General features: G+C 42.7%; 5 protein-coding genes across 17 annotated transcripts; 2 read left to right on the top strand and 3 right to left on the bottom strand.

Annotated features, from left to right (window-relative positions):
* Nucleotides 1-3743: 3743 nt before the first annotated feature.
* On the bottom strand, nucleotides 3744-24613 carry POLR3GL (RNA polymerase III subunit GL). 2 transcript variants are annotated; one of them, XM_078621286.1, is made up of 8 exons: nucleotides 24548-24613; nucleotides 21855-22042; nucleotides 20654-20783; nucleotides 19259-19327; nucleotides 17768-17824; nucleotides 13534-13625; nucleotides 12933-13049; nucleotides 3744-4625 (listed from the first exon to the last, which is right to left on the bottom strand). In XM_078621286.1, the coding sequence occupies exons 2-8, from the start codon at nucleotides 21966-21968 to the stop codon at nucleotides 4539-4541; spliced, it is 666 nt and encodes a 221-aa protein (XP_078477412.1). In that variant the 5' UTR covers nucleotides 21969-22042; nucleotides 24548-24613; the 3' UTR covers nucleotides 3744-4538. The 2 variants fall into 2 exon arrangements, with proteins under 2 accessions (XP_078477412.1, XP_078477416.1); XM_078621290.1 differs by having other exon boundaries at nucleotides 24501-24594.
* A 1379-nt stretch (nucleotides 24614-25992) lies between these two features.
* On the top strand, nucleotides 25993-58837 carry CLPX (caseinolytic mitochondrial matrix peptidase chaperone subunit X). Of its 2 annotated transcripts, XM_078621271.1 has the most exons (15): nucleotides 25993-26417; nucleotides 29860-30032; nucleotides 32511-32631; nucleotides 34223-34374; nucleotides 38076-38241; nucleotides 44662-44703; nucleotides 46704-46772; nucleotides 49546-49827; nucleotides 50814-50978; nucleotides 52331-52419; nucleotides 53383-53547; nucleotides 54810-55112; nucleotides 55482-55574; nucleotides 56044-56150; nucleotides 56355-58837. In XM_078621271.1, exons 1-15 carry the CDS (start codon nucleotides 26354-26356, stop codon nucleotides 56443-56445), a joined length of 2082 nt encoding a protein of 693 aa, XP_078477397.1. In that variant the 5' UTR covers nucleotides 25993-26353; the 3' UTR covers nucleotides 56446-58837. The 2 variants fall into 2 exon arrangements, with proteins under 2 accessions (XP_078477397.1, XP_078477405.1); XM_078621279.1 differs by lacking the exon at nucleotides 46704-46772.
* Nucleotides 58838-66400: 7563 nt separating this feature from the next.
* MYO9A (myosin IXA) lies at nucleotides 66401-245396 on the bottom strand. Of its 11 annotated transcripts, none has more exons than XM_078621208.1 (44): nucleotides 245158-245396; nucleotides 197562-198519; nucleotides 173906-174000; nucleotides 173050-173112; nucleotides 171034-171133; nucleotides 168850-168897; nucleotides 164878-164978; nucleotides 163827-163953; nucleotides 160799-160888; nucleotides 149212-149328; nucleotides 139974-140108; nucleotides 136179-136300; nucleotides 128299-128440; nucleotides 125835-126033; nucleotides 122004-122123; nucleotides 120338-120407; nucleotides 118398-118445; nucleotides 114642-114794; nucleotides 111604-111643; nucleotides 108727-108849; nucleotides 99193-99273; nucleotides 98088-98198; nucleotides 96738-96860; nucleotides 95410-95559; nucleotides 94493-94572; nucleotides 92593-94251; nucleotides 91526-91622; nucleotides 89571-89759; nucleotides 86660-86850; nucleotides 84371-84540; nucleotides 83576-83808; nucleotides 81640-81747; nucleotides 79921-80115; nucleotides 79039-79086; nucleotides 77269-77380; nucleotides 74650-74729; nucleotides 73808-74000; nucleotides 71625-71753; nucleotides 71360-71465; nucleotides 70787-70918; nucleotides 69590-69713; nucleotides 69019-69251; nucleotides 68422-68549; nucleotides 66401-66875 (listed from the first exon to the last, which is right to left on the bottom strand). In XM_078621208.1, exons 2-44 carry the CDS (start codon nucleotides 198438-198440, stop codon nucleotides 66541-66543), a joined length of 7779 nt encoding a protein of 2592 aa, XP_078477334.1. In that variant the 5' UTR covers nucleotides 198441-198519; nucleotides 245158-245396; the 3' UTR covers nucleotides 66401-66540. The 11 variants fall into 11 exon arrangements, with proteins under 11 accessions (XP_078477334.1, XP_078477356.1, XP_078477336.1 ...); XM_078621230.1 differs by having other exon boundaries at nucleotides 89571-89603; XM_078621210.1 differs by having other exon boundaries at nucleotides 91526-91619.
* An 8699-nt stretch (nucleotides 245397-254095) lies between these two features.
* On the top strand, nucleotides 254096-260006 carry SENP8 (SUMO peptidase family member, NEDD8 specific). The gene is made up of 3 exons (XM_078621192.1): nucleotides 254096-254177; nucleotides 257206-257570; nucleotides 258785-260006. Exons 2-3 carry the CDS (start codon nucleotides 257236-257238, stop codon nucleotides 259122-259124), a joined length of 675 nt encoding a protein of 224 aa, XP_078477318.1. The 5' UTR covers nucleotides 254096-254177; nucleotides 257206-257235; the 3' UTR covers nucleotides 259125-260006.
* A 2020-nt stretch (nucleotides 260007-262026) lies between these two features.
* LOC144738190 (succinate receptor 1-like) lies at nucleotides 262027-264814 on the bottom strand. The gene is made up of 2 exons (XM_078621204.1): nucleotides 264539-264814; nucleotides 262027-262853 (listed from the first exon to the last, which is right to left on the bottom strand). Exons 1-2 carry the CDS (start codon nucleotides 264812-264814, stop codon nucleotides 262107-262109), a joined length of 1023 nt encoding a protein of 340 aa, XP_078477330.1. The 3' UTR covers nucleotides 262027-262106.
* Nucleotides 264815-266966: the final 2152 nt, after the last annotated feature.

Genomic DNA, 266966 nt, shown 5'->3' with positions numbered 1-266966 from the left:
ACCCAGAGGGCTGGGGATAGGGGCTGACATCAGTGCCGTACTGCGCCGCGATCAATGGAGAGGCAAAGGGTGGGGGGTGAGAGGTGGGGGCTGGATCGGCCACTGAACGGCACGGAGATGTCTGAGCTAATTCTAGATTTGAAGCTTTCGTGACTGCAAGGATTCATATTCTTAGGTTTTTTTCGGTAAAGTCACGTAGGCAAAACATTAAAATTAATAAAAGTAAAATAAAATAAAAATAAAAATCACGACGTTTTTATTTTATTTTACTTTTATTAATTTTAATGTTTTACCTACGTGACTTTACCGAAAAAACCTAAGAATATGTCTGAGCTTGCCAACAGTGAGGCGCAAATACCCCATCATCCGTCGCGAAGCACTGCACTTGGTTATCAACCAACATGTCTAGATATATTGGAGTTCTTCCTTACCTTTAAAATTATAAATGACAGGAATATAGATGTCTAAGTAAGCTATATAATTGTATTTTGTGTGTGTATTATTTTCGGGCGATCCTTGGTTTTAAGAATTTTTTGTGATTGGGAATGTTTCTTGTTGAATTATGGATTACCGTGATAGTTGAGCCAAATCGAAGGATGTTTAGGAGTCGTTGCGATTGCAAGCTCATTCATTTTCTGATCCTACGAGATATGTTTGAGCACACGCAATATATTGACCTGCATACGGTAACATGACACACACATTATAGAGCAGTGCTTTTATTTTTGACGAAAAAAAATACCAAAAATGTGTTCGCATAAAAACGGGTCCAAAAAAACGTGTTGTAATTATTAGCGACGCGTAACATTTCCGAAAACTTAAAGCAAGAAATGTAGAAAATTTTGAAATGTTGCATTTCCCTTCTCAAACATAGGCCCGTCTTCGTGGTGCGGAGTCAGGTGATCGACGTTAAACAAATAGTTTCGTGTAACGCGGTATGGATATTCAAGGGAAATGTATTTGCTCAGTAATAGCTTCATGTTTGCAAATACCCCTTATGGAGCGCTCCTCATTACATTTACAATGCAGTCAGTGGCGTAACGAGCGTGGGGGCAGAGGGTGCCTTGCCCCCCACGCTGCTGGCCAAATAAACGAGTTGGGGATCCCTTGACAACCACCATCAGTTATGTTTTCTAACAACAATGTAAAAGACCAATAACCTATTTAAAACGTGGTTTCAATGTTTGATGTTTTTCACGAAAAAGCTTTCATTTACGCTCCACGTTGATTTTAATTAAGAGCTGCAATTTTTGGCTTCCGCAAATTGCGCATTGCACGTTTGTCTCCATGATCGTTGTCATCGTGTGACCAGCTCGACAAGCAGATCCATTATTCCGACTTTGGGCGCATAGGGTGACGGTATAATACGGTGGTAACCACTTCGTTCAAACGGGGTGTGCGCCTTTTAGCGTCCTCTGGTCTAGCACCAATTGAGACGAGGCTCAAAAGAAAGCCGTCCTTGGTGTGGACCAATCAGTTTCAAGGACAATGTACATATTACCACAAGTATTGTGGTTAATTCACACATGATTCCTTGTAAAAAGGTTTGTTTTGTCGCCAGAAAAAAGGGGAAAACTCCTAATATTATATTTTAGTACTGGCAAAGGAGGTCTAATGATGATGGGGTGTGCGCTCGTTCACTTAAAGCCACGTCAGTGCCGTCAGTTGAACCAAAGAGTGGCAACGTTTGCCGTTTGAGCGCTCCAAATGAGCTGATCGCGGAATCAAGTGACGGTTGTGTGATGCGACCGTGCGAGACAAATCAAATATTTGGGGCCCCACCTGACCGATTGACGCAACACCCTGAGCTTATAATGTCGCTTACCACGCCATTGAATCCAATATAAGTGGGGCTAACGACTTACACCCTCACCATTGGAACCTCATTTGCCAGTAAAAAATATGATAATTGATTTTTTACCCTTCTATCTGGCAACAAAACTGACACCTTTTTTTACAAGGAGTCGTGTTTTCATAGACCACAATACCTGCAGCCATAATGCAAACAAAAAACATAACTCTGATAATGTATGCACTGTCCTTGAAGTTGATTGGTCCACACCCGAGACAGCTTTCCTTAGAGACTAGTCTCACATGGGTTGGACCAGATGACGCCAAAAGGCGCACAACGACTTACGCCCTCGTTAAAGCAGAATTGTTGTATCCTTCCCATTGGCACCAGCTGCTGCTGTATCTTTGCTGGTGTTGGTATTGAGATTCACAAATACATTTACCCAGAAAGGCCCCACCCCACTGAATGGCAAGACTTTTCACGATATTTCTGCATGGATTTTTCTTATTACCTCATGGGGTTATATATTTCGTGTGGTAGGATAAATTTCACTCATACCGAGGATAGCACATTCAACAGTCTTCAGCCAAAAGGCAGAAACCTACTTTCTGTACTGCCATTATAGACACCACAATGTAGGCCTGCAGATGGGTGCCCTGAACACATGATCCCCTTGTGATCCAACAACCCCACTTTTAAAGCACCCAGGGAAAAAATGTGGCTTGGAATGCTATTGGCCACATCATCCGAAGTTGGCTCGCTTTAATAGGTGTTCACTAACAGCGCATGTCCAACATTTTTAAAATTCAATATATATGGGTGATCTTTGGCCGAGGTCATATGAGACACCTTCAAACTTTACTTTAAAATGTTTTAATCCATGCGTCACTAAAAATATCTCCATATCCTGCAATCCCAGTTTACACGTCAAGGAACATTTTCACACGTAACCAACCCCAGAACCAAAATGGTGGTGCATTATCGAATGTTCACAAGGAATTAAATCCTACTTTAGCAAAGTTATTTGTACTTCCTTTGAAGGAGCTGACGGTACGCAATGCTCATACATTAGCACAATGGTTTTACTTTACCAGACAATAAATCTGACATGAAACAAACGGCACCTATCTGGTAACCATGGCACCTAAGCGGACTTGGTTCTTTCGGTAAAGTCATGTAGAAGGAAAATAATAAAAATAAAACATAATAAAATCATTCTCACGAAGTCTCCACGACGTTTCGGCCAGCGTCTGAATGAACACCACACCACCAAGCGTATTAATTCAGACTCTGTCTTTCCGACAGACCTGTTCTTCACCTGAGGACGGCTGTTTGCGTTGTGGCCGAAACGTCGTGAGAATTATTTTATTATGTTTTATTTTTATTATTAGATTATTATTTCCCTTCTACGTGACTTTACCGAAAGAACCAAGAAGATGAACATTGACAAACATGTATTTTTCTTGCATGTCTGGAGTTCTAAATGGATGACTGTCACGTGTAAAAGCATTCGCAAAAAAAAAATCTTATCTGGAACTACCTTCCCTGTTAGCTTTTCTGGGAAGCCTGTACCATGTTAACAGCATTTCCAAATCACCTGCATGGGCCAGCGTTCCAAGCCTCACCCATCTGACATCTGCACTGAGAGGAGGGCTGAAGGAAGTGTATGCCAGCCACAGCTAAAATGTTCAAGTTTACGTTTGCAGCCTTTGACAGCAAGGTTCACGTGGCCTGATCTGGGTGCTGAAGTCGACGTCGCTCTGTTGTCAAAGAGCAGAGGCATCATGCAAATGACTTGCAGGTATGATGAGTGTAAAGATTAGCTCAACTGGTTCCTGGTGATGAGGACGTTAAAGTATATTCAGTGCTTCATATACCCACACTTGCTGTATCATTGCTGTTGTTTAATGTACATTGTCTTCAATGCAAATAACTGAAATGTTGACAGTACTTAAACATACACGTTTATTCAACAAAATTGAAAAATTATTTCCAGGTTTTAAAATAAACCCAAGTGAAATTGTGATAAACAGCATGGTAGGAGATGCATAATTAAGGTTACACGTGTACACTTCCGTGTCCTGTTGAGCTTCATCGTAGTGGTTCACGATTTAGCGTACCTTTGTTCCACAGTGGACTGTTGTCCTATATTGTACAGTGTTGCTTGCATCCATGTGTGTTCAGATGGACTGCGCTGCAGTGTATTATGTTCTAAAAATCGATGCAGCTCTTAACTGTGTTTGGAATCTTAGTGGGCCAGTGCACACTCAGGGCCAAATTCACAACTTGATCAAAAAAGGCCAAAGAGTTTTACCCAATTGTTAATTTTAGACTATTAGCGACCTGGCCACAAATGAAAGCTCAACGAAGTGGCTTATCATCACGTCGAGATTTATAGCAACCAAATACTCTAAACGAGTGTTTATAAATGTGCAGGGGAGAACCGGAGGACCCTGAGAAAAATCCACCCGACCACGGGGAGAACACGCAAACTCCACATACACAGGCATCAGGGTCGGGATCGAACCCACGACCTCCTGTATACCAGGCAGTTAACATCCCACCACCGTGGCAGCACGTTTTCATCAAGAGGATGAAAAGGAACAATAGGTAACACGTGAATTGAGCCCTTCGTGGTCTGGTCTCTGCATCTCTGTGTGGATCACTCGGTGCTTCAGTGTTACGAGTGAGCTATAACCCGTGGCGTTGAAGAGTGCTGCAGTGGAAATCCATCTATCGCGACAAGCTAGTACACCGCCTCGTCCATGTGATCATCACTGTCACCGCCGAAATCCTCTCCATTTTCAAAGTACGACATCACGTAATCTGTTTCCTGCACACACCAAAACGAAGAGATTAGCAAAGGGTGCTTATTTGCATGACAGAATAACTTAGTTTCAGCATATCGTCAGTACCCTTTGACTGGATAATCATGCAGTAAATAGTTGACATTTACTCATTATAATTTTTACCTGGTCCCAGAAGACATACTTATTCATCCTGTATTCTACGTGAGACAAGGTCCAGAAGGCAGGTTCTGCTCTGTGACATCGCAAAGGAGTGTTTGCTGTGGTTCTTCATGCGATATGTATGTATATTGAACTTATTTCGCACCGTACGTAGCCAACCGTGCTAATCGGAAGTGCGGGTGAAGGACAACAAACTCCACACAAAAAGTAGTTCTAAAGAAATTCGTTTTCAATCGATGCGATTTAAAAGTGCATAGCTCCAGTGTCTTCCGAATATTGGAAGGAAGAGCATCCCAGATGGTCACAGAAGCGCATCTGAAAGCGGCCGAAGCAGTGACCATCGTTGTCCGATGACCAGGTAAAGCTGCTGCGAGGACAAACCGTAGTTCACGTTTACTGTGCACAATGCTCCAGCCTGTAACTTTGTGCAGCCAAGCTGGGAGCCATGCTCTGGATGTGAATTGTAATGATTGCTGTTATAATGCCCTTGTTACCAGTTGGTTGTAACGATATCAACATTATTGCTGCCAAGCGATGCGCCGTGTATGTTTACCAGGATTGCCAAAGAGACACCAAACTAGTTAAGAGATGCTTCAAGAATGGTTGAGACAATCCCAGGGCAAAATCCTACCCGCACATTCTCTGATCTATTGTCCTGTTCCCTCAATCGTATATAAACAAAGTCGCACCGTATGCAAACACTTCGTTGAGGTTTAGATGGAGAGGATGGGATAAGACATGACATTAAATCAAACGTTTGCTTCTTGTGACCGAGGGGTTAAAAGCGAAAGGTTTCCTATATAGAAGGAGCTCATCTCAAGTTATACGGATGAGCCTATGTACCACAAAGGTAAAAGTGGTGTGTATTCAACAGCAGTCCCAGAATGGTTTTAATGTTCTGATGACATCACCATACTTGCACATGTTCTGCACACAGGCCTGTGATAGCCGCAAGCTTTAAACACACAAGGTGGTTGTGGCATTTTGTTTAGACAGCAGCAGGACACCATTAAACACAGAGGCGTCAACTCTTCTTGGAAATGAATCATTAGCATTGGTATATTATTTACTAAATAGATTAAATAGATAACAAAATAGATAATCAGGCAACTGTAAGACCCATATTGACGCCAATTATTATTTTATGTTAGGTATTATACAATTTTGCAGAGAACTAGAACCCATATCTTATATACAAGGTACTTCCTGGAAGATTGGCAGTTCAAGCAAGCATGACTGCTAAAGAGACTATTTATGCCAAAACCGGTCCTGAGTTTTCTTCTGAATGTAAGGCTACGTACATTCAGAAGACGTTTGGCATATATCTTTGCAAAAATCCTCGCTTTTGAAAACAGTGCGAACCAAAAAAGGGGCTTGGATGAATGTCCTGTCAAAAGCAGTGACATTCTTATCCCAGGAGAATGCGGGTCTGTTTACAGCACAGGGTAATGAAGGCTAGAGTGGAAATCCAGATGTGTATCACAACTGGTTCTCCCTGGCTTTATAGGGTTTGGCTTAACTGAAATGCACTATGCTGTTATGAAATAATTAATAACAATTTACAGTCCCTTTTTTCAAATGCTACGATGGATGAAAATCTCGATTTAAAGCTTTCGTGACTGCAGGGATTCATATTCTTGGTTCTTTCACACACGTCCGTTTGATTGTGGGCGTTTGTTGACTAAAGTCTACCACGGTGGTTGACGTCGGCTCGTGAAGGGTAGCCTAGGACCGGTTAAAATATCATTCGTTACTGATTTTAACTGTGGCCAGGAATCACACTCAGGTTGTCAGGGTCATATAATACAGTGCACTCACACGTTCCACTAAACTGAATGGTTATTACCCAGTGTGGGTACTCCCAGCTTGCCCAAGATGTCTGGCCAGTGTGGAAGAGTAGGCCAAGTACCATCCAGAGGGAGGCTCTCGAGAGCTCCCTCTCGTGAAGACCCTTCTGCCAGAAGTGGCGTTATCAAGTAAAGGCAGGGCCACACATTTAACTCAAAATAATACATTTATGTACATACATTTCACATGGGAGAGGTTTTCAAACATTATTGACAGAAATAGCATGGCAATTACATGCAAACACTACTTTTAACAAACAGGTGATTAACATTTCCCAGAATAGAAGTGCTCAAATTTAAGTTCTGCAGAGGGCATTAAGTCAAGTTTGCTATAGACCATTGGAAGAAATTGTTGTAACAAGAAGCTTAGATGCCCATAATGCTGCTAAGTCAACGTAAGATTCATATAATATTCCATTCATTATTTCCCTTCACAATACCGGTTTTATTGTAAAGAAAACATTTTGAATGCACATTTAAATGGACTTAAAAAAAAAACACCTTAATTATTTTCACCCATTTGTATGTTTGTAACTCAAGGAGGCAGTTAGTACCGGCGTTGAGGTCTTGGTGAAAGGAATGTTTCTTGGTGCTCACATGGGCAGCTATGGCTGAGCGCTCTCATTGTGTGTGCACATATGTTGAAATCGCACCGTATGTAGCCAACCGTGATAATTGGAGGCGTGGGTGGAAGGACAACGTGGCCAATGCTCTTTAATTCGTCACTTATCCAGTCAAATGTGCGGTTAACTGCACACAAGCGTGGAGAACTCGCACGCTCGCTTGACGTCAAGCGTGGGAAGCGTTTAGTGGTGCGTGCTTTTGACCGTTGATATAAAATAGAAAGCAAGGGTTGCTATGGATTTTGTTAAAATGTCGCATTTATTTTTTTTAAGTTGACAACCTCTTTTTTGTGAGGAAATACATATATCTGTAGGGATATATCTACAAACATATGTTTGGACCGAGACCCATTACAGCAGAATTTAAAATATATCTGCATGTAAATATTGCACAGCGTGCAGAGAAGCTGGTTGCGGGACTACAGGGTGGCCATGTGCACTACTGCGTCACGTGTTGTCCTGATGTCGTTGTCTCAGCACATGCGTCTGCTGCTGCCAGCTATTGGTCTGCAAGGGCCATAGGCTGGTGGAGATTGTTTAGTTTAACACTTAGGCTTTCGACCAATATTACTCATAATAAACGTCGCTATTATTCCCCACAACTTTGCTTTTGTGACCAGGACAGTGATATTTTGAATTGTACCTATTTTCAATGAGAAAACGTGGTGTGCATTTGTGTTATTCATTTACGTAAAGCCCTGCTCACAAAAGCAACGTTTGTGGGGAATAGCCATTTTCTATACTTTTAAGGCATAAGCAATTATAAAATAACACTTACTACCCAGGAACAAAATTCGTGTGTCATATTGTAACTGTTAACAGAAAGCAGTAAATTTCGATTAAAAGCTAATAATAAAATTATAATAACACTAGCAGAAGTACCCGGCGTTGCCCAGGTGAAAAATATATTTCTTAATAACCTTACATATATACACAGATGGGCTGCTACCCCTGCCCCCCCCCCCAGCCACGATCTCCTCGGCCGCTGTGCAGTAATATGTACGGCCTATAGTGTGGTGGGGTGTCGAGGCCTAGTACCGTGCAGAGCCTCCGGCCTCGCCTAAATTGCCCACCCGGCTGAGGCTGGGTACTGGGGCCGTTACCCGCCCCCCCCTCGCGCTACAATAATACTGTCTAATCGCTATAATTTTATTATCTACCGACCCTATAATAGTAATTGCACACATTGGGGTGGGGGGGGAGTGAAGAGGACGTGAAACTTTGATGAATTTACCTCAGAGTCGCGTGTTAATGCGTGCGCATATTTTTAACGGGAATAAAAAATGGCGTCCACCCCGCAGCGAAAGCGTCGCTACCCGTTGCCAGGGGCAACCGCCGTGGAAAACCAAACGAACCAATCGTGTCTCGCAAATCCCTCACATTTCGTCCAATGAAACTGCGTATGGTCCGGCGACACACAGACACACACACAGACAGACAGACAGATTTGCGATTTTATATATATAGATATTTTTAAAGAATACTTTATTATTTCCCTTCTACGTGACTTTACCGAAAGAACCAAAAATAAGAAAGCAGTAACTTCTGAATGTCCATTTACCGTGCATTAGGCTAGGCTTAGAATTCTCTGATCACTGTCGGCTGAGACCATAAAGCAATAAAAGTGTAATTGTGTTAAAGTACAGACAGTAAATAACTAATGAAATAAACTCTAACATTTATATATAAAAAAATAGCCATATGAAAATGGGGGGAAAAAAGATAGTTCTGAGTATAGAAAGAAAAACAATTTCGTAATGCTACAAAAGGAGAAGTATTCCGTAATTCTACAAAAAAATCCATTTACTCTCATCCTAGTGCAGTTCAGGCTGCGTGAAGGCGGCGTTTTGGTGGAGCAAGACATAAAGCGGCGCGGTTCACGCCTTGGTCCACAGTACTCATCCGAAACTTCACCACACGCTAAACTATTTGCGCTTACGTAAAAGAAAAAAAATCCGCGTACTCATTTTTTTTACATGATTTATGGGAGCATTTCCGCAAAGTTGGATTTCCATAAGTCGGGGTCCTTCCGCAACCCAGAAACTTACTGGACTATGAAAATGATTAAGTGTTGACTCAAAAACAGACCCTGATTTGTCCCTGCAACCTCCTGTGAGTGGAGTGCTCTGTCACAGTGCCTATGTCTACTGTCCAACAGAAAAAGTCTACAGCTCAAACCTAACCTAATGAAGGTGTTTTAAACCTATATGGGAGCAAAGTAAAGAGTTAGCAAGTAAATAGACTCTGTTTACATACGACAATGTAGATCAAATGTACCTTGGACCTTGTGTGGCATTTTATTGATGAAAGCAACAGCAATAATGTTTATAACCGGAATAGAATCACGAAGTTAATAGCTACACGAAAATAGCTTGACGCCCCTAAAACCACTTTTTCAAAACTGAAAGTTTGATTTTACGCCACTTTTGCTTTAAAAAGGAACATCAGTCCCATGATTATGCAGTCATTAATTACACGACTACATTGTCTGGCTGGTGCGAAAATCAGTTGGGGCCACGTTGTAGTTCAAACTCAGCATGCTCGGATCTTCAGTGGCATACAGTGGGAGCATTGATTCTCGCTGAAGGTGGCTGCGACTGCATGCATTTTCTCGCTCGGTCACACCAGTTGATATTTGCATTTACTTGTTGCATGCGTTACGGGGAGTGATAAACTTTAATACCAGAGGTAGAGGTGCCGCTCCGCAATTGCTTGCCCGCACCACTGAGGCGTGGCAGAATGGCCTCTGAAACGGAGCCTCTGGATAGACCCTCTAAGATACTATTTTGGCCTACTCTTCCACGTGAGCCAGAAATCTTACAATAAATGGCTGTACCCTTCACTTTACCCCACCACACACAACCCGCTGGTGATCAGCTGCGATGAACCCATTTTTACTTCTGGGCAGACAGAGGTGGGGGATTTAAGAAACGTACCCATTGTTTCAACTGCTGTGCAGGGAGATCTAACCAGAGACCTTTAATAAATAATAATACTGTATTAATAATACCGCATTAATAATACTGACATTAATTTAGCCATATAGGGGAGAGTTTGCGTCAGAGTGGTTAGGGTACTATACTATCAACCCAGCCAACAGAGACGGATTTTTGGCCACAGATAACATCCGTGGTGAGTGATATCTGACCCCTCACAACCCACATATGCTCAAACAAGGTTTATAACCAACAGAATATACATCGTCATTCATCCAGTAGCGAGGTATGAACCTCAACTAAGGTGTTTTGCCAATTCTTAATGTATGAGTGTTTGACATGTGGGAGAAAATCGGAATATCTGGAGGAAATCCATGTGTACAAGTGATAATACTCCAGGCAGCTCCGCAAACACATTCATGGATCAACCACTGTACCGCCATCTCAAGATTACAAAACCTGGGAGTATCCCATCCAACTACGAACCAGGCTAAATGCTGCTTAGCTTCTGAGATCCGATGGGATGATGAGCATGTGTATGTGATTTGGTCATAGTCAAAATAGACTTCAACTATGTTTGGGTTAAATTGCCTCAGATACCACACTAAGTAAAGTCAACACTGTCTGTTGAAAACAAAAGTGACGAAATACTTCCCTCTGCAGAATATAATCGGATAAACCACCTTACAACTCACAGGTCTGTGGGTGATTTGTTGTTCATCAGTGCCCATATAAATAGAACATTTCCAGGTGTGATTATGTTTAGTAAAAGCTTTAAAAATGCTGAACATGCTTGGATCTAAGACAGCGCACCGATCCACCTTACGAGTTTGAAACCATTCCATCAGACGATGATTCATATTGGCATTGGTCCACATAAAGGAAGACTTGGCGCAGAATTTAATTTGACGGCAAGGAGGCATTTTGTATTTTATCCCACCATGACTCACAGTAATGTTATGGAAATGCTACAAACAGCATTTCCTCTGCTTGCCACGTCAACCACACGACATCAGTATGGTGTAAGTCAGGTGTGACATCGAATGAATCCCATAATAAAATACATGCAACAGATATGCTAGATACTTTATTAAATACACTGTTGACTTCTCCACCTACCCTCCTCGTCCCTTCTACCCCAGAGGTCGCAACCGGGTACCCGATACCCGTACCCTACCCGATACCCGGCTACCCGGCCGGGTACGGGTAGGGTACGGGTTCGGCCGGGTACGGGTACCCGTTTGCGACCCTGGTGCGGCCGGGTGGGTACGGGTAAGGAATCAAAACCCGTTTGCGACCTCTGTTCTACCCCCTTGTTTTGTTCCTCTTTCTTTATACCCCCCCCCACCCCATATAAAAACCGACACTCCCGCTCGTGGTGCCCACCTGGATGGGGGCAGGTGAGCGCCCAATTTCCTCCCCTCCCCTAAACCCGGGAGCACCGAATTCGGGGCCTCAGTCCGCGGTCTTTCTGTGCCCCTCCCTTTGTTACAGTTTGTGTTCTGTACCAGGCTCGTGTTGAATGAAAATAAAGAAATAATTTTTAAAAACCCACACCGTTGACATAAATGCACAACTCTCCAGATTATGCCACGTAAAAACCAAACGAGTGTGATGTACGTGGTTTGAACTCCATGCACCTGAAAGAGACCCCCCCCCCCCATCCTCAGGGCTTCACATCAGCGCTGCACCCACGCAGAGCCACTCCTCGCGGCAGCCCCCCAGTCGTACCAACACGTCCGACCTGTTCTTGTGCTCTCGTGTGTGCAACGCTCATTCATTGAAGGAAGCCGCTACAAAAAAAAGAACGCAGGTGCTTGGTCTTGTTTGAATATCACCTGAATACCCACTGCAGGGTATGGCAGTGAAACCAATCATTTCGGATAAATTGAAGTTCAGATGCTATCTCTCAATTCCCAGCACCCAGCGAGAATTAAAGCAGCAATGTACGACTTGCCAGTTCATGGTCGAGCTTCAGTGGCTCCCACAACGCATTGCATTTCCTAACATCGATGGGGTACAAGGGAAGCTCGGTTTATGAGTTGAGGTGTCTCCCTGAATTTTTCACCGTAGAATTATATAGGTTTTGAACTGCGTGGCTGAAACGCTGCAAACGGAGTACTTCTAAACGTACGCTTTTTTACCTGAAGAGAACGAGTGATCTTCAACAACACGTAACAAAAAGCATTGGAAGCAATCACTCACTAGATGTAATCACATGCCTGGGACTCTCTCCAAGATCAGTACAATGGCGTGCTGCCAACGCCATCGCGGACATGTAAACGCTTGGACTACGATACTATATTCAAGCTGATAATTATAATTTTACAACAATGGATGATACCTCTACGACCACCCTGAATTTTTGGGTCACCACACCTGACAGAGTGACAAGGAGCGGCCTGAGGACGACTTGCCAATATAACTCGCTGGCATACCATCGAGAGAGTCCAAGGATGGCTCGCTTATCTGCAAAGTCTCTACACAGAAGCCCTCTCGTGAGTGTGGATTAGAGTGGGTTTAATATAATCGAGCAAATTTACTAAAATATTTACATTGGGAAAAATTATATTAAAAGTATACACGTAATAAAATTGACATGGCGAGACGGCCCATATTACATCGAAGATGGGAATTATATGCAGGGTTTGCAGGACAAATTATTTAAAAGTGTCTGATGGCGTGAGCCAAACAAGATAAAAAGTCGCTTGAACCAAGTGAATCTGAGCGATAATGTGCCAGGTAATGCCACAGCTCATGCTCACCTCTTCAAACTCTTCTTCGTCGAGGACCTCCTCTTCAGCCTCCTCCCCTTCTTCCTTCTCTTCTTCCTCAGCCCCGTCCTCATCTGACGGAGCCTGCTGCTCCTTCTGCTCCAATGTCTGGGAAAACAGCAAGAAGTGTTGGGTGCACGAGTCCTTACCCAGGAGAGATTAATGCAAATTGGAAACATTTTTACTTAATAAGCTGTGTCCTTGGCGTTTTTTTTCGTGGCGTGCTTAAGTCGAAGTGATTTCCTACTCAAATGACCACTGAGGCGGTGTTTGCCTTTTTGTTTACAGCCCTGAGCCAGTGGTGGAAATTACAACATTCATATGGTGGCGCCAAGTCTATCCACAGAACTAATGTTAATTTTCCCACAAAGTGGTATTCATTTTAGCAAACCCGGGGGGGGGGGGTGGTGATTGATTAAATCAACCCCCAATCAAGATTTGAACTTTCAACCTTCCAAACGTGAGCGGCCCGTTCTACCGCTTAATCACCTGGGCAGACTTTTAACCACTTAAAAATACAGCTTCCTGATTTAATCGAGCAGCCATATTCAACGAGTACAGGAATAGCTGTGGGTGTGGATGACCTACTTACCTCCAGATTCTTTAGCATTTCAAGATTTTCTGTTTCTGATGCTTTCTTGGACTTCTCGGGTTTTGGCAACTGTGTCTTAACCACAGCTTTTTCTGACGAAATAAGAGAAAACACATCCACATGCATCCTGCAACAATAATGTTGTATACATTAATGTAAAAATCTAGACGTTAAAGGTGCAAATGCCTGTTTCATGAGGATTGGATGAACATTTGGCAGCAGTGCTTTATATGTACTGTAAGATTATGTTTTAACTAAGCAGTTTCCCAATATAAAAAAATAGCTACAGGGAGAGCTCGCTAAGCGCGACCCCATAGAACGCTGATGCGTTATAGCGATCTTTGTCCTTGAGAAAAATGTTACAAAAATTTTAATAAAAAAATCTAAACAGCGCTTGCGAGTGAGAACACCCCCCCCCCATTATTCGCTCAGCCAATGAGAGCGATGCACGCTGAGGCATCCAGACCCCACCGTCTGCGATTTAATTATCACCGTTCGCGGTCCTGATTATATTTTTTCAAAATCGATTCGTTTAGCCAGATGAGAACTCACGAGACCGGCATAGAGTCTCAGGCTCCACCTCAAAGAAACCTCACTACAAAAACATTTAGACTGAGGGCGTCGCTAAGATCACGGAGGTCCTGGAGTACTTCTCTGAGAATGAGCTGGATTGTTTTGTGCAACAGCTCCCCCCACTGATGCCTTGTAGAATACACTTGTGAGTACACTACATCATACTTACCGATGTTATTATAATAAATTGTAATTTTTACTTGTGAAATATTTACCATTATTAGCACAATTACCGATACTCCCCAATGAAGCCTTCATAAGTTGCTCATACGAAAGAAATACCGCTGTTGGGAACGCATCCCTATATATCTACAATGACCCCATTTAGGGTCGATTTGATTCGCGCTCCCATCTCTAGGAACGCATCTTGAGCGCTAAGCGAGGTCTGCCTGTATACGGTAAAAATTATCTACTCAAGAAAACAATTCGGGGTCCCTCTATCGGAGGCCCTTCCGCCAGCAGTGCCACGTCGGGCTGCACCTTTGCCTTTTCCAGGGACTCCTCTACTTACGAACAAGTTGTGTTCCAGGTTCGTCAGTCGATTTATTCGTAAGTCCACTTCTGTCGATTCCGAACATGTTGTATGGCATGTACACTAAACACGGGGAATGGCTTTAAAAGTTGTATAAAATCCTGTAGATGCCACTAGTTCTTCACGTTCTGCAGATGTAGATGACACCACCGCCATCTATTGTGCGGCGGTTGAATTTACAACTCTCGGTCCAGAACAGGCAACAGGACATAGACAGGTTTGTTCGTATCTCTGAAAGTTCGGAAGTGGAATGTTCGTAAACAGAGGAGTCCCTGTACTAACATTCACGTGATGTTTCAGTAAAGCAATGCAGGGCACTACTTTTTTTCCGTGGCAGGCACTTTGATGAAGACTCAGATAAGCAGCAATGGCTGAGTGAGTTGTTTTAACTATAATTCTATTATTACACCGAGCGTCACGTGACGGTGGCTGTCATCATGCAAACCCAAAACCAGCTGCTCGGAGATGAGATTAGCTGACAACGAGGTGATGCAACCACACGTGTGGTACACACACCACCTGCTGGGGAAGTGTGGTGTTTCCTGTACGAGCCAGGACACAAAGTCGGTTTGTGATAGGCTGCCTAAGTGTGTTCCTTATATACGGGCAAAGGATGTGTCCTCCACATGCAGAAACACCCATTTAGAAACTGGGAAAAAATATTCCAAAAGAGGATCATACCGAAGAGGCGTTGATACTCAGTGGGACTCAGTGGGACTCCATGGACGATGTACTGCATTAGAGAACTATTGATGTGGTTTACAGATGGTCAACTTTGATGCACAATTAGGATTTGAATAGCGGATTTGGAGTATGGAGTTAGGTGCTAAATTGTCTACACGTCCACTGCCATAATCCTCAATGATAATAATCTATTTTTTTTTATTCTGGAATATATGAATTATTATATTTATGTACATACCCCTGGAATAAGATGAGAGTCATGTTAGTGAAGCTTCAGATTTCACATTTAAAATAAAATAATGAAAGCTCCCAGACAAGATGGAATAACTCTGGACATCATCAAAAAAGCGTGCCAATCTGTTAGATCAAAATTAGCAGACCTTTTTACTAAATATTGAAACAGAAATAAGGTAATCTCTTTCAATATTCGATTGATGAAGAAAAACCAAGCTGAGTTAAATCGTTACAGACACATTAGCCTAATATAATACATTAATAAACTGTTTACAAAGATCATTGACAACCAAAAAATGGACAATTTAGAAGCCAACCCTCCATGTGAGTAAGCTGATTTTATAAAAGTGTTTTCTACCATTGGCAACATACTTTTGAGTTCACACAAGCCAAATGAATACCAGATATCACTATGCCTGGCATTTGTAGACTACAAAAACTAAAGCAGTTAATCAACCTCTCACAAATCAAGGCCTTAATAAATGACGAATAGACATTTTCTAAATCACTTGTAAGGATTGAACAGCTACAATGCGTTTTATTTTATTTATGTTAAATATTAGAGACATAATACTCATGTATATCCTCTTGTTAATCCACTGCTGATTGAATGCCCCTCCCCCCACCACTGACACAAAAGTGTTAGTGGTGGGGGTCATATGCCCAGAGTTCACCACGTTGGCCAGTACAGGTTGATAAAGGGGGGGGGGGGGGGGCAGAAAGAGTTCAACCATCGCTCATGACCGATGTTAGCCGGGGATGGGAATCAAACTCAGGTGGACGGATTCACAGTGCAGGACACGCCGTCTCTACGATGGACGACCACTGCAGCGATGGAGCGATGAAATTAGTTAACGTGCAAGAGCGCGATGATTTATGGCAATGCAAGACCGTGAGGGACGGCTACAACATAAACCGATCTAGCAGCGGACAGATCGTGGCAGATGAAAATGATCACAATCATCATCATGGGATAACCATTGCGATCATCATTTCCATTATCATACTTAACATCAGGCCATGCATGACTATTACAGCAGTCGTGCTCAAGACTGCATATCATGACGAATTGGACCAGTGATTGTGATGGGGCTGCACTTGGCCTTACCCCTTGCTTCATTATTCAAGGGAAAATGTAGACAAAAAATGTTATTCATGAAAATATTACAAATATTGTAATCTCAAGTATCATAATTCTAACTCACCATAAATCGTGCAATGCACACACATTTTCACAACTGTTTTGCTGTCACATGATGGTTTTAAAAGGTAATATTTTACCCCCATACTTGGTGTTACATTTGTCAAATTACTGATAACAAATTCAATTGACCATTAAACCCATTTGACCCACTAAAATACAGATATCTCTGTAGTTTGGAACACATATCGGACGTGAATCTGCGTGTAACAAATCTTAACATCACTCGCATTATCATATTTGTCGATCGCTGCAAATCAGATCAAGTAAGCAAGCATGGACTATTTCATCTCATCAGCCAAGTAAACAATAAGTTGCCAATTAGGACATCTTGTTCTCAAATATGTCTGCCGACTTCCTCTTAACCTTTAATTTATTGATAACAGACGGCCAATCTGCAGATCACAATGAAATGCGGGTCCAACTGAGCCTTTTACATGACACAAGTCACAGATAAGAAGCCCAGAGGTAGAAATTCTACTGTCATCTCTTAGACCAGTGGTTCTCAATCTTTTTCGGCTACTGTACCCCTTGCTGAATTTTGTTTCAACTGAGTACCCCCTTGTCTGACCAACATGGTTCTGAGAAACAGATGGATGAGTAACGAACTTCAATATTTTAACCAATTGTCAATTTTGTGAGATGTCCTCACTAGCTAGTAACTGGAAGCGAATACAAAAAATGAACGGACACTATGCATGTATGACGTGATTTGTTCATGCTAGCTGGTTTCTCTTGGAAACCACATTGTTTATGATCAATGAGTTTAGAAAGGTCTATTATATCATTCTAGGTTAACATATGGATTTTTATTTTATCCTGGTTATTTTATATTGGCAGAGTCATACACAATTATTCACCAATGACTCTCATATATTAATATTTATAAATCACTTCACGTACCCTCTGGGACATTGCCACGTACCCCCCGGAGTCCGTGTCCCTCTAGTTGAGAACCACTGTCTTAGAGCATAGAGTCGCTACAACATTAATAAAAGTTGGAGACTCACTGGCTTTGGTCGCCTTCCGGACTTGTATCCTCAGCTCTCTGGGCAACAGTCTCCAGTCTGACAGAGATCAACGTTCACTTTTAAACAGAGGGTTGAAAATCAGTCACTGACATAGAGGATAAGCACCGAGGTGCTAGAGGGTGAGAGACATGCACAGGGAGTGAATGGTTTATGTGAGAATTCAGTAATTTCAAAATATCACACGCATAGCCATCACTCACAACTGATGTTAGCCAGGGCCACGAATCAAACTCAGGTGGCTGGGTTCACAGTGCAGGACACGCCGTCTCTACGATGGACGACCACTGCAGTGATGGAGCGATGACATTATTTCATGTACTAGAGTGAAATTATTTATGAAAATGCAAGACCATCCGGGATGGCTGCAACGTGGACTGATCTAGCAGTTCAAACGCTGGTCTTGCTAGTCACAAGCGAACGCACAGTAAAAATATATAACAACCCTATAAGATGAAGGACGAGCAATTCCCAATGCAAGAAATGCCATCATCCTTGGGGACAGACTGGATGATGAAGGTGACACCACAATACCAAGGTTTTAAAGCTTTGTATATTAAATTCCTCTGTTGAAGCTGGAAGATGTAATTACCACATTCAGTGTTAGTGTGAGCTTGTACAATGTAGGAGTCATGGCTTGCATTAAACACTCCTTTAAGCAGTTCAATCTATGAATTATTGAGATATATATCATAATATACAGGACTCTGATGTGGTCAGGAGATGGTAGTATATGTTTTTCACACAGGTTTCTCACGTTTGTGTGAGAATTTCTCAGTGTTATTACTCTGTATGCATGTTTTAATCAAGAGGATATGGCCAAACATCCAGATGTAAGACTCCTGAAAAAGTATTTTTACTGAAAAAGAACAATTTATTAGGCAATTGTCCATAATTTGGTTTATATTAATTCATCATTTGCCTGACATTTGGTCCATCCTGACAGTGGCTTTTGGCTATCCATCAAACAAAGATGGCCACTGCATTGTGTGCTTTCAGATGCGCCTCTGCGGCCGTCTGGAATGCTCTTCCTTCCGATATTAGGAAGCCACTGGAGCGATGCACTTTTAAATCTATATGGGTGATTTATTTCATTTGAATAGCTTTTTGTGTTTAGTGTGCTGTTCTCCCCCGCACCTCTAATTAGCACAGTTGGCTACATATGGTGTGAAAGCAGTTCAGCATGCATACATACATTTAATTTTCCAGATTTATAACCAGATTTTTATACCACAACGACTTCCAATACAAAGACCCACAAGCACAGTGTCTTTTAACTGGGTAGCTATTCACATTACATAAGTTGAAAAACATTTGTATTAAGACAGGGCATGCATTGTGGGTGCTTTTGTCTGAGAAGCCTTTTCATTACCATACTGCACAAGATACGATCGTGAAGGTAGGTTACAAGCAACAGTGAAGCCCCACTATTTGTCATGGCGAGGTAATGCAGAAGGCATGCAGGGACATCACCTGGGGCCCAGTCTATGGCATTATCGGCAGGTCCTTTACTCTGGTACTTGTCAGAATACCGCTCAATATCTGCAGAATCGCAATAAAGAGGTAAAAAACACATTTTCATTAACATAACGTAAACAAAATATACAAAAACATTTTTTATGGAACTTGGAAACATCTAAACAAATGTGAATTGTGAAATATGTTTATAAGGTAACTTTCCAGCTGCCCAGAGCTTGCATGCAAAGCACATTTGTCTATTGGAAGGTTTTTGGTCCAACTCAAGCATAGCAGGTCTATGAGCAACTCATGATCTTGGAGACATACTTGCACAGTCAATTATCACCAGGAGTTCTTCAGAACCAACTTTGCAAAAGGGTATATAATTCCCAGGTAATGTTTAACATTGCCAGACAATTATGGTATGCCAACTATCAAACCAATGTGAACCATCTTATTAAAAAATACGCTAACTAGCATGATCTCTTGCTGAGGGCAGAACTTAACATACTTGTGGCCACCTGGGTAAACAAATACGTTTGCACCCCTCAAGTTCACCAATGAAAGAGGTGTCCATCTCGTTTCTTTGTGGCTGTTTCTGTGTCCTCACTGTGTCCTCTCACCCCTTACAGCTCTATGCTGTGGGTGGTAGCAGTAATTGGCCAACCCTGAAGACCAGGCCTAATTCAGCTGTCACGTAACATTTAATATACAGTAAAACCTTGGATTGTGAGCATAATTCGTTCCGGAAACGTGTTTGTGATCCAAAGCACTCGTATATCAAATCACTCGTATATCAGTTGTGATCACGTGATGCTCGGCAGACAAAGCGTATACACGTACTACTCGTATTGCAAGACCTCGCTCGTTTATCAAATTATTATTTACTTAAAAATGTTGCTCATCTTGCAAAACACTCGCAGACCAAGTTACTCGCAATCCAAAGTTTTACTGTATAGCTTTTTTTTCTTTAATCATCTCATTAATGTCAACACCTCTCAACAAGACTTAGCAACTTTAAAATATATACATATATCATATTGTGGGCCCTCCCTCAACACTTTTACGTTGCTCTTTATGCATTGAGCAACACAAGATTAATATTGCAAAACAGATCGAACACTGTGGTACATATTATTATAGATTCGCAAATCTTCCCTACTGATGTATGCAATGGTCAAATCGAATTTGCCTCATTCCATCAAACTATTGCGAGTAATTCCACCTGGGCTCATGACCCGAAGACTGAGAACCCATTAATATGCTTTAACACCTTGTATACCCCAGAACCTCTCTGTGTAAATATCTGCAGGGGATGAGCTTATGCATGTTACTTGGTGCGACATTTCAAAAGAGCAGCGGTGATTCTACCGAATGACAGCCATGGGGCCGGGCGAGCACGACTCTTACCTTTCTTGCGCTCGGCGGGCTTGATGAAGTAGGGCAGGTTCTTCATGGCGCCGCGCAGCTCCTGTTTGAGTGCGAGCAAGTAGTCGGTCTCCTCCCCCGCGAGCAGCGGCAGCGGACGGTACTCCAGAGGCTGCCGGCAACAGAGACAGCGGCTCAAGGAGTGATAGAGTGAAAGCCCGGTGTACGTCGGGGATGCATTCCTGTAAGGTGCTACGACGAATATCGATTTTGCATACATTTTTTCGATATCGCCAAAATACTGTTCTTAAATTATATATTGGACTCTACAGTAGTTTTTTTTAATGTAGTGCGTGTACAAGATAGGAGGAGGTGAGAAAGGATGGATGCTGTGAGCGACATAAGATTGGGGTTGAAGCGATGCAGATCAGTTAGCGGTATTAATAAAGTGATAACGTATTTACAAAACGACGTGAAAGGGGGAGACATAAATGTGGGTATTACATCATTTCATTGGGCTACAAATTCATGTAAACATTTCACAAAAGTAATTACAAACTGAAAAAAGAGAATAAACGTGTTATTTTGTACATGACTACTTATCAATAAATCACAAAACTGTCAATTCAAATGTGTTTTAACCTAAATGTATTTCTCGCTTTTAAAACATTTGACAAAGGGGTTGTAAGTAATTACTGAGGAGTCAAACTATTTAACAAGGAAATGCAGAGATATAGACCCAATAAGATAGCGACACTGAGGACACCATATGAACAGTGAAGGTAAAGGGTTCGACAAACGAGTAAGATCGACATATGTTTGACACATAAAAGTGAATACATAGAGACAATTATAATCTGTGAAGACAGTGATACACACACAGATAAATAAATGGATGCTTTGACGAGTACAGACAAAGCATCACCCCGTTATAGAAACACAACACAAACAGAACATGGAGACAGCACAGACAACAGCCGTCATTCCCCACGAAGTGGCAGTGATGTCACCATGGTGCCTGTGCCAGGCCAGGTGCACTTTGAAGCCACGTGAAGTGTTGAAGGCTCGCTGACAGGTCACAGGACAGAACCAGGTGCCATAGCCTGACTGACTGAGATGAATGGCAGATGATGCATCCGAATTTACTCAGCTTCGGACAGCTGAAGAGACCGAGCTGCAAGATGCTACAACTGTGCAAAGAGCAACGGGGTGCGAGTGAACGAATAACCGCTGGCTTTCGCACCGGGAAGAGCGGCGGTGGCTGCAGCGTGGGTGGAGGAAGTGCTTCTCCTTTGGCGAATCCAATGGCCTCGATGTTGAAGGTCATCTGGCCCCGTCCTCTTCCCCGCCCCGCCATCGCGAGTGATGTGGCAAGTCACCCGACGCGAGCCACTCTTCGACGGGCTTCTCACCTCTTACATCTGTCCCCGCCTGAAACGCACAGCAGATTGCAAAGATGTGTGTTACATAAAGAAAAAAACACACTCCCGATGTTTTTTTTGCTGAAGGGTCTTTTAATTGAATTCCCTAAAAAAATATCTCCCCACCGTATCATTCATAGCTAACTTCAAGCGTGTGCTTTTAGTTGGCTGTTTGAGATTGATTTTAAGTCGTAGCGTAATAGAAAAATAGATTTTCATGGAATGTTTATTCTGCAGTTATGAATATACACTTTCATTTACTTAAAAATCCATTTTATTGTTTTGAGATTCGAAATATTGACCCTACGCGGTAATTTCCAACAAAGCTAATTCATTGTTTTTCAAATAGTCAGAATATCTGACATTTCCAGGTAACGCACGAGGGTGTGGTAAAGATGAGCAAATGCAGTGCCTTACCAATTAGCACGCTGGCCAGTGACAACTTTGAAGCACTGTGCATCTACATTAAATTACATTGGAGTTCTCATTCAGAGTAATCGGTCGTCTCTGCGGTCATTACGTCACCAATGTAAAACGAATTTATCCCAGCCAACTTTTGTTCCGAGACTTAATTTTCCATTGATATCGTCGATTTCTATTTGGTTTTTGCCCTGATGTATATTTCATTCATTTTCTTTTATTGTACTGCTTTGTCATTTTGGTTATCCAGGTTACTCTTACAAATTAGGCTATTCTCTGGTCTCTTGGATTATCAACTCGTAAAAAAGAACGTTTAGCCAATCGTGCTACTCAGAGGTGATGTAAAGTGGATGTCTAAGAACGTATGGGGCATTGTCTAAGAGCAATGGGCCACACTCCCCAAAACAAGGGCCTAATAGGCCAACTTTTCGCACTTTCTTTCCTATGGCAGCTGATGTAGACGCAGAACAACAGCTACAATTTCACATTCAGGTGGTCAAGCGAGACAACAGCATCAGGAGCAGCGGAGTGTATCGCTGCGATGTCTCCTTCGTATTTGTGGATCAGACATTTGTTGTATGGCCTGTTCTGGGTGACCAAAGTCGCACACTGGAGAGTTTTTAATTTTACACGCCCATCAGGAATCCGAATATGCCATCGTTTGTGTGGATGCGGTTTAGGGTGGACCATGAGCTTTGTGGAAGATCAAACCCAGCGATATTTTGCGGTGAGTCTTTCACAAGGTGCTTGTTTGCGAGTTCTTTTGAACTCCCATTTCCACACTAACCCGGCATAATGTTGAGTAGCGACGTGCATCTGACATGGTTGCGAGTTCACCTGGTGTAAGAAGTTAATGACATTACATGTAACGTGACTCTCGCCTCGTATGGGCTTTCGCCTGTTTATAAGACAGTACGCGTGTCCTGTATGTGGCGGGACCACCTGGCGATTGGCCGAGTTCATAAGGAGGTCACGTAATGAGTTCACGAGCTAAGGGACCGTCCATAAATGACGTCACGCGATTTTTGACCCCCCCCCTTCCGTCACATGGCGTCACAAAAAGTCAGGCCCCCCTCAAATATGACGTCACAAAGCTCTGCCCCCCCCCCCCCAGGTGCGTGACGTCATTTATGGACTGCTCCCAAATGAAAAATTCACGTGGTTGATAAGTTAATCTGGTTGTGACGAGGTATGCGTTTGATATTCGGTGAGCGCACCTGGACAGCTTTGCAAAAGAGCTTTATAGCTTATCGGATTCCTCCAGTACATTTCGATTATGAAAACAGTGTCACGTGTTGATAACGAGAGCACGCGTCTAACGAGGCGATATGCACGCGTCATTCAGGGTGCAAATTCCAGTCGTGCGGTGGGAGCACGTGCTTGGTAACGAGGTGAGGGCACGTGTATAACGTGGGTCACGTGTTAATGAAAGCACGTGTCTAACGAGGTAGCAGCACGTGTCTAACGAGGTAGCAGCACGTGTCTAACGAGGTAGCAGCACGTGTCTAACGAGGCGAGTTACGTGTTGACATGAAAGCGGTTCTTTTACGCGGTGGAACGCGTGCTGCGAGATCACGTGTCTGTATAACGAGGTGAGATCACGTGTCTGTATGACGAGGTGATGAGATCACGTGTCTGTGTGACGAGGTGACGAGATCACGTGTCTGGGTGACGAGGTGAGGAGATCACGTGTCTGGGTGACGAGATCACGTGTCTGTGACGAGGTGATGAGATCACGTGTCTGGGTGACGAGGTGACGAGATCACGTGTCTGGGTGACGAGATCACGTGTCTGTATAACGAGGTGATGAGATCACGTGTCTGGGTGACGAGGTGATGAGAGCACGTGTCTGTGTGACGAGGTGATGAGAGCACGTGTCTGTATAACGAGGTGATGAGATCACGTGTCTGGGTGACGAGGTGATGAGAGCACGTGTCTGTATAACGAGGTGGTGAGATCACGTGTCTGGGTGACGAGGTGATGAGAGCACGTGTCTGTATAACGAGGTGATGAGAGCACGTGTCTGTGTGACGAGGTGAAGAGATCACGTGTCTGTATGACGAGGTGGCCCGTGCAACGAGAGTTGCGAGCGCACCGCAGCAGTCGATGTGGAGCCGCCACCGCTGCCGCCTTTCCCCTTTCACCCGGACGCGAACACCCCGCCCCCACCCGCCCCCACCCGGCTGTCGCCCCGCCCCCACCCGGCTGTCGCCCCGCCCACACCGTCCTCTCGCCCCGCCCCCACCCACCTCTAAAGTATATGTACTGTATTTCGATTTAAAGCTTTCGTGACTGCAGGCATTCATCTTCTTGGTTCTTTCGGTAAAGTCACGTAGAATGAAAATAATAAATAATACAAATAAAACATAATAAAACAGGTCTGTATGTTGAAATTCTTTCGCACCCTATGTAGCCAACGGTGCTAAGGGTCCGTCCATAAATGACGTCACGCGATTTTGGACGATTTTTGACCCCCCCCCCCTAGTCACACGGCGTCACAAAAAGTCAGAGCCCCCCTCAAATATGACGTCACAAAGCTCTGCCCCCCACCCCCCCAAAAAAGAAAACATGCCTCAAATCGCTTTAAACTATTGTCATTGTAGTGCGTATTTAATGTGGCGCTGCACTGTGATGTTGTAGGAGAAGACATTTATTAAAAAGTCTATTTAATAAAGTAGAACGTGTTGTCTACAAATGTCTGACCCCCCCCTCTAGGTGCGTGACGTCATTTATGGACGGCCCCGTAGCGAGCACCTATGAAATCCTGCACGGCACACGAGAGGGTGGGTGGCCAGCACCATGCCCGGCCGCCTTTGTCTCTCCAGTGGCGATGTTTGCACACCGCATCACGTACTCAGTTGAGGCTGAGTCGACCTAGGGGAGGCTTAGGACCGGTTCAGATAATCGTCACTGGTGTCGGCCGTGAGCGGGAATCGAACTCGTGTCACCAGGATTACCAAAACACACACACACGTGTCAGGAAGCTCTGCCCCATCCACTCCTGACAAAGTGGGCGGGGTCAATAGGTCAGGGTGGAGGAGGGGCGTTGGAGTGGGGGCGGAACGCTCGGGTGGAAGAGGGGCGGGGTTACCCCCTGGGAGTGGAGTCATCACAGGGGGCGTGTCCCCCGAGGGGGGGAAGGGGCGTGGTTACCCTCTGGGGGGTGGGATAGAGTCACCACAGGGGGCGTGTCCCCCGAGGGGAGAGGGAGGGGCAGAGTCACTTTAAGGGACGGGACCACCTGGGGGAGTCGAGGGGTCACGTGCGGCACGCTGTCGCACTGCTCGCACTGTACGTGTGGGAATCGCGATTCCACCCCATCACCGGTTTCGAATCCCAGAATCGATTTTTTTTTATTCAGTCACCTCCTCTAACCTTGTTCCATCAAATTATCTCACATCTCGAGCGTTCCAACCGCTCGTCCCCCCTCCCCCCACCTCCACAATCCTCAAACGTATGAAACATCCTAAGACGAGAAGGCGGGTCTCACGCGCGCCAACCGAGTCGATTGCCGCGAAAGTTCGTTACCGACCCGAATCACGGAGTCGATTCCCGCGCACCGTGAGCGGCGCGTCAGGAGAGGCGGCAGCAGCAGCGGCGGCGGTGGTGGCAGTGAAGTCGGCGGTGTGAGCCGCCTCCCCAGGGGGCCATCCGCATCCTTCCCGTCGCCGCTACCGATGCTGCCATAGCCCTGACTGCTGCTGCTACGGCTGGTAGCGCCGCTGACTGACCCCACGACCGCCCGTTCGGAGCCCTGGCGCTGGGCCAGCGCCTCCATTTTGAGGCTGCTGCGGGTTCGATTCGAGTTTGATTTGTAATTTACTCCTTTATTTAGTCACTCTTTTGGGCCCGCTCGTCTTCGGCAAGCGACTGTCGTCGTCCTCGCCTGCTGCTGTGCCCCATGGCGTGCGCTGGGTGCCGGTGGACGGGACGCGTGGTGGTGCGTGGGGCCCTGGCCCGTGGCGGTGAGGACCACATCCACCTCCCTCCACACCCCTCATCCTACTACATTCCCCTGCCTCTCTTCTTCCCTACTGACCCCTACACCCCCTGCCCAAGCTACCTGGACCCCAGTATGCCTCGCATTACCCTGTCGCCTTCATAAAGGTGAGGCCCACTGAGCTATGTAGATATTTTTCAGAAGTGACCTGGCCACAATCGATAGCTCAACGAAGTGGAAATTCATAGCAGCCAGCGTACTCTTAGACGCGTGATGTTGATTCTTAATGTGGAGGGGAAAACCGGAGGGTCCGGAAAAAAAATCCACGCGACCACGGGGAAAGTGACACGCAGACTCCAAATATACAGCAGCAGCAGCAGGGCGTCGTCAGGGTCAGGATCGAACCCACCACGACCTCCTGTACACCAGGCGAGGTAGTCAACATCTCATAGCCACCGTGATGATGAGAGAGAGAGACACGCAAACTCCAAATATACAGCAGCAGCAGGCGTCAGGGTCAGGATCGAACCCACCACGACGTCCTCTCCTAGCCACCATGATGATGAGAGAGAGAGACGCAAACTCCAAATATACAGCAGCAGCAGGCGTCGTCAGGGTCAGGATCGAACCCACGACCTGTGCACCAGGCGAGGTAGTTAACATCTCCTAGCCACCGTGGCCTCCCCTTACATGATACACTACACGTATTTATATGTGTCATGCTACTCCTATACACCATCGACACCGCCTCTTAGCCCTTGTTTCTTCCTACATCCTTTATAACCATATGACCCCTGTCTATGTGTTACCCTGAAGCTACCCATTTTCACTGTACCTTGTATTCATTGTGTAATTTCCAGTGTTATGTATATTCTATGCTGTACTTTATATGCCCCCCCCACCGTAATGTGTACCCAATTTACTCCCTGTATTCCATATTCTTACCTTGTACACTGCATAACATCTACCATTCGCATACAAACATCTCTCATACCAATTTTAGTCAGACTCTACCCCAATACACCCTTCACACCCTTTCCCATAACCCCTATAACCTCTAACCACTCCATATTCTTCATCCCCCAGTATCCTGTATACACCTTGTTCTCCTTATATGATGATTGCCTTACCCCATTTGACCCCTACGTCCTCCCATGGTTCCATTAACCACCTTTACCCCTATACACGAGAGCCTTGGGGGCAGGGTTGGTGGATCACGCATCTGTGCTCGATTCGGAGTGTATTATGTTTCCAGTAATCAATCTGTGAAATCTGTTCTGGCACAATATGCGTTTTCGGCAACCTAACGTTGAGTAATCGTCACAAGGAATTGGTCAAATATTTTAAGGATTAAATTCGTAATTCTTGCGCGTCCCAAAGTAAACCAAATGATCATATCTAAACTAAATTTACATCGTCATGCAGCATAGTCTAACTCACGGTCAGTTTTGTATTGGAATTTACGGTGTCAGAACTATGGTTCAATTAAGTGACTTTATTCTTATAGCGGTGTTTACGCTGTGGGATTTGAGAATAGGTTTGTTTTCTGAGCTCTGTTAACCCCACCTTAAAGCACACGTAACATGTGCTGTTAGAGGGCATCTACTTCTATTTCGCTATGTGCTACATCTGTTCACAAAATGTGCGCACACAATCTTCACAAAATAATGATATACGATAATGTAAAAACACATCTTGATAATTGAGTGTAATACTTGCGCAATGTAACTTGTTATGTTAGAATGTGGGAATCAATATGCGAATTAAATGCACTGCGGCGTTTGTACATTACAGTACGTCTAAAGTGTTGTACAATCTAATCAAAACAAATCAATGTATTACGTTGAGAGTAGAAAGCTATCATAGTTGTTTTTTTTTCTCACTATTTTATCGCAATCGTTATCTGTTTAATGTCATCAAGATTAAGAATCCATTCAGAACTCTCTCTCGGAGAAGTGCATAACGCAGCGTTATGAGTATGGTCCATGGCAGAAGCTATCACCAAACTGTTTCTAAAAACTATTGTAAACCCTTCTGTAAACTAGGAGGCAACATTTTACTAACCACCCTGATAAGAGAAGAATAGAACATGGAATGACGGTTGATATTTTTAATGAGCAGATTCGGGATCTATCCAAATGAAGTGCAAAAATCAGAACCCCGTGTTATCATATGTGGCTTGCTTGGATTTGAAGCCAGCATATAAGCAGCTCCAGCTCGGTATTCTCAACTCTGAGTTGCCCGGCCTCTTATAAGAGAAATGTTAAGTTACCTTAAATATTTAATATATCTTGAAGAAGGAAATGTATTACCAGATATACAACATAAAGAATAAATGGCGGGAGTGGCCAGATATTGTAATGGTGTCTCCCAGTTAAATATCCGATATTTATAACCTGCTTCGATAAGTTCGTGCTTGTTAAGAGAAGTTGCTATAAGAGTGTTTGATATGAGAGTTTAATGGGTTAAAACAATTCACGGCAGATAAGTTATCAGGTAAATGATTAAATTACTCGTGCCATAGTTATGCAGCAATAATATGCTTGGTGATTGTGAGACTTTCGCAAAGCCATCATGGTTGTGGTATAATTTTAAGTAAACACCTTGAAATGGATTAAAATTCCAATTCAAGTTATAAGTGAAAGTAATTTTCAGTTTTATTTCGCGTTTAATTAAATACATGCGATGATTCACCATCCCCCCTCCCAGTGATTTTATGTACATGTATACATTTTATTGTTTCGATTGAGTTAAGAAACGTGCTTAGACCCACAGCGTAAAACTCTACTTGAGTTTATAAGCTGCACTCCAGTAAAATGTCTACCTACAACGAGCCACGCAGGTCGTCACACACCCACAGCCATTCAAGTTTCCACGGAATGTGAAAATAATGCTGGACCCACGATGTTCTCTATCTGTAACTGTTTCCGTGTAATTTTGTTCTGTGGCTGTGCCGTTATGTGCTTGCTGTGAACATGCCATGCCTACACTCTTTCTGGAGCATGACTGGCGCAACGCCATGGAACCATGTTGATGCAAGGCCATGAGTGCCATAACTTGAATTTTACAAAACGTAGCCGGATTTTAAGTTGTTCTTATGTTAAACTTTGTTTAAAAAAAGTGTGACTCATAGGTACCACTTGCTGTTTTCCCAACTAACTCCTTACCTCGAACTCATCGTTTTTTAACAAACTAGATTACTATATTTGAAAGCTATTATTGAGTAGTCTGTTCAGAGACCCATAGTAGTCTTTGTTTTTTTCGGTAAAGTTACATAGGTAAAAAATTAAATCAAATTAATGAAATTTTGTTGTTTTCATTTATTTCATTTTTTACCTACGTGAGATGGCCATTGTATTGTGAGAGATTATCATGTCAATGTCTAGTGACGGTATATCAGCCACTAGGGGGGATAGAGCGTGCAGTGACAACAACATGTTTAAAAGCACATTGTCTTTGTGTTCCAGGGCAGGTTTTTGGTTCAACGCCACGAGTGCATTCTGGCCGAACACCGAGTCCAGGGCAGATCTTTGCGGTCCGTGCATTTCCTGTCCGTGTGTTCTCGATCTCCACGGTGCTGGACAAACAGAAAGACACAGACGGCACAGGGAAGGAGCCCGGTGTGACTGAAGGGAGTAAGGTGGGTGGGGTACAAGCACACTTGTATGCAGTGACGTTCTGCTTGGCTGAGCATATAAACACACAGGCCTGTTTTGCCATGTTTGCACCATGATCATACAACTTGCAGATTCAACCTGCGCAAAGTTTATGCATATACTATGCCTACATGAGTTTAATCGGACTTATTTTCTCGTAGACCTTTGAGAGCAGTTAATGGTAATGGTACATTAAGGAGTGGATATACATATGTCGGAGTGGAGGAACAGTGTTCGCACACCACACTGTACCTGACAACATAAAATTCTCCATGTATGGCTTTGTGTAATGATGCTAGTCCAGGGGTTAGAAACCTGCGGCCTCAGAGGGCATTCCCCTTGCGGGCAGCTGTTCTTTTCCTTTAATCTTAAACATAATGTAACCTAAAAATTGTGTATTAAATATGACAGGGATTAGGCCACTATGGAATGCCTTGGTGACAAGAAAATGTACAGTCAAACGGTATTGTTAAAGATTAACTAAGGAGGGAAAAAACTAAATAGACACAATTTATTCCATCTATTTCGTTATTTAAGTCAGAATTCGATTGTCATCTGCTGTATACCTGCTGTGTTTGTGTATGTGGACAAGTAGTTCTGTGTGATGCGGCTCTAGAACTATTTTGGTCAAAGACTAAAGCCAAAAAATGTATCTTTGAAAGGTTGCCACCCCTCTGCTAGTCCATTCTTTTTTAGGGAATGCACAGTCATCGGTCAGTTCATGTTTCCTTTGACCTACTTTGCTCACTTGTATTTTCACCTGCTTATGATTTATTTTCTTGAGAACATTGAAAGTGTAATTACGTAAGTAAACTTTTTTTTTTTAATACAGAGCTTTTTCCTGCAGGAAAAACGAGGCATTATGTAGGGTTAGAGCTTATATGTAACGTGTTTCCTTATCCTTTGAGTGGCATTTCGAAATGAAAAACTATTTTTGTTGCTTTTATTATGGAACTTGACTGGCAGCAACAGGAGTGTTATTGAGCTTAGCACGGGGAGCTAGATGATCACATAAGATCATTAAACAATGGAAAAATGTTCCATCAGCTTTCCACATTTGGATTACTCTATAATTATTTCCAAATCCCAGCTGAAAGGGGTCAACCGAATGTTTGCTTTGGTTATACAAACACTGCCATTTTATAAAAAAAAAAACTGCCACATTATTGTATACTAATTATACATACATTATTAATGAGGGAGCCCAGCCGGAATTCAACCAGACTCCTTTGCAACATGTAGGGAATGGGCTACCACTCTGCCTTTGTCCCCCTATCCATTGTGATCATGAAACTGCATATATTTGCTTTAGGGATTGCCATTGAGTCTATAGCGTTTGTGGTTCCACTTTCACAGCTGTGTACTAATTACTGTGGGGAATTTCCGAAGTTATTTGTTCTCTGGAAAGTGTATATTGAACACCAATTCACTTAATTCTTAAGGGTAAGCTGGTCATGCCTTTGTCACTGCCAAATAGCTTAAAGTTAAAGTTAACCTGTAACTAAATTGTAAAATAATCATTGTCCCCGTGCAAATGTTGGTATAAGTATTTTTTTTATCAACATACAACTCTTATTATAACAGAGGCTATCACGAGTGCACATCAGTGGGTTTACACAGGATTAGATGTTATAACCAGAGATGGTGGCAAGTAAGTGTCTCTTTTATCAGTGAAGGCCTCAGCACACGAGTACGCAAACTGCCATTTGCTCCTGCATTTCTGATCCCTAAGCTGCATTGTGCAACTTGTAAGCTATTCACCACTGTTTATTTACGGGACAGGCTTATTTGCCATCTGCCTGTAATCATTGTTAAGATTCCACATGTTCCTGAACTTTAGATTTGGATCACAACTTTTTGGTTCTTTTCATTTGAATAAATGCTCCAACTGGCTGATTGTCTGCATTTGGAGACCAATGCAATCATCCACAAAGACCAAATTGCATAACTTAAGCTGGAAAAAGAAGCGTGATTTTATACAATCTTACGGAAGGGATTTGATATCATGCACATTGGGCATGTTACCATTCATTGATTGAATTATTAAAATATATTATGATGTTTGATATACATTGATTGAATTATACATGTAAAAATGTTTTGAATTCACTGCATTATTAAATAATACATCAATTACGTTCAAAATCATGACAATTCATATTTAAAGTGTGAGGATGGAGAGTCATTAAATGTTCATTTTAAATAGAAACGAAACTAATTTCATCTTGCACGAAGCCCTGCTCATGCTGTATCAATCATGGGGTTGTTTGACCGTACTTTTCAACACTGCTCTGCAGATTGGTCAGAGAGGCCAAGGACCGGTTAAGATGATATGCACCACTGATGGATGTGGGCTGCGACCAGCAATCGCACTCTGGTGGTCGTGCGCTTGCCACCGCGCCATCACTAATTTTCACAAATTAATGGAAACCCTGGCTGCATGTTTCCCTCGATTTCCACAGAAACCTGTAGGAGATTCGAATGGAGGGAAGAAGAGCGCAGGTGCCTCTGGAAAGGGTGGAAGCAATCAGCTGCGCTGCCCCAAGTGTGGCGAGTTGTGCACTCACGTGGAGACCTTCGTGTGTGAGTCACAAGCACAACATCAATTGTTTCACTTGCGCGATGGCACTCAATCTTATTTAATGTTCTTTCGTTTCTCAATCCTCTTGTCTTGGTGAGGGTGATGGCGGCAGCATGTTAAGTAGGGCGGTCCAGACCTCCCTGTCCCTGGCAATAGGGAATAGCTCTTCCTGGGGAATTCCCAGGCGTTCCCAGGTCAGCCGAGTGACATAGTCCCGCCAGGGAAGGTGCGGGAAGAAAAACTTAAGGGAGTAGACGGAGTAGGGGGGAAGAAAAGGAGATGGCACTCAATCTTATTTCACTTACAGCAACTAGAATACAGATTCCCTGTCAGCCACAGATGCTTTCTGACTACATTTAACTACCATGTTCTTCAGCATTCTCTTGACAAAAATGGGAACAATTTTCGGTGAGCATATCAACATATTTGTATGATATTTCCAGTGAGTAATTCCTGAAGGTTGAGATACTGAAAAGTATACTACTCTGGTTTCTGTCATCAAAACCACCAAAAGGAAATACAGTTATTTTGGAGTAATAGTGATGTAATGTATTTACCGTAATTAGATTAATCTTCACAGGTTTTTTTTCTGTAATTAATGAAGTTTCAGTTAGTTTACATCATCAAGTGAGTGCCTGTTAATCAAGATACCTCTAAAATACTAACCTTACAATAAGTGGTTTATTTTGTAGATGTGGATTCCTTTCTTACTTGGGTTTTGGTGTTGAGACCATACGTTCCTGGTCTGCTTTAGAGTACCAGACAGCTTTGGACATTAAATCAATGACCCCAAGCAAACAACCTACAGTCAGCATGCTAACATCATACATCTGTCAAGTGTAATGTTGTAACCGTGTCAAGATGTAGTCAAAAACAGATTGTTCCTTGTGTTTGGTTGGCACGAGTGCAAGTGCCTGCGATGCAGAGACCGTGGAGAGCTGCAATCCACTCTTGTGGGTGGCACTCAGCCATGCTGTTGGTCTACTTTCATGTGGAATAAAATAAACATGAGAGTTCCGCGGAAACCTATCTGTAGATATTGCTCGAGCAGGAAAATGAATGCCGATACTTAAACTTGAAGAATAAAATTCTGCCCACGTAAATTTTTATTTAAAAAATGTGTTTTATACTGTAGTGTCGTATACAAAAGTTTTCCTCAACATTCTACAGACTCGATAAGATAATGAACTATAATGATTAATGAATAATTGCAACTTTGTCAAACATTATATACAAAGTAAATAACAGTGGAGAGGTTGCACATAAATAAGTATTGTATGTTTCTAACATTACCAGCAATTTCGTGATTGTTTTCAAGACTATGTAAAGTGTGTAAAAATATAATAATAATAAAAGCACCTTTCATACGATTGGCAGGTAATATTCTGGAAGAAACTGGTATGGTTTTATATTTATATTGGCTCTGAAAACTGTTACATTGTCTTCCACGTTATGAATGTAAACTTTATTGAAATTGAAGATGTTATGGGCAAAGGGTGACTGCAATATGTGTTGATGTAATTGAGGCATTGCTCCATTATTTCCACGTTTCCGTCCTTAATAACAATGACATGTGCCTGTGTGTTGGAGCAGCGTCAAGTCGTTTTGTCAAGTGTGAGAAGTGTCATCACTTTTTCGTGGTGCTCTCGGAAACGGACTCGCGCAAGAGCTTCAAGGAGCCCGAGTCGGCAGCAGAGGCAGCCAAGCTAGCCTTCCAGCAGAAGCCCCCGCCACCGCCCAAGAAGGTGCGTCATCCTGCAGCCTGTGTACACCAGCAAGCCCAGTGTCCCCGTCCTCAAATCAGCCATGGGCTGTGCTCTGCACCAATGGCAGCTCTGAGCCAGTTTACGGAAATTCACTTTGTACAGGGGGCCAGTCTCTCATTAGCTGTAGCCCAACGGATATTTATGGCTAAAGTTGAGACCTGATCTGGATTTGAACTCATGACCTTTTGATTGAGTCAATTGCTTTGTTACAGCAGATAAATTCGACTTGCATCGATCCGCACTTATGGCAGATCGGCAATTGCCACCCGTGTTACTATTTACGGTGGTCGGACAGCATTTACGGTATGACGCTGACTCCGGCACCGGTTCTGCACAAACAAACTCACAGTATGTCTCCCAATCAGTCTGCCACCTGACGTGCTCCGGTGCTAAACCTCTGCATTCTTTGTGATTATTCGGCATATTTGATGTTTTCGTCCTTAAAAATGGCTGAAAAAGAAAGGGCAGTGCTCTATTAATGGCGCTGAAACTAAATGTAGCAGAAAAGCCATTACTGTATTCAGTCCAAATAAGCCAAGAATTACCAAGAATCTAAGCAAGAACGTATTATTATTCACATGCTTGCATATTATCAGGAAACAAACAAGCCTGCTGCCCAACACGTCTTGTGCCTCCGTTGTGTAATCAACATATGCTTGTTTTTTTACCATTGCGTAATTTGTGGATTTTAAACCACATTTATTTTAACTGCATGTGCAAGCAATTTGAATTGTTGAATGTGATGCTTGATCATTATTTTGCAGATCATGTTTGCATGGTGGAGAAGATAGGGATTGAGTTAAATATATATAACATCCAGCCCAGTATATAACAATGTCCCCCTGGGAGAAACAAAAAAGTGGATGTGTGTTCTCAAGCATTTAAGAGCAAAGTTTAGATCATCACTCGGTGTTTCCATTTTCAAACGAGCTCCATTGTGTCAATAGCAAGGATATCTCGGTGTTTCTATTTTCCTATTGTAGACACATTTTTTAAACTGCTGAGGTTCATAAGGAAGGTGCTTGTGTAAGTTCTTGATTGCCAAAAAGTTAAAAACATTGTGATAATGCTAGAAACCGATACAGCAGGACGACTGCTAAATCAGCAGTTGTCCTGCTGTTTCGGTTCCGCCTGATGACGGTCGCTTGTGTTGCGATCGAAACGTCGTGATTTAATTTATTTTCTACCTACGTGACTTTACCGAAAGAACCAAAGAGTATGGATCCCTGCAGTCACGAAAACTTCAAATCTAGATTATAATGCTAGAAGGCAAACTTCAATGAGGCACTGAATTATATATAGACGTGAGGCTCACATCCATTGTACAATGTGTGACAAAATGCGGTGTCGCTGTGCCCTGGCATACTGCTCGGGTTGACTTTGGGAATGCCCCCCCCCCTGGCTGGGCTACAAATGGGTTCTCTGGCGTCCACTCGCCTGCCCGTTGTAATGATCTCACTGCAAACAAAGCAGAGTTTCCTCCCCCTCCCTACATGCTTGGCGAACTAAAGCACTTGTCTGCAATCTATTCTTTTGAATGCCCTTTTAATTTATTGCGCATTATTTGCTTGGGTGTGAAACTATTGGGATTCTGCAAGAGTTACCTGAAAAACCATCGTTAAGTCCATTATATTTCAATTGATCGTTGCAGGTAATTTCGAACATAGCAGATTTGGGGCTACAACAGCTCCATATGAGGACCTTTGTGTTCCTGTAGAAGCTCTCCCGTGGACAATCAAATCTGAGTGCACTGACCACTCGGCTATATGACTATGGTACATTAAAGTGTCAGAGTGCATAAACTAACATTTTAACCAATCATTGCACGTAAGCACAAGCGTTTGTTTTTTCTTGGTAAACAAAGGCAGTATTGACTATCTATGAATTAGTGCACAAGTACAGAAAGTTACACAGAAAATATCCTAGTCCTTTATGAATAAATAAATAAGCACTTGGCAGTATGTGTACAAGGTCCACCTGTCTGTATCTTTCTCATGACCTCTGGCATCCCTCATGAAGTTGTGAACACGTGGTCTTTAAGCAGAGTTAATTTCTCTTCAGAGTTAATATTGTCAGGTGGTAGCTATTTAAAGCTGTGAACATAATGTGATGTTAATGTTTAACCAGGATCTTAAACGTTGTCCTAGGTTCGAAGTTCCAGTTGCAAATGTCCTGTAATTCATTTGTTAAGCCGTTTGAAAAAATAGTTTTGGCCGGGAACTTTGTAGTGGAAGAATATTTTGGTCTTTATAATTACATTTTACGTGAATCAAAGTAACTTATAGCCAGGCGCCATTGTACTAAACCACGTCACAGTGGTCCTAGATTTGAACCTTTGGCAGTCGCCTAATGTAAAAATATAGAAGACGAAGGAGTCGGTTGATCTTGCCTCATTCACTCACTACTGCATGGAAACTGTGAAATGAATATTTTGTTACTCATACAATGTTAGAAGCCAAACTTTCAGGACTTGTTTGAGATAAGTATTCAGCTTTAATAACTCGTCCTATAAAAAGCTTGCAGTGCTTGAAGACTATCAAAATAAATCCTATCTTCTAAATGCCCCGATGCTCAAAGGGCAGAAGGCTGCTCTTACATTCTTTCTTTATAACAGTCTAATATAAAAGTGGCATACTTTTTCTTTTGTAATGTTTAATTGCACCAATTACATTTTAGTTGTGCTCTTGGCATCTATTTACTTAGTGAAGCATTTACATAAATAAACTAGTCAAATCTGTCTAATGATCTAAGAGTGATGTGACATGGCAGGATAGGGTCATCACGATCCATGCATGGGCAGAGAGCCCGTAGGTGTCCCCACATCACATTTCGTCATTTGTTGTTTCCACTTTCCTCTGTCTTGTGCCAATATGCTCAAGTTGTGGCCACATCTTTCTGGCACAAATCCCTTGTGTTATCAAGCCCATTCTCTTTTAGGTCTTCCTCTCCATGTTTCAAAAGAGCACGCTTTAAATGTTTATTTTGTCCATCCTAGGATATGGGAAACCACCTGAATTTTCAGAGTAGCATGTAGCAGGGGGGAGCATTGTAGACGTTATCAGGAAGACGTTGTTGAGGCACATATGTTGGTAAGTGGAGCGCAGGTTATCAATCACAGATTGGCACCCAGAGGATAAAATGGCCTCTACTGTAAGAATATCAGGAAGGTTTCTGGTGGAAATAAGTGCCGCCTAATTGGCAGATGTTTCTCCAATCTCGAAGTGTCGGGGAGGTGACGTCTTCCAAATGGACACCCCCCCCCCCCCCCCCCAATAATTAGCGGGTGACGTCACTCCACATGGGGGGGTCGAGGCGCCTCCTCCCCCCTCCTTGGCGTCAACTCACAACCCTCACTACAAAGGCAGAACCCTCACGTCACGCGATTTCCGTAACGCTATTGAGACATAGAAGTAAAAAGGACGTCATGAACAAGGGATTATAACCTTCAAATGACATAGGTCTGTGTCACCCCGCCCTTACAAACTGCACACGCATTGATGCAATTAATATCACGTCGCGGTCTGCTTTTCACTTGCAAGTTTCAGATTTACTGCAATATACCCGTCCTTGGACGGGCAAAAGGCTTGTACTATTATATTTGACCACCTCCTGATGTTACTGCTATGATGGCATATTTAATGTTGCTTACGTGCTTGCTTCTGACATTGTGAAATTGTTAGATTTATGACTTCCTGGACAAGTTTGTGGTTGGGCAGTCGTACGCCAAGAAGGTGCTGGCCGTGGCTGTGTACAATCACTATAAGCGCATCTACAACAACATCCCCGCACCCGGCCGTCAATCCAGCGAGGCTCTGGAGAGCAAGCAAGTTCCGCTTTCCCCGCGAGGTAAGCCTTTGTGTATCTATACAAATGTGTGTGTGTGGGGGGCGAGTGGAGGCGAAGCGGTTCACGCACTGAACCTACGAACCATTTCACCTGAGATTGACTCCCAGCCACGACTAGAAATCAGTGGCGAGTGATATCTGAACCAGTCCTGAGCAGCGTGTTGAAGTATGGTCGAAACAAACTCCCATGACCCAACACTTCATTGGGAGGCCTTCAAGCAGTAGTGTATGCGTGATCAAGGGTTGTGCTGATCTGAAAATTGCTTTATGTTTCATGTTGATTCATTGTCATACGTAACAGTGACAAACTTCCCTCGTAAATTAATAAAGACATTTTCTCAGTCTACTCATAAGGTGAGTGGTGCATGGTTAAACAGTGGCTGGGCTCATCTCCTGCGATGATGATGTGCTTGTCGATAGCCTCTGGCAACAATTTTATCTAAGCAAGAGATGTATTTGTTATTTGTGATGGTAGATTTTGTCATGAGGCATGTTGCCATCAAGATGATCCTGTTCACAGAATGCACAAGTGTGTGGGGAGTTGTTTTTTGTCTTCTTTAATATTTTGTTGAAACAGCTTGTGTGTGTCACATTACAGGTCTATTTGCCCAACTCATTCCTTTTGTTTGGTTTTATGTCTCTGTACTGTTTATCATTATATAGTCACTGTGTACAGCATTCTGAGGTGTTTGTGTTTTTAGATGGTTTCTAAATTAAATGTGTTACTTCCGGCGATTCAAGTAAATGTGGAATGGTTTATTGGTAAAAGTTGCGTGATTATATCATTATTGATTATATTAGTGTTTGTCTTGTCTTTGTCACATTAAGCTTAAGTGAGGCCATAATCAAAGTGGGGCACAACGTTTGCGTCTTATTTAAGTACTGTGCACAACATGCAAATGGAACATTTGATGCGCCCCCATTGGTTTTATAATTTTTGGGGGGCTTAAAAGCTGAAATTATTTTGGTCTTTTAGGATATTTGAGTATCATGTGACTTATTAGTCGGCACACTGATGGACGAACCCGGTAATTTGAGTATCACGTCTATTCACGACCGTTATAAATGGCGAGTGATATTTGAATCTGACATGGGCCCCGCCACCCACATTGACCAGTGAAATATAGTCAAGCAACGCCCAGAAATCACACTTCCTTGTTTCAGCAGTGCATTGACTCAGCAATTTGGATCCCACAGCCACCTAATGATCTATTTGCAGAATTACCAACACACACAATCGTTATACGTTTATAACTTTGTAAAACCCATCGGAAAGATATTGTGCACCCAAATCCTAGCTCAAATACAAAACTTACAATTAACATACCGAACCGATTGTATTAAATTTACCAGCTTAGCCAGCCTATGCAAATCAAACGGAAAACGGATGTATCCTTAAATATATAGTTGAATGGTCTTCCTGATTGTTCAACAGGAAGCATTGGGTATTGATAATCATTGATGCCCTTTGTGACCTTGAACACAATTCCTTGAAATTTAGAAACAAAGGTGTATTCTATTAAATCAAATTCATGTAAACTTTCAGCGATTTATGACCCCACATTGTAATCTGCATTCTCCAACTATAGAAGAATGGGTCACCTTTTACAAAAAAGCACTATTTTCTCAAACAATAACTGCTTTAAATCTTGACTCAAAGCTTTCATGACTTTAGGGATTCATATTCTTTGGGTCTTTCGGTAAAGTCACGTAGACAGGTTGAAAGAAAATAGCAAACAATTACTTTACCGAAAGACCCAAAGAATAGTAACTGCTTTGTCGTAGAATTAAAAGTATAAATATTAAGCAGAACTCCATTCTGTGACTCAGCTTTTGGCATACATTTCCAGAAGTGGTTTCCGTAAACACATAAATCAAGTGCCTTTGTTGTCCAGCTGCTGATAATGCTTTCCTTTGCTTGAAGTTGTTGAAAGGAATATGTTGTTCGACATGAATGACGGGTTTCTGTACACATGTTATTTTGTGAAACTGTTTGTATCTTCAAGGGAAGTGCATAAAAAAAGATTTTAAAGCAAACATTCCGCACATGCGCAGCTGAGCAGAGAGATTTATATCACCGGGATACTTGCCAAGGTTACGTGTCTGCAATGAGTGGGTGCAGACCCCACTGTTTCCCTTTGACCCACATTTTTCAGACACGTGAGTGAACTCAAACCCAGTTGAACCCCCACGGGTTTCTTAAGTCGAGCCTGTTGTGTGATTTATTAGTCTGGGTTTGTAGCGATAGACAGTCATTTAACATGTAGTGGTGCTTAATATTCTTGTACCACGAGAAAGTTAGGTTATTTATATTTTTTGTTTTCTACGCATGCCATGCCGTAGCCACTGGATGCTTTATCAAGTATCTGCATGTTTACGGCCGTGAGACCGGCATGCAGAACTCTGCACTGTGCTTCACGTAACAGACGTCCTGTCAACTGATTTTAGGTAGTTGTGCATGACAGCAGCAGCTGGCCTCGTACACTTTTTTTTCGGGTGAAGTAATAATGGATACATATTCTTGGTTTTTTCGGTAAAGTCACGTAGAAGGGAAATAATAAAATAATATATTTTTTTACAATTGTATTACCCTTCTACGTGACTTTACCGAAAGAACCAAGAATATGAATCCCTGCAGTCACGAAAGCTTTAAATCGAAATTTAATAATGGATAGGCAAGTGTCGTAGGTGTGCACACATTTGCACTCGTTGAGAGAAGAGTCTTTCCTGCAGCCATATAATCATCAGTTGTTTATGTCTGCAGCCCCCAAGCAACACTGGATTGTCCCGAGATTGCTACAGCCAGCTGTTGAGAATAACCATCACACCTTATCGTGATGTTCCTGTACCCTGTCATCACCACAGCCGTAATACAACGTTCAGTTTACTGTCATGCAGGATTAGTTTTAACCTTTGGCTTTGTTGACCTACACATGAGCTGAATAACTGCTTTCTAAATTAAGTTAGAAACAGTTGGGCTGCTGAGATGGCTCTTTTCAAAAAACACCTGTGTAAGTGGGCTTGTTCCTAAGATATTTTCCGAAAACAATACGGTAAAAGAAAATATAGGTACAACACCACATTTGCTTTCTCACTGCTTGCCCATGTCACTGCTGGCATAAGGGCCTTTATTAGAGGGAGCTTTATAGAGCCCCTCTAGAGGGAACTTGGTCTACTCTTTCACCCTGGCCTGACATCTTGGAAGAGGTGGGAGTCCCCACACTTTACGCTGTCACACGTGACTTGCCTAGTGACTACCGTTAGATTTCTAGGTGGACAGAGGCGGGGGATTTAAGAAGCTTGCACCACCGGTGGTGAGCTGTTAACTACCTCGCCTGATATACAGGAGGTCGTAGGTTTGATACGGACCCTGGTTTCTTCATATTTGGAGTTTGCATGCTCTCCCCGTGACCGCGTGGATTTTTCTTCGGGTCCTCCGGTGTTTCCCTCCACGTTTAAAAACATACATTTTAAGAGAATTTGGCTGCTAGAAATGTCTACGTGATAAGCCACTTCGTTGAGTTCTCATTTGTGGCCAGGTCGCTTCTGAAAAAGAGCTTAATCAGTGGGCCTTATACGGTCAAATAAAATAGTTTAGTTTTGGTTTGAACATTTGGACACCTCCATTGCATTTGAGCGCTTTTTCTAGTTATAGAGCGCCCTCTAGTGTGCAATTTTGCAACGCATGCCATCAAATGAGGTTAATGATTGTGAATTACATTTCTTTTGGTTAACTGAGTTAAATGGTTAGAAAATGCCCTTTATTCCTAACTTTAACTTCTTATTTAATTTGCTTCATTTTTCACATTCATATAGTTAACATCTCGTCACGGTGGCGAGATGCTAACTATCTCGCCTGGTATGACGTAGGTTTGATCCTGACCATGATGCCTATATATTTGGAGTTTGCATGTTCTCCCTGTGGTTGCTTGGATTTTTCTTTGGTTCCTCCAGTTTTTTCCTCTACTTTTAGAAACATATGTTTAGAGTATTTGGCTGCTATGAATTTCCACGTGATAAGCCACTTCGTTAAGCTATCATTTGTGGCCAGGTCGCTTCTGAAAAGAGCTGCATAGGTCAGTGGGCATTGCTTCGTAAAATAAAAATAGATTTAGTTTTTGTAATGACAAAGCACGAACCAAATCCTGTGTGCATCGTGCTCACGGTCTAACTCTGAAGTCCTTGTCTTTGCCTCTTGGACCACATGGCTCACATTCACTCAATCTCAGGCTCACGTTTGACTTCCCCAGTAAATGTCAGCACACCAGCAGTGGGCCTTACCTGGTAAAATGGAAAAATATTGTTTGGTTTAGTTCTGTTTGCATAAAATACCCTTACAAAACACTGCAGCTGGCAGCGCACCATCGTGTGCAGGACGATAGCTCGGAGAGTTGACGTTACTGATATTTCTTAAACTACTTAAAATATTCAAGAATATGAATCCCTGCAGTCACGAAAGCTTTAAATCGAAATCTACTTTAAAATGTGAACCCAAATATTCGTATTTTTTAGACGCATAGAAAGTATATACATAAGTATTCGACTGTATATTATGAAGCTTTGTTATCAACTTAAATCTTTAAAGTTTGCACACTTGCTAATGTCAAACGGACTGGCGTTTGTTAAACCATCAGACTGACGTATGTTAATCCATCTTGAACTTAGCATGGTGACCCATGAATAAAAGTCGTATTTGCATGGTCAGGTCAAAACAATTATTTTTTGCCCATTAATGTACGTGTTGACTTGCCCGTTGAACAAAAAATACACGAGACTTTGATGTTGTGTTTTCTTTTCAATGCTTTCCATTTTGATTCGTTAAACAAACCTATCCCGAGGGCTTCCTTGTGTGTCCAAGTCCACATCTTGGTACGGGTGGAAGTATTTTTCTCAGCAGACATGCTTGACTTATACTTCATATTTAGAGTGGTGCAGATTGTGTTCCACTGATGTTTATAATGACTCTCGGCCTATGCAATGTTTCGGCGAGTGGCTTTGGCTTGTGTGTTTTTGTGGTAGCGTAATGCCACCTGCACATGTTCATTATTCAGTAGCTGATTCACGAGTTGAAAGAAGCTACTTTTTCAGTGTTGCCATTATATAAAACATTTAACGCATATTTGGAAATGTTTGGACAAAATAATGTGTTTATTGAATAGGGATACATCTGTTGTTGGGAAAGTTTTGTAAGTCCATAAGTAAGGCGTCAATGTGCATGGTTGTAATAAGGATTAAAAAAAACTAGCTGTGGGTAACATTGGCATTTAGCATCATGGGGGGGGCACCCAGGTCCTACCAGAATACGAGCAGGGGGGAAAGAGACTGAGTTGGGATCACACTATCGGCAAAAGAGTACCACCCAAAATCAATTAATTGCTGTGCTCGCGGACCATGCATAATCCCTTGAAAAATAACCGGAAAACTAGATGAATGGGATTATCCGTGTAACGTATCAAATAAACGCAATGTTGCTGGGCGCTTCTGCAGGAACTGAATTGATGGGGCGTTTTCAGTCTGAGGAAGCTCCCAGCATGGTCAATGAAACGTCAGACTTCTTGCCAAATAAACACTTGGTACAACCCTAAAACACAATGGTCTGTGTAGCACAACCGCCTAACCCTCTGCTTTAGTCCCTGCTCTACTGCCTTGTTTTCTATTAGACCTACATAAACATTGGCCAACACTCAATCTTTTGGTCAAATTCGCTCTCCCAGCATAGCACGGGTCCTGTTTTAAAGTCACAGGGACTGTCCAACACGGCTACAGCCAGAAACAGTCAGTGCGTATTTATCACATTATTAAGCTCTAATAATTTAATCTGAGAACTCTTGTAATTTGTTCAAGAATCTGATTAATTTGCTCCGTTGACCATGATCAGCTAACTTTTAGGTTGTGGCAACGTAAACTTGGTTTAAATATACATTACTCGGAGTAATCTTGAAGAAGAAAAAACCCTCCATTACGCAAAATTCTGCTTAGAAAAATAAAATTGAGTGCAGGGAAATATGCATCTGGCTACAAATTAAATCTTCAATTTCAACATACGTCAGTCGTGGAAAAATGAACGCAATTAGTTGGAATGCCTTGCGTAGAGGGACTGGATTGTTTCTGTCAACAGTCCCAATGAGTGTAACTCATTGCGTCTAAAATAAGCTTGGGGATATTCTCATCTCTGTCAATGTCCTTGAGACAAAGGTATAAATGCCACATTTAAATATTACCTTACTTTAATAAGTGTGTTAATTTGGTTATCACTGGATACCAAAGTGTTGTTGATTTTTTGTAATGTTTGTGGGATCTCTATTAATAAGGGTTGTAAGAGGCTCCGTGTCCGACAAGTGTTTTCAGGACCAGGGCTCATTATCTCATATTCCCCTTCTGAATGTCCGCTTGCTTGCTTCTCTCCCCCTCCCTGCTGTAGAGCTCGAAGTGAGGCGAAGAGAGGATGAGTACAGGTTTGCAAGTAAGTGGTCCCCTCCCACTTCACCTCCCACCAACTCCTCCACATCCATCCTTTCCATTCAGAGACAGCGGTGAAACGAGTGCCCTGTCCACACAATATGACAACAATGCCAGCTCAAACTCGTGGAGCAAACACTATTCTGGAGCACCTGCCAGTTGCTGCAGTTGGACATCTAGATTTCACGTGTTTATAGAGTAACAATTTAATCTGAAATATTTCAGACTCATGTCTTATCTAAAGACACTTTTAAACAGTTTTTAAATTGGCCATGCCAAGGTAATGTCGTGCAGCAGGTTAAATTGGATGATCCAAAGTGCTTTTAATACACTTAACTCTACATGTTTTGGTTTTAAGCCATTTGCCTTAATGCTCTGTGTTGTTTCATGCGTGCATGTAAATATGGTTAGTTCTTGTTACCTGCATACCCCACACCCCAAACAATTGCCAAATTTTGTCCCTGCCAAATGCAAATGCTAACGACCCTTCTGATTTCCTGTTTCTCTAACAACCGCTTTTGCTGCTTTTATAATAGCACGAAAGAAAACACTTTTATGGCACTAGATATGGGTAAACAGTGCTGATATTTTTCTTCTAAATTTAGGACACCAAGCACGGTGTGCATTTGGTTGACGCAAGTGTGGTGTTTTTACTTGGTAACTCTTAACATTACAGTGTATACTGTATCAAAATAGACTTTTTTTAAATTTTCATCTTGCAATTATCCAAGTTAATATTTTTACATTTCGTGAAATTGAAAACACATGTATTTGTTGTTGTATCTGTTGCTAATGAGTTATGTTGGTGAACTGTGGCTTGCTACGATTACATTCTTAATAAAGGTGAGGTCACTCCGCAGTGAAGTAGAGTGGGAAAAATGGCTAAATAACAACCCACCTCCATGACCAACATGGTCGGGGAAGCCTTCAACCAGCAGTGGCTTGAGAAACGACTCGACTATTTTTGATCGATTTGGTATATGAAATTGTGCGCATGATTGAGTATCATCACAGCATATGGAATTAAAATAGACCTATGTTAATGCTAGTATTTACATACTTCAGATAGTTTTCGTGGACAAAAAATAATTTATTGCCCTGACCATAGAAATGTGAAATTTGCACTGGTTGGCTCAGGACTACCAATTGAGATAACCACTAACCCATGCTGGCTTCAGCAGACCCACACTTTACTTATAAAACTCTAGTCTATGCATTTAGAAACGTATCCTTTTGCAACAAACATGGAGGTCACAATTTTGGGATTATCATATTTGACTTTAAAGCATGGATTCATGAAATCTGTTAATCTATGTTAACACTTGTTAACACTTGTAAAAAATTATCCAATACAAACTACGTTTTTAAATAAAGTACCGTTGCTATTGTAGAGTTGGCTCTAGGGAAAGCCAGACAAATTTATGAATTGGTTGGCCAAAACTTTGTGACCTAATCGAGCATTAAAAGTATTTTCCTTGCCGGCCAAGGCGCGATGTAATTGGCATGTGATGCCGCAACTATTGACATAACCTCATTAATGGGACTTGGAACACAATGTTGTTATCCCTCATTAAATACTTACAAGGACAAACGCATGCGTATGCACACATTTTCTCCCATGTTTATAACCCTGGACATAGGATATTGTAACGTTTTAAGTGCATATTACAACTGAGGAAATAAATTATAAGGATTGACCCTGTCACAAACTATCCAAATGCAGGTCTACATGGGCAAAAAACAAAGCTAATCAATCTTTTTTTCAAAAATATTGATCAAATAGACAGAAAAATACCAGTAGACCTATTTACAATGTGGATATTTCTGCTGCCACATCTGACCCCACCTTCAGTCTAAATCACTGGTAACATTTAAATGTTACAAAAATCTAATCATAGCAAGCCCAGGTGTTAAGTGTTGTATGTGCCAAGGCCGTGTGAAGCATTGCAATACCAACTGCCTCTGCCGTTGTTGAGGGCGCATGAAATGTGCCCTGTGTGTCAGGAAGGTATAGGAGCAGTAGGAAGGGCAGGCTAGGATGGAGAGGGCAGCAACAGCAGCTCACATTTCAGGGTGAGATATTCTTTAACTTTATATAGTGCTGAAATAAAATTTGGAACTCTACGTGAGAAATCCTAAATTTTAAAATGTTGAACATTGATTTTTAAATACTGTCCTTGGTGGTAATTATCCAGCCCAATATTACAGATATAAACTGCCTATTGGAAATGCTGATTTTACATAACTATGTCCTGTGATTGTAATTGGTGACTTGGATTTTCCAGCTACGTATTTTTGTTGTAAGGTTTTTGGTCTTCTTAAAATGTTGTCCTTGCAAGCTTTGTTTCTATTGACCATGCTAATGTTATTATGTAGTAAAAACAATCCACATATCTTGTGAAAGATGGCAGTCACGAGCAAAAACTAAAAACAAGATGCAATTATTTAAACATTTGCTTGGTAGTAAAAAAAACATTGCTTATTTAAACAGTAAAATTATATCCATATCTGAATAATATTTGGTGTTATTTTGAGTTTAATTTTGTCCTCGCAGCATGAGTATTCTTTCGGATTGTCCAAAACTACCAATCACAACTGCAAAGGCCATATGTATTGTTTTAGTATATAAATGCAACAATTTAAATGTGCATATTCATACAATTTACTTTGTTTAAATGGTCAGCCATATGAATAATATAGGCTGATGAGTAATCTCAGGTTAGAGCATTTCAACTCAAAATACAAAGTTTATATATAAACAACGGTTTGTAAGTAAAGATCTCATAAAGAAGATAGACGCTTCTCTAACCATAGATTTTTAATCTCCGGATATTTTGACAGTCGTTTAAGAGACCTTTTAATTCCTGCCAGTCCATGCACCTACGGTTAACCGCTTATGAGGATCATTATTAACTCTTGGAAACCGACGTGTGCGCGCTGACAGGATTTAAACTCTCTTGATCGGCTGTTGAAACGTCTGGAGATTAAATCACACTATGGTTGTAGAAGCATATTTTTGGTGAGATCTTTCCTTACCTATAATTAATCAATTATTAAATCTAAATCCCAACTGCCACAATGGATGTTTACAAGTGAAAGATGGTTAATTTGAATCTTTATTGAGATCAACTGTGCATCATCCTTCCATGGTTAATAAAATCAATGCCAATTTGTGAGAGGTCAACAAAAGTCAACCTTGTTTCGATTAGTTTCTGCCAAGATGGTGTACATTTCCAAAACTGTCTCAGATGCATGCCTCCCCCCTCCCAATAATTGACCATTGTAAATTTGTATACTTTAAAAATGTTAAATATAAAATATTTCTGAACATTAATCATTTGTTCATGATACTTAAATGTATATAATACTGGATACATATTTTCACACGACATCTTTAGTAAGTGTTCTTGTAATGTTTTGACTATTCCTCATGCATGAGTGTATGCAGCGTAGTTGTGAGAAAGACTTCACGAATGCAAGGGTCCTGTTTTTGTGCCAAGAAGTACCCCCCACAAACCATGCCCACCCATGACAGAGTTCAAGTGCAGTCTGTGTTGGGATATTTTGACTGTCTTGGGTGATGCTTCAAATAAAACCCTTACAGTGACTGATTAGATTCAGTTTAAAAGATAGATTGTTTGGTTAGTGATGAGACATCGCCGCCTTGCAATTATTATGCCGTGGATGGAATGTCCTATTGCTAATCTAGTCATTGCTCTTCAGAGTTTGGAAAAAGCCTTACCCTGAAGAGCAACACTGCCTTGAATACTGCTCTCTGCTTCCAGCGCCCAGCCTGATGTTCACGGTTCTTTGTGCATGCAGAAACACTTGCCAAGCCAAATTAATATTCCCTTCTATTTCACGACATGAACTGTCTGCGTACAGTAAAACCTTGGATTGTTAGCATAATTCGTTCCGGAAACGTGTTTGTAATCCAAAGCACTCGTATATCAGTTGTGATCACGTGACGCTCGGCAGACAAAGCGTATACACGTACTACTCGTATTGCAAGAGCTAGCTCGTTTATAAAATTAATATTTACTTTAAAAAAATTGCTCGTCTTGCAAAACACTCGCGGACCAAGTTACTCGCAATCCAAGGTTTTACTGTATTCTGTTTTTGATAAAATTATCATTTCCAATTGTTTCAAAATATTAACAGCTGTGATTTTCTAAACATGTCTTGGCTTTTTTCTCTCTTAACACTTGCAGATATTGTTCTGTGTATGTGTGTTGTGTGCGTTGTTCACAACGTGTTTTCACAGCCAGTTTCACATGCAGCGCGAGTTTGCTTAGGGCCGCCATTGTCACTCTGGGTTCTCCCCACATGTGAAATGCAAAATAAAAGAAAAATTTTCCCGTTTACAGTCGTCATCAAGGTTTTCATAGAAAATGTGTTCAAAAAGTTAACTAACCGCAAAACATGCTTATCGAGAGAATTGGTGCCCATTTATAGTACAGTTAATAAAGAATCTAGTATGCTGTTTATACTTGTTTGCATACTAATATTTGCTGTCAGGTCAAACACAATATTTGAATTTCAGTGCAAAAGAGTAGGTAAATCAAAATTATTCTAATCAGGCAAAGGATTAACATCACCCATACATTTCAGTATAAAAGGCACGAATGCTGCTTACTCTTGCTACAAAAAAACATCCAAACCTCCCTTTGCTCACTGGAATAAAGTTTTGTAAAAAAAAAACACTTTACACAGAAAATGTGTCTAAAGTCACTTCCCACTGCTCACAGATTCCGCACCAAAAGGTGCAGCAGAGGCGTTGTCTTATTGGTGGAGCACCACATCGAGCACGTTTACCTCCTCCGTCCCCTCTCCCCGGCATGCGCAGAGCTGTTGCAGATCTCTGGGATCGGCCTTCACAGCAATGCGCTGGGGGCGTCGGCGCAGCAGCAGGCGGCGGCCGCGGCGGCAGCAGCAGCAGCGGGGACCGGCCAGCAACCGGGGGCGCCCCCGGCGGCAGCAGCAGCAGCGACATCAGCAGGAGACAAGGGGCCGGAGGGGGGCCCGGCTCCGCCACGCGAGCGCCGCGCCAGCGACGTGCTGGACGCACCCACGCACGACATCCGCCTGGAGAAGAGCAACATCGTGCTGCTGGGCCCCACCGGCTCCGGTCTGTTGTTTGGAGTCTACGCTCGTGCTGAAGTAGTTCTACCTCGACCCTTTCCCGTTCCGATGACGTACACGTAAAATAGAATAAATGTATCAGTGCCGAGGCTCCCACAAGGCCATGCGGGAGGGCGTGTGCCACGGTTTGGTGCCAGCTATCATATAGAGTGCGGTCGTGTCGCTACAGTTCTCTGTGGTCAGTACAATGTCTTTTAAAAACAACGGCGCTATGCCTCTAAATAAAATTAACGCTGAATCGCTTGCGCGTTCAGCGATTCGGCGGTGAACGGGACCCACCCTGCAACCTGCAGTCATTTCAGAACGGGAAAAGGTTAATGCTGCTTGTATCCAGGCCAAAGGTGCGGACGTGGTGCTGCTGCTGCTGCACTCTAAAAGTGTAATTCTGAATTGTTGTTCTCGTGCTCCTAATTGCCAAAAATGTAAGGAAAACATCCACAGGTAAATGTAATGGCTAGCATTGCGTGCATCTTGAATTGAGAAATAGCCATGTTACTTGGGCTGTTACTGATTTTTTTTAATCACTTCTTGCTCCTACATGGTGTTAAGCATTGTATTAAAATGTGTTATACAATGCTAATTTACTGACGTATCTAATGCTAATGGAGAATCAGGAATGTATAGTACAGAGAAGTGTGTCTTATTCATCAATACCGCCATCCACAAGAGTCCTTTTAATAATGCCCAGTTGGCAATCCCTGCATGATTGTGGACGTGTGCAGAGAAGGCTAGCAGGTGCTAAACAGTTTGTGACCGAGTAGGCGTTTCTTATACACTCTTTGACATTATACTTCTGCTGTGGAGCAGATGATTGTACTGTATACAGATGAAATGTAGGTGTGTGTTATCACATGCAATGGTGTTGTGCCCCAAATCGTGTGCTTTTATTTTGACAGAGCAATGCAAACATGGTATTGTGCTCTCCGCTGATGATGAACAAACTCCACCCCTTCGCACAACTTTTCTATGCAGGAAAGACCTTGCTGGCTCAGACGCTGGCTCGATGCCTGGACGTTCCTTTTGCCATCTGCGACTGCACCACGCTAACACAGGCGGGTTATGTGGGAGAAGACATCGAGTCTGTGATCGCCAAGCTGCTGCAGGATGCCAACTACAGCGTGGAGAAGGCGCAGCAAGGTAGCAGGTCTTGCTGCAGCATGGTCAAGCACACTGGAGCCGCCGATTCTCGTTCCGTTGACCAGTTTTTCCTGTCATCCCATGCGTCTGTGCACCACCGTAATCGCATATCGGCATCTCGGGTGCTCGTACGCACACCTCATTGTCATTCGGTTTGGATATTTCCTGCTCAGTTCATTGGTCACTGCAATGTACCCACAGTGTCTCTAACTCCGATTAGCACGGTTGGCTACGTACGGTGCGGAATAAGTTCAACATACATACAACTCGCCGCTCTTCCTGAATTATTTCCTCCACGCGCTATGTAATTGGTATGAAAATCAGTTCATTAACGTGCTGCACAGAGGGCAGTTTCCCTTATGTTTGTTGACATGATGGCCTAAATACGTTTCCTGTGTACCTCGAATTATAACTCAATGTTTTTGAGTTAACGTAATGGATGACATTAAATAGATCAATTTGTGCTACTGCTAAATTCATTTTAGCCATGCGCTAGTGAAAAGTTATGCTCATCCAGAACAAAAATCCTTAAAGTTTTGTAACTGCTTGTTGCAGCATGGCGTAAGTATTTCTAGTTCTAAAGAAATAGGAAAACTGCGCGAAGTCTCCCCCAAAGGCCTCTGGCCGTGGCTAGCAGACCTAGACATGACGCTTAGCTCCTTCAAGTATTGCCATACGCAAGAATATAAAATGGAAGAGTTGCAGCGCGAATACTTGAACATATGAAATGTTACTTATCCATGTTTAAGTTGCTTATGCAGCTTTGTGTGGTCTTATTTGCATTTTTTTAATTATAGTCTGGTATTTTCTAGACAAAATAGTCAACTTATAAATGTTTGTGGGCACCAATGGATAGTTTTCTCTGCGTTGTGAATTGTTTTACATTCAGCATTGGTTCTGGTTTATTTGCCGTAGTCATCGAAATGACCGTAAACGGTTTTTTATTTCAATATTATTAACTTTGGTTCAAGCAATTTACAAGAAGTGGACATTTTCAATTTTATAATTTTTTGTTGGAAGTTATGGGTGGCTTTAATTAGATTTTAGACTGTGAAAATATATACTGCATATTTGTCTAAGCCCTGTTGGTGATGTAAAAGTATTTTATTCCAAAAAGCAATTTTATTAATACAATGAAGACTATTATCTGAATAAAATACCAAACCTATTAACAATCGGATTAAAGCCGATTGAGACGGTGTGTTCACAGGACTTTTGGACAGATTATCATGAAGACAATCAACGAACATGCGACATGACAATATGTATTTAGTTCTACGGTGGCTTGTCTTTGTTAAAGCTTCGGCCCTGAAGCTTCTAAGCCGATGTTCCTGTGCTGTGTGCTCCCACAGGCATCGTGTTTCTGGACGAGGTGGACAAGATCGGCAGTGTGCCAGGCATCCACCAGCTCAGGGATGTTGGTGGGGAGGGTGTGCAGCAGGTGTGTGTGTGAGCGGTGGTGCAGCGGTTAGCACGCGGCACTTTGAACCCGGTGACCCAAGTTTGATTTTCGCTCACGGCCAAGACCACTGAGGATCATCTGAACTTGTCCTGGGCCTCCCTAAGGTCAACTTAGCCTCATGACAGCATGGCTAAATTTTGACTTAAAATTTTCGTGACTGCAGGAATTCATATTCTTGGCTCTCGCTTTACTTGTACTTGTGGTGCTTTGCTCCTTCATTGGTGCTGGCTGCCCTGCCCGTGCTCTTTAGGCCGCACAGCTTTGCTCACTTTGAAAGCCCCTTATAAGCACGAGTGTTTAACTGTTTGTTGCTAGATAAAAGGGGAAAACCTTTTCTCATATTTTGGTACTGGCAAAGGAGGTCCCTTATAAGCAGTTGCATTTGGAGGCTTGCCCCCTCTTTTCTCTCCGCCTGATGAAGACCGCTTGTGTTGCGTTCAAAACGTCGTGGTTTTTTGCTTTTATTTTTAATTTTTAATTATTTTTTTATTTACATTTTATTTTTATTTTCTATCTACGTGACTTTACCGAAAGAACCATGAATACAGTATGGCTATACAGGGGACCTCTCTGTACCTGTGTGCTGATGTAAACAGCCTTGCTCCTACTCTAATGTTGTGATTCTGTGATGAATTGTCAATGATTGATCATTTTTTGTCTTGCATTTACCATGTAATCTATTTCCTGATGATATATTATCTCATTGGTATAGTTTTGTTTGCTCCGTTAGTCTGAATATACCAGTCCTATGATTATCCTAAAGAATTCTCACACATTTGCAGATATCAAGAGCACAATAATTGATTGTACACAACGAATTGCTGCATCGCCGTGTTTCTGGTTGCTCGAGCGCTTTACTCCGAGACTGCACACCACACGGGTATTGTACGGCGGGAAAACAGCCTGATGCCGGCTGCTGTCTGTGCTCCGCACGTTCACCAGGGCCTGCTCAAGATGCTGGAGGGGACGGTGGTGAACGTCCCCGAGAGGAATTCGCGCAAGCTGCGTGGAGAAACTGTGCAGGTGGACACCACCAACATCCTGTTTGTGGCCTCTGGAGCCTTCAACGGCCTCGACCGCATCATTAGCCGCCGCAAGAATGAGAAGGTATTCATTTACCTTGGCTCCACAGTCTCCGCTGTGAGGCACTGTCTCGTTGTGTAATGCGTTGGGATTTTCTTGCGTGAACTGTCATTTTTCTAGGGCGGGTTTACAAGGACGCATTGCTTTAGTTGTACGCATTTACTGTCCTGAAGCGCAGTAGGCTAACTACCAAGCCACGCGTGTCCATCATCACCGCAGGTCCATCCCAACTCGCGAAACGTAAAAAAACATTTTTAAACGTCGTCGTTGCGTGTACAGCCTTTGGATTGAAAGTCACTGGAACCTCTGCACAGGAGAATCACCGCAGGTCTTGGGCTTGCAGCATTGTCTCGGAAATATGGCGCTGGATAGATAATTGTACTTATTAAAATTGTCGTCATAATCGTCTTATTGTTCAATAGCTAATGCTCTATTTCCAAAAACATGTTTACAGATGGATACCGTGTAGCAAATTTTTTATTTTTTTTCCTGAGTTCAGGTATTGAAGCCTTCACAGGAAAAAACACAACCAGTCCAATGCGAGCACCTATTCACATCACAAGTCTACATTGTGGCAGAAAATGTTTTATTCAGACAGTAAACTTATACTGCTATTCCAATGTCATTCAAAAACCACCCTGTAAAGCACTTTCGACAGAACATTTTCTTTTGTTACAAAAGCTTCTAAGTTTTCTATGTAAAAATAATTTTAAATCCCAATGATAATTCTTGGAAGTGGTGAATTCTTTTAACCTAGTTAAATGGGTCTGTTCACAGAACTTGGCAATTGCAGAACTAAATACAGTACAATCATGAGTTGATGAAGAGCTTGCCGCAGTAGCATGACCTTGAGGGGTTGTAGGGAGTTAAGTCTATCACAGAGGATTCATGAACTGGCAAGAGTCCCAAAGGCAGACCAAGGTGGAACGAAAATACGTGCAGATACAAGCGAGTGTCGGGAAATAGAGAGATAAGAGAGAGAATGTGGGAGGATAAGCACGAGTGGGGAGAGATATTGTCGCCGTACTGGAGAGATAATGTCACCAGGCCGACCCAGACAGAATTGAAAGCTGCGACCGTTTCTAATCGTGAGATGTCTTGCGGCACCATTGGAATTCCTTTTATGTACCCTCAATACACGTCAATTTGACTTCATTCAAACAATGCTGTCACACCGGCTAACCTCATGACGGTGATGCGATCAGATGTCGGCATTTGTGTCATCCATGTGTGTCACGCGCGTGCTCCATTTGTAAACTGCGTCACGTCTTCGCTCCCGATGCCAGTATCTGGGCTTCGGCACGGTGAGCGTGGGCGCTGGGCGGCGCGCGGCCGCCGACGCCGGGCGGGCACACGGCAGCGCGAGCGGCGACGGCAGCGCCGTGCAGGAGCAGGAGGAGCGCGATCGGCTGCTGCGCAACGTAGAGGCGCGTGACCTCATCGAGTTCGGCATGATCCCCGAGTTCGTGGGCCGCTTCCCAGTCGTGGTGCCGCTGCACTCGCTCGATGAGGCCATGCTGGTGCGCATCCTCACGGAGCCGCGCAACGCGCTCATCCCACAGTACCAGGCGCTCTTCAGCATGGACAAGGTGCTCCTCCCGTGTGTGCGCGTGAATGTAGTGCGGCGGGTTTAGTGTATGTGTGCGCGCGCGCTCGGAGCGGTGGCGCAGAGGTTAGCGCACTTCGCTGCCAACCTGGTGACCCGGGTTCGATTCCCGCTCACAGTCAACACAAGTGATGATTATCTGAACCCGAGGTGTCGACTCTTGCCTGAAATGAATACTTGGTGCGGTGTGTAAACATCACCACTTAGAAGAAAAAGGCGGTCGGGCGTGGTGCTGGCAACCCACCCCCTCGTATACAGTGCCAGTCTCCATAGGTGCTACTCGCTAACAGCACTTGTCCCAACTGTTGGTTAATGCTATACGGGGGATCTTTGTTTGTCTTGGTCTTTGCAGTGCGAACTCACCGTGTCGACGGACGCGCTTCATGCCATCGCTTGTATGGCGCTCGACCGGAAAACCGGGGCACGAGGTCTGCGCTCCATCATGGTGAGGGATCCCGGCGAGCGCGTTTAACAGCCGAACAACGCCTGTGCAAGGTCGTACGCACCTCCGATTAACACGTTTGGTTACGTGCGAAAGAAGTTCAACACACATACGTAACATGAAGCTATGAAAATAGTATCTTGCTTGGACTTGTTTAAAAGCTGCTGCCGTGTGAACGGAAGCAGGATGTAAAAGCCCTCTGGCATTGAAGGTTTCTCTCAATATGTTTTGGCTGCCGGGCTGTACGACACGCACAGCATTGTGCCGTATTGGCTGGTCCCAATTGCAGTGTAACGCATGGGGTGGACCCAAACTAAAATGGTCAAGTCACTGTCTTTATTTGAATTAAAAATAAATGTATTTTCAATTCACTGTTTTATTCATAATTAAATAAGCTTCAATTTTTTTAAATAAAAAAAGCCATTTGTTCTGTGCATTCCCAATACTTAAAATGTTGTGCATGTATTTGCAGGAGACCCTGCTGCTTGATCCTATGTTTGATGTGCCGTGCTCGGACATCATGGGAGTTCAGCTGGACAAGGATGTGGTGGATGGCAAGAAGCAGCCCTCCTATATAAGGTACATCTGATTGGATTATTCCCAACATTATTTAGCGTTTTGCAACAATGTTCCTGTTGTTACTGGTGTCAATGTGTATTGAAGTAATTGTGCTCAAGTGGAGCTATTTGAGGTGTAGAATCAAGTGTCCAACAACGATCACCCAAACGTTTTCTTGTCGGCTGGGTATTGTTTTAACGTCGCTGCTGTCCGTTTGTGTTGTAGAGCGCCTCCCAAGGACTCGACGGATGATGACTGTGACTCGGGGGTAGAAGATGACAATTGGCAGAGACAGCGCGATGCTGCGAACAACTGAATGCTTTACAGATGCCTGCTCCACAGGGCCTGTTAGCACCACCCTCTGGCATAGCTATAACCTCCCGTTTCGTAATCAGCCCAGAGCCATATATGGATAAACAATGGTTGCACAGTTAGGGGATGGCCTTGATAAGCATTCGACAGTCTGCACGATCCAATGTGCTGTAAAATGTTCACACGCGCTTGTTCTCTACCACCACAGGTGTTGTTTTTCAAGTGTCATTACAATGTAAACAATTCACAAGCAGTACTTTATTCTTATCAGAGAAAAAAGGCACGATCTATGCATTGTTAATTTGTTTTCAAAATGTGTCACTGCATTACCAAAAATGACATTGCTATTTCATTAGTGTCCTACTGTTGTTCCAATTATGAGTACTAAACAAGCATTGGACTGAATATACTGGCATACAGTGGGGAAAATTACTTTGTAATTAAGGTACTTTCTTTCAGCACCCCGACTCAAGTCCGTGGAGACGTCATCTAGACACAATGGCCTTTACGAAGCTTTGTCATGGTCTAGGTACGTCTCCGTCCCTTTAATGTAGAACAGAATATGTTTGCACGAGTGCAGGTTAAGATGTGTATCCATGCCACAGCAAGCAGCGTTGTAAAATAATGTTATTTTAAAATATTTTCACTGTTTTTCTTTGAAACTTAATGTGTTCAGAATATTTTCTTTTGTATCCAGGGTTTCATAAATATCTGTAAGCCTGGATTTTCAGAACTGTTGGACTATTGTTTATTTTTGTCATCTAAATGCTCTCTAGGTCTCCAAAAGGTGCATTGTAAATTGGAACTTGTCAGTTTGAAATATATTCAAATGAAATTGGTTTTGATGTCCACATGTTTTCTTTGCAGCCTCAATTGCGACTGTGTACTTTGTGTTAGTAATACCGATAAAAACGTGTGCCACATGCAATCCCACCCAATAAGAAACATGGAAAAGTAGGCAACAATAATACTTTAAGAATTATATTTAGGTTGTATTAAAAAAAATACGAAGCCTTCTCCCCGCATTATTTTCCTTCAGTGATACTGTACAATTGTACACGATGTGAAAATATGGACAGTTGAAAGAAATGTCTTATTCTGCACACATTTCATTTGATTGACCAGCATTTGTTGAAAATACATGGCTATTTAGTCCAGACATGTCTTTTGAAATGTTGCATTTTTTTTAACCAGTAATTCCCATTTTCTTAAGTGACCTGTGCAAACCAGAGTAATTATGTACACTGACCTTACGTTTCTCCGCAAGCGTTGTCTTGTTTTGTCTAAACAGATGATTAAATGTAAAATCAGTGCTGCTTCCGGACATTAAGGAAACCAGTTTGTCACAATTTACCTAAATGGGTAGCTTGGATGTTGTGAGTCGGTAAGCTTGGTAGGGTGATGGTTTCCGTGGGTAAAAATCAAGAACCACATTCACCACAAAAATGTTGAGATAAAAATTTCTGGAAAAAATGCCATCAGAAATAAAATGAAACGTCAGTAATTTTATAATAGGTGCATTTAGAGGTTACAATATCAATATGTTAATAACAGGGAGTGTATGCTTTTAATATTCAATTTTCAAATTGGTTATGTTAATCTAAACGAGGTTGTTGCCGATGGTCTAGGTGATGTTTGTAGAAAGAAACCTATCAAAACATTTGTATGTTTGACGAATTTGCATGCACACTGCGTCATCGTGGTTTCAAATGCTGTAAGTTGAGAGCCGCAGGTGTGGGACACTCGGAATGAGACTGCAATTTCAGACGATGGAGGAGGCGCCTATCAGCTGCGCAAACTTTGTGCAGTCGTGAGACCTCTGTTTGAAATAGTTTTCTCACGGTGCCAGGACAATCGTGTGAACGCATTCAAAGATTGCAAATCTACACAAGTGCTGCAGTGATTGTGTAACCACGATTGGTTTTCAGCTCAATTGGTAGGCATTTTATGAATAGTACTTTTATAACAGTGACCCAACAAATGTAAAACATTTAGTGTTGCACTAGCGAGGAGTGTGTTTTAAGTTACAATTGCTGTTCTGTTTCAAATGAACCGATACTTGTTTCCCAAAGGTCATCTGTGTACTTTAACAACGTGTACATGCAAAACCACAGGTTGATTGTGTAACTTATATTTTACCCCCATTGTGAAGGTGGTTTTAATTCTTACGGTTGGGGTCTGTCATGAGTAGTATGGCAACTAAAAGGTATATCGAACTTGTTTTTCTGAGTGAAAGTATTTCATTCAATGTGTATGTAGCTGGATAAATGGTTTGATTTTGGTGAATTCAGTGTTAAACACATGCATCTCTTTAAAAATAAAAAGCTGTGCATGTAAAGCTCATGTATAATGCTTTTTGTACTGTAAAAAGGTGCAATAAAATTTTGCTGGTTTAATATTGAATCCTTATTTTATTTTTTTGATATTGTATGCAACTGTAGGATGATGCTCTTTATGAAAAATTGTAGTTGTATGTTTATGTATACATTGTCTTAGGTTTGCCAAGAGCAGACATGCTTTTTTTCCCATCGATTCTGGACACCATATTTAATCTTTTGCCATTGTTTCTTGTGAATGAGCCATTGCGGTTGAATGTGTTCACATGAAAGTATGAATCTGGGGGAATACCCTAACGTTTTAAAAATGTATAGGTGTATGCATAATAGGCTGCTTGACACCAGTATTGGTGGACTTACGGAAGTATAGCTAATACCTTGCTGCAAAAATCTAATTTAATGGCTTGTGTGTTGGTGCAGTACAGGTCCCATACATGCAGATAAGCCATCACACCACTGTCCATACCACTGCCTTATGAAAATATGTAGGAGACCCCATCATGGTGAAGTCTGGATCATAAATTATTGAAACTAAGATGTATCAATGTAGCTGCTGCGACCCTCGCCAGGATAAGTGGACCGAGACACCAGCTTATGTAAGATGAATTGTGTAACGGGAGGCCAAAAAACTTGTTTTTTTCTTAGGGTGACCCTTGACACGCTTCAAGTGGTGAACACCTTGCTGTGTCCACACCCAGAAATCTAAAACAAGAGAGGTTGCCCCCAGGTCATCATCCTGTCACAATTTTCATGTTGGGTGACTTCTGGCACAGAATGGTTAGAATTGCGGTAAGGCCCTGGTAGTTGCCAGGCCGTCTTCCACAAGAACCCTGAGGAGCCCATAATTGTTGAGGGCACCTCTTACAAAGGCCCTCCAGGGATGTTGCCAGGGGAATTTGAGGGGGAAGCTCACCCCCACACGCATTGCCAGCTCCGTGTTTCCTTACCCCTTGTGGTCGGGAACACACCCGGCCTGGCAGAGGACAAACACAGCTGCGTGGGAGTGTGATGCAAAAGATAGAACATGTCTGATCATTCTGCTTTCGTATAGTTTTCGTTGAATGTTGAGGTCCTTCAATCCAAAGTAGCAGTAGACGCTGTATGGATTGCAGCAATGCCGCCAGGGTGTGCGGATGGTGCACTCGGTGATAAACGTACTGTCAATTATTACCCACCATTCTTTGATAGACAAACAGCAGTTCATAGCGAATAGAAACTTTAATAGGTTATAGTTTGTTTCAAAAACAGCTTTACAAAGCATGTAACAGTGTTAACCTTATTTCTCAAATTGCACTTTATACACATAGATGACCAACCCTTTTAGAAAGTTCAATATACAGAAACTTTTACATACATGTACAATGTGATAATGCATTACAGAGGTACCCAATTCCCAAATGACCAAGTCTAATTCAGTGCGAGTACATGGCACACACACAAACTCTAAATTCAGCAAGGTACTTTATAATTACTACACGTGTGTGCCGTTGATATCCAGTATCACTGGCACATAGTTACATTGTATCTGGCAAATGTTTAAAAAGCACAGAAGAAAAAAAAATCATGTTCCTTTCCAACCCAGTTGCAAATACTGACTGAACAGTTTACAACCTCCACCATCACTAAATTTGCGTGGAACATGAACACTTTATGGCTCATTCAAAGTTGCGTGAATGCAAGCAAGTGCGTGTTGGAGACTTGTGATACATGGAGTGAGAGCGAAGGAGTGGTCATAGTATAAAGCTGCACGCAAAATAGCGTTGAAACACGAATGGAGGCTGGGCCTTCTAGCCATGTTTGCAGGCCACGACACGGATGCACCGTCCGTAGCACAGGAAGATCAATGGTACCCCGACAGAGCGCCATTAACAAGGCTTACGTGTCCTTTTGGGAACAAATCAAGCACCTGGTTAACAAATTACCCCTTTCATCTCGGGGGGTGCACGTGCTGTGTGTGTGTACACAAACTCTGAAGAACAACTTCAGCAAATAACCCCACCAGGAGTGCAATGACAGTCCTATTGTTAAGTATACACAGCTATGCCCAGAAGATTGTTTTCAAACTCATCTTGTAAGTCCATACGTCAAAACGATAAACAATTGGATATAGAATGAAAGTAAAAAAAGTGATTTATTTGAAAGTGAAACCACAATCTATCCAAGGTCCTACTTTCTTAAATTAGTCAAATTTATGCATCGTCTTTTTTTGTTAACGATCACTAACCACTAAATTCTACATTGCAACTATAGCTCAAAAATAGGTAGCGCCAACATGTGACAATGTAGACTAAAATATACATTTCACCAAAAGGAATCCCACTATCGTAAGGTTTTCACCTTTCGTTTTTGTTGGGTGGTCGTTTAATTTGAAATGGAACTCAATTCCGGTTGGACCATTGCCAATCACTTGTGGGAATGCTCAATAACATCGTCATGACGAGATTATGAAACGTTCGCGTATGCGGTCACGATTGCTTACCATGCAGCGTATGGGCACGCAACAATGTGGGACTGAAAGGCGCGCCCAAGTGGTTTAGAATTCAGCCCCTAAAAATCTCGGCATGGGCACATTTGCAACAACGCGAGCGATTCTGTTTTCCAGCAACAGTGGGTTACACGTGCTCCAGCATAACCACCTCAACAAATGTCACATCTTGTTTTTGCTTAAATTACATGTCCAGCAACGCCAAGTGATTAAAGCTGAGTATGGATAATCAAACGTCTAGTGGTTTAGTCCATACTCGTGTCAAAAAACACACCAACAATGTAATTTATAAATCCGGTATGACAAGATGCAGGTTTTTTTTTACATTAATTAAGCAAGAATATTTACATATACAATTTATTTATATTCCAGCATAACCATTCCAGCAATTTGTAAAAAAAAGAAAAATGCAGTTATAATTCATGCTATATCATCAAGGCTCACAGTGCGATGTCACCATACTGAAACAAAGGCAAACTCAGTGCCCAGCAAATTAAACCAGCGTTCGAAGCCAGTATCACCACTGCGAACTCATTCGTTTCAACAGTTTGCAGTGTGCGTGCGATTTATCCAGTCGTGTTTAATGACCCCTAAAGCGTGACTGTAAACTTCGATTTTAAGAATTTCCCTAAGGGCTAATCATAAACAGCTTTTAAAAAAAATACGAATTGGTTTATTAAGAATGATCACGTTCAGTAACATTGATAGGATTAAAAAAAATTCAATTGTCAAATTGTTCATCACGGATAATAAAGACAGGCAGATGGATTACCTTTTGGTTACTGTGCTGGCCACTCAATTGACTACATGGTGTAAATTAATATGCCCTGGCTAAAATACCGACGTGGAATTACCAACTTTGTTACAGCCTTTACAAATTGCGTCGTTCATGAGGTTGTTAAATTCACATGAGTTGTCATAACTCAAATCGAAATAAAGTATCTGCAATCAACGTGTATAAGCGAAGTCCCTACATGACCCGATTCCATTTGAAGAGGTCAATTAACATCTCTGGGACTTCATTTCGTTTAATTGTGAATCAATGACAACATTTAAAGTTATTAAGTAAATTTGTTTTCGCTTTTGATTGGTTAACATTTCCTATGCACATAAATGTTTATCAGGTCTTAGGTAACTAATTGGCCGCAACTTGCGCTCAAAACCTTCACACATCAGAAGTCAAATTTTCTCAACTTATTTCAACAGTACAGTCTGCTCATCATTTGACAAGGTTTGGATAAATAATTGGGCAGTTATGTGCATATTTCCGAAGGCTAATACAAAAGACAGTCGCAATGGTCGTATTCAAAAGCACCACCCGTCAAAATGAAACAAATGATGATTCATATTTCTACTCCGAGGCAATCTCAAATTTTACGCAGAACTAAAACAGTAAAAGGTCGCCAACAAACACACCGTTTACTATCTCAAATACAAATCACTTGTTGTCTGCCGTTGAGCGATTGCGGGAAATGCACGTGCGTAAATGTACTTTAAAGTTAACAATAAAACACCACGACTTATGGGCTTTGTCAAAAAGACAGATTTTTCCATCACGTGTTGGCTGACGTGCCAGATGCAGAGGGCAGGCTTTTGCCGCGGGTAAACACAGCCTTAAGTGAGGGTTCCTCCAGCGTGTTGTCTTGACAAATGGGTTCCAGTAGCTATTATGAACTCATCAGATTTCCATTGCGAGACAGACCACCCTGCTTCTGTGAAGCCCCCCCTGCTTCTGTGAAGCCCCCCCTCACCCTTTCATCAGTCTACAAGTCACCCATGTTCTTTTGTTGAATGGCCTCTACTGGCCTAAATTCCCCAAGATGAATATAATGCTCTCCCACCCCCTCCCGACTTAGCCCAAGAAAGGCAAAATCCTTGGCTTGGGGTAGGCACCTCAAAAGTTTATTACAGAGCCAATCGGTCTATTGGGCCTCCTCAACCAGCACGATGGCCATGTGACTTGTTCATAAACTATGCGGACAAGAGCAATACAACATATAAAATGTGACCTCACCATTTGGCCACTGGAAGTAAACTTATGCAACGAGACCAACTTCTCAGAACGTCCTCCGATCAAGAAGAAACAAGCAACTTCACCCCGCATCAACTCTGCTCATCCAGTAGTTGTAACAGTATTCTCATCTTTACATTTGCGTTAACGCCGGGCACAGTGTTAGATTACAGGTGAGAAGCTATGTTCCTTTAAAAACGAATGAGAATGCAATGCATTTCAGTTTTCTCCACTTGCACCATTGCATACAGATGACCGCACAAGATGTGAAGCATCCCATGGCAGTGACATTATGGCCGTGCTCAACGCTTGCAGTGAAATAAACCCAAGCGGCTGCACGAAATGCCGCCAGTCAACTTCAGCAGGCAGTATGAGAAAAGCAACGCGTAACACGGGTGCGGATCTGCTCAAAGCTGAACGCGTCGCGTCACGCTTGGCAGACACGTGCTTATTATGATTGCACGCGTGCAGCATTGGCCACCACGTGCCATGTCATCATACATCTTGCGTGGAATGAACGCAATCGAATCTATGCATACGTCTCCTATTTAAATAATAACCGTTTACGTTAAGCTACTGCAGTGTCCGAGTACACACACACACTCGAGAAGACTAATGGAGTGTAAATATTTGTACATTTCTTTACACAGACAAAACAAGACATGTACATATTCATAGATATTTTTTTTAAACCAAAAATCCCGTGCCAAAACCGTGACCTAAACATAACTTATGTACGATGGGAAGATTTCTCAAATGAGCGTGTATAATGTTGTGTATTTCACATTATAAACATTTGTTCTACACCATAGTTTAACTTGTCAAAGGAATGCAAATGTTCGATTCTCGGTGTCCTCGTATCGGGGTCACTGGAGCCAAACGGCTGCTCACCCTTGGCGTTTGGGCTGTCTGGGTAGCCAATGGGAAATTCTCTGAGTAACAAATATTGCGACAATTTTGAAAGGACGCACAATGTGTGGAACAGAGGTGAGTGTGCACACTAGCAACGAAAACAAAGGGCACTGCTATCGGCTCCTCGGGAAATTATCTCACAAGCTTTGTTCAAGCCTAATACAGAATCGCCAGATTACAACCGGCTCATCAATTGTACAATGCCACAAGTCATCGTACAATGCTACAAATGTCATTAGTGTGACGAAAATGTCAGTTCCCTCACCTGGACATAACATTTCCATCTAAGGAAAACACATCGATCCCAATGTTATTCAGGATAAATCAGTTTACTTGTGGCAAGTGATGCTTTTATTACTTTCTGCATAGACCCAAGCTTCTTTTATATAGATAAGAAAACATTTTGTAAAATGACCGTGTGACCAATATCAGTAGGTAAGGCTTAGGCTTGACCAAGGGTCAGACAAAGTTGTGCAGCAATGAGACCGCTGCAGAGACTCATTTCCCTGAACTCGTCTCCACCAAACTAATGTAGACACACACACACACGCACGTCCACTGCTGCTGTGCTCACATGTACTGCAGAAGTCAAAAGTCAGCCTGAGATTGAGTGAATGGGGCCCATGTGGTCCAAGAGGCACAGTTAGACCATGAACACGATGCACATGGCATTGGTTCGTGCTTTGCCGTTACTAAAAAGATTTTTATTTTACCAGTTAAGGCCCACTGAGCTCTAAATCTGGCCACAAAGGATAGCTCACCGAAGTAGTTTATGTGGACATCTATAGCAGCCAAATACTCTAAAAAGTATGTTTTTAAATGTGGAGGGAAAAACCAGAGGACCCGGAGAAAAATCCACGCAACCACAGGGAGAACGTGCAAACTCCAAATATAAAAGGCGTCAGGGTCGGGATCGAATCCACGACCTCTTGCATACCAGGCGAGGGAGTTACCATCTCGCCACCATGGTGTTACTTTAGAGGCTGCAGTCAATGCCGAGGAACGAACGCCTGTGTGGCAAGAAGCACGTTTTCTTGCTGAGCAGACGGAACCCATTTTACACCAAGATGCAAACTAGATGGTCTCGCCAGATTTGACAGTGAGCTGCAAACACGGATGGGAATCGCGCACTGCAGTGCAGAGGTGTGATAAAATAAAATGATCAAATCCAACTACTAATTAAAAACATGTTGCTTTCGCAGAGATAATGTGACCGTCAAGAGCTAATCAGGACATCAATATCTATTTCACAAACATCATATAAAAACACATGGAATACTAATTTAAAAAGCCCCATCAATTTACTATGGAAGCATTACACGGGTCGGCTTCGAGGGGGTAAATCCTTATTGCTGCAAATTAAAGTTATTGCGCGAGGGTGTTCTGAGGCCTGCAGGCTGTACAATCCTTAAGGCTTTAAAGCTACCAGAGCGCTGAACATTACCAACAGCAACAATTACATTGGGCAATCATCCTGCATTCACTTGTTCCGTGGTATCCGTCTATCACTTTGATACCCCAAGATACTCTGCTGCTTGAGAATCATAAATTTAGGAAGACTGTCATGTCAATTTAGGTCACTTCAACTTTCGTGAGGAATCAATGGTCTGCATTTTATGAACTCGAAACGTTATTGCAGTCTTCAGGCATTGTAATGACATGCTTTTCACAAAATTCAGTTTCTGGAATTTTCAAAGGGAAACAAATTGGAGCTGGCATCTAAATGAAGTGCATTTAATATAAATACAGACATCACATTGCCAGACTGCCTTCATATAAGTAAACGTCATATGCATCTGGAGTGTTGGTTATTAAGAGCATCTTGGCAACAGGCACACAATTGAGCGCCGAATAAAAAAAATATAAGCGATAAGTTACGGACATCTTAATGTTCACACACGTGCACAAGAGAGTAGTGTTGCTGTGCAGTACACAGTTCCCTCCCTGGGCTATACCATGCTTGCAAGCGTGACCTTTATTTACTCTGATGCTTTTAACTCTACGTGACAATGTAAAGAAGTGGACTTTCATCGTGTAAAACCTGGTTCTCAAATAGCAAATAATGCTAACTCCATCCTTCCTAACCGACTGACGCGCGCGCGCATGCACAAACTTGGACGTGTGCACACGACAAGTTCCACTGACAGGATTGCGCTTTTTGCATCGTGATCCCACGGGCTCCACTGTCTTCTCTTCTGACTTCCCCACACACCCATTGGGGGTTTTTCTCCATGGCACGGTCTCTACGATTATGCACGCTTTACTCTACTTCACTTTGTCGAGGCACCATATATACTCTTGGCCAAGCCTCGCTCGCTGCGGGCCAACGCACCGCATCTCGGCCTCCACAAGCGTTTACTTCCTTCCGTTGAGCTTGGGATCGGGCGGCTGGAACGTGGATCGCGTCACGTGCTTGCTCGGAGGCTGCCGCAAATTCACGGCCACGGCGGCCGCAGGCTTGGAGCCAGGGAAGCGTCCCTCCGTGGCGTCGCCGCTGCCGCCCGGCGCGAGGGTGGCGATGCGGCGGCCTTCCCCGTCCACGCCATGCGCCCGGTACTCCGCGACGCTCGGGTGCAAGCGGCCCGACAGAGACTCGCCGTCGGACGTCGTCGCCGAGTCTGTGCTCTCCTGCCGCATGGAACCCTTGTTCAGGCGCTTCTTTCTCCTGAACATGTTCGTCCAGTGAAACTCTGCAAGAGGGCAAACGGGTTGGAGGAGGGCATTAGGAATGAAGTTTGTTGTTGTTGGAGTTTTTTGTTTTTTTTTATATATACTCACTGGAAGTAACTCCATTATCTTTCAGAAACGATTGCCAATTCATTGCCCTAATCTTGGAAGATCAAAAGTGGACGGGTTATGCAACGCAACTTGCAACAAAGCACCGGTTGACAGGTGAAAAGTGTTAACCACTGCCTGATAGTTCCCATCAACTCGAAAACCCACAAAAGCATGGCAAAGTCGCTCCCAAGCCTTGAAGCTTCATTTTCAGCCAAGACGTAGCTCTTGCCGTTATTACCGTAGGTCACCGTTCAGTTGGATTGACAAAATGTGGAGAACAAATATCCCGTTCGTTAGATGTACATTTTCTAACAACACAAACATAGTTAGGGATGCAAAAGGTGTGGAAATCATTAAATGTAACTTAACTGGGTGGGCAACTATTGCAATGATCTCATTTTCATGGCTAAATGTAGTCGCATACAGACAGTGCTGTTTTATTACCATGAGAAATGTGGTTCCAATTTCCAATTTTTTTCATTACAATCTGGTGAATGCTGTCACAGTGGTCATGTTATGGGTGAGAGCTGGTCCCTGACACTGATATGTGGAATGTCCACCAGTGTCTAAGGGCTTGCAAATATAGATGAGCTCTGCACCAAACCAACACATTTACCGGCTTTTCACATTTTTTGCTTTATTATTACAATAACATTCTAACTTATTCTTAGGTTTTTTCGGTAAAGTCACGTAGGTAAAACATTAAAATTAATTAAAGTAATTTTAATGTAATGATTCATATTCTTAGGTTTTGTTTTATTTTACTTTAATTAATTTTAATGTTTTACCTACGTGACTTTACCGAAAAAACCTAAGAATATGAATCATTGCAGTCACGAAAGCTTAAAATCTAGAATTAACATTCTAACTTATCAATTGGTATTCAGTCATTATACAAAAAATTACATTTGCAGATGTGCCTTCACATTGTTTTATCTGCATTCGTAGAACACTTTTATTTCTATGTTAATCAAATAAAGAGTGCAATTCTCAGACTGAGCCGACTGAATTGAAATCCTAAATGTTATCGCCATCATTTAAAGAGACAAATAATACATTTAGAAATCTCACAGAACACCACACCATGTGTTTGAAAATAGATCGAAATGTTTTATTTCTCACAGGACTTCTGAAAAAAATTTCAATTGGCATCTTAATATATTGCATAGCAGAGGGCACACTTTCCAATGCACTCTGTAATGAGATTGTCGCACGAGTAAAACTGATATCACATTCTCAGAGTTGAAATTAGGCCAAATCAAGTGCGAAACCAAATTGAATACGATGTTATTGTTTACAGTCATTGGTGACCATACTGACACCATCATCCCCCGCTACACTAGGGAACCCAGTTTAGCCGCAGGTGGCGGCCCGCATTCTTAACTACACGGCCACCTCTACAGCGCACTGCTCTATTCCACTCAAACTCAGACGCTCCTCCCCGAGCGGAGCACGCACCGGCGTGCCCGTGGTCACGCTTGCTGGGTTCGTCGGTCCCGTCGATGGTGTCACGTGAGGAGCTGTCCAGAGCATCGTCGTCCGACGCGCTGCGCTCCAGCGAGATCATCGTGTTGCGCAGCTCAGACCTGCGTGACACACGTACATCGCCCCGGTTGGCTACGTGCGGTGCGAAAGAGGTTCAATGCGCACGCACGCATGCACGCATGCACGCACACGAAGGGCACGCGATAAACTGAAGAGCCGGCGCACACGTGCGTGGGCGGCACACTCAATACAGTAAACACAGGGAGACTCCAAGTGATTGCGGCAGCATACGCAACAAAACTTTCAAGTGCAATGGACTCATTGAGGGGCAAAGGGCACTGCTGGTTCTGATCCAAACATTTGAAAATCTAACCACATTTGTCATAAGTGCTGCCTTATAACGCAATAATTTAAGGCAGCATGAACAAAAAAATGTGGTGCTTCGTTTTTAAGTCATGCTTGAGCATGACTGTCAACGATTATCCCTTAAATTCAGATAAACTGCTCCAGATCGGCCATCTGCCCTCATCTCCCCTCTTCCCTCCAGAGCCAGGAAGGTGCAGCACTTACAATCGCTCCTTGATGGTCTCCTTCTCTTGAGACAGCAGCTGCTCCTCCTCCTCCATGGTCGACTCGTCCAAATCGTTGGTCTCGCTTGCCTCCGTGGCACAGTCACTCTCGCCCTCCTCCGCTATCTTGTCGCCGACGCTCGTGCCGCCGGCCGTGCCACCAGGCTGGGCCGTGCCGGTTGCGGCGTCCTTGAGCCCTGCACGCATCCGGCTTTGCCGGTACCTCCCTTTGCCCTGCGAACGCAAAGCAGCGGGAGCCGTGTGTTTATTACTTACGTACCAAAACACATACATACCGCACTGTTGCGGATTGTAAGAGGAGGCCAAAATACCCTCTAGAGGGGGCTCTACAGAACGCTCTCGAGCGGAGGCCATTCTGCTAACAAAGACACGAGCAAGCGATTGCAGCGCCGTACCTTTAACCTTCATGATTGCGGATAACACTAACTATAAAAGCATGGGCAAGTCAACATAGTTGACCCAACATTACAATTCGGCATGAAGAACACGTCCAACTGTTGTACACGACGAAGGGACAGCCGCCACTTGGATCCGCTGCCCAAGGTGCTCACCATGGAGCGTCGGATGAGAGAGAGGCGCTGGTTGGCGCTGTTCTCCACGCTCTCTAGGGTGCTGATGTCAGCGAAGCGCGTCTTGAACTTCCTCATCTGCTCCTCCACAAGCAGCTCCACGCAGCTGCAGGCACGCACACACAGGCACAGCACACAGGTGTCCACGATCGCTCCGTACGTCTCTCTCCGTAAAGCGTTGTCACAGGTTGTGCCCAAGCATTGTTCATCTCGATGTTCCGACGTTTCGCTCTGGGTGCCGGAAGATTCTTCAGTCCCACAAATTATCGTGGCGATACTGCGCTGGCAGTGTTGCGGAAGCGCAGAGGATGAACAAATTTCAACGCATTCGTCAATGACGCTGTCTTAAAAGTACACGAAATGTGACGTTTCGGGCATTGGCCCTTCTTCACAGCACGTAGGGGAGGGGGCGAGAGAGGTGAAGTGGTTAGGATTTGGAGACCGCACTTCAACTCTTACCCACTCTACCTCTCTGGAGAGAGCACTCCAACATGTTGAGTAAGAAACACGCTGTGTAGTGAGTTAATTCAAATCCAAGTCAAATATAAATAAGACCAGCAGATCAAATTGCGTTGCTGGCCAATGGAATTCAGAGTTCGATGATAAGGTTAATTGAACTGTACAATAGGTGGCAGACCCAAACTGAATTCAACTACACTGCACACTTTTAGCCATGGTATTCATGGCAATCATTGAAGGTTAATATTCCAAACGATAATTTGTGTTAATGAGCACGTTAACAGACAGACAAAGTACGCGGTGCTGATTTCATGTTTTCTTGCACAGTCAGCGCACTCCATGTTAATAAAAGAGCCACTGGCAGTTTTCAATATATCCATGTAAATTCAATAAGCATTTTCATAAATACAGAAACACTAAAGTAAACCAGGCCAAGTGATTCTCTGACACTACCCATAAACCATTGAACACATGTACAGGAGAAGAAAAGCTACAAAAACAAACTGTTTCTATAGCTCTGGCTTTCCTTTAAAGCTCTGCTATGAATGCCCTCTGGGGACGTCCACCACAGCTCTTATCCAGTGCACACTGCACCACGAGGAGTTTAAGTGGCATCCGCCTCCGACAGCGCTCCCCAGCGTCCTCAAATCTAAACACGTAAATCCTGCAGCCACCCCTCGCGCCGTGGCACGCCAGAGCGTGAGTGTGCCGCAGCCTTACTGGGTGGTCTGGCCAATGTCCCTCATACTCTGCAGGGGGTCCGTCGTGTCGGGCGGCCGCAGAATGCATGGCGCGAAGACGATGGCCAAGGCGTTGCACGACATCCGGTTTGTATCCTCGTACTGGGCGATCCTACAGGGTGGACACGCACGCACACACACTCACAGCTTGGTTCGGGCACGAACCTCAACTTTCCGCAACTCCAGGAACACAGTTTCTTTGCGGCTTAAAGACGCCTTTGTTGTCTGGCCAGGTGGCACTTTGGGCAGGGCACAGCAATCATCTCACAGTCCAAACTGTGCGAGTTCAAATCCCGGTTGAAGGTCAGCCCAGCCCACCTTACCGCTGGGGTTATTAAGATAAGCATTAACATTACTCTCCTTTTGCGGCATCCCACAGTGATTGGCTCCCGTTATCGCAAAGTGTAATTTACACCAAATTCTCACGAGCCCCAAATGAGTGCCACCCAACCGCATGTTTGAGCAGGGAGATGCTCTGGCTTGCTGCTATACCCCCTAAAGAGAGGGGTGTAGTACGGACGGAGCAGGAAAGGACAGAATCACTGTGGAGGACCTGACGAGGTGGAAGATGATCCTCTCCAGAGTGCTGTAGTTGACGCTTGGCAATTGTCCAATTATAGAGTAAACCGCTTTGATTTTCTCCTTCTTCTCTTGCACGCCTGTGGAAGCAAGACACAGCAGTCAAGCAAGGACCTCGACTGCGTGGAAAGAAACCCTCACAACACACGATCAATTCGTGTACAAACTGTAACAGACTTAACATGTGGAAGCCAAGATGCAACTTGTAAAGCCACAGTGGGGTTAACGTTATCACGTACTGACGGCACGGAGGAATTCATCGTAGAGGTCAAAGGTCATGAGAGGCACGGGCAACTCCCGCAGCCACTGCTTGAGCACACTGCCGATGACGTGCACCTGGTAGTCATCCAGGTTCACGCTGTTCACGTCTGGACACGGGCAAGACACACGGGGGGTTAAACCACAGTCAGCGTGTTTACACATGTGTACTGCAGCACATTATCATCAAGTGTGCTGTATGTATCCAATTAATTATACTCTAATTAATGTGATACAAGGCCATTGAGGTGTGACACTGAATTAATTTTGCCAAGGAGACGTTGCATAATTGTAGCTATATTGGAAGCTACTTTTTTTGTTAATACCACAGGGTACTATTGATAAAAAATATATAACTGCATAAATATGCATATATAGTTTATAGCAAATAGAAGCTCACGACTTTCAGTTGTAACATGTGGACATTCAAATTATGAGCTTCTATAGTGAAGTAATGATCATAAAACCAGCCACCAATCCCAGCAGGCCCCCAAGGAAAGGGAATGGAGGCTGGAAGGTAAGCACGGTGTGACTCACTCTACTAACAATTCAGGGTCGTGATTAATTTCAGAATTGATCCTTCATATCTTTTATTTTGTCTTATATGTATTGTTTCAATTTTGTTCAGTCTCATAAAATGTTGAATTTCTTTCATGCACCGTATGTCGCCAACGTTGCTAATCAGAGGTGCGGGGAAAAACAACAAACTAAACACAAAAAGTAGTTCTAAAGAAATGAGTCTTCAATCTAGATTTTAAAGTGCATAGCTCCAGTGGTTTCCTAATATCGGAAGGAAGAGCATTACAGACAGCTGCATAAGCGCATCTGAAAGCGCACAATACAGTGACCGTCTTTGTTCGATAAGACTATTGGTAGTTACTATATTCATACGAATAAGCTTAACAAAACGAGAGTTTGTCTTCAAAATCATTGTATTTTTTAAAAAGTGGGTCGCTGCAAGTTGCCCAAGTCACACTTGACCACATTTAGGATTCTCACAATTTAGTGCAAATATCTGAACTCTTCAACAGCCGAGTGAATGTTAACGACTGAGGATCCTAACATCCACAGGCGGACGCACGGCCCCCTCGTTTAATTAACGACACAATGTGAATATGTGGTATTTAGGATTTTATAGTGGCAGAAAATTGTTTTTTTTTGCAAAACAAATCGTGTTCACTTCCCAAAAGATACTCTGCTATGGAAATCCACAAAAAATGTCTATGTCTGAAACTATGGACTTGATGTGAATTGCTCACCAGTGAGTAAATTATACATTTGGATATTCAGTTCGATATCTTATCAAGCACAATTAAATCTTGAGCATTCACCTAATATTAGTTATCATATCGGATGTCTTTATAACATTTCGTAAAGCTGCAACAGTCAAGATTCCAGAACTTGTTTAAAGTGTGGCCGTGTTTTGTTTAGACAAATGAGACTCCAACTGGAACAATCAGATGAACCACTCATTTCTTGTTTTGCTTTTCAGTTCTGGGTCATTTCATGTTATTTTCACAAAATGCATGCCATGTACCGAATTGCTGTTATCACAGCCACAACAAATATTTGTTTTATCAAGCGCTGAGATGAAGCATATTTAATTGCCAAAAGAAATCCTCCAAGGCACACTGCGTTTAACCCGTCGCCGCTTGGTGCGAGGACAATGTCTTCATATAATAAACAGTCCATATTCGTACTGCCACAACCTAGCACACTTGGCCGTGGTTATTATTCTTCTTCATTGCAATTATTATGAAAGATGTGGCCATTAGCTCTTATACTGCAAAAGCGTGAAGGTGAAATAATTCATGAAACCGATTGCAAGTAAAAGGCACTTGTATGCCAACCATGAAATAAGTTACTTGAACTTATCAATTTGCTATAATAGCCCATATATATTATTTATCTTACTTTCCGAATGATATATCTTGCACTGAGGCACATGGCAACCAATTTTCTATGAAACCACTGAGAAATCAACGAACACTGGGGAACATCCCATCAACAATATCACAAGCCTTCACCTGGTATCTGTCACAGGTCTATCTCACACAACCGCTGGACTGTGCTCATCTCAATCAAGTGCTCTTACCCTGCCTGATGAATATAAGAAGTCACAGCCGAGTTCATTTCGTGTAAACGAATGCAATTGGGCAATTACCATTGTCAAGTTGCTGACGCAGCTCCTTGACTTTGGTGTTGGCGCCTGACTTGCGGTAGATGCCCTCTGTGTAAAGGCCGTGGATTTCGATGTAGTTGAGCAGCTTCTCCAGCAGGAAAGGCACGCTCCGATCAGGGCCGGTCAACCGGAACAGGTCAACGGCAAACTGCTTTCCTGTCATGTCCCCACCGGCCTGTAAATGGTAACGCACGCGGCATCAGATAAAGCAGCATTTCTTATACTTCATTGTTTATTTTTTACCAGGTAAGGCCCACTGAGCTATTTAGCTATTTTTCACAAGTGACCTGGCTACAAATTATAGGTCAACAAAATGGCTTTCACGTGGAAATGTATAGCAGCCAAATACTCTAAAGTGCATGTTTCTAATTGTGAAGGGAAAAACCGGAGGACCCGAAGAAAAATCCACGCGATCACGGGGAAAACATACAAACTCAAAATATACAGAAGGCTTCGTCGGGATCGAACCCACATCCTCCTGTATACCAGGCCACTGGCGCCCTCTACATCCACATGCCTCTGCACATTGTCGGCGTCATCTTCATCACCAGCAAATGTTTATCCACTGCTGGATGATGGCTTCTCCATGCCATTGCCATCCCTCATCATCCTGGGATGCCACAATTCATCTCAATCCTGGACATGAACTGATCTCATCATCGTACACTCGGGATTCCATGTTGTACGTGTCTTCATTTAACATCTTAATTTTGGTGATTTTTGTCAGCAAATGAAGTGCTTTTTTTGTACAAAGCCCACCTTTGAAATGTTTTTCTTAAATACAGATGAGCTCTTTGCAGATAAAATATATTCATAAAACACACCTTTTTGTTTGCGTTGTAATATCCCGTACACCTCCTGGTTGTTGATGAGTAGCATTTCTTGTGGCACGCAAACTTGCAAGCTGAAAACACAAACGGAACACAACGGAATAATATTTTAATCTACGTAATGTAATCTCTCCATCTGATGACGACCGATTGTGTTGCGATCGAAACGTCGTGAGTTTTTGGTTTTTATAAAAAAAGATACATTTTTTCTTTTATTATTTTCTATCTACGTGACTTTACCGAAAGAACCAAAGAAAATGTGTAGGCGTTTGCGGTTGATTGGAAAATGCAACATGATACAAAATATCCCCAATCATCTACATTAGCAAATAATAAAGTGGGTTAGAGTTTGGCAATGACCATGACAAGAAAACACTGCAGTCAATAAAAGCAGTACGAATGCGAATAGTTCCCTGTGGAGGCCTACCGAAAGATACAAGATTGCCAACACCGATTAGCACTGTTGGCTACGTACGGTGCGAAAGCAGTTCGACAGACATACATACAACTTGTACAGCTCAGCTGACAAACAGCCTGGCCCTTTCTCCCGCTGGTGTCTATCCTCACAGCTCGTGTTACAAAACGTAACTCAAACGACATCTCCCTAGGTGTTCACAACTCAATTCCGAGAGCAAAACTGCTCTTTCAATCCCAATGTGTGCAGGACCCCATCATCCAAAACAAATGCAATGATAATCCAGCATTATTAAATCCACTGGTTAGAAACCCCTGGGCTCCCTCCAACCAACATCCCTGACCTCCCATTCCTCTGCCCTTTTTTCCCCTAGCTCTCTTCACTTTTCCACTCCACATCATCCCACCAACCCCTCACTCACCCCCCCTGGCTCCTCCTAAACAGCCCACACTCTGCTATGGTAGTGGCCACTAGGTTGAGGCACACAGCAGCCGTTCATATTATTCAGTGCAGGCAAATTTAGCAGAAACATTTCCCAGACCATCCAGTATTTGTACATTGTTTCTTGAGTCTGATTTCTCAGCATATTCTAAACAAAACATATGCATGGCTGGACCAACAACTCTACGTTGTTGTAACATAGACCACCACCCTATCCAGTCTCTATACACATGCATATTAACACATACATAATTATATTTTATGAAAGTCACTTCATGTTTTTATGTACCCGTATACATAGATGCAGAGGTAAGGAAAAATAAAATTAGGCCACAGTATTAACTCAAAATGGGTTTGGTTTATGTGTTGGCAGAAATAAGTGGCAGCCTGATTTTCTATGGAAAAACAAATTGGTATTAATTCAGAGTAATTCAGTAGGCAAATATAGACCACAACTGCCTTTGAGCCAACATTAGGCACAAAGGCCCTCGCGGTCTCATTAAATGCGTTCATCAGAAACAAAGAGACACTGGCATTCCTCAGCGGAATTTTATGTACGTGAGTCAAGGTCAAAGTGTCCCACGTTCAAAGGAGCATTGGGCATTGGGCGGCATTTGTCTCTGTTTGGCAGCTTCCAGCTAGTGGAGAGAATTCCAAATTACCAACGTGGAAGGGCCACTCTGTTCACAGGATAACTGCTCACTTCTAACAAAATGGTACTCATTTTGTCCCCCTCAAAGGGGCTGTAATAACCCCCAGCAAGCAATTGAACAAGCAACTCCTGATTTTGAGTTCAGTGCTCTGATTCAGGACCACACAGGCTAATCTGAGCAAGTTAGACAACATTTCGGCCACAGATTTCTACCCAAACATGTATCGACTGGCAGAAAAAACCTCCATCGTGGCAAATCTCGGTGTATTGGAACAAGAACAACACAAGAAACAAAGCAACAATACGATTTAGACACAATTGATACAATTACAATCATTAAGTCAGCCAAAAGAATGTCAATGTTTGACAGTTCGGAAGGTTTCCATGATAACCAAACATGAGGAATAAAAGTACATATGAAATGAGAAAATGCTTATACGGGCCATCTGACTTGTTTCAACATATATACTGAAACATGCCAGACAATTCTAATGGTGTACACAAAACCTTGAAATCAGAAATAAGCCTACCCACCACTCCCCCAGCTGTCCTTCCTCGGCTTCTCTCCAAAGCCTCGTCTTCCTCCTCCTGCCCGTTTATCTGATCCCTTCCTCCCTCCCTCCTTCCCTCCAACTGCCTCTCTCTCCCTCACCCTCCCAGACACACTGGAGGTCATGAGCTCCATAAGTCACCGTTTCAACATTTTAGTGTCTCATGTAAACTAACAGCTGTTCAAATACAGAGGGGAATACACTATCAACAATGATTTATACGTTTTCCTCCCTTTGTAACATTTTAAGGTCAATATGACCGCAAGGCCTACATGACCTTAACGTCTACGATCTTAAAATATTGTAAGGAATCTCGAAATGGCTTCTTCTTGAATTAACTACCTCCACAGAACCTCATTGTGGGATTACAATGCCATTAAATTGCAATGACTAGAAACAAGAGTTGTACCTTTCAAAGAAACGTCTTGTTTTAACGTTATTCTCGCATAAAGTCCACAACTATTGTACCGAGTTCGTTGGGCTTGCTGTGGGGCTTGAGAGGCACACTGTACCCGCAGTGTTATTACAAACTTGGCTGGATTGGAGGCACCCACCTCGGCAGACGTATCCACGATCCATGATCCAAATGCGAGTAGCGCACGCCTCGCAGAACGATGGGATGTTGAACTGCACCGTACGGAATTGATGGCCGTTATGCTCCACCACCTGGTCCAATGGGCAGCACAAGCGCAGGCACGGACGGGTAAGCTACGGCCACCGCCACAAGCAGAGCCGAAATTCACAAACTAAAATACAAACTCCATCTGAAGCATGACTGGTTCCCTTCCATGAGACTTCTCTCACAACACAGCATGGGACACTATGAGATCTCTTTTACCAGTGGCAAAATATAATGGTAGGTTTTTACCCTTTTAACTGGTACAAAACTGACACCTTTATTCAAGGCATCATGTTTGCAATGACCACAACACAAGTAGTCAATAAAGCAAACAAAATAAGCAACTCTGATAAGGATAATAATATGCACTGTCCTTGAAGTTGATTGGCCCACACCCGAGACGGCTTTCTTTAGAGCCTAGTCCCCATTGGTGTAGGGCCAGATGACACCAGAAGGCGTACAACTCAAAAACAGTGCAATATCAGAGTATTGAGAGTTCGGGGTAAACATTTACACTATGAGATCTCTTTTACCAGTGGCAAAATATAATGGTAGGTTTTTACCCTTTTAACTGGTACTTCTTTTTGTTTGCTTTATTGACTACTTGTGTTGTGGTCATTGCAAACATGATGCCTTGAATAAAGGTGTCAGTTTTGTACCAGTTAAAAGGGTAAAAACCTACCATTATATTTTGCCACTGGTAAAAGAGATCTCATAGTGTAAATGTTTACCCCGAACTCTCAATACTCTGATATTGCACTGTTTTTGAGTTGTACGCCTTCTGGTGTCATCTGGCCCTACACCAATGGGGACTAGGCTCTAAAGAAAGCCGTCTCGGGTGTGGGCCAATCAACTTCAAGGACAGTGCATATTATTATCCTTATCAGAGTTGCTTCTTTTTGTTTGCTTTATTGACTACTTGTGTTGTGGTCATTGCAAACATGATGCCTTGAATAAAGGTGTCAGTTTTGTACCAGTTAAAAGGGTAAAAACCTACCATTACAGCATGGGACATTAGAGACAGTGGTGTTCCATCTGTGTTTGCTGCATGAAAACGCAGTGTTGTTGTAATAGCATTGCAGGTCTGGGACAATTAATGACGAGTGAATTTAAAGATACTTGCATAAGCAACATCAAGAGTCAACGTGTGCCTCCATATTCAACAGAGCATCAGGTGGTGCTCCTCTCGATATATATGTATATATATTCCGAAGTCAATGAGGAAAAATCTGTATTCATATGGCACGGACCAGTATACATCCAAAGGTTAAAACCACCGCTGGGTTCGTTAAAAAAGTTCTACTTTATTGACCCAGGAGAGATGAGTGGGCTGCGTCAACACAAAACTGGGATTTTAGCCATCAGCCTTCTGACTGTGAATCTTGGTCTGCTGCCACAGCACCACGTGGCCAAATGCACATGAGCTTTTCCCCCTCCTCCTCCCAAAGTAGTTTTGACACTTGTGTGGAACAGATGGTCTCTACTCACATGTCATCGCCTCGGGCCCTGATAGCCTCAAGAGGTATTGGAGCTGGTGATGATGTAATGCTCCCACCACAGCTATGGGCTGATGAGGACCCGACACATTTAAATAATATACAACACCCTAACCATGAGGCCGATGATCATCAGCAAAGGTCATTATCTCGCAGATATTTACCAAAATAAAGGCCCCACAACACTCTTTGTAACACTGAACACTTACGCCATCAGATTCTTTCTTCCTTTTCTTTTTCCTTTCGTTCTTGGGAGCCTGAATGAGAAACCCAACACGCGGTAACGATTTCATTACTCCACTCGCCACATGCGCAATGAACACTCGGGGCAGGGGGGGTGGCGAATATCTATACCCACAACACACATCACAAATACACACACTTTAAAAAATAATTTCCAAAGTTACTTATTTACAATGCAAAAACAATGCGGTTTTGTATCCAAAACCACGTTTATGGATACAAAAATATGACTATGTTAATTATTCAAAATTAATTTAACCGTAAATATATTTTTTAAAAAGCCGAATTAACATACCATCATAACTGCATTGTACAAAACAATTTATCAAATAAATGTACATATAATGTAATATGGGAAATAAAAGTCGACATTACAAATCATTTTTATAAACAACTGTACAACATCACATCATCTCGATTGCATTAAACATCATCACCAAAACTACCAATGAGAAGTTATATTTTTAACATTTGCAATGACAAGTCATTACCATCTTGTCCATGACAAACGGCATCCAAAATACGTCTGCTCTTGCAAGCATTGCAACAAGATCATTTAATTGAAAAAATATCAAACATCTTAATTTAATGAAATTTAATGAAGAGTCAGGCTAGTTGGCTGACAGTGACTAGACTGGCTGTTGTTCAATGCTGACGATTCAAGCCGAGTAAAAATAACAGAGGCTATGCGGGTCAAAAATAATAAGATATGTGAGATTTAATAATTTTTTTCAAAAATCTAAAAGGTTTGGAAATTAATCCGCAAGGTTTACGTGTGGAGTCACCTTTGCATACACAAATAAAGAGCCACAAACGGCAGAACAATGGCAGAGAGTATCGGCTGTTACCTTGGTGACATTGGAGTCGTCCAGGGCCTGGCACTTGCCCATGAACTGCACCATGAACCCACTGAATAGGTTGATGCACACGTTGTTGATCTGCATTTTGTCCGTGACGTACGGTCTTTGCCGCACCGTCTTGTCCAGAACTTGCTCAAAGTTGCTGATGAGGTCTTTGTGCCGCATGCAGATATCTTCATTGTACTGTGTAAAGAGGGTGAAGAGTAAGCCCATTAAGTGATGCCTTTTACAGCTTGGAAAAACCATCAATAACTACTGCATCAACTCGTCAAAGTCCTCATTTCAGCAGGGAGACACTCAACGTGCCACCATTTCTTATTGCAACAGCAGAATGAGTTTCAGGAGTAAATGTTTATTTTGTTAAATTACTCTTTGGTTCTTTCGGTAAAGTCACGTAGAAATAAAATAAATGTAATAATAGAATACGACGTTTCGATTACAACACAAGCAACCGTCATCAGGTAGAACTAAATTTGAGAGAAAGACAAAACACAGACACGGAGACACACAGACAGACACACAAGCAGATAGAGACAACACAGAGACACACAGAGAGACACACACCATAGACACACAGAGACTTTACCGAAAAAACCAAAGAGTAATTCCTGCAGTCACGAAAGCTTCAAATCAAGTTTGTTAAATTAGTTTCCAAATGCAAGATTCTGGCTGAGACACTGACACGTAGTGACTTGCTTTTAATAAATACATCACTGCGTCTTTAAATATCACTTTCAAGGAGGTAAAATGAGATGGCAGCAATGGGAATCAAACGAACTCACTGGCAAGCAGACTTATCATGAGGCAGTTCAGTTTTGGAATACTTGAGCTCAATAATGTCTGGATGCAGTTATCAAAACGAATTATGTTAGAACCGGCACAGCTACAACTGTCAATTCAAGGTTTCCATCAATAATATGTATAAACAAGTACTTGCATATCATTACGCAATCACACTGAAATGTAGGTAATGATAAAATGTGCATATATTTATCAAAAATATTTTAAGTTAAAATAAATGTAAAAATTGGATGCTTTGATATGATCATATATTAATGAATAAAGTACATGTTTGGCTAAAATCACACGCAATATGTTTAGAAGATTAATGTTATAATTTATGTAAACCACAATGTTTTAATTTCAGTAGATGTGCAATGCTCATCAATGCATAACACAAGTTTAAAATTTAACAAAATTCTGATTTAAGAATTACACGCGACTGATAAATGCACGTTTATGGGTGGTCCTTCACTAAACATTGCTTTGTTACCTTTTAAACAAAAAATGAGCAAAACAAACCTGGCACGAATGCCGCATCAAGCAAGAAACATCTCGTTATTATTCAGAGAGAGACGAGAGAGAGAGGAGACGATCCTTAAAGCATAGTTCCACAATTACCTTAACAATTACAAAATTACACCTTCCAACGTAACCATCGACCATGGAGGCCAAGGGTAAGATAATGCCGGGCTCTAAAGAGGACCACAGATTATGTTTTGCTGTCATCCATCCTTCCAGTCGAAAAGGCATCAGCACCCTTCTCTGGTTACTGGGTATCCTGGTCCCAGTAGGTTGAGAGAACGACGGTCCTAGTGCAGCCCCCATGCTCATTACCACGGTGATAATTGCTGCTGTCTGAGCTACAACAAAAAAAAGGGGCTGAGGCGTGGTGGTGCTTGCACCGTCCTCTGATGCAATACTTACAAAGGTCACCCGCGTGTTGGTCTGTTCAAGATTCTTACGGAACTCCTTCAAAGCCTCCTTGAAAATTCCATCGATGTTTTTGCCATCATCAGGTAGCAGATCATTAATCTGTCGATTTGACATCGTTGACAGGTGATGAAGACAACACAATGCAAGGTCATACACATTCTCACCTGCATTGAGAATTGAGAATGACCGACAGTGTTCAGTAGTCAGAACAATGTTTGGAAAAACAATTAATGTCCTTAAGTAAAGTAACCCAAGTGGTAGTGGATGGTAGGCCTGCAAAGTTATATTTGTTAATCACTGCAACAGTATTTTCTAATCAAACACAGCACTCATTCTTCACTTTTCATACAGAGCTATTTAAGTGACTCGTCACCAGGAAAGTTTTCATCCTTACATAAATATGACCATTATATCATGCAAATATTGCATTGATTAAGGAACCAAGTGAATACAATTCTTATTAGTGAAACAAAGGTCTATAAACACAACATTCGACCAAACATGGTTTAATTTATTGTGGTGTGGTGCTTAACATTGCAGTCTCTCAGCTGCCTGCTGATTATTGGCATAAATACACCGATAGTTTTTAGATAATGCTGTGAACTTTCTGACTGGTGAACCAGATGAAGCTTTGTACAAGCACCCGTTCAAAGGGACAGGTTTTACTGGGGGAACTGCCATGGATGGCAACATTTTCGTTGCTGTACCGACGAAAGCTATCAAAAAGTGTCAAATGCATGTAAGAAAGTCACTGATACTCTTCAGCCCGTTGTCAGCCCACTGCCGGATGAAGGTCTTCCCATGCCGTTTCATTCATGCGGGTTGTTTAAAGATACTTTGCCACGCTGCTCAGTCATGATGGAGTTAAGGAAACCAACTTAGGTTACCAGGTTCATGGCGAAGTGCACCCAGCACTGCGTGGCACTGCTTCCGCCCTTTCGTGTTTACCCTCAGGCTATCCAGCTTTCCTTCTACTGCCACTCTTACGGCTTCAGCTATCAGGACGCAAAGCAGATACATTTGCATCTGGAAGCATGTTTCCACGCTCTTGTGTTTTTGCCATTCAGAACATCTCTTGGAGGATGTGTATGTTTTGGAAAGGTTTTGTGTGTGGCCTAGCAAAAGCCTCATAACTGGCAATTTATGGTCACAAGATGAAACTTCTTAGAGTTGTTAAATGACTTAATGTAAGTTCTCCCCAACAGCTACACGATGCTGTGTTTGCAGCTCATTGTCAAGTCCGCTGCAGACATCTGATGTTCACATTATCTTGATGCTTTCGCCTTACATGCTGTGTAGCAGGAAAACACAATTTTGGGTACAAAAGCAGCAGGTGGTGTGTTCAGGGCCTGATGTGTAGGTAGTTTACAGGGTGGGGAGGGAGGGTACAGGCAAGATGTATATACCATGCTGTGATTCGGTGCAAACAAAAGTGGAAAAGTGATCTCAACCTGTTCCACCTTAATATAAGAGACGGCAATATGCAAATGTGGCAGATTTTTACTTTGATTTTCATTGTAACTTTTCACCTAAACTGGAATTTAACTCATAATCTCCCCCTTCAGTGTCGTCGTGGTGGCAAGATGTTATATCCCTCGCCTGGTATGCAGGAAGTCGTGGGTTCGATCCCGACCCTAATGTATGTATATTTGGAGTTTGCATGTCTCTGTCCCCATGGTCGCATGGATTTTTAAACGGTTCCTTCGGTTTTTCCCTCCACATTTCGAAACATGCGTTTAGATTATATGATTGCGACTATAAATTCCTACATGTGATAAGCCACTTCAATGAGCCATCATGCGAGGCCAGGTTGCCTCTGCAGCTCAGTGGGCTTCACCTTTGAACATAAGAGTTTACTCAAGTAATGCCTTGGCCTCAATGAAACCTCTGAAAGATTGAAACTTTACAGTGGGAAATTAATTGGTACCTTGCCCTGGAGGAAACCGATCATCTGCTTGAGGTTGTCGTGTGACGAGATGACCTGTGCATCTGAGTGTTTGCTCTGCGCGGATGAGCTGAGTAAGTTGCTGATCTTGATGCTTTTCCTTCGTTGCACTTTCGGCTGCACAGGAGCAGCGGGGGCAGGAGGCTGCGGCGGCCTCTGCTCCGCCGTGGGTTTTGTTAAATCCTCAGACTTGGCACCACCGTGCTCATGCCATTCTGAAAAAACGAAACACATGGGCGCGCACACCCCTTTTATTCTTATTGTTACTCGGCTTGTTAACCCAGAAGGGCCTCACTGAGTCAGATGACTCGTTTTCACACTAGGGGGGCGATTATTGCAATGTACAGTAATACCCCAATTTACATCTCCCCTTGGTACATCGGTTCACAATGACGTCATCACTTTATTAATACCACCAACTGATTTGTGGTCGCGTCAACCCCATGCTTACGTCGCTGACAGCATCATCCACCCTTTCTCGTATCCGTCGCCTCAGCCTTCGCCTCCAACCTACCTTGTACACGAACTACTTTGCAATGCACATGAAGAAATATACTGTATTGTAAAGTAGAATAGACTATTTACGTACAGTATGTGGTCGATTTGGAAAAACTGCTTTGATTTACGTCGTTTCTAAAAGCGTCGTCGCACTTTTCAGGAACACATCCCCAGCGTAAACCGTGGTATTATTGTACTACTGTACATTCAATGCAATTCAGACATTACATCTTCACCACTGGTTCTGCCAGTGCTGGTGCTTAGGCCGGCGGGAACTACCTTGTCTGCTGCCCATGGTGGATTCCATGGAGTGGAATTCCCGTGACTGGACGTCTCGCCTTGGCGCCTCCTCCTGCTCCGTCGCTTGCAAAAGGCTTTCTTTAGAAACCTTCTTCTCCACTTTCATCTTCTGCCCAAATCCCCACCGCTTGGTTCGCACTGGGCTCACTCTGCATAGGTGAAGGCAACAGTTAGCAACAAAACAATGCTCATTGCTGAAATAAACGGCGACTATAGCACTGCTGACGAAGTTTGTAAATAATCAGCACTTAAGTGAAGTGTCCACTGTCTTTGGTTCTTTCGGTAAAGTCACGTAGAAGGGAAATAATAAAATAATAAAAATATAAAACAATCAAAATCTCTCAAATTTGAATTTTCTTGCTGTGGTTTTGACACCTGATGATGATTGCTTGTGTTGCAATCGAAACGTCGTGAGAATTTTTTTAAAATATATTTTTATTATTTTATTGTTTCCCTTCTACGTGACTTTACCGAAAGAACCAAGAATATGAATCCCTGCAGTCACGAAAGCTTCAAATCAAGATTGAAGTGTCCACTGTCTGTGATCAATTAGACACAGAAGGCCACGTGATACCCATGTCAACAGCAGACCACAGTGTATGCAGCTGTTTTGGTAAAAATCCCACATTTTAAATTACCTTAACTAAACGAGAAATGCCAGAGTAAATTGTGATGCTCACTTATCTAGATAAACTGTGTTTTGGCTGAATGTCTTGCAAAGAATGACTGAATTACTTTACCAATATACACGTTATTGTTATAGTAACTAGGGTCAAGGGATTCTACAGCAAGACAACGTTTTGGTCTACTCTTTTAGTTTATTTTACAGGATTCCTTCTAAGTATGTTGAACTACTTTTGCACCGTACGTAGCCAACCATGCTAATCGGAGATGTGGGGGAAGGACAATAAACTAAACACAAACGCCGTTTAAAAAAAAAAAAGAGATTTCTAGATTTAAAAGTGCATAGCTTCAGTGGTTTCCTAATATCGGAAGTAAACGCATTCCAGACAGCTGCAGAAGCGCATCAGAAAGCGTGCGACACGGTGAGCGTCTTTGTTCGATGGCTAACCAAAAGCCGCTGTGAGGATGACCGGAGTTCGCGTGATGGTTTATATTCCTTGGGGGGGATGGGTTTGAGTTTGAAGTAAGATAGACAACAAGAAGTTTGCTATTTGAAAGAATATCATAACTCTTAATTGGTAACCCCATATCAGAATCTGTGTATTAGAATAACAAACCGAAATTAGTCCAGTAATGAGCATTTAATAACTACATGCATTATAAAAAACACTTGTATTGTCAAAAGAACTACTAGATCTGTGAGTACAGATGGATAAAAGAAAAGAAAATTAAAATAATGTGACTGCCTACAATAAAACTAGCAATAATCAACCCGCAAACACATTTAAGCAACGTGACATTATTGGTGAGAAAATTAACACATTTATACTCAAAAGGCATTTAAATTATTTAAACAAGTACGTTTGCATTTGAACGTAGCAAATTACCATAATAATCTTGAATGGAGATGTAGCTGGGGGAGGTGGTAAAATGAAGCAAACTAATTCAGCACTTTAGAGATTCTGAATTCAAACCCAAGACTCTGCATTAATGCTCAAAGCCTTCACATATTGCGCTTTGGCATTGAATTCAGCCAAGCCATGGCACAAGGCGCTTACTCGGCAGTTACAGGCCAAGTCACCTACTCGTCTACACGGCTAACAAGGCATGTAGTCTAACAGTGGAGGACGATTATGCAAATGTTTTATGATAAATTCCAGGTTTTGCTTGAATACGCGTAGCTCTGCTGATATGGAACATTCTGTACCGTATTATCTGCACTTGGTTTCCTTGTTCTTTATATACAAAATTGGGGGTGCATCTTATAATCTGGTGCGTGTATGTGCAACCAGATTTGTCCAACTTAATCCACACCTAGCCCAAATTTGGAGTGTGTCTTACTTTCCGAAGCATCCTATAATTCAGAAAATAGTTAGAGAAAACAAATTGTTTGAGTTACTTCTGGAGGCAAAATGAATAAGAAAACGTTCTACCAATTTTTTTTTACAGAAAGGCGGATGTTTAAGAGTCACAGACTTAAGCTAAAGCCACAGACATGAGTCCATTCCAAAACAAGAGGCATACAGTCATACCTCGGTATACGACCGCTTTGGAATACGTAGAATTTGGTATACGTCATTTTCGGTATAAGTCCTACTTTCTGGAACGAATTAACGACGTATACCGAGGTACCACTGTACTTACGTGTCCTGAGCAGAGGGGGGCTTGGGGACTGTGGTGGATGATGTCAGAGATGTGGGCTTAGTCGTGGCATCATCAGGAGGCCAGGATAACTGCACTGCCCCTTCCCCAGCCCGGGCAAAGCGCTCATCCCACTCCACCGGCAGACCCCACCCCGGGCGCTTGTTGCTCTCTGGAGCCGTGGTCTTCTCCCGCTGTGGAAAACGGGAGCACGGTGAGAACCGCGCCGGTCACCACGGGCAACGGCGCCACAAACAAACACAGGTGAATCACTCGTGGAGAAGCAAGGCGGCACAAGCGCACGTTATATTGGGCAAAAGCGTGAAAGCAAGAGAGTCTCAGAGGCCACCCGCTCTGTGACAAACCAAGCGTGCAGTAGTGAGCAAAGAGCAAACGGTGTGCGCTGTATACTGGAGGCACGGGGCGAGGTGATAGGGCGTCGGGCGGGAGCATTCCGTTGACGAATGAAAACTCCTTCACACTTGTATTGAATATAAGGGAATCAAATACATTTCTGGAATGGTAACCCTACTTGTTTCCCTGAAACAAAGTAAACCAAAGGATGAGTCGTGGGTATATACTACTGACAAATGCTGACCGGGTTTTATCCAAGTAAAAGTTGAACAAAAATGCTGACAAGCCAAAACTACAATTTTCCCAAATGCAACCATGTTTCACACTCATCCCCTCCACTTCGTATGATAATTTCACGTATTAGAGCTTGAGAAAAAGCACCTTAAGCATTGTAACAATTAAAGTCCAAAACAGCAGCCAATGTATTTAGTGGTACTCATATGATTACCATAAACAAATTTGACAAGTTGGAAAGTGGAAAAAAAAATCTACTTACCTAAACTACCACTCCTCATTAAGACACGAGAATTCTAAACAAACTGGACTATTAGAAATTTGGTTTGCCATGCTGGAACCATTCAGATGAGGTCATTGCAACGCTACGGGAAATCAACAGACCCACCAAGGAAGCAGATTTAGTTCGCATTGTGTTTGATCTGGATGAACAGAAGCATAATCAAAGTAAGTAGCCCTAAAATAAATACTGTGGAGATTCGTTAAGCATGTAATTATTCACCCCTCCACAAGAATTTCCACGATTTTGAGTAATGATTCGGTTCAAGAACCAATGCCATTGTTTCATTGTTACCCTCATTGGTAAAGTTTTCCACTTGTTCTGCATGATATTTGCATGGTCTTATTCACTTCATTGGTTTAAATGCACCATTGGCAAACCATTTTTTAAAACTATTAATTGTGTGCATCATGAGCATAATAATTTATTTGAATCGGTGAATCCTTACATGATCAACATGGATTATTACTTCACAAATGTCCTGAAGTGTGGGCAGACACCCCTGATTACACACTCGAATGCTTTTACTGAGAAGCAAATCACAGAGGAAAAGCAGGTAAGGCACAAAGTGGCGTTGTGTGGAATGGGTGGGCGTATACTGCTATGGCAACAGACAGGAGTGGTTAGTAAGCATCTAAATGGGAACAATACATGTCCACATGGCAGCATCTGTAAAAGGGCTAATGTTAGTATCATAGACATCACAGGACTAGGCAGGGCATGCTCTGAGTGAACTCTTTGCATTAATAAATAATTGTGGCAGCCACCTTAGTGACGGGCAGGTCTTTCTTTTTACGTGGGTGCATGGTGAGTGGTGGCCTAACGGTTAACGCACAGCGCTACAATTGTGTGATATGTGAATCAGGCCCAGACCTTCCCCATATGGTGTGATGTGAGATGTCAGCACTTTGGAAGACAAAGACGGATAGGTGTGGTACTGGCAAGAATGCCTCCACGTCCCATTACAGTTTTAAAAGATGCTCAATAACAGTATGTCATCAGTTTAAGGATGAATTTGAGTGGGAATTGTCTTTTAAAGCCAAAATGTTGCGATAAAGAGATTTTCAAATTAGTTTCACAAACATCAGCCTTACATTTTAAACCGTAGATTTATGCACGATTCAAGTTAAATAACCGAATTGTTTAATGGTTGGGTGTATAAAAAGTAAATATATGCTGTGTGGATAATTCTAAGTGCGGTATTCAACATCTTTTGGCTGCACCTTGTGTATACAAAAGCGTACGTGGAACATCAGTGCATGCTGGGAGCAGTGTGGGTTCATGTGAACATATCCTGCCACCCACGGATATAAACGAGCCTCTCATGAGGAGTTTCATTTACTCAGAACAGTCATGCCCTATGTAGTCCTCCTGTGGCTCTGGTTAGTCAAAACAACAACACTGCAGGCAGCAGGGACACCCAAGATTGTATGAAGGATTTGGTCAATGACTCATGTTCTGATTGCCATATTGAAACCAAAATTCAATGTCTTTGTCAACTGTTTTCATTGTAATATTGTCCTATTAACAATTAACATTTAGTTAAATGCGAAGTTCTCTTCGGAACCAAAAGACATTGGATCACAACTTTAAATGATCACACATTGAATGAACATAATTACATTTATATTGAATTGATATTAGGTAACAGGTGAAAATAGACTTTTGCACAAAAATAGCTGCTTATTAGAAACTGATTAAAAAAACTTGTCATCATTAATATATCAGATTTAATTATGTGTTTACATATGCAATTGTCAAACGTATAAACGATTGACCATTTCAATTATCGTTATTAATATTTTAAATTAAATTTTACTCAAAATTTAATTGATGGCAAACTGGAATATCTGCATTTGATGATCGCAAATGTACATTATGTTCATTATGCTTCTTAGTAAACATTTCAAGAGATTCGCTTTGAAACCACTGACGTTGACGTCATGCAGCCAAATTTAGCGATCAATTTGACGAAACGGGTTTCACGGGCAGAAAAGGCAAAACAATCTTGGGAGCACAAGCTGGACCCAACAGCTCGCGCATTACCATGGCCACTGCCGTGAGCTCAGCGCCCCTGTCCTGTAAGGAAAGGGCCTTATGAGGGAGCTGCGCGGGGCTCGCGGGTGAGATGGGCTCATCCTCGTCGCTGGCGGCCTCCGCTGACTGCCGCACTAGAAAGTCTGAGCGCGTGTACGCGAGGCGACGCTTGCGCTGGTTAGCGCCAGCCTTCCTATCCTGCTCCGGTCCGACACGTCACACGAGCAAAGCACGCGGAGGCGTCCGTCATGCAAGCGCCACCCACACGAGGCCGGCCGCGGCGCGCCCTGCAAACGCGCGCCCCCACCGGGGCCCGCGGATCCACAAGCACCTGAGGCTGACAGCACTTTGAAGCGACACGCAAGCAGCACATGTACTTTACATATTCTAACATACATGTTGGTACACACATACATGTTTGCACTTTTACACTTGTAACTGCAAAGCATGGTTAATTAAAAAAAAAAGTATATGTTTAAAAACGTGCACTTTGACGCAAATGTATGGTGCATGTCAACGTAAAAAACGGTATTATTTTAATCGCTGATAGAAAACTGTACTCAGCAGTGCAGCCCGCGTCCTCTGCTGTGTTTGTTGGTGGTTTGCGTTGGTGGAATTGCCATGTCAATTCAACATTCGTGTCAGCAGGAAACCGCCTACACTGCACTGTAAAATGTTTCATATGAACGTAAACATACCGGGAACGGCCAACTGGGTGAAATGTAGAGTCTTTCTCCCATGAACAAAATAACTCACACTATGAATATGAACACATGCAACGAACAGCAACAATTTACTCAATTCACGTAAATCCTCAAAATATATATCAGATATTATTAGTATTCATTAGATTTTCATTCGAATGTGCGAATTAAGCTAAAGCGAGCAATGAGGTAGCACTCGTATCTATTGGCACCCTTGAGATGTAGTGTGGAAATTCCATATTCCCATGGTGGGGGCATGTCTCCTCATTGGAGCACCACTCTCACAAAGTATGAATTATTTTATTAACCCTCTAGGGATGACAAGTTATAGTTGATTTAGAGTGACGGCCGGGATTTTAAATCTGGCCAAATTGCTGCAAGGGTGTGTAGCAGTAACGATGGACACTGAAATCACAACGCTCACCACAAATCACTTCCACTTGCGTGGAACCAGCCTCGCAGCTAATTGGGCACTCACACCGACATGCATCGTATACTCAACGTGTCCGATTAGCACGCTCGTCGACGTACGCTGCGAAAGAAGTTCAACATGCATACGTACAACACAGCCCGCACGCTGCGTGTGTGTACTCTAGGTGTGTGCACAATGCATCCCCTGCAGCAATGTGCGATTCATTTTGACGATTCAGGGTCACAATTTAATTCAAGAATCTACCTTTTGTCTCATTTTACGGCCTCATTTGTATTCCCTCATTTTTACAGTGTTGTATGATCCAGTAGCATCACGGTTACGTGATCAAATCATTTGAATATTATTTGCGCAAACAGCTAATAATCGATTGTTTCAAACGCAATTCGATGCGTGTATCGAGAGCATAACAATCGATTTTTATTCTAAAATCCATGCATTGTTACACGCCTAATACACCACATACACGCCTAATACATTACATAGCACGGTTGGCTATGTACGGTGCAAAAGAAGCTCAACACATACATACACATCATATCGATAACAGCAAAGCAGTCCAACGTACATATAGCATTCACATTGCTTGCAGTCTACTCACACCAGCATGCACCACTGCAGCATGCACTCACGCCAGCATGCACGGTGTGTGTGCGTGTGTGTAAATGTGTTGTGTGTATGTGCAGCGCGTGCCACCGAACACGCAAACAGCAAACGTGTGCATAAAAAATCCATGGGAAACGACCGCCCGCCCGCCCGCCCGCTCGCCCGCCCACCCACCCGTCCACCCGCCCGCCGTCAGAGCCCAGCACGCCTCCTGAGTAAATCACCTCATCGCTCTTATTGCCAACCTCGGGGGACGTTGGTGGCGAGAGGGGGTCGCGAGATTCCCTTTGTCTGTCCGCCTCGGCACGGCCTTCCAGGCTGCTGCCCACAAAACGAGACAAAACCCACCATTAGCGTCGCGCTGCCATGGGCTGGCCAATGGAGCACATACATTTGCATTATTGTTCCACAGTTAATCCTTCCAATTATCTGTAATATTAATAATGTTAGAGCTTCACGATAACAAATGCAGAATAACACACGTAGGAACACAATGAAGAACGAAAATGTTGCGATGTGACAAATCTAAACGTAACTTTATTTTTAAAATGTCGCGTTAAAATAAATCAGAGCCTTAACATCGTGCCGGTGCAAAATGCGCAAAGATACAAATTTTCAAAACATTCATTACTACAACCCAGATCTATCAATCTCAGAGATGTCTATGATAGTGGTGATATCATCACTCATTGGTGCACGTGTATTGACAACTGTAGATGCATACAACACCAAATGCATTTACCCAAACCACTCAGCCAACTTGATGTGTGGAAAACTTCACAAAGAAAATTATGCTCTTCCATTTTAGAATCATTATTAGGTGCCAAGTATTGACCAACACCATCGTGGAACTCCTTTTCCCTGCTCAAGTCGAAACTCAAGAATTGCTCTTCTGAACTGCCTACCTCCGATTAGCACGGTTGGCTATGTACAGTGCGAAATAAGTTCTACATACATACAACTGTATCGTCACCTAAAAGCGTCTTACAAATCACCTTGCCATGCGGTAGTCTCATCCTGTCTGCCCTGTTAGTCTCCCATGCGCCCTTCTTGCAGAGCATCTTGAGATATGGTCGCATTTAAGCATGATAAATCCAAACTGCAACGTAACCAAGCACATTTTTTGGCAGCAAGGCAAGCTGTACTCACATCCAAAACGTGCTTGTATCAGAAGTTGTCATTGATCTGCCAACACCACCCCCCCTCCCATCGGTGTAATGTAAGCATGTGTTGTTTTTATTAGAAATGTCTTCACACGAGGTGTGCTTATATCTGGCTTCTACTGTATTACCTTTCCCGGGATCCCTCCGACGGGTCCACATCCTCAGCCACTCCGCTGTCCAACGACTCCATGAGCACTGCGCCCTCCCCCACTCGCCTGGGCGAGAGCTGCTGATTTTCCTGCCTCCAGCGCTGCGCCTTCTCGCGCAATCGATCGGGGTGGTCCGTGTTGTAGTTGTACACGCGTCGCAGGTTGCCGCTGGGCAACGTGCGGCTCTCGAAGCTGCCGCTGACGCGGGCGCTGTGCGACCGCTGGATCCCACAGCTGCCGGGCGTGAGGAGCGGCTGGGAGTAATCGCCCCCTTCCGACGACAGCAAGCTGTCCGTTGGCACGAGAGGCAGGAGAGAACCAGAGACACTGCGCTGGCCCATGCTGCCGCCGGCCAGCAATTTTTCCAAAGGTCCGGGGGGCGAGAGAGGAGCAGGTTTTCCCTGGTAAAAGAATCCGTCGTCGAAGTTCTGCTGCGAATTGCTCTTCTCGAGCTTGGGGCGGAACCTCTGTCCTTGCTGGCGAACCATCATCTCACCGCGCCGCTCCAGATCGAGACGCTCGCTCTTGAGAGCTTCTCGTTGCTGGCGTATCAGAGTCATCATCTGATGCTCATCTTTGTCCTGCTGCCTCTTCTGCTGCTTCCCCTGCATTGCTCGGTTCCGCTCCTCCAATTTCTGTAGCAAATTGGTCGTCGGCCGCCCCTCGTCAAAGACTTTGTCTTCGGGGCTTCTTACACTCGTGTCTGCAGACGCTGAAGCTTTGGGGGCATCTGCGGTGGAAGGTGTCTCCATTTTGAGCCCTTCTTTATGACCATCTTGTTTGATCCTTGAGAGAGCGCTTGTCGGCGAGCGTGTGCTCTGCTTACCGATATCTCTTTGCTCTTCATAAGGTGTTGGACTGGATGTCTTTTCTGCCTGGCCAATGGACTGTTCCGTAATGTCAAACTTGGAAGAACTTTCCGAGTCCGGTGTGCCGAGGACCAATTTTGAAGGAGTGACTGGACTCGAAGCTGCTGACATTCCTCTCACGGCAACTTCCCCAGCTTTCTGCTCAGGAGCAATGGTGTCCACATCTTTCCGGAAGCCAGCTCTGCTCAAAATCCTGCTCGGGCTGAGTTGATCGCTGCTGGCACTACGTTTCGAAGCCGAAGGTGGAGAAGTTGGAGTTGGAATGTCGGACGTAGGGAACGTTTCACCTTCGGACGTCGGCGTCACGCTGGGCAAGGTGTCTCCGGAACGCTGCCGTGCATACCCCAGGGAGTAGTCGGCCTGCTCAAGCTCACGCTGGCGGCGGCTCAGCCTCTTGGCCCTCACCTGGGACTGCTTCTCCAAAGGCAGTGACTTTGGGCGATCGCGCATCGACACCGCGGTCTTGGACTCCCCGACGTTCTCGTCTTCAATGCTGCTCGAGGAACTGGCCCTGAGTAAATCGTCCCTCGAAGGGTCGACAACTTTGTCCGTGAGTTCTGTTGAACTCCCTCCCTTGGCAAACAAGCGACCTTCGTCTTCTGGGGTAGTCGTACCTAGGGTCTTCTCCAAATGCTTGCGGTCGTCTTCTGTTTGAGCATTTCTGGTCTCCAATCGCTTGGTCCACTTTTCCTGACTGGCTTTCACCCTATCGGTATTATGTTGCCTCTTGATGTCCTCCTTTTTGTTTTGTTCAAGGAGCATTTTATATCTAAAAAAGACACGCAGATATGTAGTCAACTTCATCACAGTTTGGAATGGACTTATTTGCTTTCACAAAAGAATGAAATACTCTCAAATGTACTTACTCGTCTGTGCATATTCGACATTGCCATGATTACTGTGAAGTGTACAGTCATAAGCATAGAATATTTTATTTCAGTGCAACATCTTTCTGGCGATATAATTTATTAATTAATATGCAATGATTTTATTTTGAGTGAAGCAAGTACCTTTTCCGGGCCACAAATCCACGACATGCTGCCTGCAAGCGGACAATCCTCCAGCACAACCTGTACCTCCGCCAACAAGCCTACAAAAACACACGTCACGAGAGCCAATCGCATTCGGTTCGGTGGCTAAAGGACCCACAACATCAACAATCATTGTATTCACATTTGCTGCACAAATTAATTCTCCAACATATAAAGTGACAAACTAAATTTTATAAAGGGAAAAGTGGATCGGAAATATCACAGGTTTTTATATATGTAATTAACTATTACCGAAACGAGAACGATGATTTGAAAACGTTTCATACACCAGTAATGCAACTGTTAGAGGCCTACTCTGCTTTTCTCCCTTGCACAAACCATTAAAAAAACTAAATTGGCTAAACGTTTCAATGCAGGATTCTCCTGAAAATATCTTGACAATTGGTGAGGATTGTCTGTATAAATAGAGAAGAAAGTGGTAGCAAATTCGCTGTTTGTTGCAGAGGTTCGCGGTATGAATCATCCGACAGTCCTGATTAATGCCGCAGGTGAACTTAATGTTAAATTACACGCCGTCCAGTTTACAAAGGATGTAAAAAAATCCCGTGATGTCATTCGACAAGAGCAGGCCATAGCGCACTGCATCATGGTCAAAATTCGACAAATTAGAAAAATGAGTAAATGCCTCAATTGGTACGACACAAAGCGGCATTCACCCCCCCCCGCACCGCTTTTGTGAAACTACCGCAGACTGTTCCTGCGTGACAGCCCCCTCGTGTCAGCCTTGCGCTAAGAGAATGGTGCAAATTGACTCCATTACATTTTGGCTGTTTTCTCTCCATGTAAGACAAAAGCAGCGGGGGGGGGGGGGGGGCAGGGGCATGAACCTCAATGGTGCTCGATTGCCCCGACAGCACCGAAGGGGACGCCCTCACCTGGATGGTGCTGGCCGCTTGGCGCGCGCGCAGGAACCGCCGGCGCTCTAGCGCGGCACGGAACCAGCCTTGGATGAGCGTGATGCGGCTCAGCACCGCAGTGTGCAGCGCCGCCGCCAGGGTCTGTCGCTCGCTCTCCTTCATGAACACCTGGGTGAGGCACAGCCACACATGAACAACTGCGCGAAGCACAGCCAGATACAAACACCTGCGCGGTACAGTCACACAGAGGCCACCAGAGGCCTCGCGATGCTCGACACAAGACGAGCGGGATGAGCCACACGACGGGGGTACTTCTACGATGTACTAATGATTTACGTGAAAAAGGCACTGCCCAGGAGAATGTTTGGCAAGGCTTTATCCATTCGTAAATCAAACTTCAAAAGAAATATTTTTCAAGGGGCTCTTGGCTAGTTCCCTCGAGCACATTCAGGGCTACGTGAGCAGCCGCCTGAGCAATGAGCTTCACATTCATAGCGAGAGAAACCTCATTGCCGAGTTTGTCAAAGCTGTGTAGGGCATTGTGATGTCTACTCAGTCTGAAAAACACATTTCTAAACGCACATTTATCTGATTATTCTGAGACGTTGAATCATTATGATGGGATGCAATCTGAAAGGACATATGGCTTGTGAAATACATGGCCGTGAAAAATATAACCACAAAATGGGTTTTAGTAAAGCAACGAAGCACAAAATGTACAAATTGCTCTTTAACCATAGCCTGACTATTGGGTATGACAGATGAATATATTAAAAGCACTTGATAATAACGGCAACGTACAGCTCATTTTCAATTCACTGCTGGATGATAGGATACCCATGTTATATGGTCATGGGGGTTTGTTTGCCCATACCTTAGCACACTTGCGAGTTAAGTTTGGTGAAGGGGAGGGGACCAATACTGGGTGAAATATCACTCACCACTGATGTTAACAGCCATGGCAAGGAGTGAAACTCATGCCGTTGTGTTCATAGCGCAGTGCGCTAACCACTACACTACCACTTTCTCCTGCGTGCCCGCTTCTCCCAACACTCGATGATGTTATAAAAAGGCAGCGTAAAATGAACGAGTTATTAAAATGAAGTAGATCATGGCACGCTTAAATTAATGTGGACCACAAAACATTTTATTTTATCATAATCATTTGACAGTTTCCTTGTTTAATAAATATTGTATGACCGTAGATGCAACCCAGTATTGGAGTATCTCCAAAGCCATGATGGTAATCTTGCCCTGAATCAAAACCTATTAAACTGAGAACCCAGAGAGACCAATAAAATAAACCAAGGATTTCAGTGGTATCCGCAACGCGTAAGTAAACAAACCTTCGCGTGGCCGATTTGAAAATTGCCGGGATTCAGCCTCATTGTGTTGAGGAAGTTGGTGATGTTCTCCTTGCTTTCCCCAGAGTTATGAGGCATGAGCACGTAGAAAACCTGTGCAAATTGCTACACAAAACCAAACATGTTCAGGGTGAATAGCGGAGATTATTAAGTCTATGTCGGTGGCCGAATAGGCTGGTAAAACACCGTCCGTTGTGCCACTTTGTACGAGGCCTGTAGTTTCATTCCCAAAGCCACGGAGTAAAGTAGTGAGACATTAGCGACATGCATCTCCTGGCGTACAGGCATTAATGAACCTCAAACAATAGTCAACAAATTAGGTACTTTGAGGCGCTAGTTTCAAATGCCACATCAAGAGCTACAAAACGAATGCATCATTAAATTGACCAAAACACACAAATAGCAACTCTTAAGTGGCTTGTTAAATATCAAACAGTAGATGTGTGCATTATCTGCACAAGACAAAGAGCCCCCCCCCCCCCCCCAATATCCTCATCAGAATGTAGGCGCAAGTGCCGTTAGCGAGCACCTATAAAGGCCGGCACGGCACACAAAGGGGTGGGTGGTCAACGCCATGCCTGGGCGCCTTAGCCTTCTCAATTTAGATTTTTACATATGGCACCAAGTACTAATTTGAGGCCGAGTCGACCTAGGAGAGGCCCAAGACCCGGTAAATTAATTGTCACTGGTGTTGGCCGTGTGCAGCGTGCTAATCGCTCCACCACCGCTCCCACATCTAAGACGGACCAAAAGAAACCAAAATTATGGCACAAGCTAATTCTGGGTGACAGAACACGGATTTATTCCCATCTCAGAGGTCCAGTTGGCAGAATATTTGCAGAAACATTTACCTATTGTCCGAGTCCAGATGATATATTGCCATTATATGAACAACATTTTAGTATTGATCAATTCCTATGTCACTTACTTACAACTGTTAAATCAGCACCAAATAATCTAATTGTCTCATTTAGGGTGGAGATAGGAACCGCTTCGCAATAACCTCACTATAGAAATCATGCATGCTGTCAGAATTATCAGACATAAGCTAGAAGTCGGTTGTTGGGAATATTTCACAATTCCCGTAACTAAACTGCTCACCTATTCAATAAATCAATTACTGGGACGTTAAAGGATATGTAACAGCAGTTCGTTTAAAGTAGCCTTATTTGCATATCCAACGTGACGACCGACAACTGGAGGCAGAGCTGCTTTGGGGCTCATGGAGCCCATTTCTTCTACGTGGTTGTGACAACAAGAAAACGGTAAGACGTGCAGGGAAAAACAGCTGGCAACTCACACGCAATGGATGAACCAGTAATCCGTCTTTACCTTGAAGCTGTAGCGGACGCTGTACCCGGCTTGCCGGATGCGCACAGTTTCAAGCATGCCCGTGTATCTCAGCTGCCTGAGCACCACCTTCTCATCAAACCTCAGAGGCATCTGGAGGTACGCACCGCACAGACACACACTCTCTGGGTTTAAACACCATCATAACCAATTAAACTGTTCACTATAAACTACTTTTTTTTCATCCGGTAAGGCCCCACTGAGCTATATATCTTTTTTTCAGAAGCTACCTGGCCACGAATGATAGCTCAACCAAGTGGCTTATATTGAAATTCATAGCAGCGAAATACTCTAAACGCATGTTTCTAAATGTGCAGGGAAAACCCGGAGGACCCAGAGAAACATCCACACAACCACGGGGAGAACATGCAATCTCCAAGCGAGGTAGTTAACATCTCGCCATTGAGATATTAATTACCAGGCGTGATTATGAAGGCATGATGAAAAAGTTTTAAAATACCATGAATCTGCTAATTATTTATGAACAAGAGATTTAACATAAGCCTAAACCGACATCACAGAAATCTTGACTTAAAGCTTTCATGACTGCAGGAATTCATATTCTTTTGGTCTTTCGGTAAAGCCACGTAGATAGATTCAAAGAAAATAACAAAATACGTGACTTTACCAAAAGACCCAAAAAATAGGCATCACAGAATTGTGTTGTTTCTAACATTAACTCAATGTAAACACGATATAATTCCTGACAATTTACATCGCTTCCTTGGTTGCTTTTCAAATGTCATACAAATTAAAGATTCCCTGTTAACTCCAAATGTGCAAATCTCCTTAGAAACACAGTTTTGTAGCCATAACAAAAAGTTGTGCCCAGTGAACATAACATGTAAATGTACCGTAACAAAATACATATATATAACACACATGGCGTGTACACTACCTGTTACGTAACATTAAAAACATACATTCTGTTAGAATCGCCGCTAACTAAAACAAACCATTTGCCAACATGGAAATCTGTTTTTGCTTGGATGATTAATGGGCCCTGAAAACGCACAGCGGCGCTCTCGGCCACGGATGGCCGCGCCAAGAACAGCAATCGGCGCGCGCTTGCCACCAGCTCCCTCACCTTGTCGGCGTTGGAGCGGATGCACCTGATGAAGAACGGATCCGCATGGTCGAGCGTCTCCATCAGCTTGTTGAGGGACGTCTGCACACGCGAACACAAGCCATCGATGGCCACACGGGGTTAACGTTTTTTGATGCGCTGCAGGGCCACGCACGTGGTGTGCACGTTATGCTAAACACACAGACAAAGAGAGATGTTAAAACAAGTTCAGAATGGATTGTAAAACGAATATACAGCTTTAGTTATTATACACAAGTTTAATTTATGAAGCGGTAACCCACCCCAAGATTCTAGACTACTTCACTGTAACTCAATGAAAACTCCGATGGTCTGTGCTGTTTAGGGGAGCGAGTTTCCCTCAGATCATCGATGCAACACATGACCTGTCATCTCAACAGCCCCTGTATCTCTGGGCTGTCCCACAATACTACATCAATGCTTGCCATGATGTGGTACTGAATTCGATGGAAATGCTTATGGGAGGCCTTCATCCAGCAGTGGATCAATCATGGCTGCTTTTTTCCCCATTTCTCTCCTTACGATGGCTAAAATCATATCCAGTTTAAGGTGGAACATTTCCGTGCTTTTTGCACAGCTTTACACTTTTAATGGCCACCTAAAATCAATCCTCAATGTACACGTTTGAAACCCGTCGAGATGCAATCTCAGACTAGATTAATTGTACCATCTTTCTTTAATTAAATCTTGCTAAAACTGAGATCCTTCAAATTCATAAAAGGTTTGAAGCTTTCGTGACTGCAGGAATCCATACTCTTTGGTTCTTTCAGTAAAGTCACGTAGTTAGAAATAAAATAAAACAAATCACGACGCTTCGATCGCAACACAAGCGGTCGTCATCAGTTTCTAACTACGTGACTTTACCGAAAGAACCAAAGAGTATTCATAAAAGGTCTGTCCGATATAAAGTCTCCATGTCAAGTGTGTATCTCCGAAAAACCACGGGCTTCCTTTTACCCCCCACCACATATTCCAGCTCTCGAAGCCCTCTCACCTGCACCTGAGTAACATCGCACGCATATGTTCCTGAACAACTGCATCTTACTCTTCCACAGTGTCCCACAGTCCCTCATTTCTAGGTGACAGATGATTCATAATGTCGATGCAAGATTCCTCACCCATGTGTGGAAGCATAAACCCTCGTTAATTCAACACACATGGGGCTATGGCTTTACCGAATTATCCAATATTGAGAATTATGTACAATGGTACTAATCTTCTCCCGGCCTTTCTCGATGTTGTAAAAGGTGATTTCTTTTATTTAAAACTCTTCACACACCATACGCATTGGCACACCTGCATCAATTCTACCCAAAACTTTGGATTTGTCTCGCAGACTAAGGGATTTATACTTCAGTCCCTTTCCATTACTTATTGATGTAGGTGTAGATGACATTTCTGAGAGGGTTTGCTTGCACAGAGTGCACAAACAAGGTCAAGTCCAAAGCGACAGGTCTGCACTAATGCTCACCATGCGTGCTGCCACTAAACATGAGTTATTGTTGTGATCGTGGCGCGCGGCTCCACGTGCATGCCGAAATTGGACCATTCGGTAAGGCAATTCAGCTCATGGTGAAATACTAATACTGTATATAGGCCTAAAACACAGCTGTGCCGAATAATCCCCAATTACGAATGATGAAATGCTGAAATAACAAGCTTTTACTGTAATTATATCATGCTCTTCCTGTATTATGATCATTAGCACTGGCTTCATGTCACGTCTCAGATTCACTTCAAGATTGCAGTGGCAGTTTTCAGGATTCATGGCATTGCCCCTCCTGGCTTATCTCGCCTATCGCACCCTGCTCTCTGGCACGTCATCTCCGCTCCTAAAACAAATGCCTCCTCCACCACCTCCTCCCCCTCCTCCTCCTCCTCCTCTCAAAGCCGTTTATCCTCTAGCTTATGCTTGCTATTCATTTGGCGTGTAAATATGTAGAATATTTTTCTATAAACATTACTCTCCATGATTACAAATTTATATAAGTGCATACAGGTTTCCCTAGCTTTATGTGGGTTCGGTTTGTGCGTGGTTAGCTGTATGCTGAACCTCTGTCACACTTAATTTAGGAGCTTTCGTGACTGCAGGAATCCTCTTTGTGCCGATGTGTGTCCTCTCTCTGTGTGCCGTTGTGATGTCTGTCTGCTTGTATGTATGTCTATAGTTTTCTAGTTAGATTTTTTGTTGCTATTTCTTTTATACCTGATGATGATTGCTTGTGTTGCAATCGAAACGTCGTAATATGTTATTTTAATTTATTATTTTATTTTTAGACGTGACTTAACCAAAAAGAACCAAAGAATAACTCTGTCACACTGTACATAGCCAACTGCGTGAATTGGAGGTGTGAGGAATGTCAAAGCGAGGAGGTGCGATGTTTGGGTCTCGAATGAGGTGTTTATTATTCTGGACATCCGTGTTGTTCCACTCTGTCTGTCACCGTTCTTCTGGATCTAGATGACATTTTATGATGGTGACAGGACGATCCCAAAAGGGAGATCGGGAGTTGAAGTGGTGGCGAGCAACGTTGTTGAGGTATTTGTTGATGTGTAGGTTACCGTTGGCAAGAAAAACATAAAAACTTCTTTGCAGTGTGTACGTCTCTGTGGATATTTGGTGGCAGATTGTTCACTGGAACAGGGAGCCAGGGGATTGGTGTGGGTTTCATTGTGTCAGTAATGATGCGCAATAGGTTATTTAATTTTGCATCTTGCAGTATTGTGCACGAGGGTAGTGCACAATACTATACCACTGAGTAGATCCCTCAATGCAATTTGATTTCACTCATATGCAGCTATGCGGTCGGACACGGGGCAACATTGTGTGTACTTTATGTACTGTATGCGCTAACCGGCAACTGTCCCGTGCGGTTTCACTTTATTTGCCCTTTTCTATGGAATGCATTTACTACATTAAGTGAGGGAAACCTGTATACATTTTATATGTTAAAAGCACGGGGTTAAAATCACTTCATATTTTCTTCACTCTTTTACACTTATATTTCATAAACTGTGTATGAGGGAAATGCATCGGCTACTTACCACTAGTTTGTAATAAAGGTAGGGTTTTTCATATGGTAGACCAAGTTTAAAATGTTTTTTTTACACCATAAACAGGGGATAACATACATCAATAAATGATCATTATGGCGGTTCCCCGGGGTACCAAATAATACAAAATGTCCGAGGCAATTAAATACTTTATTTCTGGGACACTATTTTTTCCAGGGGGGTGTACTTCACTCCGCGACTGGGGTGCCAATCAATCCGAAATCAGTGCCACACTCCGCGATGTCAGCAAACATGACCATAAAAATCCGTTATCGAAAATTTCAACTTTGAACAGTGCATCGTGCACAGCTCGTCGAGATGAGTCGATTGCCACATCGCCGACCATCAACAGACTAAAAATGACTGCATCACGGACATGATGCGAGAACCGGGGTACCATGGAACCCCGGGGTACCGCCATAAGGTTAAAATGCTGCAACAACGAATGCTTCCTGTTAAACCAGGCATTCAGTGAGACTATTAAAACAGCGACCCATCTCAATCAATATAAATTGATAGCGTTTTAATATATAATTATTTGTGATTTGAATATATTCATGTTTATTCTGGGGACTGTCAGAAGACCTGAAAAACCAGGTCTGCTCCACGAGAGCTCTTGTAGCATGCCTTGTTGAGGTGTGGCGTGAAAAAAAACCACCCACAGACATCACAGAACTCGCAATGAATCATGAAGCCAGTGGCAATGCTCTCCACTCTGGGATCACATTCCCTCCTTGGGGTTTTCAGCACTGTAAACCTACCCCCCATTATCAAATTAAAGTTTCATCTTATCACCTCCACCATTACATTATAGGAGATGCCATGAAAGCTGCCTTACTAAAACTTGTATGCGGCAATAAATTAAAACATTCAATAAATTTACTCGTCTTCCTATCTGCAACCTGCATTGACTACAAACACTTTCTTTGCTTTGAAAATTACGAGTGAGCTGCTACCACTCCCATTTCAGACCAAATATCTACGAACCTTGTCCTACTCACTCGTCCACCCCACCCTCTCTCTCAGCCACCCATAGATCTCCACACAATGCGCGGCCAATTTTCGCCTACCATTTCTATGGTCAGCAGTGGCCTCTAGCTTGCTACAAACATTTTCATTTGCTTCAAAGTGGAAGGCTGCTCACTTCTCTATTGCATGTTTTTTTTTATATATATAAACCTTTCTTAACGAGATTTCCTTCTAATAGGCCTTTTAATAAACATATAAAGAATGCGACAATATCTTCAAACTCTACTACCAATAATGGTGTAATGATTCATTAACCCCCTCAGACCCTGATTTAATAATCGCCCAGATTCAACACATTTTCACGAATTGGAGTACCTCAGTGGTGTCCAATACACCAAGCATAGTGATCTATTTTGGTGGATCTCTCAACTGGCTCTGAAATCCACAAGCAAGCTATGACCAATAATTACCACGATAAAGCAGAGACGTAAAGTACTCAATCCATAGATTTGGTATACGTTACTATGTTACTCATGTATTACTTCTTAGTCAGGCATTTCTATTTGCCATCGGCTCGAAATAAAATTAATGTAGGATTATGTGTTTGTTTAGATTTTTTCTGAGATCCATACAAATTATTGTGCGGTCCATGTACAGGCCACTGCTGTCGTAGTTTGATTGAAGATTATACCGTTTTAATATTGTGGAAGCAGTAGTCTCTCGTAGCTGCAATTACATAAAAACGTTGACTCTTACACAAGCAATTAAAAGCGTGTACACGAATATGAAGTGAACCTTTGATGATTCGATCACTGAACTGTAACCAAACTACTTGCATTCCTGCTGATTGTAGTGATTTGCAGATTCGACCAATTTAAGTGTAACATATTTTTGGAACATCAGATCGTCTGTATATATATTTTTAAGGTAGTATTAATTTAAAGTTCACAACTGTCATTCTTTTTCAGTTTGTGTTTATGCGCCACTGCATATGCAGTGCGATTTAAAAATGATGCATTGTATACTATGTGGAAAAAACTCATCATGGTTGATGAATATTTAGTACCGAGTTCAACTATTTTGCCCTGCCTCATGCTATAAATTTCCCTGCAGGTAGTGGTTGGAGGACATAGAGATTTAACTCGTCTTTGTACGACAGTAACTGACTTCAAGGTAATCATTTCATTATCCTTTGCATTATCAAATTCAACATTTAATGACATCAAGTAAGGCTGGCCACATTCCACAGTTTCTCCCATCATATTTGACACTGATATTCTCAGCCATAGTAAACCCATTCATCTGCTTGATACAATAATCTCGTCTATTGCAATGGCTATCTCACTTATCTGGCTAAAGAGGCATTGAAGCAGCTTTACTTTTCTGTGCCAAAACCCTCCTTTGACTTCAAACAATTCTCCCTAATGTACAACACAAATTTGGCCAAAGTTGGAATACTGCTGCCATATCTGGTGTGGAGCACCCATTTCCTTCCTTTGCTGCGCTCGATAGACTTCAACATGAAAGCAGTCACACTGATTTATCATTCAGCGCTCAATGATTTACTGCAGTCGCTCGCTCACCAACATCACTCTTCTATCCCCACTGCCATGGTCACCGCTTTTGTAATATTCACTCATTGATTCCTACACCCGGGTCGAGGACTTGGGTCGACTAGACGGAGCATTTCCTCTCACCACCACACTGCAGGTCACAGCACTTCTGCTTCTGCTTCTTCACTGGCACTGCTCGACTTTGGAATTCCCTCCCATTGTTTCTCTTTTCCCAAGTTCTTAAAACAACCTTGGTCGCGTTAAGAAATGTATTAACTCTAACATCTGTTACATTTGTAAGAGTGCTATTTGTTGCTGGCCAATTGCTGTTGATGGCTTTAAGGCATGTGCTAAGAAACTATTATGTAAATAAATAAGTGAAGAACATTATTTAGTTATACAATATTAACTTCAATACAACTAAAGTAGATTTCTCTATAATGTTAAGCTCTAAAATCTCAAATTTAGTTATGCAATATACATGCAAGGTCAACAGTTATGCAGATAACTAATTGCTTATGAAGGGTAGGTCATTAGTTAAACATACTGTAATGAAAATCTAAAGCATTTTGAAATGCCATACAATGCACAATATAAAAAAAACATTACCTAAATATAAAGCACACTCTTTGAAAGCATAACTTCTGTAAAAGCAACTCTCCCTTTTAACTTTTATGGTACGCTGCCTAGAAAAATATATAATACTGCACTGAGCCTACATGAAATGTTTGTTCAATCTAGCAAAAAAAACGTGAAGCTAATGTGGTTAAATATTTAAGCGAGAAGCATCTATTATTAGCAGTGAACAGAGCTCACAAGGCCTCAATTCCGCCAGCCGCTATGGTCTGGGGACCCATCACTGGGCATGTGTTTCCCGCTGCTCACACGCCCGGGGAAGGGCAGCCTTCAGGAAATGGCTCCGTGTGAACACGTGCTTCCTTGCTCACAGCCAGACCACACAACACCTTGCGCGCACGCTTTGCCCCTCCCCCCTCCCCGATAACCCAGCGACAAGAGGCAGGGTATAACTTACGTGTGACGGGACACACAATGCCATTTGGATTTAATATTAAGGACGGATTTATGAGCATCTTAGGATGCTGGATTCAATGAAAACACACAAATATTGGGCTTTTAATGATGTTTTAATGCAAGCAAAGAACTAATGAGGTTTAATATGCGGTATTTGAATTCTAACGGTCTATTTCTTCATTGCAATTTATTTGCCAGATGATGCTAAATGATCGCATTCACCACAATGCCACTAAAATATTACTTCACCAAATCATGATCCCAAAACTGTGGAAAATCATTAAATTAACAGAAGGGATAATCTACGCAAGATTAATACATCACATTTAAGCTCTTGAGAGTGTTTACTTTTCTCTTACAATCAGGTTCCTCCAGTGAGTTTAAATCCTTATTCCAAATAAATTGCAAGGTCACTTTCAGTCTTCTATAAACACATGGCCTTGTCCCTGCTTAACTTATCAACCTTATCTCTCCTTACTCCTCCCTCTGTCTGCCTTCCGGGATCAACCACTGTTATTGCTGCTGTCAAATGAACATCTGCCCCTGTGGGAGGGTCAGTCGTATTCCTCAGCCATCATCTCTGTATGGAATCCCTCTGCCGGGACCTCTGGTCCAACTCATTGCTGCTGTTGCCCAATTACCCTTGATATGATCTCGTTAAATCTCGGAACTTTAGGAGGCTTTATAGCCTGGTTGGTGTTTGGATCAGCGACTGCCAGTGCAAGACCGTTGCTGCAGGCGCATGGCTGTGATGTACCAGCAGATGGCAGCACAGTAATGGCTGTGGTCTCCAGATAGATTTGGTCCTGGTCAAAGGGTTGAGTGTCTCTGGATTAAACCGGTTTGCGCACTTGCTTTTCATCCCCTTGTACGCACTTTCATCCCACATTCCAAACACGTATTCGTAGATTTGGACAAGCATCCCAATGCAGGACCCTCCTGAAAAGTCTTGAGACTCTGAGAAGCTTTGCAGGATAACTAAATGGCATTATTATTAAATGGTAATATTAACAAAACAAAACCTGTTAACCTCCTCTGCCTACAAATAACAATCCCCTTGGAGGCTGCCCACAAATGCTTGTGTAGTGTATATATATTTCTTCCACACGGTAAATGTGGATTTTTCAACCCACAAGTTATAACCTCTATCTTGCCCCTTGATATCCTATATACGGCACACACTCCCCGTCATACCCGGAGCCATGCTCCACAGTGAATGCTGGTAAATCTCTCAATTGTAATTGTCATGTAAATGATTACGAATGATTATTGCGTATCTAACGTCATATCTTCCCTATTAAAACTAGGTGAAATATTGATATCAACCATTGCTCATTATTTTAAAACGATACCCTTTATTTAGACACGAAAGCCTCACTAAATCTGCTCTTACAGGACCGGCCCTGCATTTGGGATGTTTGGTCAATTTAACTCATGACTGTGTGATTTATGGGAAGAAACCGGAGTGTCCAATTAAACCCAAAGACAAGTGGATAACACTTAAAGCTTCATGTTTCTTGATTAACCAAACATTTGCTGTACTGTCATTGAATGGCCACTTTGCAGCCAAGTGAGTTTGAAAGTTTTACAATCCTGCATCATCCCACAATGACTGCTCAGGTACAGGCACAATAAGCCTCTGCACCCATCTCAGGCACTATATAAATTAAAGTAAAATAGTGTAGCCTAAGATTTATCGTTACAATGTGCGCACTATACGAGAATGGTAAGAGCTGCTTATTTCACTCTTTACTATTTTAAAATTAACAAAGAAAAAGCTCCCCAAGACACAAACTTCACATTGCAAATCAGGCAATAGAAAGTGTTACCAAAGAAGCCATCAACCAAACGTTTTGTTTTCCAAAAGACAAGGCATGTGACTGTGCAAGCCCCCAAAGCGGGCGCACGCAGGTACAGTCAGTGTGGGGAATCTCGCTTCTGAGTGAGGTGCACCCCCTGTACCCGTGTGTGTACACTGACAAAGGGGAAGCCCTCTGGGTGCACGTGCATATGTTAGTGTGCCAAGCGAGTGTACGCGGCTACCCTTGGCGTCCGCATGTATGTGTACCACTCGGTACGAACATCTGTTAACCATCAGACATTTCAAAACATGTTTCGAACTTGTACCGGTTGTGCATTTATAATAAAATTTGATTTTCAAATACTAAACGTCTTAAAACACAATATGGGTGCTTTGCATTACTTGACATTACATAATAAAATGTAGATGTACCTAGCGCACTAGCGCATAAATGCACTGGCATCTCAAGATGCAGAAATTCGTTGTAATATCTCTACATAAGTAGAAACGTGAGAATTATTTTATTATTTTATTATTTCCATTCTACGTGACTTTACCAAAAGAACCAAGAAGACAACTGAAGGGGCCAAACTATACATTTAGTTATTTATTGTTCATTATGCTCATTTACCCAGGGAAAGCCCCCGTATCCACCCGAATTGTTAAAACACATTCCTGCGGAGGGAGCTGGTAGGAACGTTGGGTTGCTCAGTCAATGGCCAGGGTCAACGGCGGCGTGGCGTATTCCGCAAATATGGCCGACTGTGAGGGCGGGCACAAGCCGGCGTGAGTAGGTTAAACGTTGAGTTTTATAAGGGCATCACGGGGTGACCAGCCCCTCCCCACCCAGCCCCACCCCTCCCACCCCCCACCCAGCCCCACCCTCCCCTTGCCACCCAGCCCCTCCCCACCCTCCCCACCCAGCCCCACCCCTCCCATTTTTGATGGATGACGGACAGACGGATGGACACAATAATCACCCGTGGGTTGGTGTAACCAGGAGGTTCCTACCAGTATAATGTGCTGAATAGGTGTATTATGCAAAAAAAACAGGTAACCCCTCCACAAAACTGGCGCATTTACAGGTGAGGTGCACAATGAATGGACCTGAAACTGTGCGCTGATGCTCGGAGGTTTCTTCTTCTTGTTGAGGTGCAGCAGGGACTTGGTGGTTCGGTCGTGCAGCGTCAGGTTGACGATGTGCTTCAGGGAATTCACGTCCAGCAGATGCTGCCACAGGCAAACACAGCACGTTATGACACATCCACACTGGACAGGTTATGACATTCTAAGTCTTGTCTGCAGAGTACGCACGCATGTTGAACTTCTTTTGCACCGTACATAGCCAACCTTGCTAATCGGGAGGTGCAGGGGAAGGACAACACACTAAAGACTAAAGGCTGTTTTAACAAACTAAACATAAACAAAAACAAGTGAGGCGTGTTAAACAAAACCGTGCAGGATTAACAGATGTTATTGGAAAGAATCAACAGATTATTGTGTTGGCAGTGGGGCACAAGCACAAATAAAGTCATAACTCAATATGTTTTGGGCAATGGTCCTTCTTCATCGCACCTGTTACAGTAAAATCTTGGATTGCAAGCATAATTCGTTCCGGAAACGTGTTTGTAATCCAAAGCACTCGTATATCACAGCACTCGTATATCAGTTGTGATCACGTGACGCTCGGCAGACAAAGCGTATAAACGTAATACTTGTATTGCAAGACCTCGCTCGTTTATCAAATTAATATTTATTTAAAACATTTGCTCATCTTGCGAAACACTCGCAGACCAAGTTACTCGCAATCCAAGGTTTTACTGTATATACTTTTCTCCTTTTAAGGCACTGTAATTGATACATGTGTTGAGCTTTTTTCTGTTATTGGAAAGTACACTCCATATAAACGATGGGGCCTCATTCAACACAAAAAAGCAATATAGTACAAAATTTTACGTGTTGAGTGGGGCATATGGGTAAAAACAACACAAGCAGCGACTGTTCTGCTTTTAAGAGTTCAACATTTTTTTTTCTGAAAAATGTTTTTCAGTAGTTCATAAATTTCACCAGGGGTTAGAGGCTTTCCATTTAAAAAAATGGTCCAGTAGAGCAAATCTTAAGGTTCTTTAAAATACACGACCAAGATTTTGTTATTGCTACAAGTCACATCTCAATAAGCAAGTGGCCCGGACATTCTTTCACAGTCAACATTACTTTGTTTCCCTTTAATCGCAACTGGATACACTTAGCGAGTAAAATGTCATCATGCTCCTCTCTTTATACAACAACCAGACATTTATCATCCACCTTCATCGAAAAGATAGACTGAATTTTTTAAATCTATTGTATCAGTTATGGTTATAATTGAGCAGAATGCAGAGGCAAAGGAACTGTGACAGTGTGCAAGACCAAACCATCCATCTTATCTCATTTAGAGTGATATAGCTCCTTATTCCAAGGGGCTTTACATCAATTATAAAGTTGTGCATGGGATGACAGTGCTTTGAGATGAAGAGTGGGGATATTAAAAGTGGTGGTGTAGTTTTGGCGACAGTCGAGCAGCCAGGAGTGGTTAAGGAGGGGTTGGGATAGGCCTGGTCATAGCTGGGGGGGGGACGGAAAGCTGGAGGGGGGGGGGAGATGTATTGTGGCAACGCATTGGGAAGACAAAGGGGGTTGGTCCGGGGTGGGAGCCGGGCGGCGGAAAGGGGGGCCACTTCAGACGAATATTATCCACAATTCTTAGTCATAATCCAACCTCACATTTACCCCTAACTAGACATAATCCTATATTAGAAGTTCACCTATTGATGTACAACATCAATGAAAGTCAGCCACACAAACCATTTCAATGCACTTTCTTCAGGATCTCACCGATGTTCATGGCTCAAGGACAGCGAAAGGGCTCTCGTTACCTCGTACCCACGATGATTGCACGGCTACTATCGCTTTGCAGGGAACATTAGTGAGTCCCATACATAAAGCTGTTTATTGATGTAAGCTTGAGAAAATATATTAAAGTGGATGGTTTTATTTGGAGAGTCTGCATGTGTGGGCCAGCTGCACAATAAATCAATGGTTGAATAAGGATGCCATCGTGTTGTCTAAGCACTAAATGCCTGCAACATTTAATAATTTAATTTACATATTCACAGAGTAAATATGCCTGAAGTATTAATTTATAGAAAACCAGTCTGATATTTGCTGCATTTTAGTGCAAACATTTTCACCAAGGTACAAAGATTTTCGGTTTGTCAACATACAAAATAAATCTAGTATGCACAGCATCACATAATACACGTGTGTATATTTCGTCAACATTTGAAGTTTCACACCTCCAGGGAACACTAACGTCAATAAACTACTCAGCAGGATACTTTCTTAAGTAATTACTCACACGCATTACCGGTAATGCCAATGCTTTGGAACAGAACTGCAAAAATGGCATTAATCATCAGCACAGGCACTTTTAAGGCGAGTTGGAAATATCATTGGCACAGTCACTGAAGCTGTAATGGTGAGCACTTAAAGAAGATGGTTGCTGTGGTAGACTGTTTATGCTATACATTGGTCAAGCTATGAGCTAAGGCCTAATTTCTTAATCCTAGCAATACACAGCAACCTTTGCCCAACATTGCATATAATGATACAATTTTACTCAAATAATATGCACGCAGACCTTTGGCAGATAACATCTAAGCAGAACAGGCAATTTTTTATATGAGCCCTGCACATTGTTTAGAAGGAATGTTAAACAGTAGCTAATGCTTCCTCCCATCCCTATATGAGATGAATAATTTCCTTCACTGCCGACTAGGAAGCCAGATCAGCAAGTGTTTATTTCATTGGGACTCTCCCCTCTGAAGAGTGATTAAAGCAAACAACAGAGGTCCAAGATGTTTATACAGATATCCCAAGACGGTGAGTCACGCTCGTCACAAATGCAATAAATAACTCCGCCTGGTGAGTTGTGTAACTTCATACCTTCGGTATGCTCTGTCTGGACTTTACATTCTTGCCTTTGCTGGTAAAACAAAGCACACACAAATCTGGTTGTTAACATTTCGCAAAAGTTGTACAAACATATCCAATCGGCTGCCATTGCACGGCAGCAAGATCGATCACATTCTGCGTCGAAATGAATTATAATCCTTTGCAGAAACGCACACAGATTGAAATTGTTTAAATAACAGGCATAAAATGTGCAACATGTGATGGCAGCGCAGTGTGTACAGCTGTTCAATGAGATCATACGGTGTCACACTTCTAAATACAATGAGAGAATATATGGAAAGTGTTTTATGTTGGTAATTATGTTAGTTTATAAAGAAATTTAAAAGATCCTTGGAAAACAATACCCCTGAAGATATTTTCGTGAATTGATAGCATGTGGTTTAAAAAATAGAAATTAACCCTGTAGAGGGCAGATATTATGCCATCTCATTCATACGCTTCTAAGTTTCCATAATGTGGTATGTCCATTATTTTTATACTGCGTCGCTCTAATACATTTGTACTGAAAGATTAAAAGACGCTCAGTCCAAGGAGCAAACAGGTCCAGTCCGAGAGATTCATCTTGCTAACAAGAGGCAGTGTTGAAGGTGGCCAGGTTAAAGCATCGTGCCACAAATATTCTGAGTTAAAATCCAGGAACTTGTCCTAATTAAATTGGGTTATCAAGTGTAGAAAGTTGTATTTTATGGTCTCAGCATGGTCACCACCAATGGTTGCCCACAAAAAGCATAATAAAATGTGGTATTGTACTTGAATTGAATAAATGTTTTCCAACTCTGAGAATAACAAATTAATTTCACTGTTATGAGACAATCGCATTGTAAAGAATATGTGAGCCCTGCTGCGTGAAGCGTAAAAAGGGCACTTGAAAGATTGTTAGGGAGAAGTCCTGTAAAGGATCTCTTCTGTCGCCAATTCCCTGACACGTGGCACACTGATCTGAGATCTTCAAAACTAAACTTTCATCACGCCAAATGCCACCAAATGCACAATTGAAATAAGTTAGTCAAAAACACACAAAATAAATCAAATGAGCGGCAGTGCTTAGAGTGTTAAATGGTAATCAGCCATGCGATGTGGAATTGAAGAACACAACATCTCATACAGAGCAGCAGAATCAGAGTGAAGTAGAAACATGCAGCTTGTACTTCCCCAAAGTCTGTGAGGCAAGCCCTTGATGCAGTAATTTCCCATTCAGTGTTAAACACCTACACATTAAACTAATATTGTTGCACTAAACATTACCTACCCACTTGAAATATAGCTAAAATATCACTTGCAAACAAACTGTTAAATTTGTTCAAAGCCACTTCATGGATGCAGGCCCAATGGTTTGTGTGAAATGTGATGGACCAGAGTGTTAAGTACTTTTGGAATGGGAATTTCAGTGGCTAAAGCTAACACTGTAGTGATGCCCATATGATACGAGAAACAACATGGTCAAGATCCTGATTTGAAATCTAGGGAGCAACCCAAGGTAAAAATGAAGCCTTCATGTGTGACAAGGTTTAAGGTATCCGCATTGCCTCACAGTGCATGTAAGTTATTTGATTAAAAATAAAAATCTGAGCTAAATGAAGGCATGCACGGCGATAACACGTGAACATTGAGCAAATTAGATCTCAGAGTGCGGTATGATCACTGTGATGAGAAACAGCATTGAATGACAACACATGGACGCAATATCACTTTTAGGTAGTTTTACAATGTGATGTACACCTCAAACATTATAGTGGGGTCCAAAATGCATCTCATAATAAATGCCAGAGTACAAATGACATGCGAGGTAAACATATTCCAAGCCAGTGGCTATTCTAGGCCATGGCACGCACGTCTCTTGCCACAGAACAGTGGCAGGCTGCCATCAGATGGTGACATCATCATGAAAGAGCCACCAATATTTTCTGTCATTTACAACTAACTCCCTTAACATATTAATGGCTAACGAATTTCGGATGGCAGAAAATTAAGTACATTTACAAATGTGTGACTATGCTATCGAGTATACCATACTTAGACCATGTACTATTATACATGTACGATCACCACTACTGAATAATAGCACACCAGCAATGTGAGCAATTAAAATTTGAGTGGAAACAGGGTGTGAGATTCGTCACATCTCAGATCTGTGACAGGTCAGTGAGACCGCTCTTTCAAATTAAAACCATCACCATTTTCGTTGCATTTTATATATTAATATAGATGTGTAAAAAAATCTGCGTGCAGTATGCCATTGGGGATGTCGTTATCTCGCCTTGTGTGCTATTCAGCAGTGGTAGTTGATGTATAAGCATACATGCCATACACATGTGCAAAGTGATATGTCATTCAGGTGAACGCCAATGGAATGCAAATGAATGTCATTTAGATATACAAAACGCATCAACGTAGGGATCTTAATGACATCATAGTTAGCCCATGCACTATTAAAGAAATATGCAAAATATGACTGTATTCTGAAAAAAATTGGAAGTTATTTTAGAAATTGTTGTGCCTGTCAAATGTGGCTCAAATGAGGGCAAATGTAAGAGCCGCTGTAAATATATAGTGCGAGTGAAGCATTCACTGAAACGGCAGGGTAATAATCATCGCTTTAGCAACGACGTGATGGCATTGCCCTTAGAAGGATGTCTGGGCAGGCCTGGTCACTTCCAGATCTTTCCGTGATATTAGACTGTGGGGCTCTGCCGTAGTGAGGTCTTAAACTTAATTCTGTGTTAAGATACCTAAAACACAATTGAAGGGTATCCAACTAAATGAAAAAAGGAAAAATAATTAAGTTTAATAATTTGCTGTGATTTGCAACCAATATAAATGAAAATCAAATCAGTATGCAAATCCAGCACATGCTTGTAGCCACCACTGCGATCAGGGGTGCTCAATATTCAAAGTGCTCTTCGATTATCTTGTGAATGTTGGTTTCTTATTGATGAAATAACACTGTGCACATGTACATACACACAAGTGAATTGAGGCAGAGAGGACTTTCTCCAACACCCACTCACGTGAGGATTCCAGAAACCCTCTCCAATAGTTTGCTGTGTGCAGGGAAGCCAAAGAGTTCAGCGTCTTCAGAACCAGCACGCCAAGAAGTGCAGCCTCTAAGCCCAGCCCCAGGCCTCCCCACACCACCATCACCAGCAGCACCATTAGTCTCACTAAAAGCACAGCCATGCGAGCTGTATCAGGGGGTTGATAACGGTCATCCAAAGAAGAGACACTCGACCAGAAAGCAAGACACAGCTCGACTCCACTAAAAGACCTGCGAAACTTCCAGAATAAAAAAAACGGATTTCAAAATGCCCTTCAAATTATAACCTTACATTTTTCAGCAGGAAGAATAGCACCCGTAAAGAAGCAAACAAAAAAATACAATGTGCTGTGTTAGTTATTCATTACCAGGCATGCAAAGATGCATTAATTCGGTCATGAAAGTAAATTTGTATGCTCAATACATGCATTTAATCGTGTATGGAAGAACCAATTCGTTTTATTTGTACATACTGTATGTCACTGACTCATGTAAAGCCTCCAGCTACTAGAGGCTCCGTATTCACCGTAATGACAAAAAAGTCTATTCTGTGCACAATCCGTGGGCCTGCAGGATCACCACGGCTTCTGTGGACAGTTGCACTGGTGTCGATACAAGTACCCTTAATTCAAATCACAACCTGAAAAGACAATTTTATCAAATCCCAAGGGGCCAACCTATTACATGCCCATCAATTTCACAGGCAGTAAGTCGCCTTGGCCTTAACCCGGCTAGAACATTGCAAAAGAGGCAATTTTCCATGTTGCTCAATGGGCAAAAATTTCTTTCCAGGTTATAGAAAGGATATTGACTGACGTAATTAATGACAATTAAAAGGAATAAATTAGCTGTGTTTCAGAAGATAACCTTTGCAATTTTTCACGACGGCGTATTATATATTTTTAGTGAATCTACAATTATATAATAAATGGGAAGCAACGGGAGAAGATGGAGGAATGCAAGAATTCAGACAAGTAATGTAGGCAGCCTCGATTTTTAAGAGCGGTGTAGAGGTTCAATAAAATAAAACAGGGAAGTCAGGGCATGAGCTTGAAACAAGTGAACCAGTCATTCATTGGTAGTTGAAGAAGAACAGGAGAGTAACTCACAGCATGGCTGAGCAAGTTCAAGGCAATAATACGAGGAGGGTATTATGCTGAACAGCACAATCAATGCCACATATGCTGTCAATGCAAATGTAATAAACCAGTAACTATGGATACATCCCATGAGGTATATTTTGTTCAAATTATCTCAAATATATATTTAGAAAATCAATGTTGCAGTACACATAGTACTTGCAACATGACCTCCATTCAGGATTGTGAAGAAGGGTGGTCAGGAATGTTAACTCACATCATCACTGACATTTAGAATTACTGTGAATCCATTTCCAACTAAAATAAGCGATACATGCTGTACCTTTAACTGAGGTCTTATCATGAAACAGAATAACCTACATCGCGCTAAACAAAAAGCACCAACAGTAGAAAAATTCATTAAAATCACGGCAGAACATGCCCTGCCAGACATGAATTGTAATGTGGGGATTTTGTAAAAAAGTTAATGTTTTCTGAGCAAGGTGGTACACACGGTGGAATGGACGTATGGATTATGCGAAGATGAAGAGGCCAAGAATGAGACATCAAGGAGCAGGTAAATAAAGTGCATGCAGGGGGGCAGTAAAGGTTTACGTTCCTATCAGTGCGGAGTTTAAGTGTTAGCCCAGGGGTCGGCAACCAAAATAACAAAGAGCCCATTTTTCTCGAATTCGTAAAAAAAAAATTAACTCAATATATCAAGATATGCAATGCATGTGAATGCGAGACTGGCCCTTAATAAATCACGGTCACGAAGCGGTCCTTAAAGAGCCGCATGCGGCTCCGGAGCCGCGGGTTGCCGACGACCCCTGTGTTAGCCGACGACCCCTGTGTTAGCCCTTCACAAGAGCGAGTCCTCTCCACCCAGGTTGCTTCACACATGGAAAAGGATACTCGGAAGACATCGCAAGTACAACAAGATCCTTGAGACTCAGCGAGTTCCTTTAGGGTAAATAAGAAAATATTGCACGATGTACCTTGCAATTTTTCAAAGTATTGATAATAGTTATGGGCGATATGGCAAGGTGGTTTGAAATAATATCGAGACCTGACGCCAATTAAATGTACATCTGTTGAGACATGTGAAAGCTACAACAAAAATACTAGGGTTGGGGGGGGGGTTATGTCGCCATTCATTTTAAAACACATCTACAATCCAACCACTGGAATATTTTTTATTGATTACTTCCATTAAATTTGCTAAGTAATTGTTGTACAATACATTGCCAGAATCCTTTCTGTTTCTGTGTAATATGATGACATTTTAAATTACACTGTCCATGTTGAAACAACATACCGTTTGATATCGATTCGATTTTTACATCCGTTACATGACTTTATTATCTTACCATGGCAATCCACGTATTTTGGTTCATTAAACAGTATAGTTCAAACATGAAGATGCAAAAACTTGAATCGTTGACAAATTCATTCAAGACAAATGAAGCGAGTTTATTTTACTAATGTATGCTGCAGTTATAAATTGCTGTCGAGGCTGCATTTTATACTTGCTGAATAAGCTCTCATGTGGTTGTCTGTCGGTTTGTTATTTCAGGTGTCAATTCCCGATTTCCCAGCATTCCCCAGAAAAGTCCACACCAACTCTGACCTCCACGAATATTCATCGCGAGAGTTTACATGAGTTGGGGGAATGCTGCCATGAAGTAGGAGCTTCCTTCCAGGCCAAGCGACGCATACGCCTTAGAAGGGCAAATACTGTAAGGGGCCATCCATTTAGTATGTACGCAAAAATCTGTCAAAACTTGACCCCCCCCCACCTGCGTACGTACGCTTGACCCCCCCCCCACCCCCCCCCCCCCCGAATCCTATAGAACGGCGATATTTAATCCACGCAGAACCGATCAATGATTAATAATATTAACGTGTTTAAGCAAACCGAAAGTCCACCGCCGGACTATTTAACTAATTTGAAGGTCAATGTAGACAAATTATTATCGAGGCTTCACACCCCTCCCACCCTGTTTCCGATGCGTACGTACGCATTTTGGTTAATCCCCCTCCCCCCTCCATGCGTACGTACTAAGTGGATGGCTCTCCTAAGTGCACTCACATTGTGCGATGGTCGGTCAAATATTCGTCACATCCTTTTATGACGCAACAAAGTCAAGCCAATGAGTGAAATTGTTTCAATGCGCAAATGGGCATGGGGCAGTCCTTCATTCCTGTTAGAAGCCATAGCCAATGGTGAAGATTCTACATTCCTCGGACAGGAGCTGGTTTCTGTACAGGACAGACATTGTTGATTTCCTACAAAATGGGAGTAATTTTCTTGACCCCCAGAGGGGATAGGTCAACCCCCAAACAAGATTTGAACTCGAGACCTACTGATTGTAAGTTTAGCAATTTATTCATGGGATTTATTCATCAGTGTCTGATCTCACAGTCTTCAAATTCACCAATGGAAAGTTCCTCATCTTCTATAAAAATGAACATTAAAACGTGTGCAATTTTTAACGAAAAATCGTAATTTTTCCTGCTGAAAAAAGACAACGAAGCAGTAACTTTACACTCACACTACCACTTATTATTGTCTTCAAAAAGTATTGTTCCAGTAGCGAAGCTTTAAGTGAAACATGCACAGGTGAACAAGTACAGGGGACTGCACTTACTGTGTCTTCTGCATTGCCTCTTGACACTGATCCACACTATTGAAGAAACTGAAAAACAGACAGAACTCAAATTTTGATTTAAAGCTTTCGTTACTGCAGTGATTCATATTCTTGGTTCTTTCGGTAAAGTCACATAGAAGAGAAACAATAAAATAAAACAAATATAAAACAATAAAATTCTCACGACGTTTCGACTGTGGATTTCACACCTGATGATGATTGCTTGTGTTGCAGTCGAAACACCGTGATAATTTTATTGTTTTATATTTGTATTATTAGACAGAACTCAATTGGGAAATGGTGCCTGTTGAATATTAATTCCTCCATGCAAGTTACACCTCGACAAAGTTTGTTGCTGGAAAATTGCGTGAACAAGTATGCACCGTCCTATGAACAGTTGTGAAGTGCACACACCTAACTTTTAAATTGAAGTATTTTACTTCAGAAATGTTAAAACCATTACTCACTTGGAAATTCATTTTGAAATGCCTCATGAACACATATATATATAAACAAGTGTATTGTTATTTGTCAGTGCACTGCTATGATATACATTAAAAGTAATTTTCACCATTATCATCATTATCATCACCAGCCATGTTCTATCCACTGCTAGATGAAGACATTTCCACGTTTCCACCACTCCCCATGGTCACACAATGCCACAACAGAAGTGGTTGTGCTGTTGGGTGCGATCACTCTCCTGGCTGCAACTCTGTCACCAGTCTCGTCCATTGGCAATCAATGCTTCTAAAATAACGCATCCTGCCTGCCTGCCTCTTTAATAATTAAATGTAAGACATTAATGTTGTAAAATCACAGGATATGCCGAACAGGCCATTTTGATGACTCAACCCCCAATTAAAATTGGATCTAATTTACAAATGAATTAATTTCTATTACATGAAAAGCATAGTACAGTACAGTATGCCATTTACAGCAATGCCATTTTGAAGCATTTCATTGTTATATTAGATGTTTATCCCCGAGTGCAGATATGTTATACAAAATCAAACCATTACATTTAAACAATAAAATACATAAATGCAAAAGGCAGATTTTTCAAAGCTGATTTCACGGTTAGCAAGGTACGGTTCCAAAGAAGTTCAACACACGTACACACACACATATAAGGTTATTAATAAATTTGCAAAATAGCTGGGAAACTGGCTAAACAGGACCATCCGTGGAACAAATCAAACTCATTTAAATGTAACGGAACATGAACACGTGAAAAAAGGTAAAAGTTCTCTGTACAACTGTCTGGACTGTTGGAGCAGGTGTTGACAGTAATCACAAGACAGCATCTGTGTGGACAGAAAACACTGCTAGTACAGCGAGGCTGCATAGCTCATCGGATTCCTCCGGGATAAATAAAGATTCTGATTCTGAATTGCCGAAGCATTGAAACACAGAAATGCCAAGATGATGGGTTTGAGCCATGGGTGTGTCTATGCCGGATAAACCAGGACTAATTCTGATATTCGTAGCCTGGTCTATAATAGACACCCTATATTTTTACAAACTAATTATTCTGAGCTGTGTTGATTGGACAGAGGTACCGGCACAACCCTCTCAGTCACACCGGTGTACACAGGTGTCTAATCAACAGGTATCAAAACAGATGTTTTGCTAGATCGTCTGGTGGATTCCTCAATGCACAATGCATGTCATGTGATGCTCTGTGAAATGTTCTCATCCTCAGTGCTAATCTCATGGGGCAGTCCTGAGTCATTGGTGGAAATGTCATCGTTCTATGGTGAGTCAGTGTCTCCATAGGAAGAACTGCTGGATGTAACGGTATCCTGTATTGGAAAACAACTTTGCTCTGTGTCTGGACACCAAGGGCAGAATTGGGGGGGGGGGGGGAAATATGGGGGAAAACAACAAAAAACAGAAAGCTCACTTTATCTCTGAAATATTGCTGTGGCATCACTTACCGGTGAGGTTTGTCCCCTGAGCTCCCTCTACGAATGTCTGCGAGGAGGATGCGAGAGTTTCGTTTCATACCTATGTCAAGGAAAACGTGACGAGAGTGAGAATTAACAAAAAAGCATTCGACTGCAGAGCTTTTGCCCCAGGCCACAGGGTTCAACTGTGATGGCAGCTGAAGCAGGAAACTGTAAAAAACATTTTTTTTTACATAAACACATTTTATGGATAGTTACAAGTGGTAAACGAAGTGACACAAAAAAATAGACGCTGCAATTGTCTTTGGAAATTATTGTTTAGTTTTTTCAATTGCGTTCAAATTTGAGTGCACAATGCATATTATAAATTGGCAGACGTACTCAAGGAAGGTTTGCTCTTTAATCCAAACACATTGTATGATTGCATTTAACAAAAAACAATGTTACTGAACACAGGCTTCTCACTCATGGATTTTCAAGCTGTAAATGTCCACATCATTCACATTTTAGTAGGGACTGGTTCTTCACTCCTCAAGACAAGGCAGTCATATGAGAGGCGTTAACATGAGCTGATTAGTAGAGAAGAGCGGCCAATCGAGTGGCATGCAGATGAAAAGGGGGCGAAGGGAAAGCATGAGAACATCCACTAAACGATGAACATGGAATTAGAGCAGTGCGGGGGGAGGAGGTTAGCCAAACACCTACTGTTCATTCAGTCGGCCAGCAACAAGGGTTTCTCCCCCTCCTAATTGCAGTCCACACTTTATAACAACGGTGAAAAGAATACCAAAACTCTAGTGGCCGCTTATGTTCCAACAGCGTTTTGGACGATTTAATCAAGGTTACGTATCAAGGTCACGATGACGAATCTTTCCAGCACAATAACGAGGTGTTGGAATTCTGATAGCATTCTCATTTGAATTCAACCCATTGTATTATCTTGGTTTATAGGTAATAAGAATTAAAATACACAAAAATATATTTCAAATGAAGTTCCCCTGACATGTGAACTAAGGCTAACTTTGCAGCAATTGTTAAGAAGTGTGAACATGGATTTACTGGGAATCCAGGTGCAGCAATAACCTCAAAACATTGGACAGGAAAATTATAGCGCGTAGCACGATTGTTAGTTTGAAAATGATCAGTGCCTTACCTGTGTAAATTAGCACATGTATGTTAATGCACTTAGAGATGCTGCAGACCTGTAGAGTTGTAATCATTTTTTTTTTGCAATGGCAACCTTTACTGCTTAATCTCTGCAGAGCTGTAGGATGCACCAGCATTGCAGAGTAAGCCGCTGTCTTTTGGAAAGCCTAATGCTCGGAATCGTAACTGATTCATTTCACTGGCTTGACTCCTCCAATATAGATGCTCTTCAATATGAAGGAGTATCATGTTCTACAGCTACCGTAGAACCTGCATTAAGGCTTCTTCACAATTAACAATGCAATGGGAGATGGAATATGGAGCCATGATAAATAAATAAAAAAGATCAAAGAATGAATGTTTTATATTGTATGAAGTATATATTGTTTATGCATATACTGTTTGCGACAAGGTGAACACTTTCATTTCTTGCCATGCGTAAGGGGGGTTATTGTGCATAAGGCTCTCGGTGAACAATGCAGAAACCAAACAGGAACATCATCGCTAAGCTGCAGTTCTCCTGTTTGCAGAAGAGGGGAAGAGGCCTTACTGTCAGTGTCCTCCTTGAACCTCTGCAGCATTTCTAAGCTCCGCTGGTGCACGGGGTGGTGGAGCAAGCTAAATCTAGCCAGAGTGCTCTGTGCACGCGGGGACACACCACCAGTATCACCTTTAGCAACACGGGAGACAGACAGGGAGGGAGAGAAGTGGACGAGAAATCAGAGACAGAGAGATATTAGAGAAGCACACACAAAAGGGCCCCGACCCGTCGCACCCAAAGCTGGGCGCTATTAGATTTATACCCTCCGAGGGCTCGATCCTTCCGAATCTCCATTGCGCATTCTTTCCAAATTTTGAGTTTACAACAGAAGGAAACGTGTAAAAAAAGCTTATCCGTTTTTTAAGTTATTCAAGAAGGCAGCTGTTAAACTGAAATTCAAAAGCGTTTTGAATGTTGTACATATTTTTTTCCGTACAGATAAAATGAGGTTTCAAAAGAGTATGCATTTTTTTACATAATAGTTTGAAACCCCATATTTAAAGTAAGGAATACATGTACGAATTACGTTTCACTTTAGCTATATTTATCATAAACGATTTAAATGTAGTATTATGAGTGAAATATTTGAAATTAAAAAATAATTAATTTCCTCAGTGGGTATAAAATAGTCCAGCGTGATACCAAAGATTCCATTATCCCCAAGAGAAGCCACGAAACCCACGGAACAAGTTTGACAGGATTTTAAGAATTTGTATTGTTCATGTCTTCCAACCAGCGTCATCGTGTGACGATACAAAAAAACACGTTTCTGTTTGTTTATGTTACTACGTGAACAGGTTAGATTCAAATGCTCATACGTACAATGCAGGCAACCCTTTCACAAGATGTCACGCAAGCAACCAATTCAGCGTTCACCCCAACTTCCTCCAATAACATTTCCAATGTATAATTTTAAAACATGTTGAATAAATCCTACGACGATAGCTATAGCTACAGGTTAGCTTCCAGCAAAGAGTAAAATTCTATCTGGTGGAGTAGTACCGCCATGGCTTTATTGGAATGTTATTCATATTTATATAACATTCCAATAAAGCTATAACATTGGCTGTAGCTGTGACCAAAATTGGGCTTTTATGATTTGGTATTCCTGCAATTTCATTCCATGGTATTACTATTATCCAGAGGCATGGGTTATCGAATCAATGGATTAGGGAATTAGTCCAATTTAACTGCTGCAGGAAAGTCAAATGTTCATAACTTCTGGAATGCTGGGGCTTTCTGGTGAGCCCAAGAGGAACGAGTTATCAAAACATCCTTTACATTTTTCACAGTAAGGCAGGCAGTATCACTTTACAAACACTGCTAGGGTAATATAACCAACCACAACCCAGTTGCACCCGAAGAAACACAAACAATACATTTTTCTACAGTGTTCTTCAAGACTCATAAAATATATATATACTACAGCGTGAAAACAAAAATACCATTTTAGCTAGCAAACCCAGTTGTTACACATTCAATTGGCGAGCACATATTTAACTGGCAATGGCACAGAGGTGCTTAGAATTGTACTCGGCCACCGAGGTCTTCCCTGTGAAGATACTGAAAGACCTCGACAGGTATTAATTTTGCAATGAAACCACCGATTGTAAGACCTGTCCATATTAAGACCCAGAGTGCCACTGATGTAAGTGACCACAAATCACACAGTTATGAAAGGAAAGATTCTATCACTACTGCTTGTTAATTTTAGTCACTAACACGTAGCTAACATTTGGGTGAATAAAATAAGCACCACTTTGTGCGAAGTCAAACAGCGGCTGTCCTGATGAGAGAGCGGTCACCCACATGATAATGCGGCATCTTCACCATGAGCCCAGAAATGCCACGGGGATGAGCACTGCTTAAATTAGCACTGCTACACTTTCCATGTTTAACTTTTGTATTAGCATCGAAAACAATCGGGCAAAATTAACAAAGAACACAAACAACAAAAACATTGCTTAAAAAAATAGACAACCACTCTTGGCACATTGTCTCCTTTGACTAACGGCATAGAACACGACATGAATTCTCAAAATCAATCCCATACAGCAATGCCTGCACGTGTCATCCATGATACCCAGTGAGCTGGTGGGAGCAAAATTAAAAGAGAGACAGTTAACAGAGCCTGTATACTAAGTTCGCACTACAAAAACTACACAGATGAGAACACGTTAAAAAAACAGGGATAACATCAGAGTTTAGCACATTTAAACCTACATGACATATGCATATGTTAAACATCGTAGATATACAGGGTGCTTATAAAATGTTTTAACGCTCCTGAGAATTTGCAACATACAACGAGAAATGTGCCTCTGGGCTCTGGAGACCACCTGGAGAAGTTTCCAGGCACGTGTTGACATTGACGGTGAACAAGTGGAGACTCTGTGACTTTTTGAAGCTATTAACATACATTTGTTATGTTGCAGCGTATTATCCGTTCCTTTTCCATTAAAGACAAAAGTACCATGTAAGTGTTACAACATTTTTAAGCACCCTGTATTTAATTTCAGTTTAACATGCATGACATTCATGGCAGACCTCATACGTTTAAGTCCATGGACCAGCGCATAAATTGATGCCACTTACGGTAGTAAGTAAAACGTTTAGTTGTACGAATGTATTCACGTCTAATAAGAGTGAATTACTTGATAACCTACTCGTTTCAAATGGTCATCACAAAATTCACTGTCATTGACCACGTAAGAAATTGGAACCACTTAAAATCATGCCACCTCAGGCAAGTGAATTGTCTGGTCTCATGGCCGAAATATGCTGTATATCGAATACTTGCATATCTTAATATTACCATGATTTTAAATAATACACCTCCAAAGTAGGGATTTTTAAGGTGCTTAATGAAGGTCTACCTTTTAACTTTTCATTTATTTATACTCTATTTTACATGTGACCATTTGTACGCTAATTAATATAATCAATTTCAAGATAAAAGCAAACAAAACAAAAGAAATCTAATTCTAATCCAATTCCCACAGTAATATGCCTTGTTCCCGGGGAAAATTAGTGTGAAATCATGCTTGAACTCAGAGCAAAATGGGAGCGTAGCAGCAATGATGCCAGCAACTGATAGCATTTCCTGTGCAACTTATCTGCGAAAAAGCTCAACGTAAAGGCTCATTATGTAGATTAATTACTTAGCAACACCACGATAGATTACATGCTGAATTTATGCTGGGGCCTGCAGTTACTTGGGTGCTGCTGTAAAACCTCAAGTGTGCAGGGAATGTGTGCGACTATTGCAGTAGACCAACAAGGCTTTTGGCCGTGTTTTATTAAAAATGCATTCTATCCTCGGGCATCTGTTTCAAAATATAAAAAACACATGATGTGTAATGTTAGACACCTTGACGTTGCTGATTTTAATGTTCAACTTACTTGAAAAAAAACCCTTCTTTCTTATCAATAACAACGATGATACACTGATGCAGCTGGTTCAGGCAGCTATAAATAATTACATTTCCAGCTGACTGTTTATACGAAATAGTTGTGCTCAAAAAAGTACATATAAACTATTTAAAAAGCAACAAACACCGAGGAGGAATTCACATGAATTCCACCGCCAAAATAAGCAGAACATATCAGTGAATGTGTTGTTATTCCACCAACGCATTAATTAGTCCCGATATCTTCAATAAACAAAACGCTAAGCACCCTAGTGTGCTTGCCCAATGCATAACTAGCGTAGAAAGTAAAGACAACAACAAAACATTATTTTCAGGGCACGAAATGTGAATTTATGCATTTGAAATGCCAAGCGAAAAGCTTTGACCAACGCCGAGCCCCTTGACCGCACACGGGTGGGGGTGCCCTTACCTGGCTTGCTGCTCTCCGTGGCGTTCTTGCCCAGGGCACGCAAGGCCCAGGCAGCTCGGAAGAAGGCACGCAGCACTGCCCAGCGGAACACGGCCACGGGGTCGATGCTGATGAGGCTGCGCACGAACGCACTCTCGCTGCTCCGCAGCAAAGCCACGATGTCCGGCCGCATGTGGTCCGTGTTCTTCTCGCGGAAGTCCTGCGGAAATAACGTGATGCATGTACGCATGTTGAACTTCTTTTGCACCACGTGTGTAGCCAACCATGCTAATAATCGGAGGTGCGGGGGAAGGACAACAAACTAAACACAAAAAGCGGTTCTAAAAGAAATGAGCTTTCAATCTAGATTTAAATCGTCCCATTAGATACGGAGATTGCCGATATGCGGGCGTAACAGTTGAAACAATAGACAAGTTTCTTACATCTCCCAAACTCAGTCCAAACAGCAGCTTATGCATGGGTACACTACGGTCGATCCGTAGGTCACGTGTCGTGGGGATAAATGTCTGGCCAGCGTAGAAGAGTAGGCCAAAACATCCACGAGAGAAGCTCTCTAGAATTTCTTCTCGTGGAGGTCCTTTCACCAGCATTAGCGTAAGCAAGCAATTGCGGGGCTGCAGCCTTATTACGAGTTATAATTTGTATTTTTTTTTACAAATTTAATTGAAATTGTGCTAGACTTGATAGTCAGATAAATCTGGAAGCAATATATTAGTTCACACCTGATATTCTTCAATGTCGTTCTTACAAAACAAACAGATCGTACTTTCTTTGGCACTACAGATGATTGAACGGTTGGCTGTGTGCTTATATGTAACCCTCAAAAATACACAAATATAACCCAAAAAGCAGGATTGGGACTCTACAAAATACACAAACAATACAAACTTTATACATGTAACAATATATAAGGCAAAAAGAATAAATTCCATTTCAGAAGCCATCATCCATCATCGGCTCTCTGTGATGATAACCTTGTTACTTTTAGATAGCGAAACACAGCCATCGCCACAAAGACACTTTCTGCCTTAGTCATGGAGAGGTTATACCTGGAGGGAACTGTCTACCTGCTGCCAACCTGACTTGACGTCCTTTATGAACCTGAAGGTCGTTCAATGGTTCGACCTAAGCTTTGCATTTTTTTTTATCCTGCATCTCCTCCTTACCCACACCAATTCTGTTCGAGTTTCAAAATATAATTTATGTTCAAGTAAATTTTGCAGCAGAAAGAAAATCTGAGGTGATAAGAGGCCATGAACAATTATCTGCACGTGTAATCAAGAACCCCCCTGATGACCTTCTAACTCAACCGACTGCCAATTTAGTTTCATTGTGAGAAAGTCAAATTCCACAAAAATAGTACACACGTGATTAACGCTGGCAAATCCCTGGCTACATGAGACGTCTCTTGGCGCCAAATAAAAATCAAACCAATCTGGCCCCCAAACTCCATCTTCAACACTTTGTGAAATGGGTAGACTGTTCTCTGTACAACAACGCAACTCCTGATAACTTGTATCCTATCTCCCTACGCAGGTCTGCTTCTCAAGGTGACAAGAAAAAAACCTCCGGTCATGTCTAACCCTTTTCACCCAGGCACGAGTCAAGTTTGTCCACAGACTTCGAGTTCATCTTTATTTAATTGACCTTGGCTCTGATCGTTTAGCTTTCTCACTAAACGGTGAACCATCCTATAATATGAAAAATACTGTATTGAGGGTCATTGGAGACATTTTTTAATACTTTAATTTGACACAGGCTATAATATTCAGCTGAGCTTGCAATGAAAAAAAGCCCACGTTATATAGAGGTAAATCAATATTTTGAGAAAGGTTCCAAGAATATCCGGTACTCTTCAATTACTCTCTTGAATTGCCATGATCAATGATGTCTAGTGCCCTTAAACTGTCTACAAAGTCACACACGAATCTCATGACTCATTTTAAAGATGTGCATTTATATTTGTGAGAAGTTAAACAGAGAGGCCCAAAAATTATCCTATAAGACCAAGTAAATATAAATATATTGAAAAGATGTCGAAAATATATACTTAATGTTGCTAACAGGAGAGTAAAATACTACCGACTTAATAACCTACACTAAAGAAGGACTTGCACACAAAGAACAATGATACATTTTTTACAATAAACACATACATAGAAAATTTGCTATAAAGGCATTCAAATATTGATCATTCTGGGTACCCTGCTGAGAGCACACACTGGACTCAATCATTAAATTATCATAACCGTCCAATATATCCCTGTCAGTACAGTGGCTCCAATATCTAAAATTGGCAAATAATTGCATGTGAGAAATAATATCCTATTTTGTTGTGGAATGTTCAGTGCGTGGATGCCATCAGCTGCCTGACCTCCTGGAGTTCTCGTCCCTTTTCAGCAGGTGTGTTAACCCGTCCCAAAACGGACACAATCACGGAAACCGGTGCAATGCGAATGCCGACCTTGATGCAGTACTTGACGCGGCCAGCGTAATGCTTGATGATGAAGGCGGGCTCCATCACGGCGGTGCTCTCGTAGTACTTGTTGCCATCGTGCTGCCTGCGGAACTTGGCCAGCAGCGTCTCGTTCGTGGCCTGGGGAAAGCTGAACAAACAGGGCGCTCGATCGGTACGGGGACTTGGTCCAAACGACAACTTGCGCATCTTTTCCTCTGTGCAACTGAGCTGCACTTCGGGGCGTGTCGAGCTAAACTATGAAAAAAACTTTTAAAAAATGTATTTGACCAGGTAAGGCTCACTGAGCTATATAGCTCTTTTTCAGAAGCGACCTGGCCACAAATGATAGCTCAACGAAGTGGCTTATCATGTGGAAATGTATAGCAGCCAAATACTCCAAATGATTGTTTCTTAATCTGAAGGGAAAAACCGGAGGACCCAGAGAAAATTGCACACAATCATGGGGAGAACATGCAAACCCAAAACATATACAGGCATCAGGGTCGGGATTGAACCCATGACCCCCTGTATACCAGGCAAAGCAGTTAACATCTCGCCACCATGGCACCATGGGGTTGTTATTCCACCGCTGAAGAGGAGCCATGCTGCCGACGGCACAAGCAATGAACGAGTCTAATTGCGTGTAGATGAGGCTGTGACGCAATGTTGTTCATTGTCCTCGCAGTATGCTGACCGCACATGCAATGAACGCGTCATTTGAGCTACCACTGGCCCGGTTTGACCTGAGCCAGATTCAGCTGTCTTGCGAGACTACCACATCACGCTTTGGCAAATAAACCAACCCCTACTATAAGGGTCCCTTGCTGACTCGGCTAAGCTGCGCCAGTGTATAAAAGTGGTATTACATACCACACGTATACCATACCGGACGACAATGTTGGTAGAATGCTAGGTTGGATGTCAACTCAGCCCATCAACCATTTAGAGCCCACCTTTGTGGGAATTCAATAGACTGGTTTCTGCCATGATGCATCCAGGATATTAGGTAAATTGTGGCTGAACAAACACATATGGCAACAGTGCGAGCATTAAAATGAGGATGACGATGATGCATTTTCACTTGCGGCGTAGATGCATAATTTAAAGGTAAAAATGTAAAATATTCCTAATGATTCAAAATTCGCAAATTATGCCATAATTGTAGATGTACATGTGCAGTTCTTTGTAACTAGCTTATATAAAGAGTAAATCTGAAATATTTAATAGAAAAAATTTTCAGCTCATGATTATTGATGATGAGGGGGGGGGTTGCTCCATGTGGAGTGACGTCACCCGGTAATGGTTATTGGGGAGGGGTGCGGCATGTGGAGTGACGTCACCCGCTCATGATGCGGAGTGCGCAACCTTCTTGTGCGTTAGTGTAAATTTTCACGTGGGCATGAATATTAATGAAGAGGGTGGGGGCCCTCTTTTGCAGGGACATCACGCACGGATGTAGCACTGTGCTGAGTATATTTATTTTTTACCATCACTTTCTGTAAAGAAACGTCATATTTGAAGCGACTTTGCGTAATAAATTATTTTATTCTGCTCGACCTTCCTCTGCGTCAGTGTAAAAATCCACCCACTCATGAATATTAATGAGGGGGGTGGGCCTCATGCGGAGTGACGTCACACAGGGGGACCTCATGTGGAATGACGTCATGCAGGGGGGGGCCTCATGTGGAGCGACGTCCCGCGCGGGACACAGGTAATGGGGGTTATGTGGTCATCAGGGGCGGTTTCTTCATTAGGGCGATTGGGCGACGCACCACCAATGTCATTCAACCACAGAGTCACGCTAGCCGTCACTGTGCCTCTGGATATAGTCCAATCAGCGTCATGCTACGTTCTGTGGAGTACCGCCTCTTTTTGGGCGATTTCCCTCCAGCTGAGAATCGCCCCGAGTGGTCCCATAGACTTACATTCAAAGATGTTTTTTTTCGAACGGGGGCGCTGCAATGCATTCTCTATGGCTTCCGGGAGGGCTCGCCCTAACGTGCTTACGTCATCATACGTGCTTACGTCATCATACGTAAGCACGTTTCATCCAACAATATAATTTGTCGCCACCTAGTGGAATCTTTAATAAAAGAAACTTGAGTGGTTTGTTTTAATAGTGAGTATAGAAACAAACCAGATGTATTGTAAGAGTCACTTTATTTTTCATTAATATTAAAGAAGTGAAGTTGCCTTTACATGCTTAAGCTGTTAATTTATCCATTGCATGGGTGGACCTTATCCTTATCAATCATCCAGACATTTGCCCCCCCTGAGAGATTTTGCAGGAGCCGCCACTGGTGGTCATACTTCACCACGCTGGTCAATGCAGGTTGGTGCAGGCGGGGAGCACAACCATGGGGCAATAGAAGTAAAGTACAATAATGGATTTAGCTGCACTGCCCCCTGCTGCCCTACATGTAAGCCCACAGCCTCCAACGCCTGTTTTGTCCGATCGTCTCCCCCCCCCCCCCATCCAAGTGCTCTCCGGCCTCAAGCCTTGCTGAGCTCTCGACATCTGACGACATGGGGAGCATTATGGATAATTTAGTGATAGGCTGATTGAATAGATGCAGAACTAAAGTGAGTCCAGGATATGGCCTGCATTAGTGATCAAGCAGTAAATGGCTATAATGCAAAGTTCAGGTGGTGTACTGTATATATGTTCATATATATATGTTCATATATACAGTACACCACGAGAATGAAAGCATTACTAGTCCCGCATTATTATCGATCCTATGTCTCCAAAGTCTAATCATATCGACCACGCTGTGGAAAACTCAATAACTTGGCTCATCTGGCCTCATGAACAAATACATGTTTGATAGAAAAAAAAGTTCATAACTGCACAAAGGACATGTAAAATAAGATATTAGGTCCTTCTGAAAGAGTTAATCCTGAGGATAAGTTGCCATTCTAAAGCAAGCAAGACAGCAACAATGCTTTCCCTAAAGCCATATCCTGTTTGAATGTAGAGTGATTTAAATGTCACAGTCAGTTACTGTATTACAAATTAACTGCAGCATCAGAGTAATATCCAGTACAATACAGTTTAGCTCTGGTATATTATAGGGCATAGGTGGATAATCCTGCTGTCTTAAAATGCAAGCTTAAAAAAGGCAGCATTTTTTTTTAAGTGCACTTTCAAACACACATTAGTAGAAAACTAAAACATTAACCCATTAGGAGATTTAGGACATCAATAATGCACAGCCTAAATAGAGCCTAAACAATCCACAGTTGAGATATGGTGGCTTGCTAATTGCTTCTGCCTTAATTCTTCAGGAAATGCCAAAAAGCCACTTTCGGAAGACAATTAGTACCTAAATGAATTACACCGCACCGCTGGGTTTGTGCTGCTATTGGGGTATTATAGAGCATGGCTGGGTGTGTGACGCTAGTGGGGTGTTGTAGAGCGTGGCTGGGTGTGTGACGCTAGTGGGGTATTGCAGAGCGTGGCTGGGTGTGTGATGCTAGTGGGGTGTTATAGAGCTTTATAATAGCCAAACAACTCCACGAAGCCCTATATGACCACACTAAGTGTAAAATGGTAGATTTTTACGTATATAACACCAATTCTAGGCATGCTCCCGGTGCTAATTTTACTTTAATATTTTACACACTTTATCAGGCGGTACACACTTGCAGAAGCACGAAAGCTACTAATTCACGTGAATGCACACATCACGGTCTCCTGTGCCATACACGTTTCACAGCCGCAGAAAACAAGGTGCCAGTGTTCGTAACGTTTACAATCCCTGTCGAACCATCGCGATAGGAGCACTCCCTCCGATGCCGAACGAATGCCACTTGAGGTCCCTGGATTGCCATCAACTAGCAACACTTGCTTAAGAGTTGAGTGACAGTGTCATATTTGAAGCGCTTCCCTGCGGATCAATAATGCCGTAGAGGGCAGCCGTGCCCAGCAGCAGCAGCAAAGCAATCGGTTGCCTTTCACAACGCTCTCTAAAGAAGGCCAGTACCCCGAGCCATCGAGTCTGGGCTGGACCACAGCCATCTTGCTGTGCTGCACTCAGGTGCTCAATCATAATCCCCCAGCCAAACACAAACGGCAGGCGGGATACGTAACGGCATGTCATGCGGTTACAAAACCGGTTATGCTCTAGAATGCATCGCTGCAGGGGTGTCGACGTTTGACATTGAATTGGCCGTGCACTTTGGAGGTTGGCTAACTGGCTTGGTGAATCTACTCCTGCCTGTAATGATCCAGCAAACCAGGCCGAAGGCGGCTTTCTGCGGTGGGAAACGTTTCTCTGTGGTAAGCTACGATTTTGTCGTAGCGTGCGCATTGCATATTGCAACGTATAAATGTCATTACTCTTTGGTTCTTTCGGTGAAGGCATGTAGATAGAAAAATAAAACAAAATAAAAATTCTGTCATTCTTAAGGTTTCAGTGGTTGAATTTGCAAATATATTTGCGGCAGGGCGGGGCTCATGTTTAGCTGGTGGTGGTGTTGCACGACTAATATTACATCTAATATTACATCGTATTACATTGTAAAACGCAACCGTTTAAAAATAATACATTTTGTTGTTGATCTAAAACGATTGTGGATCAGAATGATCTGCGGGTGACTGGGTTTGCTCCGTGCTGTTTGCAGGTCACTGTCGTGCATTCTGCATTTGGCATCAAAGGCTTCTCTACTCCTTCTGCTAGAAGGACCCACTTGTTCTGCAGCAAATGTGGGTTGTATCCACAATGAGCGAGGTGTTTCGAGTGACAGGGCACAAAGTGTGTGCATAAAATGCCCTGAAAAGTGTTTTCGCTATTTGCGTTGTATAGTTTTATTTACACAATTACACGGCCAGGTTGGCATACATCATGAGTTTAACCTTTAGAGACGTCACCAAAAAAAGTGTACGGCTTAATTCAATCACTATCTTATTTCAGGTGTAAAATAACGGCAGCAACAGTACAATGTACCCAAGGCAATGCTGCGATACAAGACTTCAGCTTGAAGGTTCGAGAGGTCATATTCTCTTTGGCCTGATTCAATGTTATAAAAGGTTGCTTTTAAAGGATTCCATTTCCGATTGATAAATGCCGTGCAGCTTTTGGTGACTGCATGTGTATGCTAAGAGAGGGATCTTTGCATTTGTATGCACATCAAGATCAAAAGGTCATGGTGCCCAATGCCAGTCATGGTGCCACCATCACTTCCTTCTGCAAGATGCCACAAAAGTTTTGCACAGTTGACACTCGACCCTCCAAAGTCTGCTCTGCCAGTGTTTGGCTGCTATAAATTCCCACGCGACAAGCTACTTTGTTGAGCTTCTATTTGTGGCCAGGTTGCTTCTGAAAAATAATCTAATATCTCAGTGGGCTTTTCTTACCTTCCCTATACTTTGTGCTGCTATCGTGTTTTTGTATTGAACGTGTGTGAAAAATAGCTTTATAGCTCATCGGATTCCTCCAGTATAAATAAAGATTCAGATTTTGTATGGCATCGTCTGGCTTCGGGTCTCGCCTTGGTTGCCAACCTCTGGACACTCACTATCATGCCAATCTCCGTAACCAGCATTCCTCCATCCTGCATGTGTCCCCCCCCCATCCATCACAACCTCCTCCTCTACTTTCCTAAATGTTCCATTTCAAAACGTCACGATCTTACAATTAAATTCCTAACAGCCTCTGCTTGCACGTGTACTCTAACTCTACCTTCGTATGTTTCTATGCAAATTAAACTTAAAAAATAATCCTTCCATTTTATGGTGATTAACTGTGAGCAGCCAATAATATTCTCCACATACACTTAGATTAACATAATGTATGTTGATTAACTGTGAATAACCCAACCAACAATAGGTACAGCATATTCTCAGATTAACATGATCCGAGGTAATTTACGACTGCACCTGATAGGCCCACAGTGATGACATCACCTTCACTCCCTCCATTTAAGACCGAAAGAGGACTTCTTCACAATTCTGGCTATTGCCTGATGAAGCTGGTTGAAATTACCAGGGAAACATCGTACTCGAATTGTAAATGTTGTGGGTTTACTCTCCAACACACCGGTGTGCTAAAGTAGTAACTAAACGGCACAGTGTGTTTACATGACAAACCTTACTAATTGGCTGTGGGCGGGTGTAACGGCACATTTATATTTCCGCGATCTAACCCAAAAACCTTTATTGTGGAGATGGACTATCCTACACCACAGGGCCCTGTCTTCGGCAGTTCTTGCGAGTCGTCGCATGCTGCGCACTGTCCAAGCAACGGTGTCGTCAATCCGAGTTCTACCTTCAGATCGCGAGTCGAGCTCTTTGGCTCGACATTAACAGCCATGGCGCCTACCTCAAACAACTGACCCTCTATAATAAAGTTTAAAGACAGTGTTTAATCTCCTGCAAAAGCAATCTATCCTTTGATTTCAATCTTACAATTCACTGTGTCATGCACATTAACGCCTCAACTCCCCCGACCGTGTCACATTGTTAATTTGCAACTGACACCTGTGGTGAAGATGCAGAGGTCCCTTTCCTAACCATTGCCATAAATGTAACTCGAGGAAAACTCACATTGAGGGCTCAGAGTTCATGTTCTGTACCTACAACTGCCAAAAGCTACATTCTCCAATTCTCTCAAGTGTAAACTATCTATTGTAATTCCTAGTTTTCTTTATTTCCGCAACACATCCATGCTTTTAATGAATGTATACTTGAGCAAAACTTTGAAAAAATTGGGTGACCAAATGCAGCTGTACAGAGCACCTATCCAACAATTACGGATGATTCACGACTTGATTTCTTCAGTCTTTTTTCCAGTTTAATTCCAACTGTGCCATCGGCGTTATGAAGCAGAATATCCATTTCGACCATGCACAGAACAGTGAAGCACTGCTGTTTGTCTGAGACTGCCCCACGGATGGTAAGATCACAGAACTACTTCTGACATCCATTCAAGTGAACATTGTATCAACACTATAGGGAGCCCACTTTCCCATATGCCCTGCTACAGAGAAATACATTTCATTCTCAGCGCTGGAATTTAGCCAAACACAATAAAAAACCAACATTGCTGTGGTGGTTTTGTGTGCAGTCTCTCCTCAAAGGCACAGAAGCCCGAGACCCATCATGCAAAGTGTTTAAGCAACTGGAATACCTTAACTGGAATACCACGGCAACTAAACGTTTTCAAAACCCCTTCTGAAAACACAAATTAACGGGTGTGTAAAGTCTAAATGACAAATCCCAAACGCTCCTTCATATTCCTAGCTCTTTTCTAGTAGTTGCTCAACTGGCGGATGTATTTTTTTTTACAAAAACCTTTTCCTGTTCAGTCAACAACAGTTAAACCATGAAAATACTGTACTTCTACCTGCAGGCTTTAGTATGCAGCAAAACTCTGGTAAACATAATACCTTCAATGCAAATAAAACAAATCCCTCTAGAGTTACCAAACCTCTTTAATGATATATCGCTTTTTCCAGCACCGTGGTAACCACTTTCTCACCCCATGCAGCTTTACCAAATGCAGTTATTCTAGCATTTGTTGAGCTCCACCTTTCAACATCTGCAAATATCCAAAGTTTTCTCACTCCTTCCCGCGACTGAACCACATTTTGCTTGTTTTTTTTTAATACAACACATTGTGGAGAAACACATATATACTGTACATTAGAGGCATGTTTATGTTTTGGGAATTATTAATCGGTACCAAAATAAGTGAAGAATTTAATTGGCAAGACGTTTTCATTACCAGTCACACGAATTTTTAACCACCTCTAACGTGAGCAGAAATGTACCTGAGAAACAAAACTTTAGCTGGACTGCAAAGTAACAAATCAATCCGAATACAGCAGCCGAGTGAGTAATCGAATCACGGTAACTGAAGTTGAATCCATGGAATTGCTCTTACTTGCATTCCTCGTCCAGCAGGTGGAGCAGTCCTGTGGGTTTCTTGCTGATGAGGTTGATGCAGCCGAGGTTGTCGGTGTAATCAATGGTGTTCCAGAGAATGCCCTCCTTCTGGTATTCCTCCTGTGAAATATTGACATTCAGCTTGTGTCATTCCGCGTGCGTTCCTAAGATTCCCTGCATCGCAAAGTATTTCACGTACAAGAGGAGCTTTATCGCCGAGAGACTTGGTAACAAATATGAATTCTGCACAAGGGAAAACTCGATGTCACATTTAAGAAGTCAAATCTGTAACACTGAGGATTAATGACACCACGTTGTTTTCAAAAGTTAAGAATAATGGAATGTACCAAGTGCACCTTCACTTGTGATGTGCTGGGGTTTTGGACATGAACAAGCAAATTTACAATATAACAGCACATGCTCTCAGTTCTTCTGAAATTAATCACATTTAGGTTTGAAAAGCCAACAAGACCAAATGCACAGGATTGGCAGATCTAATCATATCTAAATAGCCAATTATCAAGGTTTGTCACAAACAAAACATGCCAATTAGTTACCAGTTTAGTACACCGGTATGTTGGAGAGTAAACCCACAACATTTACAATTCAAGTACAATGTTTCCACCCAGTAATTACAACCAGCATCATCAGGCGACAGCGAGAATAGTGGAGAAATCCTCCTGTTTCGGTCTTAGAGGTAAATGTGATGTCGTCTCTGTGAGCCAATCAGGTGCAAAGACCAGAGGGGGAGGGGTTGATGTCGTCATATAAATTACAATGGATAAATATTATTCATCTTCTTGGTTCTTTCGGTAAAGTCACGTAGAAGGGAAATAATAAAACATAATAAAATAAAATTCTCACGACGTTTCGGCCACAACGCAAGCAGCCGTCCTCAACGGCCGTCCTCAACGGCTGCTTGCGTTGTGGCCGAAACGTCGTGAGAATTTTATTTTATTATGTTTTATTATTTTATTATTTCCCTTCTACGTGACATTACCGAAAGAACCAATAAGATGAACACCTGCAGTCACGAAAGCTTTAAATCAAAATTTATATATTATTCGTTGCGTTATTCACAGTTTATCAACAAAACGCTGCCTACATTAAACGTTCCCCTTTAAGGCAGCACTATTAACATGCCGAGTGTGTTTCTAATTGTGTACGATCTATAGGCACGAGAGCGCCACGTTGGTGGCGAAGAGCCTCGGAGGAACCCAACTATAAAGGACGCTTTTAGAGGAAGCCTTTCACGTGATGGTTCACTTGAAAGCTGTTCATAATGACATTGCTTTCCAAGGACGACACTGAACGGAAATTTGCATTTCGACAGTAACAATGTGCATTTTTAGAGTCGCGTACGCAGCGCTTGGTAATCGGTCGCGATGAGATGAAAATGTAATGTTGCCAAAAGGACATCCATTATTAAAAGTTAATTTTTAAAGTATTCCACTCTTAGCCATCGTCGCAAATTCATTGGTGAAGTCGAGGCAGTTTTGTTTTCATCCTCAGCCATTTCATACCACATGCTTCAGGAAGCACTAACTGACCTTTGCCGATGCCATCATCTAAGCCCTAAGCTGCGACGTTCCGTAAGCATGCAAATGCTGTACGTTCGTCGACACGAAATGCCCATTTGAGATTGAAAGAGCAGCTTGGTGTAACCGCATCTCAAGATGCTGTACAAAAACAATGGCATGTGCATCATGGGGATAGGCGGTGTGTGTACGCTTAAAAAAATGTTTAGACATTGATTGGCAGAGAGCAGAAGAGGAAGGCATTGAGAGTGGACAGGAACAGGGCCAGTGGGTGGGGGTCCAAGACGACTGAGACAGCACAGGAGATAAGCAATCTCCCAGAGACCAAAGGTTGAATTGGGATTTCGCCAGGAGGCTTGTCAATGCCCCAAAGTCAACCATCCATGGAATAAAGAACCAAATCAGGGTGTGTACACTTCAATCGCTTTGCCTGATATACACTTAGATGGTCCCTCTAAATTCAAGCACTATAGACAGATATAAACAGTTTAGTTCCACGTTTTTACACATCAAAACATAATTGACTCAACTTTTACAGTTTTTATTGAAAATTTTCGGTGTTCAAAAAAACTCAACTATATCCGAATCTATTTAAATGATCTTGGGCCCATTGTCTTTTAAGCATGATAGCCAGAGCAAAGTTCAAACCAAGAAGCCTGGAATTTCGTTTACAAAACAATTGACATCTAGAATCAAGGTGAGTTCTACTGAAAGTTCACGCATGTTTTGAGACGATTGGGTTATCCATTTTTTCTTCCAGAAAAGTGCTCAAAAGTTAAACGTTAACCTGCAGGTCACCTATTAATTTGGCAAAACAGCTTCAAGAATGCATCCAATGTGAATATAAGGGAGCTAACCATGCACTGCAATGGCAATAAAGGCAGAAAGATCCCATGAGGGGAAGAGCATTGCCAGCTTCCCGAGCCCATAAATGGTGAGAGAGTATGGGACCGCGTTTCGACATTGACGAGCCTTCAGGTGTAATGGTTTCCACGGAGCTCCCACACACATCGTGGCCACTGAAGCGCAGATTCTTCCCGTAATAAACACACCCGGCACCGTGGCACCATCAACCCTGCCGAACGAGTTAGGCTGCAAAGTTTATAGTTTAACTGATGGAGGAGGCCGAGTTACTTAACGTCCACATCGGCTTGCCCGTGGAGAGGGCATTTTCAGTACCCAAAACGGATAAGTTTGAACACATTACTCTGCCATTTTTCATATTTAACAATGATGCATGGGCTGCCTCGCTAGGACTAAGTGGCTTAGTCGCTGTTAATGGAAGCTCACCAAATGCACAGAATGAATATTACAGAGAAGTGAGAGAAGCATTTTTAAATTCTGCCAACGAGTCATTGTACTTTCAAACAAACTGTAAACTGTTTTGTAATCCCAAAAATGATTCAAGAGACATTACCAATCGTAAACGAGGAATACCCTAAAACATGCTGTGATGCACAAGTGTTAAGCATTCCAAAAACAATGGAAGTACTTTAATCCAAAGGAAATTTGTTGTAATGGAAGAAACTAGCTGCTTCATACGACTTGTGGAATTTATCAGAATGCTGTTGACCTATTTAACAGTTAACATTTATTGAAAAAATATATATTTAATCTATGCTTTACAATAGCATTACTGTACATATTGTTATTCATTCAATTACGTGCATTATGAATGGACTGTTGTTTATTTAGAAAGATTACAACACATTTAACGAGTTATTGATGGTAAAAAGTCATTTTAAACGTCTCAGTGCTGTAACTGAACAATAAACTCAGCAATGGTTTAATTCAGATTAAAATTAATGATAACCCAACTAGAATGCGTGTGTCTGTATAACATATCCATCCATGTTTATTCTCACGTAAGCATGTTCAGAAAATGAGCGAAAAGCCAAAGCTGCTTTTCAACACAGAAACAGTTGAATGTATACATTGAAATATAATCAAATTCAGCGCCATCACAAATGAACAACCTTTTCGGCTAAATACAAAGTTTCCCATGTAACTGGAATACAGTGAGCAACATGAGTTTAGAAACAGAAAGGTAACTTCAGCAGGCTTTTGCATGATCAAACACATGTTCTCGCCTCTAATGAGTAACCGACTGCCACAAAACCTTATGCGTATCAACACTTTAGTGTAGTGGCAAGATATCTTACAAATCCCTGCATTGCTGGTGCTCAAGATATGCAAGAGGGTGCAGGAAGAGAGTATTGCTGAAGGAATGCAAAGAATGAACAGATTGTGCTCACCTGCTCAATCTTGAATACATGTTGATTGAAGTAATACTGAAGACATTCATTGGCATAATTGATGCAGAACTGCTCAAAGCTGTTGTTTTCAAAGTCTTCAAACCCGAAAATGTCCAGCACCCCGATGGAAAGACCCTGGGGGGGGGGGGGGGCAAAAGTCAAAACGCTACAATGAAGCCTCGGGGTTACACAAATACACAATGAGTGCCGAACACACATATACACACAAATATGTTTCTTGTCTTTTAAACAGCTCAAGAGCTCAGAGCGTTCATCCTCCTGTCACAAGGGGCGATTGGTCACATTTGATTTCCCCACGCGATGTTGTTTTATTTGCTGTTATATTTGGTGTTATATTTCATGATTATACTTGCCATTATCCATAATGGAGGATTTTTTGCATTAGATCGCATAAATATATGAATGTGTAGTTAAACCCGCCACCACCCGACACAGCCAACTAGTAAGGGTTGTCACGTAAACAGAACATGCCGATTCGTCACTAGTACAGCACACCGGTGTGTTGGAGAGCCAAGCCACAACATTTACAATCTGAGTACAACGTTTCGCCAGTAATTACAACTAGCTTCATCAGGCGACAGCCAGATTTGTGAAGTCCACCTGTTTCGTTCCTTAACTAGAGGCGTAGACATGGTGACCACGCTTCTGCGCTCTTGTGCAAAGTGTGGGGGGAGGGGGTTACCGAGTCAACGTACATTATGCATACACATTATGCGAACCCTTTGATCTTGTCCTTCCTGCCCATTGTGTGTATTAAAATAGCCGTACCAACGTAATCCCTATTGATGAAGTATGGTGGCCTGTATAGGTATGTATTTAAACAATGTATTTTTTGATGATTCGCTTCCACGCAGCACTAAGTCGGTAGCTATCCGAACGGTTAAATCATTTTTATTTCTTTCAATTTCGATAGATAGTTTTGCACAGAACTTCAACATTATTAAAATCAATTGAGTGTCATTGTTGGCACGCGTGTTCTGCTACTGCTGACAGTTGTATTTGGGAGTATTTAATATTTCTCTGATTTTCTTTTAGTCACATGCTGATCATTCTTCCTGTTTGCCCAACATAACATTTGCCACAAGTACAGTTAATCCTGTACACACCTTCTGTTGATAGCTTCGGTAATACATCTTTTGTACCAGATATTAATTTCTGAATTTTATGTACCGTGCCAAATCTGACTCAGATGTTTTGTTTTTCCAAACATCTGGCTAGTTTATTAATTACTCCCGCAATGTATGGTATTTTGATCGGACAGGGTCGAAATGGTAAAAGAACACAGCGTTTACGGAAAGAAAACGCATACCGACGCCTATCTGAATGCAGAGTCACACCCTCACCCCGCACAGAAATCTGCTCTTATCAAGACGCTCATTCATCGTGCTAAGAAAGTGTCAGATGGTGACAGTCTGACAAGTGAAATTAAACATGTTAAAGAAGTGCTGCAAATGAACGCTTACAATGAACAGGGCATTGAATGCCAAAACCAAATAAAATAACACAAGCATTGAAACTGCCCAAGTAATTAAAAGATCAAAATACCGTAGATTGTGGGAGTAACTGATATACTAGCCAGATGTTTAGAAAAACAAAACATCCGAGTCAGATTTGGCACGGTACATAATGCACATGCATAATGTATGTTGACTCATTAACCCCCCCCCCCACTTTGCGCAAGAGCGCAGAAGCGTGGTCACCACATCTACGCCTCTATATAAGGAACAAAACAGGTGGACTTCTCCACAAATCTGGCTGTTGCCTGATGAAGCTAGTTGTAATTACTGGTGAAACGTCGTACTCAGATTGTAAATGTTGTGGCTTGGCTCTCCAACACACCGGCGTGCTGTACTCGTGACAAATTGGCCACGTTCTGTTTACGTGACAACCCTTACTAGTTGGCCGTGTCGGGTGGTGGCGGGTTTAACGACACATTTATATATTTACGCTATCTAACCCAAAAAAACTTCTATTATGGATGATATTGGTCACGAAAGCCTACGTGTTAAACTGACTTGGCATTATATTTTACGTTGTATTTCCATGTTACCTGCCAGTGTAGCTTGAATGGTGCATGACCTGAATTGCTGTTTTCCTCAAACGTGTTTGCTACTCACTATCTGCAATGCTATGATATTCATGCTGCAGTTATTTTTCTCAAAAAGGTCCTCCAAGAGTCATTCTTGTAAATCAGCTTAAGGCTAAATGTTTCTTTCCCATGTAAATAAATAAAAGAAATCAATACATGTAATCAATCGATCCTTGAATTTGCTAGGGATCATGTAGCACTCTTGATTATTGGCTGTAATGCTTGAACGAAATGGCTAAACATTGCTAATAATTTCACACGTTCTCAACGAGCAAGAGTGCAGAATGTTTTTACGAGGCCTTGTCTTACAAAACCCCCACTTCAAGAAATGAACAATTGAACCCATGGAAATTGGTCGAGTGGATGTGTGTTTAACATTAGGGTATCTCATTTCAGACTTAGACGAATCTCAAATGGCCAACCCAAAGTATTGTAAAGTAACAGTTGAAATAAGACACATGATTATTGAGGCACTGAGTGGATGGAGTGTACTGACCATGAAATGTATTGTTACCCCAGGCATGTCATTTATAATTGATCTGTAGAAAAACATTCAATACCATTGTCACAATAAAAGGTGCATTTATGCATCAAATATTAAAACTGAAAATAAAATAATTAAAATAGGAGCTTTTAGATATCAATGTAATGATGCATTTTCTAAAAAGCATACTGGTAATGTTCCGATGAGCGAGTCAAAAAATAAACATAACTGCATCTCTCAGTAAGGTAATACCAAGGTAATACCGATTGCCTTCACACTCACATCTGCTGCTGTCACTTCTCCTAATGCAGATCTTGTTCAGGGCCAGCCTAGCCCTGATCTCAGAGAGAATAAGATTGCTCCGATTTGAACTCTCTTACAATGAGATTTAGCATTCACAGAAAAAAATGTCTACATCTGATTGGGAGCCTGTTCGATAACATGACAGCTTCTTCAGCCGCCTTCATGTCAGCCAAATGTAAAATTAACCTGATTGCCAAATTCAGCCTACTGTCGAAGAAGAAGCCTGATCCACATATGAAAAAGTTAGACGTGAACAAGATTGTTATCAATCAGAGTAACAGCCAATTTCTGACAGCCTAAAATCGGTACTAAAGGGTTGAATTTCGCAGTGGTAGCCAATGTTTTCATGGAAAAATTTGAGACAGGTGCCATCCAGGCATCCACCCTACGTCCTTCCTTGTGGAAGAGATACGTAGATGACACGTTCGTCATCCGGCCACATGGCCCGCTAGCACTGAACCAATTCTTCAACCACATAAATTCCATACACCCAGCCATCAAATTCACCATGTAAGTGGAAAAAGATGGCAAGTTACCATTCTTGGATGTTTTAATCGAAAAGAAAGATGGCTCATTTGAGACACTGTCTGCAGGAAAGCCACCCACACGGATGCCTATCTAAAACCTGACTCCCACCACCATCCAGCCCAGAAGAATTCCTCATCAAAACCCTACACCATAGGGCCCCGTTGCATCTACGACCAGCACCACCTAGCCAGTGAACTGGGGCACGTACACCAAGCCCTCAAGATGAATGGATATTCGGACCAGACAATCCGCAAAGCTGTCACCCCAACCGTGGGAAAAAAACATCTGAGGACCCAATCAAAACCATCACCTTGCCATACATAGCAGGGGTCATCAAAACATATTTCAAAAATAATTAACAAACACAAGATCCAGGTTCGATTCAACACAATACATAAAATTAGTGATCTGATCCCATCTGTGAAGGATGTGATCCCTGACATGCAATACCCCGGTGTCTATAAACTAAGCTGTGTCTGCAGCAGTAGTTATATTGGGGAAACTAAACGACATGTCTCGGACCGTGTTCGTGAACGCAAGGCGGATCTGAAACACGGCAGGACCAATACCTCGGCTGTGGCTGATCATTGTTTTAACGGTGTGGGCTCACACGATATTGACTTTTTCCAAGACGAAGGTACTCTGCAAACCCACTGGCTATCATATAAGATTTGTTCATGAAGCCATCCAGATATATAAACATAGACACAACTTCAACCGAGAAGATGGGTACAAATTGAGCAATCATTGGAAGGACGTGATTAACCAGGTAAAGTCTGAACTTGATATGAAGTTTCCATCCTTTCTACCGATGTTAACCGACTCTCTGAGTTGCATTACTAGGCTGGATGTCTTTGTATTGACAGGCTGGGTGTCCACTGCCCCAGCCTTTGTGGTTGGACCACCTCTAGCTCCACCCACCTACCTTGATGCACCCATCTCAGGCCTAGAAAAACCTTGTCTCAGCAGCTTTCTCTCTCTCTCACCTGAAGACGATTGCTTGTGTTGCGATCGAAATGTCGTGATCTATCATTTTTTATTTACGTGATTTAACCGAAAGACCCAGGAGTATACACATCTCTCAGTGTTTGTTGGGTCATTTTGTCGTACAACAAAAACTGATTCTTCTTAGGACGTTGAAAAAAGTCACAATTAAAATGTACCTATCATATAATTAATAATTTCTCATTTGCATACGCATGAGTTTGTCTATGCTAAGTTAAGAGAAAACAGAACTCACTTGAGCAAAAGGAGAAAAGAATTGAGATAATGTAAACTTAATATTCTATAGGTCTTTTGGTAAAGCCACGTAGATAGAAAAATAAAATATATATCACGACGTTTCGATCGCGACACAAGCAATCGTCTTCAGGTGAGAGAGAGAGCTGCTGAGACAAGGTCTTATATAGGCCTGAGATGGGTGCATCAAGATAGGTGGGTGGAGCTAGAGATGGTGAGAGATTAGCGTGTCAATGGCTGGGGCAGTGGCCTTTGTATTGTGAGAGATCAACTTAATAATTTACAGTCCTTTGCCAATTCACAACACAAAGGTTTTTCTGTGCCATGTCAGTTATGGGAGTTGTTTTGGCTATACTTCATGCCATTGGTCAGTCCAGGTTGGCAAAGGGGGGACAAGGACTGATTTAGATATCGCCACTGATATCTGCTGTGGCCGGGTCACCGGGTTTTGTTGCAATGTGCTAATCACTGCGCCACTGCTCACCACTGCTCCCAAATAACTATAACATTCCTCCGTTATCTTAATGGGGTTGCTTGTTTACTCATTAACCAGGATGGCTAACAAGGCGTATAATCAGCTCTCAGCTATGGATCAAAATGTTAATTAACTGCATTAACATCCGAGTCCGAATCCATGTGTATCTATGTATGATAGTATGTATACATGTATGATAGTATGTATACACTTAGGTATACACTTAGGTGTACAGCTTAACAGTCTTGGAAATGTCATCCGGATGTATTCAGGTTATGAATGTTTGAAGAGAACATTGGTCAGTCTTATTAGCCACCTCAACCCCCGTCTACCGAGCAACGAGTAGAAGCAGCAAATTGCTTGTGGTAGGTGAGAAGAAGTGTGGATACATCCACCTCGACCATCCCAATTGATTAGGGTGCAATATGTGGTTAATAGCCTCCTGAAAGTGAGAGGCTCTGCACTTGCAATGGTGTGAAGACCATCTCTCAAAGCCAATTGGTTTTCCACTCATCTTTTATTTACAGCTCTGAGCCATTGGTGTAAATTCGACATTGCTAAGATGGGGAAAGTATTTCCATAGGATAACCACTGTTTACTTTCCCACAATATTATTGACCCCAGAGTGATTAAGGAGTAAGTTGACCCCAGAGTGGAATTTAACTCTCGCAAACCTTTTGTAAATTCAACTAAAAACTGTGCCCTCTTTTGCTTTGCCACCGATATATCCGGCTGAATACTACCGGTGTCCCTTGCTTTATGTGGTAGTTGCGTTCGAAAAAAAGAGGGCGCACAAAGCAAAACCACACAAGACAGCTGTCTGCCGAGTAGCGCAGACAGTACACGCACACACAATGTTGTCCCACGTCCGACCGCATAGCCGCATGAGTCAATTCAAACTAATTTTGAGAAAAAAAGATAGCCGCATATATGCGACATCGCACAAACCAAACCCACGCAGAACGAGGGAAACCTGTATTCGCAGTTATTTTTATTTCTTATTAAATATATGTACCTGTGGGGGCTTTGAATGTTACCCTATTTCAACATGAACAAGCGAACTGACTAGAGGAAGACTAAACACACAACGTTCCTGCAAACCGCACGAGCAACCTGTACAATTGTATTTGACGGTGCTGCAGTGCCTTGGCGACAAAAATGTCTGAAGTCGTGAAATTGAAATGCTGACAAACGTGGCGGTGAGTTACTTAACTGGAATGCACTTGAGATATTATATTTATTCAAAAGTGTGTTTTATGAAAAAAAACATGTTAAAGCCCAAAATGTATAAACATTAATCATATCCCAGTGCCAATGACTTTTTTTAAGGATGGCTAGCTATTTATTTGGCAGCCAAATCACACTCAATTGCATTCCAGCATTTATTGTGGTATGTGTAACATTCTGCATGTTGTCTCGAAATAAAAACAAGCGCAAATAAATGTGCGCTGAATGTTCAACAACTGAACAACTGCCAGGAATTCCAGTGAGGCACAGCATAGAGCAACAAGAACAATAGGTAAGTTTGAAGTCAAAAGATGGGCTTGTCTAGGAAGCACGTGAATTGTTTACATTATTTGTAATCAAAACTCAGGGATAACTAAATGCGCTATTAAAGCAAAATCGACAAAGAAAACTTGGAAACATTTAGGGAGGAACGATTCATACCTCCAATCTCTACAATGCCATGAATTGTCACAATTCGTGTAACAATGAGGACTTAACAATCCTCATTGTAACATCGTGTTGAATGTTAGCTCCTCCAGTGGCTCGAGCGGTGACATGAACCCATTAATAAAACCCACACAAGTAAAAAAAAACGTACTCTCAAAGGATTGTACGCATGTGTTGTGAGCTTACGAATCAATATCAACCAATAATTTTAAGCATAATTTCAACAATAAACATTAATAATTAGTTCAGTATTTTTGTTATGACAAATATAGACAACTCTAAAACTCTTTGGTTCTTTCGGTAAAGTCACGTAGAAAATCAAATCAAATAATAATAGAATACGACAAAGGCAGACACACATGCGTCTCGCTCGGTGTGTCTCTGCATGTGTGTCAGCCTGTGTTATTTCCGTGTCTGTGTTTTATCATTTATTCTTACCTAATGATGGCTGCTTGTGTTGCAACAGTAACATAGTATTCTATTGCTATAATAATAGGGTTTTCCCCTTTTTTCTGGCAACAAAACTGAAACCTTTTTACGAGGATTCATGTCTGCATTAACCACAATACTTGCAGTCAAAATGAAAACAAAAAACACACCGATAATATATTGATTTAAAGCTTTCGTGACTGCAGGGATTCATATTCTTGGTTCTTTCGGTAAAGCCACGTAGAAGGGAAATAATAAAATAATAAAAATATTAAACAATATTTTTATTGTTTAATAAAAAATATTTATTTTTATAATTTTTCTTCTATGTGACTTTACCGAAAAAACCAAGAAAAATTCATATATTATCAGTGTGTTTTTTTCATTTTGACTGCAAGTATTGTGGTTAATGCAGACATGAATCCTTGTAAAAAGGTTTCAGTTTTGTTGCCAGAAAAAAGGGGAAAACCCCTATTATTATATTTTGGTACTGGCAAAGGAGGTCTAATGATATTTTATTATTATTTGATTTGATTTTCTACGTGACTTTACCGAAAGAACCAAAGAGTAATTCCTTGCAGTCGCGAAAGCTTCTAATCTAGTTTGAACTCTAAAACTATTAACTGAAGATAAAATTTGTTTGCGGATGCTGCTGAAAAGGTGCAAAAGATACCTTCATGTTAACAGCACCACGTGTTACATGTGTGTGATGCGTCCCAACACACGTGTCACCCCTTGTTGGCCACAACTCAACAAGTTTTGAGATCACCACAGAAGCTAAGAGTCATTCAGAGAAGTGGAATAATTTTCTTGGAATAATAATAATAAACCATACAATTTTTTTACAATGAATCAACACTTAAAATTGTAAACAGTCAACTAACACCGTTGTTAAATACATATTAGATTTATTTCAAATGTAGCTGACTTTCCCCACAAGTTTTTGCTTTGACTGCATGGGCTGTTTGCACATTATAAAGCGGCGTTTGTTAAAAAAATGCCAAATATTATTACATAACTAGATGCAGGCACCCGGGCAGACAGATACAAGTTTTCCGTGTTTTAGCGAAAGATGGTCACAAGGCATTGTGGAGGAAAAATGATGCTCAACAAGTCTCAGCATATTGAATATTGAACATACTGTATTTAAAGAGATGCCTGACCGAGCTGTCAAGTAAAAAAAATACGACAGTGGTTATTATAAGCTACGCGTGATGAAATAACAAGTGAGGATACTACTCGTCAGTATTTCAAAAGTCAACACATTTCCTTCTCGATTGAACAATGGAGCGATGCTCATTGTCCCATCGGTAGCTCTCAGCAAGCAGTGAAAATTCCACATTCCTATGGTAAAAGTCAATCTCTCCACAAAACTACCACTGCCACCCCCTGACTGGGAAATTAACACTCAACCTTGTAATTGTGAGGCGTGCACCCTACCCACAGGGCAGACCCTACAGAAGGGTTGCGCTGTGGGCAGCACACAACTCTGTTACATACAGTTGGATGCTGCTGTAACGTTCAACAGTTTAGCCTAGGGACATACATTTCATTCTGGCTTGCACACCTTTCAACACACATAAATTGTCCTTGGCTAGGACAGTACATGAGCCCTGGCACGTTTATGAACTGCCACAATTCTGTGACTCTATTATTTCTTCATCACTTCTTGTTTTAACACTCAGATGAACAGCAGTGCCTCAATGTGAAAAGAAAAAAAACATCTCTAGCATTGTGGCAGTACCACTGACTTGACCACATGAGACTCCTCTAAATACCTGGGAGTCACCAACCCAGAAAAAACTCCACAACACAGCCACAGGGGTCGTGTGAACCCATTAAATAAACACAGTACACACACACCCGAAATTAAAAACATTGATCCTCGCACACGTGATTCAAATGCTTAATTATGCATTGCCCACCTCTAATACTTTCCCTGTTATGTGACATGGGGATTCGTTGTGCAATCCGCGCCGCGGAGAACTTTGCATACCTTGACGTGTTCACTGCGCTCCATTTTGTAGAGCAGGGCATGGTTAATGCGGAGGACGATCCAGTCAAAAAGCGCACTGTACAGCGACTTGGCCATCGAGTCCCGAGCCGTCACCGCCTGCGTGACGAGACCGCGCGCGTGGGTTAGGGAAACGAGCAGCACAACGCAAGCAGGCCGCACTGCAACAGGGTCCCCCGCCGATCACTTGCAAGGGCAATGAACAAAAATAATACCAATTTCTGAAAAGTGATGCCGGTTATTTTACAATTCTGTCCTGTTGTCCTTCCCCCTGGCACGGTTGGCGACGTACGGTGCAAGAGAAGTTCAACATATGTACAATGCTACAGACGGTACAAGAAGGGGAGAGATAACGTGTACAATTCTCATGTTGGTGGAGGGTCATTTAAGTCTGGTGGATGACTGTCTTCGCATTTTCCTATTAGATCCGCGAAGACGATTACTCCGCCAGGCTCCATGGCTCTCCGCCAACTCCTGAATCATGTTCCACATGTACCCACGTAGATATATATACAGCACAGTATATGAAAACACACACACACGACAGCGTGTCAAAATGTTTTGTGGAAACAAAATATAGTTCAGTAATGTTGAGCTTATTTTATAAGCTCCAACTTAATTTTCTAATTACACTGAGCATCAGGATATTATAGTGGCCTGTCTGCTTGTCACTGGGACATATTTCAATAATGTATATTCTTTGGTTCCCGCCACCTCTGGGAAATGACAAGAATGTGCCAACGTGCCATCAGCAATAAAGTGGATAACAAAGACATAATTCACAAGAGTATGGCAATGAATGATGGCAATAGCCCAAGTGCTGAATTGGAAAATTATCTGCAATGAGAGAGCTTAAAGTGAGTGATTGTTCCTATGTTATTATGGTTAGAGGTCTCCCTTGCTAAGACATTCATCTCAATGGTCTCTCGCATTAAGGCAATGAAAGTCCAGTATTGTAAGCCAAAGAAGTGACCACAACAAAAATTCCCACCTGTGAATCTGCATATGAGTCGAGGTGTATTTTGTTCTGGAAATATTTTGACCACTCTTTTACTTATAGTTTTGAAATGTGAATTTAACACTTGTAAGTCATGTACTCAGAAAATATTAACGTCACCTATGTAGAAGTTGTAAGCACAGCCTTTCACCCCATTATTAACATTTTTTACAGAGTAAAGATGAACTGTTTTAGAAATGACAGCACTGAAAATCCTCAAACATGAGCTGCGTCGTTACAATGTTGGGCACGGAATGTCCAGTGCCACCGTTTGGTTCGTAGTTACGCACTTAAACTATTAACGATTTTATTTTTATTTTATAAGGAAAGGCACACCAAGCTAGATAGCTTTTTCAGAATCGACCTGTCCACAAATGATAGCTCAACAAAGTGGATTATCACGTGTACATTTATAACAGCCAAAGTCTCTAAACGCATGTTTCTTAATGTGGAGGGGAAAACCAGAGGGCCCGGAGAAAAATCCACACGACCACGGGGAGAACATGCAAACTCCAAATATACAGGCGTCAAGGTCAGGATTTAACCCACAACCTCCTGTATACCAGGCGATGTAGTTAACACATTCCTGCGGAGGGAGCTGGTAGGCACGTTGGGTTGCTCGGTCAATGGCCAGGGTCAACCGCGGCGTGGTGTATTCTGCAAATATGGCCGACTGTGAGGGCGGGCACAAGCCGGCGTGAGTAGGTTAAACGTTGAGTTTTATAAGGGCACCACGGGGTGACCAGCCCCTCCCCACCCAGCCCCACCCCTCCCACCCCCCAACCCAGCCCCTCCCCACCCTCCCCACCCCACCCCTCCCCACCCAGCCCCTCCCAGCACAACGGACGGACACAATAATCCCCTGTGGGCTGGTGTAACCAGTGGGTTCCTACCAGTAACATATTTCCACTGTGGCACCAACTGAACAACAATGACCAAATAACTCCGAATGGTTCTTGTGTCATGGGGGCTGTGTGTGATTGCCCATGTACCACAGTCATTTGGTGTGTGCACCTATTTTTCTCATTTCTTCTCAGATATACTGTACTGGAGGAAGCATGTGAATTATAGATATATCATGTTGGTGGACGGCAGAATTATGAGCAGTCACTAGGATATCATTATCTTGTATTGAATAACTTGATTTATCGTGATTCAGAGTCGTGATTAATTTCAAGCGATTCTTTATCTAACAATGTGGTGAAAGAAAGTTACTCAAGGCATGATGTAAACCCATTATATACAAAATAAAAATGCAAACATCTAATTCCTAAACACATTATTCAATTAATAGAAGAAATCCAATCACCCGCGATCCAATCATCTGTGAATCCCTGTAATTTGAAGATTGTATAATTATTGGTGTTTGCAACTGCTCCCATAATCTGTAGCACACTGCGGCCATTTGAAAATGCTTCGTGGACTGCAAACCACGATCCATAAAAGTGGGCAGGGCTAACACAGAGCTGCAGGAGTGGAGGAGCTACAAAGAAATGTGGAGGAAATAAAAAAATTATCTTGCAATTTCAATGTAGTTGTTTGGTGATGTTTCATATAAAGTAATTTTTTTTACTTGCCAAAAAAAATCCTTTAACATTCACTCATATGGCAAATTTGCACAAGTCTTAGAAAAAACTGTAGCCTAATAAATCTGCAAATTTATCGTGGATTAATTTATGTTTGTGACGTGCAGCGCTTCCCAGGTAATCTGCGTATTTTTCGTGGATTAATGAAATCGTGTGGATAGTTCCTCCCATAATTCGCTGCCCACCGCATCGGCACGCATTTATTTCGCGAAAAATTTATCTCGCCTTCGCGGTCTCCCATGGATAGCAGGATCTGCTATATGGTCCCTCACATCAATGCATATTATTACATTTCTATGGTTTGTATCGTAAGGCCTAGACATTTTAGAAAGATCGGTGAATCAATGCATTGTTGCACTTGTACAGCAAACTATGCATTCTACAAGACTTTTCATTATGTTCTTTAATAACTCATGGTTACATGCTAAATATTTCCCATGATGCTGTAAGTAAAACGTACTTAAGAATTGAAACATTATAATGAAAGCCAACTGGCAGCCCATTAAAGAGTGAAATTCCATCAATAGGTGGAATTACATTTATTATCATTAAAGACATCAACGTCAGTGGAAACATGCAAAATAAACATAAAGCTCAATTTCAGAAATTGCAAGAGACATCTTAGCCCCTGTAAACTTGCACTGAGATACACACAAAGCAACGCCGTCATTTATAACCTGAAACGTTTGCTACATGACAATTCGTATTTTTTATGCAAATGTATGCTCGTCATTCCTCATCAATGTTTTAAACACAGAGCCTTTTTCCTTTTGACGCCTTTCTCAAGAGAGAAGACACTGGGCCTGGGGACAGCTGGTCCTGTTCCCATAATTGCGGGGCCTCGCTCTCAGATCTCAATGGCCACCGACACACAAAGAACGCACCACCACCTTTTGTCATCTCCTTCTTTGTACAGTAAGATGCGTGTGTGGCTGCTCTCTGTGTTCCCACTCATCGGCTCAAGGAATATTTCATTTTGTGCTCCACAAAAACAACAGGGCATTGTGTTCAAGGACTGGGGGTTTACAACTTACCATTTTATGTAATAATGTTATCTAATACTGTACATGCTGCATGGGAAAATTGGTGAGAGAGGCGAAAAAAAAGACATCGGACAAAAAAGGCTTGTATGAAAGTAGCTAATGAAAAGGGGCATTTAAGCATATGAAATGTAACCTGGTAAGTGATTTCATCGGCTCGTACAACACAGAGGCGGTGAAGAAATAAACAACACTTTTGACTCGTAAGTAACAAACAAAATCTGAGCATATAGAACAACACAAGCGGAGCTGAAAAGCAGAGCAGTGTGAACGGAGCTGAGCGTTGCCTGGCGGTGTCGAGCACGGACTGGCCGCACACAGCACTGGCCTCAAGAAGCACTGGCCTCACGTGGCACGAACCGGACTCACGCATCACGGACCTGACTCACGCAGCATGGACCGGACTCACATAACCAAACCAGCGAAACTAAATCCCTACACCGACAACAATCATAGCCGTAGCATTCACACACTGATGAAAAGGTCATTGTACAACAATTGTTGATGGTTAACTCAGCCTAACCAATTAATAAAACCCCAGGGGCTTTAAATACAAAACGTTCATCAGTCAAATAAAATCAACATACAGTAAGTGGGAGCAAACTAAGACAGATAATGATTGATGGGTGGCAGGGCAGTGTGCCCGTACAGTATTATAGTGCCACACAGAAAGTCAATGGGTCCATTAACTCCCCCATTTTCACCTGCGCCACACAGCACTGCACCACAGGCTACTCAAATTGAAAGGTCATCTGTCACAATTACTCAGTGGCACAGCCTCGCCAAAGCAACTGTACCAGTGCTGTCAATGGACAGAGCTGTTCTACCATGGCCACCATAACATTGTCATTCCTCCTCATGCCCGAGACAAAATAACTGGAAAGTCAAGTCTCTTCAGTGACCCATTGAAATGTTTCAGTTGAGGCTCAGTCCCGTGTTTTATTAAACGATGGGTCGACAAAGCCGAAAAGTCTGGGCTGAGAAAACCAGAAAGTCCAGCAGAAATTTCTGCCAGCACACTTCGCTGTTGTGACTGCCAAGAATTAAAAAAACACACAATGTGTAAAAGGTGTAAACAGGTCAACACCCTGGAGTTATGGTGCCGCCATAACACTCCAAGCGTGAATAAAAAGCACTCTCTATCCCACCGAAAGCCATTCATTAAAAATGCAATTGCATTCAACAGCCAAAACAGCCAAACAATGGTTCAGCTGTAATGGGAATTCTTCTACGCACGTTCTGTAAGGGATCCAGAATGCCGTGTTGCGTGATGCTTCCAACTGGTCACCCTCACAACCAGACTGCGCTAAACACAAACGTATTGAGAGAAAGGTGGCTCAAAACCACGAACTTCAATGCAGCCATTTCTCATCCCTGTGAGAACTACTTCATTTTCCTGGCATTATATAAATGAGACACGGACCTTAAAAAAGATCATACTATAATTACCTGGTAATTGTACATCTGCTGGAAATAAACTTTCCCACAGCTCAAAAGAAAACTTAGGCCCGAGTGTAGAGCTTGCAACAACAGCATAACAATTGCGCCTTTGTGGGTAGCGGCTGTACTTCTAAGCAGGCAATAGCCGCCCGCACTCTCAGCTCATGGGAAACATCACAACCTCCATCAGACGAGCTTCACCGTCTCGCTCATAATTAAACCCCAGTTGTAAAAAAAACACAACAACACTGTGCATGCCCAATTCCAGAAAATGCATGCAATTCAAAAGGACCCCTGCCACCCCCTTAAAGAAGTGACATGGGCATTTTAAGGATGTTTTTCAGTCAACGATGTTATCGGCCATGTGTTAGACCAGAATTTGTATGCTCTTTGTTATGCTGGTTGCTGTCGGAATGTTACATTTTAAGTTTGCCTATTTCTGGAATGTACACGGGCCTAATATGCACGATGCCATGGCAACATACCACAGCCTCATCCAAATTGTGATGTGTAATCCCCCTCAAATATGTGGTGTTGTCCAATTTTTAGAAATGAGCAGTACACAATCAATCGGATTCGTCTGTGGCATTTCTCATTTATATATTTGGTATTAAACTTGAAAGTACCGTGTTCAGTAGCGCCAATGTCGAGTTCTTTGGTATGGATATCAACAAATAAAATGTATCACTTCTCGGTGTTTACAATTCATATTATGGACTGTATGACAGTCTGCTAAAATATTTCGAATAATTATTTGCTATTTCACAAAAAAAAATGTTGCGAGTCCCTGTTCTTTAAAATGTGGCCAATTCACTTAACACCTTGTGCATTTTTATCTGCTAACTGATGATTGCTAGCAACCTTGAAAATGAACAAAGAGAACTTTCAACAGGCGTGATAGAAAAAAACAGGGGTGTGGATTCCAGGGAAGATTCCAAGCTTTGTTAAACAGGGATTACACAAGCAAGCAAATGGATAAACACTGACAATCCCTGGTCTTACATGTGCGTCATTAATAATATAACACTAGGTTACACCACCCCAAGACCCATTCCAGCTCCAGTTGAAATGGAACAGAGGGGCGGAAAACCTGACAAGGCAACTTCACGATGAACTTTAATAAAGATTGGTTATCTCGCGCACAGACCAAAGACTGCCAACTTTTTTTTATTTAAATAGATATCCCTTAATAATTGCCAAAAATGGTATCACTCAATCAAGTACCATTCAATATTTGTAAGCTAATCTGCTTTTTAAGAGAGATCTTCATGTCAATTCAAATAATGTACGTTTCACAATATCTACCCCAGTGTTATGCGCATTGCTAAAACGTCGTAACAGCAGGAGCAATCGTAATTTTATTTTACATTTTATACACCGTCAAAGGTGCTTTGCTTTTCATTCGCCTATACTACACAACTCTATTGAATGGTGAGGGAAATCAAAATAAGTACTGCTTAACGACCTTGTCAATCTTTCCATGCCGTGTTAAGTAACTTTATAATTAACATTCGAACACTCTTGGAAAAGACAGCACTCGTATAGGTGGGGCGTTTATCCCTTCCGAAGCCCATCACTAAACACGATGAGCCTTACCCCTTAGGCGGTCAACTGACTTTTAGGAGGTGACGGTTTTTAAGAAAGGGGAGTTTTCCTTATCATGGGAGCAAGAATGTTTTGAGAAGCGAGTAGGGGGTTTTGTAGAGAAAGCAAACAAAACAAGAAGGTATTGTAGCTGGAAATTAGTATTGGGGATAGAGAAGAGTCAGATGTAGGAAGAGTGCAAAGAAGAGTCTAAGTGGAAGATGAGCATGGGAAGAAGTGGAAGATGAGCATGGGAAGGAAGTCAGGAGGGTAAATGGCGAGTGGGAGACAATTGCACATAGCAAGGGCAGCTGAGGAGTAACCTCCCCCATTGAGCAGAACAATTACATAAATATTATTCTGTTCTGTGTCTCCACGTAAAAATAAAATAACATTTAGCCTCTTGGCTTTTCAGACTTATTTTAACCAGCAGCATTTGTTTAAAGACATGTACATTCTGGACCCGTTTAATCTTTCTGGGAGTCATCAGCAGTCAACGTGTGCTAAACAAACACTGCTGGTATTCCATGGCATTATTAAGTGCCCTCTCCACACCATGGGCTGTCAGGAAAAAAACACAACAATATCGTTTCGAAACAGGCTGGATGTGGATGTCAACAGAGGGCCTTGGTTACTGGTACAGAGACGTATGGAGGGGGTGTATGGTGAAATTATATAGAAAATGTAGGTGGGGTCAAAACTGCGGAAAATCTTGCAAAGGGTGATATTGTGATCGATCACATCACTTATTGTTAAGTCAACGAAGGGAAGGGGCGTGATGACTGTGGTCTCCTTTATGAGTGTGGGTGAGAAATCTGGCAGCAGCATTCTTGATAATTTGTGGTCTTGGAAGCAAGAGAGGTAACAATGCCAAGGAAAATAAAGTTGACAAATATTTGGACAGTGGTTTCAGAACAAAGATGGTCACCGCATCACACTGTTTCAGATCTGCTTCTATGGCTGTCTGGAACGCTCTTATTTCCGATATTAGAAAGCAACTGGAGCTATGCACTTTTAAATTTAGATTAAAAACGAATTTCTTTAGAACTGCCTTTGCGTTTAGTTTGTTGTCCTTCCCTCTACATGTCCGATTAGCACGGTTGGCTACGTACGGGGCAAAATAAGTTCAACATAAATTTGCACAGTACATGCGGATGTGAAAGTGACAAAAATACGTTTTTTGAGAGATGGAGAGAGTTGGATCAAGAATTACTTCAAGTCTGAAAATACTCTTTGCAAGTTTGATGTCTTATTTTCAGAAACGTATGATAGCATTATGGGACCTCGTTTGCCAGAACCAAAATATGAGAATAGGTTTTTCCCCTTTTTTCTGGCAAACAAAACAGGTGTTAAGATGTTAAAACACCAAACTTAAACCTTTAACAAGGAATCATGTCTGCATTAACCACAATACTTGTGGTCAGAATGCAAACAAAAAACATACTCTGATAATATATGCATTGTCTTTGAAACTGATTGGTCCACACCAGACAGCTTTCTTTTGAGCCCCGTCTCAAACGGTGTTTTTTGTTTTGCATTCTAACCACAAATATTGTGGTTAATGCAGACATGATTCCTTGTAAAAGGTTTCAGTTTGGTGTTTTAACATCTTAACACAAGTTTTGTTGCCAGAAAAAAAGGGAAAAACCTATTCTCAGTACGATAGCACTTTCCACTTTACTGATTGTTTCCCAATGAAGACCTGTCTTGGATTTACTTAATCGTAGAAAGTTGGTATAAATCCAACGTGGGTTTGTACCAATGGCAGGTTGAGTACAGGCGGTGGGGGTGAAGTTAATGGAGTTAATGGGGTGAAGTTAATGGAGTTAATGGGGATGTACAGCTGAGTGTCCTTGGCACAGGACTGGGGGGTATAACATACGAGAAGGCGATGAGTTTCACGAAATAAAATGATAGAGATTGACAGTAAAGAGCCATAGGAAGATCATTGTGGAACACCACAGCTAAAGGGTTTTCTTGACAATGATAACTCATATGGAGACATGTAAGGAATGGGTGCGGAGCAGTAGAGAAATTAGTATGTCACACACCTACACGCAGTATGAAAGCCGTTGAAATAGGGCAGTAGTTGTATTCTTGGTTCTTTCAGTAAAGTCAAGTAAAAAGAAAAAAATTACATTTACAACAAAAATAAAAAAATAAAAATTATTAATTGAAAATAATAAAAGCAAAAAACCACAATAAAAATACAAATATAAATAGTAACATTAAAATTCTATTTATACAAAAAAAAATGTTACTTTACATTTTTTTCTATTTATGTGACTTTACCGAAAGAACCAAGAATATGAATTCCTGCAGTCACGAAAGTTTTAAGTCAAAATTTAGGACAGTAGTTGGCTGTGTAAAGAGTGGCAGCAAGTTGCAGAAAAACAAAGGAGAGGAAGAGGAGGGTGATAGCACCCAGATGAAGGGCAGTCAGTGGAATGGTTCAATCAGCATTCAGGACTGTACTTGGTCATGCAGAAAATTGTAGCTGATGAGGTGACGTGGACATAAGCAATGAACTGTGTTGGAGACGGAAAAGGTCAAGAGCATAACATTGGGAGTGAGTTGGATATTGAATGAAGATTGGTCAGTGGTTTCAAGAATTGACTGGGAAGTAAACGTAGTGGAGTGGAGTGGGATAGATCATCAACGTGGAGAAATAAGTCGCTAATAATGATCGGTGTACAACAGCAGAGGCCAAGAATGGGTGTAGGTTTGGCAAGGTAGTCAACTAAAGGAAGGCCAATTAAAAAAACTGTTCAAGGAAACAGCCTTCAATTTTTTTTTTATTGCTTGGGCCATGGCGTCATGAGATAAGTATCCCAGAAATCAAAACAGAGGAGCAGCTTTGTGTTGTGTGGGATGGGAATGTGTGTCTAAGGGCAATGGGTGAGGCCTGCGGAGTGAAACGTGATGAAGGACACCAGGGACCGGGCTATACTAAGCACCAACTGGCAGTTCGAGAAGGCACTGAGGTTTGGGCAGTGAGGTCACAGGAATATATAGAGTTTAACAATGATTGTAGATGTAATGAGCATGTGCTAATTGCACCTCCGATAAGCTACGCACGGTACGAAAAAACTTCAATGTACAGGTGCATACATATGCGAGTGCAATTACCAACTCTCACAAAATGACAGAAATATACTAATCGAGTGGATATCAAAAAACAGGGCTAATATTGAGCATGGGCTGGTGTGAAAGAGATATGGGCATGAATGGGTCACTGACGGGCCATGCAAGCAAGTGCATGTGGCTACAGGTGTAGCTAGCATACATGGTAGATGAGGCAAAGTGAGCAGTAGATGAGGAAACGATGGGCAGTGTGTGGGGCTAGGATGGGCAGTGTGTGGGGCTAAGATGGGCAGTGTGTGGGGCTAGGATGGGAAGTGTGCGGGGTAAAGATCGGCAGTGTGTGGGGGTAGGATGGGAAGTGTGTGGGGGTAGGATGGGCAGTGTGTGGGGCTAGGATGGGCAGTGTGTGGGGGTAGGATGGGAAGTGTGTGGGGGTAGGATGGAAAGTGTGTGGGGTAAGGATCGGCAGTGTGTGGGGCTAGGATGGGCAGTGTGTGGGCGTAGGATGGGCAGTGTGTGGGGCTAAGATGGGAAGTGTGTGGGGGTAGGATAGGAAGTGTGTGGGGCTAAGATGGGAAGTGTGTGGGGGTAGGATGGGAAGTGTGTGGGGCTAGGATGGGAAGTGTGGGGGTAGGATGGGCAGTGTGTGGGGGTAGGATGGACAGTGTGTGGGCGTAGGATGGGAAGTGTGCGGGCGTAGGATGGGCAGTGTGTGGGGCTAGGATGGGAAGTGTGCGGGTTAAGGATCGGCAGTGTGTGGGGGTAGGATGGACAGTGTGTGGGCGTAGGATGGGCAGTGCGACCCATCGTTTATACAGTCACGTGCAAGATGTGGTTTGCCAATTGTGAGCACTAAGCGCTGCTACTGCTGACGTTTTTGTTTCAAAATTACAAGCTTTTAAGCCAGTCGTGGAAATTACACAGCCCGATGACCAAAATCAGTCCATCCATGCAACGTGAACTTAATTGTTCTACCTATTCTCACGGAGACAAGTTGCTTGGTCATCGTTATGAATCTCATGGCAGCCGAGTCTCGCTTTCAGTCTCGCGTGAGAATGATGTGAGAACCAGGTCCATACCCTCGGTACGTAGCCACGCAGAACAAGATTTTCTACTCAAATATGTACACGTATTTGCATTTAAGCAGACTTTAAAGAGATGTGCCCCGAACAAAACAGCGGTGGTGAACATTCGTGAATTTAAAACGCTGACCTTGACAAGGGGCTATTCATTTCAATTCGGGTTTCTGCAAAGCGACACTCTCTCCCCTTCCTCCGCAAACACTATTTCGAGAGTTTCAATATTCTCTGCCTATGGGACCAATACCACTAAAGATACATACTGAAAACATATGCAAAGCGCATAGTGAGGCCTTTGCTTTTATCCATGTTCAGCCAAAATAAACCCGATAAGTCATAATTTACATATTTTCGCACAAGTCTTTCCAAGAAAAATCACAAGTTTAAATGGACCACCACCATTGGTCATAACTCATTCAGCGTTCCTCTGCCACAGATTGAACACAGATAAGGTCTAAACATCATCAAACATTGCCGGAGAAACACATGTTAATTCCCAGCCATATGCTACAAAGCTCCTAGCTAAAATCTCCCCACCATCTCCGAGTCTGCTCTCTACCCCCGTATCATTCTCCGGCTGCTTTTCCTGGCTACACCGCAAGCCGAACGTAACAAGGGCTATTTTGAAAATGCTTCCCGTGGGAGCAGTAAAGCAATCAGGAAGTTATGGGCTTGGCAAAATCCCTTGGTGTGCCACTGGCAAATGACCTGCGAAAGTCTGAGGCACTATCTCAAGAACTGCAAAGAGAAACCGCCCACCTCAGTCAGTTTGTACGGCAGGATGAGCTTCTCGCCGGCAGTCATCGTCTTCCTGGTCGTCAGTGCCTCGGTCAGCATCTCTTCCTTGACCTGCAACCAAAGGCAAACAAAGTTATACATGGTCCACAAGGTCCATTAATGTATTAAGTGACTATAATAATAAAGGATTACTGCAAATGGGAAAAAAACTGACATTTGTTGTTGCTCAACGATGATTTCCATATTACATGGTGACACGTGCTCATGTCTGGCAATAGATTGCAAAGGCCAACGGTGATAAGGGCACCGGATATTCCACACGAGGTAAATGGCGGCATGATGTGGCCCTCGCCATATGCAGGTGCGACGCTTCACGTGCGTCAAACATTAAATGCATAAACAACAATCACGTGCGAAGAAGGGCTTATCGCCCGAAACGTCACCTCTTATATATGTTTTCCTTTTAAGGCAATGTTATTGACAAATGTGCTGAGTGTATTCATAAACAGGATGTTTGGATGTATAGTGCATTCAAAACCAGTTAACAGACACTGCGGTGAGACATCCCATGCCAAACAGTAAGCATTTCCTCCCTTCCTCATGTACGTTGAACATCTTTTGTAGCGTACGTAGCCAGACGTGCACATCGGAGGTGTGGGGGGAGGACAACTAAACACAAAAAACTGTTCTAAAAATAGTTTTCAATCTAGATTTAAAAGTGCATAGTTCCAGTGGCTTTCTAGCATCCAAAGGCAGTGTTCCAGATTGCCGCAGAAGGGCATCTGAAAGCGCGCGATGCAAGTGACTCTCTTTGTTCGGTGGCTAGCCAAGAGGCGCTGCGAGGATAGCAGAAGTTTTCGTGATGCTGTCGCAGGAGAGAGGGGGTGTGAGTAAAACTGTCAATGGCCAGGTGACATCTCAAGTGCCCCACAGTGAGCTGTTCAAGCTTGATGTACTTGGGAGTGTAAATAAACCAAAGCGCATGAATTCCTCAATGTACAAGAACTCCCTGCTGGTGAGAAAACCTCAATATTTGTAAAGCTATTATGGGTAAAAAAAAGCAGATCTGTCCATCTTCAATCTCAACTTACACGTGGCAAGTAGTTTGAGTTTGAATCGAGGAAGTGTGGTGGTTCACATGGCCTCAGCAGATAAGTGTACTGTAAAAGCTGACTGAACATGAAAACGCCAAGTACAACCGAAGCTCAAATAATATGTTAAACCTAACAGTTACATTTTACAATTCATTAAAAATGCCTTTAAATATTAAACTCCGTAATAAGTGGTACAATTGTGTTGTGCTGCAGCTTCATCAAAAGGTTATAAGACCTGCATTTCCTAACGTTTTTGCCACAGCCCTATTATACCCACACATTTACACTAATACATTGCTACTCAATAGATTTTCTACAAGTGGATTTTTGTTGTTGCAAATAACCTTCAAGTTTGTGCATATATTTTCCTTTGACCCAACCACAACTACAAACATAGATAGGGAATGGAACGCAGAACATATAATCTACTATAAGGACTGAAATGGCAACATTTTTTTTTAAGTACTAAGAAATAATAAATTAAACAGCATATTCCATATTTCAATCATATTTTGGTTCCACAATATTTTTGGAACATTATGTTAAAAATTAAGAATGTTCCAAAAACGTAAACAATCACAAAGCATTAAAACAATTTGGCATTTCCAAAAAAATTTGATACAATAACACCATTCAAAAATCATAGCTTCATATTTGGTGTTTTTGGCTTTGGTCACACATTGAAATTCTGTGGTAAGAAAGCAAAAGCTCCGTGATCAGCCAATACAAATGTAGACAAAATAAAAGCCGACAAATTAAATTCTTTATGGAGGCACTGGCGTATTAGAGCAACAGGGAAAACCTCACACAGACTCAGAAATAAACTCCTAAAGTGTTATTTTAGCCTGCAATTTATGAAGTTTCGGAATTCATCTGGAGCCTTATTACACCATAAGAGTGCCGAGTCTGACTGCATGAGCAATAATTAAGCGTGAACTCAGGTTCCTAGTTATTTGTTGTGAGTACGTTAATATAGTAATAACCCCTATTTTATAAAAACGCCTTTCATATGGAGGTATCATAAAGTCTCCAAATCTCATAATCCTTTATGAGACTCTGGAATCAAGACAGATTTATAGCAATTCTAAGAAGATCTTCCATTTAGCTTTGAGAGAACCAACATTTTACATGTAAAATCCCTGAGTCTCACTCCATATAACTCAAAAAGTAACCCAGAAGTGGAGGAATGGTAATAGTCCCTTAGTCTTTATACAGATAAAAACCTGTATAAGTTGTTGTTTCCTTTGCAAAGTATGGTTATGGAATGTTTGCAAATCAAAGTTATGGATTTATCATATTTTGTTCACCGTTCAAAATTTTTGCCATGGGTATTAATTATATTTTCCAAAACATTACCATTTTTTCCACAAATTATTGAAGCTCAACACAAAGCATTTTATTCACTTTCAAAAGCCCCTAAGAAGCAGAGGCACATATATCAAGTAACAACTCGGATGTGACATCGTCGGATAATATTCTCAATGTCCTTTGAATGTCGATCTAAGACAAGGACTAAGATCAGCGCTATCTTCAGCAGTGTAAACAAGCAGGTAGTTTACTATAGCTAGCTGGAACTTACAGACGTCAAACATATCGCGGTTAGAGCTGGGCTTTGCTAAATATAACTGCTGAAACATTTTAAATTGAAGGATTGTTGTGTTGTTGATTCTTGATTGTCATGCAATGAGATTTAGACAGACTAACAATCTCAAAATTAAGAACCTAGTTGCCGATGGTGATTTAAAGCAGATCTTAGTGGTGCATTAAACTCAGGTCCCTGGCACAGCCAAACCATCATCCCCTTGAGTCACCCAGCGGCTTTAATAATACTCAATAAGTTAGGCAAGATGCTTAAATTACAGGGTAGCATATAAACACATGTAGCGTAGTCACGCGTGTGGCATTTTGAAAGGGTCAAAGGTTAAATTGTTCACTGTGATAACGGCGGTAAGTACCTGGAGCAGGTTGGAGAGGATGGATAAAACATCTGGCGTGGCAACCTCCACGGCCTCATCCCTGTAGGGCTTCTTCTTGTAAGAGATGTTTCCCAGGTGCAGGATGGCAGATAGCAGCATAAAAATCCTACACAATGCACAGCACAAGAAGGACGCACAGGGTGTGTTCGTGGTACTAACGCTCAAGTTTTTCAAGGTGAAATTTTTTTTTGAAAATAAATGTATGCAAATGGTTATATAATATATAGCAACAATAATTCACAGCACTTTTCTGGATTACGGCCTCCCCATGCTATGTCGGTCATGGACGTTGCTTGAGCATACTTCACCACGACGCTGGTCAGTGCAAGTTAGTAAAGGAAGACATCACTCGCCATCGATGTTAGCCATGGGCAGGAAATGAAGTTGCCGTGTAAACAGTAAACTGCGCAAATCACCACTCCCTATAAATCGTATATATTGGTGTATATTTACTTTTAAGTACAATATATTGCTTGGGAAAACATATTTCACACTTAAAACACTGTATACCTCTTACGTACAGTGCGAAAGAAGTTCAACAGACATACCTACATATTCATCAATTCACAGATTCATATCTACGTATTCTTAATCTAATGATAAACAAATAAAAGTGGAATGCTGACAGTGGTTTGCACACTGCGCTATAAACCCGGAAAACCTGAGTTCAATTCCCAGCCATGGCTAGCATGAGTGGTGAGTCATATCTGAACCATACCTGGTCTGCCTCCTTTCCCCAATCCACAGCAACCAGCATGGTGAAGTATGGTCAAACAAACCCCATACCTGACAATGCATGGGGAGGCCTTCATCTAGCAGTGAATTGAAATGGGGCTGTAAATGTTATTTATATTATTATGTATGCCTCGAAATATGGACTGCGAGCTCTGGATGAATTATTCCAACCCTTACTTATGGGCGTGGAAATATGTATGCATTCTAAGCACTGTGTTAATGTCTTAATGCTGGTGTCTTTATATGTTAATGGAAAGCGAGACAAATTGTGTGCTATTTTAATGATCACTATTACCTTTTTCTCGTAGCAGGCAGAAACCCCACCATCTCCATGGCCAGCTGCAACCTCTTGAAATCATGCTTGAGGTCCTCCCCTTCCGTGAAGCAGCCGTCAGGCTATGATCCACACACAAACACACACCAGTCAGCAATAGCAGACATACAGTCATCAAGCTACTAACAACAACTGCCGTTCACCACTAAGTGACGTCACCATGACACTTGTGCCATGCCAGGTGCACTTTGAGACCACTCAAGTGTCAAAGGCCCGCTGGCAGGAGGCCATGAGTTGATTGAATGAGATGGCTGGCAGATGCACCAACTGTGCTCTCACTGTGCCAACTTTCTACGTTTTAGCCGCCCGGCGCTCCACTCAATGGTGTGAGCGTCGCTTCTCCGCTCTCCGTTGCTGCTGGAGGACCACAGTCTCCAACTCATCAGCAGCATCTTTCACGAAGCTTCTCCACAGAGGCCGATCTTGACACTGCTGGTACCAGTCATCGGCAAATCCAATCAGCTTCATTTTCTTCTGTACCACATCAGTCCGTCTCTTGTCTAGCCCGTGCCGTACCCGTTTAGCCATGTATCGAGCTGATAAGAAGCTGTTTGGGTCGGCTATTATCCACACACACACACCAGTCAACAATAGCTGGTACTCAGCTTTTATCAGTGACTTGCATGTAGATTACATCAATGGCTTCCGTCAGGCATGGACATGACCCAGTGATATTGTTGCATATTTCAACGAGGGGGTTCTTGTGCCATGTTATTATTATTTGGACCAATTCTAGTACAGAAAATGTGCCTAGGTACTTGTTTAATTCAGGTGTAAAAAACTAAAATGTGCAATTAGTTACGTAGAATCTTGATTTGAAGCTTTCGTGACTGCAGAAAACCATACTCTTTGGTTCTTTCGGTAAAGTCACGTAGGTAGGAAAATAATAGATCACTGCTGAAGGTTTTTTATTGCTGTGGTTGTCCCACCTAATGACGATTGCTTGTGTTGCGATCGAAACGTCGTGATCTATTATTTTTCAACCCACGTGACTTTACCAAAAGAACCAAAGAGTATAGTTATGTAGAGACAATGCATCTGACTAGCAAATGATGACGATAAACTGTTAAAAGAATTACATCCTTCATAAACCTGTAGGACTGGTTTTGGCTTCACAGTCAATAACACGGGAAAGATCAGCAGTGAAACGTGGCTCCCCTGGAAACGATTCATTCACAATAACAATGCGCGCTGATCCAGAATTTCTTCTATGACATACTGCAGTTCTTCATTAAACTCAGTTTACTGTTAATATAAATCAATGCACATAATTGTTGTCTATGAGTATCTATAATCAGTCAGCTTTAAATAACATTTCACAATTTTCTCAAGTTCGACATCCAACCATTAGTCGGCACTCTCCTTGATTATTACGACGCAATCCTTACGTGGACATCAGAAAAAAACACCTCAACAAACTACAGCAGCTCTAAAACCAGCTCTCACACACAGTCCTGGGCATCAGCTGCAGCCATATGGCTTCTGTTAAAAACTTTGCACTAGCTCCCTACCAAATCGAGAAAATTATACAAAGTCACCATCCTGTACCACCCGGGCTCTCTTTCAAGGTCTCCCCGGCATACCTCTCCACCCTTCTCACTCCGCTGACCACTGCAATCCGCCGCATCCTACGGAGCATGTCTAAAAAACTGCGAGACGCAGCCCCAGTGACAAGATGTTAAATACCTCGCCTGGTATCTAGGAAGTTGTGGGTTCAATGCCGACCCTGACGCCTGGACATTTTGAGTTTGTATGTTCTCCCCATGGTCACATGGATTTTTCTCCTGGTCCTCCGGTTTTTCCACATGATAAGCCACTTCGTTGAGCTATTATTTGTGGTCAGGTCGATTCTGAAAAAGAGCTATGTAGCTCAGTGGGCCTTACCCGGTAGTATAGTTATTTTTTCTTCGTAGCTACACCAGCAGCCATTTGAAACGGTCTCCCACTGTACGTACACAGCATCCAAGCACCCTCCAGCTTCAAGCAGCGACTCAAGGCCACCTCCTCAGGCCAGCTTATGAGGAACTTTTGAGCTTTGGTTCTGCACAAATTCGAGTTCTCGATCGAACAATGCATCGGATTTGTGAAATATGTGCACAATCCAAATTGTATTCTTTAGGTCTTTCGGTAAAGTCACATGACTTTACCAAAAGACCAAAAGAATATGAATTCCTGCAGTCACGAAAGCTTTAAGTCAAGATTTACTCTAAATTGTGTTTATTATTATTATTATGATAATCTTGCTGCCCTCTCTGTCTACTCTGAAGAAAGGTGAATGAGCGAAACGCCAACATATTCTATTTATTGTTTTTCATTCAAAGGTACTGTTCGTGATTCGTATGGTGGAATTTTTTGTTGTTTAATTCCAGCTGTTAAGTTAACATCGAGCAGTAACATCAAGCGAATGTAAAAAAAAATTATAATTAACACCATTGCCAAAAATCTATTGCAGAACTTTCTGAACTAGAATAAAAGTACCACACTATGAAGGGTGTTAAATGACAAGACTAGTTTTACAAATAACACAAACAGGTAATCTGATCGTTTTGGTTTATAATTCTTCACTTGGACATTGCCTGGAAATATAAATCTTCGGTACCAGTTGCGTCACAACCAACAGAAACTCAGCCACTCGGCAACAGCACCACTGCCACAAATCTGTGACTTCCACGCATGTAGAGGACAATGTAACCAGGGCCAACGAACGGCTACAAGACAACGTAAAACACCAATAGTACATAAGTGTTCCAATTGAGCCCAAATTGGGAGAGGGTGAATTTAATTGTGGAGAGGTACATAGCACTCCCATGCCACCAACATTTCCTGAGCCTCAATACGACATTTCCGTCTGTTTGCTTTGGCTTAAGTTAAAGCCAGATTATGATTTTTCTATATTTATACTGCTAAATCTTGGTATACCTTTAAATGACCTACATTTACTAAAAAATAACGATATGGAATATAGTTTAAGATAATACATGTCAAAAGCTCACCGCTTGCCTGCATGAACATCGTTATCTTTTATTTAATTTCCGGATAAGGTCTGTGATAAATCTACGAACTTAAATATAAGATTTCACAAAGAATTATCACGATAAATCACATACAGTCACATGTATTACAATATCAGGGCTTACATATGTACAAACATTGAACTCCCCCCCCACCCCCCCATGTATTAATTCAATGAACATTCTGAGAAAAGCTCTATCCCTATCTCCTATATCGTTTACGTTCTTGCTGGTTATAATTTAAATACGCACACTTGACATGTAGTTGAACACAAGATGTGGAAACTAAAAGAGACAGGACTGTTCACTTTAATTTTAAAGGCTAGACTGTGTAAGTGCGTTTTCTGCATGCTCAGCAAAGCTAAGAGAACATTCTACCATAAATTCCTAATTCTGGTTCGGCCTATATTAGGTTAAGTTGTACAGTTCCTGGGATTTTTCTACTGCTTCTGTTGCTTTTGTGAAGAAAAAAATACGCACCATATAAGCATTGCGTTCTGTGCCAGAATCAGAAGCAAAGTGCCAAAAACAGTTTACACTACAACAGCCATCCACGGGGGGCTCGCAGCCAACATAAACCTCAGCTGTCTCTTTCAGCAACGCACCCAATTGCCATCAGTTTAATCCCACAAGAGATATTTATTTTTAAATCGCAGTTTTTTTTATATTAATGTTTGTACAACAGGCTAGAGCTGATAAGTGTTGGTTTATCACACCAGGCTTTGTAAACAGTTTCTGTTTACAAATTAAGTGCCTTGTTTTTGGCCTCATTTCAATTGGAAATGTTTTGTGCTCAATGAAAAGTACAACATCTTTACAACACCCGCATTTTAGTCACAAAAACAATCAAATCACATCTGCATTGATAATATGACCTTAATTTTTATCTCCCCCCCCCAAAAAAAGCTCAAAACATACTAACCGTGTCATCATTGTAATAACTCTCCCGTTGCTGAGGTTTCTTACCAACCTTAAATGAAGGCAAAAGCAGCATATTAGTAACCACATGCAAGCAGCAAAGAAGCATTGACAGGAATATTAGGAGCACTGCTGTGCCAATAAAAAAAACATTAATCAAATAGACCAATACAGAATATCTTGAAGCTCTGGCCTATGTGCTACATGGATGTGGAATTGTCCAAGTCTTGTTATATCAAGCAATTAGTCCACTGTGTTTCCTAAATAAAATGTCCCTTGCAAACTATCTGGGTAACTTGCTACATGAGACATTGCATGAAACACGGATTGATACCTTGAAATGAGCGGTTGTTTAAGTGCAAAGTTTCACTGCTTTGTAAAAACTTAAGTGTCAACAATGCTGTACAGTAATCTTGTGTGAATGCGAACACCGCTATCGTTTAAAATAAGGCTACAATACTAAGTGATGACAACTAGAAAAGGGCTGGTTATCTCACAAGACTTGGAACCAATGAACAAATATGGAATGGGATCAGGTTACACAAAGGTTGCTCATGTTAGCAGCTTCTTTATAGTTTAACATTAAGGTTTTCGCGACCAATATCATCCATAATGCAGGATTTATATACTAACCACTATTTTTTTCATATTATTCCACACAAAGTTACACTAAGGTAGTGCTGGAGCTACAAATAGAGGCTGCACGGATGGTGTACTGATTAAAAGTTGTTGATTATTTCCAAATATGCGTCCTCTAGTATGTTCAAAAATATCACACATTCCTTTGGCAAAAACCAAGCCAGCCAATGGCTGTTAAAGTGTATCATGCATAAGAAAATAAATCAATGAAAATATCCCTGAGAATGACATTGTCGCCAAAGTGAAATGGCAGCCTAGAATCACGGTAGAACCACACCAACGCTATAAACATTGTAATGTGAACTCATTACATTCCAATGCATCTGTAGTTACATCCATTTTCTTGGAACGTGAAGGATGGACAACTTGCATCTTTTAAACTGCTGTGCAAAACTATACCTCAGCAGAGTAGTATAGTCAAGACAAAGCGCTTTTGCAGTGAAATTATTTAACAGCAAAGCACATGTAGCAGCATTAGAGGTTTAACAAAACAATCTATAAGGTTTACAAAAATGCAAGGATGGATCTAGAAAATAACGTTACACTTGCTCATGGTTGGTTCTTAAGAAGGCGGCATGTGATATGACTGAGCGCAATGTTCTCCAACAGTTCATATTGCATGGAACATGTTGAAGACTTCAATACGGCATTATACTTCGATTTGTACCGAGTATTCTGCAATCTACATAATCGTATGTATGTAAATTGAACATGTTTTTCACCGTACATAGCTAACAATGCTAATCGTAGGTATAACGATAGGACAACACCTAAACACAAAAAGGAGTCCTAAAGACATGAGTTTTTCCTCGAGATTTAAAAGTGAATAAGCTCCAGTGGCGTCCAAATATAAATCGCCACCAGACTCCATGTTAATGGGCACTCTACAGCAGAAGCGATGAAAGACACCCAGAATGTCAGTCTAGTGTTGGTTATCTTTACAAGGCCACGCATGTGAAGGGTCAGGGTGTAAAATATCCACTCACAGTAAACAGCAGTTTGCTTTAAAGTCTACATTGCTTCGGTGTAATAATTGTTTACTGTTCACAATAAACCAATGCATGTGTTATCTTAGGCAATTGAAGTCTGTGGCACATGCAACCAATATAACTCAAAAGAAACCCAAAAAAAAAGTCTGGAATGGAGAATGAAACCTCAAAGCAAGGTTCTTTACATAACAATAAAAAATGACAGCAGGTGAAAGTCAAGTAATAGAACCATTATTATAATTTAATAATTTAATAGAAGCCATTTTGAAATTTGAACTATGAAATTGTAACATAATGTTCCTACTTTTCAAATATTTACACAGCATTTGAATACTTACCTCACTGCACAAGGCACACTTTAATAACGTGCCGCATTATGACCGACCAGCTGTGTGAAATGAACCATCGTCCGTGCATTCACGGCTCTGTGCGTAGGCTTGCGATTCACTACACTATCTAATAATTCTCACGTTCATACTTTGGACAAGGAACTGGCCCAACAAGAGAGTGCAAATGGCATGGCGGTGTGTGTGTGTGTGTCCTGTCACCACAAGAATCACCTGGTTCAGGTATTGGTACTCCTCTGGCTGTTTGAGTTGGAACTCGTCTTGCTCCTCTTGAGTTGCGCCAGCAAGTAGATAGTAGAAGACATGGTAGTTCCTGCCAATATCACCACCACCACCACCGGCATCATCATCAGCCATTCAGAACACTTGCTATCACATTCTGTCAAACATTATTTCTATAAACAATCTTTTCACGGATCAGTTGAGATCAATTTATCACTGGTGGTCATTCAGGGAGAGGTGATAATTTAGAGATTACCGGGCATTTTTTACATTTTGCCATGACACCAGAATTGTTTCTACTCGACGTTTTGCATATTCTCAAAAAAGGCAGATGATTTATAAATAATGCTCACGCAGTTCCTGCATTAAAACATGCAAATCCTCCAAGAGGACGAAAGATCACTAAACAGGTACCAATAGCCTGACCTGTTGTTGCATTAAGAAACGGGAAGCAAATATACATGCCACCACTAAAAACCACCAATGTTTGACGAGCACTGCCTGCCCATTTGTGTGGGAGACACGGCCAGGGGAGGAGGGTGGGAGGGGTGGTGTGACGTCAGTGTCGCGCACGATGCAGCTCGACGTTATGGGGATGCGGGTGATGTCATCACGCAAATGTGCCCGGTGATGTCACCGCCGTGCCCTTTGGGGGACAACGTTACGCGCTATGACGTCATAGCGCCCTGGATGGAGAAATCGCCACTCCGAAGCCACAGCGTTGTGGGCTTGAGGTACGATGACATCATGACCTAAACATCGCCTCTCAATATAAACGAGAGGGGGTAAACCATCTTACCAGACGGGCCAAGCAATAAAACGCGAAACACAACTTCCGAAAGGATTTTGGCTGCCGCCCGTTTTAATTGGGGCATTTATTTTTCTAATCTTTTGGGGGGGGCGGCCAAAATGTTTGAGAAATTGGGAAAGGCCGCGATTTTCTGTGAATGCCCTCGGTGAGACGAGCAGTTTTGGTGGCGTTGCATGTTTTCCTCCGACGTACCATTTGGGAGATACACAGAGCGTGGCGGACATGGGATATAATTAGTGCAATATATACACAGATGTCCAGTACATACTGCATGATATGATGTATTGCTTTCACCAAAAGAGATGTACCGATAATTTACAAATTGAATACATTAATACTCTAAATGAATTGGGGGAGGGGGCGGTTTTTTCATAAAGAACACTTTAATAATTAATTTGTTGTAAAATACAGATGTGAATATTGATGACCTGTATCAAATTACACCTGTTAAACAAATTTGAGTTTATTACAATGATTTTAAGGTACACTGTTAAAAATAGTAGAAAGCTTTTGTAATGTAATAAATAACATTAGTGTATCTTGCATTTTTTGTATGTTAAACAAAGACAGGATTTTTTTTGTCCAGTTGTCAACATGAATAATATACAGAAAACACAAATATACATTCATGAACGTAATTAACTATTTCGACCAACCCATTTTTCAAAGGCAGACCTCGGATATAAACAAAAATAACCATCAAAATGTGATAAATCTGAAAACGACTAAACTTAAGTGCTACATCCATAAGCTACCCAGTCACCTAGAATAAATCAGCGTTATCAAATTTGGAAGGTAGTAGCAATAGTTGATTGGATTAAAAACTTCCAAAGCATTTACAATCGGAATTAACAACTGATCCAACGTGTGTAATGCAACTTGACAGAGATGACGAGGATGACAGGAGTGGACAAAATGTCGCCATGGTGGTTCACGCAGCAGACACTTCGTTGAAAAATGTCGATTACAAAAACCTAAGCAGTTACTTGTTATCGGTATCAAAACAAATGTGGAACTATATTCTATGTAAATATAAATGTAAACTCACAACACGCAGTAACGTGCTGAGTATATCAGCACATTGGAACGGAGCAATTTACTACAGATGACACAATCACAGCCAACGATGTTTGTGAACAAACTCCAAGCCGGTGGGGGGGGGGCATCTTCATGCTGTAAACACATGAAGGACGTACCTCTCTTTTGTCTCTTGGGAAACGAGCCTCGATTTTTCCAGCAAGTACTTCTCAACAACAGCGCTGATTGACAAGGGTCGGGGAGGGTTGTGGAAGACAAGATCATGTTTTATATCGTCTCAATTTCATATGCTATCAGACACTTGAACTTACACATATAACAAAAAAGGCAAAAACAGACCTATCACTAAAAAGCATGTATGAATGGGAGGCCTGCTGAATGTTATTTTTTCAGAAAACCAAAATTTAATTACTGTACATCAATGTCACAATTGCATTGTTACCCAAATAACCACAATGCATGCAATACATTGCTAAAATATATTGTTCTTTTCAATTAAAGTGAAAGTAGAAGCATGCTCAAATATTACTTGTATCCTTTCACATGAGACCTCGGTAAAAATTTGCCAGACGGTGTCCAGGGACTAAAGTGATTTTTTTTACTCACAGGACCTACAATCTATATGGTGATTTACGTGGTGAATTAACTGGGCCGAGTGCCTGCATTTTATTTATTTTACCTATACATTCTCATTTCATACAATGGCACCAAAACCTTCCGAACAAGCACTGATAGCTAATATATCAAGCGAGGTATTTTATAACTGTACGAACCAGTGGCCAAACAACACCTTAACATGTATTTAAGCTCATGCGCAAACACGTGTAATTCAGCTCATGCGTATATTTAATTTAATGACAAAAAGAAAAGCATTGAATTTAGCCGCAAGGATTAGTAAAATAAATCTCGACATCTTCTAGCAAGGGATGCTTTGCAAGATTGATTACTACATGACGTGTGCATTGATTCAAGAGGTACCGGAATAGGGTACGAGTCTGAGAGGTGTGTACTTACCCTCGCACGATGCCGTTTTCCCAGTAGTTCACTTGTATGAACTTGCCAAATCGGCTGGAGTTGTTATTGTGAGCCGTCTTGGCATTTCCAAACGCCTGTGGCAAACAAACCCAACGGGAGGAAGGAAGATTTATTGAACACTGCGACAAGTGTGCAGATCCGTCTAACAGAACAATGTCAATGGCAACTTTAAATTGCTAAGAAATACAACGTTTCTAAAGAAAGCAACTTGGAAGTTTGAGCAATAGTACTTGCCCTAGCTTCATACCATCGTGCATGTTACATACGATAGTTAATGGCTCATTGATGATATTATTTCGATGCACTTTCACTGCCATTTTCTTCAACAAAAGTCAGACATAAATTGAAAGAATTGGTGGCCTATTGCTGTTATTTAAAATATGATATGTAAAGAACCGAGTGAGGCTTGTATTTCTAAAGCTGCGGAGCTCTGAGAACAAATGGAAACTCCAATTTACATCTAATTAGAGTGTTGACGGTTAGAATTTAACGCAAAATATCAATGCCTTAAACCTAATCTTTCCCATTCAGTAAATGCGAAATATCAGTTGTGGACTACAGTATTTTGATTATCAGATGACCAGGACGGCAAGTCAGATTTTTGATAACCAGCCTTTGCTATGTTCACTTCTGGAAGGAAATATATATTAACCTAGTTATAATGACAAGAGTAGGTCTAATTTTCATCTTATTCCTTCCAAGTCTCTCTCCAGCGTATCAAACAGAACAGTCGACAATAGGTGTTCATCATTAGCAGTTCCTTCTGCGGTGTGTCTATCTATCGGTCTGGTTAGGCCTAATGGTCTTTAAAATCAGTCACATGCAAATTATTGACGGCAGACTAAATATGCCTTACTCAAATTATTTATGTCGCAATGAACTCATTCCTATATATTGATTATCCACCGACTATTTACATTATTAGAACACGCAAGAAGTTGAAGTAATAATAATCATTCTGATACTTTAAACAATAAAAATGTAAGTGGATCACCCACAAGGTGATACGCCAGCTCGTTTTATTTTGGAAATTAAACTACAGGATACAATACAATTAAATGAATGTTTCTAGATAGTGTGCTTTGCATTCGTGGAAACTTTTCAATGAATAAAATCACGTACTCTAACCATGGCAGCTGTACATCACGAACATAACGAACAAAAACTGTCTTCAGTTGCAGCAACGTAAATAAACATTTATTCTCAAGTCGTAGGCTGAAAAATGGCTTTGTGTATTTTAAGCAAACCACCCCCCCCCCCCTCCGAATGCCTATGCTTACTTTAGCTGCCAGTTGAATAGCGAACAAAACACTATTCATGTTCATCTCACTATCATGCCTAGCGGTGGGAGCAGCTCAGGGAGATGCCATTGAGGGCCACGGCGCAGTCGCATTCTATCCAAGGCGAAGAACTTTTCAGAACTTGCCAAAATGAGAAGAAAAAAAAAGACTTGGCCGATCTTCACTCCCTTCTGCCTACGATGCACACAAGCGACCGTTATTGACCCCAACCCAATGTATTCCAAACTTGCGGCTGTGCTCTACGAACTCACAGGCAACAGCTCTTGACTATCGACAGTTTAAAAAAACCACGCGATTTACAATGCTGATAAAAGTTCAACTGTGTTCAGTGGCTAGGTTGGTTTAGGGTCCTAGGAGTGCATGTAAGAAGAGCACTTTGCGCCAGCATTGAGTGGAGAGGACCTTTTGCTTTCACACAGCCACCTGCACGCGCCAGCCCCCATCCACCCACCCGCCAGCCCTCCCTTGAGCGGCAAGAAAACCCATTAATAAGATGCAGTCTGTGGTGGTTCCTGGCAAAGATACCCGGCCATTGAAGGATACCAGGGCAAATTCCAGCGTCACCCCTTCTGGGACATATTTCATTCCTACGGTAAGCTATGTTTTACGTTGAGGAGTGAAATGTGCTTAAATAATTGATGTTATATGAGATTTCACTGGTAAAATATCAGCATTTATTTGCACCCAAAATAAACAAATGATAAACATTTGATAAGACCATGCTGTTATGTTGCTTTATATATAAACGAATTTTTATACAAGCAAGTAAAGTAGAATAAGAAAAACTATTTTGGTCGGGGCGGGGGGGGCAAGACCAAATGATCATATTATTTAAACTAGATCAATGGAATTAACACCACGCTATGCGTACACATTATCAACAGAGGCAGCACACAACCCGCGTCTCACAGGGGTTCTGCTGAAGCAGGCGGAAGCACAGAGCTGGGGGGGGGGGAGCGGGGGAATGGTTTGTGTTCTCCCACGGGTGCTGAAGCCGGGCTCTGGACAAGGCCTACTCCTCCTGTACCCCCCCCCCCACCTTGTGGGGGCACGGCCATCTGTGCAACCACGGATGGCCGTGCCCACGCAAAGCTTCGGCTGCACTTCGGCCTCAACGTTGCAAAATCTCTCACAAGCCAACGTCAGTGAGGGCAAATATTTCATCAGCATCGTGAGAACAAAATGAACTCCCAAGAAATTCTCTCATATGCACGCTCTGGTGAGATAGAACGGCCTCATGTACTGATTTGTAGCCGCTATGCTATAAAAAGTGTGTTAATTTATCCCTTAGAGAGGCATGGAACGGTTCTGCATGTTACCTGAACGATCATATCCAAGAGAAAAACATTAACAAAATAACAAAATAAATGTGTATGAACATTTTCACACTATGTTGACGACCTTTTCACACTATTAGCGAGCACCTACCATGGCCGGCACGACAAATGAAGGGGTGGGTGGCCAGCACCATCCGTCACAGTCATTATCCATCACCTTCTTCATATGTAACCATTGCCATCATCATCGTCTTCATCACCACCCAAAAGAAGGCAATTATGAATCGTACTTCTGCATCATCATTGTCATCATGTATTTCTGCCGACACAGGCCATGAATGTGCTATGACTGGCAAAAATTGGCAGCATTCATTTGTTTGTTGAGAAAGGTGGTATGCGGGGTTCAGGGATATGACAGGCCACCGGTACTCATAACCGGTGAAAACCCACTGAGGGAAGGACCTCCCCGGAGCCTGCTTTGGTCCCCCTCTGAGAGCCCTTGACCGGTTCACAGCGTTTTTGTCGTTGTTGTGCCACACCCTGGCCTGCGCCCCTGCTGCTACCCACTGGGCACTCACATTGAGGATGCGCTTGCTCGTCAGGTCAATGCTGAGTTTGGCATTGTGGGCAGCCACTCTCTTCCACCCACATTGTGGCACTCCCCTTGCATGTGGGCAGAGTTCTACCCGAGACGCCACCATTCCATGACGTGTTGCTACCCCAAGAATGAGAGGCAGCTCATGCAGCAGGGCAGGACACTAGCATCGCTGGCTGAGAATGAAACATTACAATAGTCTCCTGCCGATGGTGATCCAGCGTGCCAACATCGTGTGCAAAGCGATTGGCAGAGGTGTGGACTCGAGTCATGTGACTTGGACTCGAGTCAGACTCGAGTCATGAATTTGATGACTTGCGACTCGACTTGGACTTGCATAACAATGACTTTGTCCCACCTATGAGATGTGGACTCGAGTCATGTGACTTGGACTCGAGTCAGACTCGAGTCATGAATTTGATGACTTGCGACTCGACTTGGACTTGCATAACAATGACTTTGTCCCACCTCTGGCGATTGGTATATTATATCTGGGAACACGGTTCCTACTGAACACCCCCTGGGAGCTAGCACGTTATTTAATTTATTTATGGTACAGGTGGTCAATGGGCAGAGTTCTCATGAGAACAGCACCAAAGGGTGTTGATGGCTGTGAGTGATAACTGTTAACATATCAACTGTCTCAAAAGTCCTAGTATATTCAAGGCATTACACCATGATACGAGTTCGTCTAGCATAGTTTACTCAATATGTCAAAGAAACTCCCCGCTGAATTGAGCATGGGATGGTGCTCATAAATGACAGTCCTGAACAAGGGGGGAAACATTCCGCATTCCTACGGCAAGGGCCAGCTGTGTTTTATCGATCACACAGCATTACAAGGAAACATTATACATGAGCGCATGCATTTCACTGCATTCGCAATCAAGTTCCATCAAATGTATTCAGATTATTGGTGTCTGCAATATTGCAAATTCTCTGGACACTGTGGATGCAGGAATCCAGATGAACAACAAATTTCGAGGATTGAGGAATGTACAGTTCAAATGAATGCTAATGTCCACATGCACACACACACGTGTGTAAATGTAACACAAGAGTCCACAATTGAATGGACGTACATATGGACGCATAATTATGTCAATTGCCTCCGTTGGCAATAATAATGCTCGCGACTGATGCATTCTGATGAGCGAGTGGATAGACCATGAAGGTGACCCCCTTTTTAAAGAGGGCCCCAGGGAATTCAAGTCAACTCTTGTCTACATGAACCACATTTACTTGTACTGCGAATTGATAAACATAAGAATGACCCCCGGTAACGTGTGCTAACGGAGCAATAGATCAGACCGTGATGAATGAAGATTACATGGCAAATTCCAAAAGCAAATATTGAACTTTATGGCCTCGAACATATGAGTATTGTATTTTACAATGCATATTTTTTTCATTGTCCAGGTCTGTTGGTTGATAGCTTTATTATTTGTTTATGCCACATAATGCAATTAGATAGTCTAGTGCAGCTACTGTGTTCATTTTAGTTACAACGGTGGCATTTATGCTCTTTGGTTTTTTTTCGGTAAAGTCACGTAGGGAAAAATAAATAAATATTTTGCCAACTACATTCAATCACGACGTTTCGGGCGCAACACAAGCGTCCTTCAGGTGAAAATTTAATGTAGTTGTTTTCTTTTTTACCTACGTGACTTTACCGAAAAAACCAAAGAGTATGAATCCTTGCAGTCACGAAAGCTTCAAATCTAGAATTAGTAGCATTTATGATTATTTTCTATAGATCCGGTTGGGTGGGGCTGTTGACGGGGCTCATCATCCATTCGGGGCTGATAAAACGGCTACCAAGTCAACAGTGGTTGTCCAGTGGAGAGATTGAGCCCCACAATAGGATTGCAACTACAATAAACGGCTCAGCAGTGGGGCTTTCACTTGCTTCATAGTGCCCGTATATGTCAAATAACTAGGTAGAATAATATAAATATCATCGGAGTACATGTCATAAGAATATAACACTAGTGTATACTAACAATAATGAGTGACCCTCTGAGTTTTTCAGGAGGACCCTGCATTGGGGAAGTTTGGTCAGTGCCATTAATTACATTTTAAAGCCGTGTAAGCCTTTAATGAATGTAGGCATACAGTTCCACAATAATCTCTCATGCCACGTGAGTGTCGTCGAGTGTGTCAGATTATTTAACCTGGATTGCCTTTGCATTATTGATGACACGAAAGAAAAAAGGATGTTTTCAACCGCAACTAACCAAACATGTAAATGCGTTGCACATTGTTATGCAAAAAGTTATAAAATATCCATTACATGAATAAAAATGTGAACAATGCGAGGATAATGAACCTTAAATCACGACTAAAACTAAACTATTTTTTATTTTAGCAGGTAAGGCCCACTGAGCTATTAGCACTTTTTTAGAAGTGACCTGGCCACAAATAATAGCTCAACGAAGTGGCTTGTCATCACTTGGAAATTTATACCAGCCAAATTCTCTAAACTCACGTTTATGAATGCGGAGGGAAAAACCAAAGAACCCGGAGAAAATCCACGTGACCACGGGGAGAACATGTAAACTCCAAATATACAGCAGGCGTCAAGAGTTGGGATCGAACCTACGCCCTCCTGCATACCAAGCAAGGAAGATAACGTCTCCTAGCCACTGTGGTGCCACTTAAGCTGATGATACATTCACTGGATCGCTTAAGGAGCTATTTTTCAATTCCTGTATGTTGTACGCAAGGGGTTCAAGTGACACCTCCAGCCACCAGAGGCCATTTTATTCACAAGTATTCCAAAAGTAATATTCTTGTTGCAATAAATTGTGTCAATTTCAGTTAAAACAGGGCCAGATCATTGCACCTCGAACACACATATCCATGAATGAAATGAGTTGTCCTAATGCAATGATTAATTCTTAATATATTCGCAGGATTGTAGCAAAAAGAAGGAATTAATTAAATAAATCTTGCTAACCTCTTGAACATTTCGTCTGTTTCCTCTTTGAGACAATGGGCAGGGTTCCTTCCTGAAACGTGCCAAATATGTGTGAGAAAGAAAAATACCGATGCAATTCTAAATGTAACTGCAGCCGCGCTTTGTAGCCGGGTTGCTGAGGTGCACCCGTGTATTTTCTGATTCGTTTTAAAAGACGTTGCTTTAAAATTGGCCTCTGCAGTCACAGTCCAGCTGCACGTGGGATGTTTAAGGATCAAAATAATGTATTTATTGTCGCAATGCCTGTCTACTGTCAACCCCTAAACCTCTCTGCGATTACGCTTACTTGCAAATTCCATTTCGAGTCCCGCCCACTGGGTTGTACCCACCACAAACGTCTATAACCTATAGTTGCAGTAGCTCTCTCGCTACATTTCCTCCTCAGCAGTCCGCCTGCTGTATTGTTTCACCTGAAGACGGTTGCTTGTGTTGCTATCGAAACGTCGAGATTTATTATTTATTTTTTCTATCTACGTGACTTTACCGAAAGGACCAATGAGTAGAAATGCAAGCCAAAGGAAATCTCAGCGTTATTTCGAACAACAATGAAAACGTGCCAAGAATATTCGTAATTAAGATTTACAGGAAATGTGAGCACGATTTTAAAATGTCATGAAACTGGAAACAACTTATAAAGTGAAGAAATTCATGAAATTAATTTAACAATAATAATAGCTTCCAATCCAAACCACTTCATGCTGTTCCGCCATGGATTATTCATAAGCTGCCTTTAGAGCGTTGCTGCGGTCAGTCAAATGCACTATTACTGCATTGGTATCTGTGATGTTCCATAAAAAATAGCTTATACACTTTGTACGATGTAAATGAGGCCGTGGGTTTACAGAAAAATCGACCTCTTGGCTATTTTTCACCACCATCCATTTGATGTATATTGAATTTTTATGGCACCGTACGTAGCCAACCCTGCTAATCAAAGAGGAGATAATCATCATGATTCAAGGCCCTTACCGATTAATAAGGGTAGTAACCTGGGAGTGGTGGGAAAATGTATCCGAAAACCCACACAAAGGTGTGGACTGTGCGCAAAACCTAGGGGGCGTGAAAAACACCATCTACAGAATACCTGACGTCGTTTTTGATTACACTTCTACAGTATAAGCAACAAGAACAACCGCCGTTCGCCACGAAGTGACGGTGACGTCACCACAGCGCTTGTGACAGGCCAGGTGCACTTTGAGGCCACGTGAAGTGTCGAAGGCCCGCTTGCAGATTACCCGACAGACTCAGGTGCCATTGTGACTGAGATGACTGGCAGTGGCAGAGGCACCAGCTGTGCTCCCCACTGTGCCAACTTTCTGCGTTTTAGCTACCCGAAGCGACACTCGTTGTTGTGAGCATCGCTCCTCTGTCCTCCGTTGTTGGTGGAGGTTGACTGCCTCCAACTCCCCAGCAGCGTTGTTCACGAACCTCCTCCACAGAGGCAGATCCTGACACTGCTGGTACCAGTCATCGGCAAGTCCAATCAACTCCACATCCTTCTATACCACATCAGTCCATCTCTTCTGCAGCCCGTGCAGCGCCAACAGAAGCTGTTTGGGCATGCGGTGGCTGGGCATGCGGAGCAAGCAGTGATGGCAACAGTGGGATAAGAGTGATGGTTCCATTTTTCACTTGCCAGTGGTCACAGTGCATGATACATTCAACCTATAACCGAATCAAACAGGAGTCACCTGGAAGTGACCTACAATTTACCCTAGTATTCATGCTTATCTGTGCCTTTGTGCGAATAAGAGTAAAGTGAGAGGATAAGCAGAGAACATAATCTGCTCCCATATCAATACAGACAAGTGGAGTTTATCGTGTAGTTTTGTGCAGCATTGGTAGTGGTTAGGGTCCTGTGTTAAGATCGTGGTGACCAGTGTTAAAATAATGGCCATGCACATCTTTGTAACTTGGAAAGTATACCTGGTCTGAGCCTTCACAGGGTCGACTTTGCAAGGAGTTTATAAAGTTAACATGAGCACCGGGGAAACCAAGGCACATATGTGTGCTGTTGCCCATAAAATTATGTTTAGCGCTGGTGTGAATAGGTGCTTGCTAACAGCACTTGTATCACATTTTTTTACACACATATATGAGCACTGCTTTCTTCTCTTTGGTGGGACCTCATTAAAATATAGCAGAAAATACTGGTGATTTAAAATTACTTGTCCCTTAATATATATGTAAATAAGGTAATGCACTACATCATAAATATATCTTGCTTCAAAATAGTGTCATATATTAGGTACTGAATGTACCAATTTCACACATTTGTTTTACATTCATTTTGTACACAGTATGGTTATTCGTCATGTATGTTCTCTGTGGTGTCTGCCTCAGAGAACAAAGTAAAAATGAGAAATACAAATTCTGCTCAAGGTCCCACAAATATGGACCTATGTAAATACCATTAAACGTGTGTCATTTTCTTCGTTTGTTTTATTACTTCTACTCCTTGCACACAATACTCTCATATAACCACAAAAAGAGACGACCCTTTCAAAAATATTACAGGACACTCAAATGTGTTGGCTTAATATTATAAATCCTGCTAAAACACAAAACCCTCACTTCAACCAACCACATCCACCATTGTGCAATGCTTTTTATTATGGTCCATATTGCTTCAAGCTAACATTTCATAGTCTCACTAAAGCAGTTTTATTTCTACAGACGCCAAGCGTGGTTCATCACATATGCCATTTTATACGAGTAGGTGGACTATTTACCCATGTGCTCACATACACTGTACTGGGATCGCTTAATCTTGTGCAGGCAGTCACGGGATCTTAACAGGCAATTTGCAGAAGGGGCACAAACAGATTAAAGCCCCCATGAAAAGACGGCTTGCTTTATGATGACATTTCCATGACAGAATTTACGAGATCTTTCTGTGTATGTGATGTGTTTGCAGATGTCTACATCCGAATTTGCCTATGTCCCATGTTTTACACAATAGATACATCATGCCCGTCTCAGCATTCGCCTTGCTCCGATTACCCTGTCTAACAACTGTGAAATGCGTGTATAGCTGGATGCATTAAGCTCACGCGTTGTTGCTTTTATTCAAGAACAATACGATTATCTTCTACATAACCGAAACTGCCACTGTCCACATCTTGAATGTATAAAAATCCAAAATGTTTACAACTGCAATTTAGCCCGAGATATTTAGTTTCATGGCCAAACTCAGTTCATGAAAACAGTTTTGTGTATTTGTATAAAATCACAGCATGACACCAATGTTCTTTGAAGCATTGTGGACAATAATGAACATCTGCCATCGGCTGTTGGGCTAGACAATGTTTATTGTGCGTGTGGCATCTGAATGTCATTCAACTAAAATACAACAATCGTCAATACAAAAAGAAAATTGTCAGATCATGCTTTGAGAAAGTTACATATTAACACAACCACATGAAAAGCTGTGCACCACTTCCTGTGGAGACGGCTTGTTGCAGGCACCGATGGGGTTTTTTGTGCTGGGGTTTTTTGTGCGTCTGCTTTTTTGCTGGCTAAAAGATCACAAACGCCGTGGCCAAAAACGGCAGAGACTAAAGAAGCCCCCCCCCCCCATGTAGGCAGACAATGGATCTTGGATCGGACTCAAATGTCCAAAATTACATAAACATCTGCTTCTTAAAATCTCTGAATCTCAGCTCGACACAAAAAAAACTGCTTACATTTGATTTTGGAATGGTTTTTTTTACGATTGAACATCTATGTCATAATCGTGTACTGTATATACCAAAACTTTAATTTAAAAAATACACCTCTGATAAGCATGGTTGGATACGTAGGGTGCAAAAGAAGTTTAACATACATACATGTTACGTCCATACGCACTCGGTTTGTTGAAACAGGTCAACAGTACAGAAACTAGAAGTGCATGCATCACTTTAGTTCAACATTAGTTTAACCACCTATCCTTTCCACTTACTAATTATGTCAGCTTTGTTAGCGCCCAAAGAGCAAAGACTTTTGAATTCCACAACGAGCCAAGACGCACGTAACACATCACATTGTGACACCTCAGGGCCTCCACTTGGCATAACTCATCTCCACTGTCTTCAACCATGCACTTGGGTGATTTGCCATTAGTCAATTCGTTGAATCACGCTCCGTTTCCACGACCACTTCAAATCGTGTCGAACTCATTCCTACCCTGGCCTGTGAAACACAACCGAGGGCACACCCCACCCATCCCATCCGCACCAACCCCTCCATCCATATATACCCGCCACCTCCATCTCCCTCCCTCCCTCTTGCGGCCTGGCGACAGACTCATTCGGGGTGCACCTTCACTGGGCAGGAATCTAGACACGACCGCTGGGGTTGGTGGTCAGCATGCAATGTTTTGTCAACTTTATTTAAAGCCATGTTGCATGTAAGTATAATTTAACCTAGACTAAGTTAAGTTCAATCTGCACATGCTGTATTTCTCACCATGTTTTTAAACTTACATTGCTGGACGGTTGAGCGAGGCTTGTGATGTCACAGCGAGCACATGTCTTGGGTGCCATATTGACACAAACACATGTGTTTGCTGTGTCTGTGTCACATGGACTCCGCGGGCTCTGGAGTTGATCCAGGTGAAGATATCTGCCACTCAATTACAAAGTGCGCTAACAGCATGGCTCCGACCCAACTCCATTGCCAATTCTAAGGCAGTGTTGGAAATGTTGCATCTCCAACATAGGGGCATGTGTTTCTCTAAAGGATAACCACTGATTATAATATCACCCCATTTAATGATCCCAGAGAGATGAAATGCCAAGTCAACCTCCAAAATGGGATTGGAATCCACAATCTGCTCATGAGTAAAAATACTCTAGACACAACAACAACTAGAACAAGCAAGAAAGAGTCCTTGTGGGAAGAATTCGGCCTTCAGCTCAGCTAGGACTTCACACAAGCGACACTCCTTCAATTGGGCTTGATAATGTTAATGACAAATCCATATTATTATTTATATTGTTTGGCCATTGATGCCAAACCTCACAATATCACTTCCTCAACATGGAAACTTTGCTTTGGCTCAGGTAGGCATCTAAAACTATTGGCATTCGTGTCCTCAACCAGCAAGCCAAATCGGTCAGAGATGTTTAAAAACAACAAATCCATTACATGCACAGTTTGGCATTTACAAACCTTGACATACCTCCGAGATTAAATTACCCATTACAGTAGCTTGCCTCCACTGTGACAAATAAACGATAGATTTGGTCGGTTTGAACATGGCGAGATTTTCCACTAAGCATAAAAGTAAAGGACAATAAGACCACAGTTAGTAAGTTGGAAAGAAACAAATATGTTGTTGTCGACCAGTGCTACACAATGCAATTACATGATCCTAATGTAAATTTCCAGTGAAATACAATGTCACAAAATCAATCACTCAAGGTCGCCTGACACTTCCCATGACAGAGAAATGGCCAGATCGAGTGGTGCTTCAGTAAGGATGAGATCCAACGGTAGCTGCCAACTGGACGACTTCCGTGCCAAACGCAACTATTTTTAATGGTGAAGAAGACATTTTGGCTCCAAAATTGTCGAGTTGGCCAAACTTATAAAACAATGTTTGTGCCATTTCTGGAATAACAATCCAAGACCACATTGACGTCTCAGACTTCAGGGACAATGTCTCATCAGGCTTAACCCCCAATATCAAAGCATTCTACCGTCGTGAGACGGAAGAGAATATCCTGATGAAAATTGTTTTTAAAGCATTGTTGCCTCACCCAAACTTTTCAGCTTTTGATCGAGTTTGCTTGTCAAATTACATTTTTACGACACGCGTTTCATTGAGGGAAATATACACTGAATTAAGATGTTCTCTTTAGGCACATTGGTGCACTGATTTATATTATGAAGTACGCAAAGAAGCGTGGACAGGTGCATGCTTGGAAAGACACTGGAGAGGAACATGGATGAAAGAACGTACGCAATTTAGAGACGTAAAGTATGACTGTTCTAAACAGTAAGTGGTCTTAGACTGGACACGTTGATAGAGGGGATTGAGTGGCAGCAACAATGAGAGAACACTCGAAAGAGGGTGACCCATAGAGATGGAGCGATGAAATCAGCTCGTGTTGAGTGCTAGATGGATTGTTGAATTGCTATACCGGGAGAGATGATGACGGCAAAACAAAACAGGAGCATCTCCGTCCCGTCCCCCCCCCACCATTTTGTATCCCCATTGTTGAGTACACCGTGGTCTTGATGTGTGGCTGGATATTCAAGAGACCCTTGAATATCGCGAGTTCATCGTTCGCAGTTTCGACCTATCGCGGGCAACCTCTTTGTATAGCAATTTAGCTATCGCAGGGGTTCGTTTTGGCCTAACGCGGGTATATTTGTACCTGGAAGTACTGTATCATTGGCTGGTACCTTGGTGTGGGGCAGGCGGGGGGACACGAGGCAGTCAGTCGCACCTCAACCTTTGCCGTGCAAGCATCTCGCGGACAAAGATACCCCGTATAGGCTTTACAGAGTGTTGGAGCAAGTGCTGTTAGCAAGCACCTAGTGGTCAGCACCAGGCTCGGCCACCTTTGTCTCCCTAGTGGCGACATTTACACATCGTGCTAGGTACTCATTTGAGGCTGAGTCGACCGAGGGGAGGCCCAGGACTGATTCAGATAATCATCACTGGTGTTGGAGGCGTGACTGGGAATCGAACTCAGGTGGCCGGGTTCGTAGTGCAGTGTGCTAACCGTAGCACTACCGCTCTCCACTCGCGCACAAACACACACACACTCGCTTTGGATCATCGTTAAGTACAGTATTTATTTAGTATTTATTGTGCTACCTATTGTGTAGGAATGTTTTTTTTGTATAGGGCTTTAACATGTTTATTTAAATTATAAAAATTTTAGTTTATTTGATATACAGTACAGGACTTAGCTAAATTGTGATGCGTCTATTTTAGTGGCCATGTACCTAACAATATTATTTAGATAAGGCTTAAGTATTGAATATCGTGGATTTGGCTTTCGCGGCACATTCCAAAAAAGTAACACCCCCCCGCCGCGATATTCAAGGGACTCTTGTATACACACTTTAAAATTCACACATTAATTTATTTTATTTGTGGGGAATGGGAAAGGAATGGAAATGCAGACAATATCACTCAATAGCGTAATCCTATGGCTGGCTTGCACTCTGGGGTATGGTTAAGCATAACATTTGAAAATAAGCTCAACTGTATTTTGCCAGATTTCACAGCTGATCGAGTCCCACTTTGGAGTTATAGTTGGCAGCTATTATTGTCTTTGTTTTGTAATTTCATTTAATAACTTGAATATTTCTGAATTTTCTATGGACTATTGTAAATATACACAATTTGCCTCCTTCACTAATGGTGCGCAAGGGTTTTTTTTTAAAGCACTTTACAGCAGACAGCAGGCTTTAACTATAACCTGCAGAACTTGTCAGGCAATTGTTGGCATTTAACCAACTCCAATAAAATTGGCATGATGACAGCTGTTCTTACCACTAGGCTATCCAGCTACCAAGGCATGTGCCTATAACATGGTAATCAAAAGGATAGACAACATCCTGCCAAGTTGACATTCTGCATGCAACGTTTGCTCATTGCAGGATTGTAGCATGTTGCGCAACCCTACACATATACCTGCAATTATACCGAACAACAAAAAACAAACAGAAAACCACCAAAGTGGTAAAAATATTTTCAAATGCCTTTGGCAATTGAGCTGTCACATCGGTACACATACATAAAGTAGCTCTGATGATATCAAGGATTAAAATGTTTTTTGGATGGGGATGGTCCAAAGTGCACGCTGCTCTCTCTCACACACACACGGGTGTGTGCCCTCCTGTGCCCTGAAGGCTAAACTACCAAATGGAAACATCACAATAAAAACAAAGTTGCTAAGAATCTCCTGGAGGTATGCCATTTCAATGGATAATGAAGTATAAATAAGTATTCTGGAGGTTTTTTTCTTCTCAACAATTTGACAATTGTCATGCCATCAGAATACAGGCAAAACGCTAAACACTTTGTTTTTTGGAAATAGCTAAAACAACATAGCCACATTTCAACCTTAGATTGACAGTTTCCCTTATTTTGATAACCATAAAATTCCTGGGTTACTACAAACACTAGACTGTGCGCTGCAGAAGAATGTTAGGTCCATACTTATCCAGTGGGAATGCTGGCCAGGCTGAGATTATAAAATGAACTACACAGGATGCCCAGCCAGTGAATATTGGCAGTGCCATCTCAGTACTTGGACAGAGTGGACGCATTACTCCCCTAAACAATTCAATCATTTCAATTAATGACATTACGTGTACTGAAATTACATCTTGCATATAAGATCCTTTGCAATTCATTTTAATCACCATGCCATTTGTGTCCTTAATTAGGTCAAAATAACAATCCCACTAAAATAGGCTTTTGTATATCAAGTGGCTCAATGGTGTTGGAAATTCTCCCTTCCTATGTCCTTTACATGGCATTTGTACGATGCCAGACGATGTGGCCTAAAAGCACCGACTTAATGGTCTACACTGAGTCAGAGGGAATCAGCTTAAATAAATGAGACAAGTTAATTCGATTAATGTTTCAATCTGGTGTATTACACTCTCATGTCTATCATCAGTGATCAAATAGTGAGGAGGACTACAGCTTTAAGGAGGAAATTTTGTACTGAAAAATGTACATCGTGATGAAACATTGAATTATTAATGGTCATAATCTGTCACCACTTGGTAGCTTATTCTATTTTTGTGATGTAAGGCAAAGGGGTGGGGGGGAGAGTGGTGGCACAATGGTCAACACACTGCAGTTGTAACTTCGCGACCTGAGATCAATTCCCAGCCACGACTCGCATGAGTGGTGATACCTGCATTTATACTGGAGGAATCCAATGAGCTGTAAAGCTTTTTCACAGATTCCAGTAGGAGCTGATCAGAAAGTTACAACAACAAGCAATACAAAACACGACTGGAGTGTGAAGTATAGGAAAGGTAAGAAAATGACTAAAATATATATATAAATTAAAACTACATATCTTTTATTTCACCAGGTAAAGCCCACTTAGATATCAGTTTATTTTTCAGAAGCAACCTAGCCACAACTGATAGCTCAACGAAGTGACTTATTACGTGGAAATGAATAGCAGCCAAATTATTTAAATAATCACCGGCATGAAGAATTTTTTTTATATATATACAAATTAGGAATACTAAGGACATATTCTACTTTTCACCAATGTTCACGCTATACTTCACATTTACTCTGTTAAGCTATCATTCAAATACTTTAATATGATTATTGCAATGCTCAAGGCAAGTATGTGTTATTACAATGATTGGAAGTGTTTCTTTTATGGTAAATATAATTCAATAGAGAACGTGCTAGTCCCACTGATACAAAGTAGCTTTAACATTCCATTGAAACACGTACAATATTGATGTATTTAATTATTCAGATCTTTTTTGTTTAAAATACACACACATTAACATGTGAACGTACTTCATGTCCCATATGAAACAAAAAGGGAGCCAAAACCATTATTGTACGGGGGATCTGAATGCAATCAACGTGGAATTTTGGAGGTCACGACCAGCTGTTCTCCTCATTAGGGGCTCCCTGGGAAAAAAAATTGCGGCCAATGCAGTAACAAATTCCAGCCAGCCATCTGTGCAGTCTGACTTAGGGCCCTATTTATATCAGGAGGCTTTGTGGCATTCATATGCTATGACTGAGAGGCCAACAGCTGTCTTATGATGACAGTGTATGTTGGCAAGGAATAAGTCCAACATTTGTTGCGTATAATTGTGTTGTTTTTCTGAATGATACATTTGTGAATTCCTCATTGTAAATCTAAAACAGCAAAATGCATTCATGAGGATCAAACACATATGTCTTATCTGACACGTCTAACACTTCATTGATGCATTCATAAACCATCTGGAGCAAACATGATTGTTAATCATGTGGCAACATCTATTTTTATAACGAATGTGCTGCCTTTAGGATTATTACATTCAAATGTAGCTATTGATTTTTAAAAAATTCCAGCCATCACTATGGGGTACTGATAAGATCAAAATATACTTTTACATGGAAAAACACAGCACTGCCAAAGGACCGTGAGGTCATTTACATTCGTCACATCCTCCTTGCTAGATTCTAGGCACGCCCGGAACTCCAGAGGAAATATCAGGATGCTGAACATTCCTTCTCTCTAAGAGAACAACACTCACTACACAGCCAAATCAAACATTATAATTGAATCAACCGTACATAGAAACTGTCATTTTAAAAGTTATTTTTGTACCTACTTGCAAAAACTGATTCACATAAGTATGTCAATTACCAGTTAAGCATTTCAATACAATTTTCAATCGTCCCATCCAAGAGCTTTAAAACACAAATGATTGTTCCGAACTTATCAACACTTCAAACCAAACCTAAATTGGAATTAACAACAATGCCAATTATTTACCCAGGAAATCCTCCCTGAGTGGCAAGACTATTTTTAAAAAGGGCGTGTGATTTGGGGATGTCAGTCAAATTAACGTAATGGGTATTTGGCATGTGGGAGGAAAATGGAATACCTGGAGACGACCCACGCAAACGAGGGGTCAACAACTCGGCACTGTCATTCCTGGCCGCACCTCAGCTACATGACGAACAACTGCTAAGCGCTGGTGGTATGCAAGGGGACTTAACCGGGTTCAAACTTGCTCAGCCTCTAAGTTCTAATGGGATTGAGCACGTTTAGGGCGATTTATTTGGAGGCATTTTTATTTTAAACATTATTTTGGAGCTCAATTTGATATAATATCAATGTACATGGAATGTTAGCATTTTATTAAATATTTTGAAAAATATAACCGTATATCCAGCTCGCATGATAGAAGAGTTACAACTACAGTAAGCTCCTTGCAAGATCACAAGTGGTGATAAGCTCACCTCTCTTAACCCACCTGACCAGTATGGCCAGAGTTCTCTTGCAAGGGGCAGTTTCTGTCACTGCAATGACACGAGCACTATGCACGTGCCTGACCTTTTTACCTTGAGTGCTGTAACCGACTTAATTGCTCTATTTATAGAAGCAACATCAAATGAAGAATCCTCCACATCCTTTGGTACATAAATCATGGCCGAAATCTGTTCAAGCATTTCAAAATGTTTCAATTATATGAGTAATACACTGCAACACAGTTATTCTGGTCAGGGTGAGCCAAATGTTCAGCTGCTAAAGGCGAGAATGAAAAGATCATAAGTTAATATTTTTTACAAGTATTCAAACCAATATTATTTAATGGGGGAAAAACTCAAACGACGACAATTTCCACAAATGTGGCAAACATTTATTAAACTGCCAAATGCCAAGAGATAGAGCAGCTTCTCTGAAACATATGGAAATTAACTCTACGTCTTATATTCAGATTAAAGTAAATATTTAACCAACTCCCTGAAAATTCTTATCAGAATGAAACAACAAACTCTAACTTATATTTTTCATAATCAACGTTTTTGGGTTTAGATCGCGTTATTTATAAATGTGTCGTAACCCTCCACCACCCGACACGCCAATCAGTAAAAAAGTGTCACGTTGACAAAAGACAAATTAGTTCACTGCTTTAGCCCACCGGTGTGTTGAAGCGCGAAACCACACCGGTGGGCTAAAGCAGTGAACTAATTTGTCTTTTGTCAACGTGACACTTTTTTACTGATTGGCCGTGTCGGGTGGTGGAGGGTTACGACACATTTATAAATAACACGATCTAAACCCAAAAACGTTGATTATGAATAATATTGGTCGCGAAAGCCTACGTGTTAAACTGCCTAACTTATATTTGTTTGCATGTTTATATGTGTACATGTTGAACTTATTTCGCACCGTACGTAGCCAACCAGGCTAACCGGAGGTGGGGGAATAATTATCGGTACAAATGTGGATATTTATTTTCCTGATTTTTGTTTGGGACGAAATCAACTTGCGTCAACTTTGTGTGAAGGTTGGCGACACACAGTGGGATACCTTCTCTGTACCCCTCCCCACCCCCGTGAATGGGAACCGGTGGCTCTGCTCAGAGAGGCAGCGAGTTCTCCGTGTAGGCTCCTGCCCCCCTGTGCCCGGAGCTGCTCGTGCCCCCCCAGTCTACAGACCGGGGGGGGCAGGGGGCGGGGGGCTAAGCGTCTCACTGATCAGCAGATTTCCTCCCCTCACCCCCCACAGATTTTGATTTGCTGAATAGTCGAAATTCAATTCAAAAATGTGGCCATGTGAACATATTACATACAAAAGAAAAACAGATCAATTCGATGCATATGACGTTAGGCATCCTTATTTATTTCATCTATATGTTGTTGCTAAGTAACGAATACAATCAAATAGGGGGAGGGAAATAACATAACTTGTTTTAGTACATATCATATTTAGCACATAACTGTGGTTGTCCTAAAAGAATGAACATATCGTATATGTACAAGGCGTGAGAGGAGGTTAAGCAATCGGAGACAAGGTCTCATTGTTTGAAACTTGAAATTCCAGTATGGGCCTCATCCAGTTGCTCTGTAAAATGTTTGCAGCCAAACTTCAACAATCACTCGTCACACTTGAAACTGTCAATTCCAGGTAATGGATTAACATTTTCGTCATTTATTTTTTGGCATCTTGGCTACACGTATATACTTCACACGTCTCACATTCCATTCCTTGAATTGTTAAGCGTTCAACAAGAGTGACTTCAACTCCGAGATCAGCAATGGGCATTTCTCTGATGGTTCTGAAGAATTCCTGAACTTCTGCATTATGAATGCAAAGCTTTAGCCTCAAGGTCACTTTAGAATAGGACAGTCAAATAGCCTTAGCAATCAGCATAAATGAGAGCCAATCGCCGAGTAATGTTGAAGGCTCAAAACCAAATTGTCATGAATTCTAAAAGCGACATTAAACACCACGTTAATATGAGATTTACAAATACGGCGCTGAGATTGTTTTACTTCAATATATTATTTGTACGTGCATATTGGAATTCATAAAAAGACATTCCCAATACATCTTTAAATTCAACTTCAGTTAGTTCATTCATGAAAGTCCAAGTGACCAACTGATCAATAAGAACATGGCAGTGGTAGAATTTCAACATTCCTATGGCAAGGGCAAAAGTATCTTTTGGACAACCGCTGTTGACTCTTTAACAGACTGTTTGGGCAAGTGCTGTTCGCGAGCACCTATAAAGGCCGGCAAGACCGGCACGGCCTTTATAGAGGTGGGTGGCCAACATCACGTCCGGCTGCTTTGTCTCCCCAGTGGTGATGTTTACACACCACACGAGGTACTCATGGGTGGCTGAGTCGACCGAGGGGGGCCTCAGGACCACACTCCGTGTGTGTTGAGAGTGATGAGCTTCTTCACAACCAAAGCATAACGTGGCCACTCTGCACAAATACGGTTACACAGTGCCGTAATCAGCCAAATGAAGGGGTTACCTGTGTTTTTCAGCCACAATCTGGTGAGCCGGACACACTCAACTTGAGAGTCTGGATGATTGCATTCACAGCACCTGACATGCAATGTGAAACTGCAAGAACAGTACTCCTGCCTTCCTTGTTAGTTGTGCCTAACAAGGAAACATTCACGTAGAAAATCTAAGTAACACTAAAAACCACGAATGCGTAATTTATGGAAGGGAATTTTTTTTCGGTGCGACAGGTTATCGCTTTCCCGCTTCATAAGATGCTCTTCAACATTGATTTGTGGTCTTGTCACTTGGAATTTAACGAGAATACAATTTATCTCATTCCCATTTTAACGGACCCAGTATGACAACAGTTCACTGGAAAAAACACAACCTCGTTCCGTGCTGGCAGGCAGCCAAACCCACAAGTAAACACGCGAGGCATTGCTGGCCCAGGCCCGCGAATGGATCATGAGACGTTGTTCCTCTACATTTTGGTAACTCATTTTACATTTTCTCACCCATACACATAGGTGTGATAGCTTTTCAACTTAACAGAAAAAGTCAAATTGCAATCGTTTACACTGTATATATATAGCTCACGTGCATGTGCGATATGTAAATATAAGTCAGGATTAATTATTATGTTTCATATACATACATGATATATTATACGTAATAAGGTGAATTATTTACATGTGTTCTCAAGTCTGAGTTCACGGAGAGCTTAACCTTGCGGAGAAATGCTATGAGCAAGCATCTGTTGAAGTTTCACCTTCGGTAAAGTCATTTAGCAGCAGACTGTTAAATTATTTGAAAACCAATTACCTTATCTGCATTGCGCAATGGATATAACGTCGAGAAACATTGTGTCATCAGATATTCATCACGATTGGGGCTATTTGCTTTACATATTTAATCCACTTCACGTTGAATTCTATCACGAAAATTTGCATCGGCATGGAAGTGTCTCGAATATCAAGTGAGGAAGTGTCAATTATAAAGAGTCCGTACATCACAAATGTCCATCCCCAGCTAATTAGTGCAATAGTTAAGGGGAAAGTGATGTATTTCCCTGCATTCCAATACACTTTGTGTAAGTACGTTCCAGTTAAAAACACTGTTACAACACAATTGATGCTCGCCTGGTCTAGATGCTTCCTCAACCTGTTTTCTCAGTGGCCAATAATCAAGTCGATAAATGTGAAGATGTGATTCTATATTTGAAGCTTTCGTGACTGCAAGGATTCATACTCTTAGTTCTTTCGGTAAAGTCACGTTGGTAAAAAATGAAATTAAAATTAATAAAAATAAAACAATAAAAATCACGACGTTTCGGAGGCAACACAAGTCTCCGTCATCAGGTGGGACCGTCACAGCCAGATTTGCTGCATCAAGTGATTAATAAAAATAAAACAATAAAAATCACGACGTTTCGGAGGCAACACAAGTCTCCGTCATCAGGTGGGACCGTCACAGCCAGATTTGCTGCATCAAGTGATGCAGCAAATCTGGCTGTGACGGTCCCACCTGATGACAGAGACTTGTGTTGCCTCCGAAACGTCGTGATTTTTATTGTTTTATTTTTATTAATTTTAATTTCATTTTTTACCTACGTGACTTTACCGAAAGAACTAAGAGTGTGAAGATGTGCTTTTCTCGTCGTTTACCGATTTGATCATTGTTGGCATTAGCCGAGCTAATGGGCCCCACAGTGTAGAGATGTTGGGGACGACTCCACGTGTACGGTTTCCAGAGGCAGATATTTCCAGCAGTGAGCTTTGGTAACTTTACTGTATTGATGGGTGTTGATCAGGACAAAACTGGTCCACGGCTGTCTCTGCATCTCTGCTGGCTTTCAGTCAGTCACATTTCCTCACGTAAATTTTGATGGTGACCTCCGGTACCAAAACACGTTCCTTCGGAGTGGGCAGGTAGGAACTTGGTTGGACAGCGCATTCGTGCACGAGAGAAAGTTCGCGGTCACGTGACGCACTTCAACCAATCCGGGAGCGTACATGTTTGGGAGGGGCTATGCACGACAGACAAATAATCCCTGGTGGGCAGTGTGGAACTGTTGTTCCTACCTGTATAAGTTATGCATACATCTGCAGAGGCTGTATGCTGCTATTTACACATCTTTACATGCTGTCTGAAAAAATGTATTTCTTCGTGGCACAGTTAATTCAAGACACAGATATTGCAGCAAATCCTTTAAGCAATTATTTTTTTGCCTGCAAGTTTTGAGCAGCCCCTTTGATCACTTTGGCTGGTATTCTATAGCATTTCAGACAGACAGAAAAAGTTTATGCATTAATGCATTTAACAACCTTAGTTGGAAAGCGTAACAAAAAAACCCAGAAACGCAATTAGACTTTTTCCATGGCTCCAAGTTACGGTATCAAGAGGCATTTAATGAATATAACCTTACATTGTTCATATATGTCCAATGTGTTGTTTGATTAATAGAAAAAAAACACTGACTGACATGTGGGGAAAATGCAGTGTATTTTTCAAACCTTGCAAGCTCTTACCGCTCGTCACTTGCTGACTTTTGGATATTCAGTGAAATATTTAAGAAGAAAAAAAACATAAATTGTGACAGACAAGGATGTGATAAAAATAACAGGCAGTAAAATAATTCTCTGTGTAGGGTTTGGGTGAAGGTGAAGATAATGATCAGGACTAGAGCTCTGCAAGAAACACATCCCTTGGCTGATGACAGAGGCAGGCCACTTGACATTTGCTCTTTGCAGAAATAGTTGTTTTATGGCCACGTTGTTTTCTCTCACATTTATTGCAACGCAAATCTTGCAGTGCAAAGTTTGTTAAAGGCATCTTTTGTGCCAAATGCGACTTTAAAAGTGTCCATTGTGTTCTGCAACAAAGGCTTCAAGGTCACTCATCCTCAAAGAAAAATTAATCAGAAACGTGGACATGACAAACAAAATGGAATGAAAGCTAAAGAGTGCGCAAAGAAGCATGGTGAGGTGGATGACTGAATTCAGAGTAGAGATCACGAGTTAAATACATAACATCCACTGTTAAGAAAAGTAAGTGGGCTTGAGCAAGAAACGTTTCAGGAAGGAATGATGGAGGGGACGGGACGGGATCGTGACGGACTTCACCCAGGAGGCCTTCATCCAGAGGTGAATGAATGATGATGATAATGATAAATGAGCCAAGATTGAGTTATCATTGATAAGTTTTACTTAAAGGCACTAGTGGGAACTCAAAGCAGGTTTCAGTCGGCGCAGTGGCAGAGCCCGTTCCTCTGATTTACTATCTCAGACAACAGCCTCCAAAACCCCAATATTAATGGGGGGGGAGGAAGGGCGGGGCTTAATTACATCAGCAGATTCTGTGGTTACAAATGTTGGGTGGGATTTATTGTCATAATGACAAAAACAGAGCAGCACGTTTCCTAAATGACTGTAAAGTGGTAGGTTTGGATTTAAGTGTGGACGTTTTTGGATAACCTTCGAACAAAGACGACCACTGCATTGCGCGCTTTCAGATGCGCTCCTCCGGCCGTCTGGAATGCTCTTCCTTCAAATATTAGGAAGCCACTGGAGCTATGCACTTTTAATTCTAGATTGAAAACTAATTTCTTAAGAACTGCATTTTATGTTGTTTGTTGTCCTTCCCCCGCACCTCCATAACCTTGACAGACTGTTGGGGCAAGTGCTGTTAGCGAATAGCACCTATGAAGGCCAGCATGGCACACGAAGGGGGTGGGTGGCTAGCACCACGCAAGGCCGCCTTTGTCTCCCTCATGGAAATATTTTAAAAACCGCACCACAATACTCATTTGAGCCTGAGCCGACCTAGGGGAGGCCCAAGAACAGTTCAGATAATCATCACTGGTGTTGGCCTTGAGCGGGAATCGAACTCGGGAAGCCGGGTTCATAGCGCGGTGCTCTAACTTCTACACTACCGCTACCCATACATACATATACATACATACATACAAACCATACGTGCAATTTTCATAAATTGGTGCTCCATAATCTCCAAAGAGCTTGTGACTTACCTCAAGCACAGGTCCTGCTCCGAGGATGGTCTGCTCCACACCGCTGGCGTATCCTTTCTGGCTGAGCGCCGTGAGGTGGTGGATGAGGAAGTTGGTGCTCTGCGTTTTTCCGGAGCCGCTCTCGCCCGAGATGACGATGCACTGGTTGGTCTTCTGGCGCAGCATCGCGTGGTAGGTCGTGTCGGCCACAGCGAAGATGTGCGGCTCCTGCTTACCCAACTCGTGGTTGTCGTAGAGCTGTACGTATTTCGGGTTGTAGATCGGCAGAAACTTGAAGGGGTTCACCGCGATGAGAATGGTGCCGACGTACGTGTAGATTTTCTCCTGCTTGAAGCGCACGCGCAGGTTGTCGAGCAGTGTGCGCTCGTTGAGGTCTGGCAGGCGGCACAGGTCGTCGTAGTCCTGCTGCAGGGGCTGCGGCAGAAACCCGCGCTCGACCATGCGCCGCCGCTCCTCCGTCACCTTCATCCACGAGTCCAGGGGACCCTCGTAACGGATGGAGCCATCCATGTTCTTTTCGCGCAGCAGGAAGCGGTAGTCCTCGCGCGACTTCATCGGCTGACACTGCTCGTCCAGCGCCCTGCGCGGCCACAGCAGCATGCGCTGCGCGGGGCAGTCCGTGGGATTCAGGATCCATTCCTCGCCGCCCGACTCCTTCACCTCAGCCAGGACGTAGCAGGTCCCCCGCTCCAAGTGCAGCTTCTCGATTAGAGTTTGGATCACCTCGGCCGCCGTGGTCCCACGCTGCGCCAGCACGGGGCAGTAGATGGTGTCTTCTGAGATGACGCCAGGGTAGATTCGCAGGGTGCATTCCTCTCGCTCCAGTCTATTAATCCTGTTTCCTCCAATGCCCCCTCCGGAGTCATACGTAATACTCATGGTCACCTCTTGCGTCGTGCTACCACTGCCCCTCTTCTTTTCTCCAGCACATCAGCTTCTGATTATTGTTTTCCCAAACCTAAAGAATAGAAAGACAAAAAAGTTAAGGAATGGTGAGCACCATTACCGGTCAAATATTATAGGATGTGTATCTACCCAAATGTTTTAAAACTATTTTCTTACAATGGCAAACCACGTGACAATATAAACCATTAATTGAGTACAATACATATATAACAACATCATTAAAAAAACACAATAAACGCATAAGCTGCAACAGGAAATACACTGACAAATGTGTACAACACGCTTTGGTATTCAACGTGGTGGTTTGCTGATAAACAAATATAAATTGACACATTTGCGAACGTAGAAACTGTATTTGTTTGGCTTTGTTGGGTGGTGGATGAGTATAGCTTTAATTGACCTTGTACCTTCACGATCTGACCCAAAAGAAACCGATTATGAATCATATCGATCACGAGAGTTTACATATAGACAAAACATTGCAATATATTTCTTGTCATTTTAAGAGGTATTTGTCAATTTTGATATTTATGGCCAAATAATATTTACGCAACAAAAGAGAATACTGCTTCACCAGTTAAAGAGGGTTAACACGATGAAAAAACACAGCCACATTAGCCTCCCTTAAGTGACATCACAGGTGTGTAAGGATTTTTCGGGCAATATACTGTAACTCGCTAGGTTGAACTTTCAAAGTTCACATGAACGTTAAGTGAATTGACAGCCAATAAAGGATTGGGTGGAGCAAAGGGGGGCACAGAGCCCAACGGGTCTGCAGCAATCGTCACGCAACACGTGACCTGAACGTTAAGTTCCACCGTGGCGATGGTGTGAACATTATACTTAACGCAGGCTAAAAAAGTCCACTGTGTGTGTGCCCACCCTTAGCCTTGTTGCAATACGACTTCTGCTAATAGAAGGGATTGCACAGCTTGAGCCCCCCTTTCATCAATGTCGGGCACCCCCCTTCAGCTGCCAACGCAGCATTCCAAATAGAAAAAAATGAACCAGCTGTGACGAAACGCTCTGTAAACAATCATGAACTTTTCATCTCGGACATTTTAGTTCATGACATATGATCACAATGAATTACATTTTAGTCCAACAACTGTACAAACACTCATTGTATGCCCGATATAAACGTTATAGGCAAGCGTGAAAACACGCGTGTATAAATGGAGGGTTGGTTTTTAATTCACAAAATGTGATACGACTGCAATATTAACACTCGCTTACGGATTACGATATTAAATATATTTTGTTCAGAAATGGGATTCATGATATTCACATTGGCTGTTTCCTACAACATGTGTAGATATACAGTGGTAATTCAATAGCTGCTACAGTTTCTGAATAATATCACTGGAAGCATAAAGTTGATTACGATGAACAATCAATCACATGAAAGGTATTTTTCCGGAAATCCTGTTTTCTGAATAACTGCTTGGTTGTTATTTTCAGTGAACATGTGTGTTATTTGTACTGTCATATTTCTCATTTTTGGTATAACTATGTTTTAGCTTTAATTACAACAGTTAGGGAAATGTTTGCAATTTTTTTATTTCTTCAAATTAACATTACGTGGAAAATTTTGAGTAAAAAAAGTGTGATATGCGGGAGAAATGTGTTTCGCCAAAAGAATGGATGCAATCGGCAAAGCTGCATTGGTAGGCAGGCCGTGTGTGCAGCGGGGAGTGGGACTTGCGCACTATGAAACATGGCCCTGACCGGCAGTACATGCATGCATTTGTAAAGGACATTAACAATTTATGTTCAGGTTATTACATTTTTATATCCTGCGTTTTACTGGATCATTTTTTTTATTAAGAAGCGATGCAAAAGTAAATTCAAATAAAATACCGAAATAAAAATGTACGATTGATAATGTAATTTTGGCCACGTAATGATCTGAATCATAGCATTGGCTGCAAAAACCTGTGTTAAAAAAAAAATGTTCAAAGTTTATTTATTATGCGGATGCCACCGTTAAAGCCAGCTGCTATTTTATAGATCCTCTGCAATATGCTGTCATAGCAACCATGCAAGGATACGTTGAAAAGCAAACAAGCTGGAAATATTATTACTTAAATTAAGATACGATGAACATAACTCTTCACGACTTAATTTATAAATACCCATCTTATTTATAAATGAAATGCTTCCCATAGCAATGAGTCCCATGACAACAATGCGCAGTGTGCTATTCTTGCCCAGTGCCGTGGGATCTTAAACTTCTTGAAGAGAGCAGACAATGCACTTCTTATGCTGTGCTTTGACACTTTTCCAAAAAGGTCAAGTTCAGGCCCAAACTGTGAACTTTGGGGACCCATTGACCACCCAGTCTTGCCACAGTAGCAATAACAAAGCCACATTCAATGCACGTGTCAAGCACTCGCTGCATTATATTTTATAGACATTTTCATTGGAACTATTTCTTAAACTCTGGTAAAAAAAAAGTGGCGTAAATCAAACAAAACAGTCACATTTCACTAAAGACAAACATTTGGAAATAATGCACTTTAGTTTATTTGCGGAAGCAGACTGGTAACATGTGTGTGTGTGTTTTTGTGTCAGCTTAACAGTGACCATGAAAAATAGCTACAAGCACTTGCTAGAAACCATCCAGTGAAACACCCAAACTCAGTCGTAGGTTAAAGCTGTCTAACACAAGGTTTTGATGTAATATAAAAATAAAATGTATTTTTTATGTATGGCAATGTGTTGTTAAAAGACATCACCACAACACTCTGGCCAATTTCGGATTAAAATTTACCATGAGCAACATTGAGACATTTGCACGGAATAATCGAAAAACCTTTCAATGTTATTTTTGAACAAAAGTAATTTAATTGCTACTTGCAGGCATGTGGATGACAAGCCTGTTTTCATTGTAAGTGGCAAGTCGAAATTCTGAGACTCCTGCTATTTAAATGTTTTCTGGACAATGTGCCCCTGTGTCAAGCTGCCACAAAGATGTTTCAAATCAAAACGCCGAGCTTCAGTGTTTTCCTAATGTTTAACACGTAACTGTTATCGGTGATGCATTTGATGATATCACCGAGTGGCCTGTGGCGGGAAGCCACAGCGCTGTAAAAGCCGACACAGTGCATGCTTTGTCCAGCATAATGGGGTTTGATTCCTCACCGTGAAAGTTTAAACCCTTTAGTCGCTTCCATCATTGTCGCTGTCTGACTGCTAGTAAAACGTTACAGGAAAGATTGAGCATTCCCATCCTTCAAATCCACCTGAGCATCACGGTTAAACCATAGACATCCCTCAAGCACACAGGCATCTCTGAAAAATACTGGAAATCTATTAAAAAGAGCTTCATAGCTCATCGGATTTTTCCAAGATAAATCAAGATTCTGATTCAGGCCCTCTACTTGCAGGCACGCATACATTACGGCAATGTGCAAGCTTTCTATAGGTTGTGTGCAAAAAAATGTGGAGCACTGTACGACGTTTCACACACGTAAGCATGCATACTTAGTAGGAGGTGGCTCCTTGTGTAAGGCTGTGTGGTGGTATTCTCCATAACGTCTTCCTGGGAGGAAATGAAGGGCTGCGCCCGGGGGGGTCATGAACGTGGCCAAGCTGTAGCAACAGCCAACCACCTAGGGCTGTATTTGTGTTTAAGAGACATTGTTTACGTAAGCGCAGGCCTTGCAGCCCATTTAGCCTTTGGAGCTGTGCTGTAACACATTCGCTGAATAAACTCTGGCGCGTTTTGCATACACCCATGGTACGTGTTGTGTGTTTCAAGAGCAGTAAATAAATCCTCCACAAGCTAAGATACCTCCCAAACATTTCAGTCTGCAGTATTTGTACATTAGCATCTCTATACATTTTATATCCTGCTCAAGCTGCAGTTCCACGAAGAATTTGACTAATTTAGTGTCTGCATAATTTAAAATAACCCAACGCATTGCTCTTAATGGATATTAACCTGAATTTAATGGCTCCAAATGTTTCATTCAATTCAATACAGCTTATTAAGGTTATGGTATCGCATTCATGAAATTAATATACTTTGTAGGTTAATATATGGCTTAAGTACCATGTGTTTAATCGTCCTGGTTTCTGCCTTGAGCACATGACAGTAATACAAACGTATCACATTTTCAGACCTGGGCAAAGTAATGTCCATGCTGCACTAATCGCCCACAGTGGAGATAAATATATCATTTGTAAAATAGAGTTATATATCAAAATATTCCCACTACAGCATATCAGTATGCTGTACAGTTATTTTCAACCCCCCTACTGGGTGGAGCCTCAAGTGGAGATGGGGCCTAAACCAAACGCAAAATCATACTTGACTTTTATTCTAAACAAAGTGCATATTTTAAAAGTCATATAAATTACAGTCCATTTAATTGCAGTAATTTCGATAAATATATATTTTTAAGAAAATGAAACATCTCTTGTGACCGACCGCGAGCTCCAATGGTCGCCAAGAAAGAAAACCTCAATAGTTGAATCTATGGAATCGATACAGTACAGCGAGCACAGCATGCTGAGCACTCGTGGGACCAGCTGTCAACTGTGCACGGTGGTGTTTACACTCGCCTGCTGCACCACATGCTTTTACTCCCAGTGAGCTGTCAACCCCCAGCGGCCCAAGGAGCCACATAACGTTTGCCATCCACGGGGCCCTCTAACTCATGTGCAGAGTAATTTGTACTTTTTGGTGAAAAGCTACAGTGCTATCAATTTGGTCGGCCAGCGTATATCGCTGGAATCATTTAAGTAGTTATACGTTTAATGCCAAGATTTGTCCGGTAACAAAATATAGCGTAACTCTTCCTATCCGTCATTATTTAATCCACAAATCCTATTATACATGGGCTGTGGGGTAGCCACAGTTTCTCATTATCTAAAAAGCCAAGAATTATATTTTTGATGGATTACAAAAAACATCAACTTTGACGACAAAAGTGGTTGTGATTGTATTTTCCATGCGTATTACAGAGCGTGCTATACATTTTGGGGTCTTTAGTAAAGTGCATTCTGTGAGTGATGTTAATCATACAGCATTACCCCAGACTTTAAAACAATTGAAATAAAGGAGCATGAGATAGCCCAGGTTCATGATATAGCTCAGTTTCAATGGGCTGTCCATATGGAGATTTCAGTAAATGGCAGAACATTTGTGCAATTTCCCACGACCCCGTAAGTGTCGCGTTTACTGGGCAGTCCGTGATAAAAACCCAGCGCTTTGAATGGAAAGGGTGCACTTTATTGTGACATCACACCCATAACACAAATCTAACGTCTTCTGCATTCATAATAAAAAAAACACAATTACATTGTACGTTAAAACTGTACAACCAAAACCATTGCCACTTACGCACTGAAAATGTAACTCAAAAACATAATATGAACGTGAGTAACGTATGATTAATTAATTGAATAGCAACTCATAGAAATTCAATTCCAAGAGATTTTGCCATTCAATTGCTTTGTCAGTCTTGGTGAATTGCAGATACACTGCCTTCAAACGTATATATGGGGCAGTGCGAATTTCTGTGTTCCATGATTTGGTGTTCATAGCTACAGTATTCTCCATTTCTGCATTAGGTATCTGCATCTTCTACGGTTTGTGCAGATTCGGTTAAGTGCTGTCCATTGCGTGGAGTATGGAAGCCTGGCAATGCGGTGGTGGCCAATATCTCAATCACTGAGGGTGCCAGGTCTACTTCCTGGTTTGCCCACAAAGACACCCATCCTTTAGTTTATCACCATATTGCAGATCAGCCGCAGCATTTGGATACATGGCAGGCTTCTAGGCCAGTTTCAGCATGAGACCTTGCTTCCAAAGCATATCATACTGCCTTAGATTGGTAAATATGGCACCAGTGTTGACTTTTCCTATCAATCCAGCTACGATGTTCATTGCAAGGGCCGTGATTTGATCACAGCAGCTTCTTCCCAGGATCAGACACTGAAGACGTTTGAAAAGTCGCTTGGTGTTTTGGGTCAAAGGGGAGGTGTTCTGCAGATGTCAAGTCTGTCAGTTCTTCACCCTGCACTATCACTGACCGCATTATCCAACTGTGTGTGTTGGCTATTGATGTCGCCGGCATATGTGGCAGGATGTTGCATACTGGGCAAGGCAGGTTGAGGACACTGTACACTTGAAGGGCTTTTACACAATCACGATGGAAAGCCGACCGATTCGCACCGAGATGGTGACTGTCTCTCCATGTTCTGTTGGTGGAAATTTGGTAAGATCCTCACTGGAGACGTGGATTTTTTTAAGTGTGAGGACATCAAAGTTACGTATCTGCATCATTTTTAAAAAAAATACTCACTTTCCTTGGGAAAGAACCTCAACGTTCAGTTGATAAATCCTTACACCCGGTGTAATTTATTGGAAGGTTTGTCCTTGAGAAGGGCCTTTTTATGGCTTAAGAAGTTGCTCTTTTGACCGGGAGGTCGATAATGGACGTTCAGTCACTGTTCTGATGACAATTTAACAAGTAGGCTTTCGCGACCAATACTACCCATAAGAGGTGTTTGGTTTAGATTGTGTAAATATGAATGTCTTATTAAACCCGCCAACCACCCGATACAGCCAATTAGTGGGGTTTGTCACAGAAACAAATCATCTCGGTCACAGCATGGGGTGCTTGGTATACAGGTCGTGGATTCGATCCCGACCCTTGTATATGTGGAGTTGCATGCTCTCTCCATGGCCACGTGGATTTTTCTCTGGATCCTCCAGTTTTCCCTCCACATTTTAACACACATCGTTGAGCTACCATTTGTGGCCAGGTTGCTTCTGAAAAATAAGTGAATGCCTCAGTGGGCATTGACGGTTTAGTTGTATTTGCATGTTTTTTGGGGGATCTGTTTGCCTTTCGTGTACTTGGCACTCCTGTCAAGTTTTGTACTGTTTGCTGTTGCAACGTTCTTACCTGCCCCGACTGAACATCTGTGAAAAAGAGCGAAAATGTTGTTGTTTTTTATACCGCGCACCATCGGTGTACCGCCAATACGTTCAAATAAAGATTCCCGACACCAGCCTCCCACCTACATAGCACTTCCAAGCAAAACTCCAAAAATGCACTCACTCGCTTATCAATGTGACATATCGCCAAAGCTAAGTCACGGGACTCTGCCAAATCATCTATTCCATCACACCATTCTGTGTATTGGTCGTCACCCTATATAGCATACGTTAACCAAGTTGTTCAAACCCTTTATTGAACGTTTTATGACCCTATTATTTTATGTATGACTAAAAACAATATAATGAGCACGTTAATATGGAAAAATTACACACGAATAGTGATTTAAAGTGTTTGCAAAACTCTCGGAGACAGCGTATGCATCACGGGTCCAATTTATATGCAGTCAAATATTGGATTATGCCAATTTCAGCTTGGGATTATCAAACCAAACCATCTGCTACAAAGAATAGGTTAACAATTCAGTGAAAGCATTTGTAATGTTTTTCTTTTGCAGAATTAACACAATGAACAAATATGAATGAATGAATGCATTCATGCAAATTGTTTAACAGATGTCTCCTGCAAGAGATATGCTGTATCTCAATTCAAATCATGTAATTTAACCCGGTTACATTTGGAACTTTTGGAAATAAATTAGTGCAGCTGTACACAATCAAATATGACTGGGTAATTCACCTTAAAAATTTCCTATTAAAAACAAAAATAAATAACAAAACTGAAATTGCAACACCTATGTATGAGTGACAAACGGTCAATGCAATACATCATGAATCAAATACACTGCTTTACTTTGCAGTCATTATTTAGATATAATTCAAGTTCATTACTACTGGCACTGAGGTGCACCAGCGCAAGTTGCTCAGGAATGTGCTCATTCCTGCTCGGCAGGTTTGCCTTTTCTAAAAGAATGAATGGTGAGCACAGCAAAGTCTAGTTCCAGCTCGCAGTCGACTTGTCGAGTTGTATAATCTAGCCATGTAAAAGCTATGAAGGAAAAAAAAAGTTTAATTTAATAGTTACACAAGCAATATTTGTAAGTCACATGTCATTTTTAAAATGGACTTTCTGCTTTAAGACCAACCAGTATGCAAAAAAAGTACTTTTGAAAATTATGTCGTGGGATCGTTTTATCGACGTTACATCAGATGGCAACCTGCTTCAGTCGCGTTCCGCCGAATTTAACGAGCAGCTGCCGGAATTGAACGATCAACTTCATGAAAATGGGCCAGTGAAGCGTAGCTCTGTCCACTTCCCTAGTGTCCCGAAAACACGAAGAGAGCACGCGCCGAGGCACGCAACGGCATGCAGGAAGCACTGCGCTTCTCGCCAAAGTGTACTCTTTCCTCAGCCCTGCCAGAGGAAACTCCAACAGGAGGCAGGCCAAGCTGGTGAGTAGTGAGAAATTAACAAAATAGTGCGTGCCAAATTAGCTCATAATTGTGATGGGGTCAAAGGGACCACAAGTGAATGACGACACGACAGTCTCCATGGCACTGCAGCACTGCCCATGTCATCATTGGTTTTGTTGTCCTTTTCCTGCACCTCCGATGAGGCCAGTTGGCTACGTACGTACGGTGCGAAAGAAGTTCAACATGCATCCCTGTGAACTGCTGTTTATAATGAGGCTGTTTGTCAACAACTTTATGCTTTGCGCTTCTCGCCACGGGGCTATAAAACTTAAACATGTGAATCATTTCATAACTTGCATCAAATTTCTGGAATGCAAAAAAGGCGCTCAGATTTTTCTCCCAAACAACACAGCATATGGGGATCCTCTCCAGTTTGTTTTAATTTTCGTCGGGGCAAAAACAGATAAAAATTTTACACCCGGTGATCAACACTGCAGCCAAATAATCCGAATGGAGCCTGTGACTGAGCATCAGGAATTAACACTGAACCATTATAACCATACACATATTTTGTCTGGACCTATGAGCGTACATGAATAACAATGAACCCTAAAAATCCTTAGAAGACCGTTTTTTTTGTTTGATAGGATTGCGAATTAACAACCAAAATAATCGTATGAACATTTTTATTCTTAACTTCAACACTAAAAAATCGAACATGAGCATTCCAATAGGTGACTGGAATTATGGTCAACTCTTGTGGCATTTTCCTCTGATGTGCAGTCTGGGCAGAAAACTGGAGCACACACAACATTTTGGGAATGCCATGATCAATGGGAACAGGTGACAGCGATAACATTCAAGTCAAATTATCTGCTAATTAATATTGCTTAAGAGTCTACAGACAAGCAGATGCACTGTGTTCAAATTGAAAACTAATTTCTTTAGAACTGCTTTTTGTATTTAGTTTTGTTGTTGTTCCTTCGCACTTCCAATAAACAAGGTTGGCCACGTACGGTGTGAAATAAATTCGACATCCATACATGTAAATGTGAAACGTGCATTTTAATTAATGTGACAATTAGCACACGTCTAGTGGTCGAGTCGGTCAGACATACAAATCAATTAGGCACATGCCGCATTGTGTTGTAAGCACATTCCCTTCCATGGTTGACATGCTTCTGCCAGTGTTCTTCCAGAGTTAAACGTACATACATTGCGGCTCTGAGTACTGTACTTAAAAAATACACATTTGACCCAAATGAGCCAAACTTCCGAAGAATAAAATAAGCAACAGGCTTCCTCACTAAAATAAAACTAGATTATCGGCACAGTGCTAAGTTCTAGAGACACAAAAGCCTGGTTAACCTCATCCGACAATATTTGCATCTCGTATAAGGTGAGACATAAAAAGAGAGATGTAAAAAATATGTATTAATGATCAACAGCTTATAATTTAACACAGTATTCATTGGTTTTACAATGCCCTGTGTGTTTGTCGGTTAAACAATATTCATAAAAATGTGTTAAAATGACACTAAACAAATATTATATTGATTCATTAAACAGACATGAGAATGAACAAAATGCAAATACAATGAACAATTGGATGATCACCATGAAAGAAATCCAACTCTGCCTCCGAACAAAAGTCCTTGTAACAAACATAATAATAATTTCCAGATCATCAAGTTTAACAGCTTCGGGTTTACTGGGTCATCAATTTGACTGAAAAACCTAAAAAGTGGGGTCAAAATGTCTTCCAAAGAGAATACGACTAGAAAACTGCCAAATTATAGGAAGAAGAAAAAACCCAGCAAAAACCAGAACTATCAACATATGTGCACACAATAGATTTTCATAAAACTGCAATAACAAGTTACCCCCCGCCCCCCCCGAGAGTAGCTACGTCATGTACGCTCTCGAAAAGGTCCTCCCGCATCCTCAAGAGATGTATGGCTCCGGGGGCTGCAAGCTGTGCTGTGATGTCACACCAGTCGGCAGCACAATAACCCCACACGGGGCTCACGCAGTAATACAGCCCCTGAAGGCGCACGAGACTCGTAAAACTGCGGTCTCTATGAACCTCGGCATTGCTGCCTACATTGCTTAAACAATGGGGTGAGTCGGCTGCTTTGTCCATGCTATTTACTTCGACAAATATTTCAAGATCAAAAGGTCATCTTGGACAGTGTCACCGACGCCGTAGCACTTGCCATTGCTCCTATCGTGAAAGATCACATAACTGTTGCACCACTGGCGCTTTGACCTACAATGTCTGCTCTCACATCGTATCCCACCATCTGGCTTAAGATTTTGCTCACAGCCAGACCCCGAGGTGCCAACTCCAATGCCTGTCATGCTCACCTGCCCTCTGCTCTATCGCGCACATGCACCCCACCGATCATGTCCCCCCGATGCGATCATCTATAATGCTTTCCTTCCACATTCTATCCACATTCAAGCTGCTTACCATATGCTGCCATAAAAATGCCGAGCATTCTCTGCGTGCACCCACAATAAAAGCACGAGGTTGAAAAATCAAAGGCCCCCCTTGTTTATCATGGAGATGGATGTTACACTGTCGCAGTAGATTATTATTATGATTCGATTCCCCCACCAATTTGTCGTTAAAGTGTTTGAGTGCCAGACATACAGACTTAGGTTTGATATGTTTCAGTTTAAGGATTATTCTTCTCCTGGCAGTGACAGCATACCCCCAAGAGGGATCTTAGGTTGCAAACGTCAGGAGTCAACGAGGGGTGCTCAAGGAGGATGATGCCAGTAGGATAAGTAACAGTCATCACGTCTCATGTCAAAGCTCTAATCCCCTTGTGACCTCATGGTTCTTCTTGTATAAGAAAACGTTATGTTCAGTGCTTAGAAGCACTTCAGGTGCGAAATAAGTGCAGCATACATACATCTTGGAAGACACATACCAACCCCTTTTCGGGCTTCTTTAAATGTCTTACATATCACCTAGGTCACTGATGAAGAAACCAGCCCCTTCGAAGGGTTCCATAATCAACACACGCTTGGCATACGACTGCAGACACCAAGTTCCATTGCCAAGTTGTTTAACCTGTCACAGTAATATATTATCAGTGGGATTTACAGTGAGAAATTTAGGAGAGACTTGGATCACCGAGACATTTGACTGTCCATGTGACATTCTAAAATGTTGTTTCTTCCTGTCATGGGAGTTCATTTCAGTAGTTGAATAAATCTAAGGGCCATTTGCATCAATCATGTACATCGGGTATATGAAATGGAATCTTAGTTTAAGGGTTGCTGCCTTAAGTAGTTTTGAGCTACCATTCTACACTCTGGTCTTACTGGTTTATCAGCACCAGGGCTGCAGCCATAGGGCTGCCATGTGGAGGCAAGGCTCAAACATAATGTCATTAGCATTGCCGAGAAACTCAGCAGCATGTTCCTTAATTATCAGTAGAATACAAAGCCTATGCCTGGTTCTGCTATTCTGCAGTCGAATTCATACAGGTGGCTGTAAATCGACTCTGAATGGAGTGATTGGTATGTGCTTGATATGGGGGTGTGCTGCATCAGCAATGCAATGAGAAATCTCATCAAATCTCATCATGTCTTCCTCTGGGAATGTGTAATGGCTCTTGCACTACTCTTGTGTATCTGAATTAAGACCTTGAAGTTTCATCATATAAGGCCGGTGGAAGAATACCAGGTCTTGTTTTTTTAACATGGGGAGGGGTAGGGGTTGGGAGCCATCTGTGTAGGATTGGAGGGCTGCCTGCTCCAAGTTTCTGCTAAAACACCGAAAGAAAAAAATGTCCCTGACGGTGGAACTTGACAGATTACCGGTCACACTGCCAAAATCCAGACCTCATGGGATAGGAGGCAAGTAGGACACGAGGTCATGGCCCCATTGCTAGATATGGCCACGTTTGTGTCAGGGATGTGCGATGCAAATGCCTTTCTTAGTTGTACAGTCTCACAGGTTATCCTGGTTCCCTCTTTACTTTTATACGTTTGGCTGCCGTGGAAAATACTAAGGTGTACTTCAATATACTGTGCTCAAATTCCGTTGGAAATGTTGTATCAAGTGCCTGGGAATAAGAGCTGACCTGGACAGTGAAGCAAGCCCCTGGTCAGGACAGTAAACATTTTTGCAGTCATTGACAGTGTATTGTGTTGTGCTGAGAGGATAAGCAGTGATAATATAAATTGGGATGAAGCAACAATTTTAAAATCTAGGCTTGCCAACTTATTGGATTTCTGATCTATTGCCTTTCACTGTGCCATGGTGATCCCAAGAATAACAATTGTATACGTCACTTGTTTTGAATTTCAACCTAAAATGTGGCCTTTTTCATTCTAATCAAGTTGGAAGCGAAGTGTCAAGTGGGCAGTCCTGCAAGTTGCACACTCTTCAAAGAAAACATCAAGGATGAATGTCCAATGGAGTAAATTTCCCCCTGCAAAATGTATATAGGCGGGCGACTCGGCATTCAGTAGAAATTTTCACGGCACAATATGCAGCGTGAAAACAAGACGGCAATTCGTGGAGAATGGTGCAAAATTAGATATCATAAACTGCGTGGTCCGTGGGCCATCTTTACGTACAACACTGCATCCCACTCTACTTTTTCACAAAAAAACTATTTTCAGGTCTTGATTGCAACATGCCTATGATCAACACTGCTAGCAAGCAATTTTTACTTCGTCCCTTTGATCCTCTGACTCCTGTATTGACTCAATTGCACAGCACTCTTTCCCATATTTATCCTAACACTGAACTTACCTTTATTCAACAGCAGAGCTAAGAGCAGTGAACGCTAGGCCCCCGCCCGTATCACAAATCCAAAAGCTCATGGAGATGGCGCCAGACAGATTACGACCCGAAGCCAGCACATAACGACTCATCATTTTACAAACTGCCTAGTAAGTACAAGATCGAAACGTGTCATTTGACTTTGGACAAAATACAGTTATTTAATTTTAGTGTAATTTATCAATTTATTCCAGATTTTATGTATTGGTTATATCTGTCCACTATTAAAAAAACAGGGGTTTAGAATACAGTAATTCCTCGTTTAACACGGTAGATGCATTCTTGAAAAGTACCTCGTTTCGCATAAATGCATTAAGTGAGGAGTTGCTGTGCAGGCAGAAGTCGCTTAACGCTACCCCGTAGAACACCGATTTGTTACAGCGCTCTTTGTCCCGGAGATTTTTTTAAATACAAAAAAATGGAGAAAATACAAAAATCGAACAAGCGCTTATGAGTGAGAACACGCAGCGCCAAGGAAACGCTTCCACAGCCATCTTTGTTTACATTCGTTCAGCGAATGAGAGCGACGAACGCTCCGAGTCGACCAGCACTCGTCTTTATAAAACACTCTCTTTGGTTTGTTCGATAAAATCACGTAGGTGAAAACATACGCTACAGTAATTTTGCTGGAGCAGTCACACCTGATGATGGATGCTTGTGTTGCTTCCGAAACGTCGTGATTTAATTAAGTTGTTTTATTTTTATTTTATTTTGTTTTCACCTACGTGACTTTACCGAAAAAAACTAAGTATGGATCCTTGCAGTCACGAAAACTTCAAATCTAGAATTTATAAAACACGCCCGCACACCGATGTGCGTTTACTCCGCCTTGGTCTCTCTCCGCCTCATTTTCGTGTATTTTTGTGAGCACTTGAGACCCATAATGTCAAGAAACAGGCCTGCGTGTGTTAGTGCTCAAAATGTGACCACAGTGTCAAGGAAAAGTATCACTCTGGATATTACAATGCAAGTGATAAGGGGCCGTCCATAAATGACGTCACGCACCTAGGGGGGGGGGGGTTCAGACATTTGTGACGATGTGTGACGAGGGGGGGTTTGAGAAATGTGACGTCACATCAAAATGCGCAACTTTAAATCAATATAGACAACACGTTCTACTTAATTAAATAGACTTTTCAATAAATGTTTTCTCCTACAACATCAGAGTGCAGCGCCACATTAAATACACACTACAATGACAATAGTTTAAAGCGATTTGAAGCATGTGTTTTTTTTTGGGGGGGGGGGCAGAGCTTTGTGACGTCATATTTGAGGGGGAGGGTCTGACTTTTTGTGACGCCGTGTGACGAAGGGGGGGGGGGGGGTTAAAAATCGTGCAAAATCGCGTAACGTCATTTATGTACGGCCCCTAACACGGGTCGAGGCGGGTAATTGTCAGGTGGTTGTGGGTCGTGAGTCAGGTGGATGCACTGGTGAGTACAGTACATGATACTTATTGATGGTATTATAATAATAATTTAAAAACATTAATAAAACAATGTTTACCACCTGTATTATCATGAACGTCATTAACGATACCCCAATGAAGCCCTCAATATATTGCTCATACATAAGGAATAAAGCTGTCGGGAACGCATCCCCACATATACAATAGTATAATGACCCCTTTTAGCACCGATTTGATTAGTGGTGATGCAATAATGGTTACAGGAAAACAAAGTAGGAGTGGTTAAGGAGGGGTTAGGGTCGGGCCTGGTCATCGCTGGGGGGCAGGGAGTAGCAGTAGCAGGATGAGCAAGGGAGAAAAGATGGATATTCAGGCAAGAAAGTTGGTGCGAAAATGAATGGTTTTATATGCAGTAGGAGAAAGAAGGGAAAAGGAACGAAAACGAGACTGGGCACAGGGTGACGGAGACACAGACAGACAGTAGAGATTGGAACAGAGAACTGAGAGGGTATGCTGCAGCTTACTGGAGCATTCCTCGTGTATACCCAGAGTTCCCATACCGCTCAGTCTCGCCGCTCAGGAATGTAGTTCGTCGTCGACTGCTTAACGGGCGCCTTCCGCGTTGTGCAAAAAGTGATCCCTCGTAGAGGAACCGTATTAGGGTCAAAATGTGTTGTATGAACACGCCTTAAGCGAGGCCTTACCTTAATTACGTTAAACCTGATTTTCACTGATGGTGATCGACATGCACATCTCCATCTCTGTGCTGGGCGCCCAGAAACATTATGGATAAAGGTGAGGGGTGGGGGCCACCATTTTATCTGTGACGTAACTATCCAAGCGAACCATGGAGACACATGTAATCATTATATCTGTGAATAACACAAATGTCCAATTTAACCAACATTCACATTATAAACAAGGGTGAATGCAGCACAACGGACCATTAAAGTGTTAATTAGTTTATTTATTTTAATTTTCGTTATAATTTCAGGAAAGAGCTTTCGAAGGGATGGCAGGAGGGACGCAGAGCGTGTAGGTGAAAAGTTATGAAAACCGGGTTTAATGTAAGTATTAAAGCGCCGTAAAGTGACATGGTGTGTCACCGACACGCTGCGGCTCAAGAGACAATTTAATGCGTACCAGAGCCGAGCCAGAGGCGAGAAAATAATCTTCCCCCTCCCCTTCACCCTTGTGCACTTAGTGCGAGACCACCACCTTCATCAGGGCGGCTCTCCCAAACCTGCCGCTCCCCTGTGACACACCAAGGCGTCCAGCCGATAATGGCTGGATGCAGCTCTACTCTGGCCCAGCACACAGCTATGGCTCGTATTGAATGGGGATTGCACCTCCACGTCTGAGTCTGACCCTTCTTACATGCCGCCAAGATACACTTCCATTACCGTGAAGGCACCCATTGCTTTGATGTCAGCTCCCCACTTTTTCACTCGTGGTGCACCATATCGAACATATGCTGGTCAAGTGGAATCCTTGCTATATTTGTGGTCACTGGCTTATTGAACACTGCTGGCTTCTTGCCCTTGTCTGCTATCACATCCAGGCCTACCACCATGGCCTTTTCAGGTTTTTTTGGGTCCCTTCCAAGGACATTTCCCTAGAGATAAAGTGTCCTCTGCAGCAGAACATTACCTTTCCCCTCCCTCGACTTAGCTCTCTTGGACAAGGTGGGCTGCTCTTCCAAAGCCCTCCTCTTCTGTGGCCTCCTCATCTCTTTAAGGGCCATTCTTCCTCTTCAGAGGTGTTTTTGACAGGCCTGACACCACCTGGTTCTCCGGGGCCCCCTGTGGTTGCACCCAATCTAAGGAATAATCGCAACATTTTCTCACCAATATTTGGGGCACATCTTTAAAAATGTCTTAGTCAGTCATTTCTCTTAGGACTTCCTGTGGTTCTCCTCTGCCGGAGACCTCTCAAATTCTGAAGTCTCAAACTCATCCAGGGAGAGTTCATCCAAGTTGGCTGGGTCAAGGGGGAGATCCCACACACGCCTGTAAGCTAAGATTACCCTCATATCCCTGGGCCTTCTAACCGCCATGGCCCACTGTTCAGACATGGCCGGAGCAGGCCCCAGTGATGTAGTGTCCAATTGTGGGTGCATGTGAGGCAGGCCAATATCGCCCAATGGTTTCTAACCATCTTTGTCTCTCTCACACCCTCACTAGACATCATGCTGACAGTGAGACGATCTTAGGTTGCTGAGGCCCTGCCCTCCACCTCGGTACTTTGGGCTTGGTTTTCGCACAAGCCTCTTGACGCTCCGGGCCGATAATCTGAGAGTGGAGGCAATAGCCTTGTCCTGGACTCCTTCTTCAGAGCTTAAGTACTGAACCTCATTCCCTCGGAGCACAAGACTCCTACATTGTACCAAATCCACCATCTTTGCTCGCAGATTTATTTGCCGTCAAATTAAGGAACTCTGCACCCTGTCCTCTCGAACTCGCGAGCAGGGCTCTGCACCGAACACATTCTTGGAGAATGTATCTGTGCCTTAGGCAATGGAAGCACGAGGAGTATGGGTTGCTTAGCCTTAGCTGCGATCCGCATTCCTCGCACATGCTTATGAGCACAGCCACGCTACTCCAGAGAGAGCGAGAGACGCCGCCGCCAATTGCGCTCACTACTTACAGCCTGATGGCTATGGCACACGTCTACAGTTTGCGGACGGAACTGCTACTGTATTGGGATTCATTTTTTACGTCCTGTCCTAAAGCTTTAAAACAGCCGAGCTATTACAAATGCAATAAGCAAAAAAAAAGGTTTTAAGTGCCCAGCTCAGAAACGTATTAACGCTGCTAAAATGTAGACGGAAGGGTCATGTGGTGCTGTGGCTTCACCCACCCCCCGGAGCCCATGGCCGGATCTAACAATTTAATTAATAATCATTGATGACATTTCTGGGTGCCCAGCACAGAGATTGGTTCAACTCTGACCACGTCGGTGGCCACAATATGGAATAATTAAACAGTCATTGAAAATAAACATCTAACAATACAAATGAGTCGCAGTGAATTAGGAAAAGGTGTTTCGCTGCCGACACTCGTGGAGAACTAAAAGGCCACCAATGCTGTCATAACTCACGAATCATGCTAGCTATGACAATGCTGCAGAAAAGAACATGATACTGATTAACACAATGCAGCTGATGATGGTAACATTACAGAAAATCTGATGCGTAATCAGAGATGGTCACTAAGCTTGCAGTGCAGGCATATTCGTGAGCCATTCATGAACTGTCCCATACAGTTAATTCACAATGTGAAATACATTTCCACATGTTATTGATTATGTCACTAATGTGCTTTGCGCATTAAGTCAGTGTATTATTGTGCAATATAAAGCGTTAAGCTACAGTGCATTATCAACAAATGAACGTACGAATAATTTCAAAAAAAAATTTCGTTGCTATAAACATCACTACTCCAATATAAAATTAACTCTTGTATAGGATTACAAAAATGGTATATGACTGACACATCAGACGTGCTTGACAAATAATGCAATACAGTTCTAGATTGTACAGAATACAATAAGGATGACGTAGAATGAAATAAAAGTGACCATTGTAGCCATTATAAAGATCCGTATAAATGAAGAAATTCTGTGGATTTTATGGGCGAATGGATTCGGCAAGATTCAATCTTGAACCCCTGCAGGCATTGGGTGTGGTTTTCTTTATCCCCATTCCTGTCTCCAACTGCGATGAATTGCTCACCTGAACAGGTGGCCATTCACCTGCACTGTAACGCATACAAAAGCACCACTATTAAAGGTCACTATTACACAATAGCAGCATTTAAAAATAACTGTAATACACAGCACACTGATATCCAAATCTCATACACGGGACACACATGCACACATACCGCCCACAGCGTAATGATCAGTTTTTTTTTTCAAGTGCACAATCTCTGACTTAAAACTTTCGTGACTGCAGGAATTCATATTCTTGGTTCTTTCCGTAAAGTCACTAAGATAGAAAATAAAAATCAAATGAAAATAATAAAATAAAATTTAAATGAACAATTAAAAATTATAAGTGGAAAATAATCAAAGCAAAAACCCACGACGTTTCGATCGCAACCCAAGCGGTCTTCATCAGGCGGAGAGAAAAGAGGGGGCAAGCCTCCAAATGCAACTGCTTATATAAAGGTTTCCAAAGTGAGTGGGCGGGGGACGAGAGCTGGGAGGAGGAGGAGAGCTGGGCAGAGGAGGAGAGCTGTGACGGCGCAAACAGCACGGGCGGGGCAGCCAGTCAGCCAGTGACAATGTCGGAGTAAACAATGGGGGAGCTGGGTGGGAGGAGAGCTGCGTGGTGTAAGTCAGCCAGTGACAATGTAGGAGGAGACAATGGGGGGAGTTATTTTCTATCTCCGTGACTTTACCGAAAGAACCAAGGATATGCACAATGTCTGTGCCAAAATCACGTCTCAGCGGATTGTAAAATAAAGGCTCAACATGTACACAGCAATTAAAGTGCAAAAAATATGCTGATCTACAATTCCACGTGTATATAAAACACAAATGTGTTTCCTCTCGGACCATTTATGTCAAAAACTGTAGAGGTGAGGTGAGATATGTAAATCCCGCACTGACGCTCTGCTTATGTTCATGTTGACCTGGCTGACTATGTGTGGTCCTTTTAAGGAACGGCAGCTAAAATTATTTTCCCAGAAAAATTCAGGAAACAAAACAGCATTAAAACACTTCACTGGATAACTGTGCATGCATAAACGCCATGTCCATCTTGCCCAAACGCATGTACAACTCAACAGGGATCGCCAAATGTGCGTTCGAGCAATGCAAAATTCGGAGTGAAAATATGTACGTGCTTTTCCCTCTGTAACCAAGTTATATTGTGCTTATATAAGCAAACACCAAATAAATACAGAGGCTGCAGAAGACATTTCAGGAGAGATAGCCTACTGGACATTACATTTATCAAGGGGGCATCCATTAGGGGGCCAATGGTGCAAGTCTTTCAGATGCACAATAAATGGGAGATTGTAAAAGCATGACATCTGCTGTAGATGTACACACTCCTGTAAACCCATTCATAAAAGGCATTGTACACCAGCTCCAGTTTAAATCCCACAATTGGGAATTACCCAGAGCTATTGTGGTGGCATTGTGTTGCCTGGTGTGCTCGTAATTAATTTAAGGACGACTGCCAATTCACTGCCGGATGAAGGCCTCCCCATGCAGTGGTGGTCGTGGGAGTTGTTTGACCATACTTCTCCACGCTAGTCAATGCAGGTTGGTGAAGGGGGGTGGGGTTCCCCCGAACAATCTCAGATACAACGCGCCGCTAATGTTAGCCATGCCCAAAAGTCAAACTTAGGTTTCCCGATTCATTATGCATTGTGCTAACCAATGCGTGCCACCACTCCCTCTGAAGAAAATTACTTGAATTTAAATTGTGCGGGTAAAAAAGTGCGTGCTTATGGCATTCAGCGAGAAAATAAGGCATAAGGCCATACACGCTTTATGCAGGAAACCTTCCTATTGCGAGCCATGTACACTAGCTATGCCACACAACTGTAAGGTTTAAACACATTCCTGCGGAGGGAGCTGGTAGGAACGTTGGGTTGCTCGGTCAATGGCAAGGGTCAACGGCGGTGTGGTGTATTCCGCAAATATGCCCGACTGTGAGGGCGGGCACAAGCCGGCGTGAGTAGGTTAAACGTTGAGTTTTATAAGGGCACCACGGGGTGACCGCTCCCTCCCCACCCAGCCGCTCCCTCCCCACCCAGCCGCTCCCTCCCCACCCAGCCGCTCCCTCCCCACCCAGCCGCTCCCTCCCCACCCAGCCGCTCCCTCCCCACCCAGCCGCTCCCTCCCCACCCAGCCGCTCCCTCCCCACCCAGCCGCTCCCTCCCCACCCAGCCGCTCCCTCCCCACCCAGCCGCTCCCTCCCCACCCAGCCGCTCCCTCCCCACCCAGCCGCTCCCTCCCCACCCAGCCGCTCCCTCCCCACCCAGCCGCTCCCTCCCCACCCAGCCGCTCCCTCCCCACCCAGCCGCTCCCTCCCCACCCAGCCGCTCCCTCCCCACCCAGCCGCTCCCTCCCCACCCAGCCGCTCCCTCCCCACCCAGCCGCTCCCTCCCCACCCAGCCGCTCCCTCCCCACCCAGCCGCTCCCTCCCCACCCAGCCGCTCCCTCCCCACCCAGCCGCTCCCTCCCCACCCAGCCGCTCCCTCCCCACCCAGCCGCTCCCTCCCCACCCAGCCGCTCCCTCCCCACCCAGCCGCTCCCTCCCCACCCAGCCGCTCCCTCCCCACCCAGCCGCTCCCTCCCCACCCAGCCGCTCCCTCCCCACCCAGCCGCTCCCTCCCCACCCAGCCGCTCCCTCCCCACCCAGCCGCTCCCTCCCCACCCAGCCGCTCCCTCCCCACCCAGCCGCTCCCTCCCCACCCAGCCGCTCCCTCCCCACCCAGCCGCTCCCTCCCCACCCAGCCGCTCCCTCCCCACCCAGCCGCTCCCTCCCCACCCAGCCGCTCCCTCCCCACCCAGCCGCTCCCTCCCCACCCAGCCGCTCCCTCCCCACCCAGCCGCTCCCTCCCCACCCAGCCGCTCCCTCCCCACCCAGCCGCTCCCTCCCCACCCAGCCGCTCCCTCCCCACCCAGCCGCTCCCTCCCCACCCAGCCGCTCCCTCCCCACCCAGCCGCTCCCTCCCCACCCAGCCGCTCCCTCCCCACCCAGCCGCTCCCTCCCCACCCAGCCGCTCCCTCCCCACCCAGCCGCTCCCTCCCCACCCAGCCGCTCCCTCCCCACCCAGCCGCTCCCTCCCCACCCAGCCGCTCCCTCCCCACCCAGCCGCTCCCTCCCCACCCAGCCGCTCCCTCCCCACCCAGCCGCTCCCTCCCCACCCAGCCGCTCCCTCCCCACCCAGCCGCTCCCTCCCCACCCAGCCGCTCCCTCCCCACCCAGCCGCTCCCTCCCCACCCAGCCGCTCCCTCCCCACCCAGCCGCTCCCTCCCCACCCAGCCGCTCCCTCCCCACCCAGCCGCTCCCTCCCCACCCAGCCGCTCCCTCCCCACCCAGCCGCTCCCTCCCCACCCAGCCGCTCCCTCCCCACCCAGCCGCTCCCTCCCCACCCAGCCGCTCCCTCCCCACCCAGCCGCTCCCTCCCCACCCAGCCGCTCCCTCCCCACCCAGCCGCTCCCTCCCCACCCAGCCGCTCCCTCCCCACCCAGCCGCTCCCTCCCCACCCAGCCGCTCCCTCCCCACCCAGCCGCTCCCTCCCCACCCAGCCGCTCCCTCCCCACCCAGCCGCTCCCTCCCCACCCAGCCGCTCCCTCCCCACCCAGCCGCTCCCTCCCCACCCAGCCGCTCCCTCCCCACCCAGCCGCTCCCTCCCCACCCAGCCGCTCCCTCCCCACCCAGCCGCTCCCTCCCCACCCAGCCGCTCCCTCCCCACCCAGCCGCTCCCTCCCCACCCAGCCGCTCCCTCCCCACCCAGCCGCTCCCTCCCCACCCAGCCGCTCCCTCCCCACCCAGCCGCTCCCTCCCCACCCAGCCGCTCCCTCCCCACCCAGCCGCTCCCTCCCCACCCAGCCGCTCCCTCCCCACCCAGCCGCTCCCTCCCCACCCAGCCGCTCCCTCCCCACCCAGCCGCTCCCTCCCCACCCAGCCGCTCCCTCCCCACCCAGCCGCTCCCTCCCCACCCAGCCGCTCCCTCCCCACCCAGCCGCTCCCTCCCCACCCAGCCGCTCCCTCCCCACCCAGCCGCTCCCTCCCCACCCAGCCGCTCCCTCCCCACCCAGCCGCTCCCTCCCCACCCAGCCGCTCCCTCCCCACCCAGCCGCTCCCTCCCCACCCAGCCGCTCCCTCCCCACCCAGCCGCTCCCTCCCCACCCAGCCGCTCCCTCCCCACCCAGCCGCTCCCTCCCCACCCAGCCGCTCCCTCCCCACCCAGCCGCTCCCTCCCCACCCAGCCGCTCCCTCCCCACCCAGCCGCTCCCTCCCCACCCAGCCGCTCCCTCCCCACCCAGCCGCTCCCTCCCCACCCAGCCGCTCCCTCCCCACCCAGCCGCTCCCTCCCCACCCAGCCGCTCCCTCCCCACCCAGCCGCTCCCTCCCCACCCAGCCGCTCCCTCCCCACCCAGCCGCTCCCTCCCCACCCAGCCGCTCCCTCCCCACCCAGCCGCTCCCTCCCCACCCAGCCGCTCCCTCCCCACCCAGCCGCTCCCTCCCCACCCAGCCGCTCCCTCCCCACCCAGCCGCTCCCTCCCCACCCAGCCGCTCCCTCCCCACCCAGCCCCTCCCTCCCCACCCAGCCCCTCCCTCCCCACCCAGCCCCTCCCTCCCCACCCAGCCCCTCCCTCCCCACCCAGCCCCTCCCTCCCCACCCAGCCCCTCCCTCCCCACCCAGCCCCTCCCTCCCCACCCAGCCCCTCCCTCCCCACCCAGCCCCTCCCTCCCCACCCAGCCCCACCCTCCCCACCCAGCCCCACCCTCCCCACCCAGCCCCACCCTCCCCACCCAGCCCCACCCAGCCCCACCCTCCCCACCCAGCCCCTCTCTCCCCACCCAGCCCCTCCCTCCCCACCCAGCCCCTCCCTGCACGATGGACGGACACAATAATCCCCTGTGGGCTGGTGTAACCAGGAGGTTCCTACCAGTATAATATACATAACATATTTGTGTACATTGATTCGTGAGACAATGGCCATGTCTGCAATGTAGGACAACATTCCATGCACCATGGCTAAAAGCCACGTACGTATAAGGCTACATAAACAACAACCGTTTCTAAACAACTGTGATGCTCATCACCATCTCTACTGGGTGTTCTATTCAAAAGTCAGTAACCAAATCACAGTCAAAGATCTGGTATTAAGATTAACTTCGGAATTGGAGATGGATTTTGCACATGGCCATTATTTGACCCACAATTGTTAGGCTGACAAGTGACGTACTGCCAAAAAAACATTTATTTAAAAATGGAAAAAAAAATCCAAGCAGGTTCAACTGTCAATGACAATACGAATCCATGTGAGCAATGTGTGATGTTGTGATGCATGACCTGCACACATACCGTTCGTTAACACACGGTAATGTTTTGTAGCGGGAACTATCATTCTTTAAAAATAAATGAATTCTCACAAAAAAAGAAGAAAAATCTTTGCTGTTTTTGGCAGTTATTCAGTGGAATAAAGATTGGCCTCATTCCAGAAGAACCAAAAAACCTCTCATCCATCATGCTGGCTCACACTGTACAATTCTACCAAGTCTTCAGCACTTACCAAAAAAAATACTTTCCAAACTGAGACGTGTTTGTTTCTGGTCCAATGTGTGTGTGAAAGCATTAATGTGCAAGTGTTTATATCCAATACGATGCCAAAATGTAGGTAATTTACAGAGGTGTATGTTGTGGCACTCACTAAGGAATGTGCTAAACTGTAAATTATTTATTTTTATTCCTCAGTAAATTCATTAGTAAATAAAACATTATATTTGGCTTTCAATGAGGTTTTAACAAAAAGCTCAAAGTGTTTGTTTTTCAAATCGTGGACTGGTGTGAGAGAGGTGTGTGTGTGTCATCCATCCAGCCACGAGAAACCACTACATTCACCACAATGTAAAATAAATGCATTCCTGAATCGAATCATGGCCATGAATTATTACAATTCGGGTGAATTGTCACGAGGGGAGAGAATTGTTCCACCTGTATGTATGCATGATGAACTTCTTTCACACCGTACGGAGCCAACGATGCTCATTGGAGGTGCGGTGGAAGGACAACAAACTAAACACGAAAAGCAGATCTAAAGAAATGAGTTTTCAATCTAGATTTAAAAGTGCATTGCTCCAGTGGCTTCCTCATATCGAAAGAGCATTCCAGACGGCCGCAGAACCACATCTGAAAGCATAGTGTGCTTTCTGATGTGCTTCTGCAGCTGCCTGGAACACTCTCAACCTTAGGCGTGTAAGTGATGCAGGGCAATGCCAAACATTCCATCTGCCATAACACGCAAGTTAATGGGACTGTCATGTACACGGCTAGTTATTCTCTCCGCTGTTGTCCAATCCAAATTCCTTCACCCGAATGTTATGCACGACACAGTTTGGGAATTGCTTCCCTTGCATGGTAGATATAGAAGGGGTGATCAGGTCTAATTTGCATAGGAGACACGGCATCTCGTTGGTCTCTGTTTACACAAAGAGGACGAAAGAAACCCCGTAGCATCTCAACACTTATTGGCCGAACTAAACTACATTCACAAATGTCGCGTCATATGCCTACATTTCTACAAAAAAATATATATAACACGCCAAATAAGGTATCGTTATAACGTTTGCTTAAAACAACATGTGTTACATCAGCAAATTCCTTGACCCAAATAAATATGCGCGTACAATTAAAGTACATCCTGTGCGAATTACAACGTTGCACATGCTACTGTGGACACTTGTAACATGACGTGCGCAATCGAATTCCTGGCTGCTGGATGTACACAAGGTACCTCTAATTTCAGTGCGGGGGGGGGGAAGTCGTGTGTTGATTGGGAAAGCTGGTCTTGCATCGCACTGTTTTCCGAGCATGAAAAACACCGGTGTATGCAGCAGGCATTGGTGTTGGACACCTTCCAACCACAACCCACAGCCATTTGCACTTCCACCAGATCAGTGTCAGCTGGTTCCCCCGGGGCAGCTGCTCTTGAATTGGGTGCACACCTGCCAGGAATTTCAATGCGAATGCACCGTTGAGGGGCAAGGAATTTCTTGACTGAGTAATCCCCGACGTCTAAACTGTATATTTACGTTCACGTACATCAATACACCACAGCATGCGAATAATGCATGAACTACCATCGCCACAGTCTAGCAACGTTAAAGGGCCTAACCATCCGTGAAGAACATGACACGCTCATCAGCCACATGCAGAGGGCTCACAAACTAACATAATTCATGAGACAATTGACTAAACAATCGTGCACTGTTCCTACCTGGAAATGAATGACTTCATATGCTGCACATACTTAATATGGCCATTATGCCTCATAACTGTGACCTCACACCAGCATACTTTTATTTGCCTATAAAATGACCCATCATTTATTCGTCGTTTTATTAGGGTTATATTAAGACAGATATTGGGTTCCTTGACAATTGCAAATGTACACAGAGGGGATAAGAACATGCAGCAAGACAGCTCATGTCACCGAATGAACAGGAGGAAATACCTTTTGCCATTGTATATTGTACCAGTTCTGGGGTATATTTAACTTCCACTAAAATCACTTTCAACAAAGAAAAACAGTTCAAGGAAAATGTAGCATATACAGTAGTGGTGTAAAAATGAACCTATTTATTACTTAGTATCAAATCTTAAACTTATAATTTGTAAAAATTCGTTCTCCTCACCACTCCAGCCAACACAGACTGCTACGTTCAGCAAAATCGAATACACAAATGAATGTTTAAATTAATCACCACCGTGAATTGCGATAAATGCATTGAATTGCAAGGGAGCGATTATTACACCCCTAACGCCGAAGTAAGCAGAGTAACCATACACTTGAGGTGCACTCACTGCAGTGAAGACACAAAGTCATAATACAATTGTACAATTATGTTTCTGTGTCTTTCGAATAGATGTTTGTAACAAACTATACATCTTGCTGTCCATCACAAATACACCATGTGCAACTTTGAGGAACAAAGCTCACGATGCGCTTGCTACACTCACTCATCACTGGCTACTTACAACTTCAATCTGAATTCTGAGCATGCTGCAACGTGGAGGTCATGTGACCTGAGCATGCTAAATGTGCATTGTTTCTACCAGAACATGCTACCATTTTAAGAAGCCCACTTGAAAAGAAAATACGAAACCGATGGCAGCGCTGCGAAGGTAAATAAATAATATCACAAATGTAGCCCATATCACAAAAGTAATATTTGTTTAATTTCTCAAAAAATGTTGGATTACCTAATGTGATCCACATAAATACTGCTTTATTTATCCTTGCTTGGCCCTGTCTCCCACTTCATCATGCATAAACACACAAAAACAATGTGCACGTTTTTTTTTATTAAACAATATCACTCTTGCAATATGGGCTACATTTTCAATATGCGTATTTGGGGATCACATGAGATGATCAACTCTATTAACCACATCTTTGTCCATGTGCTGAGATATTATATCCTAGTCACCCCATGCATCACAACTTCCCTAGGATGCTCTACATCATGCCACGACTGACTCCCAAACCCCTAAAAATACATGAGCTGGAATATTCTTAATGCAGAATGGCAGCGATTGGTACGAGTAAATTAAAGCCAGCGCGTTTCATCTCAGTCGCCAGTGATTAGCCATCACCCAATTTATTCACGAGTCCCTGGAGATCCCCCGATAATGTGAACCATCGTGGCTCCCTGGGCCAAGATAATACGCTTTGTTGATAAGAGGACTTGTGCTGTTAGTTATTTAATTATGATCTTTTTCCAGATTTAATAAGCAAGCCAGTATGCTAAAAAGACAACAAAATTACATTTTGTCTTCTCGCATACATGTCAGATCTGAATCACCCCAATACAGCCATTCTGAATGGATTTAAATGTCACGTAAAAAGCTCCAGGTACATAGAAATTAAGGGTTAAAAACATCACAAAGGACGGGTGACGTCACACACCCGCTCAGCCAATGAGCGCGCGAACGCAGAGTTCGCAAGCAGGTACCGGCGCCTCCGATTGGCTGGATTTTGACATGCCGAATACGGTACTCAGCGAGGCGACGCCTCAGACCTTTCGCTCCCCTCTCGTGATGCGCTCTGGGCTAACGCGGTGTTCAATTGCAAAGTGCGTGGGGAACGCTCTGCCCGTTGAACGTACCCATCATATCCCTGAACTGAATAGGAGCCACGTGGCAATGCGATCAAATGGCCATTATTTTCAATTATGTCACATTAACAGGAAAGCTTTAGGTCTCAATGCCTTTTCTAGACGGTTCGGGGTCTTGTTTTGCTTTTTGACAATCCCGTCTTGAGTGCTTTTACATATTGTAGAAGAGGAAATCGGAGTAGCAGAAATAAAATTGATAACCCTTAAAAAAAAACAGAAAATCAGCAACCTACTTGATGTATACTTCTATAAAATGGCCACCTCATACATAGCACTGCAGTTTGGGTGTCTCATGCAATCGCAAATGTTTTCATTAACACCATGATGATGAACCAACACCACTGTTAATATGTTCTTACTTAAAACTTTCGTGACTTCTAGATTTGAAGTTTTCGTGACCGCAAGGATCCACACTCTTTGGTTCTTTCGGTAAAGTCATGTAGATACATTTTTTTAAAAATAATCATTAAAATAATAACATGAAAATAACTCAATTAAATCACAACTTAGTTATTTTCATTTTATTATTTTTATTATTCTTTTTTATTTTTCATCTACGTAACTTTCGTGACTGCAGGAATTCATATGCTTAGTTCTTTCGGTAAAGTCACGTAGATAAAAAAAATAAAAATAATAAAAATGTATATCCACAAAAAAAACTCGCTCTGTGTGCAGACTTGTTATCCGCAGGAAATCACAAATAAGAGGCATGACTTGTTACTCAACGCCCCTTTGTTTACTCCACGTAATTTGCGATCAGATAGCAATGCATTATGTGCATGGGAGAGTTCCAGCTGAACTTTATCACAGTTTTTGTCAAGGAGTGCACATTGCGTAAGGGGCCGTCCATAAATGACGTCACGCGATTTTGGACAATTTTTGACCCCCCCCCGCCTTCGTCACACGGCGTCACAAAAAGTCAGACCCCTCCTCAAATGACGTCACAAAGCTCTGCCACCCCCGCCCCCCCCAAAAAAACATGCTTCAAATCGCTTTAAACTATTGTCATTGTAGTGCGTATTTAATGTAGCGCTGCACTCTGATGTAGCAGAAAACTTTTATTAAAAGTGTATTTAATTAAGTAGAACGTGTTGTCTATATTTATTTAAAGTTGCGTATTTTGATGTGACATCACATTTCTCAACCCCCCCTCGTCACACATCGTCACAAATGTCTGACCCCCCCCCCCCAGGTGCGTGACGTCATTTATGGACGGCCCCAACACGACCGGGTCGTGTTGCGGTACCACAGAGTTTCACATTTCCAAGTGAAAGCCTAAACGCGAACACTTTAAAACTCTTTTATTCGCAGGAATTACAGGTAACATAACGACATGCGTTGGTTGACGATTTTCATTCATAAAAAATCTATATTTAACACAAGATACACGATTGCACGTGAGATGTGGCCACACCTCACGTGTTGCAAAATCATCTCATGTAAGTGAATGCACGGGTGTGCAAGGGAGCTTACCCCCCTTGCATATTTCCCCCATTGTGTCCAAGCGTTACACACCCAGTGTTCTTGCAGTGGTAGTTAGAGGTCCTTAAACAAAGCTTACACCTAGAACATCAACCTGCACTTTGCACAATTGCCACACCGAGTACAGTGCACACACGGCCTTCCTAGGTATGCACGCACGAGGCGGTTGTTTTCTAGTTCAAAGTTTAAACCATATCTTTTTATTATCCACGGGAAATCATGAATAACAGGATGACATTTTTTCGCGTGGCTTCTCTAAGGAATTAAGGGGCAGTTTAACAAATTGCCCTTCCTGTTATTTTGTACGCTATCCTATCTATGGATCTTAAACAACAGAGATCAGAACTTGTGCAATGAGTTACAACACAACACAAAAAGACTGAAAATGTGCTTGCCGTGTAGTTCCTCAGAATAAGTGAGTAATCGCATTGTACTATGCCATCGTGGTAGGGTTTACAGTGGTCTGACCTGCTGAACATTCAGATAAATGCCCTGCTTTATTTAGAATCCACAACAAGCGGCAGACATTAGCTGTACAATGAAATCAAGCGTGTGCTTAATGCCAGCAGTCAAAGCAACGTGACGATTTTTTTGAGGGCAGTAAACCCCTCTGCTTAATCACCTCAGCTTTATAAAGAACACACGGCTCAAGCAGCAGTATGTGCTGGCTTTTGGTCATGCCCGCGCCATACACCGACTACACTGGCAAACAGTGAGAGCTTGCCGACCTGGGCAGGTGTGCTCCACAGTGAAACACGATGGTCTCACCCAGACACGTGTTACTGCATTTGTACACATTCAAGGATGCGTCATACCAAAGCATCGCGTTAATTGTGGACGAACCACACTGCCATTCAGGGCAACCTGGGTCCCATTCCTGTGCCGAGTCTCACCTAGGTTGACACATCCTTCAATAAATACCTTGTGCAGTGCAGTAGAAAGACAGAAGCTGCCAAACATTGCACTGAACACACTACCCCCCTTCACGTGCTGTGCTGTATTGTATTATGTGAAGTGTTCACTGCCAGCACTTGCCCCTATAGCCTGTAAGACTAAACAGGAATCTTTTCCCACGTGTGGTAGCTCTCCCACTAAGGATGTAACAATGCATCGATTAATGAAATAACGAAAAAGTATTCTTAGGCTCATAATATATGCATTAAATCATGCCTAAAAGAATATATAATTTTTATATTTAAAAAAAATGTTGTATGTAATCAATTCATGTGAACCCTGTAGCCACTGTAGGTGCTACAATTACCACAATGTAATACAAATGTTTTAGAGAGTATTCTTAAAGTGAATTTGCAACCCATCCCTGAGTCGTGACAATTCAGTGAATTGCGATGGGGGGGGGGGGAGACATCATCACAAGCCTTTCTCCACAAAGTTCTCTCATGTTTCAATTCCACCTCAACAGCCACACCACCGCCTTCGGCAACATTCAGCGGGGAAGAGCCATAATCAATACATTTCTCCATAAGCTTTTAGGCAGCCCCATTGTGTCTCAATCAGATGGAGATGTATGCCTCACTGGGCTGGATTCCACATGAGGCAGCCTGGTTCACGAGGGCCACCCCCTGATATCAACGGTGACCCTGATCGAAGTCAATGGGGCATTTTGGCACCACATCACTCACTGGCCACTCGAAAAGGATCCACAACTTCAAATCGTGATCAGGGTTCGACTCTTTCTATCATCTTTCCTGAGTCAATAAAATATACACCACTTTGGGGGAAATCACAAGTGCACATCTTACAAAGAGACTGGCCGTGAGACATCATGTATGTATGTATGCTGAACTTCTTTCGCGCCGTACGTAGCCAACCGTGCTAATCGGAGGTGCGGAGGAAGGACATTAAAGCATTGGATTTTCTCACCAATGATAGATTATAGCATACGTCGCAAGCTAAAGAACGAAGCCACATACTAAGTTGAGCACGTGGAAGAAACACTGCACAACTTCTTCTGGTACCTTTTCCATGCCTCTTATATGGCGCGAAAAAAGTTCAACATACATATAAAAGATGCCATTCCTTTAGTTGTAGAGACTTGTAGTTCACAGTGTCCAACAAGATATACAAAGACCTAAGAACTGTGAAGAAGCTAAATTAAGTGTAAAAGCCAGCTGACTTGATGGATTGTGTGCAGTCATTGGTAGCTGAGCTGAGACATTAAATTTGCTACAAATGAGAACATGAATTCACTTCAAGTGGCAACAAAACCAAACCAAGGATGTCTTTGTCATTGTGCTCTGTCATGGCCAATAGCTCCCAGCTATGAATTGACACGGTGACCACTCCTCATGACTTTGTGACACTGGGCGTGCCATTTCCGAATGTCTCGTTTAGGAGCCTTCCCCTGCTGGAGTCATACCCATGTATTTTTCCACAACTTCAAACATGAGCTCATGTCCCTATCAGCATCCTCAGGGGAATTTTGTGTGGGTTCACTCCCTGGAATAAGCCGTCACGTTACAGGGTCGGTCGCCTCCAGGAATGTAACAATCCACAGCCTCCAGCATTCAGGGAATTGTCATGATTCGGCGTCATGGTTAGATTCGAGAATAGACACATCGTCGAATTTTGACCATCTCATTTGTATTCATTCTCTTTTATCTGTCTTGTTCGTACAATTTTGTTTGTTTTATTAGCCTACGTGAAACATTCCCATCAATTGTTTATAATTTGCATCCAACTATTGTTTTGAAACATATTGTGAGCATAAGAATTGACTCTTTATTCATAAATCGATGAAACATCAAAAAGCCGAGTCACCAGTGCAGAGCCAGAGTGAGCTTTGATATCGCTCACCTCACTCATTCACGAAGCCATGGTTTTCTTTTACAAATATGAAGACATTCACAATATAGGTTGTATTAAATATACTTGTATATAGAGTAATACCCCGCCCGGTTTATGTCGGGGACGCATTCCTGAAACGTGCGACGACGAATATCGAAACGACGTCAATCAAAGCAATTTACAGGGTAGGTGGAGGCGAAGTCTGAGGCGACGGATACGAGAAATGACTGATAGTGCTGTCAGCGACGTAAGTGTGGGTTGAGGCGATGCAAATCAGGTCGTGGTATTCATAGTGACGATGTATTTGCCAAACGATGTAAAAAAGGGAGACGTAAATCGAGGTATTACTGTATTTGTTTCCCTCGTTTTATGCGGGTTTGGTTTGTGCAATTTTGTGCACATGTGGCTAACCTACTCCTACCAAAAATTCACTATATGCGGTGTGAATTCACTCACGCGGCTATGCGGTCAGACATGGGACAACATTACGTGCTCCTTGGCAGGCAGCTGCCAAGCGTATGGTTTCATTTTGTGCGCCCTTTTATTGGAACAAATATTCCGTATAAAGCGAGGGAAACCTGAATGTATACACATCGAACCTAACCCACCCTGATAATGCGTAATGTTTGAAAATGTGAGTTTAGTTGCTCCCCTGCCCCACTCACCTAAATTCCTAGTCAAGAAAGATGTACCTCCACGAGGTCACCATGCACCAGTAACGATAGGGCTAGAGACAGGATGTAAGGGATAAGATGAACAACATTTACATATGATAATTGGTTTTTTACCCTTCTATCTGGCAACAAAACTGACACCTTTTTACAAGGAGTCATGTTTGCATAGACCGCAATACCTGCAGTCATGATACAAACAAAAGACATAACTCTGATAATGTGCACTGTCCTTGAAGTTGATTGGTCCACACCCGAGACAGCTTTCCTTAGAGCCTAGTCTCACATGGGTTGGACCAGATGACGCCAAAAGGCGCACAACTCAAAGACAATGCACCATCAGAGTATGAGAGCTCGGGGCAAGCATCTACACTATGGGAACCTCATTTGCCAGTAAAAATATGATAATTGGTTTTTTACCCTTCTATCTGGCAACAAAACTGACACCTTTTTACAAGGAGTCATGTTTGCATAGACCGCAATACCTGCAGTCATGATACAAACAAAAGACATAACTCTGATAATGTGCACTGTCCTTGAAGTTGATTGGTCCACACCCGAGACAGCTTTCCTTAGAGCCTAGTCTCACATGGGTTGGACCATAAGACGCCAAAAGGCGCACAACTCAAGACTGATGCCTATATATTTGGTGTTTGCATGTTCTCCACGTGCATGGGAGAGTGGGTTTTTCTCCGGGTTTTCCCTACACATTTAGAAACATGCGTTTTAGAGTATTTGGCTGTCAATACATTTCCACGTGATAAGTCACTTTGTTCAGCTATCATTTGTGGCCAAGTCTCTTCTGAAAACGAGCTATATAGCTCAATAGGCCATTTCTGGTCAAATAAAAATAGTTAATCGTTTTAAAGTCCCGTTTCCACTTCGAGCACCCAGTCAAATAACCGGTTCATGCTGTAGTCTCAAGCATGCCATTGCAGGAAACAGGATAAGCAGTATCACATGAAGAAAATATCTGAAACTGTAAAATATATAGCAAATTAAACATTCCGAAACTCAAAATAACCTGTAAATAACGTCAAACTAAGTAAGGTAGCATTCTTTTTTTCAGTTAATAACAACACTGAAACATTCCCGTATAAATTATGAAATTGCTTGTTTACATGTAATTTAGCTCAATCCATAATAAAGGTTTTTTGGGTTAGATAGCGTAAATATATGAGTCCTTAAACCCACCACCACCCGATATTTAAGGAACGAAACAGGATAATTTCTCCACACATCTGGCTGTCGCCTGATGAAGCTAGTTGCAATCACTGGCGACACGTTGTAATCATATTGTAAATGTTGTGGCTTTGCTCTCCACACTGGTGTGCTGTACTAGTAACGATTTGGCATGTTCTTTTTACGTGACAAACCTTACTAATTTGCTGTGTCGGGTGGTGGCGGCTTTAACACATATTTACGCGATTTAATGCAAAATAAACCCATATTATGGATGATATTGGTCGCGAAAGCCTACGTATTTTGAGAAAAACACATCTGAATAATAAACATTGGGTCTTCAACATTATCAATAATCTGATAAACTAAACATGAGAGTCACAGCACAACTCTACAAGTTGCTACACTCTGGTTAAACACATCTCAAAACCAATCAACCAGTGCACTTATCGCGAATGCATCATAAAAGACGGTTGTTCCTAAACTACACAGTATAATAAAACCTGAGTGCAAGGTTCATCTTTTTACACGTGGAACTGTGAATCAATATTCAGAAAATGTGAAAAAACAACAGCTTTAATTATTTAACTTTTGTCCTCACGAATAAATAATTTGTACTCCGTGCTCTTTTTTGCTGTGTTCGCTACTGGCACATTTTTAAATCATTAGCCATGTGGTCAATCTATGATTATGTAAACCTGTGTCAAAAATTAACAGCATGATGAATCCCCGAGAGCCACGGCTCCGCACAGCTCACAATCATAAGCGCGATAAAAAGAGTGCACGCAAAAACTTGAGTATTGTACCATGGTGACTCCAAATGGTGATGCTTCACCACTTCGTTATCACGGGGCAGTAAATTGATTCTTGTTTTTTAAAAGTATTTTTTCTCAGTGGGGCCCTTTTGCAGGTTGGAAAACCACAGAGTCTTTGTTGGCCAAGTTTTATTTCCAAGACATAACTCACAGGATCCATTCCTGCGTCCTGACAAGTGTGTTAAAAAGCTACAGTCGTGTGAGGTTTTCGAAATTGAACATTCTTTTCATTTTATAGATTCACAGCTTATATCTGCAGTCAAGTTACAGTACATTCAACTATTGCTTATCTGAGGTAACGAGGCAAAGACTGCATAGATAAACAGAATGTAAATTAGGTCATCGAAACATATTCATCGTTTACCTGCCTACAATGGGGGTGATGACGTAGCATGTGCCAATGTGCCACCTGCTTTTTATTGTTTCTTAAAGTAAGAGGTCACCGAGTCACAAGTTTAGAGCGGACAATAAAAGCAGTGCTGGATAAGGCACATGCTATTTCGGGTGACGTATTGTCTTTCTATGGCATATTTCACAAGCGCTACTAATCCGAAACCCGGATAATCCACCCACGGATAGCGGAGATTGACTCTCAATCTGTTGAGTCATTTAGGTCCTGTCTGAAACGTATTTGATTTTCCCTTGCATACATTATCTGTGTGGGCTTTTACCCATGTTATATTGCTTCTATCCTTTTGTCTTATTGAGTTTTATTTCTTAAGAATTTGCTAAGGGTTGGGTTATTTTATGCAATGCGCTGTGCAGCCTTGTGCGAAGGGTACTGCATAAAATCACGTTTAAATTAGTTACCTGTAGAAACACGTGGACACATCTAATATCATTCAATGTCTTATTCAGAGAGGTGAGAGTCAAATGAGATACAATATGAATGAGATACATTATTTATGTTACGCCACATAGATAGCTGGGATAGTTTTTTATATAATAATTTGAATTGCCACCAAAGCTTGTTAGTACATAGAAGGGATACTCCTTTGGAACAGGTGTTATAGGCTTGTCCTGCAAGGTGGTCAGGAAGAATGGATTATTTAATATATCTGTGTGGAACTTGGGAGTTGTCCCTTTATGCCCTTGCATGTTTGCGTGGGTGTTAAAGAGTTATTCCAGCTCCCTCCATAGATACCAAACAATTACTTAAAATAATTGGAAAAACATTCCAATGCAGGACCCTCCATAAAGAGTCTTAAGACTCACTCTTTGGTTCTTTCGGTAAAGTCACGTAAAAAGAGAATATAATAAATAATAGCATACGACCTTTCGATTGCAACACGAGCAATCATCATCAGGTACAAATTAAAGAGAAAACAAAACCTAGTAAACTTAGAAATATAATGTAATACAAGACAGATAGTCGGCTAACATAACAGTCAACACCCTACCTGGTTGATTACGTTCTTCCAAAGATTGCTAAATTTAAGAGAGAGATTAAACACAGAAGAGGAGACAGTCTTAAGACTCATTGAGGCTTTTAAGGATAAATAAAAAGTGTTATCGTTATTATGAAAATAGTCTCAAACCGGCCATTGCAACAGAAGTCGACAAGTGTTTAACGTCCAATTTACAGAAAATGGCACACACTGCTACTGTGGCATACATCAAGGATCGTCCATTTAATTAGCCAGAAAAGGTAAAAAGCGCATATGTTGGATGAGTGCCAATGTCACACACCTCCAAGAAGTTTTCTGCAATTAAAAACTTGCACATTGCTATGCCAGCTCAAGACCAAAATTGTCATTATCTCTTACTCAAACCCTGACACAAAGTGCACTGCGTAATTAGGGCAACCGCACATAAACAATATCGTCAAATGCACACTCCACAGTGAATTACTTTCACACCAACCTCTTATCCCAATACGCCATATATACAAGCAATCGCTGTTGCCTTAATTCAATTTTTCTCAAATTTTATAGGCCTGCGCACCACTCAGCCGATGCAAACATTTCCATGGACTACCCAGTCCTCAACCCCCGGTCATAAAACATATTCGGTTTTCTCCAAATACCAGGAAATTTAACGAATTGGCATGTTCTGTTTCCATGACAAACCTTACTAATTGGCTGTGTCGGGTGGTGGTGGGTTTAACGACACATTTATATACTAACGCGATCTCACCCAAAAAAAACTGTATTATGGATATAATTATTCATATTACCGGAACATAAAACATTAAACCATCTATAAGGTTATTTTTAACACACAGAGACACAGAGACTCTGTGTGTCTATGTGTGTCTCTGTGTTGTCCCTCTCTGCCTGTGTCTGTCTGTGTGTCTCCGTGTCTGTGTTTTGCCTCTCTCTCAAATTTAGCAATCTTTGGAAGAACGTAATCAACCAGGTAGGATGTTGACTGTTGTGTTAGCCGACTCTCTGTGTTGTATTGCATTGTATTTCTAAGTTTAATAGGTTTGTTTTCTACCTGCTGACGCTTGCTTGTGTTGCAATCGAAACGTCGTATTCTATTATTTAATTTATTCTCTGTCTACGTGACTTTACCGAAAGAACCAAAGAGTAATTCCTGCAGTCACGAAAGCTTCAAATCAAGTATTCAACTTAGGAAAATAATTCGTTCCTGAGACCCATTCGTAAGTCAAACGGTTCACAAGTCAGAACACAATAATGTGCTATATTTAAATGCCCATAGGTCAGTATTATGAAATGTGTTGCAATTCAACAAAACAGGGAAGCACTGTTAAACTCTTACATAAGAAGAAATATTACACATTTATATGTCATACTTTAATACTGTATAGTGAATAAACAAAATAAATAGAAAAACATGTTTTATTTCCCTTACCACGAGTCCTGATACTGGCTTACTTGTCAAAAGGCGGTGCAATGAGTCGCCATAATTGCACATACACACGCATGGGGCATGCACGCACATACACACACAAGAGACACACACACAAGAGACACACACTCCAACGACAACGAACTCCCATATAGCCTTAACATACTGTTGGGGTAAGTGCTGTTAGCAAGCGCCTATGAAGGCCGGCATGGCGATGTTTACACACCCCACCAGGTACTCATTTGAGGCTGAGTCGACCTAGGGGAGGCCCAGGACCCATTCAGATAATCGTTGGTCATGAGCTGGAATTGAGCTCGGGTCGCCGGGTTGGTAGCATAGCGCGCTAACCGTTGCACCACCGCTCCCCACATACACACACGTGCGCATGAGCGCGCACACGAACATTCACTTCCCGCGAGAGGCTGACTCGTTACATCTCGTAAACTTCGTAAAGGATCGCCCCGCTGAACAAAACAGTTCCCTGGTTGAGTTTGCAAGTGCGAGGTGGGGGTGTTCGTACGTTGGGTGTTCGTCAGTCGAGGATTCGCTGCATACAAAAGTGGTACTGTATTATACTTTACTATCAAGTAAATAAAGTTGAATGCAATTAGTAAACAACTTGCCTTGCTACAGAACATTTACATTCTACCAACAATCCCTTGCAGGGCAACACCCACCACCACTGCAGGTTGGAAGGAAGTGTGTTTAATCTTGATTTGAAGCTTTCGTAACTGCAGGAATCCACTCTTTGGTTCTTTCGGCAAAGACACGGAGATAGAAAATTAATAGATCACGACTGCAGTTCTCCTGCTGTGTTTGCTTCACTCGATGACGATTGCTTGTGTCGCGATCGAAACGTCGTGATCTATTAATATTCTATCTCCAAAGAGTATGGAGTGTGGTGTTTAGTTTGCCCTTGTGAGGAGTCAAGAAGCGTCACGGAGAAAGGGAGTAGGCTCACATTGCGTCACCTGGACAAACAACACTGCCTGGCCACGGTGAAACAAGTTCAGGACACCAACACAAAGATCCGTCTTCTTGCCTATGTTTGATTAAAGGTATTAAAAAACAACCATACCTTTTGCAGTGTAAACTACCAGAACAAGTTTGTTAAATTAGCTCTTTGCTGCACCAAAGAAAGATGCATGTGCGGGACACATGCAGTAAACCTCGGCATAGACATCTGGCTGACCTTATTCATTTGGCTTCGCATAGTATGACTTTGCTTCCAGTGTTACATCAAATGAATACAGCTATGACTTCAGGGCCATAGTTTGCCCATTCCCACCATCGCAAATAATTCACCGTGTTCAAGTTTGAATGCAGTTGCGTGAACACACATAAACACTATTGTTGTTGGCATGATGGTTGAATTTTCATTTTCAAATCATGTCAATCATTCATTTCAAGCTTTGGGTTGGTGAATACACAATTTAAATATTACAGTTATACATTTAAATCTTGAAAACACAATGGATGAGTGCTGACAACTGGTAACAAGTAAAGTTTTTCATATGGATATTGACAATGTCAGATATCAAAGCTTTTGTCAGGCACTAGGTTTATCATCTGTGGAGATATCAATGACCTCAAACTCATTCCCAAGAGACCAGGTAACTACTTATTGGGACACTTTTGAGAGCATAAACATTTATATTTTAATAACATTCTCATAAGACTTTCCTGTAAAATGTCAAGAATTCATTCACATGTCATTTGAGCAATTCAGCTGTTCAGTCGTACCTAATGCTTTTTAATACTAGTACTTTAATTTAATAATGTGAAACCACGTGTATTAATTCAACACTGCTCGCCCTTTCTAAACTTTGCATGGCCTGAGGCAGCGAAATTAAAACCCCTCTTTCCCAATTGGCCAGGATGTTGTCACAAGTATTCCCAACTTGTGCCCATGCTGTGGTTTTAAACTAGGACTTTCTAAACCCCATTCCTCACACCCCATTGCATTCTCCAATCATTCTCATTTGAAAATTTAGTTAAATTGTCAAGCATTGCACACATTTGAAGATTTGTAAAAATATAAACCTGGACCATAGATAAGGTACGAGGTACAAACAGTCCCCGGGTTACGGAAGGGTTCGGTTCCCAAGAACAATCCATAACCCGGATTTTCTGTATGTCGGAAACGGAACAATTTTTCCCCAATATCAAGATGAAATCCCATAGCCGGAAATGGTTGTGCCTCCCCTACCGTTTTTTCTCAGTACTCCATTGGGTTGTCGTCCGTTTTCTATCGCTACCCTATCATATCGCTGAACATACGCTCTGTACGAGGCGTAAGGCAGAGCAGGGCTTACGCCTCGCTCCGCGGTATTCATCCCCAACCTTACCGTGCTGCACTATTTGCACTTAATTAACTAACGCAAAAATGTCCGCATACTGTATTGGAATTTTTAGTTAAACGTGATTTATGGGGGCATTTCCGTAAAGTCGGAGTTCCGTAATTCGGATCGTCCGCACAAGAAATGGCCATGATTCATGTTGGCAGAGCTCTATAGCTTAATGGACCTATGCCAACATGTGATTCTCAACCAGTATAAAAAAAAATAATTTTCAAGAGTAATACAAAGACTTTCAAAGAGTAAGGTGGCTGGCTACATGCCTTAGTTCTGCATCTGCCAGGGAGCACAGAATCTTGTGAGGAATGTTATCTAGATATAGCCAAATAACCTACCAATGCACGTGTGCTTTCACAAGAGTTAAAGTGAACACTTCTTCGGTTTTCACCGTGAATTGCCACTGTGAATTAGGAAGCCCTGTGCTACTTAGTGTGACATGCTCATTGTCGCACGCAAAACGACACTGGCATCAAGTTCTGATCCTCTGTTTGGTCCAGAATGTTGCGAACTGTAATGCTCCTGTCAACACTCGCCTCCATCTCTTTTGCAGAGACATGTGAGAGAAGGCAAGAAAGCAGTTTATTTTACTTTTATTGTAATAATTTTAACATGGGGTGCGCCTGCATTACATCATGCGTGTGACTTGGCAGGAATATCAAACACGGAAACACAAGACTACTGCTGGTACATATAGGTCGAATTATCATTGTAGATAATCTAAACGAACTCACTATTGTTATTCTCCATTACCACAAAAATTAATGTATAAGAAAGGAGTTCTTGGCATATTAGATTATATTAGCTGAAGTATCGTATTTAATGCTTTCTTGCTAGAACAGTCTCATACAGAGTTTTTTTTTGTTTCCCACAACTGGCGGTGAAGGGCATGCAATCCCCACCCTGTCTCTTCGCCTTGTCCAAACTTGCACTGTTTTGCGGGCTCTTGGGTATTCGCTCAATATTCTCTTGCAGATGGCATTCAAGTGTCGATCGACCGAGCTGTTAATTCCTCCATAAAAAAATTGGCAACTCCCCAGGTCTGATCGCACCCTCTCAAGTTAATAACCTGCATGTTGGAAATTTTCGCTGATGAATTTTGGAGCATTGCCCGTCCATGTTCTAGCTTCAGTCCTTAATGTATAAGCAGAATAATGGACAAGTATATATATTTTTTAAAATCAAGAGTAACATGTTTGTCGTGATTATGAAGTATATTCATCATATTACTTCCCTCTTGGAAACATGTACATAGGTCAAGTTTAAACTCCCTTCCAGCCCACTACCTCTCTCATCGGATTCCTCTCCTCTCTCGGATCAATCCTTAATTAAACTAGAAACTAAACTAAACATTTATTATTTATTTTACAAGGTAAGGCCCACTGAGCTGTACAGCTCTTTTCCAGAAGTGGCCTGGCCACAAATAATAATTCAACGAAGCAGCTTATCATGTGGAAATTTATAGCAGCCAAATACTCTAAACGTATGTTTCTAAATGTGGAGAGAAAAACCGGAGAATCCAGAGAAAAATCCACGCGATCACGGGGAGAACATGAAAAAACTCATAATATAAAGATGTCAGGGTCGGGATTGAACCCACGACCTCCAGTATACCAGGCGAGGGAGTTAACATCTATTTCGTCTGCCTGAAGAACACGTTTGCATGTAATTCCCCTTTTGTGAAGTATAACAATTTTGATATGTGCAATTATTTAATCTATACATCCAAAATTAAATTGCATTCTTTCATTATTTTTACTAAATCACCCAGAATGCAACCAAATTCACCAGATCTCGGGAGTTAAGCAGAGCTGAGCCTGTAGAGTACTTGGAAGGGAGGCCACTATGCATAAAACAGGTAATAAAGGCTGCTGCATGGCTATGTTGTCAGCAGAGGTGGTGTCGAAATATATATTGTTGCACTGTACAAAGCTTCAGCTTGTGATCCCTGCTTTCACCAACCCGCATGGACCCTCACAGCATGGAAAGGCACTCATCCAGCAGTGGCTTGACAAAAGGAGAGTATAAACCATCACGCAAAACTCCGGTCATCCCCGCAGCAGCTTTTGGCTAGCCATCGAGCAAAGGCGGTCACTGCATCGCGCGTTTTCAGATGCGCTTCTGCAGCCGTCTGGAATGCTCTCCCTTCCGATATTAGGAATCCACTGGAGCTATCCACTTTAAATCTAGATTGAAAAGTCATTTCTTTACGACTGCTTTTTGTGTTTTATTTTATTGTCCTTCCCACGCACCTCCAATCGGCAATGTTGGCTACGTAATGTGCGAAACAAGTTCAACATGCATACATGTGATTGCGAAACGTGCATTTTTATTAATGTGACAATTAGCACACACATCTAGTGGTCGAGTCGGTCAGAGATACAAATCAATTAGGGACATGCCGCATTGTGTTGTAAGCACATTCCCTTGCATGGTTGACATGCTTCTGCCAGTGTTCTTCCACAGAGTACAAGGCACATCCTTTCCGAGTGTCCGCATCAAACGGCCAAAGCGGGCACGCTACTACACCCATGTGTTGCTGTCAATCCCCCTTTCCATGGAAGCTGCATGGGTGAGATTAGAGGCTTCGCAGGAAACAAATCCCCTCCCCATCGGCCCCATTCAATCATTACACCATGCATTTTGCAGGGCAAGAGAGGAAAGGGAAGCACAACACATCATAGGGAAAGCAAGCAACAGAGGGCCAACTGTTCCGGAGCTGTGAAGCACATCGGCAGCAGAAATACAGTAAGGGTGCACGATTAGGTGACAATGCGTGGCATTGTCCACGGTTATCTGGAGTTGGGCAGGATTAAGGAAGATGAGCAACAACAGCCGTTTCATGCATCACACAGTGATGTTTCAGCAACATTGTGATGTGGCAGCCGATTTTATTAGATTACTTGATCCCTTTCATCCTTAAAAAAAAAACTTCAACATTGTTGGACTCAATATATGACTGAGTAAGCCACTCTATATAATTACTTTGGGAATTTTGTGAAAATGAATCGTTTAGGGCCTGCCAAAGCAAGGCATTGTATAGAAAGTTTGTTAATAAACCTCAACAATGCCACTGTAAAATAATTTCAAATAAAAAATTTATATCACAAATATACAATTCGATCAAAAGTTACATGTAATACCGGCTTCTTAATCTTGTAGCCTATGTTTTTTTTAACTATAATTTAAACAATGGAATCTAATTAGCAGGTGAATGAAAGGTGTACTCTCTTGTTATAACACTGCATTTGGAACAATGCCCGAGGAACACTTTTGTCTGTTCCTGTTGCTGTACTCAAGATCCTTTGTAACCGTTCACGATGCATTTTTTTCAATTTTGCTGTGTTTTGCTGAATGGACCTCACAGCTTAAGTGGATGGTTCTTTAGAATAACATCTGGAAATGTGACAGCATTTATTTAACAAGACCTGGCCCTGCTAATGAAATCCAGAATGTTTAAACCATTCCAGAGTATCAGCTTCAACAAATCCTCTTGTTAAACTTTCTTCCATAAGGCCAATAGGCAAATGAACTGAATTTGTGTTCTACAGAGGAATTTGTGACATCATTTGCTCAGGTTAAATAGAGATGGCAATACATTTAAACGCTAGTCATGAGACATTCACAAGGTGATGGGTCAACTCACCAATGAACTTTAAATAATTCGATAAATTAAAATAATATTTCCATGACTCTTTTTTCACCAACCAATTCACTGTACAAGCAACAACAAGTACACAATAATGTGTTATTTACATGGAGTGTTTTCACATTTTTAAATGACAGACTGCATAAATATATATCCACAATAAAAACTGCCAATGTCAGTGTCTGTTCATAAACAAACCATTAATATCGTTGCAGAAACACACAAGTGTGCTTTCAAACTAAACACTTACCAGGAATGACCAAATGCGAATGAATAAGCACAACGTAACGAGACAATATCGTGACGTGACCTAAAGTGCCATTTTAACTCAACTGCCACTATTAGGCGTTGCCATATAGCTTTGAGAATACTAAGAATACTCAATAACTTTGACCTCTAAAATTAAACAGTGCCACTCCCATTTCAAAATCAATGGACACGCCAACGTTAACCATGTCGTTTATTTGAAGTGTTGCTTCTTACGGACTGCAGCTATTATGATTCAGCAAAACGCATATTTACTCTTCATTGTGTGAACGTATAGGTGGAGTCCGGAAACATTGCATTGTGACTACGTCACCACCAGCAGACAGAAATGTAACATCCATATCACCCTACTGCTTTTCGGTAATTAATTTTAACAATTTGGCAAGAGAACATGCCTACAGTGACTGACGATCAACCTTCATCTACTTACTCAATTTGGTACCTTGATTCATCTCAAAACGGTAATGCTTTGTCTGGAGTTTACAGAAATCAAAACACTATCAACGAAATATGCATCAATGTAATTAACGTGCAGTCAAGCAGCGGAAATCACATTGCTATATATTTGCAATCGCCCTAAACTTGCTCTGCTGCTTGACATTTCCAAACCACTTAAACTACGTGACCTTTTTTTCTGGCATCATCACGTCGAGATGCACACGGAACTTATCTCGGACCAGGGAGGACAGCGCATGCCATTTCGTTATCTCAAGTCAATCGTCAGCAGCTCGAGCACTTTACACTAATCGCAACACCCCTGTCGCCCTACGCCCATCAAAAGCGCCGCGTTTTACTCGCTCGCATTGTTTACAGTCAGCGTGTGGGGGATCTGGACACAAGCACAGCAGCCTCTCTCTCTCTTGCTGGCACTGGGCGTGGTGACAGCGACACACGCCTTGCCTTACAGCCAGGGCCCTACCGACACACACATTGTGAAGTCAGCAGATACGCACTGCCACCTACCCAATCTCGCTAGGCGCTGCCTACCAGATTACCCAAGCCACTGTACACAGCCCCACTCTGCTTTAACAACTCTGGCTCCATGGACCCGCGATGTGGTGGTTTTGCGGCACCACGTTTTTGACAGCTCTCCCATATATATTGACTTTGGTGATCTGGGTGTCAACTTGCAGGATGAGTCGATCATCTCCATGAGCATATCAAGCAAAAGGTATTGTGGTGTTCCTTCTGCCAGCAACAAAACGATGTGAATATTATATGGAAAGTTATAGAGTATGTATGAACATGATCAGTGTGGATATATTGTAATTGTAAAACTGACGAGACCCGTGCCCAAGGCGATCAGGCACGACTAGTATCAATTCTCATCGTTGAGTCGACTGAACATACATTTATAATCGCGTGTGTCAGAAACAACACGTGGTGGGTAGGTTGTATCTGATGAATTCACTGTAGCAAACATAAGCCGCTACATTCACCCCAACGTAAAAATAACCGAGTTTTTGTTTTTAAAGACCCGAGTCGCGATCCGGAGCCACGGAAATTCATTGCATCACTGTTTAGTTTGGGGGTGGGGGCAAGGGAGAAGCGATTTGGTCGCACCCCGATTGATCACCCCCGAGCGTGATCGCTCCCCACGTGGAGTCTGTTCTTGCGGCGGGCCCTGCACACGTGGAGAGAGAACGCCGTGGGGCCAGCGAGACACAAAGCTGGCCGTGACACAGCACGGCAGCTCCTTGGCAGCTGTCGTGGCCCATTGTAGACACACTTCAACACTGTACAATAACACAGGCCTTCGTATTCTTGGTTCTTTCGGTAACGTCACGCAGATAGAAAAAAAATTAAGTGAATCAAAATAATGCAATTAAATAAAAATAACAAAAAGCCACTAATGTAGACTGTAGCTTGGTTCTAATCGTAGTGAGTGTACTGGCAGTCTATAATGTAGACTGTAGCTTGGTTCTAATCGGAGTGTACTGGCAGTCTATAATGTAGACTGTAGCTTGGTTCTAATCGGAGTGTACTGGCAGTCTATAATGTAAACTGTAGCTTGGTTCTAATCGGAGTGTATGTACTGGCAGTCTATAATGTAGACTGTAGCTTGGTTCTAATCGGAGTGAGTGTACTGGCAGTCTATAATGTAGACTGTAGCCTGGTCCTATAACACAGGCCGCTCCCACAACGCATCAGCAATGCTGCTTATTGCGGGTCTATTGTGATGAATATTCTGTCCCCTCTGCTGCCTCCAAATCTCCTGGACCAGCACTGTTTCACACACCCCCCCCACCCCCCTTGTGTTTTGGACACGACTCATCCTCGATGGGACAATGGTTGTGATTTTGTCGAACCTCTCTGCACCTATGTGCAGTTCCTCCTTTGTGCATTGTTGCTAGTCAATGCAAAATGTTCGTTTTAAAGGCGTCCCCCTGCACGGGAACCACGGTGTCTGCCTGTGTTTTAAACAACACTTTCTTCCGTGCAAGTCGTTACAAGGAGGGTCTCTCTCTCTTGGTGTCGCACAACATGATGAATGTACGATGAACTGATCTGATGGTGCACGTGTTCACGTGCTGTCTGTCAAAGTCTCATTCCAGCCAGCACACATTCAGCTTTGCTGAAGACATTCACATGCAACGTGATGTCGAGATATCATCATCATCATGCCCTTGATGGTGGTGGTGAAACATTGATGATGCTGATACTGATTAAATATGGCAACAGTGGGGTTATTACAAAACAATGTGGTTATGATGAATATGCTCAAATGTGAAATCTGATGACAAATATGGCAGTAAAAGATAACGATTATAAAATGTGAAATCGCATGCTAACATGTTAAATCCGACGACAAATATGGCAGTAAAAGATGATAACGATTATGGTGAAAACTGAACATGATTATGATGAAGGTAACGATATAACAGTGACTATGTGGAACACGGCAATGCAACACGACGATGATGACTACGACGGGATGGTGATTGTGGTGGTGACACAGATCGTGATTTTACTCCTCACAAACAATAACCAGGTTGGTTACACATCAACACGATATCATCACGACGCAACCACGATCATTAATCCATCACGATTACTGCCTTTGCTGCTCTGGATGACAATACTGCAGCTGCAGCACAAAAAACACACAAATCATCAGATGAATGATAACACCGTGATGGTGATGATGAGGTTGATACAGCTGATGGTAACAAATTACGAAGACGACGATGTAGCTGCTGCTGCTACTCACGATGAACATCCTCAGGCAACTCACTCACCTCTTCCTCCACCTCCTCTTCGCTCTCCCCGTCCTCACCGACAAACTTTCCGCGCCGTCCGCATTGCCAGGGCCCCCCCACCCCGACCCCTCCGCTGGCTGTACTGCTTGCACTGCTTGTAGTAGTGTGGTGGTTGTGTGGTTGTGGTTGTTGTGCGTGTGTGGTGGTGGTTGCTTTGGGTGCAGCAGCAGCGGACTGACGACGCCGCCGCCCGCAACCACAGCCGCTCCGCTCTGGGTGAGAGCCGAGCCTTTCCGGAGCGCACTGCGCATGCGCGCAGGGGGGGGGGCGGTGGGGGGAGGGTGTGGCGCTCCCCCCCCACCCCTCACTCCCCCCCCCCTCCTCACTCCATCTCTACCTAAGGCACGAATCCCAATGTTGAACAGCGCTTCCGTTCCTCCTCTAGATTCCATTTGTTCCTCTCTCTCTCTCCGTGCCATCACATTCCTCTCTATCCCACCCTGTCCTATTCTCTCAGCTCCATCCCTCTCTCCCGTTCAATGTATGTATGCCACTCAATCTCCCTCTCTCTCTCTATCTCATCCTCTCATATCCCTTGATCACATTAACCCATCCCACATGTCTGGGCTCCGTCACATTCCTTTCTATGTGCCACCACATCGCTCTCTTATCTCATCACTTCACCGCATCCCATCCTCTCCATCCTATCCCTTCACTCAAACACAGCACTGACACTTATATTCTCCTCATCGTGAGTTTTCTTAACTCAACTACTAACCGAGGGCTGACGTCGCTGGTCCAGTTCAGAGATGTGCAATGAGATTGAACATTGTGGACGGAGAGACGTGGGGGAATGTCTGCACCGGCTGGATCAAAAATACTGATTCTTCTCCTCACGTGGATTTCACGAGAATCAGTACTTCTGATGTGAGAGCCAGAGACAGGCTGAATGCGTGAGACATGGGAGGCTTGGGTTTGGAAGTGCGGACAAGTTTCGACCCACCCAAATAATTATAACTTCCATGGGCTCTCATAGCTTCTTAACCCCCACAGCCATCAACTATAAAGTCATTCGCACGTGCAAGACCAGGATCCCTACTCTTTCACCACACCACAGCCCCACAATTTCTTCACCTCATTACAACATCCTAATACTCAACCACTACCTTTCGGTAAACCACATCCTTTGACTAAGTCAGTAGTACTTGGATGGGCGACCACCAGGGCTTTCCAAGTGTTGTGGCTATGGGGCAATGAGGTGTGGCCAGAAGATGGCAGTGCCGAGTGTCACCCTCTCCTATATGTGGGCATTCTCTGGGTTTTCTGGTTTTCCTCCACATGCCACAACATTGTTCGTGAAATTATTCAAACATCCAAAGATAAAATCCTTGCTAAAATAATTTTGAGACTCAGTGAGGCTTTCCTGGTTTAATAACTGGTATTATACACATATAGAGCACTATCCTATTTAACCACAGGTCCACAACTGTTCCCCTTCATTCAACCTTTCTTAACTGGCCCACAACTACTACCCTACACCTCACGACAACCACATCTCCTGCACTCAATCTTTACAACACAATTTACCCCTTCACTTTAATGGAACTAAACACAACCTTCTACTCTTCAATTAATAATTGCCCCTTCATTCAACTGCTGCGTTTTACTTTCAGCACAAGCCCACATCCCTCTCCTGGTCAACTTCTTACAGCTTGAAAACACCTCAGCACCGTCTTCTTCCACCACACGTGATCGAAGTTCTCAATAAAGAGCCGGCCCGTCCACCTCATTCACCCCAATCCCGTTTTGTTATCACTCACTCCAACCCCTCGATGATGACCAGGCTGCTCTTCCTTCCCCCCATCTTCTTCCATCGTTTCCTGGCTTCATTCGAATCAAACTCTGGGTGAAGACCTACCCCTACCTTGCTCTTATTCAACATAGTCCCTCTGGGAAGACACACCAACCCTATTTCCATTAAAATGTTGTTAATGTTTTTCAATGTGCCAGAGCTACACTGTAGTCGCATCAGGGACTAGTCCCTGGTAGCAAGTTGTGGCCATTATTTTGTATTGGTCTGAGTCACACTCAACAGGAGGGGAATTGCTTTTTTCGCTGATAATATGTATCTTTGTTTTACGATTTACGTTTAGAAATGTAGGCTGACTGAACGAGTAAAACATTAACCTCCAGGATGCAATTAATGGGGGGCCAATCTCAATGAATTAGTTTTCGATAATGTTTTATTGTTATAACCTTGGACTTAACTACGCATTTGCCAAATTCCAGCTACGATTTTGTACACGTATTAGATAACCAGTTACCTATATGCATGACCGAATGCATACTAAAACAACAATCAAATGAAAGTCTGGTGAGATGTATCGACTCGTAAGTTTACAACACAAACACGCATCATCGTCCGCCGCTCGACGATGCATGCGGGCGAGACGGCTCAGTAGCGCACCAAGCGTTGGCAATGTCCATGTGCAAGGAACACTGCATTCTAAAACAATAATAAAGCCTACTTGTTCATCCGAGGAAAGCCACACTGAGTCAGTCGCAGGACACTTTTTAAGGAGGAGTTCCTGCATTGGGCTCTTATTTGAAGATGCGTTCAGCCAATTAATGATGAGTCATTATACGTAACCGGGTTGGGGAGGTTCATGATAAACGGTGCGTATAATCGCGTCCCTTGTCGACGATATTAAGGGGAATTGGCAGCGTGGCTGACTCTGTGTGCGATTGGCCTTGGCAGACAGGTAACTGGCTAGATTTCCACCCCTTCTCCGGCATGTGTGTAAGCGGATTACCTCTCAGAATCAGGGAAGCGATTGAGGGGGGACAGAGGCGGTGAACGGAGAGTTGTCAAGGTCGAATCTTGACGAGGCAATCAGGTTGCAGGCATTGACGGAGTTGCCGATGCTGTTGGCGCCTTCCCAGCGTGCAATTAAAGGCATCTTTGGTTGAAGTTTTACACCAGCTGTTGGTAGTTCCCCTGTGTGTGTGTGTGGCCCCGAGAGAGTGAGTGCGTGTGCTGCAGAGATGGCAAGAGACAGAGGGGAAGTAAAGAAGACAACGCAAGAGTACTACCATAATTACATTTTATTTACTAACCACCTCGATGTTCTTGATGAAGATCATAGCCAAGAAGAGTGATGCATTGTGGCCACGGGTTTACATATACACGTCGGAGGAAAACCGAAGTGCCCGGTGAAAACCCATGCGCGCGAGGGGGAAACACTCCATCCTCGTACAGATGGAAGCAGTTGGCGATACGTTCACTCTCTGTACTGCCCTCTCCTGGCGAGCAAGAGTCATGGCACCTCGACGCCCACAGAGGAAGGGAGTTCCACGTCGTTCGTGTGATCCACCAACCCTCGCCTGCAGTGCTGGGTTACAATCCACGTGCATAGCCACAATCGCTCAGGTTACATGGGGCCGTCCATAAATGACGTCACGCACCTAGGGGGGGGGAGGGGTCAGACATTTGTGACGATGCGTTGGGGGGGTTTGAGAAATGTGACATCACATCAAAATGCGCAACTTTAAATAAATATAGACAACACGTTCTACTTAATTAAATCGAGTTTTTAATAAATGTTTTCTCCCACAACATCAGAGTGCGACGCCACGTTAAATACGCACTACAATGACAATAGTTAAAAGCGATTTGAAGCATGTTTTATTTATTTGGGGGGGGGGGGGCAGAGCTTTGTGACGTCATATTTGAGGGGGGGTCTGACTTTTTGTGACGCTTTGTGACGAAGGGGGGGGGGGGTAAAAAATCGTCAAAAATTGCGTGACGTCATTTATGGATGGCCCCCAAGGCGCGCAACAATAATGTCAATGGGCGTCTTCTGATAAGTTAAAGGCTTTTTATTTTCCGGTGTTCGGGAAGGCTCGATGTACCTCAATACACTTGGCAAGGCTGTCATTAAATTACGGGAGTATGCTGTGGGTACAGTACTTTGTGAATCTCACGTCAAGGTGTACGATCATGAGTTGTTTCCACATAAATGCCTCCTAAAGCTCAAGCCTCTTGATTTGAGAATGACCTCCATTTGTAATATTAAGTTAATTGGCCAATTCGCTTGGGGGGGAACTGTATATTTGATTTGAGGGAAAGCTAAGTTTCCTCGAGAAAGATGACACATTGAAGGGTTACTTCACCCTAGCCACAAACCTAATTGGAGGAACTGCTGTCGACAATAGCCATCTGGTTCACCAGAATGTGGTGCTTCACGCACTGAGCTTTTTACTCAGCTACCTGGTTTAGATTCCCAGCCATGGCTTTCATAAATGGGCAGTGATATCTGAAACAGTATAGTAATAGGTTTTTACCCTTTTATCTGGCACCAAAACTGACACCTTTATACAAGGGGTCATGTTTGCAATAACCACAACACAAGCAGTCAAAATGCAAACAAAAAGGAACAACTCTAATAATGATATGCACTGTCCTTGAAGTTGATTGGTCCACACTCGAGACAGCTTTTCTTAGAGCCTAGTGTCACATGGTGTTGGACCAGATGACGCCAAAAGGTGTACAACTCAAAAATAACGCACTATCAGAGTATTCAGAGCTCGGGGTAAGCATTTACATTAATATCTGAAACAGTCCAGGGTACCCTCTTCACCACCAACCCGCACTGAGCAACGCGTTGAAATATGTTCAACAACTCCAGCAGTGAATTGATGAAAGGCTGAAACATTACCTGTTGTTACTTAAACCATCATTATGTGCACAGCAAGCCTGACTCTTCTGATGAGACACAAAACGTCACACACATGCTGATCGTTGAAATGTATAGAAGGCCAACACACCGATGGAACAGAACACGTTTGTGTGGATACCAATGGAGATGGAAGAAGTGAGATTACCCACACTTTACCTCACCAAATGTATCTCAATCGACCGTGGTCTGCTTTGGTGATACCAGAGTGGAGGCTTGGATGGGCGACCATCGTGCCTAAAAGATGTATTATAGCCTGTGTGGCTACGTTGTGGGCAACAGGAGGAAGTGTGCAGCAAAGGGGTGGCAGGAATGGATTTCTACCGAGATCTCGTCCTCAATGTAGCAGAGGATTGTACGTGGAGACACGGAGGACGGTGTATTTAAGTTCCCAGTGTTGTGCCGCCTCCTACAGGCAGCACGAGAGAGTGTGTCTCCACTTGCCCCACTTTGGCCGCAGCTCTCTCTCTCTCTCTCGTCCAACACGCCCGTCCGAGCGTGATCCACCAACACGCCTCCACCTCGCCACACAGCACCACCCGCGACATTCCAGTTTAAATGTTTACCCAGGTGAGAACTCAACAGATGAGTATATAGTAATTCCAAAGAGTGACCTGGGTCCCACAAAATATGACAAACGCAATACAGGACTGTAAAAGAAAAGTCACACAAACTGGCTCTGCTTTACTCCAAGCAACCACTAACTCATGACTATTCTCCGGATTGCAAGACGCATTGGAAAGTAAGACGGGTTCCAAACGTATGCCCTCTCTCCTGCTTTCGATTGAGCCTATTAATCAGCCACGAAAAAATGTGATATCGATTATAGCAGTCCCCAATTCAAATGACGGCCACCACCACTGCCTCCCCCAAAGATGATGCATGTGACGTCACCAAGCCCCAGTCATCACCTCCCGTCCAGCGGCACACGTGGGAAGAGAGGAAACAAGAGTTTTTATTTGGTTATTCTATGTCGGCTAATCTACCGATCGTGAAAGACCCAACGCCGAAGATCCATGGGTTTGATCTCCCACGAAGTTCATTAGCTTGGTCCACCCTAGATGGTATCCGTACAAACCATGGCAAATGCGGATAACTGATGCACAAATGGAAACGTAAAAACTCTCCAGTGTGCGACTGTAGTCATCCAGAACAATTATTCAGATTTGAACGTAATAAAATGCGTATTTTTTCGTTAAAACCCGCTTGAATCCGAAATATATTAAAAACAATCAAATATAGAACAATGGTTCTCGATATAATTTTATTTGCTGTTGAACGTTCGATCAAACGAAAAAAAAACCACAATCCTATATTTTGAACGGTTTCTGAATGACACCAGGCACAAACACGTTTATGGGGCAATTAAAATCGAGATTTGGGGGTCGTAAAATTAACAATCTCGGATTTCCAGATTTTTCCTGTTGTTTGTGCCCTAAAAGCTACCTATGTACCAAATGTCAGCTTTCTACCTTGTCGGGAAGTGCCCTAGAGGTTTTTGAGACGTACAGATTAAGGTATTTATTCATCTATCGAAAAAGATGTGTCGAGCATTGCCGGGAACCGAATGAGAAGGAAACACCTGTTCAAAACCGGTTACCGGTTTGCCGCACAACGAAATTCCTGGCAATTAAAAATATAGACACAAATACGGAACCCATCCAAGAGTTGCAAAGCAAGAAGATTCGTAAAGTTGAATTCCTTAAATGGGTTTATGTTTCTATTAGAATTCTTTACAGAATTATATTTTAAAAAATGTTATTAGCTCCCTCTAGTGGACGCCCTCCACTCCAGATTTGAGATACTGTATCAGATTTTCACCCTCAAACCCCCCACAGAATCAAGTCTGTACAATATAGAGTTGCTTCCCAACTAAAAATAACAGTTTTACAATTTTGACTGAGAAACAACGGGAGCCACTGTTGTGTAGTTTTTGGCACAATGATCCCAACTACCTCGCCTGGTACACAGGAGGTCGTGGGTTCAATCACCGACCATGACGCCTGCAGCTGTATATTTGGAGTTTGCATCTCTCTCTCCCCGTGGTCGTGTGGATTTTTCTCAGGATCCTCCGGTCTCTCCCTCCACATTTAGAATTAACATCAAACTTTTATACATTTCCACGTGATAAGCCGCTTCGTTGAGCTATCAGTTATAGGCCAAGTAGCTTCAGAGAACTACATAGCTTAGTGGGCCTTACTTGGTAAAACATGTTTTTTTTAAGTTTTAGTTTATCTCCCGCCGCTGCAGTTTTCTATATCAATTGAAAGAGTAGGCGTAAGCTTCAATGAGTGCGTTCATTATTAAATTGCGCTGGAATCGGTTACCGGTTCCTCCATTTCTGAACCGACCATCTTAACAACCCCGAATGTTATTGTTCAGAGTGGTCCAGATGTATTGTGATCCCCCCAATGTAATTCTGTAAAACGTCATAATGTTTGTTTATCAATGGATGTGTAATGTAATCAATCTGTTATCTTTTTATGTATATATAAAATTAAAATCTATCTGTTCCGATTACAAATCCACACCGTTAAAGCTATCGCCACCAAACTTGGCAGGGTTACATTTTAAATCCCCATGGAAACCCTTGGCGACATGGCGAGCCGACATAATAGATAGGGGGCTCAGTGCCCCCCAAACGCATAGCTCCATACGGTTTAGCCATATTCTTTTACATGGAAACAGCCGTTTCAATACAGGCAAGAAAATGTGTCTGTGTTTCTCCCTTGTGATGGGACTTTGTAGTATGAATGTTGATATTTATTAGGGGCACGGGGTGACCAATAAGGTCTGACTTGGTCTGTAATAAGATAGGGCACTTATAAGGGTTTGCAAACGGTACCCCCCACACACTCCCACCATCCCTAACCCAGCACACATTCACCTGGCCCAGCACGTCTCACAGTCACGTAATTACCACCACCACCCTCCTCCTCCTCCTCATTAAGTTAATCGAACAATTGCCGTTGATTGGCATCACCCAATTAACCCGTTGCGGTGATTCCATTTAAGGGCCATCCTCGGCAACCTCGCCCATTGTCTCTCCGTGGTGAGATAAACAACTTTTAAAGTATTTACATTTAAAAACACATTACCTTTTATCACTATTCTCCATGCGACCTATAAAAATACTAAACTCAATCAAGAGATTATTAAACGGACTGAATGAAAATTCCAATAATTACAACAAGAACATCATTCTTTTCTCAACTTACACTACCAATTCACGTGGCCTCCAACTTTGTTTTACCTTCACCAATGTTCTTTGAAATTGTTCCCCTTTTGAGTTCAACATGTGCCCCTAGATTGGTCAATGAAACCTTTTTTCCCCAGCCACTGCTGTGCCCGCTGCATTTCTCTGCCACGTGCACATTAAATGCTTCGTGATTACTCGGCACGTTTGCTAACAATCTCGTGCAGTATAATGTTGTACCACATTGTGGCACCTTCAATTATATTCATTACAGCAGGGCCCTATGGGACCTATGGCACAGCAACATCTTAACATCTTCTTAACATCTTAACAGTTTCTATAACCCTATTGACCCCCCGTCCTTCTGAACACAACCATTGAGCCACTCTAAATTCACTTAAGATAGCTGCAAGTATCCCTGCTAGTATCAAATCGAAAAACCAAAATTTAGGGGTCATTTAATTGGGGGGGGGGGGGGGGTCACAAGACATTATTTTACTGCTGTTAATTTCTACGTGATAAGCCACTTTGTTGAACTATCATTTGTGGCCAGGTCGCTTTAAAACACATGCAGTTCACACTTCAGTGGGCTTTTGCTGGAAGCATGGGGATGGTTTAGTTTTATTTGTATTTTTATTGGGATATTTTATTTACTTTTCATGTGTTTGTATTGTCTTTTGCTATAACGGGGGTTTTACCCGCCCCTCCTGGACATCCATGGAAATAAAGAGCTTAAAGCTCATCGGATTCCTCCAGTATAAATAAATATTCTGATCCGGACCACCCTGGAACAACCAATACATTTGCATAATAGAGTCTCCAATTAACGATGGGATCTCAGTAATCGAATCGCGAAAGGGAATCGTATTCTAAGGGAGAATCGTGTCACAGCCAATACATTTGCATTATAGACTCCTCAATTAACGATGGAGTCGATTCGCAAAAAGGAATCGTATTCCAGGGAGAATCGTGTCACAACCAAACCATTTCTATGATCGATTCTCCATTTAACGTTGGGATGTAACGATTCGAATCGAGAGAGAATCGTATTTAAGGGAGAATCGCAAAGCCTCTGGGCGCTGACGTCACCCGGAAACAGCGGGAACAACAACAACAACAACAGCGAGGTACAGTAGAAGCTGCAGGCGATGTGACGCTTCTCCCGCGGCCGCCTTTGTCTCTCTCCGTTGCAGCTGCTGCTGCTGGACGCGAAGAGCGGCAGGAGTGTGCAGTATAAAGCCCCGTGGGGAGGGGTTGACGGATTCGAGTTTGTGAGAGGGAGTTTTAGCGCTGCTGTGTCGCTGCTTTGGGCTCCTGAGCGAGTGCAGTGACTGGCACCGGTGGCTGCTTGGCTCGTAGCTGGTTGACTGGCTAATGCTGGTGTCTGGTTGACTAGGGCTGGTGGCTGGCTGGCTAGGGCTGGTATCTGACTCTGGGCTGGTGGCTGGTCCGACTCATAGCTGGTTGACTAGGGGCTGGTTTACTGGTTAGGGCTGGTGGCTGGTTGATTGACTGGCTAGGGCTGGTGGCTGGCTAGGGGCTGGTGGCTGGTTTACTGACTGGCTAGGGCTGGTGGTTGACTGACTGGCTAGGGGCTGGTTGACTGACTGGCTAGGGCTGGTGGCTGGTTGTCGAATTGGCTCGGGATGGAGGCGGTGTCAGGTGTGAGCTGGTGTGCCGCGCCCCCAAGCGCTCCACTTTGGCATTGCGCGCCAATGTGGAGTGAGTGCTGAGTGCCCCCCCCCCCCACGTGGCCGCTTGGTGCTGGCAGCGCTCCGAGCCACGTGCTCTCCAGGGCCATCCCGTCTGCCTGTGAAAGGGGACGAGTGATCTTAATTGGGGGTGGGGGGGGGCTTTATATCCTAACAAGACTGAGCCACTGCATTACAATTGGCATGGAGGAAATTTTTGGTAATGCTGCATTTGCGCGTTTGTCACGCTCAAGCATAATTGTTCGTCAATAATACTGCCTTTCGAAGGCGGCAATTTCCTAGTTCTGCGGTCCTCTGAATGGTAAGATGTTTTCAGCCAATTTAATGAGAGTTTATGAATGTGGGAGGGAACCGGAGAACCTAGTGGAAATCCATGCGTGCGATGGAGAAACATTCTATTCCATCTTGATGGGCAGATCACAGATGGCGACTAGTCCGCATTTTGCTGTACAATGCGAGGTGAATGGAGGTGGTAGTGATGGCAGGAGAGGTAGAGGGCAGAAGAGGGTTTGCATGACTCAAGTCTTCCATCGGTGAATATTTTACATTTTGTTATGATACGGGCTGGTATCTATTGGCCAATTGCAGTGTTAACGTCCCAAAATGTTATGCAGAATTGATTAACCTTGGGGGGGGGGGGGGAAATTACGGAAATAGTACATCGCCAACTGGCATTCGAGTAGCCTGTGTAAGTGATGCAGACACTGCGCCATCTACCGGATGTGTCTTGTTTGCATGACCTCAAGAAAGTCTCGCCCAGTTCTTGGCGCTTAGGAAATAAGTCTGCCCATGTTTGTCAGAAACTTGCTGAAGTGTGAAAGCCTTGCTCATTGCACACACCGCTCCAGCTTGGGCTCTGAATGGTCTGCACACACTTGTCGCTACTTTTCTGTTGTAAATGGCTGGTTTTCGGGAGATGCGAGAACAAATTTTGGGAGGGGAGAAAAAAAACTTGTTCCACTGTAATCAGGTGGGCACTTGTAATAACCTCCCTAATGTGAATTAAGCAGCAATGTTGGGCCAATTCCATTCGGCAGTAAACATTGGTCCACCCCATGAGTCATTGATGGCTTTTGGGCTAATGTGTGTGCTCAAGTAGCCGAATGGCTCAAGTGGTGGCTTAAGGTGTGTACACATGCACTCGCATGCCACGGAAGAGTTGGTTTTTAAATAAGGAAATTGTCAGATAATAGGTACAATGATGATTGTGAATGCAATTGATAATCCACAAGCGGAGTTCGTAAATTATTTCCTGGGGAAACAGGTCTCGGGCAGACAAAATGTGGACTCGCTGGTTCAATGCTACCAACTAATAAAATCACTGCTACTGCTTTACACTGCTTCAATTTGCATTAATGGTTTTTAGGCGTTTCGCATGGTTTCTGACTTTGTTTAATGACGTTAGCTCGGTTTGACATTTTTAAGTAATATAATAAATGCATGTTATCTATTAATTTGCTTTCTCTTAGCAAACAAGGCAATTTTAATGGAATAATGCACAACAGCAAGGTGTAGAAAGCACCTTACCTATTTTGAACTGATGGATTTTAACACCTGGCAGCATAAGGCCCGCCCGCCTAGCAGTTGCCAATATGATTAGATACTTCGAGTACCAATTGTGCTCCTTTTCGTTGCATGTGAAAATGTATCTTTAGTTCATAGTTATTTTAATATAAATCAATTCATTGCTGCGATGTTAGGAATATAATATGTTAACTCGCACACTGTTAGTGTTCATTTCCCACCACCTCCAAGTCGAATGTATTGCCCCTTACAGAATAAACGCTTCTGCTGTACTCTTAGTTGTGAAAATTGTCAACATTGGTGGTGCCACATCGATCGGTGCATTTTTGTCCAAGACTTATTTTAGAATCTCCTTGTGTATTTCTCAGTTGCAGCATATTATTTGCGTCCTATGGTGTAATCTGCCACATGTAATACTAAGTGCATAGACACTTGGGACTGAATTTCTATTTATGTAATGTAGTGGCAATTTGGTTTAACCCAAGTGATTAGTATTGTTAAAGCATGATGTGTGAAGAAAACGAAGGCATTCATTTAAATATTTCAGAAACTTCATTCTTAAAGTTTGCATTTGAACTTAATAGTCTTTATCAATACCCAGCTGAAGTATTAAATGTATCCAATCGAGTGTTAAAAAAACTGTTGCAACTTGTCAGTGTTTTTAGCATCCATTATATAGTCAACGGTAACCATTAGTACATTTTCCACAATGAAACCAGGAATCTTGAGTCACTTGAGCTTATGCAATGTTATCAAGCTGCTAGTTTTTCACCGGGAGAATAGTTTACGTTTTAGTAAAGGGCTCGCCCAACAAATGTGTTCAATTGCACTATAAACAAACACATTGACACTATTTAATATATGCAATGAAAACATCAGCGAGACGTTTGCTTGGCCTTTTTTCTTTATTTCTTCACAGCTTACGTGGGCACTCGGTGCCGCAACTGCCATGAATCCTGTGGTGCTGAGCTACAACAATTGCCTGCTTCGTCGTGCCGATGTGGCGCTGCTGGAACCACCGAACTGGTTTAACGATCAGGTGATGGCGTTTGCCTTCGAGTATATGGAGCTGGAGGAATTTGTAGGGATGCCCAATAACCAGAAGTTGTGCTTCATCGGGCCCGAGGTGTCGCATTTCATAAAGTTTTCACCAGACGAAGAAATTGGAGTCGTCCTTGGGCCGCTGGACCTGCAACAGAAAGACTTTGTGTTCCTGGCCATCAACGACCATGCGTCGCCCAATACTAGCGGGGGCACACACTGGAGCCTCTTGCTTTACGACAGGTATGTACACGAGCAGGAGGACTGCGTTATACACTCGTCCTGCACGCGCTGTCCCCTGGTCTTCTACTATGGTGTCATGATGCATGAAAACATTGCTTAAATAAATTAATTCAAATATCCCAATGCAGGACTTTCTTAGGAGTTGGATTATCTGATTTAAAAGCCCTTGAACTGGTGTATTTTCACCTTTTTTTTTAAACTCGAAATTATATTCGTTAGTGCCTAATACAGTGTAGAAATGTTACTTTTAGTTTTGGCTCTGGTTACTAATATAGTTAAATGTAGGCAATGGTAATGTAATTGCTCATCGGAGTTCATGTTTGCTTAATGTTATAATAACTAAGACAAGTGAGATTTCCATGATCCACTTGGTGACAGATGGTGCACTTTGGTAAAATTCTCCGTAGAAATTACTGGGTTGCTTTGGAGATCTAGGCACCCAGCCCCTTGCAACTGGCTTGTGCAGCCCACTGCACCATAAAGCCACATCCTTCTGCATTGCTTATAGAATTGTAACTAATTGTAGACTTAACAGGTTACATTTTTCTTCGCATATCCATCTATACTAACAATAACATGTACATTAAAAATGTGTACTGTACAGCATTACTTGGAGTACTGTATATGGTGTTTTTGGAAGTAGCATGTGCATTTTTTCATGTCCTGTCAAGCATTTTGTCGTAAGCAATGGTGAAAATGCCACAAGCACTTGGAAACAATAGATTTAAAGAAATTATGGCACGAAACTGAAGGAATTTGTTAACGAGTCATGCTAACCTTAAACTTTTAAGAAATATATTTTGTCATGTTAGATGTAGCATTTTTTTATGCGTAAACCCATTTATTAGGTTGGGAAAGTCTTTGTCTTGGTGCAGATGTGTAAAAATAGACCATCCAGTTGAAACCTTAAATCTTCAGAGCTTAACACAAACATAATTAAAGTTGTATTTTGTTCTGAGGTGCTTTAGGAACTTTGTGCTATAATGTGCATTTGGGTACAATGAAGCAGCATTGTCAATTGTTGCGTACTGCCCCATTTTTTTATTATTATTAAAAGATCTAGAGTATGATTGGTTGGTTGACATCATTTCACGTGTGCTATTTAAAACAGTGTTGACCCAGGAATATCCGTTGTTGAAAACTGACTTGTGTGCTTAAGCAGATTTTGATTCCCCCCTCCAACCCATTTCCCTCCCTATCTGCAACCCTGGCAGGGCGACTGATACGTTCCGGCACTACGACTCAAGCCAAGGAAGTTGCAACAGCACGCAGGCACTTCACACTGCACGGAGGCTGAAGTTATTCCTGGGCAGGGATGAGTCTTTAAACCCGATCTTCAGCGAAAAAGTTGAGACTCCGCAGCAAGAGAATGCGTACGACTGTGGCATGTATGTGCTGTGCCATGCAAGACTTCTGGCAAGAGAGTTCATGTTGGGGAGAGTGGGCCCAACCTTGAATGAGATAATTACTCCATCTTATGTGACTCAGCAGAGGAGAGAGTTGCGGCAACTCATTGACAAGCTGGCTAAGCAAAACCACATAGCAAGCAACTGAGCAGACGCTTGAATAAAACAAAACGGCCTGAACAAAACTAATCTGCCAGGTCTCTGAAGCTGAGTGAGGTTGGGCCTGGTTATTTCTCGAATGGGGGACCGCTTAGGATTATCGGTTGTTGTAGGCTTGAGTTGAGATGGAGTTTGGAGATGAAGTACAGGAATGAATTATTTAATAAATGGGCTGAGCTTTGAGTGTTACCCCTTCACATTTGTGGGTTTTCTCCAGATACTGTTTTCTCCCACATGGAAAACAAATGGATGAAAACATGGCTTGATGCTTATGGAGTTGTTTTTCCTGGGTAATTTGCATTGCAACAAATCCAGTAATTCACCAATTGGTAATCCACAAATACTGTACTTTGCGGATTGGCGGTTTTGTGACTGCTGTAACCCTTGGCACAGTGACAGATTGAAAACGCTTTGTGGTCTGTCATTCACAAGTGGGCTAGGCTAACGTGGCAATACACATACTGAGGGAAGGTTTTAAAAATATATTTACAGTTTCAATCTTTTTGCTTTGCATGTCAAGCAAAAAAACATTGCAGATTTGATGTATAATCTGCCGTTCGCATCCTACGCAAATTATTTTCGTGGATAAGGAACTAAACTCCAGTGCGCCACGGATTACAGTATCTGTCATATGGTCCCCTTATATCACCATGGATTATTGCATTTACTCAGCGCTTGTATGATTAAACATACTTTTAAAATGGCATATCTAAATTCTTTATAAAGATGTAGTCCATATCTATCACGACTTTACATGCCTGTCCCTAGCATTTGGTCCTGCACTTTGGCAGTTGTGTGTAAGAGGATGAAGCTTACAAAGAGCTGATGCATATTTGTGACTTGAAGTTCATTAAAAGCAAGTAATTTGTCACCCTTGTGCTTCAATAATTTACCACTTAGAATCCCGATGCGAGTCTGGTTTATAGATTCCATTATCAAATTTTGTCACCTTCACTGATAGACTTTGCTTATGTATGTTGAACTGTTGCACGGCTGTCGCCAACCATGCTGATTGGCAGTGCGGGGGGGGGGGCACAAACCTAAATCAAAGCTGTTCTGGCATAAGGCCATTTACCCCTTTTCCATATCTAGGGTCCTAACCCCCACGGATTTGCACAGTTGGCTGTGGTACAAAAAGTTCTAAATACGATTATCCAGGGTTATATCTGGTTGTAAGGCTTTGCCTAAACTCTTATCTGTAGTTCTAGCTCCAGACAAAAGTTTCACCAAATGTGGCGTGGCCAGTAGGTGCTTGCCTCTGGCACCAGTCCTAAACACGGTCTCTCCCAACGTGATGGGTAATGGAAGGCACTTGCTTGCCATTTTTTAGGACTCCCACATTCTAGCGCCTCGACTGTAGAAAGCGTATCAGCTTATGCACCCATAGTTAATTTGGTGGCAGGAGGCGGTCCTAAGGTTTGTGCACCCACTTACCTGATTAACCCTGGATATTTGACTAACTCTATCTGACCCTGGATAGTTGTAGGTATATGCCGAATAACTCTATTTAACCGCGGTCTATAACCCGAATATATGGATTGCCATGCTTGGACAACCAGGATTTGTCGACTGTAGAAATGTAATTATTGGATAATCGGATTGCGGATAAATGATTTAATGTAATGGGGTCGTGCTACGCCTGCAACCTTGGGAGGCTGCTGTATTTAACAGTAAAACAAAAAGTCGATCAATTGGCAACCCAAATCGGTGACGGGTTCAACTCACGGTTTCATAGTTATAACCCTACTTTACCGTGTATACATCTGTTCATAAGTTGCAGTTATACGCTCCATCTTCATGCAGGTGTATGTGTATAGATGACAGGAACGCAACTGTGCTCCCTGATCTCTCTCCAAACCATCTGAAAGTTGTGGAGGGCTTTCAGCTGAATACAGCAATTCCGCAATGCTGCAATTTGTGAAAATAATGACTTCGTTTCAAATGGTTCCGTCACACGCGTATGTACACACGTGCGCATGTCGACGTGCGAGACAGACCTGGGGTACATTAAATGAGCAGAGGTTTGCCATCGCGCTAAAAGGCAGACATTAACTTCTATTGTACAGTGTTAGCAGTGCCTTTATTAAAATGCCAGAGAACATTGTGCATTGCTAGATGACCTAACTAAAATGGATGTGCTAAAGTAACTAACATGGATGCCAGCTGCATTGGTAGTGAATGTCCACCATATCTTGAAACAATCTGACGCGCCGACCTAATGGTCAGCAAGGCAGCTGCTCGGACGTTAGATCCTGTTTCGATGCACTCTAATCTAACTGGTTTTTCAATAGAAAAGCGTTCTCAATTGCACTGCCCGTTGAATGGGGACCCTTGGTTTTTCAGCTCGGTCTAGTTAGGGATGATGCCTTTTGGCGAGAACGAGCTTGTGAGATCTGTCCAGTCCCCGAATTAGGATAATCTTCTGTCTTCAGAGTAAATGTCGTTTTCACCAAATCTCCCAACTAATTGGCTCTATTTTTTGCGTGAAAAGTTTGTCACTTCTACTTTTCACATTGGTATATTTTGCTTATCTCATAAATGTAACTCATGCTTGTTTTTGTGCTTGTGTTGTGTATGCAAGTACACCACGCATTGTAATATATTGTCACTAGTAAAATGCAGAAAGTAATACAAGTTTGGCGAATACATTGTGTTGGCAGTTTATTTTCCAGTAAATTATGGACTGCTTTAAGGGAACGTGGAGGAATGCATTCATTTGGTGGAAACTTTTTAGCTCCGGTAAAAAAAAATGACGCCGTACAAGTAACTTTTAAAATAACTCGTGCGTCAAATTCACCTTTTATTTCTGAGATAAATCACGCGTCGAATGTTTATATCAGAACAAACTATACAAATGTGCTTCAAATTATTGAAAGTTTAAGCAAAAGTGAGTACATGTCTAGCCTCTGCATACCTGTAATTGTAAAGGCAAACTTGCAATTAACAGAAAAACGCATATGTTGTCGTTTGACTAAGATATCGATGATGAAATTTGTTCAGGGTGAACTTGGTTTCCTCCTTCAGGACAGCAGCTCTTAATTGCTACAGTCAGCCTTAACCTAAAATTGTCACCAGCCACGAAATAAAACATGGGATTGAGGGCTGAATTCAAGCTGCACAGGTCTTTGGTAATGATGTAGGCTACTATGATGACCTGATTGTCACACGGATGCGGTGGATAGAGAGTGAAGTACATCTTGACATTTCGCAATATGTGGTATGGCACAAAGCAAGTGGAAAAGAGCACCAGGGCACAGATGATGATCTTGACAGATTTTTCCTTTGATATTTGCCGACCTTGCATGCGTTCTTGCCTGAGCGCTCGCACGCATAGCAGGTAGCACACGAGCATAACCAGGTAAGGTAGCGTAAAACCCAGGACGGTGAGCACGAGGCTGTAGACGAACATTGTCGCGATGTCGGCGGAGTCTGTGAATCCGTGGCACCGCTGGTTGTTGCTGGATGGGTACTGAGACACGGACACGAACGACAAGAGGGGCGACACCTGGGCCAAAATGCACGTCCAGCCAGCGACGCACATCCAGAGGGACACGCGGTGTCGTGGCGAGCGGTGCCACTTCAGAGGGTGGACGATGGCTACGTAGCGATCCAGGCAAATGTAGACCAAGAGGATGATGCTGGTGTACATTTGGGCATAAGTCAAGAAGCGCATCAGCTTGCATGTGATGGAGCCAAACACCCATATGCTGTCATTTGCCTGAAAAGTTAAAGCAATGATAAATAGCACTGCATTAAATTCAAGTCAAAATATCTGCATCTCCCTGCTCAAACAGGCATTTGCAATGCTCATCTCTACTGGCAAGTTTAGCTGCCCCGCCCATACTGCTGACACTTAGGCTACGCCCATTTTAAACCTTTATAAACAGTTTGCAGTTAGAGGCTAACCCCCTTTTCCTGATGACGACCGCTTGTGTTGCGATCGAAACGTAGTTTTTTGTTATTTACTTTGAACCTATCTACGTGACTTTACCGAAAGACCCAAAGAATATTAATTCCTGCAGTCACGAAAGCTTTAAGTCAAAATTTGGTACTCATTAGCTCCCCTGAAAAACTGATTGGCAGATTTGAACTTGCAACCGTTTGAATTTGCTCGAACAATAAGACCTTCCAGCCAGATTTTCTTCGTATAATATCAAGTGAAATATATGTAAGTGGATCAATATCGAAATAAAAATATATGATTTGTTGGGTTAGCCAAAATCAAGAACAGTAGCACATGTTCACGATCGTCCAAATATTGCTAATGAGCCATTTATATTTCTGGCAGCAGTAATGCATTGGTAACATGCAGGAAGGTACTCGATAAGACAAACTAGTTTTTATATGGGTCATTGAAATTTTACACACGTGGTAGGCACAATTAGCAAACGATACACTTACTGAAATTAGACCTTTCAACACAGAATTATAATACAAAAAAGGTTATATAAAACAAATGCCCACAGTTGCCCCAAAATGTGGAGCTGGTTGAGACGCCGGTGAAGAACTACGGCACAATGGCTGTAGGATGTCCCTCAAAGTCCATATCCTTGATGCTCGTCTTGATACGTTCAAGGAGAACATGGGAGCGTACTCGGAGGAGCAAGGCGAGCGCTTCCACCAGGATATACTGGACTTTGAACGCCGCTACCAAAGACAGTATAACGAGAACAGGATGGAAGACTACATTTGGGGGCTGATTCGTGAAAAGTGATTTACAGTATAATCGTAAATCTCGATAAACTACTCACTTCTAAATATTTTGTAGTCATTTTTGAATTACTTTAGTATAAATACACGTTCATTTGTAATCATAAGTTGTTGTTTTCTGACTTTATGTGAGCGAAAATACAGAAATTCGCCCGTTTCCTCATTGAAAATAAGTACATTTCAAAATATCACTGTCCTGGTCACAAAAGCAAACTTTGTGGGGAACAATAGACATTTTCTATAATGTTTAGGCATAAGCAATTAGGAAATAACACTTAGAACCCAGGAACAAAAATTGTGTTACATAGTGTTATGAGTGGCCACTGGATTAACCATTGTGAGAGGCTGGCTGCGAATCATGCGTTGGCAATCTGTGTGGTATCACGTTCGTGTAGGAGCGGTCAGCACGCTGCACTATGAACCCGGCGACCCGAGTTCGATTCCCGCTCATGGTGGCCACCAACACCGGTGACGATTATCCAAACCTGTTCTGGGCCTCCCCTAGGTCGACTCAGCCTCAATTGAGTACCTGGTGCGGTGTGTAGTAACCGTCGCCACTAGGGAGACAAAGGCGGTCGGGCGTGGTGCTGGCCACACCCACCCCCTGGTATACCATGCAGGTGCTACTAGATAACAGCACTTGCCCCAACATCCTGCTAAGGCTATATAACAGTGTGTCTTTCTTTGCATTACCTGGTACACGATCTGCATGGGCAGGGTGAGGAGGTAGAGGAGGTCGGCCACAGCCAGGTTGAAGAGGAAGACCGTGCTGGAGCTCCAGGTCCTCACGCTGCGCGCGTACAGCCAAATTGCGGTCAAGTTGCCGGGCAGCCCGACCAGCAGCACGAGGCAATACATGGCTGTGTGGACATACTTGTCAAACAGCGTGCCCGTCTTCCCGCAGATGTCACTGCCGGCAGACTCGTTGATCTGGGCGTCGATCAAACCGGTGGTGTTGGAACTCGCCATGGCTTGCCCTGCCTTGACTGCCAAGCCCACTGGCTTGCTGGTCAGGAGGAGTAGAACTTGTGTTATCGAGTCGGGGCTGATAAGGGGGTGGAGTGGTTGGGGATGTGTAAATGCTTGGTTAGTGTGTGATGTCAACATGTGGCCGAGGTTGTTAAGCTTTTCAGAAAATCGTTTCAAGGTCTGTGGCCACTTAAATATAGCACGTTTTGTGAGTAGCACAGATCAAGGAGAAGTGCAATTGGGTTATTTTTCCAGGTCTTTTTTTTACTCAGTCAATGGACACCTCGAGATTTTAGCTACATTTACGTTGTTTTCAAATCAGTGTAAATGAAGCGCAATGTGAAGATATGAGGTAAAAATCTGATTAAATAAAAGAAAAGTAGGTTTTACCCTTTCTAGCAACAAAACAGGTATTAAGATGTTCAAACACCACATAGCAAAAGGTATCGAATGCAATTGCGAGTTCGCGTTCTAGTGAATGTTAATTTATTTAGATTTCAGGTAATTCGGTTCGTAAGTACGGATGTTCGTAAGTTAGGTGTTCGTAAGTACGGGTGTTCGTAAGTCGGGTGTACTATATATCTTCTTATCCTTTTAAATTTGATGAAAGCAACAGTTTTTTTATTGTATTAAACACATCTGATGTAGTGTACTGTAATGATTTATTAATAATTCACAACTATTTTCTGTATCTTTCCATTCGTGTATTTCTTCTCAGGCATCTCTTAGTAACCACGGAGCATCACACTTTCTGTTCACATTTGTTTAATAGGTGATAAGCTTGCACTGGGTTCTGTACATGTAATATAATTTTTTTTTAATTATTGACAAATAATCTAAACAGGTATTTGACTGTGCAGTATTTGGAAAAACAATAAAATCGATTTTTGACATGGAAAATCTAATCCTTGAAAAAATGACAAAATTACTTTAGAGTATTTGGCTACTATAAAAGCAACTTGGTTGAGCTATAATTTGTGGCCAGATCGCTTCGGAAAAAAAGTTTAAAAATAATTAGTTCTAGCATCATCTACAAGATCCAAAACAATGAATGTGTAAGCCTGTTTAACGCCTGCCTTCGCGCCAATGAGATGCCTTAGGAGGCAAGATGACACATTTGTTTGTAACAAGTTGTGTACGAGTTTGAGTATACAATACTCCCATTTTACACGTGGAGGTTTCTCCAGACACTCCGCTTTCCTCCCACATACAAAAACATGTTAAACAAAGACGGCCTACCCTTCAGACGTATTTTCAGGCGGCACTCTGCGATGTCACAAAACGTGCAGTGGAATAAAAAAACACATCAGAGAGCTATAGAGCACCACGACGAAGACCTGCAATCATGATGCCTTTCATTCTGAAACAAGAGCTATCCGGGTCGGCTTTTCTGTGTGTACAAAGTGGTAGACTCAATGATGTGTATATTGCCACCACTGGCAGTTGACTGGCAGAATATGGAAATTGTAGCAGCATATGGATTGAATGTTGCTATCGGGTTGTAAATTTGTTTGCATTGATTCACCGAGCCAGCGATTCAATGAATTGTTACGGATTGTCAATGGATTCAGGGTCACAATTCTATTTAAGAAATATTCTTATTAATCTTGCTTTTTCTGTTTAATTATTTGTATTTGGTATTTTTAAATGTCATTTGTACAATTTTCACGAGTCTAATTGTAACATTAGTAACGCTCATTATCTACTATTAAATCAGACTTCTGTATCTCTACGCAATAATATCTAGAATTTTCTCAGCATATTGTAGACATGTTAACCAACAGCATTGGTTTAAGCAAGCAAATTGTGGAGCGGTTTTGACCTTTTGGGTCTCATCAGGACAGCCAGTCTGACTCAGCTGATATTCAATTCTAGATTTTATGTGAGGTAAAGAGCAGATGTGAATCTATTTTGTTACACTGGATATCCGCATATAATTTCCATAAATTATTACGCACACAATTTGATAGACGGACCATGAGTGTGAATTGAGAAAAGGCTGTTTATTACTTATTTTTAACTTGAGTGTAATAATGTGATATTAATTTATGAATGGATGCACCATCACAATGCCTAGCTGTTTACCTACCAATGACTGCACACTAAACAATACTTCGGTCACTGGTCACATCAAAATGTATTATTGACACCA

This window comes from Lampetra planeri, chromosome 3, assembly GCF_965212315.1.
Source record: "Lampetra planeri chromosome 3, kcLamPlan1.2.h2, whole genome shotgun sequence".
Lineage (NCBI taxonomy): Eukaryota > Metazoa > Chordata > Hyperoartia > Petromyzontiformes > Petromyzontidae > Lampetra > Lampetra planeri.
Note: the sequence above shows the minus strand (reverse complement) of the source record. Positions and strands in the feature narration are given on the sequence as shown.

Excerpts from the sequence above, each read along its gene's own strand:
- POLR3GL (XM_078621286.1), bottom strand. The coding sequence starts at position 21,968 with ATGGCGGGGCGGGGAAGAGGACGGGGCCAGATGACCTTCAACATCGAG. Across the intron at positions 20,784-21,854 it reads AGCCACCGCCGCTCTTCCCG|CCTCTGGAGTACCGTCCGCT; the intron begins GTGCGAAAGCCA and ends TGTTGCCGGCAG. Across the intron at positions 19,328-20,653 it reads GCCCGCCGAGCGCAAGAAAG|ATATTGAGCGGTATTCTGAC; the intron begins GTAAGAGTCGTG and ends GCGATTCTGCAG.
- LOC144738190 (XM_078621204.1), bottom strand. The coding sequence starts at position 264,814 with ATGGCGAGTTCCAACACCACCGGTTTGATCGACGCCCAGATCAACGAG. Across the intron at positions 262,854-264,538 it reads CCATGCAGATCGTGTACCAG|GCAAATGACAGCATATGGGT; the intron begins GTAATGCAAAGA and ends TTAACTTTTCAG.
- MYO9A (XM_078621208.1), bottom strand. The coding sequence starts at position 198,440 with ATGAGTATTACGTATGACTCCGGAGGGGGCATTGGAGGAAACAGGATT. Across the intron at positions 122,124-125,834 it reads CACGGAGAGCAGCAAGCCAG|GTGATACTGGTGGTGTGTCC; the intron begins GTAAGGGCACCC and ends GTGTTGCTAAAG. Across the intron at positions 99,274-108,726 it reads GCATCAGCGCACAGTTTCAG|ACGTCCCTCAACAAGCTGAT; the intron begins GTCCATTCATTG and ends TCGCGTGTGCAG.
- CLPX (XM_078621271.1), top strand. The coding sequence starts at position 26,354 with ATGGCGTGCGCTGGGTGCCGGTGGACGGGACGCGTGGTGGTGCGTGGG. Across the intron at positions 30,033-32,510 it reads GTGTGACTGAAGGGAGTAAG|AAACCTGTAGGAGATTCGAA; the intron begins GTGGGTGGGGTA and ends CGATTTCCACAG. Across the intron at positions 55,113-55,481 it reads CGCTCTTCAGCATGGACAAG|TGCGAACTCACCGTGTCGAC; the intron begins GTGCTCCTCCCG and ends TGGTCTTTGCAG.
- SENP8 (XM_078621192.1), top strand. The coding sequence starts at position 257,236 with ATGAATCCTGTGGTGCTGAGCTACAACAATTGCCTGCTTCGTCGTGCC. Across the intron at positions 257,571-258,784 it reads AGCCTCTTGCTTTACGACAG|GGCGACTGATACGTTCCGGC; the intron begins GTATGTACACGA and ends CAACCCTGGCAG.